The sequence below is a fragment of the Apis florea genome, unplaced genomic scaffold, assembly GCF_048593485.1.
Source record: "Apis florea isolate Af1SG1 unplaced genomic scaffold, ASM4859348v1 contig_2495_pilon, whole genome shotgun sequence".
NCBI lineage: Eukaryota > Metazoa > Arthropoda > Insecta > Hymenoptera > Apidae > Apis > Apis florea.
Genome location: NW_028256595.1, coordinates 4,584,034 through 4,848,885, shown reverse-complemented (window position 1 = coordinate 4,848,885; position 264,852 = coordinate 4,584,034). Strand labels below are relative to the sequence as shown.

The window sequence follows — 264,852 nt, the reverse complement described above, 5'->3', positions numbered from 1 at the left end:
CTACCGTTCCTTCTTCGAACGATCGAAAAAGAAAAAAAAAAGGGGGGAAAATCGAAACAAGAAACGACGAGATAGCGAATACCTCTGATGATCGTGCGCGACAATCAGCAATCGTTCCATCGTCGCCAATTACCGGCCGTAATAAGGTTAGGTTGCTGGTCGGATCGCATTGGCATTCGCGCGCACCGAGGCCTCCCCAAAATCTTTTATTCATGCTATCAAGTTTGCATTTAAAAACTCCGCCTTTCTCGTGGGTGGCGCCACTTCGATTCGCTACTTTTCGAACTACAAACTACGCTTCCTCTCGACTATTCCTTCTCGAAAGATCGAGATTCGGTTGGCGCGCGCGTACGCCACCAGACGTTATGCAAATTTCGTTGGCAAAGCGAACCTTTTCCACACCATTCTTCCGAGTCGAAGCCGATGAATCGAGCCATCCGAAATTTCGCCCGAATTCTCCCCACATCGTTGGGTTGGCTACTCGTCGGTCGGCCACGTGGCCGCGATATTATGAAAGGCGCACCGATTGATCGAATCGGATCACCGGTTCTTTTTTGTCTCCGCAACATAGGTGCCTCGAGAAGCCCTCTGGTTCTAGGCCGATCCGCTCCGCTACGTTCATTCCGCGTATAACACGAGAGCTCGAAACGTGTGAGCGCGTACCTATTCAACGAACGAAATAGGAAGCGCTTCCTGCCGACCAGCTCGCGTCAGTTCGATCTATTGTCGGCTAAGTTTGTGACGGTGTATATAACAAGTGGAGTAGTGCACACTGGCTAACCGGGTGTACACACCGCCTCTCTATCGAGCCCCACTATCTTTCTCGTTCGTTCGGACCAATTCTCGTCCGAGTTTTCGTCCAGAAATTCGATTTGCGAAAAAAAAGAAGAAAAAAAGAAAAAAAAAATAGAGGAATGGACGCTCGAGTGGATTAGCACGAGTGAGATTAAGCCTCTGTTTTGCCTTCGATAACTTAATGCGCGTTACGCCTCGGGTAGAATGAGGAAATTACCGTGAGCCAAAAGTTTCTGTAACGAGAGAGAGAGAGAAAGACAGAACCATCCGACGGATTTAACGAATTTTCAAGGGGGCGTTCTACACTTCCTGATTGAATCGCCTAAGACGCTGGCTGCCCTGGCTTCGTGTAATAAACAGATTGCTAGCAGATTCTAGGACGTGGATAACCTTCCACGAGGCGAACGAAAATGCACGATGCAAAAAGGCAGGTAGGGGGAGGAAGAAAAATGCAAAAAAACTAACGAAAGTTAGTGATTCTCTCTCCGATTAGATTGGAACGGAAGAAGCGAGAGAGAGAGAGAGAGAGAGAGAGAGAAGAGGTTCCCTTCTCTTCTTGAGAGACATACGTCTAGCGTACGTATAAAATCGGTGGTAAGAAAAAAAAGAAAAAAAAAAAATTACGAAACGGAAATAATTCGTATTTTCTCTTTCATTCTTCGAGTTCCAGTTAAAAATTTCAACAAACTCTCGGAACGGCGACATCGCACAATGTTGAAACAGCGACGCGTAATAGACTTCAACGAACATCCGGTTACACCCGGAAGGCCGCTCCCGTCACGGTTACTCCCGTCATAGTTACAGACCCGTGGCATAACGCGCGATTCTTCTGCGTTTCGACAGTGTTTTATCGGCAAAGGACGACGGTGTGTCGTCGAGCATCGGCTGTGGATCGTGGGCGACCAGTCTCTCGTTATCCTTTGACCCGATGACACGTCCATCGCCATCCGCTCGATCAATCGTGCGTGCGATCGATCGCCGCAACGCGATTCTATCTATCTATCTATCTATCCACTGCCTGTCGATTTGGGCCCGTTGAAAGAGAGTCTTTTCGTAAAATGTTTCGAACGGAAGTGGTGAAACTCGACGCAGGTTTTGAGAACGAAGGCGAAAGAGAAGAGAACGAGGACGAGGACGAGATTAAAGGTACGTCCGCGCGATTACTCGTTCGAAACGAAAGGGGACGAAATGGAAAAGAAATTTTCCAGAGGTCCGGTTTGAAGTAATAGAACTGCTCGTCGTTCTCGAGCCACGTGACACAGTGTCCCCCTTCCCTCTTGGCACGTAAGCAAAGCAATTAGACGGAAGCGCGAAAGAAAAGGTGCGCGAGCGTAATGACGCAAGCGGGGCAAAGCGTTTCCAGCCGTTTCCAGATGGTTACACCAAACCCCTCCGCACGAATACGTGTGTTATGGTTTGTTCGTTGTCGCCGCCGTCGTCGTCCTTCTCCTCCTTCTCATCTCTCTATTTTTTTAACCCCCTTTTAGCGGCTGAACCCTCGTCCTCCAAACTGACCATAGTAAATAGGACGCGATTCATCGACACGTAGGCCCGAGTTATACGTACACGAAAAACCGGACGATCGATCCGGACGGCCTCGTTTAATTTTAATCGAGCACCGCTTCAACCGGTGGACCAGAACGTTGTTTCACTTTGCCCGAAAAATCGGGAATCTCTCGTAATTGAACTGTATGCAAACCCTCGAACTTCGATGAATAAAGGAAAAAAAAAAAAAAAAAAGAAAGAAAAAAAGGAGAAAGAGAGGGAAGAGAAGGAAAGAGGAGAAAAAAGGAATAAAAATTTTCGCGAAAAGTGTTACGATCGAGAGGAGAGAAATACAAGGAAGGAAAGAAGGAAGGAAGGAAGGAAGGAAGGAAGGAAGAACGATTTCGTTATCCACTCGTAGGAAATTCAGATAACACTAGTGCACACTTGTCATCTCGTTGAATCCTCGACGGACCCGCCAGCTTGTTTCCTCTTCTTCTAGGATTGGAGCGACGCGGCACTAGATCGATAGGGAACCCTAGTCCGGGGACACGGCGTCGTAAGCATCGTAGCTGAGCAAGGCCGCAATGTATATTTACATACGAAGGTTCGGTCAAAGCCTTTACTTTGCCGACCGATATAAGTCGTACCGAGTCAAACCATCTCCGCACACCTCCTCCCTCCCCTTCCCTCCTCTCCTCTTCCACCCTCCCCTCTTTTCCGCAGAGATGTCGACCGAATTGGGGATGACCCTTTCGCGTCTCGCGCCCGAATTTTCGCAACCCTTGGCACAATGCTTCACGGCCAACGAACGTTTCCTCTCTGGCCGCGACGAAGGAAAGCGTATCGTATCTCTTCTTCCGAATTTATATTTATTCGAGAATCGTAGTAAATCGTTATCCCGTTGATATCGACTCTTATGGATATGGATTCCGTTGACCGGTCGAGGATCTTTCCGTCGATGATACGTATTTCCTTTAGAGCACGGTTTATAAGAAAAGTTTTCTGGAAAGTTAAAGGTTTTCCAACGTTTCCGTAAGGTAATACGTTACGAGGATGATCGATAAATAGAAAGTTGAATCTTGAATACCTGTTGAATAGGGAAACGAAGTTGTCGACTTGGGGAAAATTTTGAAGTTTTTATGTTCGATTATTTATAGATTCATTTATATATATATATATATATATATATATATGTATTACGATAATTTTGCAATTTTGACACGACGATACGGTGCTCGTGTTTCGAGAAAAAGAATTCGAAACCTATCGAAGAAGCCCCTCTCTCTCTCTTTCTCTCTCTCTCTCCTTTTTTGTCATTTTCAGAAGTTATAACCCTGCGGGGTCGAATCACGGCAGGAATCCCGTGGCGAACGATGATAGAGAGGGTCTGTGACGGCCTGAGGGGGGATAATTGCGCGTCGGGGTTGACTTATAGCTTCTAAAATCGGTAGCTCCTCCATTCGAAATCCTTGTTTCGTCGTCCTTCCTTCCTTCCTTCCTTCCTTCCTCCCTCCCTCCCTCCCTCTCTCCCATCCGTATCCTCCGACGAACTCTCATTAAAATCCCGTCGTGTTAAACGCGTTATGCGTTGATCTAGAAACCGGTGACGGGATGTCTCCCAAAGAGGGAGACAAAAAAGGAGAGAGAGAGAAAAAAAAAAGGAGGGCGAAACGGTGTTTCGAGGAGGAAGGACGCAGGGGAGGGGAGGAAGCATTAGAGAAAATATGAACGATTCCCTAACGAACCTCGAATCCTCGACAACTCGGAATAATCTTCCACCGAGGAGGAGGAACGAGTGGAAGCCGAGAATGGATTATTCGTTTGGAAGTTGCTAAACGACACCTTACGCGTCGGTGCACGCGGGCCAGATTGAAATCAAAGTAAGAGAAACTTGGAGTTTCGTGTAATTACAAGTGTTCCCCGGCTCGGGGAAGGTAACCGGGCTCGACTAATCCGAGCCGTTGGCAGGCACTTAGCGAAGTTTCGATTGTACTCAGCGTGCATGTTTTCAGCGTAAAACCTTGCGATCGTCGCGGCTCGGAAGGCTGGGGAGGCAACAAGGGAAGGGCAGGATCAGGTGCGATCCCTTCCCCCCTCTCTTCTCGGCTGCGCCAACTTTATTAAGCGATATTTCTCTAATTATCTCGCGGCCCGTGGCGAGCGAAACTCCTCGCTCGCGCGCTCGTAGTTCGCTCGTTCATTCCCAGCCATATTCATGGGAGGCGTTAAGCGCCTCGAGGGCATAAACATTAAAAAGTGCCGGGGCGAATCGAAGTTAGCTGTGCTTACTTCCCCTCCCGAGGAAGAAAACTGGAAAACTTCCATCGTCGGCCGATATGGGGAGGAGAAAGTTGAAAGATTTAAACGCGATGCGATCGTGGATTCGAAAACCGTGCGAGAACCGTGGGGAGAACGAGGTCGTCGGGTGAATTTGATTTTTTCGTTGCATCGCATTGTGCAAGCGAAGGAAGATCGTATCGTGTCGAAGAACGACTCGATTCGGACGGTTGTTCGTTGATTTTCATCGTGGATAGATGTTTGGTTTGGAATGTAGAAAGTACCGTGTAGAGAAAACTGTGTCTTAAAAGAGCGATGGATCAAAGGGCGCGGTGTTCCCTCTTTGCAGAGAGTTCACGACGACCGTTTATAAATAATAATAGGTGGTTTGCACGAGACACGAAGGGAAGGAGGGGGCGATCGAGCAGCTCGCAGCCCGGATACGTTACCGCGGCGGAAGACGGTCGGACCAGCGTATAGCTGGTTGGCGTCTGGAATGGGGTTCGTTATCGCGCTCGATGTTTATTATTAGAGTTGGAAAGCGGGGACAATAATTGGATGGTTTAACTCGGTGAAAAAGTTTTCTCGCAACTGAGAGGGCGGGCGGCAGATCGCGATTGTAATCGTAAATCGATCGGGTTAAACAGCAAGCGTGGCAAGCTTCGCGTTATCGGCAACGAGACGCCTCGTCGTACCTGATCGATTCGACATGGGTCAAAAATTTGTAATGTAATTTGTGATTTGACGCGAGGACGAATCGCTCGGACGAAACGATGAATCGCGATTAAATTCAGGTTTCGTAGGAAGAATCGTAGGAACGATCTTCGGGCACGAAGCCACGCTCCCTCCCCACCCAAGTGTGTCTGCGGCTCGAAATAGCGGTGGAATAAAATTCACTGCTCTCTCGAACGGCCGGGTAATTACGTGTAATTTATATTACTTGCCATTGAGATGCAAATCTGGGAACCATGCATGCCTGTCCTAGGCTCGACGCCGCTGCTTCTCCGCCTCCCGGACCTCATCGTCCTTCCTAGTACCATTTTCCATCGTTTCCTCTCTCTCTCTCTCTCTCTCTCTCTCTCTCTCTCTCTCCCCCGCCCCCTCTTCCTCGAGTCTTTTCTATCGTCGACATTATACTCGGCAGTGAGAACGTGGAAAAATCGAGTAACGAACTCGAGTAGATCTAATGGAAAAGCTCGTGGAGATTCGACTCGATGATTCTTTCTCCTGTGTCGTATCGAGTCGTTATGTTATATACCTTTATTCTTCGTATCTTTGTCGCAGATCCGAACGAACGAGGCGGAGTGTAAAACGAGATATAAAACGAGACGCGCGTTGGCGTTAATCCAACGGTATTATTAACCAGAAAATCTTATTAACGGATAATTATTTAACAGCGTGGCCGGCGAATGATCTCCGCCAATTTCGTGCCGTATCCCTTTCGCAGCAGCCACATCCGCCTCGGTTATTATACACGGCATCAAAGCCAAGAGTGTGTATATTCCAAAGTGCATATTCCATATATGCAACAGGATTCGAATAGGCGCGGCGCGAATGCAAGTGGAAATCCGGAGAAACGTAGTTAGAGATAAATAGGGAGATGAAGACGGGGAGGAAGGGGGAGGGTTACACGGTGACGGAAGAGAGAGAGAGAGAGAGAGAGAGAGAGAGAGAGAGAGAGAGAGAGAGAGAGAGAGAGAGAGAGAGAGAGACGGTGACAGTCGGCGGCTTAGATACGGCTGAATTGGCTAGTAGCGTCAGTCTTTTGATCTAAACTAAAATACCAGGCCGAAACAACGGCCAAAGCAAATCTGTTCAAAGTGCTTGTCCTCTTCAAAGTACTTGGCTGCGTCTATCTCGCTCCGACCCGCGCCGCGGCATACCCCAATGACCAATTATCTTTGTATCTTTGCCGATGACAAGTGAACCGCGAGTAAACTGTCACAACCCGGGGGGGAAAGGGTTTGGTACGTGTCGGTTTATCGGCAAGGGTTGCCCGACTCCTCTTTTCGTCTCTCACTTTTCTTCTTCTCTTCCTCCCCGCGCCCGCCCAGCGGAGGAGGGCCTCCCCCCTCCTCTCTCTCTCCCTCTCCTCCACTTTCCTACCTGCCTCCTGCACTTTTTGTATTCCTAATTTTCCAACGTTGGCCGCGGCCCTCCTCCTCCCCCGATCACGGTGATCGATATCCGTGTCGTCGTTATCGTAGTTTACCTTGTTTTTCAACATTGGACCGGACCCGAAATGGGGGAGGACAAATGACCGTTAATTTCGAGAAATTGGATTAAAACTTTGGCAAAGTTTAACCGGTAACTTGTGCCGGTCGCTTTATTGAAAACGAAGCATGATTCGATGACGGAACACGCGCGTGGAAGTTTAATTAAAATTCGTGCATCGAGGCAAGTTATGCATCGTTCCGCTTATTATAAGCCACCGGTTAAATGGGCGAGGGTTCGATCGGCGAGTATCGCATAATCGGATACCGCCGAACGGGGAGGCATCGCGCGATCGATCCCACTCTCGCGGAACGAAGAACAGCCACCACGCAACAGGAACGTTGGATATCGGTGAATATTTAAAATGCGTTTCCACCCCCACCACTCGCAGACAATCACCCTTCGAAACAATAGCCATCTAATGCGAAATAGGATGCCTCTTGCGTTTCCGCGGACTGGCTTCGTTCCATCCTTCGCTGCCTGCTTCGATGCTTCTCGAATCTGGCACGGTTTTAAACGGTTTCTACGCCTCTAACGCCTCTCGTTAGACGAGATTCCACCAACCATTTCCGCCCTCCACTTTCCCGATTCATCGCTCGATCCCCCAAAACTTTCCTTCGAATTTATATCCTAGAGAGGAGAAATACATATATACATACATATATATACATAAAAGACTACGACGACAAAAGGAAAACTTATTTCACCCCCCCATACATCATCGATATCTTCGTTTCACCTTTCCATCATTCACCAAGGACGACGGTCACAGGGTCGCTCCCGCGATCTCCTCTTCCTCTTTTTTCCCCTGCAAAAAGTTCTTTCTCCGCGCGCACCCACACACGCACGCACGTCGGCGCGGCGGACATAAATCTTCCTCGGTTCGCCGGATTATTAATTCGTGGACGCGGATAGGTGTATCGTCGCGCATGCCACGTGAAATGAACACGTCGGGCTAACGAGAGGAGATAGAACGAAGGAGAGGAGAGAGTGTTTCGCGTCCAGCACACGTACGTGAACCACTTATTCCTGCCTTTCATTTAACGCACCGCGATCCGCTATCTAATCTCACGCGAGTAATCCCTCCACACTTGGGGGCTTGACCTTGCTTCACCCCCCCGCCCCCCGAGTCGAATCAGATTCGTTCATTCGTGTTCATTCGAATTCGCCTAGGAGGCTCGAGCTTTCTCGGAGGCGAGAAAGGATGCTTGCCGTTAGCAAGATTAATCGAGAACGTTCTTTTTTCTGAAATTTTGGGCGACGTCACAGTGGATAATCGGACGCGATTTCTTCCTTACCTTGGCCACTCTTTGATTAACCCTGTTAGGAGTCGGAACAGGATGGGTAGCGTTGGATTAGGTTTAATAATGGAAAGCTTAAGCTTCGCCTCCACGACGCTTCGATATTAGTCGGGCGGAAGTAAGAGTGAGTGGAATCGCTGCACTTTCCACGGAGGGGGGGGGGAGGAGAGGGATTCTTTCACGGGGAAGGAGGAGATAATCTTAGAAAACGATCCTCTTTCCAGCTTTAATTACTTCTCGCGTGGGAAATATTTGATATAAATTTACAAGGATCGCGTGATCCATGGCCTCGATCCATCATAAGTACGCTCCCGTCATAAGTCATCGGACACTTGATGGTGCGCTCCCAGGATGAATGAACTTTATCGTTTCGAGATTAATATTAACCGTTTCTATATAATAATAATAATAATAATAATAATAAGAATAATAAGAAGAAGAAGAAGAAGAAGAAGAAGAAGAAGAAAATGAAATTTGTATACGTTAACTCTTCGATTCTCTGTAAAAGTAGCGTGGAGATCGTTCCATTGTTTAAAAAAAAAAAAAAAAAACAAAAAAAAAACAAGGTTCATTCGAATTCCGTGAAAGATCGAGAGGTCGCTGTTTCCATCCGCAACGACGTCACGTTAATTTAGCAGGACGTTACATTAATTCCAAATTGGTTTCGTGGAGATAGGAAGCACGATGCAGGATCCAAGGAACGAAGGATCACCGATCCGCAGACTACCCAGCTTAGTTCCATCGTAATTACAGGAGCAGGACGAGGCTTAGCCGATCTTTATTTATACACGCGTCACGCTGCGATGCGCGTCACACGGTCAACACTTACACACACTTTCCACTTCTAAACGCGGCGTTTAACGTGCAACCGTGATCCCCGATTGATCGATCAATCGCCCGAAACGGGTGGAATTACATCGAATGCATACACGTTCCGAAGCTTATTCCAAACCGATCTCTATCCGATGAACTTTCTCCACGGAGTTCGCATTTATTATAAAGCCTCTCTCTCTCTCTCTCTCTCTCTCTCTCTCTCTCTCTCTCTCTCTCTCTCTCTCTCTCTCTCTCTCTCTCTCTCTCGTCGCGCAACCTGTTCCCGACGTCGACGGCGAACGATCAATCGCGTCAAAACACTTTCGGGAAAAAAATTTCACCCGATCTTTCGATTCCTCGAGTGATCGCTCGAAGTAAGCTGTTCGAGTAAATCGTTCGAGGGTGGACGTTTGCGTTTGGAAAAGGAGGGTGCAACGTTGTTAACTAAGTCGATCGAGAAAATTAACGAGCGCGTACACGAGGCGTGCAACGGCGTGCCTCTGAACGCACGTATGACGCATGTCGAAAGGGTTATTGGCTTTTCGGCCATCGGAGCGGGAAGTCCGGCGGTGAATCGGCGGTGGCGGCCGCTAAAAAGGTGCACGTAAGGCGAGGTAAGCAGCCGAGGGGTGAGGATCTTTTAAGCACCTCGTGTCGCTATATTTAGGGGCTCATCCTTATCTTCTCCACGACCCCTTCTAACCGCAGTTTTGAATTGCGGCGCGCGCACCGCCGCCAACCGCCGTCGGTCCACGTCGCTGGCGATTTCACGAGGGGCTCGAGGGAGGGAGGGCTTGCACGACGGAGATAGGGGTGCGGAGGTTGAAGGGAGACGCCGCGGCGGATCGTGGGAGGCCGCGAAACGGACGAAGACATCGGGACGAGGGAAAAAGAGCGGGAGATAAAAGGACGAAAGGATGGAGGAGGAGGAGAGAGGGTGAGTTCGTGGTCGTCGTTCGTCGCCGACCAGCAACGGCGGAGAAGAGGCGAACGAAACGAAATCGGGAGGGGGGAGATAGAGGAAAGCCGAGGGAGTGAAATAAAGACATAACGAGTTGGCGAAAAAGAGCGAGAACAAAGGATAATGGGGAAGAAAGAAGAGGAGAGGAGAGGAGAGGAGCGAGAGAGAGATGGATGGGTAGGTAGGTAGGTAGGTAGGTAGGTAGGTAGGTAGATAGGTAGATAGGTGGTGGGTAGGGGGTAGGTAACCCAGCAAGTGGCCAGAGGTGAGAGAGTAGGATAGTCGGTGGTATAGAGACAAGGGGGATGAAGGTGCTCACGGAGGAAAGGGTGTAATGAAGCTGCGCGGGAGAGGTGGACGGTGGAGAGAGGAGGTCGATGAAGAGGGGGAGGGGGCGGCGGGGAGTGAAGAACGGGCCACGGGCGGGAGAGAGAGGGTGGGAAGGCGAGATACAAGGGAGAAGGAAGGAGAGGGAGAGGGAGAGGGCGAGGCGGTAGGGGTTGAGAGAGGGAAACAGAGGAGTGTGTGACGCTCGGAATTCTGGTGGGAGCGGGAAGCGGGGTGGGGGGGAGGAGGCGAGTGGCGCGAAGAGAGAGGGGTGTAAAGAGGGGTTTGAACGAAGGGACAGAGCCATAAGAGGGTTGATGGTGGCCCGGGTTGGCCTCAGTAGCACAGTCGCGCGCCAAACTCTCGAAGGAAAGCACGTACTCGGTTCAACGCGCTTCCGCCAATTCCTTCCTTCCTTCCTTCCTTCAACTGCGTTCCTCTTTTTTTTTTCCTTTCTTTCCCCCCGTTCCCTCTTCTCGCTCTCGTCACCCACGCTCTCTCACTCTCCCTCTCGACTCTTCCGCTCAATCTTCCCGCGATGCGTACCCGCGATCCCCGTCTTATCTTCTCTCTCTCTCTCTCTCTCTCTCTCTCTCTCTCTCTCTCTCTCTCTCTCTCTTCGCCTCCGATCCACGCGCGTTTCATTACATTCGCACAGCCTGTGACTGCCGATAAACCGATCGGACCGATCCACCGATTCTTTATCGCCGTTCGAAACGAGCGACGCTGGAACATCCTTCGACCAACACGAATATCAGGTAATCAAGATCACTTTTTTTTTTTCTTCCGTGTCAAACACGTTGGCACGAACGTTAAATCTTAAGCGCGTAAACTCGTTGGTCGTAAATCGATGATGATGGTCGTGAATGATGGACGAAAATTCTACGGGAATTGAATGGAAACGCGGTGGCGGTTTTCATCCCTCGCCGGTTTCAACGACGTGACGAATGGATGGGTGCGGGTGTCGGTGCCGTTTCGATTCAACGTCGGAAACAGAAGTTAACGCCTCGTTTATGAATAAACGAGAGCCTCGAGAGCATACCGGTTAACGCAAAGCCTCGTCGTCGTCGTTCGTTCAAATCGAACGTTTATCTCTCCGTGAATGAATCCCCATTCTCCCTATAATCGAATAACAATTTGTATCCCGTTCAACGTTGCGATCCGCCCGATTGAAACACGTCTCTTTTATCGGCCCGTAAATCGTATTTCTTTCGCGTGACCGTTTATCGATATCGATAACAGCCGCGTCGCGAAATTTCCAGCCGGATTCGCCCTAGTTCGTATCGATCCTCGATAACCCGTTATCACCGGTTTCAGCGTGAAATACTTTCGACTGGAATCGGGATCGAGCTTCGACAGGATTCGACATCCTCCATTTCCTCCGGAAACTTTAACCTAACTCGTACTTTTCCATCCACGCGGAAACGCGGACAATTTTCTCCGCGTTACCGTTTCGATCGTAACACGGCTCCGGCTAAAAATACACAGTTAAAATAGTTGACATTGGTCAATCCGATCGAACACTCGCTTCGTTTCCGTTCGACCGCCTTTGCTAATCGTTTAATTTTCCACCATCGTCCGATTTAGTATCCCGTCGACCGACCCTCTTCTCGGTTTAAAAAAGAAAGAAAGGAAACTGGAGGGGGAAGGGAGGGAGGGAGGGAGGGAGGGAAAAAAAAAAGAAAAAAAAAAGGAAGAAAACGGATGGAAAGCAAACGGGGGAGGAAGGAGGGGAGGGAGGGGAGAAGAAGAAGAAGAAAAAAAAAGGAGCGAGATATACGTACGTTGAACGTACGTTAACGTTGCGACCATAAAATTATCCGATAGACCGGGCTCGGCCCGACGATGCGCGGCGGTTAAGCAGCGAATAATTATTGCGTTCCACACGGGACAGCGCGTAATAAACGTTATCAAGTTCACCGGTTTCAACGCACTCGTGCACCGCTTTCAACACACCGTTCCCACTTCTGCCGTCTGGTTTCACTGTATCGTCGAGACGGTACAACGCGTCGTTCGTGAAATGAAAACGAAATCTCTTCCTCCTCGATCTCCAATAATCGCGCGATCTATCTATCCCGATACACCGGTTACACTGTACACGACACGAACACGTCGAACACGATCCTCGACCAGAGAGGAGGAGAGAAATTGCAAAGTAGTAGAGGCGCGTTTCGATCGTGTTTGGACTGGCGCGTAAATCGCGCGACACGATGTCCTCCAAGTTCGTCAAACATAATTACGTCGCATCGCGGTGTTATCGGGGAAGCCGGAAGCACGGAGCGCGCGCCGCCAACCGGCGTTCGACGATTCCATCGAGCGCGTGTGTACGTGCGTATCCCTGTTTTCCGGAAATTAATTACTTCGCAAAATACCTCGCGCCCCAAATGGAATATAGTTTATCGTAATACCCTGCCCTACCTACCGTTCAAAGGCCACGATCATCGCTCCTCCAACGACCCGTCCAAGGGTGTTAACGGGTCCCCCCGCTAACGGGATTAAATGCCAATTAGGCTCTTAGCACCGCGAGATTGCGTGGCGTGCCCAACTTTTAATTCGATGAGCATCAACGATCGGGACCGGACCAGACGGAGAGAGCGAGCGAGCGAGAGAAAGAGAGAGAGAGAGAGAGAGAGAGAAATCCCTTCGAGGAAGAAAGAGAGGACACGCGATAATCGAACGAATCGAGCGCTCGTAACGAGTTACGATACGAGTTACGAGGCTGCACGAAGAGAGGCTACACGCACGCAGTTTTTCCGACAATCCGTTTTTCGATTCGCGTACGAATCGATCGATTACCGCGAGGAATTTCGCGGAAAACAGAACGAATTTCCTCTATCCCCTTTTTTATCCGTTCGAGGGAGGAGGAGAGGGTCGAACGATGACACGGTAGTCGAGCGAAATCCCGTTTTCGCGCACGAGCTGAGAACGGCGTGAACCGGCGTGACGCAATTCCGCAAGACGAAGGGGGATGTAGGTTGCAGGGAGGGATCGAGTCTGTGCGGTAATGGAAATAGAATTTAAACTGGGAATCCCCCCGCTTATCGCGGGGCGGAAATAAATAAGGACGCGATTTCGAGCGGATCTCGAGCGGGTTGAACCCCGGGTTACGGTAATAGTTGGAGGGAACGACGCGACGTTTCGAACCGTAACTCGGTCGAGAGGAGGGGGGATGAAAAAGTTGGTCGGGGCGATGGTGTTTACGCGGGACGGAATATCCCCGTTAAATTAACGGATGGAATCGTCGAGACGCACAATTTTCGCGCTCGTCAGGATAAAACGAAGCTGATTTCGAAGTTTCGAAGAACTGTGAAACCTGGCTGGGACCGCAGCTGTGAAAGTGCGCGTAATTTGTTTTACACGTCATTCCCACCATCTTCCCAACCAAAGATTCCTTTTCACCGCGTGAAGAACAAAGTACACTGGCAATTTCGCGCAATGTCGACAAAAAGTTCTACTTTACTCGACCATCCCACGATTTACGCTGCAGCTTCTCGTACCAATAATCAACGACTACTTACTCGCCCTCTCGTTACGCTTTCTCTTCTTCCCCGCGCTCTAATCTTTTACCTCCTCTTCGAGCGTGGTAAAAGTAGTAGTTTTTGGAAAAGGAGTGTTCGGAGAAATGCTTGAACGCGCTCTTGGCAATTTCAACCATCTTGATTACATTCAATCCGGTCTGCTTTAATAATCCGTGCGAAAATAGAGGAATTCGAATAGATTGAGGGTGGAATCGGGGCTGCTTATAATACGAGCCGCGAGCAGGCCGCGACGAAAGAAGAAATACAAAACGTCGTCGGCTTAATCTTCATCCCTTAACGAGGCGGCCCAACGAGAATCCCCGAGAATCTGAAACATCGTTTAAGGAAATCTTGCCTTAAGTCGAGCACCGTACCGTTTAACGCAATTGGGGCTCATTTAAAAATCCCATCAAAAATGTACTTGGAAATATCTGCGTGCTCCCGAGTTCTCCCCTTCTCCCAACTCTCCTACGCTCTCTCTCTCTCCTTTCGCTGTCACTGTATCAACCCTCCTCCTCCTCGGGGCTATTTCCACGCTCCTCCACCCTTTCCCTTCGTCCTGACCATCCCCTTCCTCCTTTCGTTCCACCTTCCTTTCCTTCCACGTCTTCGACGCGCGATTTTTCTCCTCCTTCCTCCCTATCGTCCTTTTTTCTTCTTCCTCACTTTCTCCTCCTCGCCCTCCTCTTCTCCCATTTTACTTCCATTTTACTACCACCTCTCGAGCCGACGAACCTCCGAGACATCGAGGGAAGGAGAAGCGAGGGGTGGTGGGAGGGCCGGTGATTGGATTGTAAGCTCAATTTACACTACCTTCGGTTTCCAGTTCTCTTTTTTCCGAAACGGCGCAAGCCCGGGCCACGCCGTTCCACCGTTGTTTCAGAAAGTTTAGAGTTTCGAGCGCGGTCGCGAATATCGCGAGCAAGTACGACGAGACGATGGATAACAAAGCGCCGTTATAATGACCAGGGGACTACGAACAAACTTTCGACAAAGTGAAATTGACTGTACGCGATATTCCGTCGTATTACCTCTTTTACCTAAGCGGAACGCTTTTTCGTCGTGATTCACCTTCCTCTATCTCTCTCTCTCTTTTTATTTCAAACTCACCTCCACCGACCGGATCTTCTTTAATATTTCGGCCGAATTTGCCCGCGTTTCGGCCAACAGGAACGTTTCGAAAGTAAACCGTGCTCGCTAACGAATCCATTGTTCCCGCGATTTCTCTAATTCGCCTCCCGACTCGACACCCTCCCACCACCGCCACCTATCGGCGATTAGACCGATGCGAGTCCCTCTCGCGAGGAACGAACGAGGGCGAACGAACAAGGTGGAGGAGAGAAAGAAGGAAAATGGGAGAGTCACGCGCGCGTAGAAAAATTGGAAACCGATATGGAGGACTCGCGCGACATGTACATGAATCGTTTTCACTCGTTGGAAATCAGACGCGACTGGAAAAACTGGGGTGAAAGGAATGAGATTCCGGAAGGACAGGGCGTGGGCCAACGTGTCAACTTTTTTCTTTTTTTTTCGTTTCCTTTCGACCGTTATTTCCGCGAATCGAATTCGCGTTCCATTAATTCGCAAGTTTTCGATTCCTCTTGCCTCTTGCTTCGCGACTTTCCTTGTTTTTTTTAATAAAACGCCCCAGACTTGGTCGTTACGAATACGAAACAAAGGGTTTGAGAATTGAAAATGAATCAGCTACGAGGAATTTTGTTTTTTTGAAATTTGGTGGTTAAAATGTTAAAATTATTGGATGGGGAACATTGATGGAACGACGGGGGTAGATGGGGATATCCAGCTTAGGAAGCGAATCGATTTTCAGAGTTCGAAAAAGTTGGGGGGAGCGCGACGCGTCGAGTTACGGAGACGATCGGTTATTAGAGTGCAATAACGAGGAAGAAAGTAAGAAAGGAAGGTGGAATAATAGCAGTAGGAAAGAAAGAGCAAACAGGCCGCGCCTGCATCTCGCGATCAATTAACGATACGATTCTTAAAATAACGAACTTGAAACTTCCACTCGCAATTCAGATCAATCATCCAGACAATCGTCGTCCACCGCATAACAATTTCCTTTCCAATTCGTTACGTTCGATCAAAGAACACCGAACCCGAATTCGTTTCTCGTTTCAAATTCAACTGGCCCCGATCGATTTCCTTAAATTCGTCTTCCAATCCTCCACGAACGATCCCTCCGTTCGAACGAGCTCTACATCAGCTTTTAGACACGTCGAAACGCTTGTTAAAGGCAGACAGAGAGAGAGAGGGAGAGAGAGAGAGAGAGAGAGGAAGGGCGAGACCGAGAATCGATAAAATCCCCTCGACAGAGGCTCGGAAGATACGTCGTCTCTCGGCCGACGTAGACGCGCGATCATCGCGACTCGCGCCTCCTATACATCCTCTGATAAAGACACGGGAACGATTATCCCTGGTGCGAACGTAATTACGAGCGGGAACGAGGAGGCACCGGCCGGAAACTTACATGTAAATTGATGCTTTAGAGCACGATGCTTGCCTCCGTCGATCCCTGGAGACTAGATTAGAAAAAGCAAGCAGCCTCTTACACGGTTCACTAGTCACGGGGAGAGTGGTTGGGAGAGTCGTGGGGAAGGCACGTGGGAGCGGCGACAAGGGGAGAGAGAGAGAGAGAGAGAGAATGGAAAGTAGAAGGAGAATGGAAAGGCGGAGGAAGAGGAAAGGTACACCGCGGCGACGGAACGAGGATACTTGGATACTCGGCCGATTCGATGCCTCCTTCGATCGATAATCAAATGGAGAGGAGGCGATCGCGCCGACGCCCCTAATTTTCCGCGAACAGATGCAACGACGCGTTCAAAACGGCTAGCTCGTTATAAATCGGTCGGTGGAACGATTCTACCTACGCCACGGGCGAGTGGCGAGGTAGATTCACTCTTGTGCGACGAGTTTTTGAGTGTATCTCTTGAAAAACTTTTTTTAAAAATTGTTTAACGCTCATCGTTCGATGATAGATCGAACAGTTTCGGGCGATGATTTTTCGCCCCGTAGGGAAAAACTGGATAGGGGCTGAATATTTTATTTCATCTGAAGGTACATATATATATTTTTGGAGATTGATTTTGAAAAGTAATCTATATTCTTCGTTAATTTGGATTTATTGGATTTCGTTTAAGGGGATTTGCTCGGGCATAATCATCACGTGGATATTTTAATTTCGAGAATGTTATTGTTTCGCGAAATTATATGGAAATAATAAGTTTCGACATAAACATATATATATATCTGAGCGAATTTAAATTTAAATATTCCGATTCGTTGATAAAAAAAAGTATATTAACTTTACGGTAGAATTTTATGGTAGGGAATATAACTCGTTTAAACTCTTATCAAATGTAACGTTGCCGATAGAATCTATCCACGAGCAGCCAATAACTATCGCACAATTGTATCGATTTTTTCGTCAGAATCGTCGGTTGGAAAAAGTTTCGCCAAAAGGGAAATCGTTTCGACATGTGTACGTACCTCGAATTACCCACCTGTTACATTGCACCACCCGGTACATTTGTAAACGCACGCACCGTATTCCATTTACTGCCGCCCTCCACCCTCGTTAAGGCGCGAGATACAAGAGGATATTTTCACGTACGCCCTCGTGTACACGCCCTGCTTACACGCAAGTGAAAAGGATCTCTCGATTACGTCCCTACGAAATTTTCGAAAAAAAAAAAAAAGAAATTCTTCCCCACGCGTCGCTCGCAAGACGAAGAACTTATTCGCTCGTTCTCTCGAGAACTCTCGAGAGAAAGAAGAAACGTTCCTTAATAACATTCGACTGGAATCCCTTCGAGGAGGAGGTATCAAACGACACACCTCGAACGAACACCTCCTCGGCCTCGCGCCCTCGGCAAACACGGGAGCGATTCGTCCGCCATGCACATGTCGAGAATGCACGTATTCCCAGATCCTATCTCGCGTACTCGCGTCTATCTTCGTTTACGTATTTTCCCGCCGATGGAAAGGGGATTGGGAGTGTCGTGAATGGAAGCGTGAAGAGCTCCAGGTCTCTCTCCTCGAATGGGGGGATCAACGTTGAATTCAGAGAATGATTGATTTCACCCGTGGAATTCCATCGACTTCTCTCTCTCTCTCTCTCTCTCTCTTCGTATTTCTTTCGCCGGATGGAGAGAGAGAGAGAGAGAGAGAGAGAGAGAGAAAGCAGAAGAGAAAGAAGAAGAAGAAAAGAAAAAGGAAGAAAAAGCTCGCTGGAGACGCGTTCATTCGCAATTAAGACGCGTATAGGCGAGGGGAGGGACGGGGCGAGAAGGGGGGTGAAAGATCGAAAGGCGGCGCGTCAAATCAACGTTGAACGCGAATTTCCGCGTTCGAAATAACGTTGTCCAATGCGAGGGAGGTTCCATCCGCGAAGGCGAAATCGGATTTACCGGATTTGTTATGCTCATGAAACGCGAAAATCGAGACGAGAGCAGGCGACGCGTCTCTCACCGCGGCGTCACCCGCTTCCCCGTGCGTATATTAAATCAATTTTCCGTGGGAAACTGCCGGCAGCACGGGTTTTTTTCTCTCTCTCTCTCTCTCTCTCTCTCGACGGACACATTAACGTTTCCCTCCCAGCGCCCCGCTGTTCCGCGAAAATGGGGAGAAGCCAGGCGTAGGACAAGCGGCTCGCGCGATGGACGAGGCGAGGGAACGAATAACGAAACCGCGAGCATGGATATCTCGCGTGTTAAAATGATAATATCGTCGGGATTATAATATTTATTCTATTCGGATGACCGGACACCTTTAAATCGGTTGGTTGAAGGGCTCGTTTCAAATTACACGTATACCGGGTGTTGCATTGCTTTTTTCGCTTCGCCTTACGAATGAACGGATGTTACTTAACGGATCAAATTTTTCTTTCCCATTTTTTATTAAATCCGTCGAAAAGAGCTATTACATAATACAATTTAACTTTTCGATTTAAAAATCGCCTTAATATCACGAGTTCGAGCATCGAGGATTGGCAGTCTCGACGCGATCGAGAAAAAGCGGGATGAACGAGCGAGAGAAAGAGAGAGAGAGAGAAAAGGAACGAGCCGTGACGAGACGACGAGTCTGCGGCTAGAAAAAGGGAATTAACTCTCGCCCGGTCTATTAACGTAATGAAGAGAAAGGTGTTTCCGGAGTTGTTGCCTCGAACGTGGCGTTACATCGTTCTAAGTGAAATATCCCCCGAAAAAAGGGGAGGAGAAAGAGAGAGAGAGAGAGAGAGAGAGAGAGAGAGAGAGAGAGAGAGAGAGAGAGAGAAAGGAAGAGAGGAACGAGATGGAGCGGAAAAGGAAATCCCGCGCGATTTAGTGGCTTCCATCTTCGGTCGAATTCGAAGCGCGGTGCTGCAATTAAAGTTGGCGAAGATGGTTGCCGGATAGCGAACGCGATATAACGATATCTAGACTCGGGGCGGGGGGAGGAAAACGATCTCCAGACGGTGGTGCTGGCCCTGCTCTCAAAGCCTCTCGTCCCCTTGGCGATCGGCCGTGGTACGAGGATCGTTTGCGAGAAGCGGTCGAAAATAGTGGCGGCATTAACGGTTAATACCCGGGGAGAGAAAGAGAGGGCGATAGATCGAGGAAGAAAAAATGAAATTTGCTCGTAATGGGCCGTGATAGCGGCCCGTGGGAAAACGGGTTACGATCAAATTAGAGACGGAAGCCTCGAAACGTAGTAGTAAAATTTTATTTTACACCCCGGGAGGCAATTGGAGCGGGGGCCATGGCCGCGCGCCATCTCGCGCCATCTCTTGCGCAGGGAAGGAAGAGGTGGCTTGGCTTGCCTGTGCACATCTGCACGCACGCATTACCGGCTCGAAACGTGGCCGAGCGGAACGTGAAATTGTTTCGACGGGTTAACAGGCCAACGAAAATACGGCCTAAATATCGACGATTACGTTGGGGGTACTGCTCGGTCTGTCGCGCCTCGGCCGCTCTCCACCACTCGATGGAACATCGTCTACGCGTTGACGCGTACCATCACCTCTATCACCAGTTGTGCAGACCTCCGCGAATCACTCTACGTTCTACTTTGCACGTATTATAGATACGCGCACACGGATAGAGTGGGTAGACGTAGATGTAGGATAGGAGGAGGAAGCATCTCCGCCTGGCACAAACGGCAGGGAGAGGGAAGCGTGGAGGGAAGGATGTGTGGTGCATTTCAACGCTCTCTCTCGCATTGGATTGCGGTTGAAGCAGGGCATAGGTGCTTTCGCCTATGGCGCACACTGCTGCGAATATATCCGGCGGTAACGCGGATGGGTCGAGCATTCCGGGCGGAGGCTAGACTGCAGTCGCGCACGTGAGCCACACTGGCTAGATCGCATTCAGGTAAATACCTCTCCATATAACGGGTGCACATAAAGGAGAGGTGGTACACGGAGGGTATGGAAAGAGGAGAGAAGCAGATAGCACCCGGATAATAGCGGAGAACCATCCGCCAGAAAATCTCTTCCAGTGGATATAGCAGCACGGAGCTGCAAGGAGGAGGTTGGGGAGGGGGAGGGGGGAGGGAGAGGGATCGTAATATAATGGATATACGCGGTGCCTTCATGCAATGCATACTAAGCTCGTCTCTGACCGTTCGCAGTAAGCCTGTTGGCTGGTTGCTATCCTCCCTCTCCCCTCTCTCTCTCTCTCTCTCTTCTCTTCACCCTCCCCCCCCCCCGCGTTTTTTGGCCCCACGATGTTATTTCGTGCTTCTGGCACAAAGATGGGCCGCGATGAGTCGCGATTAAACCGCAAACCACCTGCGCTAGCTCGGTAAATCGCTTCGGGATTAAGTTATCCGATTGGACCTGGTAATTGGGATCATTTGCCGAGTAACCGTTTCCTTGGTCTGTCTTCCTTTGAGGATTCGTAGGTTTAAGGTTTCACAGTGAGAGAGATAGTGAGAGAGAGAGAGAGAGAGAGAGAGAGAGAGAGAGAGAGAGAGAGAGAGAGTCTTAACTCCAGACAAAGCTGTTCCACGGGAATGAACTGGTATATATATATACATATGTAACAAAAAGATGGTGACGATATCTGGTGGTTCCATCGGAAGGTTACATCGTCGGTCGTCGATTTAATTACGATTTAATTCGAGCGGGGAATAGAATCGAAATTGATGGGCGTTATAACGTCGTTACACGAGGAGCTATACGATAATCCTGAATGAAACACGAAGAACTATATTCTCCGACTTCTATAAATCGATATAGTTAGATATCGGATTTATATTAAACGGTTCGAATGGCCGGCACGCATCGACCCCCTGCCCCCTCCCCCCTCCTCCGAATGCTTTCATCAATCGCATCGAAGTGTTCTGTCACGGTTCCATTATCGTTTGTATCCAATTTCAAGATCTATCGGATCCAATGAATCATTAAGCGGGTATTCAATCTGCATCGTATAAACAATTAACCGCGTTTCCCGCACGCGTCGTGCCGGATCCGTTGATCGTCCGAACGAACCAACGAACGATCGAATTCCGTTGTCGCTATGTCCCGTCGAAATGGCCCACCGATCCCTCGTAATCGAGGGGAGGGAGGGAGGAGGAGGTCTAAATCGAAACGATCCCTCAATAAAACGCGATCCTCCCCGTCTCCCGCCCGATAAAAATAAAACGGAAACGTACGTACGTACGTACGTGCCGTGCCACGAAAAATTCGAATCTTTCTTCCTTCTCCCCTCCCCCCTCCCCCCCTCTTTTCCCGCCCGATTTCGCGCCTCCTCGCGAATCCGCGATAGAGATAGTTGGCGACGAGGAGTAGGCAGGGATGGAACGGGGTCGTTAATTAATGCGGAATCACGAACGACGCGATCGTACAACAAATGAATCATCGAGAAAGCCGCAATCGAATTCGGGGTCGTAGTTCGCGGCCAAATCCGTAACAGATCGGATCCAGCTGTAAATTCGTTAAATAGCCGCACGCACGGTGGCTAAGCTGTGTGCACAGTTCACCCAGTTTATTCGCAAAAATTAACGGGTTAAACCCACGGATAAAATGATACTAAACGATCGTTGATCCCGTTAAGCTCTCTACCCGCTACAATACGTGCGTGTATATATATAGATATATATATATATATATATATATATGTACATAGTTATATATCGGCCTACTCCACGATACAGCCCCATCTGCTACACTCGTACAAATAGATACGATTGCGTTTCTCTTCGATCTTTCTCTCTCTTTTTTTTTTTTTTCTATCTGTACATATATATATATATACGTGTACACGTACCCTATCTATTTCTCGCTCTCTCCCCCTCCCTTCTCCGCTCTTCTTTCTCCAAAGTTCCATCTCTTTTTTCCATCCCTATCCCTCGTACGTTCTCGTTATCGAGGCGATATTTCAGTTAGCGGGCTTAACGGAAGCGATCTCCTCCCCGCTCGCAGGCAGAGAGTTTTCGCGGAACGCGTTTACGGGATCACCGAGCCACTCTCTCGAGCGACGACGGAGGGAGAGCAGGGAAAAACGGGGCCGGTCGATGCGACGGAATTGATGGCCGCGTCGCGCCGACTTCACGGGCAGTTAAACTTAACGCCTATTTACGCGGAGGCAACGAAAATTAACATGGCGTATTTCGAGTTGCCGCGGCGAAACGAGCCACGAGGATTCGTTCGAAATTCGGCCCGAATCGATAATTGTCCGAGAGTAATGTCTCTCCCCGTTTACGCGAATCGAATGGCGTCGGTGGTTAATTGGCGGAAAAATAGGCCGTTTCCGTGATTTTCGCCAATACCTTCGTCCATACATTTTCGGGTTGATTTCTTCTTTTTTTTTTTTTTTTTTAGAGGGGGAGGGGGAGAGGAAAGGGAAGGGAATTATAGGGCGCGCGATTGAACGAAACGGTGGGAAAAATTTGTAACGAGGAACGGATTCGTATCTAATTTTTTAATCTTATTTCGCCCGCCTTTCAACGGTATCCAATGGGATCTCGCGTATATTGGAAGTCATCGAGAACTTAATTTAGAGGAGGATTCCGCGTCTAGTCAATCTCTTTGTCGGGTAAGTGCGAGGAAATTGGTGTCCGCCGCTTAAGAAACTTTAGCGGGACCTTTAATTGGAAAGCGCAATGAAGCCGGAAATGGAAATCGATCCCCATCTCTCTGGCTAAAAATTCGTCGAGCAGCCAAAGCGCGAAAGATTTTGCGCTCCTTTAGTCGTTTTTTTTTTTCCCCGACTCGTTGAAAAACTAGTTGTCTTTTTCTTTTTTTTTTTTTTTTTTTTCCGCCCCATAATATCGTGCATATCACTATCTTGTATAATTGTCGGATGATATTAATCATCAACGCGTTTAATAATTGTAATTTAAATTACTCAATCACGAAACTAATTTATATTATTGAAAATTAATTTTGTTAATAAAGGCGTAGCCGTGAATTATCCACTTCTCTCCCACGTCGTTTCCACGTTCCCATTTTTCTACGATTTTTCTAACGCTTTTCTTTTCTTCGCGATTGCAATTTCCCCTTTTGTTAAGCACGAAACATTTTCCTCGAATAATTCGTCTCGCGAAAGAAGATTAACCAATTCAACAGGATTGAAAAAAGGAACGCTACTTCTTGATAATTTTCACTTTCGCCGTGATGTGATTTCGGATAAACTTAAATGGAGCATTTATATACGAAAACGCAAAAAGAAGGCTGAAATTTGAAATGGGGAAAACATTTGTATTTTGAAAGGAAATTTCTCCGAATCAACGACAACTTAATGACCAAGCGTTTCCAAATATCGATATAAACGATCTTGCATTTAATCGAGGTGTTCGAGTAGTCTCGAGCAGAATGGTTTAAAATCGGGTCAGATCGATTCGTATCTTTCGGGAGATCAGACGAAACACCGTGAAACTCGACGATATCGCCCGTGGCTCTTTGCTCGTCCAATAATTGCGATGCACCTGGCAATCAGCCGCAGAGACAAACTGAGACTTGCGACGAGACACGAGTCGATACATATTCATACGTGTTTGCCCGGCAAAGCAATCGTCGAACTTGAAACGTTCGTGATACGGTGAAAAACACTGAACGGTGGTACAAATATCGTCGATTCGAAATATCGTTCGAATTAGACGCAAAGTTATTATTGTATAAAAATTATTCTACTTCAAGCAATATCGTGAAAATATAAAGATTATTATATCTTGTTTGATATGATTTTAAAAAATTAATACCTAACAACAAAGCATCGATAAAAACTTCGTATATAAAAATTACTTTAAATAACAATTACTTTAATTAAAATGCTCGAATAATATTTTTTCGAACAGTATTTTTATTACAGTTGATCCTCTCTCTTCGCATAACCTCGGTCGTTTGGCGTATATAATTATTCCATGCTTCGAATGATAAATTATCGAAGTAACTTTATTCTCAACTTCAACCGTTAAATTTTACCCATCTCCGTATGTATACTAACGTAATAATCTTCTTCCTCTCCGTTCAATTTCTCTTCAAATGTATTTAAAGAAAGAAAAAGAGATAAACAGCCTTACTCCACAGTCTTGAACAATCCAAACACGTGCTCTGCTAAGCCAAGTAATAACTTTTCTCATTCTTTGACCTCTCTTCGACAATTATTTTTTTTCCTTTTTCTTTTTCTTTTTTTCTTTTCTTTTATATATATATACAAATCGAAAGAAAACGCAATCTCGAGGTCTGCGGTCAGTCTGGCAGGGGACGTCCGTTTTCTACTTACGTAACACGTCTGGTCGAAGGTGTCCGTCCCAAGGTTGACTCGCTCCACTGCGACCGTTTTAATCACGCGGGAGGGGTCTCACGACGTGTCAAGACGCTGGAAACTCTCCCCCCTCTCCGCCAAGAAGACAGTCAAGGAGACGTATCTCTTTTCCGCGGACGGAACGCATCGGGATATCTAAATTCATTACCGGCTGTTTCGCGAAGTTTAATTAAATAAGAAACTTGGAGGGATCTTTTGTTCGGCGGACGATGAGAGAGAGAGAGAGAGAGAGAGAGATAGGGAAGAGGAGAGGAGGGGAGAAGGCGACAACGAGGAAAACGTTGGATCGAAGTTGGAAAAAGAGAAAAAAAAAGAAGAAGGAGAGAAGAAGGAGAAAGGAAGAAGAAGAAGAAGAAGAAGAAGAAGAAGAGGCGAGAAACCGAAGGAGAGAGTGTGAGAAGATGGATGCCAGGATAAAACTCGAGAAAGTAGAAACTGTTGGTCGATCGTTCTAAGCGAAAGATTAACGCGTCGTTACACACCGTATTTGTGCACGTTCTCCTCCTTCTTCCTTTTTTCTTTCCTTTTTATATTCTCCTTTCTTTCGTTGCGTAACGATCGATCGATGAAGAGAAGAGAGTTCTTCGTACGAACGCAACGAAGATAAAGCGAGAGGATTAATTGAAATGAAAAAAAAAAAAAAAGGAAAAGAAAAAAAAAAGAACGTTTAACGGACGAGAATCTGGCGGAAAGAAAATTTGGAGGAGGGGAAAAATGGCCGCACCGGGAATCGGCAACTTTCACAATTGGCGCGACGCTTAATTTTTTAAACCGGGCCTCGTTTTTCGTCCGAGGCATCGTTGCTTCGGCTCTTCCTTTGCGACCGTGCAATTTCTCCAATTGCAAAAATCAGCCGCGTTACCCGCGGCAAACTTATTAAAACGTTTCCACCGGCGAACTCGGTTAATAACGGGCAGCGGGTTCCGGGCAAATAAAATTCTTCGCGAATAGGAAAACATGTTTTGTCATTCGTCTGTTTGTCCAACGTTTTAACCGCTTTGTTTTAATATTTCCTTTCCACGCTCCGCTTTAATATTTCGCTGGATTGCTCTTTTCGTTACCGTGTCTTTTCCATTCCGTACCACGTGATCGTTGTGGAATTTTTCGCATTTCATTACGGCGCATTAATTCGTTATATTTACAAATAAAAAAAAAAAAAAAAAAACGTATATAAACGCGGTGTAACAACGTACGATAGGTGGATCGAGCAGACTTGACAAAACGCGATCTTCGCTCTTTCGATCTCGAGATGCATACAAATATTTAAAACGCAATATTCTAAGATGTTCACCTTGTGTTTCTTTTAATAGAAACTTCGCTCCGGTATCGCATACCGCGTTAATTACCACGCGATGTATTTTCACATTATGTGTAAAATAATCTTGCAACTAATCTACGTCGTAAACACTTGTCGAATTCACACCACGATCCACGTCAACAGCCTGTCCCGAGCATTAGCGAAATTAACAACTTTTGAAACAAGTTTGGAAAATTAATCTGATATCCACGCGAACAATAACCAATAATCCCCCCGTATATATAATCGTATCCTACGTTTATCCGCAAACGCCTACTTTCTATCCACTCGTCGACAATCCTTCTTCTTCTCTTTCGAAGAAGAAACAATTCGAAAAGGAAGTGACGTGAATATGGAATAAAAATATCGACGATCGTAAGGCTCTCGCCACTTTTTCGCCGAGCGTGGCGATCGATCCGAACGCTTATCCAAACTTTTCATCTTCTTCCGCCGTCGTTAATGGGATTTGACCTCTCCTTCGAAAAAGAAAAGAAAGAAAGAAAAAAAAAAGAAAGAAAAGGGAAAAAAAAAGAATTGGCGACTTCTTTTCTTTCGACAAGAAACCTCCCGATGGTTCTCAATTTGTCACGTTATATCATCGACGATATTTCTCGCTCGCCAATCTTATTCTTACTCTCGTCACAAAATCGCGGCCACGAAATCGGAAAAAAAAGAAACGCCAGCTCTATCGGTCTGCCCCCCCATCGGTTGCTACATTTGCGAGCATCCAACAAGCTCCAATTCGCGTGGGTTCGTTCTAAGGATCGTCGCATTGTTTCCGAAAGTTTTCCTCTCCTCCGTGGTGCAACTGCACGCAAGTTTCGGTTACGTCGAAACAATGAGGACGGGGAGGGGGAAGAGTGGAGGGAAGGCTGTCAGATGGCGTGGTCGCGATAGCCGTACGTACGTACGCGCGGGTTTCGCGCGGCTGTCTGTGTGCGGGCGGCACAATTGTGTTACACAATTGCACGCGCGATTGCCCGGCCACGACGAGCGAGCCGCGCGAGCACCGACGAGAGACGACTACGACGAATCGTATCTCGAACGGAAGGCGCAACGTCGCCCATTGTTACGCCCGCGGGCTCCGACGTTTGACATCGGCGACGTTTCCTTCGCGCTTTAAACAAACGCTTTCGCCTCGCCTCGCCTCACCTCGCCTCGCTCTTCCCTTATTATTTGCCAAACGTTATTATGTGACGTTGCTAATGCATACCGCATATTCCAATTATCGGGAAGACGCGAAAAATTTTTTCTTCTCCAGCGTGTGATTACGTGACGCCTCGGTCTATCCTCCTCCATGAGTTGAGTTTCACCACGGTTTCGACAAGATTCGACACGTCAGATCGGACGAAAATTTGGAGGAGCGCGATATACGCGAGATGTTGTATATGAGAGGATCATGAATTCATATCTTGATACTTGAATTCGTGATGTCACGAAGAGCGTAGGATCTTCTAACGAGTGTGTAAAGAAGAAAAAAAAAAAAAAAAAAAGGAACTTTCTTCGTTTATATTTAAATCTTATTTATACCTCTCGCTCTGAAGCGAAGTTAGTTATCGCAGCACTGATTAAGTTTAAGGCAAAGATTTCTCCTCGAAGGGAGGAGATTTATGAAATATCTGACCGAGAGAGAGGAGGGGGAAGAGGAGGAGGAGGAGGAGGAGGAGGATCTTCTTAATCCGTGTTTCCATCTCCGTCGACCGATTCGATTCGAGAGGAAACTCTCGTCTCAGGCGAGACGACCTACCGTCTCGTGATTTTCTCAGCTCCGATACGATTTCGTAGCCCCCTCCTCCTCCTCCCCCCTCCCCCTCCCAAACTGAAAACGGATTTTCGATAAAATTCATTTCGAGGGAAATATATCGGCGGGACACGTACGCCCCGATTCCACGTCCTTTCCCTGGAAATCGACGGGGGCCGAGAAATCGGCTGACAGGCCAGAATTCGATCCGAAGGGAGAGGCAGACGGGAAGAGAAAAGAAGGCGCGGAATGCTCGGACGGCCTCTCCCCGGTCTACTTTCCACTCGGCCACCCCTTTGCTTTGAAACGTAATTTTATTTCTCCGATTTTAAGCGGCGCTCCGGGCTCTAATTTTGTTAAATGAGTTGTTTGCTAACACGGTTAAATTCGCGAGCAGCCGTCCGCAGAGGTAGACGACGGGCGGAGAGCGGCAGACCGGTTTCCTGGCCGGCATCCCCGCCAGGATCGGCCGGCCCATCCGGTAACGAACCGGCCGACAGGGTCTCGTACGGGTAATGGTTTGACATGGTTATTGACGTTTCAGGCCGAAATCTAATTATTTGATATACGTGCTTGTCTGCCGTCACTGCGGAATACAGGATACGTCACCCATCACCGCTTCTGCCCCGATCTAACGCTTCCAACCGATCCAACCCCTGCCCCGATCGGGGCGATCGCTCGAACCGCAGCCGACCATATTTCTCTCCACCATGGTGTGCCTACATCCACCCATGTTTCGAGTGTCGATGATAATTGCCCGCCAACGCGTAATTCTAACGCTCGGCCAAACGTTGCGCCCGGCCAAACAACGATTCCTTGTATCCCGGCTTAATTGCCTTTCGCTGCCCGAGATATTACGGCCAGCCCAACTTACGCCCGGTTTACAGTCCAGTTTATTTTGTTCGTTAACCGTTGCCAATTGGTGATGATGATCGAGGTAAAAGCGACGACGAACGCCTCGTCGAAGAACCGGCTATTACGCCGGCCAAGCGTCAATTTGCGGCCCGATGCCAATTGCGGGCCGAGAAACGCGTTATTATTATTCGCCACCGTCGAAAACGATCGAATCGTTCCTCCTCCCCCCCCTTCGTTTTTCACTCCCCGCTTCGGGGGGGGGAGGGGAGGAGAGGAGGAGACGGTTGGGGTTGGGTAGCCGCGTTGGGACGAAAGATTAAAACTTTATTGGCGGATTTGATTGTTTCGTCGTGGGTGTTCCGCGCGGATGGAAAAGGCGCGGATGGGCCAGAAACTGATTGAATATTTATTCTGCGCCCTCGTAATCAAGCGTTTTACGCGATCGTATCCGCGTCGCTACTTAATTCCGCTGGAAATCGAAACGAGACGCTTTCCCAATCAACGCCGGTGACACTTGCCCCGCGCAAAATTTACCTTCGTTTATCCCTCCCTCTGATACGCTTTACATTTTCCACTCCATCGACGATAAGTACTTCGACACGCGCGCGTCTACGTGTCTGTGTGTGTGTGTGTGTGTGTGTGTGTGTGGTGTGTAGCGCATCGAGATGCGGTTAGTTACTGTCTGATCACCACAGGAAAGGTCGGCCGCTGTTGCTTCGTAACAGCGTTAGGTTATAGGCTGGCTCGCAATATGCACACCCATCCCTCCTTGTCTACGAGAGAGGGAATCTGAGCAAACCGAGTGCACGATTACCGGTTCGTGCTAGTTTACTTCCCCGTCTATATTATATATATATATATATATATATATATATATATATATATATATATATATATATATACACGGTTCCCGTGTTCGGATGGTGTGCTTAACATAATTATAGGATGTCGTCGCGTTGCTCCGCGACACGATGTCTCCGGGACAAACGCGAGCGTGGCAAAGGTCCAACTTTGGACAGCGTAGCGCGATCTCCGCTTCGATCGTGTCCGACCTCCTCCACCTCCGCAAACTCTCTACGAACAATGGACGCGTATGCGTATGGAACGAGAGACAACGGCGTAGGAGGGTGAGCGCGTGGATAACGAGAATCGGGTCAGTCGCGTTGAATCTCGCGCGCGTTACTTCGTATCCGGGAGAAGGGGGAGGGAAAGATTGATCCTCCGCTCGAATCGAGAAAAGGAAGAGGAGATGGGAGAAAGGAGCGCGGCGACGATTAACGCACGCCCGGCGTCAAAGCATCCCGTTGTTCACCTCTCCTCTCCTCTCCTCTTTTTTCTTTTTTTTTTCCTCCTCTTTCGTAAACACGATTTATTAATGGAGTTTCCCCGTGGCGGCCGATCGATATATGGTATCCGTGTGCGAGCCGTTTAAAGGTTAAAAGGCATTTTACAATGCACAAGGAAATCCGTGGTGCTTTTATGCTCGAAAACCTTGCCGGTTGACGATTGTAAGTGACGCGAGTGCCGCGCCCTCCCCTCGATCCTCGGAAAATCTGGGAACGGAAGGACGGATGGAAGAAGAGGAGGAATGAAAATGGAGCAGGAAGGGAAGGGAATAGGGGTGGTGGTGGTGATGGTGGTGGTGGCGGTGGCGGTGGCGGCGGCTCTACACCTCGACGCGAATCAGCGCAAAATCGATTCGTGTTTTCAGCGTTGTGCAACAAAAAAGCGGGGACACATCAAAGGATGCGAACCGATCGGACAGCTTTTCGGGCGAATATTCAACGTGGCCGGGTGCACACACGGAAATTTAGCCGCTTAATGTAAAAATGGAAAAAGGACGAAAAGGGAGGAAAGAAAGAGAGGGGGTGGAAAGAAGAAGGGAGGGAAAGAAAATAAAATGGTGCTGGCTCGTTTGCTTTTCTCTTCCGCCCATTCTCCTCCCCTTCCTTTTCCTCCTTTCTCTTTCGTTCGTTATCTTTTTCTTTTTAATTTCATTCCACCTTCCGTGTTCGATCCCCGTGTCTTTCGTCCTCCTCCTCCTCCTCCTCCTCGTTCGTTCCATAAAAGTCTACGCTCTGCCATCCACGCGGTTGGCCTCTCCTTCCCACCTCTCCTCTCACTTTTTTTTTTTTTTTCTCCCCTCCCGATATTTCCTCGTCTACTAATAGGAAGGCCCGTCAATTGCGCTTTTCACAAAGCTCTTTCCCGCTGCTTTGCCGAGAGCACCAGCTTTTCTATGGCGAAAGAACACGGATGCGTCTCGGCGCATGCACGTCTACGCCTACCGACACACCGAAAAACTGGTTGTATACGTGCACCGCCACACACACACACGCACGCACACACGCAGCACACCGAGATCGCATCTCGCGTGTACACGCGGGATTCTGCGTCAACGTATAATACATACTCGCGCCTCCACGATCCACACGAGTTCTCGCGCGTGTATATAGGCACGGCCGAACAGCTTGCGACGCAAACACCGACTTTACGCTTTCACTGTCTTCGTACCTTTCTCCGAATAGCGTCTTTCAGCCAAGTAACATCGTAATTTCATTAGGTTCCTGTCGCTCTCCACTCTGACACGCCGTGTCTCTCCCTCTGTACCAGTCTATCCCTTCCATTCCTTCGTGTCGTTGTTCATATATTCCTCTCTCTTCATCATATACTTTCGCGCGTGAATTATATCCCGGCCATTTAAATTTACCTTTCGTCCGATATGTTTACGTTTCATCTAATTAACGCTTATTTCAGAAGTTTAGAAATTCGACTCTTAGTTTTTATCACAGAGCCTATAAATTTCTTCCCTTCCCCTCTCCTTTTTTTTTCCTTTGGCAAGGACGATTCTCGAAAATGATGAGACTCGATCTCTTCTTTCTCTACACTCTCTCGTTCCTCCCCGTCGTTGTTCATATTCGTCCCTCATCACATGAATTATAATCGCGTGAACCACTTAAATTTACCTTTTCACTCGTTTAATCTAATTAACATTTATTACAAGAGTATACATTCCTTTCCTTTCTTTTTTTTTCCTTTTTATGGACGATTCTCTTGTCGAGACTCGATCTCTTCTATATCCTTTTTAAATTGTCAACGTCATCCTTGCCATATATATATATAAAAACGATTTCGAAAAAATCTCTAAATCAAAAAAGGATTTCAATCGGTCGCAACGATCGACCAACGATTTCTTTCACACTCGAGCATCGATAATGCGGCTTCGAACTTGGACGCTGTACACGCGAATCGATAGATCGGTATAGTGGCGCATCGATGTGCTTATTAACCATATTCGGATAGACGATTAATAGTCGCTGGAATATTCAGCGGGGCCGACGGATTATAATTTTGTTGCACACGGCCGGCATAATACCGTGCAAGCCGATTAAACACCAGCTGTATTTAACGATCGGCCCTTTACAGACACCGGGCGCAGCAATTTCGTCGGGGTCATTAATGCGATGTAAATGAACTTGATAACAATTACGGGACACGTAGCGCCATTTCGGCTAATCAAACGAATCGAGGAGGAAGGTTCTGTCCTGACGACCAAGGATCTCGAAAGGAGGTCTAGCCGAAAGGGGCGAAATGGACGGAGACAGCATCGAGATAGATAGATAGAGAGAGAGAGAGAGAGAAAGAGAGGGGGCATGGATGCAAACGTCTGGGTTTCGTGACAGGCGAGCCGTTCTTTACGACTTGGTTCGTTGTCAACGAAACCTGCACGATCTGCAACCAAATCGACGGTGCGTCAACCAATGTGGATCAACTGTTTTTCCATCTGTTGTATAAATATCGCTCGGCCACGAGAGGTGGGGAATCTCGCCACCGCCACGTATACCGTGGACGTGGACGCACGGGCAGACGTGGTGGCGGAGGTGTGGCGGTGGTCGAGGAACGAAAGAGGAACGAGCGATGAAAAATCGTGCAAAAAATAACGGTAACGTGGTTTCGCCGCCCTCCACGCTGTCAGACGCGAAAAAGGAAAAATCTCGAAGCAGGGGAGGGGGAGGGAAAGAGAAGAGGAAAATGACGCGAGTGTGGAGCGTGGTCTCGCGATGATTAATACGCGTCTCTACGCTCGATGGAAAAAAAAAAAAAAAGAAAGAAAGAAAAAAAAAAGGGTTGCAGAGTATAACGAAGGCTGGGACGGTTCTCGCGACGCTTAATGGTTAATATTTAACGAACAAGGAAAAGAGCAAGCAAGGCGGCGTTAAAAATAAGGTGTGGAAGACGTGAAATCGAAGAAGGAAGGTCGAATTTAGAGGAATCGTGGATACGTGGTTGGCTCGTATTAGGCTCGAAGATTTATTTTCACGTTGGTTGAGCAGAAGTTTAGGGGAAGGGAGGGTAAAAGTAAAACAGAGAGATCTCTGGAGGAGTTAGCGTGACTGGTGGTAAGCACCCACCGCGAGGGAGGAGGGTTCTCGAAAGATTCTAATCGTTAACGTTCATACCGTTCTCCCATCTCCGCCGCACCGTGGAATGGAAGCGTAGGCGAGGCTAGACTCGGAGGAAAGGAAGAACGGAAGACACTCGAGGTCTACTTAGGGGTTTACTTAACTCGAGATTAACTTGGAGTTAATTCACTTAGAAGGAGTTGGCCCCGACACCGCTTCGGGCTGCTATTAGGTATTACACTTGTATCAGTATTACCAGTTTACCAGGGTCACGTTGTCGGAGCATGTGGCAATCTCTTTCTCGCTCTCGAGTCGAGAACCACTTAGAACTTCGATCTTGCCTTCGTGCGCCACCTTCGTCCTCCTCCCTCCCCTCTTTAACCGCCAATCTCGCAACAAAAATCCTTAGAAATTATTTCCTTCGAGGAGGATACCTCGATTCCTTTCCCTCGCTCAATCGCGCGATTCGATCGATCTTCGTAAAACGAATCCACCTTCGTTCCACCTCGTTCGAGTTAATATCCGTTTAACGACATTATCCCCGGCTACGCGGACAATTCCCGTCGTAGTATTTACATGTACACACGCGCGCGCATCGAAATCATGGACGCGGCACGTTACGCGGCGAGGCGTGTGTACAGATTCGATCGGAGCGACGACGAACGGGGTCGAAGCAATCGGAAATGTGTCGCGTATTGGCCATTAACGCGACAGATCGAACGAGCACTCTTCTCTCGGCCGGTCATTTGGCCGGTCGAAGGTCGAAACGAGGGGCTTAAAACGGGCTCTCCTCGCTCGGCCAACATATTGGAAATCGGGCGGCATAATAACGAGCTCGACCCCGCGATTCTCTATCTATCTATCTACCTGCGAACGCCACGGATCGTCGTGGTAACGTGCACGAGCGCGCGGTCCCCAGGTGACACGTGTGCGTCGTGTCCCGTGCGCTCCAGGTGAATTCCGCGCGAATCCGCTCGATACGATCTCTGCCACCGCTCTCTTTCCCTCCGTTGAATCGCTCCCCTCGCTTGCGTCAACAGGGATGGGGAATCGGCCGATGGTCGAAGAGGCGCGAGAATTCGTATCGCGCGCGTGAGAATCATTTTAAACGTCACATCACGCGTGTCTGTCACACGAGCTGCGACCGGTTCGCGCGACGTTTGCGCTACGTTGCGGTGCATTTTTTTCACCTCCCCTCCTCTCCAGTTTCTGCGTCACGAGACGCGTTATTTACAGGGAAAACGCGAAAAATATTATCGAAATTTTCCTATACGAATACGAGCTTTTTTTAAATCTCTCTATAGGGTCGTTCTTTTTTTTTTTTTTCGACCCCCTTCCAAATTTACGCATATATTTCATCCTTTTTTCCTCCTTTTTCCCCTTTTTTTTTTTTTTTTTTTGATTTTCATTCCAACTCTGACACCCTGACAATTCGTGCGTTATCAAAAGTTTGTAGCGCGAGCGTCGACCGGTTGCTCGCGTGAAATCGAGCCCGCTCGTTTCAATGGGGGGGAAAATCATTTCGATGGCGACGCGCTTGTCAAATAGAGGCGTGCGAACGACACTTGGAAAGCGTTGAAAAATTGTTCGTACGCGCGAACGACCTTGTAAATAACTGACCTCGTAATGAAAAAAAAAAAAAAAAAGCGGAGCAAACGATTAAATTAATTTAATTAACGGGAAAGTTTTCGCAACGAGGAACCACGCGTTCGAGTTTCGATTATTCGACGTCAATGTGTAACGCCGCTTCATCCCTTCCTCCATTCCTCGGTCTCCTTGGCACAATACTTGGGCTCGCGCAATTGCGACCCTATTACTTCGCCGGACCATTTCTGTTCTTCGATACCTTTCACCTTCCCTTCTTTTCTTTTTTTCTTCCTTTTTTTACATCCCTCGTAACATTCGCTCCCATTACGTTAGCCGCCCCGATTCTTCAACCGTCGTATCGTATTTCAACGTTATCAGAGGGTCGTCCTATCTTTCGAGTTGCATTCAATCAAAGACAGGATCGATTTTCGTCGCCTGCAATTCGAGAGTGGCTCGAGTTGTAAAAATAACTCGCTCTAATTCTCCAAATCTCCACCACCACGGACTACCTTGGTCCTTTCGGCCAAGAATCGCGCGATTTCCTTCGTTCTCTCTCTTTCTTCGTTCGTTTTCGATCCCGTACGTTTAATCAATCGGTCACGAAATGGAAATCGCATTTATTCGTGGAGCTCGACTCGTACACCCTCTGGCGGCGAGCAACCCCCGCAAGTTGATAGATTTCTAATTCCATAAACGTATAATTCGGCGGCGAAATTCCTGTGAAGCGCAGTGGCGCGAAACAGGAAACGGGGCGGCACCAGGCATCCGAGGCCGGGAACAAAAGTTGATATCGAACCGTAAATACAGGACAGGATCCCCCGGATGCCGTTCAAATTCCATTTTCATCGCCTTCAACCGCCCGGGGCTACGTGTTCCGGACTTGTCGTCGCAAGTGCACGAGTCAGTGATCGAACTGTCCGAGCGAATCACCGTGCCGTCCGATACCTACGTGCACACCTACCTACCCACCTCTCCTCCTCTCTTTCTACTTCTCGCCCACGCTCTTTCTCCCTCCTTTCTCCTCCCGCCTCGCGTCGCCCCGTTTTCTCGTGCACACGCATGCACGTGTACGCCAACACAGGAGGCAATGACAGCTCTCGTGACAGCCACGTGACGTTTGCGGCTATTCCGCCACCCGTCTAATTATCATTCGCCGTGCACAATACGAGATCGCAATGCACCGCCCGTTCTCCTTCGTCAATTTGCATAAGAACGCGGATCGGGGGGATGAAAAGATTCCAAGGGATAAGGGATAATATATATACGGGTTCTTACGGTTCCGCTCTTCCTACCTTCTTTTCCTATCATTTTTCAAAGGGTGGAATCTCCACTCCATATATAAAACTCGAATCGTCGAATTACGCAATCAATTATCAATGACCTAACCGCCCCTGTTTGTTAATTACGATTGCGCAACGTGATAAATTCTCCTTAATCCGTCCCCACGAATAATCGCGGAAGAGAGGCGGATTCATCGATCGTTCGAATAATAATCGTCGTAATTCGATTTCGAGGTAGGGCTCTATCGATCGCAGCGCGCAAAATCCATAGCAAGATATTCCATAGTTGAATCGAGGGAGCGCATCCCTCGAAACGGATCCCGTGGATGGAACGAGCAACGTTTCTCCTCGGATCGGTGAAAACCACTGCTGATCGTTCGTTATTTTTACTCCTCCTCGCAACTAGAGCGGCGAAACACGCAGGCGTTATCGAACAACGGCTTTGTCTAACTTTAATTGAAAATATTGGAATAAATCTTCCAATAGACATTGTCGAGCGAAACTGGCGGTCGCTCCACAGCCACCGCGCGCGCCACCAAGAGATATAAGGGGTGAGACCGCGCGTTGGAGGGCGAGGGCGGCGACGTGGATGAGGGTGGACGGGGACAAAGCGGGGAGTAACTGGATAGCCGAGGATGAGAGGGACAGGGAGGACGCGTGAACGTTAACGAGCGGGCCAGAAGAGGTAAATAGCCATTTGCGGTCGGGCTTATAGCGAAAGGTTCATTCAAAAATGGCCACCACCGACTCGGTCGGCAGCCAACCGACCGTTTCGTGCCAGTTCGAATCAATCCCGCGCCTATTTCCCTTCCTCCTCCTGGCCGCCGGGGGACGACGCGTATTTATTTCGTACGAAACCCACGAAACATCCGCGTGTCGCCATAGCAAATGGAGTTCATCCATTCGACCGTGCTCTCTCTCTCTCTCTCTCTCTCTCTCCTTGCCATTTCGTTCGCGGGTAAATTTATTATCGCGATCGTATTTTCGCGAGGTTCTTTCGCGACGCAAGAAGAATCGACCGTCGAAAATTAACCGTTTAAAAAGATTAAACGGTGGATTCCGTATTTCGCACGAGTGTCATTTACGTCATTTACGTCTTGCCTTACGAAGTTTGTTCGAGGAGAATTAATCAAGAGGCGAAGAGGGGAGGAGAAATTGGCGATTCGCGATTAAGGCAGAGAGGAGAGTAGATTGGAAAGGTTTGGAAAGTGGCGAGGCGAAAAATGGGCGGGCAGGGTGGCTAGGATTGAATCGTTTCCAGGCCTCGGCGGGGTTCGTTCCAAGCCCCGGTAATCACGATAACGAATCGACGTAATGGCGGTAGGCGGCCGATCGTTGTCGTCGACAACGCCGCCGACAACGCCGCTTTGGAATTCGTGGCAGGGCAGCGTAGGCAGGCACGAGCAGCGACGACGACGGCGACGGTTATCGGAGTCGATCATTCAATTTTGCGCTGCAAATTGTCCGCGCCGGAAACTCATATCCGGGCACTTCCGGTTCTCCCTGGTTTCGCCCCCGGGAAGAGGAATCTGGCGAAAGGGCGGCCTCGTTGAATGGCCCGGTTCAAGAGCGAGCCGAGGGACCTGAACGGGAGGGGATGGGGAGAGGAGGGGGTGGGCGAGAGGAAGAGAAAGAGGTGGAGATGCGGTGGAAAAGGAAAGGGGCCAGGGGGCAGACAGGGGAGAATCGAGAGGTCGCAGGTTGGATAGGCAGCAACAAGCACGATTTCGATTGATCGCTCCTCCAGCTCCTGGTAGGACCGTTCGCGTCATTATCGACCTTGTAGAGAATCGAGCTTCACCTGAGCTCCCATCCCGATACTCGATTCTATTGCCGTCGTTATAATCCTTTGTCGCGTGCTCGTCCTGTTTACACGGGTTACGACCTCGATTAATCGTATCCCCGAATCGTATTTTCTCTCGTTTCTTCTTTCTTTTTTTTTTTTTTATCAAGAATCAATTTGCAGAAATTTGAAGGACGAACATGTTGGAAACGAACGCACGCACAAGCGGAAAATTAATAATGTAATTCAATTTTTTGTTATCGTATAAAATTCTTATTTCGTTAGATCTTGGGTATCGAGTCTCCATTCAACCTGATCGAATTTCTGTACAGTTACTGATAGAGCTCGTATCTCCTATCGATCTTTTCCGATAAAAATTACCCGAACGAAAACTTGCGAACGAATTCGCACGATTTTTTACATTTTCTAATCTTCAACTTCGCGCATGCCGAACTTGGACCGAATCCTTCCACCTTTTTCCAACTCGAACAAAGACGAGGCTTCGATGTTCGAGGCTCGTTTTCCAGTGATTCGCGATAAAATGTGATTACGTACCAACATCGCATCTAATCCGCCCATTACTATTCATCGCCATACCGCTGTCAAACCGACGGATCTAGCCGAATTATTCTCGTCAATCTGAACTCTATTGGGAGCCGGATTCGCGCGTGCATTCCTCTTCCTCGTCCTTTCTTCCCTCTCTCTTTCTCTCTCTTTTTTCCCCCACGCGCTCGATTTCATCCTCCGATGAAAGTCGAAAAAGCATTTTACCCGCGCTTTATTCCAGTCCAAGATCCACTCGTCAACGATCCGGAGAAAAAAAAAATCGATTCCACGATTTCTTCTCGTTCCTTGTCGTTCCTTACAATCGATCGTTACACGTGTCGCGAGGAAAAAATCGTTATCGGCCGATTGAACCAACCTGAAACAGCGCAAGGACAACGTTGGATTTGTCGAATCGATAGCGTCGAACACCGGTGATTAGGGTTCAGGTACTAACTATTATCGGCTGCGCCTACAATTAGTGTCTTTTAGCGGGCACGGTCTAAATTTTCCAACTGTTCGCGGCAAACAACGCGATCGAGGCGTTCCGCGTGGACGATGATACCGGGCTTCATTAACAGTTTATACTCCACTTAACCGGCTCGTTTGTACCGGATTACGCCCGAGAAAATCGCCCTATAAACTCCACCGCCCTCCACTCCCGTCCCGGAACAGAAGTCTCGTAAAATTATGCAGAATTTCGTGCGGGGCCCCACTTATGAGAACGTATCGGACGCCTCTATTACGGATTACGTGTTTTCCGATTAACGCAAATTCCGGATACACTCGTTCGCTCTCGATCATCCAACGATAATCGTTTCTTGCCGAGTGGGATCCCCCACAGGGAGAAGGTCCACCTCGATGAAAATCTATATACGATTTCTTGCTCCGATTATTCCTAAAACCGAAATTGAATCCTCGAGCGATGCGAATGGAAATATCTCGCGAGATATTCCGCGTAGATAAACAATCGACGGCCGCCATCCATTTTAGAATATATCGATCGCGCGCCGTTAATCACGATCTCGATGCTTCGATGCGGCGAATGTTTTCCTCCTGTTATAGTATGTATATATACAGGCTCCACGTTTCTCGCGGTTTCTCGCTAATTTCGTAAACGACGATCGTTGATATTGTTTGTCGCGGATTCCCGTCGAAGCGACTAGACAGCGCGAGCAGATTCGTGCCTCCTCGCGACGAGGAGTAGTGTTTGACGAGTGAGTGTCGGGGGTTAGTTGGATCCGATGTGCAGCGGTTCCATCGTGTACACGCTTCTCCCCTTGTAACGATCGATCCTCTCTGTCCTTCCCATCAACATTTTTCCCACCAAATTTCCCCTTTTATTTCCTAACTCGATTCTAATAGAAGCGACTCGTTTTCCAAACGGCTCGATTACCAACGGCGAGTATCGGTTAATTTGTCAACCCGTGAAAGGTAATAACGCGTGCTGTTGTATTATGCACCGTATTTCGAATTGGAAAACCGGTCGAGTTACCGTGACATTTTCGCTATAGCTTTCGAAAGTTCGTTCGTTGAAACGTTCGTTGCGCGCGTTTCGAAAGACACCACTGTCAGAAATTTGACGACGACAAGGATCGAATCGAGGGTTATCTTTCCATGAAGACGCGTTTCGAGTTCGAAAGACACCACCGTTAGAATTTTGGCGACAATTAGGATCGAATCGAGGGTTATCTTTCCGCGAAGACGCGTTTCGAAAGACGCCATTCGGCCGTCAAAAATTTGGCGACGACAAGGATCGAGTTGACGGGTTACCTTTCCGCACTTCGAGTGGCTTTTGTGCGATTCGCGAGAATAGTTGCAACGTGGGAGGCTGGCCACGGGGTGTGTTTCGTCCGACAGCGTGACATCGGGGATTCGTTTAACGCGATTCAAACGAAAGTTGGTTAAAGTTGGTCCGGCTGGTAGGACGCGACAACGTCGGCGCGATCGTCAAGTCGGAAATCGCCTTCGATAAAGCGCAACTTTTACCTCTGTCTCTCGCCTCCTCCTTCTTCTCGACGAGTTTCGCTTCGTTTCGAGAAACGAAAACAAGGAAGGAAGGAAGGAAGGAAAAGTTTCCCTCCTGGAGTTCGTTCGATTAGTCGCGCGCGAGGAAAATCGAGGTCGTTGAATCGATCCGCGACAAGTGAAAAAGAAGAGAAGTATCTAATAATTTGGAGAAATTGGAAAGAATTTGCGTTCCTCGACCGACGAGGCGAGGAACCACGCTATTGTCGCGGCCGTTTAAACGCGACGGGAGAAAAGAGGGAGAAGAAAGTTGGCCGGCCTGCTAAAAATTCAAAACGCGAGCGAATTTTCCCCGGGAATAAATTTCCAAGTTTCACGGCGCGAGAACAGCCGAGCAAATACGGCGTCGCGAGCTTATCCACCACCTGGAAGAAGCTAGAAAGTTTGACGCATTGCCGGTGAATAAACCGAAACGATTGTTACGCAACGTTTGCGTAAAGGGAAAGGGGGCTGAGAAGAAGTTTTTAACCGTACGTCGTGTGTTACGTGACTTCTACATGTATATATATATATATACATATGTGTGTGTGCGTGTGTGTGTGTAATAGCATTTTCGGGATATAATAGAAAGAAAGGAGGCAACGCTCGATCGTCTCTCTATTTTTAATCTCCTCCCTTTTCTCGTTTTATATTCACCATTATTTCTTTCAGCCGCTAGTGCTATCCATCGATCCCGAGGACAACGACGATAGACTATGAATAATAGTCAATCCAATATAACGACAACGACGTGAGTAACTGATAACAATGTATATCCCCGCGCGTTATATAGCGCGTCGTCGTGATCGAAAGTATATTTTCAAATAACGATATCTGGTGGGGAAAAGTTGCGAGTTGAAAAATCGCGATGCAGCGCCATCGATAACCCTATCGTCAGAGGCTGATGGGAAAGAGTGGCTGTTGTCGCCTCGAGGAAGGATGTCGCATCCACGGAGACAAAGCATGTCCTTCACCGCCGTTATGAACCATCGAAGAGGTCTTCTCGGGTAATTTAACCAGTTTTCTTTTTTCCCCTCCCCCTAATTTCGCATCCCTCGTCCCCGACTTGGACGTTGATATTGGTATTTTCGGAGTCCACGCATCGGCGTGCACGGCCGACCGATTTAATCGTTCCGGTTAATGCATTAATAACGGCTAAAATATTACAGGGCGTAGAACGCGTGGTGAAACGTGGTGTGCTGTTGGGAGCGCAAAAAAGCGTGATAATTTTACGATCATTGAATCCTGTTTTCGAACGAAGTATTTTCGACGTGACGGTCCACCGATTCGTTTGAATTTATTTCGTTCGGGTGTATCGAGGCGAGATCGAGCGGTTGGACACGGTTAAATACCTTGCCGATCCTTTCCACCCCGGCCTGGTGGAATCGCGCCCCACGTATGTTTCAACCACCGCGCAACCTCTCTACCCGAATCCCCCCAATCGCGATGTCAAACATTCATCCTGTCATGCCGTTTCCGGCAGCGCGTTGATTTCAGGTATAGGCAGCAACATGTCGCTGCCCTCGTGCATCCCTCAAGACCAAGAGTTTTTGCCCGGTCAGACGGGAGCGGGGTGCAAAACGGCGTTGTTGAACAATCGAAATCAACCAGGAACGGAGAAGAACGAGCACGAGGCGCTAAAGCAACGGCCCAATTTTCTCCCGCTGGCACCTGTTGGCGCGGGTTGCGTGAACGCTCTGGAACCAGTGAAAGGTGAGCGTGTCCTCCTCGAGAACTGTTCGAGAACCGAGAGATTTATTAACCGAGAGATTTGCGCGATTTCGATGCAGCGAAGCAACGGACCATGGATGAAAAGTTAACGGAGAAGAGGAATTGCCACGCGGAAATGGTGTCCATCATGAGCACCCTTTACGCGAAATTGTTGATCGTGATAGGGCTAGCCGTGCCCATAACGGCCAGCGTGACGGAGAGGGTTCCAGCTTCGTTGAATCAGGTGACGGATCTTTCCGACGAGCGGAGAAAAAGGATAGATATATATATATATATATTCTTCTCCGAGAACGTACGTACGATGATAATGCAACGTCTGTTTGCGTTATAGGGTTTCTATTTGTATCTATACGTGGTCAGCGTGGCATTCGTGATCTCGATGTACGTTATCGTATTAAGAGACAAGGCTGTTTGGAATGTGAAGGGGAGGAGCGGAGGGGGAAAGGAGCAGGCGTTGAAATGCGACGAGAAGGGGGATCGCGTAAATCCTAGCCAGGTAAAGTTTGCTCTTCGAAAATATTTAATCGCTTCGAAAATTAACTTGGAATCACGTTTCACGACGTCGTTACCCCCCTTGCGACCACCGATGTTTGTCTTTGACAAAGTGTCACGCGGAGGGAGGGGAGGGGAAGGGAGGGGAGGAAGAGGGAAGGCGACGATCAGGGATCAGCGATCCCTTTTCAGGTGTCCCGACCTGCGCAATTGTTGACTGTCACGAGGCCAATTACCCGTCTCGCGTCAACGCTTGGCCATTGAATAATTTGTAGAAAAAAAAAGGGAAGGAGAAAAAGAAGAAAGAAAAAAAAAAAAAAAAAAAAGAAAAGGAAAAACAAATGTTTCGCAGCGTAAACCAGCGTGAAAATCCTCCTCGCTCGCCATTTTCTAATTAGCGGATCGCATTCAACCGGCCGTGCACACGTACAATGAAATCTTTGTTTCCCACCAGACGCAACAGTACGGGAGCTTTTGTCTGAGACTCGGCGCTGTGGGATTTGGCGCTGGCTCGTTGGTATTTACGGGATTGCAAATTGGGGCGGAAATAGCTTCCGGCCCGTTCAGGGCGATTACACCGGGTGCCAGGCTGCTGCTGGTCACGGCCCAGATGCATTTTATATTTCTCAACAGTAAAAGTCTCAGCTTGGCCAAGCACACCGCACTGGCCAAGTTAGGTCTGATGCACATGATCGCGACGAATCTCTGCGAGTGGTTACAGGTAAGCGGAACGACCGTGATGAAATGGATGAGAGAGAGAGAGAGAGAGAGAGAGAGAGAGAGAGAGAGAGGAGATAAAAATAATAAAAAAATAAAACGCGAGGAAACATTTTTCCTCATCGAGGAAATCGCGGAGAACTGTTTGAACAACTTGATACATTTTATCCATCGACGTTGCGCGTTTGCTCGCAAAAGTGAATCGAAAACGAATTACCCGGCACCGCCAATATTTGAGTCATCCGAGTCAATTTGTCGCATCATCATCATCGTCATCATCGTCATCGCTATATCGAATATCAATACGTACGAAAACAATCGAACGATATATAAAACCGAAATCGAATAAAAGGGAAAGAACGGTGGACAACGGTTGGAAACAGATATCACTTTGATCCGAACATTTCAATGACCTTTATCTGGAAACGAGCGATCGGTATCGATTAACCGTGTAAACCACCACTTATTGGCGGGAGGAAAACGCGCTGTTTATTCCCATATTCATAGAAACGTTGCGTGTCCCGCGTTTTTTTTTTTTTTTTTTTCTTTTTCCTCCCCTCTCCGTTCTTCCTCGATGAAAATCGAGTTGGCCGTTTCGCGAACTCGATACATTCGTTTCGTACGTTCGTTTCCCTTGTTCTCCTCCCCCTCCCCGCACAAGTTGATACGCGTGCGTCGCCGTGAATTTTTCACGCGTCCTCAGGCATTCCGTTTGTTTGCCAAGGCGTTGGTCGAGGAAACGCAACACGAGATCGATCAGCTAGGCGACACGCACGACGACGATGACGGTATACTGAAATCGCTTCTGAGGGACGCGAGCCCGTTCCTTTTCCCGTGCACAATTGAATTCAGTTTAATTTGCGCGGTGATACTGTTCGAGATGTGGAAGAGGGCGGACGAGAGGATCGATGCAAAGAGCGAGACCCCGGCCAGATCCTCGTATCATCTTAGCATAGATTGCAGCAGCTCTCACAGGTCAGCTTGAGGAAGAAATTTAATTAAATCGATAGGATTTCCCTTTCTCCCCCTTAATTTGTTAATGCGATATCGTTGAGATTTTATTTAACACTGTTAACCCGCCTCACACACACCTCCCTCCCTCCTTCCCTCCTCCTCTACGCGTTCTTTTCTTTTTCTTTTCCTTTTTTTCTTTTTTCCAGAGGTCTCTTCGGCGGGATATTGATCGTTGCAGCGACTATATTGAGCTTGATCATGTTCTTCGTGCTGAAGGAGACGAAAATGGAGATTGCGATCGTTCAGGTCACCGCGCTCGACGCCACTATACTTACGTTAGGTAAATTTCGATGGCAATTTTTTCCTCTTCCTCTCTCTCTCTCTTTCCCTTTTCCTTTTTTACTTCGACCCATTGAAAGGAGGGATCGATGATCGATGATAGGTATGATCGCTTCGATCGCGGGCACGTTGAAGTTGCAAGCGTTGCAGCAGAAGATTGTCAAACCATCGGACTTGGACACCACGCTGTTGGCAGCGGCTCAAGCCGGGGTCTATCTGCATTGTCTGTTCGGGGTTGTTGGCGATATATTGACAATGGGACCGACCTGGGCGTTATCGTTGATCACAGATTTGTTGGCCTTAATGCAGAGCACCAGCCAGACGTTGCTCATCAAAGTAAGAAATTGGTTCGTTTCGTTTAGAGAACGAAATTTCGGTCATATTTACCAGCTCGGTCGAAGCATGGTTCCATCGGTTGAAAAATTCGCAGATCGCCTGGGGAAGACGTTGCTCGAGAAACGACAAGCCCGGCAAGGAATTAATCACATTCCTTATAGTCGTCAACATCGCGTTGTGGACGGTGAACACTCTGGAGAAGTCTCGCGCGGGGGTTCGCCCGGACCATCTTCGATTCTTCGGAGTGTGGGCATGGACCATCATCACCCACGTGTCCATGCCATTGGCTATATTCTATCGGTTCCACTCGGCCATATGCCTGTTCGAGATATGGAAGACGTGCTACAAATGCAGATCGAACAGCGTCGTCCACACCCCTTACTGAATTCGCCCCGATTCCTTCGAAACTTTCTTGATCGAAACTTTCTACCGCGTTGAACAATGTAATATACAAAAATCTTATTACTTTTAATAAAAAAGCGAAAGAGAAGGAAAAAACCGTTTCGACCGTTCTCTTTTGATTACCGTTTAACCGAGGGAAGGAGAGGGAGGGAAACAGAAGAAGGGGAAAGAAAACGAGCGATATAACAACATTACGGAGACTCGCAAAAGGTAGGAGACTTGTCCGCAACGTTTACCAGGTTGCACGTTGTAACTTCTAAGCCGGCTCCAAAGACAAAGGGTAAAAGGGGCGCAGTTTCAAAGCTGTTGCTGGCGTGGACGACGACGTGGACGCGACGTGGCATGGCCGACGCGAATCGATAGAGAGAGAGAGGTGCGTACTACTTTTATCATGGTGTACCGCACGGAAAAGATAGACGGTAACGATGATGGTGGACGGCCGACAGTTTGATACGGTTTACGGTAAACACATTTCGGTAGCAATCACATCACGGGGCAGGCAAGCCACGGCCGCTGCAGCGAGAAGTAGGTGATGCTTGGTTGGAGAAAGCGAGCGAGTGGTCGGTGAAGAGCTCTTAGCCAACCCTTTGTTGCTCCTGCTATTGCGTCCCTCTTCCTTCCTCCGCCCCCTTCAACTCAACGGAGCGGAGGCTGCACTCTTGACCAAAGGCCTCTGATTTACTTAGCCTATCGAGTGCTCTCGGACTCGTCCACCAAGAATACCGTGCACGCGGTGTTCTACACCGTGTTTCCCAAATTTCCAAACTTAATGCTCCACTTACTGTCCGTCCATCTTCCGCGCCGAGATTTCCCCTGATCGCGCCCCTCTTGTGTGTAAATAACTTTCGGTCAGAGGAGGAAATTGGAACGTCCCATCTCTTCTCGGCTTCGTTCCCCTCGCGTTTTTCCCTCGAACGAGTAGTGCAAGTGTCGCGAATCGATAATCGTTCCAAGGAGGAATTTTGCCGAAAAGAAAGGGAAAAAAACACGCGCATGAATCTTCTTCGCGGAGAGAAAAGGAGAAAGAAAAGGGAAGGGTGTCGGTTGGCAAGCGTCGCAATCCTCTAACACCGTAGGTTCGCCGTAGGTTTTGTTTCTTTTCCGGATTTAACCAGGATTTACCTACGTGTCTACGCCAGCCTGCCTACCCACCATCGAATACGATCTGCAACGCGCAACTGCAACGGCGAGAAGGAGAGATCTTAGATTCGCCCCCCTACGGGGCTGGATATCGATGACCGTGTACAACGTGCTCCGGCAAAATTGCCAGGAATTCGAATTTATTCGAAACGAGACGGGTGAAAACGTGCGACTATGAATGAAATTCGTACGTCAATCTAGCGCCATCAGTTCCCAATCCATTTACCTAATTTAATTTACCGTGGAATTTAAAGTCGCCCCGTAAACGGCGACTCGTAATTGTCGTATAACGAGCCATCTATTAACGATAATAGTTATTATCGGGTTGAATCGGCCACGCAACGAGAATATCGATTATTATTAACGACGAGATTATTTATAGCGGGTACACCTTGAAAGCGAAATAATCAAGGACCGTGCGTGAATTTGCATTCCAACATTCCACGATGCGATGCGAAGCAACATTTCCCGCGAGCCATTCAACCATTTTCCATTCGATAATTCGGGGAACGCCCCTTCGATCGGTCATGGAAAAATCTCGCAATTTATCGGGTTTACCGATCCTATCCTGTCGATTCCACGTTGGCACGGAGGGAACGGGGAGCGGAAAAAGAGGAGGAAAAGGCGATGCGACAGCGACAGGACGAGGAAACCTTGATATATCCGCCAAACACAAGGAGAGAGAGAACGCCTTGGCGGATTTATCGGAGCCGCGGATAATGGATGGTCTTCGCAGCAGGGAAGAAACTTTTTTAAATAATATAACGTGCAACTAGCGGAAGCGCTTCGATCCTACGGCGATTCGAAATACCGCTTATATCGGGAGGAGGAGGGGGAAACTGGAAGGGGAACTATATCCCTCCTCCTCCTCCTCCTCCTCCTCCTCCTCCCCTCTTCTTTCTCGCTAATACTTCGGGGAAAATAATGGTTCGCCAAAAAGTGTGCAATAACCAATTTCTTGTCGTGACCGGGCATGGCCGTCGTCGCTGAAAACGTATCGATACGTGAAATCGTCGAGCGTTCGAAATAAAATTATCTCGGTGAGAGCGGAGCGTAAAGGAGCCCGTGCGAAGGGTCAGCGGCGGTTCTCTTTCTCGACCCAATTACACGGGGCTTTAATGAATTTTCGATATACTCGCTGCTCCGCCGCTAGCGTAAAGCGCGGCGATAAAAAGAACCGGTAAAAACAAGTAAATTATTCGGTGGCTGTCGATGTGGCCGAAATAAGAGTCGGAAGGACGAGACTTTGGCGAAAGAAACGACAGTGGTATTAGCGGAACAACTACCGGTAGGCAAATACCATTGGCGGTGGTGGTCGATTGGACGATCCTCGGGAATGTATTTAATTCGATTGGACTCTGCCGCCATCTGGACGAGACAAGAGAGAAGAAGGGAGGGAAACTCGAAGCTAGGGTGAGGGAACCTCTGTTTCCGCCGGAAATGAGACCTTCGCGACTCGTACTCCCATCCTCCGCTACCCCTTTTTGCCTCCTCCTCAACGCCCTCTCGAGCCTCCTCAACCCGGCTGTGGTCGTTCCCCTAACCGAAACATCTATCCCCCTCTATCTCGAGGGCGAGAATGCAAATTGTATTTATATTCCATCTCTCGTGGCCAGGTAAATATTTCAATCAGCCATGCTTACCTGTGTTTCCCGCCAAACTTGCTTTCTGCAAATCATTCAAATCCACTTCCCATTCGCGTTTCCCACTCTTTCATAGCCTTCACCAGCCCCGCTTTTCCTTCTTCTTCTCATTTCTTCACTTCTTTTCTTCTCTCTTTCAAATATTTAAATTATAAATATTCATCAATGTATATGTGTGTGTATGTGTGTGTGTGTGTGTGTGTGTATATTGCGAAATTCTAATTCCTCTGGTCGAATGTGCGATTAAAAATAATCATAATGATTTGACAGCGATATTATCATCGCCGATCGTTTGTTGCGATTTATTGAAATGCATGCTCGTGTTCCGATAGGAATTAAAATATAAACGAATCCTATCATTTCTACCGTGTTTCCTGCTATGACAAAGACTGCACAATGGATGGAAGCGAATATCTTAAAAAAAAAAAAAAAAAAAAAAAAGAAAAAAAAAAGTAAAATAAAAAAAGAAATAGTAAAAAAAGTAGACGAAACGAGGAAAAATCAGAGTCGAAAAGACTTACTAATGCTCTCTCGCAGCTCCGATGAATGTCGCTTGGTCTCCGAGGATGTAATTTTCGCTGTATGCCCGGATTAGAAGCCAGCTCGTCGGGGGCTCCACGTTATACCGCTTGATAAGTATTGCCCATACCTCTTGAATACACTAGAACTGGAAAAGGGATTCGAGATGATCTCAAAGCGATCGATTGGCCTCGACATGACGTCACGGGTCACGGCGATAGGCTGCTGTTATGTCTCGTTAAGAATCCAGGTACTATAATAGCACGGATTAATGATAAGAACATAAGGGCAGAGCAACCGTGCAGTTTGTTGGAACGTAAAAGCTATTATTACGATACCTGTCGTTGCTACTTCAGCGAGAATTGATTTTATTTAACGTCTCGAGAGAAAAAGCTTCATCGACCTTCTCGGAAACCTAAATCTTAAGAAACCAATGAATTTATAATATATAAATATGCTATATATGTAATTTTATATATAAATTTTTCTATATTTAATATATATATATATATGTATATAAGTTTTGTGCAAGCGATATAAAAATATTAAAAAATTTCTCAACCTTATATTATGCGTCTCGATGAAATCGATATCCATTTAAAGTATAAAAATTGCTGATCGAAAGAGTGGATTATACGAGCTTGCTATTCTTGAGAAAAGAGAGGACAAAACTTTTGCTAGACGGTATTTCTTAAAATCAGGTAAGCGGATCATTGGAAAATTCGGCGAAAAAAAAAAATTTCAAGGAAAAATTTATCGATGTATGATACTCCTTTTCTATCCTTTTTAATTCCAAATGATTTTAGATAATTTTTCTGTAAAATTAATGATAATTTTTAATAATATGGTAGAAAAAAATATTCAATGATTCATATGAAATATTATTATTTAATTCATGATATTTCTTTATTTAAGTCCTTAAGACTAAGAATTACATTGTTATATAATGCATAACCGACAAGATAAGAAACTTTCAATAGTTTATAGTTTTTCTGATCCAACTCAATATATATACCATTATAAACTTGATAGTACTGCAATAATGTGGTGCAATAATGTCTTAATCACATTGTGTTTCAAGCGAATTTTTACTTTATTTTCCTCATCTGAAGTGCTGCAAAGACGCTCATAGATATGCCACCGATTTTTTTTTTAATGATAATGTCACAACAAATTATTTACTTGTCTTTTATTCACACATATACTTAAACTTGCATCGGCTTTGGCATTCTGGAGGGTTCGGATATCTGTGGTAGTTGAACACACTCAGCTAATGACCGTATCTAAAACGTAATAAACGTAAAAATAATAATTAAATTATGATTAAATTTAAATATATGAGAAAAAAAAATACACATACTACATATATGAAAATCTTTTGTGCTTCTTCTACAAACACACAAATAATTTTCAAAAGCTTTAAAAAGCCAATAGTGTATTGTTGTATGCTGTAAATTCTACTTACTTTTGGAACTCCCACTCTCGATTGTCAAGTGGACAAACTTGTCGAGTCTTCAACCAACGTGAGATGCAATGGAAATGGAATGCATGCTATGCGAAAAAAAAAATGTCAAAAAATTAAAATAAAAAGTTAAAATATCTTACTTGAGCAATTGACACTAATAATATGTATTAACTTAAATATGTATTAATAAAAAGCTATGATGATAAAAAAATCATACATTGCATACACCCCAAGCTACGGTACATTCTTCACTAGTGGCTGATGCTTGATTTGCTTGGCATTCAATACATAAATCCATTATATGATTACGGCAAATTGCGCAGTTATCTACTACAATATCTGTAAAATAACAAATTAAATAATTATTGATAAATCTTGTGAAAAAAAAATGTATTAAAACAATCATGTTATAATTTACGATATATTATTTATATAATTAAATTCACGATTACATACCCCATGCCCAAAGAGCCACAGCATTCCACTGCAATATAAAATTAAGTATTTTTAATTAAATATTATGTATAAATCACATGAACATAATAATAAAAATGACAATGCAAAAATGAGGTTAGAATGTGAAGATCAACTTCTTAAAATTGAAAGAATTTATACGTGTTTTATAAAATATTTCTTTTAATTCTTTATCTCACCTTTTTTACTTCAAAACGTTTTTTTTCTCCTTTACTACTACTCGAAGTTGGTAAATCACTTTCTTCATCGTCAATTTCCATTGCCGACGCCATATTTAAATTTTGATATCTGAAGCCAACTGACACCTTGTGTAAGACATTCGAACTATGTAAGAAGAAAGATTAAGCGACGAGAAAAATGTAAATTTTTTTTATTAATAAACATTTTGTGCGCGTTATAAATCGTTATATCGTATATTTTTTAGTGTCTCGATTTTGTGTTGAAAAAATATTCAAGAATCAAAACATGTATTATAAGAAAAATATATAGTAGTGTTATTGTATCAATATTAGGTTATGTTTCGTGGAAAAAAATTGACACGGTATCGGTTATACTGAAAAAAATATGACAGTTAGTACCTTAATCATATAAACACTGGATAAAAGCATTTTAATTTTGCATCAGTGTAATTTCTAATCGTATTTTCATAATCCATACTATTGTATAATATATATTGCACGATGAGGCGAAAGGCAGGCGTTGGTGCTATCCAAAAACAAAAGCTGGAGCAAGAAAAATACAAAGATAAGGGAACTGAGATTCAAGAAAATCAATTTGAGCAAATGACAAAACAGATGGAAACTTTTCGTGTGAATCTAGAGGAATTCGCAACAAAATATAAAAATGAAATTAAAAAAAATGCACGTTTTCGGCGGCAATTTACCGAAATGTGTGCATCGATAGGTGTAGATCCTTTAGCCTCAGGTAAAGGATTTTGGTCAGTTCTTGGAATAGGAGACTTTTATTACGAACTTGCTGTTCAAATTGTTGAAGTTTGTATGGCTACAAATTATAAAAATGGTGGATTAATATCATTGGATGAACTTAGAGCAAGATTAATTCAAGCTAGAGGCCGTAGGAAAGAACATCAAGAAATTACGAATGAAGACTTACTAGCTGCAGCTAAAAAATTAAAAATTTTTGGGAATGGATTTTCTATTGTTCCAATTGGAAGAGGCAAACATTTAGTTCAATCTGTACCTGGTGAACTCAGTATGGATCATACTGCCGTACTACAACAAGCTAGTTTATCTGGAAATGCATATGTTTCAAGATCCATGTTATGTAAGGAATTAAAATGGGAATCAGATAGGACACAGAAAGCTTTGGACCATATGGTAAAAGAAGGACTGGCATGGTTAGATGAACAAGGTGAAAATGAAACATTATATTGGTTTCCTAGTTTATTTACAGCTTGCATTGTATCCAAAGAGTAAGCAAAATATTGACTTTATAATGAATAGATAGACAGTGTTTTAAAAGAATAAGATATTTGCAGTATAAAATGTATTTTTAATGTGAATAAATTTACATATTCTTGTAACATATACACAGTTAAACATCCATTATAAATTTCTTGTAAGTAAAGAAAAATATTGTCATCTAATTTCATTTGGCTCATTAATTCTGGAAAAAAGATTATAGATTATAAATTATAGATAATTTAAAATATCTTATTATTACATCAATACAGTAAATATATACACCTTTGTATATCTTGAATTGCATGTTGTGCCAATTGTTGTTTGCAATTTAATAATTCTTTGTGTAATTCATTGTTTTCTTTTTGTAAAGTATTCATCTTTCCCCTTAGTTCCTTAGATTTTCCTTGAAATTTAACTGTCAAAGATTTTGCTTCATCTCTCCATCTAAAATATAAATTAATAAAAAGATATTTTCACTGATTATTTTTTATTCATTAAGTAAAAATTTTGCATACTTTTTACTTAGTTTTTGATGAATTTGAACGTGATTGATTAATTCCTTCGTTTTCCTGTCAAATTTTTCCTGCAGTTTATTCATATGATCTGATAATACAGATTGACAACAATGACATTTATTTTCTACTCTGTAATAAAAATGTTACATATAATATCATTTAATTTGTTATATTTATATAATACTTACGTTATATCAAAACTAGGCTTAGCTTTAATATTATATGGATTTATTTCATTAGCAATGTTATTTTTTAGATTATTTTCTCCTATACAAGTTGCTTTATGAAGATTAATTTCCAATTCCCGAATTTTATTTTCAAGAGAATATTTTTCACTATCTCTTTTTTGTATTTCATATTCAAAATCATGTTTCAATGATTTTAATTGTATTACAAGATTTTCCTTATCATCTAATGTTTTAGCTAACTGATTTTCTAAATCAGAATATTGTTTCATTTTATCCTTATTTTCACCATCAGTTTTTTTTATCTGGTCTTGTATATTAATAGTTTGTTGTTGCTCTAGTCTTTGTAATTTATCATTTGAACTGCCTAATTTATCTTCAAGAATAATAATTTTTTCTTTTAACTGTTTAATTTCCACATCATATTTGTTTTTAGCTATTGTTTCATCATATATTTGTAGTTGAAATTCCATACGTTTTGCTTTTTGTTCATACTCCAATATTTTCACACTAGAATCTCTACGTATTTTATTCAATTCTTCTTCAATAAATTTTAATTCTCTCTGAGCTTTTTCTGTTTCAATAGTTTTTGTCTTTAGTTCCGATTTAAGTTCATTAATCTCTGTTAGATATTTTTTTGTATTTTGTTCAATTTCATCTCTAGTAATTTTATTCAACTCTTGTATTTTTCCATCATATTCATTAGCTATTACATTTAGTCTATGTTCTAATCTAGTTTTCTCTTCCAATACAAGAGCTTCACGATGCGATATCATATCCTTTTCCCTAACTGCAGATTCTATTAATTCAATAGCTTCTGCCATCTTTTTTTTTGTTTCCTTGTCTCTTTCCATCACATTATCAGCATATATTTTAACTTCATTTAATTTTTTTTCCAATTCCAATTTTGTTTGTACTATTTTGTTGGTTTCTGTTTTAGCATAAGCTAAGTCTTGTTTCAATGTTTCTATTGTCAGTTGGTTATTCCTATCTTTTAAAAAATAAAAATAATATCTCTATTTGTTATAATGTATTATAAATATTAAATTTTACTGACCTTTATCTTGAGTATTCATTTGTAGGTTTTTATATTTTTCCAAAAGTTCATCTTTCTCTTTAGTCAAATTATTAATTTTTTCTTTACTTGTTTCATACAATGTTTGATATTTTATGAAATTATCTTTAGCCAGGGCTAGTTTTTCCTCCAACATTTTAATAGCTTCTGAATAACTTTCTTTAATAGCATTAGCTTGTTCTTGATAAAACTTTGTTCCTTTTCCATCTATATGAAGTCCTTTTAATTGGTCCTCTAAGGCACTTATGGTATTCAAGGAAATATGCCAAAGTTGCATAGCTGAATCTTTTTCTGATTCTAATAATACGATACGCTCTTGTAAATTTCCTATTTCTTTTTTATGTGCATCTTGATTATCGCATTCTTCAAAATGAATACGATTTAAAGATTCTTTTATATCATCTACTTTTTGGTTTTCATTTCGTAGAATTTCTAATTCAGCCCGTATATTATGTTGTTCTATCTAAAAATGAATATATAATAAATATATGTAATGTTTACGATATATAATTAATTTTATACCTTGCATAAATGCAAGTCTTGTTTAAGATTTTCCACAAGGACATGTTGTTCTTCGAGTAACATATATTGCTCTGAGCTATTGATAAAAAAAAGTTTATCAAATATATTTAACGTAAATAAAGTAGAGTATAGATATATAACCTTAAAGCTAACCTTCGTTTCTGAGCATCATCGTGTTCTGTCATCATCGTGCATTTTATCTTTACAACGACGGATTTTTTGTAATATTATGTCGTGCTAAGAAACATAATGGAAAATATAGTATCTGTTTAATTTATATTTACAATGTTTTGTGAGATATCTCAAGTAACATTATTCAGACATGACGCGTAAACATCAACATCACTTTTTACCGATAGTGCATAAATGCATGTGCATATTCAACAGGAAGATCGATAATACTACATAAAATTTTAATATCTTATTGTGTATTTAAAGCATTGTAATAAAATCATATATTGAAAGAGTGAATTTAAACGTTTAACGGTAAAATATTTTCCGTTGTAAAATATAAAACATCATATAAACAGATGATATAATACCGACTGACGATGATTCACATAGCAACAAATTGATCATTTACCAATAAATAAATGCTTCAAACAATCAATATTTATGTATAAAAAAAATAAAAATGTAACTACTGAGAAAAAATTAAGAATAAAAAGAATAGAAAAATATATTCATATTGGAAAAATAATTCATTCGTATTATTGCAAAAAAGCTTCGTTTTTAACGAGCGTCTTTATTAAATTGTTCATAAAAAGCTGCGGTTGCTTTATTTTTATAAAGTACGTAATTGAGATAATCCTGATGAGATTTTTGTTGCTCCGCTAATTCCAAATTCTCCCTTGCTATTTTCTTCTTAATTTCCCTGAAATATTAATAAAGATTTATCTCACATTTCACCACGCATGAAAACAAAAGTTTTTACGCTTTCTTCCGATCAATTTCACGTTGGTACGAATCTGCGATCTCGGCTTGGGTATTCATCAATCGATCCCACTCTTCGTCTCTTCGTTTCTCCTCTATTTTCATTTCCTGGAAAAAGAAGTTTTCCTTGAGCGAGCCAAATTTTTTTGTATCCCTGACCGTGCTCTCGCACGGCCATGACAACGATTGGCACCATTTCAACCATCTGCGGTGCATCGTTAAAACCGTGTAAAACAACCGTTCCATCATTCGTCATTTACCTGGATTTCTTTCAGTTGGCGTGCTTGAGCCTCCCTGAAAACCTTAAGCTCGTCCGCAGTCATGCCCTTGTAACGCGAGGCCAACGGTTTGTGCGGTCCATGAATGCTCTCCGCCTGCTCTTTGGCTTCCGTAAGGAAGTCCCCAGTCACGTGATTGTAGATATCCGCCTTCTTCTCCTCCTCCTCTTGAAGGGCTTCGCAGCGGCGACGGTATTCCTGTTCCTCTGCCTATCGTTGGAAGGGGAAAAACGGAGCCGGTCATTCGACTAAAACGTACGTCCAACGGAGCGTGACAACTCGAAAAGAAAAAAAAAAAAGTCAAGGACGGGAACGCGTGGAAAGAGATGGGGAAGCGACTGGATGATCGTTCGCCGTATTATTACCGAGACTCGTGAGTCGATGACGTCACCAAGTTTGCTCATCGACCGTATAGCAGCCTCGCCATCGCTGTAAACGGCGCTCACCTTCGGCGAAGGTTTATGTTAACTGTGTGTGGATCGTGTTCAGGACGCGTTAAGCGGCCGAGTAACAATGATTCGCTCATCGGTACGGTGACACGAGGGCGAATATCATCAGCGACCAGAACAGAACACTCGTATCAAGAATAACGAGATTTTGCTTGCGTTGAACTTTGACATTTCACGGTTCAACGTCATTGGCTCGTTCGTGACAAGAGGCTTACGAGAGGGAGATTTTAAATCAATTAATGCGATGGAGAGTCATCAAGCGTTAATTATCTGAATTTTCACTTTCTCGTCGTGCATCGATACCAACACGCAAACAACTAGGAGCCAGAACGAGGTTTGTGCTGGATCTCTATCCGTGTGAAAAGATTCGATTTTCCTTCATGCATGGAATTGTCAGATAATGAGATTCTTATCTTTTTCTTGCAGTTTCCGAAACATGCAGTTCCCGGATGTTTGATCAAAGGACTATATGGAAGAAAGCCTTACCATGGCTTGATTAAATCGTGCGGTAGCTTCGTTTAACTTTCGACGACAGTCTTCTTCCATCTGAGCTATCTTCATGGCACGCTTGTCTCTGGAGAGGATGGCTGCTTCCTGAGCTTTGTCGAATTCATCCTGTTCGCTCTTGGCGGACAGATGTTCCTGCATTTGTTTCTCGATCCACCACCTCATCTCTTCTTTCTTTGCCTTCAACTTTTCCTTTAAGTCATCCTCTTCGCCTTTTAATCTGTATGGTTTTTAGAAAATTAAATATTTTAACGAAATTAAAATCGGAGAGAAATGGAATCAAAATGATAACAATAATTACAGCTCGCTGAAAGATAGATCGCGATCGTCTTTTTTCGGCAGATCGCATTCCTGGCGTAATTGATATTGCTGCCTATAATGCTCGATCTCTTTGTGGATCTTTCGCCTTTCCTGGAATATCAATCATCGATAAAACGTATAATCCTAGTTTCGCTAAGAAAGAAGAAAAGAACGAACAAAAGTAAAACGGATGAAAGTAAGAATCTTTAATTTGCTAACGATGTTGCAAAAGACGATTAATCATGATCGTTTCCACCAATAATTAATACAATTTACCTCTTCTTGTTGTTTCTCCAACAGCAAACCGATCCTACAACTTTGAAGCAAAATGTTGTCGAGTTCGGATTCTCGGGCTTCTTCCAGTTCACGTTGCTGCTTCTTTTCCTCGACCTGTTTGTCCAAGAATTCCTTGTCTATCTGCGGACAGCACGTTATAAAAAAATTGTTATCGGACGTTTCTCGATAATGAATCACAATACTTATCGTTGTTTCGCGTGCGGATTCTTTTTTATCGTTTCACACGAATGCATTCACACGAATCGATCGTACAACACGCTAACAGATCTACCGATGTCACGAATGAAACACTTTGCCCCATGAGACTTACCCCAATTTTCCTGAATCGTGCATTGAAAATCCGTTCCTTTCTTTCCGCCTCGATCTGCCGCCTGCGCTGAACGGCTGCGGCCAGTTTCAACTCCTCTTTGGTCGCGGTTTGAAACTTCAGCATCGTGCCAAAATTTGATCTACGCGAGGACGAACGTAACCAGAGCCCGAGTGTGAGCTTAGCCACGAAAGCCGCAAGAATCACGTGGAATTCGTTACCATGGAGCGTTTGGACGATAAACGCGTTACTGCCTCGTCGCAAAATTTAACACGATCCCTTTCTCATCGAAATAGAACTCGAGAATTTTATCGATCGAGAAGAATTTTTTTTTTTTTTTTTTTGGCAATTACTTATCCATTTATCTAAATCGATCAATCAATAAGATTAATCGTATTTAATCGAGTTCGAATTCAAGATGATGACAGGCATTTAATTGGCACACATTCGGCCGCTAATTGTTCGATCGAATTGTTAAAGATATTTGCATGAAAGAGTCACGTGAAGAACAGCTGTTGAAAGCGTAAACATGTGTCGTGCTATCTGTTGATTCGGCGAAAGTCATTACGAATGATTCGTGATTTTGCGTATTATCATGGTTCTGTATACGTGTGTATCGATCGATGTAAAGCTCGTAACATACTAGATAACCGTAAGCAATTGCTGCGCGGTTCAGAGAGGAAATAAAAGAACGAATTTAGCCGCCATTCCTTTTATTTCTTTGTGAGGACGTTCGTTTCGCACGACACGATGACTCAGTGACGAGTCGCTTCGTTTTCTTTAACAATGAGAACTCGGTAACGAGAACACGAGTCGAATATATGCATTACACTTGAGAATCGGTGTCGAACATATGGAGAGGAGATCGTCGTTTATTAAATATTCTTGACTCGAGCCGTTTTACGCAAATCGCAAGAAGCTCGAATAAATCGTTGTGAAAGGCAAAGCCTCTTTACTGCTTCCACCTGAATACGATGAAAAGAATATTACGTTGACCGTATGCGGTGAGCATAGATTTTTAAGGAAGTAATCGTTTTATCGATTATCGAGGGTAATTTGCGTCTTCCTATTTCACCGAACATTACGCTATTAATATTCCCGGAAAATGAAAAAAGAAAGGCGATAAACTCGGAGAGATTTCATTATTCTTTAACCGCGAAGACGTAATAGCCGTTGGAAAAACCGAATTATTTATTATTAGTAATAGGCTTATTTCCCTGCTAATTGTTTCTCTATTCGCGATGAATTCTGGTGTTAAGCGTTCCGCTCGACTGCTCGAGCGATTGATATTCTTTTATGCGTCATCGAGCGACAAGCAACACAGTTTTCAAACAATGCAAATCGTTACGAGTTTTTCGCTCTTGTCAGAGCGTATTAAAACGAGCTGCATTCACGAATAATGATTCTAATTGTTCGTCTAATGGGGAAACACGTGCCTTCGGGTGACCTATATCCGGAATATCGAGCCATATGGTAGTAGATTACCAGTATAGATCATAAAAAAGAGATTACGCGAACAAAGTATCTGTCTATGAGATAACACGATACCAAAAATATACGGTAATACTGGATAAACCAATCGTGAAATTCAATTTTGTATCTATGGAAAGAGGGGAAGATATTTGATTAAATTGACTTGTTCTCGTCGATCCAATCTTATGATACAAAAGCTCTTAATGAAACATCTACGAGTTTTGTTTGAATAATCGTTAAATTGAAAATAAATTTGTACTTCCTTGTTTTTCTTTTCAATAATATTGTATATATATATATATATATATAAATAATTGATATTAATTTATGTGGATTTAATGATCATTTGATTTTGAGTGTTGTGCGTCATAAATAAATTTTTTTTTTTAGAGTTAAGAGATTAAGAAACTGGCCTTTTGCGTCTTAAAATAAATTCTTAAAATTCGCATTGAATTTTTCATTAAAACAATCGAAGAACTTTAACCTCCTCAAGAGTTTATTAATTCGTCAGAAAAAGATAATTATTTTTTACTACTTCAATTGTATATTTTGACGGATATTAAACGAAGCAGATAATATTAAAATATATTTTGAAAAGCTTGAGAAAAATATACACATATGTATTCATTACATTTTTTTGTATCTTATGAAAAACATACATGAATCAAACGAAAACGTATATACATATATACGCCATTATTTCTCAAATAAAAATCAAATAAAAAAAAAAACCTACGTTTGATGGTTTGAAAAGAAAAAAATTTCTCTCTTTTAAAAAGTATTATAAACGATTTATAAATAAAAAATAAAAACGTCTACTCACAACATTCGTAAATTCATCAGTCGGAATCATTACATCGGAAAAGAAAAGAAGAAAATAAAATTAATGAAATCAGCGATTCGTTTTAATCTATCGTCGTATCATTCGTTTCTGTAGAGAAGAAATAAGAGGAAAAAAATAATTGCAAAATTGAGCGCAGTATTTAAGAGGAATCAACGCGGAGATTCGCGGAAAAACGCGGTTCAGGTTTTCGCGGTATCCCACACAACCGACCCAGAGAGAAGATGCCCCGAAGCAAGCGAGACTCGACGGCGCCTGCGTGACCATGTGACGCCATTGGCGAACCGGGTAGCTCGTCCGCTAGACATTCAGTCTCGCCTCAGCATCGAACGAGGTTGTGTGTGTTTACGGCGCATATTGCTCGGCAAACCAATATCACGGAAGTAGTCGAAGCCTGAGTTAACTGACGGTTAACGTATTCGAACGTGTAAAAATACGGGATCACGTGACATCCAACGAGTCTTAACGAGAGTTTTATCTCGAAGCTGAGTGCACGAGTTACATTTTCCACGTCGTTCGACTGGAACGGATCGGTCGAAATCGATCGAAACATCGTCAAAGGACGAAAGGTGTGAAACGAGTCCAACGAGATAAAAAGGAAAGAAGAGATCGAAGAGAGAAATAAAAGGGATCGCCGCGAAACTTGTTCCCTCTACCGAGAACTATCGTTTGAACGGACAATTAACACGCGATACACGCGCGTTCCTTCTTTATTTTTTCCTACGTTCACGGAATCAGTCTGTCGTCTGACGATAATCCTCGCGTCCCCTCGTACCGTTCCAATTAACGTTTCAGTGATAAACACGTGTCTCCGGGAGTGTACGAAACGGCAAGAAAGGACGACTAGACAAGCAAATTTGTTCGTTCATGTCTCAGACGATGCCCTTGTCGTTCGACAAGTGACAAGCTCTAACTAAGGGAACATACACGTATACACGTATATATATACATATACATATACATATACATATACATACACGCCACGTATCGGTATATTGGGCTCCGTGAGCATCGCGGAGAGAGTACATGCAACGATCAGGTGCGTTATCGCGTGTGTCGCTTGGTCGTTTCTCTTACTATGCACACTGAGAGGTACCCGATTACTATGAGAGAATGAGCTGCACGGTGAAGATTTCGTGTGGGAAGAACTGGAGCGGATCGCAGCGAAGGATCAACTCCCTCGCGGAGGAAACGACGTGTCCTACGGGTGGAAGTGCGAGCTGCGCCGGCCTAGCGGGCCAACCGACAGCCGTAGTGTCGACCACAGCCACCACGTCTACGTCGACCATTACCAACACCGTCAATCCGAGCACGCTGACCACCAGTAGCCAGAGGCTCGCGCCGTCGCGTCCTGTCAAGTCGATCACCGCTAAAAAAGGGGAGGATACCACGAAACTGCTCAAGTACATCGACGATAACGTCATCGGCAAGAACGGCACGTTCTTCGGACCATTCGGCCGCAGGAAAGGTCAGTGATCAATATAGTCTTTACCCGTACCGCTCCCTCCCTTCAGCCAGCCCTGCTGCCCCTTGCCCCCTCCCCACCAAACCATCAAACTCTCTCTCTCTTTCTATCCTTTCGCGACTTTCTCGTTCTCTCGGTTTCTCTCTTTCTCCCTCCTCCCATGACACGCATCGAATCCACTGTACAAAGAGGCGCGTCTAGCTCGATCCAGGGACTCCTCTCGTTAAGATCGTCGACATCGTTCGATTAACGCAAATACGTTTACGAGCTGTGTGTATCGTATCAATAAAATCGAAGCTTCTCGCAGCTTCGACATAATTCCGACCGTTCACGAGGGTGTCGCTCTCGAACGACTTCCTCTCCGCTTCGTCTCTCTCAAACTTCTCGAGTCTTAAGGGCTTTAGAGTCTGGGTCGTTACACCTAAAATAGCGCGTATATATATATGTACATGCGTTTCGTCGATTCGGGAACAGGATGAGTCTCCCGGTTTTTTCTCGAGCAGGTGCTTCTGCCCCGAAGTCTGTTTCGCTATGCGCTTGGTCTGGTATGAGGGGGATACCTTACGAGTGCACTTGGCATATACCTTTCGTAACACGATACTTCGGGAAGAGCTGCGCGCGGAAACCTCTAGCATGTGCTGCGAGCATGTATCTTCAATTAGGAACATAAGAGCGCGTTGTGGTGCGGTTTGCGGCACCTCTGATCGATATCGCGAGAAAGATCAACTCGGTTTTATCCTCGTGTCGTATCTCTATTGTTGTTAACACGGTCGCGTGTGTGGCGCGTGAAGTCTTTTAAAAGAGATACAATTTCCAGGATTCTTCCTTTTTAAATTATTCCGTTTCTCGTGGAAACAAGGAAACAGAGACAAACGTAAGGACGAGAAGAGACGAGCGTGGACACGAATGAACGAGAACCAGGCTCGATCGCGTACGACGCTTGCATAATTAATTCCCTTCAAGTATTTTGCTTTCGTGCGTTGGAGAGAGGGGGCGGGCAACATAACCGCTCGCTCGTCAACGTAAACACTCGGCCACGGGAACTCGTACACCAACTGTGTTAAATATTCAAAGGCAGAAATGTTTGCGCGTCGTATTATTTTCGGTGTCGTTGGCCCTGCGACCGCGAAGGCCACCCATTTCTTTGGCCTCCATTAAAATTGTCGAGATCCTCTCCTTTCAGTCCGAATCCTCGTCCTGATCTATCCGAATATTGTGGAAAGGCTCCAGTCTAGCGAGACGGAAATCGGCTTCTCTTGCCTTTTTCTTCCGGGCGGCTTCGTAACAATCATGGCGACCAAGTCGTGCTTAGCCGTTTTGATCGAGTCAGCTATATAGTTAGACCCTAAAGCGTAACTCGGGTGTGTCCATCGCATTAGAGAAAAGGAGGGAGAGAAGGAAAAGAGAGAAGGTTCGTCGATGTTCCGGGATCTCGTGCTCACACGCTTCCTGATCGCCGCCCACGGAGGGCCACGTGCGGCGCAAATAAATTGCCAAGCATCGACCATTTTAAACGATTCGCCATTAGATCGTGCCTCGCGTACAACTCGTATATACCCGATCTAATTTTCCTAGCGAAGCATCTTACCGGCTGTCTCTCTAATAATTCTTCGAGTATATACCGACCGATCCGTGTAAACAGTAGATAAACGACCATGTTGCAATTGGCGAGAAAATTGCTGACACGTTCGAGATTCTTCTTTTCGCTCACGAGACTTGCGCGACTAGTTGCGTTGAGAATTTTTTTTTTTTTCCTCCTTTTTTTCTTGTTGAATAACGAACTCGTTAGAAGTTCCAAGAAATCGAATTACCGACTTATTACGAAGATTGATCATCTTTTCATTTAAGCAGTAAGCAAAATATGAGATATTACATGAAGGAGTTTTTATTGATCATCATATCCTGAAATATTTTTTTTCTTCTTTTTTTTTTTGGAAATTATATTTAAATTATATTTATTTAAATTTTCTTGGATATAATATATTTTTTTCCTTCTTTTTTTTTTTTTTTTGGAAATTATATTTATTTGATATATGCATTTGCAATTAACGATATTTACGCGAATAATAATAACGGGTATACAAAATCCAAATCGAGAGTACGTTTAGCTCTTGTTTCAAATCTATTTAGTACAATTATGAAAAATAGAAAATATCTAAAAATATTGCAGAAATACACGACCGATTCTTATTCGAGACGTTTAAAGATCAAATTAGGAACTCGTGGTATCCAAGAAAATTGACATCTAACGCAGGTTAATGACGCTTATTCGCGTCTTGATACAAAAATACTAATAGATCGTGTAATCTATCGAACAATTATCGTCATCTTTGCGCAAACGTGCTCGTCACCGATCGCGGATATCGGCCAAAATCAATCGGGTTAATCCCGTTCGAATAAGTGGCATTATTAACGCTTAATAGCCGGGGAGCGTGGACGAGGCGCGTGATTCACGAAAAAACATGTCGGACGAACGGTCGAAAAACAAGTTTCTCGAGTCGACGGATGGGCCAGATGAGTGGCGATCGCCCAATCTGCCGATGCACCGATTTGTCACGAGAACCGGCGATGCGGCAAGGTTGTACGTTTCATCCATCATGATATAACATTGTACATCGTATATTATTATATCGATGTACTTATTATATACATTTTATACACAGCGTTATAAGTTGTATATCGGCGTGTCTCGAGTAGCGAAATATAAACGTATATAAGGGAGGATCGAAACATCGTAGCCAGGCCGACGAGGATAGATGGAAAGTCGTAATGGCGAACTCGACGTGAGTCACACGTCGCACGAGCGAGGAACGATAGCCGCGAATGCAAGAATACGATAAGAGGCGGCGAGTTTACTACGCGTGAGTAGCGTTATCGAAGTGGACACAGTCAAGGACACACAGTCGTCGATGAGCACCTCGAAAGAAAATGAAAACGAAAGTCCGCTTTTGCCGCATCATCGATGTCGTCATCGCGCGGATATAGCCACGTGTGGATAGTTTCGTCAAGTGCAAGGTCAACCGGTGAGATGCATCGCGAATTTCTTCTCTATTATCCCCTATCCGTGTTTTTCTTACTATAAAATCACGTTGATTTACGTCGAGAATAAAATTTTCGCCTCGCGAGATAAAGATAGTCGTATTCGACACGAATCGTTCCATGTCCTAATTCGCAATTCGTAGTTTGCTCGCGCGAACGAATATTTGTTTATGTTTTTTGGCAGTTTGTTAGACTTGGTATCGGCCGGGAATGTTGGCAGATAAGATAATCGTCGGAACAAATTTCCACGTTGCTCTTATTCGCGTTCTAAAATTTCCACTAGTTTCTCTTCTGTCGCGTTTATCTGTCGAGGAAATGTATAGATATAAAGTAGGAACACTGGATCGATCGTTGGCCGTGTGGAAACGTTCGTAAAAGCGTGACCCAGTTCGTTATGCGTACCGACACCTTGTTGACCTAATTCCAGCCCTTCCGAGGCTGTGTAATAGCGGAGCAACGCCCACGAGCGCCCCTCAACGTGCGCCGTGCGACTTTCCATCGAGATCTTCGTTTGACGAACGTTCCTCTTCCACCGTTTTATCCAACGGAAATCGACCTCGGATGATATCAGAGACAGCCAATCGGCGAGCATCGCTTCATTTTCAATGCAGTTTCGCGTGAACGTAATAAAAGCGGGGAGGGCATAAGGACGGGCATTGTATTAGAAAACAACGGCTCGTATTCATCGTAATTTCGCTTGAACGGATTTGCCTTCTCTTCTGCCTGCTTCCTCTCTCTCTCTCTCTCTTTCTCTCCCTCCCTGCCTTCCCTATTTTTCTTTCCCTCGTACTCGCGTTCAATCCACTCACGAGTCACCAATTTGAAATTCCGCATAGATCGTTCGCGGTTACTTCCGTTGAATAACAATCCCAATCCCCGAGTAATTACGCGACGAATAATACGAGCGATCTATCGATGGAAAATTCACGGATTCATAGATCCTCTCTAATGCCGCGTTGCTTTTTCTTTTTTTTCTTTTATCGTTGGGTTGTTTTGCTCGCCAGCCACGGTGAAAGCGCACGGGTGGAATCAGATAAAACGAGCGGATATTTGCCCGAGATAGAGCATCGAAATCTGTCCGTCCTCTTCCGTCTGACTGTGCCGTTAATCGAGCGGGTTGATTCTACTGGCGGGCATCGCCGCGTTACACGCCGATGAATCTCTAGTATCCGCGGAGTTAATCGCGCAGAGCTGAAAGTCCAACACGGCCGGTGTCGTTGAAAAGTCGCGGGAGCGTGTGGTGGTATCTCGTTCACGCGCCTCCACGATGCCTCCGCTCGCGTGTACGTGTACACGTTCAGAATTCGACTCCGGTTCGAGTCGAAGGAACGGAGAAATCGCGCGATCCCAGATATCACTGTGTTGTCACCGTTTTTTTTTTATATGGAATCATGAGATACTCGTATTTTTTTTCTTTATTTCTTGTTTTTAGTTCTTTGTTTTCTTTCCTTCTCGCTTCATTATTTGCTTCCATTTTATTATTATTGGTATTATTTTTTTCTTCTCTCTTCGTTTTTCTGTTTTCCTTATATTTTCTCGAAAAGATAGAGAAGATCTGCGGCTGGAAAGTCGATCCACGACCTCGATTTTATAATATAACGCGTATCGGTGGTGTAGAATTTTAAAGACACGCGTCGAATTTTGCCGAGTTGCGTTTCGCAGGTCGAACGTATTATATACGTTCTACGCCGTGAAAAAAACGAGAGAGAGAGAGAGAAAGAGAGAAAAAGATTCGTGTTACATCAGAGTTTGCGCGAAACCGTCTCTCTCCTCGAGAGGAAGCGGAGCCAACGCTATCGTTGTACACACATTCTACGCACGTTGTTTTCTCACGGTCTCAAGAATGGCACCTTGACGGACGTCGCTTCGGCTACTATTACGATAAGGTTCCAGCAACGTCGTTATAATAAAATTCAACGTAATTTCTGTGCCATTGATCGTGGTCGAGCGCGGATAGATAGATACACACGGGGATACAGATATCTTTTCCCGATAGATATACATTCGTTCGCATCGACAGATGATGCAAAGAATAGATAATAGCCGCGGTGGAAAACGTTGTATATCATCGCAGTCGCTTTGATAATGCTCGTATCGCGCATTTCCTCGCGCAGCGTAGTTGAATAAGACACGCGAGATAACAATTATGTTTGTTTATAACGAATGCCCCGGGAATACGACCTCAGGTTCCATTACAGCGGATGTCCGATATTACATATCTGGCGCTACTTAAAATAGATATGATGTCACCCGGTTGTGGAAGGATGCGGAATTCAGCGCGCGCATAGCCAGGATTCTTCTCCGTTCTTCCTCCTCCCATCGAGGACAGGTAGGCTGTCCCTTCCCGGAAACGAACCCCTCCCCAACCTTTCGTCGTCGAGTGGAAGAACGAACCATTTTACGAACCATTTTACGAACAGAGAGGGACAAAAGGGGAAAGAAAAGAAGAAAAAAAAAAGATGCACGAGGTGTGGACGATCTTTAAAAATCGGTTGGCCCCGACTCGGAACGAAGCGGGCGAAATCGTTTCACCACACCCATTTGCCGCAATAATTCCACGGAGCGCAGGAAAGTAACTCGGCGTGTCACGGCGTGTAGCGCGGCGCAACGCGCATGCACGGGCGCATTGTCACCGCCGTTTATGCATAATGTCCTTTCGCGGACGACGACGAGGGCGACGACGGCGGAGAGAAAGAATGCGCGAGCAAGCATCGGTCGCCGCGCGTAATCTCGCTGCACTAAGGACGGAATTGGTGACCCGTCGAGAGAGGGAAAGAGAGAGAGAGAGAGATCTACTTTCACAAAAAGGTAAACCGCGAGAGGCACTTGAATTTACGCGTTTCGACGCGTGTCTTCGAGTTTCACCAGCTTTTCGCCAACGTGCGCTGGAAGATATATCCGCTTGGGTAGTAGGGACGGGTTTACCCGACTCAGGCCAAGTCGGTTGGCCGGCCACGGTCGATCGAAGGAGGAGGAGGAGAAGGAGAGCTGCTCGCGTTTCGTTCGAGGGAACGGGACGATCGCGCTCGATAGTCACGGTCCGTGGCCACGATATTCGACATTTTTCGGTTGTCTCTATCGAGGCCTTGACGCGAGAGAGCTGTTGGATACCGCGACATATGTATCGAGGTCACCGCGCATTCTGTAGTAGTCGCGATCCACGGAGGCGCAAAACGGTTTTGCCGAGGCACGAAGATGGGAAATGGGAACGGAAAACGATCGCAATCTATGCGCGTATGTAGGTGATGGATGCGGCGTAGCGACTGCTCCGAGTCCGGTAACGGGATAACGTGAAATCCGGCAGGTCAGCCTCGTCCTCCGACGTCCCGATTTCCTCATAAGGACGCCGCCGAGTCGCGAGCTTTTCAGCGGCGACTTGGTAGAGTTCGTGGAAAGAAGTCGCGCGCCCGTTGGCCAACAATCGTCGCGAAGCGTTTATTCGTAGACGTGACTCAGAAATTCGTGAGAATGGCCGGCGAGAGAGGAGAAATAACAGAGCTCGAACGTTTGCCACGCGGAACCGAGTTTGGGTTAGGTTTGGATTTGGTTCGCGACGTGACGTTCACGCATGCTTCTTTTTTCTTTCTTTCTTTCTTTTTTTTTTTTCTTCTTTTTTTCTTTTCCTTTTTTATTACCGCCCGGTTGTTATTGATTTTATCGCGAAACGATTTAATTGCAGTGACTCGTGTTTATAAATAACATGATAGGAGCGGGCATAGTTGATTTATCGGGGCACGTATACGTCATCTCTTTCGAATATTTGTCGGCTGAACGTAACGAGAAAGCATTCCACGAGTGTTTAATCGTGGAGAGCGGTCAGGATTGGATTTATAGGAACGAACCTACGGGTGAAAACGGAACGTGAAGATATGCATTGGAAATTCAGTTTTCACCAAATTTATGTAGAAAAAGATTCTAGAGACATTCCTAGAGATATTTCTAGAGAGAATACGTAACTCGCTGTTTTTAATATCATTATTTTGCCATCATTATTATATTATATAATATTAGCGTGCCGTATTTCATTATTGATCGTTCTTATCATTTAAATGTTTGTCTGTGATGTCACTTACACGTTATTACTGTGTCGAACTCGCATCGACAGTGAACTGTGTAAACAACGCGCAAAATGTATGTATTAACATAATGTAACAAAAAAATCAGCAAAGTCGAACGAGCGATCACGAGTGTATCTGCAAAATGATTACATACTTTTTTTTTGCTCGAAGATACACAACGACACGTTTGCTTTTCATAACGTATCGTTAAATCAATCCGCGCGAGTTCGATTTATAATTTATCAAAGCCACATACAACGGAGCTGTTCGCGAATTAAGCGATTGGTTGTCATACAGGAATCATACGGGCGTTGATCCTCCTGACCCACGATTATTCAACCACGAAATCAACGATCTTTTTTTCTTCCCCCTCCCCCTCCCTTTTTTCATATATATATATATATATTGCAAAAACATTTTTACGATTAATTAAACGCAATTTACCCGATCCGTTTAATTAAATTTTTTGAAGCTTGCACGACAAGAGTAAAACTTTCAACGGATTAATTCTATCCAATAAAAGCGTGAACTCACAGTCATCTTCTAATTTTAGAATTCACTGTAAACTCTTATAAGCGATGGGAAAAGAGAGAGAGAAAGAAAAAAAAAAGAGCAATTTAGATCCTCGACCAAGATGGATCGATCGATACGTCATATACTTCTAGGAGACGTCCTTTCTAGTTCGAACTTAAATGTTCCTCCACACGTAAGGTTTTATATGTCGAGGACGCTCATTTGGGGGCACAACTGAGCCCATCTGTAAAGAATCCGCATGAATGGAACGAGCACGTTCCTATCGGCTGTTAGTCGCATGATTTCATCGAAACGAACAATCGTAATGATTTTACGCCATCGAACGTAATCGTTAAATATTCCGATCGATCAGCTTTGGAATATTTGACCTTTGCCATCCCATCCGCTCGAGCCATGTTTCGCTTATCGAGCGAATTGGTATATGCGCGCGCGCACGGACCAAGGAAATAGGAGGAAAAAGAAAAAAAAGAAAAAAACTCGAAAGAACTCGACATTATGGAACGGATAGCGAGGCTCGTATGAAATGTAGTTTCTTAAAGGCCGCGAAAGAAACGTCGGTCGGTAGGCGGCGTGCAAAAACATGCGCGCGTACGTGCATTCGTGGAAAAGGAACGAAGAAATGCGGACGGCGGATCGCGGCGCGCATTGCACCGCAAATACATAACGCGATATTGTCACGCGCGGAGTAAAATTCCGTGGTGAACGACGCGTACGTTCCAAACTGTATCGCGTATTCAATGATGCGGCGTTTGGTGCGCCTTTTGAAATACCTCATCGCGTTGACGGGTGTTGATAAATAAATGGACGCGTGGGTGTAAAAAAGCGTGGAAAGGAACGGGCAAAAAAAAAAAATTTCGACGGTTATATAAAACGGTTTTAGGGAAAGAGAATCGAATAAAATAAAAGGTACGCGTGACGGAGAATATTGTTGGAGGAGAAAGAAGAAAAATTCGATAGCTTTTAAATCGTCGACTGCGTGCGCGAGAGATGCGCGCGCATAAGATGCGGAGGATAGAATGGTAAATCGGTCGAGCCTCGGTGGCGAGTTCGGCCGAGATCTCACGAACATTGCCGAACGTTCACCCGCGCGGCGACTGTGCGTAGATCCGATAGATTGTTACGCTCTACTCGGTCTCTGCTTCTCGTGCGTTACGTAACGCCTTTACGCACTACGTAAGCGATGCAGCCGGAAGCGTCGCTATCTAAATTCCGCGGCCTCTAAGGGGAAGCTTCTGCTATCGCGACGCGACCCAGAGATCTAGCTATCTGTTCGTAATTTGTACGTGTGGTTGGGAAGAAAGTTCTTGCCCGGTTATTTTCTCCCCTTCTCTTGTTCGCTTCCAAATCGAAATCGTAGCGAAAAGATGAAACGAGAACGAGAATCTGTTTGCCAATTATATCGGTGATTCATTGCTGTTCGTTTATGTAAAGTTGTTTCTGTCTGGTTCGATTAGTCAGATGGCCGAACGTTGATTCCGATTTATTTTGAAGTAAGCTTTCTCCGTTATTGGATTTCGACCAAATTTTGAATATAAATTCTCATTTCCTTGTATTCCTTAGCGAATAACTATATAGAAGTATTGGACGGTATAGAGGATGTAAATATACTAATTTTTATTCAATTCTTGTAAAGGAGAAATAATGATATTGTAGGCGAAACGTAAGTTGTATCTATTGTAAGATGGTTCTAGAAACTAGGACAAACGTGCCTCCTTCTCGGATTGATAGAAAGAGAGAACGGATTAGATTTGCTCTAGGCTATTCTCCCGTAACGTGATTATTCTTCACGTGTGACAGTGCGAATAGTCATCGTAAAATATTATAAACTCGTCGTTTGTCAAAGACGAGTTGCGTTATAGAAAAATAATCTTTATTAAGCTGTTTGCTTTTTTTTCCTCTCTCTCTCTCTCTCTCTCTCAATATTACATCATTAATATTACGTACAATATTTTTATATATTACACGAAAACAACTTACGAATACTTACTATTCGAACTATCTTCTTAAATTCATGCATATTTAATTGTTATTGCGACTTATGTTAATATATCATTTTTTTGATGAATTATTTATTCGCTATGTTAATAGATTATAAATAAATTAAACATTGCATTTTAAATCGTTAGATCTTCGTAACAGGAAATACGAAGGTACGAAAAACGGCACGGTTCGAAGCCGATACGTACGAACCGTGAACGAACAGACTACCCGTGAAGTCGTACAATAGCATGCACCGGATGCACGTCGAAGTTTCTCCGTTTCGATGAGAACGCATGGTTACATTGGTCGTCGGTGAATGCTCGTTCGTTCGTTATCCGGTGTATTGTCTTTTTTTGTCACATGAAAAACATATATGAAAAAGAAAAAAAAAAAAAAAAGAGAGAAAAAATACTCCATCCATTTTGAGCGAAAATTAAGCACGATATAGCTTCTCATTGTTATTTCTTTGTTGTTTTCGTTGAGATAAAGAGGAACAGCGTGGCAAGTCATCTCGTGATCCTATTCTCGAGAATAATAAAAATACATCTTGAGCAAGAGGGAGATGCTCGAGTTTGTTCTGTGCCATTCTCGGATGAATAGACTCGGTTGATCGATGTAGTCTGAGGTCACGGGGGTACGCGAGAGTACACAACGAGAAAATTGCCGGGCCACGGCGGGATGACACGCCTTTCTCCATGCTCGTTTCCCAGATTCTGTCTCTGACGTCATTATGTGTATCCAAAATGGCCGAACGATGCTAGAACGATCGGTCGAAACGGTGCATTATCGCGGGCGTGGTACGTAAATAGCTACAATGCCGAGAAAGGTACATACGTGTGCATACATTTCGACGATCATTCCCGTCGTGAAAGTATCTTTTAAAATAAAACGCGTATCCACGATCATTCGATCACTTTTTGTTTTTCTCTCTCTTTCTTTGTCGCTCGACTCTCTTTACACCCTGTGCGATAGTTCTTTCTCTCTCTCTCTCTCTCCTCTCTCTCCGTGCTCTTACCTCATTCTCGTTCGTTTCTCTCCCCCCTCAAACTGTTCAGAGAACTTGCGCGTTGTGTACACGTCCACGCGCTGTCCTCTCTTCCCAACGGTAATTCTCTTTTATGAGAACCGGAGGTTGCTCGGGCGTATCGAGGCGACGACAAGTCTCAAGGTCGTGCTATCGATCCGCCACCCTTCGCGATTCTCTTTCTCTCTCCCTTCCTCCTCTCCCTCTCTCTCCACTCCCTGTCCGATTTACTCATCTCTCTCGCTCTCAGAAAGTGTCACGATTTTTTTTTTCTCCCTTTCTTCATCGACCCTTCCTCGACCCTTTCCTCCAGCATAGCCAGTCCTCTTAATGCAACGTGACGTCACCTGTGTATCGATGAACCGACCAACCGCCATGAAACGGGACGAAACTGGTTCCGTTGTAGGCGACATTTACGGGTTAAGATCGTTCGTTGACTTCCCGGCCAGGAGCAGGTAACACGCCTGTTTGATGCATAGTTCCCCGGGAAGGCCGTTTACCGGTAATCAGATCGGATTGTCTCGTGTTACACCCTCGATAAGAAGCGAGCGATTCGCTTTTTACGCGCACGCGCGAGCACCTCGCTCCGGTATTCGCGTTTCGTTCCATCGGCCTTCCTGCCCTTCCCTTTCTCTCTCTCTCTCTCTCTCTCTCTCTCTCTCTCTCTCTCTCTGTCTGTCTCTATCTCTCTGGATCGAATCGAGAGACGCTCGAAAATTCCACGAGGCGAGGGCAGCGACGCGCGTAAATGTTTTATTTTTACTTAGGTTAGATCGAGGTCCATTATTAACGGGCGCGTGGAAAAAGAAGGATAGGAAGGCGCGACACAAAGGTCGACCACTGTTTGCAAAAGAGTCGATAGCGAGATAGCGAACTGATCGAATCGATACTTTTACCATGCAATGGCGCAATAAAAATAATCAGGGATGAATGGTGATTTTTTATTACCGGCCCCGCTGTATATCGGCGCTCTTTCTTTCTTTCTTCAACGAACGATCGAAGCGTTCACCACGAGCGCGCGATTGCTGCAAAAACATTCCTCCGATCGGATAGTTATCTGTGTCAATTATATCTCTCGATTCGCGTGGTTTTCTAGATACTGTCTCCCTACATTACATTACGAGTTATCCTCGATTCTTGGAAAATTTCGCTTGCACGGCCGTGTGCTAGATCTCGTCTACGAAAACCTGGCAACATCTCGATACAAACCAACGCCTATCGAGGAGTCGGTTCCACGAATCGGCCCAAGTTTAATCAGGCCGCTCGCGAATTATACGGTGCTCGATCAATGTAAATCGTGTATCTCGTGATTTCTTTTTTTTTTTTTTTTTTTTTTTTCGTTTTGCGACGCGATAAAAAGAAGAAGAAAACAGGACAGCGAAACGTTTCGTTTCTAAATTATTACGTTACATGCAAGAGATCGAGAGGAGTAGGATCGGCACACGGGTCTGGGTGAAAGTGGTCGAATCAATGTGCCGCATGAGCAACCATGGTCCCTATTACCTATTCGCAGTATCGATCGATCGACTTTCCCGCCTCTTGAAACCGTTGAATTCCAGAAAAATTCCTCGCGGATCTCGTAGCGCTCGTCTCGATCCGACGAAAAAGGACAACGACGATCCGGCCGTTTCACGACTACTCGTCACGGCCGGGCTGATCTCATCTGCCGCTCGTTTCTTTCCGTCACTTTCCCTTCTCGTGTATAAATATTACGAAAGTTCGCGCGGCGCTGGTAAACGGTTGATATCTCCGGAAGGGAAGAAGAGAAGGATTTTTTAGCTGCGAATATGGTGAGAGTGAGGATGCACGATTAGAGTAAAATACACGTGAAATCTATAGTCGCGATTTCGAACGAGAAAGAGGGGAAAGAAAAAAAGGAGAGGAGAAGTCGAGAGAGTTTCACATGGAAATATGTGCAAATAATCTATCGACAAGAGGTTGCCTCTTGAGCACCTCTCTCACGGCTCTCGGTCAACGGGTTAATTTTACATTTTAAATTGCTAAACAGCTGATCACGCTTCTCTTGGCTTTTATACGAACGAGTTTCGCACTTTCGACGATGGATCGAAATTGGAGTAAGAAAGATCGAAATTGGCGCACTGTCAACACCGACGGAGGAAAGTTGGAGATTGAGATTCTCTCTATTGAGATTTGATTCTCGCGTTTTTTTTTCTTCTTCTTCTTCTTCCTTCCTTCCACGTCGTCGTGAAAAATATTCACGTATTTTTAAGAGGTAACGCGAATTGATGAAACATACTCGATGAAATAAAACGATCGATAACGTGCTTTTGTCTCGGGGAAAAATGTTTTCTACTCAGCTTCCTGTTTGTCTGCAATAACATTAACGCGTACACTGTCATACGACATTTTGTCGCATATTATTTGATACCATGTTGACGTTGACTTTGCAGTTTAATCCGCGTAGAAAGAATATTAACGTAGAATTATGATAATCTCGTATCTTCGAGACTCGTATTGTATTTGATCTATTTGACTTTTGAATGGCTCGTATACAAAATACATAACGCATAAACGATAAAATAACTAACGTTCGTGCCAAGTATCGATCGCGATAGTTGCCAAATGATGTTTGTAAAGACCGATTAGGACTATGCGCGCGATTATTATCGGAATTCCACTTCTGTTTTGATCGTTTCGTGGTATGTTAAACACGTTTATTTCTCTTCAGACTTTATTCAACATTTCTACGCACAGTCTTTAATCGATTGGATTCAGAAATTAATCCTTTCTTATTCGTTCTCCTTTTTCAATTTTAAAAAAAAAACACAATTTTAAAAATACACCATTGCATTCTACGTCAAATTTTCCAAAATATAAATTTTGAACCAAAAAAAAAAAAAAAAAAATAATCCACGCTCGTGTAATTATTCCGATGAAATTTTCGAGCAGTCGTTACATTTACATCGTTACATCCGGAGAAAAGGAAAAAAGGAAAAGTGAAAATCGGGTTCGGCCGAGCAAACGTGTTAACAAACGACTGGGATAATGACGCTTGCCGCTCTACAATGTATCAAGATAGGAATAGCGTTCGCATGAAAGTCGAGTTAACGATATTCCAACAGTGGCGCACAGAGATATCGATGAATCGATTATCCTCGCCACTTTTAAAGCGTATAAATAAAGAAGGGTCGGCCTATAGCAGTCTAGATCCCCCTTCGTTAATACACTCGTCGCAAAATAATATAGTTTATCGTGGATAAGTATCATTTCCTCTATTCTTAGCGAGGCAGGAAAGGTGAAGGTAACGGTTGTTTTTTCAAAAAAAAAAACCTTCGCCCGTCACACAGTCTTCTTTACAATCAACGTTTAAACCGTTTGAATCGTCTGAAGTGAATCGATCGATGGGTTCCGCGGAAAAAATCATCACCGATCTTCGCCGTTCTCGATGACGAGTAACGGAAGGCGGGATAACCATCACGGGTAAACATTTGCACAGTCATCCAAAGAGGATCGGCGAGGATCCTTTCGAGACAGATTTTTTTTTCGGCAATAATTGCACGAATGTTATGTTATTACAGGAATATGACATACAGTTGGATAAACGATGTAAATTCCTGTTATTCCTATTCCCCCGACACGCTACGTGAAACGATTTCCATTCGTCGTATTTTTTTGTCGTATCTTTGCTAAAATATCGCGATCGAAATATATTAGAAATTAGGAATCAGTTTTCAAGACTAGAAAATTTAAATGAACGAAAGAAAAAGAAAAATCTCCTTTATAAAATATATAAACATCGTCAAGATCAAGCAATAAGATATACTCTTTGAGATCCCAGATAGAATTCATAAAAATACGATATCGTAAAAACGAATCTTTTCCCCCATTACTCTCGAGCGATTTAATTAAAAACGCGCGAAAAACCGCGCGTGCACCACGAGAGAGCTTTTGCGCGTCTCGATTACGCTTTCTATTTTCATCGAGCGGTTTTTGCGTATAGTCGACCACCGCTAGGCGCGCGTCACGTCGTAAATATTCGGACGCGGTGGCTGAGCGAGAGAGAGAGGAGCGCGATGAAGGAAGCGCGTTCGGTTTTCGAAGAAACGAGGCGGCCGCGTGGCTAACGGTAACGCACGCTCGCGCGGACCGGTTCGCTCTCAAACTCCGCCGAAAATATTTTCGCGCTTAACGCGCGTCCGTGACCCAATACTGTCCGTCAATCACCCCCGATCTTGGGGGGAGGGGGAGGGGAGGATCGAGACGCGTGGCTAACGAGCTCTCCGGATTGCGGGGTGTCGATTAAATTAATCGAGAAGCCAATTAGAATTTGCTACCACTTAAGCCTCTTGACTTAAGCAACTCCCGCATCGAACAGCTATTTGGAGTTTATGCGAATAGCATAATGGTTTGCTTGCGATCAGTTTCGTCGTTGTCGTTGCGCAATTACTGCTTATACAATATTAAACCTACCACGCGCGGTCAAATGACCGTTTTTGAAATTTCCTTTAGAATTTACTGTATCGCCATATGACTTTACAATAGCACAAAATTCGGTGTAGATATAACATCAGATCAGACATTATTGTAGCACCAGAAAAATATTTTGTTTAATCCAATTAGCTGAAATCTCTTTCTATATTAAGATACAAATGTTTTTTTGCAGCGGTCATTTGACCGCTCATGGTAGGAATAGGTATACATGAAATGTCGGTAGATTTAGTGCTGAAAAATTTTGGAACAGTGGAATCATGGTGAAAAGAAAATCTCGAGACTGTATAATAAGATCGTGCGGTGTATCTGTATGATCGATGAGCTTGTCCCGTTGGCCAACTTAGCTAGCTCTCAACAGTACTCGGGTCAGATCGTTTGGTTTCTTTCTTCGCGATAATTGGCGTCACGTTCGTGCTCGAAGACGACGCGATACACGACGGGTACTCATAACTTTGCCCCCCTCGAGAAGAATCTTCGATTGAACGTCGCAGCAAGCGACGTGGAAGGAGGTCAGCCGTGTGAGCGGAAACGGATTATTATTAGAATCGTTGCAGGGGATGGATGATTAGGAGAGACGCCGTGTGATCGTGGTTGGCGCCCTTTCACGAAGGGCGCCATCGCCGCTGCGCTTTTCATTACTCCATTTCCTTTCAATTGGAACTCGTTAAAAGGAGCCGAGCGTTGTCTCGGCGGCTGGCGGCTAAGCTAAATTCGCGTCTTCTTCACCCGTGACGTCAACCGAGAGATATCGTCGACGAGATGGCGGATCAAACGTTGAAAGCGTCCCTCTTTGCCGCACCGTTTCGATGAAAGTTCGATTCCTTTGACAAATTGCTGCCCATCCCTTCTTTTTTTTCATTTCTTTCGCGAGGCAGGATCATCATCATCATCATTATTATTATTATTACACGCGTTTGCAAAGGAAAGGTCGCGGTGAAAACACGGTTTCTGGAACGTTTCCTAATGCTAACGTTCCCGATAGATAGACCTTGAGTTATGCATCGACTCCTCTATTTATGCGCTCCCACGACGCGAGGCCTAAAAGTGGGACGACGATGTTCCTATGAGTTCGTTAGATTCGTAGGCTCTCGTCTCGCCGCTAACTTATGCGCGATCGAATCGTATCCGCGAGAGAATCACATCGTGCAAACGTTCCGTACGAGCGTATGAAATTTCTTTATTTCCTCCTCTTTCCTCTCTCTCTCTCTCTCTCTCTCTCTCTCTCTCTCTCTTTTCTCCGAGAAGAAGAAAGAAGCGAAATTCTCGCACGAATGGACTAATCGCGTCACGATAATGGCCGTCGATCTTTCTAGCCGTCCAATCAAGTTGCCCGATCCCCGTTTCAGCAACGTCGCTTCGCATCGCGCATTCCGATGTTCCCGAAGAAATTGTGAACGGCGGCCGTTTCGCGTGATTTCGCAGTCGTGGTGTGTTCCATTGCAGCTTGGAAACGCACGGAATCGAACGGAGCGGCGCGCGTAACATAATCCGCGTGACCGATTTTGCAATCAGGAACGAAAGTGCGCGGGGAATTGCCTCTTTATCGTAATGGTGAAATTAATTTGAACCGTGTCTACCGTTAAACCGTGTCCGTGACAGGCGCAACTGTCGTAAAATATTCATAAAATTTACTCTTGTCTCCGCTAATTATTTCCCACTCGGGGAATTGTACGTGTGTTTGCACATACGATCCACGTTCCTTTTACACTTTCCCCGACGCTCGCGCCGAGCGTCGCTCCGCGATTTCGTTCATACCACTTTTACCGACTAAACTTTTATCACCGGAACGATCGTCGAATTCGCGTGAAAGCTACTCGTCGTCGAGTATCCCATCTCTCTCTCTCTCTCTCTCTCTCTCTCTCGAGCCGCGCATTTAAATCCGTTTCAATCGTACCACGTTTAATTACGCGGAAAAATATTACTCCTCGTTTACTTTCATCAAAATAACGACGATCTAAAAAAGTTCATCTCTATCTTTCCCTTTTGTTCCGTCGCCGCTATTGTTTCGACCGCGATGCGATTCTCCTTCCATCCACCACGGTCGCCGCGGAAATAAAAATGGTTCACAGAGTAGCTAACCGGTTGTGCCCTCTCTTAGTACACGACGGCTCGTTATGAACCGTCGTGGTGCGAGCGGATGCGCTCAAATCTGTTTCTCCGAATATCATCAATGCCCGCAGAGAACGTCGAAACGAGGAATAATTGGCGCTGCATAGAAGTAGGGACAATGAACCTTTATTATCCGGCCACACCGCCGCCACAGTTCCTCCTATCCCCTAAACGTTCCGACAAGCGTCCTACTACGCCGCATGCGCGCGCTGTTGCAGTGGAATAAGCCACTCACCGCCATTACGCACGGACAACACGCGCGGGTTATGCCACTTTCACGATCGACGGCCCGGGGTGGATACTCGTTTCAGCCAGCCAAGCGAATTCCTGATTATCGGGAGGTGCAAATATTCCGTGCTCGTGGCGCGGAATCGAATATAACGTGTATGCATAGGTGTATTATCTCCTTCCTTCTCGCGTCCCTCGCGTCGTCGATCGTATTTTTTTCGTTTCCCGTGACGCGGCGTCGAGGAGTGGCGACCTCGACAAAGCCGCGCGGAAAATTTTCGAGCGAAAACTTTTCCATCCACGATTTCGCTGTTTTTGTTTCGTTGTGTTACGCGTCGTTGGACGGGTATGATACGCGACACGATAATGAGATACGTCGCTAGAAAAGTTGCAATCGTCGGATAAGATTTTGCAAGGATGGTAATCGCTGATTCTTTTCTTCTTTTTCCACCGCGATACAATAGACGATTGATTCGGATCGACCGACGAGATCGCGCGACGAGAAGCAGCGACACGATTTGCGTAATCGAACCGTTAATTGAAAATCTTGGACGCCGCGTGCGGTCTCGCAATAAGGCGAGTGATCGGGAAACTCGTGTCGCGCTCGTGCCGAATAATTCCCTTCGAGGAGCCACCAAGTTCGACACGAAGCAGAGCCATGCACCGATTCTCGTTTATATTTATACCACGATCTAAAAGCAACCAAAAGAAAAAGAAGGAGAAAAACTATCCTCCGCTCTCGTCCGAGCGTTGACCCACGCCTCTCTTCGCCGTGATCCGTTCCATGCGTCGGCACATTCATAGACCGAGCTGTTTTCCTTTCTTACCTCGACTGCGAGATCGTCCTACCTCCGCTTCAGCCCTCGAGGCTACTCGTCATCGTAAAAAAGACAATGCCCTGGAGATGAGCCAAGTCTTCGAGCCTATAGATTCTCCTCTCTCTCTCTCTCTCTCGTAGCTACCTATCGCGTGGTAGACAGAATATCCCCACCTTCCGTGTCGTCAATTCCTCCGACACACGCGTGTCATGCCTCCATGCTTCCTCCTCCTCCTCTGCCTCTTCTCTTTCTCTTTCTTCTTCTTTTTTTCTCCTTCCTCCTTTTTGTCCACCGCCGCACAGCTCGAGTGGAGTAACCGCGATTCTATCGAGTTCGTGACGGTCGTCGATCCGTCGTACAAAAGGCCGAGACCATCTGCTGGCAGACACACGTGTGCCAAGTCGAGCGTATCGCGGTAAAACTCGCTCGTTGCTTTCCCTCGCTCCGACTTCTTCTCTCTTTCTCCTCATCTCGAACAAGAAGAAGAAGAAGATTTTTCTTCTCCAGCGACGACGACGATAATCGTCTCTCTCTCTCTCTCTCTCTCTCGAGCTATTCCCTTTCGTTATCGTCCGCCCCGGAAACGCTCCGTCACTTTCTACGCACGGATCACGGCTCGTGGTCGCTGATTCCGCGAGCTAGAAACTGGGTTGCGCCCCGCTATCTTGGAGATCGTTCCAAGATACAAGGGGAAAGTGTGTAAAACTTGGGAGATAGGAAGGGGAGGGGAGAGGCAAAAGAAAAAAAAAACCAAGGAAAAAGAAAAGAGGATGCTCGAAGAGGGGGAGGAGGAGAACGATCTCTCTCTCTAGTAGCAGAAACAGTCATCATCGTCGGCCAAGCCACGATCGAGCCAAGTTTTTTCGCAACCCAGATCCGAGCGAATCGTTGCCGTCCAATTTTCACAGTCTCCGCGATGACTGACCGTGAAAACAGGAGCGTCCGGCTGGATTCGCTTTCATTGATTTTATCCACACGTTCGGCCAACACGCCACTTTCTATCGCTCGAGAATGCTCGGTTTTATTTTCACCGGCCGGCCAACCTCTCCCGATCGATCGATCGATCGAGGCTGGCAAAAGGGGGTGGCACCCCGTTAAACGGATCCCTTATCAGCCGCGTTTTCAACTTTTGTTTACCCGGTTGTTTGTCCAACGACAAACGCGATCAGACTCCGACAACTATTGGATTAAAACGCGATCCCATCGCCATGGAAACCGGGTCAAGGATGTTATTATTAGATTCCTCGAGAGGGATGCGCCGAGAAAGAAATTTCCACGCTGCCGCCAACCCCTTTCTTCTTTCCTCGTCCGGAGGAAAGGCGCAGCGGCAGCCGCTTCTCCCCACCCGAGGGTGGAGTATCGTAACGGGGTTATCCTCTCGACAAGCTCGTTCGCGATGATGAAATTTCACGATGAGCTTGTTCGTTTACCACCGCGACACCGTTTAACTCGATAATCGTATCGGGACGGCCGAATACCGGGAGAAGAGGATAACGCGAAGAAGTTGGAACGGAAGAAGGGTCGAGTCGAAAATTCGATGAAGCGTCGATAGGAGCGTCGCTCGTTTCGAGCGAATTGCATTATCTTCCTGCTTGGAAATGTTTCGTGTTTTTCTTTTTTTTCTTTCTTCTTTTCCCTCCTCTATTTCTTTCTTTCGGAAGGATTATCAGTCCTTTCGATTAATGCGCCGTGAAAATCACGTGAAAGGAAGTGAAATTCCGCAGCGGTATTATCCAATTTCGCTGACAATCGTCAAGCCGTGGCATTAAATGGCCGCGTTTCTAATAGCGCTGCCACCGATTTCCTGCCGGCGCGGCTCCCCCCTTTCCTCTTCCGCTCCTACACTCGTACGTATATTCCAACACGGAAGCTCGTTGCTTGCCTCGTTTCTTTCGCGGTAAATTGCGCATTGTCCACCGACCTCCTCCCCTATTTTTTTTTTTTCCTTCCTCCTCCGTTTCCACTTCACCTTTGACGAGGATGGAGGGATGTTAGTCACGGGCGATCCGTCTTCTCCTTTGTCCTCGCCAATTCTAATCTATCCACTTGAAAAGAGGAGAAATAGAGAGAGAGAGAGAGAGAGAGAGAAATGGTTCGAAAGTGACAACGATACACACTGTATGCAAATAACAGATTCTCCTTGAGCGAAACGAGCTCTCCTCGTCACCTCTGAATTATCGCTTTGTTAATGCTCGTCGATCCATTATTCGATTCGAGGCGACGATCCAAATTTGCAATTTATGAATACCGCGCATTGTTTAAAAAAAAAAAAAAAAGAAGAAGAAGAAGAATCGTGCGATTTCATCGACGCAACCTCGATATCGCGTCGCATTTACACGTATGAAATCGCGCAATGGTGTTCTAGCGCAGTGTATTTCTCGGAGCGAAAGAACGTTTAAGAAAGAACGTTCGTTTCAGCCTTCCCGAGCTGTAACGTAGCTGGCACGATTCTATTTCGCCGTTGCCCGTGTTATATCGTGCCACGGTGTAATGAGATTTCATTTGTAATCGCGGTGGAATGCGGCGTGCCGGAGCAGCAATTTTATTCGATATCACAATGCCAAACGGGGACATCTGGTTCCTCTTTCGTTGACATTTACCACGCCACGACATAAATAACCGGGAGAGTCCACTCTCTGTGTCGGAATTAATTGACTGCCCAAACCGGCCTCCTCTTTAAACTATGAATAGCGCCCCAAATGACTTGTTTCGCAAGCTTGCTGCACGTTTTAATTGCTCGCTCCACGGATCCTGGATACAATGCTTTCTCGTCTCGCGAGTTGCCAGACTCGTGTAAGAGTCTGCCATGTTTATTTATTTCTTTTTCGTATCGTAATCTTTTCAACGAGGAGGGACACAAGGATTTTCATAATGATTTAAATAACGATTAATTTCCATTTTCGAAAATGAAAACGATGATAAATTTACCTTTGAAACGTACGTAAGGGAGTACTCTCCATTCTGCATGTATTAAACGTGGATGTAACACGTATGTAACAACGCGTATGCAAATATACTCGACTATAAATTCCTGTATCTTTTGAAAAAAATATCATCGATTTCTATAAATCTTTCCTTGGATTCCTTCCTCCTAGAGTTTGAGGATAAATTCGCACGATTAATATTCATGATTTTCGTCAAATCGTCGCTTATTTTTTTTTTTTTTCATTTGTCAAAACAAGGTCGCGAATATGGGACGTAAAAATTCAAAGATCGTGGCAAACTTAATTAACACATGTTACACGTGTATCTTTAATACACGTTTGAAATCATTTCGTACAATGCCAACAAGGTATAAAAATAATGTGCATATAAAGTTTCATCACGATCGTTCATAATTGTTACATCTTCTTCGACGAGAAGAGAGAATAGAATAACAAAAGATTTTTATCTTCGATCACGTTCAAAATTCTAACAACAAATTGCGATATATTATACGTAAAAATACGTACGTAATCGCTCGTAACATCTCTTATCCCGTATAAAGAAACAAGGAATATTCCAATTTTTATACGCACGTTCAAAATCGTTACTCGAAGAATGTAACAAATTATAATAAAATCGCAATAAACAAAAAAAAAAAAATACACCATAATCGCTCGTAACATTTTCCTATTCCTTAACGCGAAGGAATAGAAAAATAAAAAAAGAAGAATCCTCTTAGATCATCTATAATTCAAAATCATTATTTGCAATAGAGCAAACGATAAAAAGCACAAAAATATATTCTCCTTAATTATACTTAATTCCAATCTCTGACGCATGATTCGAAAATCATTATCCGCAATATCGAAACTATAAAAAAAAAAAAACCTCGATACACATACAAAACTAAATCATAATCTCACGCTCACAGTCATAAAATATCTTTCCCGAAACCCGAAGTGAAAAGAAGAAAAAAAAAAAAAACAGTAAGAGTCCCAAACAGTACCAACCCCCTCGAGAGACCGACCAGTTTGAAGCCCACGATAGAATCGATCCACGCTTCCAATGGATCGACCACTTTATGCCCAAAGCCAGACAGACGATCTCGGTCACGAGGGACAAAGACCCGAAAGTCGTCGAAACGGGCTGCAGTTCGAACACGCACGAACACACACACACGCGGTATCCTTGATCCTGGCTCGGGTATGGAACGCGATCAGAAACGCGATCAGAGGTTTGGCAAGGGAACGAGGCCAGCGAAAGGATATGATACGCACGCGGGCCGAGGTACAAACGTGCCGCGTTTTCCCATTGGTCGCTGGCCATCGGCCGACTCCGCCAGACACGGCGTCGCCCGCGGTTTACGTCCCCGATTACATCACCGTCACGATTCCTCTCCCCCTCTTTGATAAGCCGATCGTGATGCTTTCGTATTTACGCGTAAATACGATTCGATCCCACCGCGGAATGTCGAGAAAAGTGTCAAGTTTATCGAGGGGAGGATAGGTGTTTTTCGCTTCGAAGTGTATTCTTGATTTTCTTTTCTCCTTTTTTTCATTTCTTTTTCGTGAATAGAAGATGAGAGAAAATGTTTTCGCTTCGATCTCTCTGGAAGGGTAGGTATGAGAAGGAGTCACGATTCTCGGCGATCGTAATTCTCTGGATACGAATAATTTTGCGTGGGAATGTTGTTTCGCAATGGAGTAGAAATCTGTACGGATTTATTTAAAATGTGGAAGAAATATTGAGACGGGAGAAGACTTTTGCGACCGACTGTACGTGTGTATCCATTAGAAATACGTTTCCCTGAACGGGGGAGACCTTGAATGGTGAGCGGTTGTAATATCGCGTGGATCGGCGTTGTCCCGTTTCTTCTAAGCCTTGATTTTTTTCGCTTCACGCCTTCTGTAAGCTAGTGGAACGAGGCGATCCACGGAAATTACTTCACGATTCCATCGTTTCCTCGTCGATCCTCGTAGAGATGGGAAGAGATTTTCATTCCTAGGTAATCTAAAATCGTTTAGATTAGATAGAAAGTTCGGAAATTTTTACTGGCTCCAATTAGATATATATAAATTTGTAATTCTTATATAGCACGAATATATCGCGGGAGAGAAGAGAATTCGATCGAGCGAGCGAGTTGAAAGGATTTTGGATTTTTCGTGCGTTTCATTGGATCTAAAAATATACGCCGCGAATATTTATGCAGATTCCGTTCCGATAGCAGATAGGGACAAAAGGTTTGAAAATCTCGCGATCGTGTCCGTGAGAAAAATTGGAGAAGGTGTGGAGAATCGCGTAGATGGTTGAGGCGAGAAGATTCGTATCGTCGATGACACGACCGCTTCGAAACGAAACGTGAACTATTCCACCTCCGCTTCTTCCTCTCGACACTTTCCATCTTATCTCGGCGAGGAACAAGTCAGCAGGCGCCAGCCTCTGTGTACATTCAGAACTCGTACGCCCGGAACGTAACCGGAATACGTCGAATCGTATTTTCAAAAGTGATAATACGACGTATCAATAACGCGACCTATGGCGACGTCATTCGCACGTTTCCCCGCAGGGTTCCACGGTTCTTGTCTTACTTGCGAGGGTATTACAAGAATCGCGTGTCCATTCTGGGACGTTCCTGCATTATTCATTTTCACGTATGCAAATCGTTCCGTCTCCCAGTTTACATGTATACTGTTATCTGGAGAAGAGTTTCTATTCTATTATATGTCGAGTCTATTTGTCGAATTTTTTTTCTTCTTCTTCTTCTTCTTTTTATCGGGTCAAAATCCGTGGAAACTCGTCCGCAGGTTTACTTTTGCAACTTTTAAACTCGTGATGCACGCGCTTTTTTTAGAAACGACAATCGTTCGAAGCCTCTCGAACCAAGAAGGAATCTGCCAAACCGGCCGCAACCGGCTGACGATCGCCCTAGAAATAAAAGATTCGGTTTCGAATTCGGCGAACCTGATCTCACCGTTCCTTTCCTCTCGCGGCGATATATATATATTGCAACACGCGCGAAACGAGATTACGCTCCGTTGGGGTTCGACGCTGTACGCTCGCCAGTGTTCGAAGGTCGGCTTTCGTAATTCGACGACTGCGAGCCGATCGAAACGGGAGCTTATTGTCACTTTTCTTGAAATCTCGAGGAACAATACGCCCACGCCTACCGCTACTAAAAGATTAAAAAAGAAGTTTTTAACGCTGGATTGATTAAAAAGCTTCGGCTCTTGACGCGGTAACGCGACCACGGTCGTATAAAACTTTTTCGTTTATCGAGAATGGGAATTAGGCCAATCGAGAAAATTGTCTGCGCAATTGTTCGCGTCCGGTGAATGGTGTAGGATCGATTCAAAATTGGAGGATTAAATTTATATCGATACCGCTCCACATTTGATTCTGTAACAATAACAATAATACCGTGAAATTCGATAGAGAGATTACGTATCTCGACACGTATCGAAATCGAGCATACGAAACCAAGATCGTTAAATATTTTAAGAGTATCGAGAAGAGTATTATAGAAGCTATAGAAACTTCGAAGAATCATCTTCTATGAATAATATATATCTATATATAAATATATTCTTTTTTATCCGATTCGAGAGATTCATCCCGTTACTTTTCATATCGAAATATGTATCGCAAAATTGTACTTTTGAAAGAAAGGCAGAAACGAGCCCCGGCCTCTTTATTCCACATATTCGAGCTAATATATTCTATACAGTTCGCTCGTTCCGACATCCGTTTGCTGTTTACCTTGCAACCACGTTCTATTTGCGTCCCGTTCGTGTCCCGCGATATAGGCGAGGTAAAAGCGGAGCATCGGTTTTTACACAGCTGGAGGGACAAGTCCTCTGTCTTTTTGTCGCCGTCGTGCCTCCAACGGGGTGTGAAAGCAAAAGCAACGCAAAACACCGTACTCTCCTTTCTCCCTTCAACCGTGATCGAGAATACAGATCTAAGAAAAGGAGGACGATCGGGAGTAAAAGTTTCCGAACAATCCTCCAATGTTCTTTTCTTTTTTTTCCTTTCCGTGTAATTAGAGCGGTTTTTCATTCTCGACGACTGTCCAACTCGACTGTAATTGTTGCAACGATACCAGTACCGATTTATCGAGAAATATATATATGTATATGATGCAATTTGAGGCGAAGTTTGATAATTTCTTAAAAAGAACGTTTTTAAAGCAACGATATTTTATAACATATTTCGCTATCGTTGTTCTCATTTGTATTTTTTCGTTGTTTAGATAATGCATCGAGTGCGTAATTTATCTAAGCACAAATGCAAAGTGCAAAGTGCAAAGGTTTCGAAAATTAAAAGAAAAAAGAAAAAAGAAAGAAAAATCTCGTTCTACATTTTTTTCACCGCTTTTTCCCTCTCGTAGTTGGGCATTGTGCATCTCCCTGATTCGACGCCATATTTTTGCGACGAATTCTCGCCGACCGATTCATAAAGTCGGCCTTGCGCCAAGTGGCCGAGATATCGAAATCGAAAATTCGGGTACATTTCCACGATGGAAATAAACATCCCAGCGAGCATCCAGGCTGACTTAGAAGAAAGCCATGGAAAACCACGGTATCTTCGTGTATCCTCTCGGAGACGGACGAAAAGATCGAAGCGCATTGACAGACAAACGCGGTATTTTGCGGTAAATTTCATCGACATTGCAACATTCTTCGCGCGTATTTCATTCTGGATGTAATTATTCATATTTTGTGCAATAGCGAGAACGTTTTTATCTTTCCTTTTGGCGCGAAAGACTCGTATATTCATTATCGAAACTTGAATATCCAATTTTTCTCCTCGCACGTAATTGAACGTTGAATTAATTTGGGTATGTGACGACAGATACAACAATGCAAAGATATTATTTGCAGCCCTTGCGTGCGTGAATCGAATGATTAGCCACGATGGAATTCATCAAGCTGGCATTTGGCACGACGTTCGCGCGTTGCATCATTTCAAGCGAAAATCCGAAAAGTCATTCGTTAAATATTCCAACTAGTAGCAGGTATTTCTAAGATGCCTAGAACACCGATACAACAAGACCTCCTACCAAGAATCGTTCCACAGCGGACAAATCTCCATTCGTTTCCAATTTTAAAACCGTCCCGACATTCTCGCGTTTCCACGAGAACGGGGCGACGATTTTCAATTTGACGAGCCGGCAAATTTGCAAACGCGTTATCGCTCGATCCGAGGCGTACAACACGACGAAACGCTGGTTGGAACGGTAATTTTCGACGGAATCGCGGATTGATCGGCGTAATTAGCCGTGATGGCCGCGCATCCGCCGGCGCTCGTTTGTCTCTCTGTTGTCGTTGCGTCACCGCGTTGCATTTCACGTCGTTTCCCTCGCGTAGAAAATGGCCTCGCGAATTAAACGGCCAGTCATGCATACACGTATTGTTCCACGCGCCGTGTTCAAGACGTCCCCTTACGTAACCCGTTCCGCTGGATCTTATCCTGAAAATATCGTCGCCACGTCTCCGTGTTATGGAAAGAATTTCTGTGTAAATATTTTCAGCGTTGACGCGCGCTTGCGTAGTCATCGTCGATCAACGGCGATCGGGGTAATTCCCGATCATCTCGTGATAAATAAAAAGGAGAAGAAAGGAAAGGAAAATATAAAAGTTTCAGAAATTCATTTCCTCTTAATTTCGCCTCCTCGAAAGAGCAAACGTACACGATACAAAGAAATTGGAACACACTTTTGAAGAAAACACACACACACACACACACACACACACACTCGTCTTATCGAATTCGAAATCATCGTACCGTTTCGAAACTCTTGAAACAACTTGTGTGTATTTTGTTGCTATAATTGTAGAGAGAGAGAGAGAGAGAGAGAGAAAAGAAGTCTTAAGAAATCATAAATCTTAAGAGGAAGAGAAAACATCGGAGATATATACGTGTATATGTATACGCGCGCGCGTGTATCTATACGTGCATTAAGTGGGTGGGCACGTATATGACACACGTTCATATAATTTTCTGCGTACTAACGAACGTCTTATATAACAGTTACCGCAACACAACAGTGATCCTGTTCTGTCCTTCTTTCTTCGCGAAAAACGAATTCTTCCATAAAAATATTGCAGCGTACAGCGTTGCTCCAAGATATTATCTACTCGCGCTATTACATTTCTAGACTAGGATAACAGTTTCTTTCAATTTCTTCGATGTTGGAGAAATGTCTGGGGAGGGGGAGTATAATCGGGGGGGGGGAGAAGGGTTGGGTGAAATGATACGTAGATTGTTGTGACAGTGTTTACAAATAGTCAACGAGATCGTGCGGAAGATAGCGGGCGTGGATCGCAAATGTTTGTTCAGAGCCGGTTACGTTTAAGCTCCGCCTTTCCTTACGAGAATTCCCTCCGAATCGTCGAAAACAGAAGCGAGGTCAAGCCGTACGATCGACTCTTTATTCTTTTTTTTTTTTTTTTTCCTTTCGATGACAGTTTCGTTCGTTCTCGAATCGATCGATAATTGATCCGATCGTTATGTAAAAAAAAGGGAAACGTGCAGCAATCGCTGAGAATTTGAATTTTCTTCAAAACTCTTGGAAAATCTGAGGTCCAAATAGAATATTCCACGCACAAATTCGTAGATTGATCGATCGCCAATAACAAATCGGATGCACGCGATTGTGCGATCGAAAATGGCGGAAATAGGTGTACGTTCCGGCGATAATCAGATTAATTACGGCTGTTTAACCTGGACGTTGAAACCGCGGGGCGACTTGGTGTGTCGAGGAGCATAACGGATGCGATTCAACGCGTGCTGAAATCGAGAGTGACGCGCGTCGTAAATCATTGCGGCATTGTCGCAAGATCGTAATTCTATATTCTCTCAGAGAATTAATTCTAAAAATAATTCGTTCGCGCACGTTGATCGAGTATCGAGCCTGTCGGTTAATCTTCGAATCATCGTCGATCAACTTTTCTCGCTACGAACAGTTTTCACCGAACTGTTTCTCTCATATTTTATATCTTATGTATGTATATATGTATGTAAGAGATCCGATTCTCGGTCCGATCATCGGAGATCGCCTCGTAAAACCAGAGGATTTACTCTTTTACGTAATCGTGAGCACGCGGCGATCAGAGCAACTGCACACACACACACACACACACACACGCTCGACAGGGTAATTCGAGAATGCTTTATTCGTTTTATTCGCTTTATTCTTTATTGCGAGGACGATTCGATTGACTGGCTGCGAAAGAGGTTAAGAAAATAACGGAGGAATCTGCCGTCCCATGGACGCCGAATTTCTCCGTGGAACCTCGACGATCCTGAAGAAAGAAAAATGAAATCGGTAAACGTACGAGTTTTACGTGTTCTCGAATTTAAAGAGGAATTTTACGAGGAACAGGAGTGAGTCAAGCGCGATGGAAATAAGACGACGAAAATATCGATGAAACTTTTATTTCATCGAACACGCTTCGCCTTTTTTTTACCCAATTTTCCCTTTCCTCGATTTTCACGACACTCCATTTCTCTCCTAAGCGGAACACTGCTCGCACGGATGCTCGATCGTCGTGCACGATTTTTTTTCTGTTTCTTTCATATTGTCGAAGTTCGACGAAAACGAATCACGAAACAAGTTCGTGAATTTTCTCTTCTCGAATTTTCGTGTTGAAAATCCGAGATGTGGACGTTCGGGTAATTAGAGGCAAAGCACGGACGCGAGCATGACGTTAACCGGCGAGGAAAGCCAATCCGCGAAACTTTTTATAATCGGATAACCGCAAGAGCGCGGAGGATGGTCTGCTCGATGTATCTTTGAACGGGCTCGATGGGAATGCGGTGAGGTGACGTAAGCGGATTTAGACGACGTTTATAGAATTTAAAAAGTGGACGCGCGCGCCACGCGCTCGAAATATTCAAAACAAACTATTCATTAGGTTGGGGCACAAGCCCCGCCATTGTGATTTATTTTCGTTCGCTAATAAGAGACTATCGAGGAGGCCGCCCTCTTCCCCTGATCGTCTATAGATCCCGTTTATAGAGAAAGAATCGTGGCTTCTTCTCCCTCTCGAATTCCTCGCTCTATCTTTTGCTCCTCCGTCCGACGTTGCATCAGCGACGGTCGAACAACGGAAGAAATAGCGATCGAAGAAACCAACTTCGGCTCGATCGAAGCGATAAAGATCCGGTTTTTCCTTCGTTTTACAATCGATTAATTATTTTTTTCATTTCGAACAGCCTCGAGGCTTATTTCGTTGATAAAAATAGGTGAGAAGTCGAGGAAAACGATTATCTTTGACGAGCTTTATTTAATAATAGCTATAAATTATTACGAATCAAAGTGACCAGATCGATCGGTCAATGACGAGATAACGTGACAGATAAAAGCGATGGAAAAGTTTATATAACAATTATCTTTAACGCGCGTTAGATTAAATAACGTGTAAATACCTTTTTTTCGTGATTTGAGAATGATTTTAACCGTGATGACGCACGACGTACACGACGTAACCGTAAGCTTCAACCTAGGTTGAAGAAGCACTATGACGTGCATCCTTTCCGCCAAATCTTCAAAACAAAGTGTAAACAAGTGTAAACAACTTTCCTAATAACCAGGACCCACGATGGCTTCTTTCCTAATAAATCGAACCGATACAAGAATCGGAATACAACGATCCCTTTCGAAGATCGGGGAGGGGGGGGGGGGAGGCGAAACAACAACAATTGTAAATTGATGTATCATCGTTGGGGAGGGGGAGAAGGAAAAACGATCTTACACACCGACGGTGTAGGTAATTCGTGACTTGGATTCATCGACACGCGATCTCGTGATGCAAAAAGAACGGTTCGTGACGTTCGTTCCAGAAACGAAAATCATCGCGCAACACCTCCTCGAACACGGCCAATGTCCGTAACGTAACCGACACGAGTTTTGTTTTGACGGTGTTGAGGCTGCGGATAAATGGCGAATCGAAGCGACGCGTTTTCCCGAAACGACCGAAATAGTCGCCGACTACCTCGAGTCGCCCAATCGAAATAGTCGCCGCGCCGCGAAAATAGAACGGTTTGCCGGAAAGGACGGTGCGTTTTATTTATACGATTAACACTCTTCCGCGCGATATCGTAGGTAATATCTAACGAGACGTGTCGTAAACAAACCCAGAGTGGCGTGAGCGATCAAATGATCGATGACATCGGGATGATTTGCATTCGTCTGGTTACAAGAAATATGTGTGTGTGTTAGAAGAAATATTACGCGAACATTTTCTAATTCTCCATTACTATCGAAACGGATGATCGATGTTTTTCCCTCGCCCGCCACGCAACCAGGAGAATTTTCCACTCGCAATAAACAAGCGAACAATAAGGCAAAGTGGCTGCGTCGTAATTACAATGCGCGATGAATAACGAAGGCGACGGAAACAGGCAGATTTTCGTGCCGTTCGAATCGTTAGATAACGAGCGGCGGCTCGAGCAGACGTCGCGGCACCGAGACGAAAGAGAGAAAAAAAAGAAAAGAAAAGAAAAGAAAAACAACAAAATTCTTATCGACTCGTTCGAGAACATCGTTCGGTTTATCGTTCGCCGATATCATTTTCGTGCGAATATATATTTTTCACGAGCGGAAACGATCGATTAAATTCTTCTATACTTGTGAGAAATCGTTCGAATGTTGAATCGGGGGAATGATTTTCGTAAATATTGAATGCCGATACATTTTTCAAACGAACGCATTGAATGATAAAAAGCGGTCTGGTTAGTTTCTCGTGACATTGTTCGTTAACGACTTCGTCTCCTTACATAATTCTATGCGTTTCCTCTTTTTTTTTTTTTTTCCTTCTTCTCTTTTTGCCACTTGTTAACGAACCACTTCGACGAAGTAGTTTTTTATATATATATATATGAGCGTGTGTGTACGTGGCGATGACAAGATCGAGGAAGGACGACGGACGTGGAGGTGAATCGTCGGGAATCGAGAAATCTCGATCGTTGGAAAGGGAAAACGCGTCACCTCGATTAAAAGGAAACACACAGCGACAGAGGTGCACGATTACCTCACGTGAGACAGCTGTGAATCGACTGATATTACATCAACGGCCGGATACAATGCTGACACCTCTACACTCGCTAATCGCTAATACGCGAATGCGTGCGATTTAACGGCGTCCGTCGAACAGGAAGTCGTCGTTCCTTGTCTGAAACGAGATACGCCGAGTCCGTTTAAATTGCATCGACGGCGACTCCTCGGCAAGGAGATTAAATATAAATCGACCGATCGCGTTCAATCGAACGTCGAAGCGGCCTAGATTCGTCTTGGAATTTATTCTCTCTTCGATGGCCTCCACAGCCATCCAACACAACAACGCTTTTTCCCCTATTATTTTCCAACTCCCGAAACGGATATTCGCGTTGTGTGTGACCCGATATTCCAGAAAACTATTTTTTTCCTTTCCGCGAACTATACGTTCGATCAGACGAAGGAACGAAAGTATCTTTATGCAACGAACGCGTGCAGCCTGGAATATTGGGACGAAGAATAATAAGTCGAGCTTCTTCCCAATTCCCTTTGATGCACGAACGAAAGTAGAGCAGAGTTGTATTCGTCGGGATGAATAACAGATCGAACCGGATGAATCTCTGGCTAATCTATCTCTGTAACCATAACCACATCTCTTTTGGCGTACAAAAAAAAAAAAACATCGCTTCCGATATCGTAGGATGACGCCCACGCGAAGAAAGAAAAGTCCGCGTATAACCTTCGACGGGATACGAGTTTGCCAAATATCTTTGCGCAAGATTCGCGCGTCCAACTCTGTGCAAATCGTTGGAGAATTGGCTCGAAAACGGCGCGTCATCGTGCGTTCGACCGACGACGGACACTTCCTGCACAGATTCGCCCACGCTCCAACCGCATCGTTATCGCCATCCGTCGGTCGGAGGAACCGCAAAGGGGACGGAACCGCAAAGGGTTGACGGTCAAGGATTGGAGCACGATGCGTGTGTCACCAAAGGCAGAGCCTGTGTAGCCTTGACATTGCCCCCTCGGTTACCTCAGCCTTGCGTAATCGAACGCAGCCAACGGACCAACCACGTGCTAATGCAGCACACGCCTAATGTGGTTTGCTCTCTCTCTCTCTCTCTCTTTTTGTGTCCAGCTCTAGCATTTGTGTCACCGCGAGCACGCGGCTCGACGCCGCATAAATCACGATTCATCTCGATCGAGGCTGATCTATCCGTCTATTTATTTTATCTATCGCGGTGGAGGAGGAGAAGGAGGAATCCGTCCAACACTTATTGAACGGGGTTCAATTGATTGGACGTTGGTCGATTCGATACGAAAAGTTTCCACGTGGAGTCCTCGAAGAAGAAGAAGAAGGGGAAGAGGAAGTTCCCGATGATTTCGGATCGTTCGTTTTGGAACGTCATCGTTCGTAACGAACGCAACGGAGTTGGTTAACAACGTTATCGCGATTACACACCGCGAATATGGCGGCGAATTATCGGAAATTATCGGTGTGGATATCGGGCGAAGGCGCCGATCACTTCCGCTCCTTTCCCCGAGATTACAGAGTGGCGGTGCATAAAATAAACCGAGTCGAGAGCGTTTAATCGAGTTTGCCGTGGTAATTGCGCTTCACTCGTCGAGTGCTGCCACTCGTGCTGCCTCGATCCACCGTTTACGCGATTACGTCGTTGTATTACGGATCTGTATTACTTTCCTCCCAGGTATTTTCCACTTTCGATGTTATTGAAATGCAAAAAAAAAAAAAGAAAGAAAAAAGAAGAAGAAGGAAAGGGGAGCACCGGATAACCTTGGATGCTCGAAAAACGAGGGCCGCGAAATTCGACGTGCGCATCGAAGCCGTTATTACGAATGGTTTACACGGTTACGAGAGCATCATTTCGCGTAACATACGTAACGTAACAATAACAAAATCGAGTAACGTCGTAAAATACACTTTTATGACACTTTGACACTAGTTGGACCGGTAATCGATACTCGTCGCGTCTGTTATAATCATCGTTCCTCGAGTCGGTGGTTAATTAATGTCACCATAATGGCTAATTGTATAACTATCCAAGCTGAAATGTATCCGTATATATACCTGGCCGTCGATTCATTCGAATGGATTGTCTATTTCCGGTCTAATTGCGAGCACCGATTAGCTTGGTTATATTATAATTACAGCAACAATGACAACAATAATAGCGGATTCGAAGAAAAGATTCGAAACAAAAGTTGAATTCCTGGAACAATATCGAGCCCGACCTGTTTCCAACACGTTCGTAACAAAATCGACAATAAAGGGAAATCGATGGGAATTAGAATCGAGACCTCTATTCATTTATCTTCGATTCCAGCCTGTTCCAAAGATTTCCTCGGACGAATCGACGAATAATATTTATTACGTCGGGACGGGTGATCCGTCACAGTTATCGCGGAACACGATGGCGACAAATCGTAACGAGAACGGAAACAAGAAGAAGAAGAAGAAGCGTGTTGCCATCCGAATGAAACGATACCGCGCTTCTCAACCGGTTTCTCGGTCGTTGGTAAATTATAATCCAAGTTCGAGCGGGGGTCGTCTCCATTCATGCGTCATTGCTCCAGGGTTAAACGGTCCAAGGAAGTGTGGAGCGGTGATTTAATCACTTTCGGTTTTTAAACGCTCCCCGCCACCTTGGTTTAGAAGTCCAGTTACGAATCACTGGTTCCCTCCATCTATACGAAACGGACGAGATCGAGAGAGCTCGTTGGCGCGATGACACGCGTGCCGACAGTCGTTGGATAAGACACGTTGGAAAAATTCGCAGCGATGAATAGTAGTCGCGCTTATCTGCATCCGTGAGAGCGCATTCGCTGATTTATCGTTCTAAATAATAGATGCGGACTGGGTCCGCATCTCGCAATAGACGTTGTGAAAAATACTGACCTCGACAAATCTTGCGCAACAGGTCAACGGATGTGGCATCGATTCGGAATATTTCCATGGAAATTAACCTTTTTCCTCCTCCCTTCCCCTTTTATTTTAACTCCCTCTCTCCGTTATCCCCGCTTCGTTCGATCTCGATCGCGTTCCCGTATTACGTTGTTAATTTGTTTAAAGAAACTCTGGTTCGAAGAAAAAAAACGAAGGCTGGAATCATGGATATAAATCACGATACAAAGACTGTTCTCCATCTTTCGCGTCTCCTTTATTTCACCACTCTTTCCTCGAGAACTTCTGGAATCGAGTTCTGGAGAGAGGGGGTGGTCTATTTTTCGCTCGAGGAGAGGCGAAGGAAATGGCGCCACTTGCGAGTTCCGGGCGAACAGGGGCGAGGAGGGGATTTATTTTCGCGTGATTTCATGGAAGCGACCCCCTCTGAACACGCTCCTCTGATCCCTTCGTATTTAGGTCGCAGCAACCGCTCTCTCAACCGCCCTGTGCCGGCCAACGGTTGGATACGAGCCTTGTTCCAAATTTAGCCCCGGGTCTCGTAAGGCTTCTCCACCACCACCCTCTCTTCCGCGCATTCTCTTCGCTCGAGGCCCGGTTCCGCGAGGTTTCGTCTCGAGGAACATTTTGGCGCTCGCGAGAAGATTCCTAGAACGGCACACGACGAAAACGTAACGGCCGATGCGAAAACACGTGCGGTTGCACGCCTCGTCCACGACCACTCGAACGAGCCCCCCCTCTCTCTCTCTCTCTTTCTCTGTCTCGGTGACGCGCGATGATTCGCGGCAACTTGCCGCAACAACGTCGTTCTATCGCGACGTATTATTTATAGAGCTACTTGTCACGCGATAACGATGATCTTGGCCAAGGTTGTTGCTAACGGAACTGTGCCCGGTTCTACGGGTGCCTCTTCCGGATACTCTCCGCCACGATTTTTGCAAAAATTTGGTCGAGTTTGAATCGAGTTCGAGGAAGAGGAAACCGATTTTCGTGATTTCGTTGCAATTTTTCTTCAATTTATATTCTCCGAATAACCGGAGATTCAATTAACAAACGAATGAATTCGTCCAACTCTTTTTCCTCTGACGTTTTCTTGGGAACGAATCAAAACGCTTCGCGTTTGATTCAACTTAAATGTGTCTGATTAATGGGTAAGATGGAGAAGAATCAGATTTCGTTAGATTTTCCAATCGTTAATTTTAAGTCGCGATATCAAGAACGCTCGAGGCCGAGTTATCGTTTTACAAACCTCGGCTCAGATTAGGATTACGTTCGAAAGCGCGGATGACATCAGTCGATAAAGGGATCGATCGATCGATCCCCCGACAGCTGCACACGAGTTCCCTTATCAGACACGAGTTTCTTTTTCCCCGAGATTGGGCGTGGAATCGCGCGATAAACCGAGAGAAGGGGAGAGGGGGGGGGGACAGGTTTCAACTGGTTTCAAATAAAATCGAAGGTGCAACACTCGAACTCGACCTTCGATTGCTCGCGTGGAGCGGATATACAATGGTAAGTGAACTAAGACTGGTACGCGCGGTCGACTAATCTGAAATTTATCGTCGTTTCGAAGGTCAGGTGTGCTACGAAAGTGGGCAGGGACGGCCGGGGACACCCACGCTCGATTCAACCCACACTCCTTCTTTCAAAAGGTCCGCGCGATTGTGAGAACGCGTTCCACTTGAAAAACATTGGCGCGCGTTCGTTAATTGGCAGTTGGAGCGTATCCTCGTGGAAAAGCGTGCCTCTCTTATCGCGGCGTAGATCCGAAAGGAGCTTGATCGATTCCAAATTGTTTATTGCGACCGATTTGAAAATGAACTTGGTTAAAACTCTTTTCTAATTTCGTTTCCTGGTTTTCCTCGCGTATATATATCGATCGATGCTCTGCATTTTCACTGGAAACGAAATAATGTAGAAACGTTCTACGTTAGAACGTGTGTTTATAGGAAATGTTTTTAGGACGAGTCCACTCGTGGATATATATATATTGGGCGTGTGGCGCGAGTATAATGGAAAGGGGTTGTAAAATCAATTCGAGGAGAAAGGTAAAACACGTATTTTATATATGTGTGTGGGGGGGGGGGGAAGGAATAAATGAGAGAAATAGGAGGGAAAAATCTCAAAGTTTGATTCGATGTGAAAATTTTATTAAACTTTTAATGATGCAGGGGATATATGTAAGCGAGGAAGTTGAATCGTTAAATTAATGGATACGAATCGTAAAATAGACGCGTTAAAATGAATTTCGCGTGAATTGAAATTATTATATCGTTTAAAAATATCGAGATGAAAATGTATATCGTATTGAAAAAAATATTTGCAATCCTTTCGTTTATTAATCAAATTCGTGGAAATTCGTCTAAGAAACATTGTCTATCGAGTTGCGCGTAATTAATCCTAAGCGAGCCTCGATTAATTGTTTCGTGATTTCGTTATAATCTTGGCTCGAAACTTGTCGACGTGTATAAAACTTAGGTGAGAATAATATCCCACAGAAGTAGAATGGACGGGTCGATGGTTAGTATCGTGGAAAGAACACGGATAGACTGTCGTCACAAATGTGTTGGTGGGGGTAATCGAACTCGAAACTGGGTCGTGTTCGACTCGATCGAGTATAACACGACTTGAGGCCGCGTCTCTCTATTCGTAGGTCGTGTCTTTTTCTCCTCTTTTTTTTTTTTTTTTCTTCTTCCACGCCTTTCGATCAAAAGACGACGACGACGAGGACGACTCAGGTTTATCTGAGGATTTCTCTCGCTCGATGAAACTCGAGATTAGAACAATAAAGGAATTATATCGCTTAATCGGTTGATATCGTATTTACTTCGAGCAATAATTTTTTTCTACAAACAATCAGCAAGGATAAAGATAGGGGAACAATGCACTTGAAATTTCCTTATTTCACTTACCTTCACCTTTCGCGTACGATTACGTTGTTATTACTTGTAAAAGTCTTTCGTGCACGCGAAATCCGTATTTATTAAGGAAAGTTGTAAGAAAAGAAAAAAAAAAAAAAAAGATTCCAAGATTCGCGGAATCTTGTCCGATCGTGCGCAAAGTGGGAAAATTCGAAACGGAAAAAAGTGACACTGTTGAACGAAAGAATGGCGCTGCAACAGGCGAATCCACAACACTCGTCGTTTCGATTTGTCATCATTGTGGAAACGCGCGCGTGCATGCGAGGCTTACGCGCTGAGCGGCTCGGTCGACCTCGAGCACAATTTCCCGGATTGTAACAAAGTGAATGGCGGTCGAAACGATCCGCCGCGAAACACGAGCGACGCGTAATCCAGTTAGCGAAGTCGGTCGACACGCAGGAACGGCAGCCAGCTGCTGACGACAATTGTCAGCGTTAATTTCGTTCCATTTCTTGGCATTGAAGCGCGCGACGAGGAGGAGGAGGAGGAGGCGTGAAGAGGTATCGAAGCAAAAAATGCGCGATTCGATCGAGTTGTTCGAGTTTGGAAAGGGATTCGAGGAATTTTAAAAAACGAGGGACAGAGTTTCAGCAATGGAAATAGGTCGTCGTCAACGTTGATGGAAATTTTGTGAACACGAATAATCGGAAGTAAATTCGATTATACGTATGAATAATAAACGGGTGTATTATCCGTCCCCTTCTGCGTTTATAACGTGTTTAAACGTGCATTTTATCGCATCTGTCTCGGATTATTTTCAATTCTATCTCAATTGTATCCTCGTGATTCGAATTATTTATTATTTTTTCTACGATATTATTATACGATAAACAGAATGGAAAGGAAAAGAAAAATACGAAACAGGGTAATGATGATACGATTTAAATAAATAATATTTATCGCGTAATAATTCGAGGAATTAAGCGATTCACGTGAATTACGAATGATCAGGAACTAAGTAAATATTTACGTTAGGCTTTGGCTAGATCACTGATAACGAGCGAGGAGAGGATTTATAGAATGCACCGTTGTGTGTCGGGCTTTTCAATGGCCACGTAAATATAACTTAGCCTTAGCTAAGGAGAATTTTGCGTATAAGATGTTGGAACACGATATATAATTGCGAGGAGAAAACTGGTCATAAATAATGCGAACGTTCGTCCAAACGTGCAAATTGCAATTAGCGAAGCGAATGAAACACTCGAGTGGCACCAGCCATAACGTTATTCGAGTGAATACAGGTAGCGGCAGTTAAACCTAACGTTAAATCTAAACGCTCGAGGGGAAAAGGGGGAAGAAAGAAGAAGAAACTCGTCGAGAGAATCGTCCATCGACAAATCCATCTTCTTCGTTTCTTCTTCTTCTTCGAATCAATCTCGTCGTTAAACCCTCCGTCTTAAACGCATTCCTACAGATATTTTTCCAAATCAAACGTTTTTCAAACAAAGCGATTCACCAGAAGGTAAATGGAACGCGTCTCATTCAAACAAACGCGTCGCCATCTTGCGCGGACGTTACGTAAATATTTAATTGTGCAAAGATAGCTCGCGAAGCTAGCGACTATCCGTATCTCTCAAACTCTCCTTCTCTCTCGCGTTCACCTCTCGTTCGATAAATCTCGCCTATCGCCTAATCGATTCCCCTTATCTGACCCATCTCCACCGTGCGTCGGATCCGCGCGCTTTCTCGTCTCGCGAATCGAATTAATCAATTCGCGGGGCAAACTTTTCCTCGAACTAATTGCGAGATGGACGACGGATAGAGCTCGTCCGAGAGAGAGAGAGAGAGAGGAACCCGTCGTTTAGCGGTTAAACGTCGGCTGGACGCGTGCCGTCGTCCAACTCGTCCCCGCGTAATTGAAGACTAATTGGAAAGCGGAGTGCTGGTAATTTACCGTTTATCCCAGACGAGCGATATCTACGTCCATCGTCCAAGTTCGCGCACGCACGCGTCCTCTGTTTTCTCTCTCCCTCTCTCTCTCTCTCTCTCTCTCTGTTTTTTCCTTCCTCCTCTCGACGAGGCGTTTGTTCGAGCGCGTTCGAGCGACGATCTGCTCCACTTGCGCGAAGAAGAGAAGCGCGGTGCATCGCGCACGTTGAGGAGGATAGTTGTCGATTCGGGGTCGAACGGTCGTTCGGGCAATCGTGGTAACTTGCCTTTGGGATTTGGGTCAAACTACGCCCAGAAGCGTGTTATCCCCCGCGATTCCTCGAACCCGTCAATGGACAAAGTCGGGGTTCGTTAAAGTCGATTTATCGGTGTCGCCTCTCGTGACTCTATTAAGCGATCTTCCGTCTTTTTGCCGATCCGAACGAGTCGCTTTGCGAACGCTTTGGCTTGGTGCCTGCGAGCCAGAGAAAGCGAGCACCGGTATGCAAAGTTACGAGCGTCCAACGTGCAACGAGGTTACGAAGCTAGAGCCGAGGGAACATACGCGATATAGAAATCGATTATCGAGATTTCTGGTTGGGTCGAGCGGTTAATTAAGGTCCGTCGATTTTCAATTTTTTTCCAACAATTTTCAACGATGACGAATATCTGTGAGATCGCCTCGAGCGAGCATATATTGGCGCTGCCCTGCTCGTTTACATCCGCGGAGGCGGAGTAGTTGACATTCAAGCTCCGTCCGTCGCACTCGAATACGAAATTCTCGAGAAGAGGGTGAGGGGATAGGTGATCGACGATGCGCTCGCAGACGTTGCCTCGAGCGAATCGAGCGATCATCGATGCGGAGGCCTCGATAAAGTAACGAGATTTTGACGTCATCACTGTTTGCCGCCGAGTTCGTCTCTCAACGGTGTCTTTGGTTAAGAGAAGATCCTCGAAGAATGGAGTTTCTTTCGCAAATGTATCTTTTTTGATAATATTAAATAGAACAGCGATCGCGACAGGGAGAGATAAGATACGATTGGGAAAAGAAATGGAGCTGGTCGAATCGATCGTTTTCTCGTTCAAGATCTTCTTCTGTATCGTTGGCGCAACGATTTTTCCTAACGATTTTTTAAACTGCATCCGTTCTCTAATTTAACACTTTCACGCCGGCACGCGAGAACAAATTACCGTTATTAAATTACTAAATAGCGTTAAATCCCTCGAAACAACAACAACAACAGCTGTCTATCTCGACGGCAAGAAAGCGGCCGTTCCGCCACGATGCCCGCGAAAAAGTAAAAGCGGAAGAGCAACGTTTTCCATCTGTTGATCGGCCTCTCTATATAACGCTTCCACTCGTTTCGTTCGAGAACTCGTTGCCGTCAAAGCGGTTTACGTAAGCGGCGCTGGACGAAGTTACGAAACGGCCATTAAATTTCGCTTAGTTCCACGCTTAATTCCTCCCTAAACAACAGCCGAGATGCCAATTTATCCCCTTCTCGGGGATAATTTTTTCTCTTTCTCTCTCTCTCTCTTTTCCTTTTTCTTTTCTTTTCTTCTCGAAACGATCGGAAGCCGAGGAATTATTTCGCCCGCGGACCGACCAACACCGGTTGCAGATCCGTTTCGCAACGCATACACCTGCGAGCGATTATCCCTCGCCTACCTTGGCTTTCCCTGCCAATAGGCGACCGATTCGATTTGTCCTCGCGGAATAACCTGGCCCCTCTTCCCCTCCGTTGCGGGAGAACGTTAGAAACGTTTCTAAACGCCGATCTATATATATTTCGCAAGACAGATAGATTTCGACGAGAGAACGTGTTATTCGTCTCGCTCGAGAACAGGTGCAATTGCTTAGGAGGGGAAGGGGACCTTGCTTCGTGCTCGTGCGCGTCCCCTTGACTCGAGAGGAAACGTTCCACGTGGAATCCTTTTTTTTTTTTTCTCTCTTTCCTCCTCTCTTTTTGCTCGTGAAAAATGAACGACGTTTCGTGGGTGTGAAAGATTTGGAACTTCGTGGATGGATCGGGAAAGGGAAAAGGGTGAATGTCAAACGTGAAATGTCAAGTTTTCGAATATTGGAATAGAAACGATAATCGGAGACGACGCTCTTCCGTAATTTTTATTCGTTATGTACAAGTAACGAGATAATATATATATATATATATATTTTTTTCAAGAAAATAAAAGTATCGCACATTTATGGTGACTAATTCGATAAACGAACTGGAAATCCGAAAAAGTAAAACAGAGCTGGCACGTGCGCGTTTCTTTGTTGAAAGGTGAACGCAGAACGATCTAGACCGTTTTCACATTCTCCCAAATGGAATAAACATTTTCCATTTTCTCGGCCTGGCAGCGCCGTTGTCCGCCGAAAATAGCAGCGGAAGCAATGGCCGCGACATCGATCTACAGGGTGGAACGAATGTCGATCTTCTGAAGGGGGTGGGGGAAGGAGGGGTGTGGAGGAGCGATTCGATGAAACAAAGCTCGAACAGCGCATGACCTTGTTCCCCGCTGGAGCGGGCGGCTCTCGATAATTCATACCTCGAGCGAATCGAGATTTTTTTTTTTTTCGAAATTTCCTCCCCCGATCGACTTTTCGCTGCTCGGGAATTCTTTCTGGGAAAGTCGTTTAGATCTCCTCTCGTCCAAAGATGTACACGGACGAGAGTGGATTCGCATACGACGAACTGGTTTCGCCTATAAATAGCTATGTATCTGGAAAACCGAACGTGTGGGTCGAATAGAAGCTCGTCAAGGTCGTTCCAAGGTTACCCGAATCTCGCGACCCTTGGCTCGCTCTTATTCGAGCAATTGGAATAATATATATATGGTCGAATCAGTTGTTTTCGGTGTTTCGACGACCTTCGCGTCGCCTTGACACCACGACCTACTTCATTTTTCTCTCTCTCTCTCTCTCTCTCTCTCTTTCCTTCTTTCTCTCTCTCCACGACGCGAATTTGTATTCCCGGACTTGGCGTTACGCTAATAGAACACTTTAGGCAACCGCTCCGCCCACTGCTCTCGCGAGAAAAGTTTCGAATTTCGTCTCGAACGCCACACCCGATATATTCGCCGAATAAACATTTCGCGCTGTCGTTGGCGCCTGTTCTCTTCGCGGGTGAAGAATAATAGCGCGCAGTTTCCTGCGTTCGGAGGAAATTCGCGTGGATATTTCGGTGCGCCTCGTCGAAGAAAACGCGAGAGTCAACGAACGAACGCAGGGAATGAAAAAAAAAAGAAAAAAAAAGAAAAAGAAAAGGGAAAAAGGAAAAAGAAACGAAAGAAACGCGTGGAAATGGTGGAATCGTTGACCCGGTAGCGATGGTATGAAATTTTCAAAAAAAAAAAAAAAAAAAAGAAAAAAAAAATACAGAGGCAACGCGCGTTGAATAAAACACGCGCGACGACGCGTTATCGCGAGCGACGATCGATTTCCCTCTAGCGAGTCTCGAGGAACCGCGGTCGTCGTGTCCTCTGCCCTCCCTCTTCCTCGACTTCTTCCTCCCCCCTCTCTCTCTCCTCTCCTTCTCGCACGCTCTCGAAATGTGCACGCATCTCACACAGCGTTTGTTTCATCGTTACAGTGGTATACTGCGACTACACCGCCTCCGGAAGGTCACTGCAATTTCTCGAGGAGTACATCGCGAAGGAAGTGCTGCCATATTTGGGCGACACCCGAGCGTCCACCTCCATCTGCAGCCTCCAATCCTCTCTGTTCAGGTGAGTCTACGACGACGAGATCCTTCTCTTACGCGAACATACCTTTCATTCCCTTCCCCCGATAATTCTCCTCCTATCTATCCGCGCTCCCCCTCGCGTGAAATGTGGCCGCGATAACGATCGAGGCCGCGTGGAGAGGAACACGCGCACGCACGGATCGAGCGTCCACCAGCTGCCGCGCTTCCCAGAAACCGATCCCAGGCCCGACCTATTAATCGGGGAATCGCTGCGTAACACAATCGTCGATTCGTTTTCTAAATGCTCGCGCGGATCGTCAGAGAAAGTATCGCGCGCTGTGAATTTGTAATCGGCGATTTCCTACGCGACGGGGTTTCCGTTTTCCGCGCCACTCGACCTACGCTCTCACGCACGTCTCCTTTCTATTCATTTTCGAAGTTTTTCTCGCAAACTTTTCCTTCTCTCGTGTTTTCCGGGGAAAGGAGGGGAGGGGGAGTCCCGTTACTTGGCACAGTTTTCGATCGAAGCGACCCCGTTATCCTTAAATCTCGCGCGGTCGAACGTGCGAGGGGTGGTTCCTCGCTCGGCGTCCCGTTCCCCGGCGCTCGTGCCCCAGATCAATATCCACCGAGTCGAGCCAACCGCGCCGCTACACACATCCTGAACCAACTCGAAACGCATCCTTCTTTCCATCCCTCGCTCCGCTTTTAATCCTTTCGAGCAGAACACTTACGGGCCCCCTGTTAACGTCTGTTCACGCGAAAATATATATTGTTTAAGAAAATTCGCTTAACGAAAACCGATCTTTTTTATATCTTTCAAAAAGAAAAAAGAAAATCGCACGAGAATCGTTTTCGTTACGAATTTTGTATCACCGCTCTGTGATAACATTTCAAATTCGTCTCGCGTGATATCCTGCACGAAAGGAAAAAAGAAATGTATCCTTTCCTTCGATCAACGGTAGAATGATAAATCGAGGCGTCGCGGTGATAAACGCTTACGTCCCATTTACGTTCCGATCGACAAAGGAAACCGAGATCGGTAAATGTTGTGTGGGGAAACGCGAGGGGGAACGTTGGCTGGCGACTTTACGATCGTTAATGGGCACATGGAAGGCCGGATCGATGCGTGGTGACGGGAGAACGATCGTTACAGACACGAAGCCAGAGACATCGTCCGACACGCGGTGGGAGCTGGAGAGCAGGATGCGGTTCTTTTCACGGGTCAAGGCACGGCGGCTGCCCTCCGCGCGCTTCTGCGACACCTCGACCTCTCGAAGTCAACCGTGGTCTTCGTTGGACCGTTCGAGCATCACGCGAATCTCCGCCCTTGGCGGGAGCACGGAGTCAGGGTAAGGAAATAAACGAGTCGAAGGCTGACTCTCCCCTATCGGGAGAATATTTTCGAAGGATGTTCGCTTTCCGACGAATCGCCGTGTTTTAACGACGCCATTAATTTATCTTGTCTTGTCTCGAGCTATAAACGCGTATTATTCGCCGCGAGGTTAATAATAACAAAGGATGTTTTTATAATAAGACGGACGCTTTTGTTCCGAGTTGGAGATGCGTTCTTTTATCCCCGGGCGAAATTATCCCGTGGGAAAGTTTTTCAAAGTCTTCGACGCTTCGTGGAACGTGAGCGCGCGACACCACGGAAGGAAGCGATTTTATAGATCTTTTCCTTTGAAATTCCGCACTTCGTCGCTATAAAACTTTCGGTTCGAAGTGAAACACGAAGTTTCTCTCTTCTAAGAATTTTTCTCTTTCTTCGAACGGACGAACAATCGTTAATTTTATTTGAATTGCAAAAACTTTCGACGAATCGCCGATTTGAATCTCAGATTCGGAAATAGACCTCGCAACTTGACTTTGATTACACGTTTCACAAACGAGCTCGAGCCAAGATCGATACTCGACTACAATCTCTATTCTTCTCTACTCCATCGAATTTGTTTCTCGCCGCGATTGTTTTCGCGTGAAATTTTTTCCTTTTTTGTGAAAAATTTAATTTTTTCTAAATAATAAAAATTCGCGGTTTATTTAAATATTATAAAAATAAAGGATAAATTAAGTTGAATTACGTTCGTTACCTTTGAACGAACGCTTTCATTGCATCAATTATATAAAATAATAACAACGCGATGCGCAAACGTGATTACCCGCTCTTTGCATAATCGTCTCGATTACGAATAAATTACACGAAAATTAATAAGCATCGCGTGTATGGCGATGTATCTCGTGGGTACATGCAGTCGAATTGCAACCGAATTGAAGAAAACAAATTGGTTGTAACATTTTGGAACAATTAACCGCAGATAATACGAGTGTCGGAGACCAGGGAGGGCTTCTTAGACTTGAACGATCTCGATCGAAGCTTGATCAAGATGCGATCCGAGGGTGTTACGCAAATGATCGGATGCTTCAGCGCTGCCAGTTGCATAACCGGGGTTTTGGCAGATGACGTCGCCACGACCCTCCTCCTCCATCAGTATGGGGCGCTCAGTATCTGGGATTACACCACAGCAGGTAACGATCGTGCCCGTGCGGATCGTCGAATCGACGAAAGATATTAACGTGACGCAACCGTTTGACCCATTTCACATATAAAAATACCACCACCATTCGATCGCTCGGATATTATTCACGTTTAATTAACTCGTTGCGTAAAACGCGTTCCCTCCTATGCAAATTTTCGTCGTGATAAAACATACGTATATCACGTTGCAGCCCCGTACGTGCAAATCGACATGAACCCACATCTGCCCGGTGTCGGTGAGACGACCGTGCACAAAGACGCGATTATTTTCGCCGGGCACAAGTTCATCGGCGGGGTCCAGTCCCCCGGGGTGCTCGTGACCAAACGGTCCCTGCTCAAAGATAAAATTGCCACGGAGGACATGAGGGACTCCCATCACTATCACCGGGACGCGGAACTCCGCGAGGAGAGCGGCACCGCGGGTGTCGTGGAGGCCATCAGATGCGGACTCGCGGTACAACTGAAGGAGAACGTGACGCCTCGAGCGATCGTCGCTCGTCAAGATAAGATTTCCAGGTACCACTCTTCCTCTCCTATACGAGTTTAGTAACTTTGTTCTTTCTTTCTTCGTTCGAAGAATATCGATCGATCGATCGTCGATTCCCTGTTTGCGCTCAGCAACACCGATATCGTTGCGAATATTTATAGAAATATATATATATATATATATATATAGAAATAATAAAATTCGGCCTCGATCGATATCGAACGAAGTGGAGAATCATCGAGAAGGATAAAGATCGTATATCGTATCGATGAACCGACGCTTCCTGTTTCCCCCCTCCCGTAGGCAAGTGTTGGCACACGTACGCACGATCCCGGAACTGATCCTGCTCGGCAGCGGCTCGCAGAATGTTAAGAGGCTGCCGATCTTCTCGTTCATGGTTCGTCACCCGCGGGGCACGTTCCTTCACCACAACTTCGTGTGCGCCGTGTTGAACGACGTGTTCGGTATACAGGCGCGTGGCGGGTGCGCGTGTGCCGGCCGTTACGCTCACGACCTGATGGGGATCGACCAACAACTCGCCAAGGAATACCAGAAAGCTTTGATAGAGGGGTGAGTAGCTCTCGTATCGATTCTCTCGCCAACCTAGATTATATGTATATATATACGAACGTAATTTTATCGCAGGGAGCGGAACACGGAGAAGAACGAGGAGACGAACGCGGAGGGTTTGAGGCCCGGATTCGCGAAACTGTCGTTCCCCTTCTTCATGTCCGAGGCGGAGGTCGCTTTCGTTCTGGAGGCGTTGAAAATGGTCGCGACGGAAGGGTGGAAATTGTTGCCGCAATACGTGTTGAACCCGGACACGGGCGAATGGAGGCACCACACGAACAGCGTGTTCAAAGAGCGAAAGTGGCTGAGCACGATCAGATACACGGACGGGAAGATGAACGCTTCCGAGAGGCGGGTATCCGGCACCGGTGTGCTACCCCAGAACTACGGCGATTGTTTGCAGACGGCGCGTAACATCTTCAACAGGGCGAGGAAAATGGCGCAGAGGTATCCGCTCCAGATAGACCGTAGCTACAATTTCGCGTCGGAACGGTTCGAGTCCCTTCGATGGTTCATGCTGCCGTGCGAGGCGCAGGATCTCCTTCTGGGCAACTCGCAGAACGTGAAGCAAGACGTGCCTTTCAATCCGATCCTCTCCTGGAACAAGCATCACGGCCACCACACGCCGACCACCACCCACGACAGCCTGCTCAATTCCCTCGCCCTTGCAAACAGTATCCGCCGATTGAACAGCGACATCCCCCGCACGGGAAACGTCCCGATCTCCCCCAATTCGCCCAGACATCGAAGCCTTCCCGCGTTGAGCTCGGCCAGGAAGACGCTGTTGAACGCGACCGAGTTCCACCGTCACCCGTCCCCCTCCTCCGGTCCAGCCAGCGGATCCAACGAGGAGGAGCATCGTCGCCCGTCGTCGTCGACCGTGGAGACGGATCGAAACACGGTCGTCGAGCCGAGCAAAGGTCAGAGATCGCCCGCCACTTGCCCGAGCTCGCCGACTCCGGTGAGATTCGCGGTGGGCGAGGCCGTCACCCCGTCGGCCCTGGGCGCGATGCCCATGTCGGGCAACAGGCCTGGCAAGGAGCTGATGATGCACGAGGCCTCGAACGCGGGCCGAGTCAGGTGCAACTCGCTCGGCAGTACGAGCGGCGGCGCGGATCCCGCCAATCGAAACGTCGCGTCCTCCTCGTCCTCCCCGATCCCCCCGCTCCCCCTCAGCCCGCAAACGTTGACCAGCCTCGGCCTGAGCGGGAACAACGGCAACAACTACTCGAAGCACAGGCGCCACCATTGCAGCTGCAGCAGCCAGACGGATTTGAACTCGTTGGAGTTGGACAACGGGAGCCCGAGCCACTCGATCTTGTCGTTGAATTGTCACACCGCCACCTCGCCCCCCTCCTCCTACTCGTCCGTTAGCGATTACACGGAGAAGTTCGTGGGCGGCGGCAGGTCGTCCCCGATCTCGGGGAACGGAGGCCAAAGGTCGGAGGACGATCTGAGGGCTTACGTGAAGGAGATGACGAAGGAGCTCGCGACCGAGATCAAGTCGGAGATACGGGAGGTGATCTCGAAGGTGGACGACGCCCTGTCGGAGACGAACACGTCCGAGAACACGCCGCAGCATCACTCGAGGAATCTGGCCGCGGTCGGCCAGCTCTCGGTCGAGGAGAAACAGACGAGGCACGATTCGTTCACGGCCAGCGACATCGCGGAATACCTGATGGAGTTCTCCAAGGAGATGGCCAGCGAGGTCAAGTCGGAGATCAGGTGCATGGTGAACGCGGTGGACGGGTTGCACAGGCACTCGCCGGACGCGTCCGCTTCCGACGTTTCCTCGAACGGTTGCGGCTCGCCCGACCGGGCGGGGAGAGAAGGAGGAGGAGGAGGGATCGTGCAAGCGTCCGCCAGAATATCGGCCAGGCGAAGCGGGCCGATAGAGATCTCGGGGAAGGTGGGCGAGTTGACGCAGCAGGAGAGCAAGATGTCGAGCGAGTGCTCGTCCGACGAGACGGTGATATACGTGATGAAGCCGGCCGAGAACGAGCAGGTGGTTCGCAAGCGGTCGAAAACGGACGACGCGGAGGAGCACGCGGTCCACGACCTCGACGACGATCTGAACGACGACGATTCCCAAGAGCGGGCATGCTTGGAGATAGGGGACGCGAGAAAGGTGCTGCCGAAAATCTACTCCGCGGTGAACTCGGTCAGCTCCCAGGACAGCGGTATCAATCTGTCGTTTCACGAGAGCGACAAATCCCTCGACTCGATGGATTTGAAGCGCAGCAGCAGCGCCGAGTCGAACTCGACCAACAGTTACGGCCGCAAGCCGAGGACTTGCTCGATGACCGCGCTACCGTCCAATAAGTCGAACAGTTGCAACAGGCAACAGGCGGCCCGTCAGAACGACGATTTCTCCGAGGACGAGGAATGCTCGAGCAACGACTTGAAGGAGGAGGAGGACGGGGACGCGGCTAGTTCGTTCGGGACGAAGGAGGATGGTGGTGGAAAGGTGGAGGCGTGCCGTGCCCAGTGGCATTGCCCGCCGAAGAACATATGGAAGCCGGCCGTCGAGGCGATGCAGGAGTTCGACATGATCCGGGACAACGATCGGGTGCTGGTTTGCTTGTCGACCAATTGCAAGAGCTCCCTCTCCTTGTTGCACGCGTTGCACCAATACCGGTTCTACGTCAGGTCGAAGGGGGTCGACTTCGAGATCGGCGCCGCGACCGTGGACCCGAGCGGATCCAACCCCGTGGAACTGGCCGGCTATCTCAAGAGTTTGAACGTCCCTTACTTCCACGAGGAGCGGGAGGAGGAGGAGGGGGAGGAGGAGGAGGAAGAGGAGGAGGAGCAGCAGCAGCAGCGGAGCGAGGAGGGGAAGCGCAACAGCGGGGGGTTGGAGGAGGGGGTGGACGCGAGCGGAGCGTGCAGCTTTTGCGATCGTGGGACCAGGGCGCAGTTGTACGCGATCGCCAAGCGACACGGTTACAACGTTCTGGCTGTGGGCCAACACTTGGACGATCTGACCGAGGGTTTCCTCGTCTCGGTGTTCCACGGCGGCAAGCTGAGAACCATGAAAGCCCACTATTACATTCGCCGTCAAGATCTGAGGGTCGTGCGCCCGTTCGTTTACGTACGGGAGAAGGCGTTGAGGCAGTTCGTCGAGACCAAGAAGCTGTTGGTCTCGCGGGGAATCGGGTCGAGCGACCTTCCCGAGGTGAGCAACCCCCTCTTCTCTCCGATTTTATTTATTTATATCTCTACCTCGTCCACCTCGTCTTTAATTAGACGCGATCGATAATTCTCTCGCTCTTGACCCCCCCCCCCCCCGTTGTTCTCAACGTTGTTCGATCGTTGTTGCAGAAGCAGAAACGAAGCAAGGAGCTGATACTTCAACAACAAGAGCGCGCTTACCCTCGCCTCTACTGGTCCCTGAGAACCGCTCTCCGGCCATTGATCGACGCCCACGAGCAACAGATCGATCTGGACCTCGTCTCGCCCGTGGTGAACACGCCGGGGAGCAGTTCGAGCGGTTCGAGCAGCGGTTGCTGCAGCTTGGCCGTGACGGCGACCAACAACGGCGGTGGGCAGCAGAAGAGGCAGCAGCGAACTCGAGCGAAGGCGAATTCCTCGATCTCGTCGGTGACGTCGGGCCAGTGGCAGGCGGCGGGGGAGCAGGACGAGAACGAGGAGACGGACGAGGAGCCGGTCCTTTGAGGGAGACCCGTCGCGAGATGGGATTTCAATCGTGATTCGATCTCATCCTCGCATCGCCGTCGAAAATTACCGTCATCGGCGTTCTCCTCCGTAATCAGGAGGAGGAGAATGCGTTTCGCCGCCGCGGCCAAGATTCCAAATCCCGAGGGAGGAGAATGCTAAGGGAGAGGGGAGTGAATCGATGATGACTCGTTGTTTCGGGAACACCGTCGATCGATCTGATGATGAAACGAAACGGCGCGTGTCGCTCATTCGAACGCGTATTCCTCATCTTCCGGACTCTCAAGGATCTCGTTAGGCTGTTCTTCTCCCGCCGCACCGAAACTTCCTTCGATCGATCGTTTGTTCGAACGATCGAGAGGATCGCGTTCCATCGGAGATCCTTCAAATTTTCTCCAATCGGATTAGACCTCTGATTCCGGTTTTACGCGGTTTCTCTATTTCGGTTTCGCGAACATGCTCTTAACGGATCGTTTCGTGAACGTTTTCGTTTCACGCCTTGAGCGTTCTCCAAAAAGAGAGAGAGAGAGAGAGAGAGAAGAACGTCGATGCACGAAAATAGAGATATATATATATATATACATGTATACATATATATATATATATACGAGTATATATTACTCGTTCGACGCAACGGACGCAACGACGGATCGGATTTTTTTTTTTTCTTCTTCTTCTTCTCACGAAGTGGTTGTTCCGTCGAGGATGTATGAGAACGAGTACCGTCGTCGCTGTTCGTTCGATATCTAACGATATCTATACAATTGCTTCGTAAAAGCTACTTAAACAAAACGTTGTGCGCGGTTTAAATGTTACTTACGTAAGGACACTTATGTTAGCGTTTAAAAAAATAACCAACCAACCAACCAACATGTTGAGACTTCGGTTGTACTTTACGAGTTCAGAGCACGCGGGACCTTTGTGGTAGCTAGACACACCGGATTCTCGTTGGAATCGATTTTTTCCCCGATTTCCCGAGGAAGGTGAAAGAATTCGAATCGAGAAAAAAAAACGGATGAAGTCCCGAGGAAAATGGTTCGGATTCGACAGGCCAAGGAAATTTCGGACTTGGGAAATTTTTGACGGAGAAACGGAAGAAACGAAGAGGGGAAACGAAGTGGTGACTACTTGAGAAGCGCCAAAACCTCGACTGCTCAAGGGACCGCAATTTTAGCGTAAACGAGAGGAGGACACTTGATTTTTTATATTATAATTGTGATTTGATAAAACGAACGAGCCTCGTGTCTCGCAACGGTGACGAGTTAGGGTTAGTCGCATAAGAAATTACCAAAATTTTTGTAAAATCTCACACCCGCGCTCACACCCGAATCGAGAACGAGCCTCATTTTTTCGAGCATTTTTCGATGAATTCGAACGTGATTGTTCGCCTTGATGTCTTTCAATTACGGGGGAGGAGAGAGAAAGAGAGAGAGAGAGAACGAAAAGAATTTGAAAAATGACACGATTTTGTTTCGAATCGATAGGACGTTCATTTTTTTTGCGGTCAATAAAAATATCGTCCTTGACGATTCGACGATTGCGCCATTAATTGATTAATTAACTAATTACTGCACGCGGCGGAAATCAAAAAAAAAAAAAAAAAAAAAAAAGAAAGAAAAGAAACAAAAAAGAGAATGAGAGCGAAAAGGGAAACGCGCTTGTTCGACTTTTTTGTAATAATAAAAACGCGCGAAATCAATCGACGATGTATTTATCAACTCGATCCGTTTTTTTTTTTTTCGGTTCACGCGAACGTTTCCATTAAACACACCGGATGAATTAAAATCGAAGAGAACGGAAGAGAGAAGGAAAGAATGCGAGAGAGAAAGAAAGAAAGAGAGAGAGAGAAAGGATTTGAGAGGTGAAGGTTTTGACTAATTCTCAATCGTATTGCATGTAATTTCGATAGCACGCACACAAAATAATGCGCCTAGCCGCGTAATATTCGTAAATATATACGTGTAAATACATATTTGCTTCTCTGGCAGAGTAAACCGAAGACACATGATATATATATACATATATATATATATATATATATATATATATATACATATATACATATACATATATACATATACGAATCATTATACGAAAGCTTTTTCCTCTTAACTGGTAAATATACGTACATCTATACATATATATCATGTATGTCGCCTTGTTCGAAATCATTGGCGGATCATATTTTTCGACTATTGTATAGCCCCTTTTTCGTCGAAGAACAAGAGAGAGAGAGAGAGAGAGAGAGAGAGAGAAAATAGAAAAAAGAGAATCGATCGATCGCCGAGAAAATCTTTAGGAAAGATCGCGTGGTATTTTCGATTTTTTGGACACGCCATGTACTGGGATTCGCGCAACAGGAAGAATAATATTCCAGCCATTGTAGATTACACGTTCAAGACCAAAAAAAGCGAAACCGGTTGAAGCAGGATGGCACTCAGGATTAGGAAGAGATTCGTTCTAAAGATGGAAAATTGGACGATGCACGGCGGATACGGGCTTGACGATGATCGATGATAACAATGGGACAAGTGAATTTTCGGCTCGATACTTAACGAACTCGTCTTCAACGTTTTCGTTTCGTTTAGGTTCAGTGGACAACAGTGTACGCTCGCTATCGTTAGGATTTTACTCGAGGATGCGTAAAGCTCCGCGCGTGTACGTAGACCGCATGCAAAAAAAAAAAACACACACACACACGTTGTAGGATCCTCCCGGTACGGAATCTCGCGTCGTATCGATATTTCTTAAAAACACGACCCATTCGTTCGGGGCGGATGTGTTCGACACGATGAGAAACCGACAGGAACAACACACACACACACACACACACACACATACATACGGGAAGAGAGAGAGTGGCACGTGGAAAGATGATATAGAGAGGATGTACGGAAATCTCGATCTATATGGATTTTCGTGGATAGATATTAATACCATATTTTCCGAGAGTTACGAGAGGACGTTGTTACTGTAAAGATATGTAAGTTTATTTATCGCTAATAAAAATGAACGTTTAAGAAAAATAACCGAGTTTGTTGTTGTTGTTGTTGTTGTTGTGAATATTCATGTGCACCAATTCTTTTGTTGTTCGTATCGATTATTACATCCGTTTCTTCGAAGCATGTATCACGCGTGAAAAAAATAATTTCGAAGAATTTGCACGATCGAATTTTTATTTCTTGTCTCCTGTGTGTGTGTGTGTAAACGGTTCGCCGACAACGAACTATTTTCTCGATCTTTGTGGTATTAAAAAAATGTAATCGAGAACAAAATAACGCGAGATTGTTGGATATATATATATATATATATAGAAAGGAACGCAAGCGCTCGCTAAAGCGTTTCACACTTCGTGCTGATCGTTCACAATTTTCACAAGGGGAGAGTGATGCACGAAGAAATCGACGTGAAAACGGTGAAATTTTGTTCAGTAGATTTATTAGACCCTTTAAAATATTTGAAACAGCGTGCGGCTCTTATTTGGCGTAACAGTGAGATATCGTAATAAGGTACACAGTACGAAGCTCAAAGAGAGCGAAGCGATCAAGATCGATTTAAAATTCACAATTCAACCGTTCGATTCCTCGACGCATGCTCGTAAAAATCGAGCGCGGGGAATCGAGATCCGCGTCCTCGAGAGTTTTTTTTTTTCCTTCCTCTGTTTCAACTGTGCAATCGCCAGTTTTTCACGTCACGTTCACGCTCGTCCACGTGTTCTCCCCAAAAAAGGGCGGGAACGCAACCTCTGATGGCATAATCCACGATCGTCGTCCGGTTTAAACGATCGCGATCGATCGTTTCGTTTTACTGCGGTGCTCGATTCTTCTTAACGCTTACTTACGTTACTTTTACTTTATAGATGGAGAATAGAGTACGTGACTTAAGACAAGATTAGACGAGAGAGAGTAAAATCGAAAAATCCACATATTCTTACGAGAAGAAATCGATTATCAATCGGTCGCTCTTTTTTTTTTCCTTTTTTCTTTTTTTCTTTTTTTTCTTTTTTTCTTTTTCCTTTTTCTAATCGATCGAGACACGGGCGACTTGGACATCAAGAGATTCGTCGAACGAGTAATTAAGCGAGGAAATGGACGTTCGTCTTGGGAAAAGGAGCACAATCATTGCAATCTTCGTTTTCTTTTTTTTTTTTTTTTTTTTTTTTCAATCCAGAAGAAGATCGTTTTTTTTTTATCAATGGTCGTGTCTCCGTTTCCCTGATCGATCCCTCTCGCGTCTCGCATCGCATTGAATCGTCGAGCATAGTTCACGAGGACTCATCGGTAGAGATACTTTGCAACGGTTAGTTAACGAAGAAGATTAGATGACGCGTCGCTTGTTGGGACGTTATGTTACGCGAAACGTGAGCTGATATTTTTGTTTTTTTTTTCTCCTCTTAGTAAATTACATCTTTCATTTTGCTCACGTTGCAATTAAATCAAGGGTGCAACTTTTTTTTTTTAACATAGAGAAAATAATAATAATAATAATCTCGTTGAAATTGAAACGATCGAATTTCCTTGAACGACGCACGATTTTAATATCGATATTTCGCGTAATATCGCGTAGCGAGCTGGCAAAAGATAGAGTTGCTCCGATTCGGGTAACATAAAATCGCGCCAAGCGTTGTATCTACAATTCTTACGATAGATGCTTGTCGAAAAAGATCCTCTGACATCTTTGACCAAAGGTAACGAGCGTTAGTAGCAACTAGGCCGTGATGAATCGCGTTTCGAATTGTCGCGCGATAACCTAGCCGTGGTAGAGTCAGAGAGTGGCACGCTCTATCGGTTCGAAACGCAACTATCTTTCGCGCCGGCGCGAATTTTAAAATTTTTCCTTCTCCTCCTTTCATACTTTCTTCGTTCCATCCCTTTTTTCTTCTTCTTCTTTTTTTTTCTTTTTGCTTCATTCGATGTACAACGTCGAAGACGAGCAAAAGATATATATATATATATTTTTTTTTTCGAAGAAATCGTATCGTCGAACATCGGATCGAATTTCGATCCACGACGCTCGAATTACATGCAACGAAGTGAATGTCAGAGGGAGGGGGGAAAGTATGCGACGAACGTGTATGTCCGTCGTCCTGCTGGCTCCTCGTTAATTCGTTCTATCTAACACAGACACGAGAATAAGTAAAATCCTAGTAGCCCGGGGACAGCACCTCCTCCTCCTCGTCCTCCTCGTCGTCGTCGATCCCCGGCTCTCCGAGAGCGTGGACGAATTCTGGAAACAGGAAGACCCTTTTTTGTAATATATATATATATAATAGGCAACCGCGTGTTCTTAAGGACGTCGCAAAAATAGATAGGTTTGTCGATTCACATCTCGCCCCTACTTTCGTCCCTCCTCTCGAAACGACAACTTCGAATTCCTCCCACAGAGGCATAGGATTACGGGAAACTTAGGCGCGTATCGAAAACTTCTTCGGCATAGAACAGAATTATAAAATAAAATTCGTTGTAGCCAGCCGGTGCTCGTAAATAATATAAATTCCCGGCAACGACGCAAACTCGATGAACGTGAGCTACGTAACGAGTTGTAACGTAGGAGGAGATAGCGATCGAACTGCAAGGAGGAGGAGCAGGGAGGAACGAGATAGTTTCTTGGAGCCCTAATGCGACGACGGATCCCTCGTTTCGAGAAATAAGGATTGGAAAATCACGCGAAATCTTTGGCCATCTTCGAAGAAAAAAGGGAGGAGGAAGGGGAATAATCGTGATCGAGACGTTCATCGTAGGCGATAATGCACGTTGGCCTGAGAATCTATGACACTCTCGGAAGGGCGGAGGATGCAAATGGCGGAAGATCGAGGCGATTTTTTTCGTTTCGATTACAATTTCAACCCGATGTCCGACACTTCTCCGATCCCCTTTAACTTTATCCGCCAATATTTCAAGATTGTCGATCTCGTCTCCAATGGCCCCTTATCTCCAAATTCTTTCGCGTGTTTCCGCCCAAAATTTTTCCACCCTTCCGCGCTCGACGAAAGAAAAAGCACGAAAGCATATATCGAGAATTGCCGGCTCCTCGTATTTTTCGATTATTAGAAACTTTTATGGGGGAAGGGGGATAGGGCTTACCGTAGAAATCGATACGACCGTCTCCGTCCACGTCCACTTCCTTGATCATATCCTCGACTGAAACACAGAGAGAAAGGCAGCTTACGTTTTGTGTTTCGTGTCACGATTTGAAAATTATCGGAGATGTGAATCTCGAGAGCGAGCGGAAATGAACATACAGGGTTTTTTTAGTTTTTTTTTTTTTTTTTTTTAGAAGAAAACAAGAATTCGTGATATTTTTATGCTTCCTTGCTAGTTTACGTTACTAACGTATACACAGATATTTCAATGGAAATTTTATTATCATCTGTTCTATCTTTTATCCGTTTCTTTTTTATGACGATGGCTAGAAAAATGTATAAAACAAAAATAGCATAAAAAGTATAAAAAAAAAAAAAAGATATAAAAATATAAAACTTTCACCGAAGAGATAAAGAATACTATCGGTTACGTGGAATCCTATCAGTTCTACTCAGTCTCGTAGAAAAGGAAAAAAATAATATTTTATCGATCTTTTTTTTTTACTACGCTTCGTGAAATTCTCCTCGATTTTACGCGCATGTTGCCTAGAATGTTGTAATATCGCGTCGGATTGAAAGCCGATTAGATCGATTGTTAATAGCTTGTCTCAGGTATATTAATATCCCCGCCATTAGCGCGCGTGTCATCATAGGATGACACTCACCGACGCGGAAAATATTGCATTTAGCCTGATTAAAGTCACAGCCCATGGATGCCCGTTCGTATGCTAATTGACGAGGCAAAGAGCGCGCGGCAATTTAATTTTTCCCCGCCCCTCTCCGTTAAAATCCCAAGTGTTAGGGCGCGAAACATCATGCGATTAATAATTCCACGCTTCTCCCGCGCTAAAAACACTTCGATATAATGTAACCGCTTTCCCCTCCCCACCCTTCGCGTGACACGTGTAACGCGTGGAAAAAGGTGGGAAACGACGGTGGCGCGAGACGTGGCGCGATCGTGAATTCTCCGTTTTAATTCCATCCGATAAATTCGATTAATTCGACGGAGTTAATTCCGTTACCGCAAATTTTCGCGTTAATCGTTGAATTTTCCCCTCCCTGATTCTCTCTCTCCCTCTCTTTTTTTTTTTTTTCGTTTACCTTTTGATCGAATTTCCCCCCCTCCCCTCCCCCAAGGATTAATCTTAATTCCTTGGATTTGCGTGATTGTAATTAACCTACGATCTCGTAATTATTTCGATTGAAGTTGGGTCAAAGATCGATTTTAAATCAGTACGGAACTTTATTTCCTTTCTATTTGGAGAAAGATGAAAAGTGTCACAAGTATTACACTTCGATTCATTCGATCGTATTCAGTCTCTGATCGATACAATTGATAATCTACGGGTGAATACACAACACCTGCGCGAATTTCCCATGATCCTCCGTGGACGATTAATATTGTTACTCCATAATTCCCTATTAATTCTAATCACGATCGCTTCAAGTTTGCCAAATAAGCCGAAGAAAGTCTCGGGAGAGAGCCACGAGAGCTCTCAGTAAAGTTTCCTCTTTAAAACTGGCTCAACTCGATTAAAAAACGTAGCCGAGTACGATATTCTTTTCTTTTTATACGTAATCACAATTTGAAACATCGATTTCAAAAGAATTCAGAATTCCCTCTTTTTTTCCCCCGTCCCCTTCTTTCTAAGCGTATTCTCTCGCGGAATAACTAGATCGCGGATTTTTTATCGCGGTTAAAACAAAAGTACAAATATTCAACTTACGTTACACGCATATATCATTCGAAATTAATTTTCATCGTGTAAATTTATTTTTATATAAAATTTCTAGAATATTATTAACATTGCACGACGCATAAAAATAATTTTTTCATACCCTCCCCCCCCTTTCTTTTTAAATATATCGTTTACCCGTTATTGTTTACCCGTATAAAATTGAGAATACGCGTATAATACACGTATTGTTGTTTCAGTATCGTATCGACTTTTTTCTGACCTTATATAAATAAACCATTCAGTACGTCCCCACAATGATATATCAATGCATCGTTACGATTAAATATATTGTTCGTGATATTCAGTTACGTAAAATATCAAAAGAAGAAAACGTATAATGCGTCCATATTTCTTTTTTTTTTATCCATAAAATTAAACTTTTCGCTTTTCAAAAAAATACACGTGTAACGGATAGATATAGAAGAGTATATTGGAGTATAAAGAAAATCGGCAAGAAAGTCGTCCAACGAAGACACTAATAAAGGATCGTAAAATGGAGTGATTTTCTCGAAGGGGACTGCCATTATCGTAATCGACTTGGTGGCCCAGGGCAATTATTAATACGTACACAGAAATACGTGTACGGCACAAATTGATTCCGGTCAATTAGTAACCCCATCCCATATATTGGACGGATTATTACGTTACCCAGGTATAGATGGAGATGAATGGGGAGCGTACTCGCGCAATTTACCATCTTGCTGCACGGCCACGATGTATTAACGCAACTTTGGACAAATTCTGGCCGAGATGCCTCGCCGAGATTGTTCGCTGAACGAGACTTCCGCCCGGAACCGGAACCGGGGATAGTCTCATTGTTTTTTGCGCGGTAAGTTTGTTAGCTCGCCATGACGAGAAGAAAAAGATAACGCTATCTTTTCATAAGATAAAGAAACGAAGAAAAATCAATCGAGAGGGGAGATGGAAAGAGGAGAAGGAAGGAATGCGAGTGGTGGAAGATGGGATAGATGGGCGATGTAAATTGGAAGAGAAGGATTCGAAATGGATCGATTCCACGTCGATACGATGATGATTCGAAGGAAAAAATAAAAATTCACGAGGTAGATAGAAATTTCTCGAGCGAAATTTTTTCGAAAGTATTATTCGATTCTTTATTTATATTCCCCTATTCCCTTTACACCCGCCTGAAAGATAAAAAATAGCCGCGTCTTCAATTCCCTTTTAATTCTGAAAATTTCAACGGGATTCGCCACGAATTTATACATCATCGCGACATCGGGGGACACGCATCTCTCTAAATTTCATCGCTTTAACATTTCAAAGATGCTTCGAATAAAACATCTCGCGTACCTTTTTATCTATATTTCACAAGATACTGCGAATCGAATTTCTCGCATCGTAAAAAAGGGGGGAAAAAAAGAGAAAATCTCATATCCAACCAACTGTCCTCGACTTTGAGAGTCGTTTCGCGCGTAACGAAATTTCACGCGAACCTTCCTTGGATCCATCGCGCGATCGCTCTTAACGCGACGTCGCGCTTTTGAATTGCAAAAAAGCTGGCGAGATTGCCGCGTAACTAAGGGAGAAACTAACGGTCGAGGACTGTCGATCGGTGACCGACGTTTATTCACGCGAGAAACTTTTGCCAACTTTTGTCTCGAGACGTTCCCTCCATTTTTTTATTACGGATTCGAACGAAATTAGAGGGCACACACGTCGGCTAATCCCGCGAGATAACAGGAACGAATGCTTTCTCGAACGAAATCTTACATCACGTTTTGTGATAATAACACCAACCCGTTGTCTCCTACCTTCCCTTTCTTATTTCGCTTCATTTCCCTCGGATTTGTTCGTTGGAACGATATTAGAACGTATCTGTCTCGCTTTTTTCCAAACGAAGTGTATATATTTTTTTCGATAACACGTACCTCGAAAGAGAAATTTCCTCGACGAAGAAGTGTAGAAATTTATATAGAGAATAAGGCGGAAGGATGTTTGCAACGATTTCGGGGGCGCATCCGTGAAAGTTTGTGTCGGTAATCCGCCGCGACAGTTACTCCGTTGCTCGATCCTTCGTTCCCGCGTTTTCTAAGCGACGCGCGAAGACGACGCGAGATTGGAATCGATTTGTCGCGACGAAAGGACAAGCTCGAAATTGCTGTCGAGCGAAAAGTTTCCCGTCTCTCTCTCTCTCTCTCTCCCTCTCTCTTACGGCAAGTTTTTGTCTCGGCAGGCATGTTACTTGGTCGCTTTCCCCCAGTCGCTCGAGAGTTTGCTCGAAAGTCGAATCAATATTTCCGCTTTGCTTAATCAATTTGGAATCGGTTGAGTGCAATTAACTTGCCTCTTAAGTGGTCGTCTGCAATCGAATTAAACTCTCTAACGGCAAATTTGTTAAAACCTGGAGGGGAACGTGTTTTTAAAAGTTTGCACCACTTCGTACAGACGCAATCCGTGGACAAAGTCGTGAAAATCTTTCGTAAAGAAATTTGAATCTTCGTGGAAAAATTTGAAGAATCGTGGAAAATAATTTTTAAATATCTTGCGATGTAGAGATACGACTCTTTTCAGATTCTTAAACTGGCCGAAACCTCGTGCATTGAATACCGCGTACTTGTACATCTATCATATTCCACTCCACTTTTCTACGATAAAAGCTGCTGAAGCGATGCCCCGTGTCACGCTACATTCCCTTGACGTTTCGTTCACTCGCCACTTCTATGTATTCTATCATGTTTGGTATTATTTATTATTATTATTATTTGCACCGTTGATTTATTTATTCAACCCCTCGATTCGTTTGCGCGTGTTTTCTGTGTTTGATTTCGAACAAAAGGATCAAATATTAAAACGTGTTCAAATAGAGAGAAGAATGGAAAGCGGCGATGCATCACAAACGAAACACGATGTTGAAGATACACAATCAATGGCAAATACGTACTCTCTTCTTCGGACAAGTCCTCGCCGAGACATTGCAGCACTGCCCTCAAATCGGATGCGGTGATGTATCCCCGATTGTGTTTATCGAATACCTGCAACCGAACGGAAAGAAATCGCTACAGAGATCTTCTTTGTTGTTGTACGCTTTATTTATTATCATTATTATTATATCGCAAACAACACTATTGGTAGAATGTTAAATATTTATTCCAACGAATATATTTAAATTGTTGGAGAACTTTTGCCCTTGAATTCTTTCCACGCAATTTTCTCCAACGTTTTGGGAAGATTTTACCACTTCATTTATTATCCAATATTTAACCGGTCGTATTCAGTATCTACTATATTTACCTAACATTATAATCGCGTGATTCACCTAAAATTTCTAGAGACTCGCCACAATAGTTCACAATTTTCTAATGCGCACGATTCGATCGACGAATTCGACGAAAAGTAGCGCTTGGGAAAATAAATTCTTCACCGACACCACGATTAGAGCAAGTTTCGCAACACATCCCTTCATCTCGAGGATAAATGGAATTAGCAGAGCAAGGAAAATGGCAACCGTCGTCTCCTTTCTCTCCTTTGCACGAAGCGAGGGTGATGATAATCACGCGGTCGCGCGACAGTTTCGCGAGAAAATGGGGATAACATCGACGCGCGCGTCTATTATTCATCTGCCGCGACACCCGCCCGTCACACTTTCGCCGAGGATTGATGCCGCTGTTGGTGTCCACCGTGCTTTTCGACTCTCCACGCTTCGTTACAGGCAAATTGATATAGGTTTGCTCGCACGCTCGAAGAGAAACGAGGACACGTACGAGAGATAAGAAGTCACCGTTCCGTTTGGATTTTCGGTGATGGAAGTGTGAGAGGAAGTTCATTGAACGAGGATAACGAGAAGCGGATCAGCGAAGAAACGGTTATTTTCATGGCGGATTTTAATGATGGCTGGTTTTCGATATCGAGGAAATTGTTCCTGATCTCATCAGAAGCAATTTAAATAGAGAGTTTAAAAGTTTCTCCAAGCAAGTTGCAATATATATTTACGATGATTCGACGTGTATATGATTCATTTCTGTGGATGGATGGTATATTTATGAATTTTATATATATATATATATTATAACATATGCTGTTGTATATGTTGAATAATAGCGTAATTTGTTCCTCATATTGCGGTTACGCGTTCGATCCACGGGGTTATTGCTTTGCAACGTGTTGAAAATTGCAAAATGAAATTGCACGCTTGTTTATTGGTTATCTGGAAATCGCTCAGGTCGAAACTACTTTGCTATTGTACAGATCCACGTGCGTCGTAACGATAATACGCGTTGTAAAGTTAAAAAAGAAGGAAAGAATTATCCCACGTTGAATGGAATAATGCGTTCCCCCAGATGTGCCGAATTGCCGCTTCAATTTCCCATCGTTGCAGGATCGTCGCTTAAGGCGGGGCATACGCATAGTTCCTAGAAGAAGAAGAAGAAGAAGAAGAAGAAGAAGTCGAAAAGCTTAACGAGCACCATCTCCTTACGATACTACTCTCTCTTTCTCTCTTTCTCTCGTTCGAAAGAGCAATATGCAGTCGCTCTTTATTTCAATGATGGCACGCATCGATCCTCCTCGTACAAAATACCCGCCTCTCTGTTCCAAGTCGGGAAAACCTACTTTTAGAACAACGCGCTTCACGCCAGATTATTTACAGAATAATGTAAAGTTTCAGCCTCGTTCAACGGAACAAGGATAAAGTAGTAACTAAATACCACTTGATATTCGCCTCTCTTAACCTTCCAACCCTTTTAAACGTTTAGTTTAACGCACAACAATGGCGCGCCCAACTTTTCTCCCCCCTTTCGTCAATTAAACGAGTTACGTTTCGATCCGAATCGGCTTCCATATGCCTATATCCCGGGGCAAAAACTCGCCTCGACTTTTCTCACTCCTTCTCTCCCTTCCTTCCCCCCCTTCATCTTCCACCGCTTTCGTCTCGAGGTCAAAGGTGAGAGGACGCGGTGGGTGATTGCGAATCGACCGGCTTCCAGGTGGCGGAACTCGGCGAGTTCTCTCCCATTACAGTTTAACGATTACACAGTTTTCTGTTTCTCCGTGCTGGAAATCGTTGCCTCCGTTTCCGAGGGAAGAACGTGGTGGTTCTGTGGAAGGAAATGGGAGAAAAAGTGTCGAGATACGAGGCACTTCTCGCGTCGAATCGGCGATAGGAAATCGCAATCAACCGGCCATTACGCCAATTAGCGAATCATTTAGCCCTCCATCCCCCTAACCATTCCATTGTTTGCCACTGGCGGTTCGAAACTGGCGCCGAGGTCGAGTTCGACGAACGGGTTTCGTCATAATCAACGTATCGTCGTTTGCATAACCATGCTCCGCTATCCGACCGCGCATCACGCTTTCATGGCAATTTTTCCGCAATTTTTCGTTTGGTCGCCACACCAATTGAACAAATTCGAATCGATCGAGAATCGAGTTCGAAGTTGAATCGAACGGATCGGTCGGAACACGAAGCGTTGAACTGATTTTTCTTTTTTCTTCTTCTTCTTCTTCTTTTTTCCCTGGAATATTTAGAGCAGCCACGAGTAATGGAAAAATTAAGGAGGGAGAGATTCGAAATGAGCGGTCTATGGTGGTTATTATGTAGGGAGAAGTAAGTGTCGATCGAGTTGCAAAGGTTAAGGACGATTAATGCACGTTTCTACGTCAAGCCTTGTTGAAACAGTGTCATGGCCGAGCGAAGGAGGCTAATGAGGAAAAATCTGTCGCCCATTGAAGCTTCTGCCAATTTTGCCTTTCTATAAGCCGAGGTAATAGAATGAAATATCCAACGTGTATAAAATATAGGAAGAAATTGGAAAAAAAAAAAAGAGATAATCCAATGAAAGGAAAGTACGTATAAGATAATTTTAAGAGAAACATTCCTGAATGAAAAATTTTAAAATATATAGGAGGAAATTGGAAAAAAAAAAAAGTAATCCGATGAAAGGAAACGTATAAGATAATTCTAAGAGAAACACTCTTAAATGAGAATTTTAAAATAATCGAATTCTATTCCCATTATTTATCGTGTTATTTTTTTCCGACAAACGTGCAGAGAGCGGAATAAATAGAATGTTAATAGAGAATGCAATAATGTTTCAACGAAACTATATCTTTCATTTCTTCTACGTATCATAATTACGATAAACGCATACGTCGTTTAACGTATTAAAAAAAAGACACCTAGAAAATTTCGAAAAGGAAAGTTATAATTACATTTTTCAATAAAAATCTTTCTTAACAAGTATAAGCATCGTAAATAACGTATCAAATTCGTAGATAATTCTAAAAAAAAAAAGAAAAAAGAAAAAAGAAAATAAGTAAAAAAAAAATATTCGTCCCGACAGTCCATCTCTCCGAGACTTACTCGACCGCATATATATGCTAATGCGAGGAAAAGATTAAAATCCTCGATTTTTCGTATCCAATTTATCCGATCTAAGATCACCGGCCCCTCTCCCATGCACACGATCATTCGTCTCGCGGAGACGCGTGTACGAGCGACAGAATAAATCATGTCCTCCGCCTCTTGTCCTCCCGAGTTAGATAACGAGGATGATTGAGAGAGAGAGAGAGAGAGAGGGAGGGAGAGATTCGAAGTAGAAGAAGCTCCAAGACGCGAGTATTATCTCGTTTCTCCGACAAATGGGCGGAATTTGGCGGAGAGGGGGGGATGAAATCGAAGAAAGGATTACGGAGGAGGATTGGTAGCCGCGGCCGCGATAAGGCGGTAATCGCGAGGCGTTAAGGCGGCGAGACGTGACGAACGTTTTCGCGATCTTCGAAAATTTTCGAAAGGAATCTCGAGTCCAGTGCGAGGGATCAAGTATTAAGATCCGCTCTAATTCCTGGAACCCTCGTGTTACCATCGCGTAACCAATTAGCCCCGTTGTTCTAAGCCCCTGCCCCGAGTACGGACACTTTGCGATATTAAAAGTGGCTCCCTTAAAAGCGGCCGCATTATCCTTGCAAGCGACCGCCTCTATTTTAGCCCCCGTAAACCCGATGAGAAGCCACTTTCGTCGATTAAGGGGCAATTGGTTATCGAAAGGGAGGGAGGGGGGGAGAGAATAACGTGGATCCTTTCTTTTTTTCTCTCGTCGCCGGGCAAAAGGAAAGTCGAAGTCGTTGATTCACGACGTTACTTTTATTATCCGTCCTCTTTTGTCGATCTACATTCGATTCAAAGGCAGATACTCTCGAGACATTCGGAATGGATTTTCGAATTCGCGTCCTGTTCGCTCCCCCAAGTTTCTTTGCCCGGGTATTTTATCTTTCTTTCGATCCATATGTCGGTTGTTCCCGATACGCGTGTTATACGATTGATATATTGATTCGTATATATATATATCTTATCGACGAGTTCTTTCGTCCTCCATTAGAATATCGTGATACGATATCTAGTACGAATCCGTGTATCGAGTTCCTTTGACCCGTTTCATTTCTTTTTCCATTTCTTTCTTTTTTTTTTTTCTTCTTCTTTTTTTTCCCCCCTCCCCCTCGTTTTCTCGCGCGAAAATCCGTTGAATCGCAAATTAAGCCGCGTTATAAGTTTCGATCAAGTCGTAACAACTTCGATCGAATTAAACATCTCCGATTGCAACCAATCAACGTTCCATTTTATACGAAACGAAATTCAATTTTCCCGTAATAATTGAATATCCCGTCGATCGCGGGATAAATATTAGCCAGGAACCAATTATACGTTAAAAATAGTTCTCGATCTATAGCGAGTAAACGAGTTAACTCTGTCTAAAAAGAGGGACGCATCGCGAATGTTAATTTAAACAAATAAGAGCGGAAAAGCAAAGCGGAAGCATTCTCTCGGGAATCGGCCGAAAATAAATGACGGCCAGTTATATGTATATATATTCGTTCTCCTGTATCTGTTTTTCTCTTCTTTCTTTCTACCGTTATTTTTTCGCTAATATTCGTTCTTTCTCGCCCCTTTTTTCTCTTGAACGCAATAAATCTTAGCAATCGTTCGCTTTATACCCCTCTCCACCTACCCTCGCTCTATCCCTTTCTCTCAAGCTTCTCGCTCTTTTTTCCCGCGCTTTCCGGCTCCTCTCCACCCCTTTTTCCCTCCCTCTTCCTGTTCCTTTTTTTATTCACCGGTGCCCGGCTACAATCCGGCGCGCTCGCGGAGATTAAAATATCGACTCGGGACACTGCGATACGTCGCGTCTGACCCGAATGCCGGGTTTGCTTTAAAAGCGCGTCCAGTCGATTTAAAGGGATCGAGGCGACAAGGGAATCCGTCGATTCGTCGTTTAACGGGTGCGAAATTGTCTTAATCGCATCTCGATAATCGATGTAACGAAGCGCAAATCCAACACGGATATTTGGATATATAACGTCGCCTTTGTCGTTAACCGACGTTTCGTCATTATTGTCGACGACGGGATCGGTTCGATCAACCGTTTAACGGGACGAAATTGACTCGATAACATGGTATATATATATATATATATCGCTCCCCGTGATAATAAATATCCTCCCTTTTTCGCCTTAAGCTCCGCTTCCCTAATTGATTTCTCGCGACGTCGCGAAGCTGGACGTGGTTAGATTGGATTTTACAGGCGATACAATCTCCAGCGGAGCGGGGAAATTAAAAAAGTGGGATGGGATGATTCTGAATCTCTAGACGTCCATTCTTCTCCCTTCTCAATTTCTTTTCTTTTTTTTTCTTTTTTTTTTTTTTTTTTTAGTACGTTTAACTTTTTTAAACGTACAGTGATTAATTAAAATTAAAATTAATTCCCAGCCGATCGGGCAAAACACGCGGTGTCAGATAAAGTGTTGTTATTATTATTATTATTATTATTGTTGCCATCGATCGATTATTATTATAGGCCGGTTGTTGCGATTATACGGCCGAATAATTGATTGGAAAATCGGAGGAGTTGGAGCGGGAAACGATTTTTCGAAAAATGGATGGGAGAGCGAGGCGGCCAAATGGAGCGGTAAAAGTGACCGAAGCGCGGGCTGCTGCGATGCCTGTGAGCTCGTAACCATCCTCGAGAATGGGGAAAAGAAAGGAAGAAAGGAGAGGAGAGGAGATAAGGAAGGGGTCGGTTAATAGGAAGACGTGCAGCGTGCACGAACGAATCGTTCTCCCATTTGTGGAGAGAAAATGCCTCGTATATCGTGCGGCGTGCAGCACCGCGAATCCGTGAGTTAAATAAAATACACGTGGGCGTGGGATAACGAATCGAAAATAATACGAAATCGAATTTCATCCAGGGGATGACAAATTGACTCGTGACCAGGATGGTAATGCGAGCCTCGTTAACGACCACGACGACGAGGGAAACGAATATTCCAATACTCGAAACGATACTCCCCGCCCGTCGAATTAATATGTAACGATTTCTCGAACCGAGAGGGTAAACGGTTAAATTGATATCCTGGTTTTTCTTCCCGCGGCTTGATCACCCTCGCGGCTTGAATAATATATGCATGAAGTTTTGGCCGATGATCGAAGAAACGCTCGAAGGAAATATGGTATAAACGCGAGCCGAAAAGAAAAGGGGAACGAGTGGACCGACGGTTGGAGGAGAGAAGGCGCGCAACAAAGGGAAAAGTGTGTGTGCGCAGACGACACGGCGGAAGAAGAATGGCGGCGGGGCGAGAAGGAACGGGGAGGGTTGAAAGTCGTTGTGGCCGGGCTGCGAAGCTACAGTCATTAGAATGTATTGTGGCGCAACGGTTTGACACGCTTCCTTTCACGAGTCGTCGACTCCGTCGAAAAATTTCGCCTCCGCTCTTCGGTGCCTCCTCAGCCTTCATACGCGCGCGTTATGCATACGAAATGCGTATAAAAATGTTCTAATATTACCGGATAAATGGTCGAGTCGTTGTTTTTCCTCCGAATATTTTTCTCGAGCTAATTTCTAATTTCTTAAACGCCTGCAGACCCCTATATATATATATATATGTGCGGATTTCGTCGATCCGTTTTATTACTTATTCGAGCCTTGACTCGATGAAAATGTAAATGATTCCTTTATCCGTGGAATATCAAAACGAAACGGTTCGGTGGATATGCGAGAAGCGTAGAACTTTGTATTTCCGTTATTACGTTAGCAAGTTGAACCGATGTTGCTTACACGTCGCTGTATTTTGTCAGCGCAATCAACGAAACCCGCATCGGTTCGCTAAATCCGCAAACCGAAGGTAATCAAAGCGAAAGAGTTTATATTAAGGGGAAGGGGACGTATAATCCTTCGTCGTTGCATATTTACACGGAGATAGGATTTTTATGACACTTTTTTATCGCGAGAAATTTTTAACGTATCGCTGTAATGCACGGATGTATATATATATATATATATATATATACACACACAAGGAAGAGCCGGACGGAGTTGATTCGTGGATAACTAACATCCCCTTTTCTCGTCCAGAACGGGCGTGTAAAAGGAAAATATAGAAAAGTCTTTGTCTCCGGTAGAAATCTCGCCGCGGATGCCCACTGAATTCCACCGTATTTTCTCAACAATTTTTCTTTCCCCTCTATTGTGCACGAAAATTACAAGCATTTGCGACTCCTCGCTCCCACGAATTGAGCAAAAACGACCAAGCTTTATCATTTTATCCCCGCTCCGCGAGTACATCTACATGCACCGAGCAAAAGTTTAGAAACTTGTTTCCAAGTTGGTCACTTCGTTACATCGATGGAAAAAATTAATCTCGACGAACAATTTTCTATTCTCGATAATACGTTACAAAAGATTAGAATATATTTTCGCTTTTTCATTTTTCCCGCTCGACACCCGACATCGATCGAACGAAATCTGCGTTGAGTTGCGCACTCGATCGAGAAAGAAAAAAAAGAATCCATATATATATATATATGCAGAATATGAATTACGATAGGCGGATATCTAAACGATGAGACCGTAAATAAGGGATTCATGGGCGGGATAAACGCGGGTTTTAAAGCCGCGTTTACGTAAGACGAAGTTAGTTGGGCTATTGAGATGGCTAAGCTCGTTCGCCTAACTGTAATATGTACGACAACTGCGTGTGGGCGGTGCATTATCGCTGCGCTGGAAACGAGGACGAATAGGTACGATCGCGTGTCGAAAGTACTTTATCGACTTCTCGAGAAGTACTCGAGCAGACCACGGAGAAAAAAAGAAGAGGAAGAAGAAAAGAAATGTGGAAAAAATGGGTGGGGAATCGATCGAACGAGTAGCGTACGGCTAACTTCTCGATGGAATGGAAAGTAATTGTATTGGAGGGTAAATAGTTTCGTCTATTATGAAAATTGGCAATGGCTCGCTTCGAGCCATATATATTTTCGTATTGTCGAGAAAAGGAAAATTAACTTAGTAGACTTAATTTGTTCGAAAATATAAATGTTCCGCTCAACGATTGGTTATGAATCGAATTTAGATGGCGTAGAGAGAACAAATTGCGAACGGGGGTGGGAGGGAGCTGCATATCGCGTGTATCGAAATTTCAATCCTTTTCGAACGATTCAATAATTTCATATTAGCCGCGATACATAACTGGAACAATCATATTCTTTCGCGATACCGTTCAAACATGGCCGGCCCATTCGATACAAAACAATATCGACGTTTACACTTCATGCCATCATATTTGTTTCCTGCAATCACTGTTTTTGTTTTGCGATCAAATTCACCGGAAATTCGAATCGCTTATTGACGATTTGCCGTAAATTGGTGCACGGGTCTGGCGGGGGTGTACGGTACGCGATGGATTTAAACCGATGTCGAGGGGGATCAAAGCGGGGAAGGGAGAGGAAGGAAGAGAAAGAGAGAGAGAGAGAGAGAGAGAGAGAGAGAAAAGGAAAAAAAATTGCGGAGGAATTGAATCGTCAAGAAGACTAATGGACGCTTCCTCTCCGTACGAGAGACTTGCCAGTTGCTTGCCAGTCGGCTCGCCTGTTTCGTGCCGCTGCCTTTTCGAACCTTGAAAGCTACCTTTTAGTCGACCACTGAGCCAAAGATTCGCGCGGTAACTGGAGTAGTTTTTCCACGAAGGTTCGATTAGGTTGCGGCAAATATATCGCGCCCCTTTCCCCGTTTATCTCTCTCGTCCTCGGAAATCTTTCTCTTGCCGGTTCTCGAGAAAAATCTTTTGTTCAACTCGGCCACGTTATTCGGATACCATCTCTCTCAATTTGTCATTTTCTACGTTGCTTTAAAAACGAAACGATTTCGGAGATATCGTAATATTGTTTGTAAAATTTATTTAGAAAAAAAAAAAAGGCTTTAATTACGATCGAACGTTGGTTCGTTTCAAAATCTATCGTGCAAATGTGACATCAAATAAATATACGCGATCACGTACGCGTAATGGAAACGTACATTAACCCCACAAATAATTATTCAAACGTCCATCGGACGTTTTGCCGAGTCTCGAGAAAAATCTTTTGTTCACCGTTGAACTCGGCCACATTATTCGGATACCATCTCTCTCAATTTGTCACTTTCTACGTGCTAATTTTTAAAAACGAAGATATTGTTTATAAAATTTGCAGAAAAAAAGATATGATTACGATCGAACGTTCATCCGTTTCAAAATCTATTAATCAAATATGATGAATAAATATCAAATAAATATACGCGTACGTACACGTAACTTTTAAAAACGAAAGGATTTCGAAGATATCGTAATATTGTTTATAAAATTTATAGAAGAAAAGGTATGAGGCTAAATGGAACATTGATTCGTGACATCAAATAAATATACGCGTAATTAACCCTACAAATAATTATTCGAACGTCCATCAGAGGTTGACGCGCGGTTACCGAAAGGGAATCTCGATACGGAAATCGATCGAGGAGGATTCCATTAGCGGATTCTCTCCGTACGTACGTACGTTTCACTTTTCAAAGATGACGGAATCATCTTCGCGCCCTGTCTCTTATCAATTTCCCCCCGGTTGAAAGCTGACAAACCTGTTACACCGATCAGCAGAAAAGTTTTTCCTCCAGTCACTCTTGAAAGGATTATCCCTTCCTCGCTTAATCATCCCGCTTGATTCTCTCCCTCGGCTTCTACGTTAAGAACTGGCTTCTTCGTTTCTTCGTGATTACTAGTCGGATTTCGCGTGCATACGTAAATACAGAAGTGGGTCGTTACACCATTCTTGCTCGTTGTCGCTCGAGATAAGCTCGGCCCTGTCTCTCCGTGGCATTAAGCGGGCAAACTGGAAAACTCCGTCAGATTACGGGAACGAAATTTCATCCATCGTTCTTCGAAAGAGGACGATCGAACGAGAAAGAGATATGCATCATCGCGCGTTGTTGTTGAACAATGTTTCGAAAATAAAATTTATCGAAACGACGATATTTGTATTTTTGCAACGACGCTACGATGCTCGAATAACAGGCAGATTCGACGCAGGTTTGCGGAAACTTGTTGCTGGTTTGCGCTTGGGCCGAAGATCAACAACTCCACTCGTCGATCCATCGTGAGTGGAGTACATCGAATTTTGGAACAACCCGCGAAAATACACGCGATTAGATCGATCCAACGTTAAAACTAATGGTTTAGAATTTAGAAGAATAAGAATTAGAAATTAACGAGTAACGAGTTGATTAAATTGTCGAGTTAACAAGAAGAAGAAGAAGAAGAAATCTAAGAGAGATCGAGGGAAAAGAGAGGGAAGAAAGGATTCTCGAAATAAATTCGATTTTTCGAGTGGAAAAATATCCCTCGAGAAATTCTCTCAGGATGTAGGGCACGGTTTCTTAATAAAGGGATTCTTAAACAGGGATTTGCAAGCACCGGGGAGGCGTAATCGGTTCGATCTCGGTTTTGATCACGTCACGCGCGGCAACAACTTTCTTCTTGTTTTCTTCTTCGTTGTCACCTGCTCACCTGGGAGGATGAGTGACAACAACTTCTCCCGCGAGATGAAAGATGATTCGAATCCTGCCTCCTCCCTTTCGAATTCGAGGACCACCAAACCGACAACTTTCCCCGATCAAGGAATATCTCCCTCTTTGATCCTCTTTGTCCACTCTTCCAACTTTCGACTCTCGCCAAGTATTCTCGTTGCGATTATTACATGCGCGGAAACGAAGAAGGAGGAGGAGGGGGAGAAAAGTGAAAGAACCGAAAGAATTTTCGGTCCACGAGAAATTCCTTCGTTCGCCCGCCACGGAGAAAAGGACAGCGCGGCCCAGCTTTACGAAATCAAGCGGAGTCGGTTGAAAACAGTCGAAGAGAGCAGTTTAGGGTGGAGGAGAGGCATTTCGCTGAGACAAATGGGAAAACTTAGATTCGAGGAAATTTTAAATTACTCGCAGCAACGCTTTGAGACGGTGCATCCGTGTTTCGCAATAAGTAAAGAGGGACTTCTCGTTGTCGAGAAGGAGGAAGGAGGGAAGACTCGTTAAGACTTCTAATTTATCAATTAGAAGTTTGGAACGGGACGATCGGGGCCCTCGTTGTTAACACCGTTTCAGGGAATCCTCTTCCCTATGCTTCCAACGCTCCCTCCTCGGATGCACGTTGAGAAGAATGGATGCTCTTGTGCCGTTATCCGACCAAGAGTTAGCAAACATTTCCTACCGAAGGGAGGGGAGAAGGAGGAGGAGGAGGAGGAGGAGGGGAGAGGGTACGAAAAAAATGGGAGACCATTAGGTAATCAGAAAATCGTCGCTGGTAACGCTGGTTCTAATTCCTTTTCACCGGATGAGAATAGTGCCATTTTTCATATTTCCATTTCTACCTATCTCTCCTTCCCTGCATCTCCGCTTAATTTTCGTACATTTCTCTCTCGGAGAGAGGAACGATTATTTATTACAGCCCAGTTATTATTGGCCAATATTTTACGTAATTGACGATTAGAACGAATGAAATATTATTTGGTTTTGCGAAATGCGATTAACGTGGATATACGTAATCGCAATTAACGATCCGGGAAGATCGTTTAATCGTCCATTGAATAAACGAGTAAATTAGTTATTCGGCAATCAATTGAGATTAACTGTCGGTCGATGATCGTTAACATTTTTTTCGGTATTCATTCGTTTAATACTTTTCGTCGATTAATTAATTTCAAAAAAAGAAAAAAAAAAAGAAAGAAAGTCACAAGTGTACCTTTTCAGAAACGAGGTTTACTTTTACTTAAATTAATAATGTATTCTAAAGATCGTACAAAGTTTCCTGAAATTAAAGATTTTATCATTTTCTTCTTCGAGTATCCCATTTAACCCGCCCACACGATTTCATTTACTTTTTCGTTTCATTTACTCCTTCGCAGCAAATGTAAAAAACAAAAAAAAAGGGGGGGGGGAATCTCCCACGAGGACGGTGAAATGGCGAGACGAAAAGGTGTTAAAAAAGGACATAGATCGTTCTATTAAAAAAAAAAAGCTCCGTGAAGAGCGTTTCCCTCGGCCAATAAAACGCCACGTCGAGGGAATCGCGATTTAAACGTACCTACTTTCTTTCCTCGAACGAAAAACTTCCGTTTAAAGTGCACGGTTGCACACCGGCTTAATATCGTCGACGCGTCGCGATGCCTTTGAAAGCATGCGAGCCGCGAAGACGTGCCAACGCCAAAACGAACTCGGTTATCTTGAACGCGTCTTCGAACGCCTCGTCTCGTACCATCAAACCAGACGTTTCCAAGTTGAATATTTTGCTTCATTAAATTTAAGATTTTCGGCCGACATTCGAGCCGAATCAACGCTCCAAAGACGAAGCTCCCTATTATTCCGATCCGATGACTTAATAATTCGATAATTCGATCGATAAATTCCCCCGTTTCTCCCGTACTTGCCGATGCAACGATTCGGCTTATAAACTGGGACGGTCAGTCAGCTCGTAGAAAATTCGAGGTATCGAGGCTCGAAACTAATCTAGCGGGCGAAACCATTCGAAGCATCGGCACGTTCTTCTCAAACCATTTTCGTTCCAAAAACGAGCTACGCCCACTCGCGACACACTCGATTTCGTCGTGAGACGTGAAAAGTGGAGAAATTCGTGGCGCGCGTGCGAGAATTAATTGGAATTGGACGGAACGGGACGTCTGGTTTCTTTGTGGAGGAAGCGTTCGTTAGGCGCAAAAGGCTTTGTGCCTTCCAACGAAATCTGTCGTTCGTTACTCGTTATCTGACAATTATTATTAACGTTTGCATTCAGGCTTGGCCACGATACGGACCGGTTGAACGGAAACCGCGTCGTCGACGGAACAAAAGAGCCACGTCCTCGACTTAACTGTTTCAATCGCCGCGTTTTCTTACGTTCCTTTCCAACCACGTGGGATCGGATGGGGGAATGGAGAAAGTGTCCTCCTCGTATACGAATAATTTCATTTGTTCGGTATTTCGATGGATCGCGTTGATGAAACGATTAAATTTCGATTAATAAATTCGACGTGGAACGAAGATATGTGACGAATGTCGGAGGGGAAGAAAAATGGGAGAGAAGTTTAATAAAGCGGAGATGACTCGGTTGACGTCATTTGCGACCGAAACGCGCAACGTAAAGCCCTCTTCGCGGCTTCGTTTCCCGCGAAGATTTGTTTCCTCCTAACGGACACCCACTTCTCACGTAGAGGCAGTAAGTTATATTATGCGCATAGGAATGCAGGCTACCGCTATTATCGGGGATTTATATATATTTCGTTCGAACGTGTCTCGAAAATTTCAACGTGGCCAAACACGGAACCGAGATCTCCAGTATATAAACTGCTTTCCTATGCAACTGTTTTAACGATTCATAAATAAATCCTGTCCTGTTGTGCGATACGTGAACGTCATTTCTGATTTGATCGGTCGATCAAAAAAAAAACTCTACCTTCAATTGTTTTCACTCGTTTCAAATATTCCGAATTTTGAAATTTTTTAATTATTCTCGAAAAATTTCACACCAATAATCAACCATCTATCCATCTTTATCATATCAATATCATTTTATATCTTCGTTCTCGATTAGTACGTACAATCTTCCTAAAAAAAACCTTCACCGTTTAATCGTTTGTTCACTCGTCGAATATTCCGAATTTTGAAATTTTTAATTATGTTCGAAAGAATTCACCAAATAATCCTGTCTTTATCATGTTAATATCATTTTATATACTCGTTCACGATTAATTTTGGAAGGCCCTTGACCGTGCCTGATTAGAAACACTCGGATTGATCTATCGATTTCCATCACATCGTTCGTTAACTCTCGTAGCTGCTGTCCAGATTCAATAGAACGGAGAATCGGCGTTGTCGGGCCGCTTTGAAACGATCCATTCTAAATTAGCCGGGCGGAGAACGCAATATATATATACACACCGAGACGATATATCGGTCGACGATTGTTAAATGAACGGGTGCGCCGTTTCGATGAGATCGCATCGCATCGCCCGTTTCCCGTGCTCGCGATCAATCCCGCGATGAAACGCGCATCGTTTCAAGGAACAAAGGAAAAAGATAAAAGGCGAAACGTACCCGAAACGCATCCCTCAGCTCCTGCTCTTCCTGATCCTGATCGGTGGGGGCGGTTTCATTCGCACCTATGTTGCTCACGATTTCCACGAACTCTTCGAAGCTGACATTTCCATCTCCTGGAATAACAAAAAAACAAAAAAAAAAAAACGTATCATGCACACGTCGACCAACAACGTCGCTCCTATACTGTTTTTCAGGTGAATTTTTGTTTTCTTTTTTTTTTTTTTTTTTTTTCTTCTCCTCTCCCATATTATTCAACAAGATGGCTGCCATTTATCTCGCAACGCCAGTCACCCAGAACCTCCCCCATTTTCGCGTTTTTGTTTTTATTGTTTTTTTTCTTTTTTTTTTAACAAACAACACTTTTTATATATTTCATACGTACTTTTTTTTTTTTTTTTTTTTTTGACAAACACGAGCACGCTATTCCTTTTGCCTCGATAAAATCTTTCTTTGTTCGTTCGAAGGAAAGATTTTATTATTCCCTCCCCCCCCCCTTTTTTTTTATCTCGCAGCTGCTATAAGAAAAACTACTTGTTTCGAACGGTAGAAGAGTAGAAACGTGATGATGAGAGAACATAAGCCGCGACATCGAGGGATTAACCAAGTTTTCGACTTTCGGATGCGAGCGCGACGACGTTCTCAAACAAAAGCTGCTTTCCACCTTTTTTTCGCGTTTTCATCGCGATGAAAATCGCATTTTCTATTATTTGCATTATTTTTTTTTTCCTATCCCCTTTTCCGTTATCCACCACCGTGCAATCTTGAAAAACCACGTGTGGAATTTTAAAGGGTAGAACAGGACAGGAGAGAGAGACCCTGGACAAAAGATCAGGATTCCAGATAATTCCCGTGAGAATCGGGTTTGGATAAATTCCGGCTGGAAAAAGTGAATCTAACTTGATTTTTCAAGGAAGCGACAATTTTCCAGGAATGGGAAATCATTGGGAAATGTCAAAAGTTTAAATTTTTATCTCCATTGTCTTTAACTAAATAATTATTTCTTCGCCGAGAAATGTCTTTCTTGGCAATTATCTTCGAGCAAACAATCGAGTACTGTGTATACAGACTACGTAACTCGAGCTAACTGTTGTCACAAGGCTTAGATGCTGAAGGTGGAGTTAAAAGATGGAAGAACGCGTGAGAACGTGTTGTGTGTACCTAATCTATTTGTCTCTCGTTTGCCAGGGGATTATTTATATCGCAATATTTCATCCAAGTGGCACATTTAATGTAACGAAGATTCGAGAAGAAAATTTCAATCTTTCGAGATAAATTTAACTTATCGTGTCTAGGAAACTGCAGCTATGAATTAGAAATTAACGTTATACAATCTTGACGATTTACGAACAACCGTGAAATATAATTTGTCACGAACCTCTTTATATTCTTGCCAATGTTTTGTCTACGATAATTGCATCTAATTTATAATCTAGAGACTGAAGATACGTGTCTATTTGTACAGATACAGTGATTACCTTTAAAAGACTACCTAGCGATATAACTATTTTTATCTCCTTAGTTCAACACGGTCCTGATTATTCTTAATTTTACACCGAATAATAAATTTTTCCGCGAATTTTCTCTCCTCCATCTCAATTTCGAAAATTATTCTCAAGTGGATACGATTCGAGAATGTTTTTTCAAAATATTGAGGAATATTCTCGAGAATTGTCGACTCATAACAAACGTCTCGTCTCCGTCGAAACAATAATAGTTATCTCGTACGTGGAAACGTGGTCTGATTGGTAAAACCCAAAGAAACGCAAATCCATAAAATTTACACGTATCTTTTGCAGTAAGCAGTAAGTTAGATATCGTTCAAACAGAACTCTTCATCCTTCCCCTTACACCATCCAAATATTATTCCATCGTAGTGTCTCGCGACTTAGCCGCGATTAACGTCTCTTGTACTTTACGGAGGATTTCGAACGGTTTTATGCACGTGAAGCGTGCGTAATCGCGTGTCTAACTCGACGCTCATTTGAACTTATGCACACGAAGTTATCGCGGCAACAACGTTTACAAAGATAAGCAACGTTCGTTCGTACGGCCGATTAAACGTCCAGGCTAGGCGTGAAGAATTACTCTTAAATAAAAAAAAGAGAGAAAACGTCCTTCGTTCCTTTTTCTTTTTTTCCACGACAAATTGGATTATCGCCGCGAGATTCGAAATGGAAATCGGCGGATTTCTTTTGTTCCACCGACTGGAAACCTTTCGAAATCGACGAAACTGTTATCATGTTTCCGGCTAACCTGTTCCAATTAAAAAAAAAAAAATCTACCCGAAATCTACGCCGCAAAAAAAAAAAAAAAAAAGAATAGAAAAATAAAACAAATGACCTCTTGGCGATATGAAAATTAATAATTTGGATTATACACACGTTTGATTAACGATTTTACACAGTTTGTTTGATAAACGCAGAATTATCAGCAGTCGAGTCGTAATCGCGTAATTCTTATCGCTAATATGCTCGCTTCTTTTTAAAAAAATTTACGAAAAATTTACGACAATTTTTATTTTCGAGATTTTACGACTTTTATTAGTCGTAAAAAAAAAAAAAAAAAAAAAAGAAAGAAAATTATCAGTAATAGAAATGACTCGTCAGAAAATCCGACGCGAAATGAAATCTAAATCGTGAATTAAGCAAGCGAGGAAATTTTAATTGGTGGACATTCACCAGGAATTAACTTAGATTCGGAAAGTCGCAAAATGGCTTGTCTTTGTACACAAGTTTGCCGCGCATCGACTTTTACTCCGTTTACTCCGCTTACGTTTATTTTTTCTTTTTTTTTTTTTTTTTTTTTTGAACGCGCGTATGCTCGGACGCATTGGTATGCAGGTGGCGCACACGTGGACGCGGTTCACGGTAAAGTACTCTCGGTTTACTTATCCGGACTTTGGATGGGAAATTTCAGGAACGCGGCCAACGACATAATCAGAGTAACCGCGCACCACTTTGGAATCTCTCGACGAATCTTGAGATTCCCCGTCCCAGCTCGCCGAGTTCATCGACAAAGAGCGTGGCGGAAAACCGCTGCTCTCCTTGAAAAGTAGTCGCTTCGCGATCCTCAGCCACCTCTCGCGGAATAAATTAGAGCTTGTGCGCAGCGTTTCCTCCAAAAAGAAAAAAAAAAAAAAAAGAAAGAAAAAGAAAAAAGAAAAAAAACGGTATGTCAACATACCCGCTAATTCCTTTCAAAACTTATACTTCATCCGTTGTCAAAATTTTGTTTACCGGGGAAGAATTATTTTATTTATTCTTTTTCTCTTTTCTCTCTCTCTCTCTCTCTCTCTCTCTCTGTTTCGAACAGGACAGATTTCGATTTCGTTCTGTTCGGGATTCCATCGGGATTCCCTGCAATTTGTAAACTGGCGTTAAACTCGTGAATAATTGCGAGTAAACGTAGAGCGAGGAAAAGGAAAAAGTATGGAGAAACATGGTTTCATGAAGGCGCGATAGCAACACCAGGGATCACACCCCTACAGATGCAGAGAAGAGGGCATAAATTTAAAATTCGTCCCGCGTTTCCGGACTAAGGAAGGATCGTGTAAACGGTAACGAAACGAAACACGGTGGCTGGAATAAAGCGCAATTCATTCAACCGCATTTCCCGCGAGGGAAACGTACAGAAGGCAAAGCGGGATGCGTCTCTCGTTCAATTTGTTCGAACCGTGAAGAACGGTCCCTGCTCATACCCTTGATATTAGGATCAATATGCACATATATGTATAACACCGTGTGAAACGTCTAAATATTATGTCACGCGTGTTATTATATTATAACACGATTAGAAAATTGGTAACAATGATACGTACACACGGTTATCAGACAGATAACCGTCGCTTCATCGATACGTTTCACACGACGCGTGGCTCCCGCGGAGGTGGCGTCAAAGACGAGCAGAGGAGGAGGAGGAAGATTAGACACGGAACTTAATACGTCTCTGATGGATCTTGTCGGAATATGCAGAAACCGACGCACACGCAAAATTACAATCGGGAAGGGATCGTTGTTTATTCGACAACACGGACGAGCAGGATCAGTTTGTTGGCGCGGCAATAGTTAGAATTTTGATCGTTTTGTAAATCGAATCCGTACTCGCAGTATCGATGGTTCGCTTTGAAAGAGAGATTCTCGTGTTGTAGGAAATCGAAACGGTGCTCTCACACTCCCTCTATGTAACGTACGCACGCTCTGTGTACATTAGACAGTATACACGAATGTTGTTTTTTACATTTCGTGCAAAACGTTTTAATCCTTCCTTTCCATGGTTACAACGCGCATTCGTTGCCAACGTTTGGAAATATTTCGCGAATATTTATCCCCCGTATTGATAAATGTTAGTCACTTGGGATGGAACGGGAAATTTAGGTGATAAAGATAACGGTGATTCGGAAACAGCGGCGCTGCTCGGTAACGATTCATCGATCGAAAAACCATCAAACGAATCAATTTTAATTGTGATTCGTTCCCCGGCCTCGTCTGCGTTTCAACCTCTAAAAATAACACGTTACACGGAAGCGTTACGTTTCAAAAGCGTGGACAAAAATCGAGCGAAAAATCGAGGACGATTTGATAGTCGTCGCTCGATTTGAATTTCGTCGCGTATCGGTTTGTGATAGAATGAATGTTCAAGAATCTTCGCAACACGTTCCACGATCGATAACATCGGAGGAAATTCTGTGTTTCCTGTTTCTGTGTCTTGATGAAATCGTGTTTGCGAAAATACGTAAAACGTCGTGATATTGAGATGCTGCTTAAGATTTCGTTCGTTTAAACAATATGTCTCGTTCGGATGAACGAACGAATGCCCAACGAAGTATCTTCAAAATTAACTTGGACGAACTTGTTCGATGTTAACCCCGCCACCCCGTTGCAGAATGGAGAGACGAATATATTCCGAGCACTTACTTACTTACTCACTCGCCCTTTTTCGTTCATTCATTTAAAATTCTCGCCAATCTCCTACCTTTCCCCGACATTCAAATTCCTCTCGCAATTTCTACTCGTCCGACAACTTTCCCTTCGACAATAGGAAACGATAGCGCGTATCGTGCGAAAGTTTCGACGCGATGAAATTGATTCGCGGATTAAAAATAAACTCTGAAATCCGAGATTCTCGATCCCTTCGCTAACTGCAATTTATACCTTCCAGCCAATCTCTCACGACCGCTAATCCCCCCCGTAAACCTGGTGACTCGTACGACAACCAAAAATCAATTTACGCCTCCAACTTTCTCCGTGTTTCATGCACCGTGAATAGCGATCCCAACACGCGGCTTCGAGTTACACTTCGTCCATGATCATTGCCGATCGACTTCCGCAACGACGTCCAACACGTCCAATCGACGCGGCGCTTCGATTGACGTTCGATGCGCGGAATGGCCCGGTTGCCACTGGATCACGGTAAGTCGAGACCGTGGCACAGGTTCAACGGAGAAGTGGATCCATTGAAACGAAGCGATGGATGTCGGATCGAACGATGTCATCGTCGCTGGAATCTCTGCTGATATATATATATATACATATACAAATATATTTTTTTTCACCGCTTTTGTGTCCGTGCGCATAGGAATATTCCGTTCTTTCTTTTTTTCTTCTTTTTTTCTTTTCTTTGCGCGCACACAGGCAAACGTGCATTCATCGGGGCGTGCGCGCGCACTGGTCTCGTTTCGCGTGCCTTGCCTACTTCTAATTACTCGTGCATCAGCTTCCAAGTATCGAAATTCGAATACGATACTTGCTGGCGAGGTAGCATCGGGACGCGAACACCAGGTGTTGAAATTGGAATGATTATGCTTCTATCCTGTTTAAACGGGAATTGCGTAAATGCCATTATCAAATATTGGTTACGTTACGTTTGGTTAAAGGCGAGACAGTAAAGACAAATTCTCGTTAAATCCTTGGGTAACATTATTCGATTAATCCTCGCAGCATGCGCAACGGTTCGAACAATCCAACTTGTAATCAAGTATCTTCTTCGTGAGAAACTGTTTAAGCGAGACGAGATAGATAAACGATAAGAAAACAAGGATTCTCGTTGCCTCGAGGAGAAAATTCGAAATATTGCGTAAAGAAAATATAAAACTATCGTTCGCGTCGATTGGATCATTATACATCGATTCGTCCGTCGTTGTTTATTTAATGGCCCGTTGGAAAAATTAATAAAAATCGTGTCAACGCGATCGAAGCTTTCACAGCGAGCGTTCCTCGGCGTAATAACTTGGCGTCACATAGAGAGGGAAAATTTTACGCGTCGTAAACACGATTCGCAATTGACCACGACAGCTTTCGGATTCGTTACGGCAAATGGGCCAGCGTGGCGTTTGTTTAGACGTGCGGGTAATTTCGCGGAACAATTTCCGTTTTAACGGAACGCCTTTCACGCAGCTCAAGTACGTGCAATTTTTATTCGATTCCTAGCAATTGGATTAAGATGAAATCTCGCGTGTGCCCAGATTTTTCTGCGTCAATTTTCAATCATCGACCCGTGCACGAACGGACGGCTAATCTCATTTTATGATATTCTGGCATAATTTGAACGAGCAACTCAAAGATTTTTACCGTCTTTCGAATAAATATACGAACGTTCTTAATAATGATATTTCAGTTTCGAAAGACTTTTATCGCAAAAGCAGCGAATCAACGACGCCCGCGATAAAGGAGATTACCTTTTTTGGCGAAGGAGGAATCAGCAACAGGTATCGATGCCCTTGCATGCATCCCACCGTATATCGAAAAAGCGAATCCGCACCAAGAGCGACCCGATTTCTCTCCACGGTATCCACTTTCGTTGTTCCCCCTATTTTAGATTCGGTTCACTTGCCACTGTGATAACGCGATAAAAAAAAACACAACGAGGGTAGCCCAATTTTCAACCCGCGTCTTATTTTCCTATCCTCCAGTAAGAAACTGAAAGAATAAGGAAAAGAAGAAATCTCTTCGTGGGAATGATCTTAATTCTCAACCGTTTCATTTCGTGTAAACGTGATCGACGAAACGTTTCATCTTTCTCAATGACGCCCGAAAGACTGTGCAGCCTTCGGAAAGTTCGAGGCGAGAGATGCATCCAGGTCGGTAAAAAAAGCTTCTCGTTGTCGGAATAATTTTCGAAAATTACGCGCAATTAAGACGCCGCTGAATCGGTCAGAGAGAAGCGTAACACGATTACGCGAGTTCGAGGGATCTCGATCCAGTTGTACGTTGTTGATCTGTATGACGTCCATCCAAGTATTTCGCGAAGCAACGAAGCCGATTTACTTGTTGGAGAGCGCGCAAGGAGAGCGGTGTCGCTAACGAATTTAACCACGTGGTCGGGAACAACGTTACGAATTTTAACGAATCGTGGTCCCCCTCCCCCTCCCCCTCCCCCCGTATTCCTCGACCGCGTTTCGTTTTCGCAGGATCGTTGAATATTAATGGGAAATTTTCGATTAACACCACGTCCGAGCGTGGGTTTCGAGGGTGGTTGGATTTCGTTCGCTCCGTGATACACACCCTTTGTTAATCCGGGTTAATGGAATAGCGTGCCGTCTCCACCGTTTCGAAAATATTCGGGAAAATAATCGGGCGCAAAGAAAGAATGCTCACCGTCGATGTCGATCTCCTGCAACATCGTGCGCAGCTCCTCGGCCCTCGCGAATTGCCCCAGCGAGCGCATCACCCTGCCGAGCTCCTCCTTCGTGATGCTTCCGTCCCCGTCCTTGTCGAACAGTCTGAACGCTTCCCTGAATTCTAACAACAGATTAAAAAATAATGTTCGATGCGATTAAGTAAATATAATGTAACGTTCACTCGAGTATTCTTCCTTTCGTAGTTGTGGAGCAAAGTATAGGCGGTGTTCGAGATTGAGATTCGGGCGAGAAGGGAAGAAGATTAAAGGCGCCTGAGAGAAGTGTTTGAGCAACTCGCCACGGAGTGGCGCGCAGCGAAATTTCCTTCCGGTCTTAATGCATCGCCGTTCGAATCGCGTCCTCACCGACTCCTCGGTTATTTTATTTAAAACTCTGTTCTACGATACGATCGTACACAGTCGCTGGAATAATATTCTTAAGGAATTATTCTCGTTCTGCTCTACTGGAATGTAGAGGAAGAAAGAGCGAAACGAGTCTCGCGGGGAGTTATAATTATCGGCGGGGACGATCGAAATCGAAGAGAATTGGACGAAGACGAGGAAGCCGAGGAAGCCCGATCTCTTTTTCCCCGATGAAGGGTTGGAAGGGTAAGGGTCATCGGGGATGATTAAACGATCCGGTCGATAACATCCTCGCGATGTTTGATGCTTGCCACGATGAGAACGATGAGGGAAAGGACAAGCTTGGTCGGACTTGGATCGTCGGTGCTTGACTCGACCGTTTAATAGCCTCGTTTCACGGCCCATTGATTTTGTACGTACCGGCGGGGCTATGGTTTTCCTATAAGCACATTCTGCACCGGCGTATCTGCACGCGCTATTGTGCTCGAGCGAAAGACAGAGAGAAAAGAGGGAGAGAGAGAGAGAGAGAGAGCGATTTTGCGCTAATGGATAACGGGGGAGAAGAAAAACCGCGGGGGAAGGGGCGACGACAAATAGATGCTGCTTAACCCGGTTACTGGTTTGTGCGGTTTTCTGATTTTTTTCTCCCCCTCTTTTTCTTCGTCCCTTCTTTTTCTTTGCTTTACGTTTTTCTTTTACGTGCGTGCAAAAAAAAAAAAAAGGACGAAAACGATTCGAAAACAGTTGGCATCATTAGATGGAATGGAAATTGGAAAAGAAAAAGGAGGGGATGGAATGATTTCTCTCGGACGAAATTTAAGAAAAATAGCGCGGTAAAAATTTCGAGAATATCGTTCGACATAAATAACGGGGATTAAGCCATTAGTTTCTATGTTTCCAGGAAAATCTTCTCGTTTGCTTGAAACGCGAACCGACGATAAACTTTCGTCATTCGTTTCGTGGAGAAAGTAACGCGGGCAATTTCTCTCGAACATCGCACATCGAGAAATGTTTTTCGTGAAAAATATATCTATCTATATGTCTATACATGTATATATTTATATATATATATGTATATCTATGAGCAGACTGCGGATTTTTATGCAGTTGAAACGTGTTCGATGTTAAATTAATATATAGAAAATACGTATAAATATGACGAATTAAAATATATTCGGAAGATAGAGGAAAGAATGTTTTATTTCGGTTTGTTGCCGAGACATTAGGATTCAAAGTTTGCATAATACTTAAGATGGCGCGAAGATTATGAATAGACCCGTGACCCAGTGACCTATTAATTTTTCGTGAAAATGCTTTTCTATGTTTTCTAGAAATCGCGTATCATTTTTTCCCAGAAATTATGTCTGTCGCTTGTCCGGTGTTCGGGATAGATAATCCAGATGAAAAGAAACGCGAAACGATCGCTCGCTCAATGACCAGAAATTATTATATCTCGTAGCGCTTTAAAATTTTTCCTAATTTATGATAAACTTTTAATCGAGCTTCAAAAACAAATTGCACGACAATTTTACCGTTTATCCATTCGTTAAAATATTTTAGATCGATTTTTAATTGCCAATAAGTTAAAAAAAAAAAAAACAAATGTCAAAAATACGTACTTTCACTTACACTTCTTTTTTTTTTCATATCGATCAATTTTTGAAATATTGCATACCTATTACGAGTCGTTCTGTATCAAATATATATATATATATTTTTTTTTTTTAATTAAAAGTCTAGGAAACGAATCTATGAAAAGAGCGAGGCTTAAGCGTAGACGTATCGTGTCGAAAACAAACGGTCGAAAACCATAGCAGTCAGTTGGAATTCTAAACGAACGTACGTCACGATACTTCTGATCGCTTGTGACGTAAACGTCAAAAAAAGCAGTTGCCACGGCATCCAACTCATAGTTAGAAATTTAGTCTCTTCGTGATCCACTTGTCAACGTGTGACGAGGGAGCTGCTCGTTGCGTTCGTATATTCCAAGTTTCTCCCCTGTTTCGACAGAGCTAACGAAGTGGCGGCTTGTAACGACGATTCAATATGCTATACGTAGCATAACTGAAACGCGAAACGATTCTTTCCAATTTGCGTGCAAAACATAAGCCGCGCAACATCGTCCTTTTCAGAATTTCTTTCATGCGATTCAGGGATTAATGATTAATTAGGGGAAAAAATGTTATACTTGATACTTCTGTCACATCCCCGTGCTTTTTCTGTTTATATAATTTTCACGGTGAAAACACGGTTGTCGAACAACAACGCAACGACGAAGTGATGTTAATTAAATTGATAGTAACAGGTCAAAGTGATACGGACAAATATTTGAAAGACAACGATACCAGCAGCTCAATTTATGAACAATAGATAGGGGATTGTCAGTGTATATTGTGAATTTTCATTCTCGCGAAATGGATCTAATTATGAGTATAACGAAATGAAAACACTCGCTAATTAATCATGGAAAACGACAGAGAGGTATTTAAAATGGAAACAATTTTATATCCCCGCGAATTCTCAACTATAAACTTACATCGCGTTTATTTAAAACGCATAAATTCTGTATAATACGATTTAAAAAAACAAGCATTGTGTGATATTTATTTCGCGCCCGATAAAATATCCTCAAAATGTGATTGCAGAAATAATATTCCATAGGGATATCGTGTCCGAAATATAATACACAAGATGAATCGTGAACGGATATTGTTAGGTTTCGTCAAATTGAATTTGTATTAAGCGTTACCCCGCTTAATATCACATTTTACGCTCGAAATTTAAACAGAAAATCTTCATTTTGTTGTTTCGCCGCCCGCGTCCATTAACACGGTTGGAAAAGCAGCTTCGACGTAATTAACACGAATCTCTTTCAAAAAAAAAAAAAAAAAAATGAATTTTAATTAAAAAGGAATCCGATCTTGCGTAATTATTAATAAACGCGTCGAAATGACAATTAGAGAATGAACGAGTAGGTTGATAACGTTGACCAATCACTCACCTTTCATTTGAGATTTCGATATATTGCTGGGTATCTTGGTGGACGACTCAGAGGCGGATTTTTTCGGCGACGCGGGTAAGGAGAAGAGGACGTTGGTCGGCAATTTGTCGGCCTCCGTGGACGAGGAGGCGGTGAGATACGTGGTCGACGTGGCATGGGGCTGCTCCCTCTGCTCTGTCGCGGTCGACGGTATCGACGCCTCTGATTCCGCGGCCACGATTGACGTGACAGTCATCGTGGACGTGGACGTCGGCGTTGTCGGCGTGGTCGTCATCGTCATCGTTATCGTGGTCGCCGTCGACGTCCTCGGGGAACAGCCGCTCGCCGCCCCTTCCTGCCCCTCGCTGTTCCCTACCGTCCCGCTGCTCTGTCTCGTCTGCAAACAATTTTCGTCCCTGCCTCGTCAAACGTGGCCGTTATTGCTATCGTTCTCATCTTTCTGTGTTTCCAAATTTTAAAAAAGAATTGAATCAATTGAATTTCCGCGGAGGAGAGGCGAATTTTCTGTTCTTGATTAGACGAAAATTTGATTAGGGGAGATCTCTGCGAGGAGGAAAAAAGAAAAATCCTTGCGAAAGCTAGTTGCCAGTTATGAGAAAAGGGTAAAAAAAAAGAAAGAAAGAAAGAAAGAATCGCGTTTTAAATCGTTTTCCAATCGGACGAGGGATCGGGGTAGCCACAGGTGGCACGACGCGCGTAACGATGGACACGGTTCGTGACACGGGGAATACAACGGGATATCGAATCGAGAGGGAAAGAGAGAAAGGTGAAATTATGTTTTCTAACCGAGCAGAGGCGACCTCTCTATCTCTTTTCACATTAAATTTGTTGGTCGAAACGCGGCATCGTCGATTTGGCCGACAACCGAGAAAGCAAATATATATCCGATTCGACTGCTATTCGAGAACTGAGACGAGATTGGTCCAGGTGGCGAAAAATGCGCACGAATCCGAACGGTAACGATCGCGAAATGTCGGCGGTACTCGCAGTTTCGTGGCTATAAACTTGTAGACACGTACCGCAACCGTATCATCGTGCGAAGTTTATGGGTGGCCGGCTTAGAAGCCAACCACAAACGTGTTTTCGCGCTGTTCTCGGTAATCGTGTCACGCCTTGATGGCCGGCTTGACATTCACCTCCTCCATACGACGATATATTGCCGACAATATCAACACCGAGTAATTGATGGGAGTAATCGATGCGGTCCGTATCATCAGGAGGAGATCGATCAGATTTCGACACGAGGATGTTCTCGTATTGGTTAATTTGCCCGATTGAATGGATATCGATTTTGAATCGTACCCCCGGGACGACGGATAAATTTTAACTTTCTTCTAATTTTATGTGTTGCAGTAAAGAAATTAAGAAGAAGAAGAAGAAGAATAACTTGGCGAGAAAGTTTGTCAATTACGATGTAATTCAAGCTATGGATCATTCAATAACCGCAATGAAAGAGCTTAACTTGGAATCGAATTGTGAATTTGTGAAAGGAGGAGGCAGAAAATGTATGGCAGAGTGTGTATTTCGAGCGTCGAGAAAGGAAGTTACGACGCGGTTAATTCTGTTTATAAAGAATGCGAAGCTTCGTGTTACACGGCGACGATAAAAGGCTCTCTCTCTCTCTCTCTCTCCTCCCCCGTAGAATCGACATAATGCATACACGTCACGACGATAAACCTGGGATCAGACCACTCGTTGCAAATTGCCGTCAAAACGAGAAAAACATCGCTCGGGGGCGCGGATCGGGCACAATCTTTCGCTAAGATCAAGCTTGTACATGCGACCGCTATAAATTTCATATTCTCTCGAGCGCAGAGAAATGGGTGCTCGTAATTTTCGTTTTCTCGAATATTCTCGCCACGCTCGAACTGAAAATAGGAACGAATTAAGTTTTTTTCTTTTTCTTAAACGTTTGCCGCGGAGAAATCAAAATTTCGATTCGAACGGACATGAGAGAGAGGGAGAAAGAGAGAGAGAGAGGCGTTCGATTTATTGAATTCCGAGCAGATCCTGAAAATTACACGGAACATCCGTGGGGGAGGGCTTTCGAATTTTAAAGCGAACCGACAAGAGAAAGTTTGAAAATTTCTTTTTTTCTTTTTTCCTTTTTTCCCCTTTTTTTGCCCCCCCTCTCTCCTTTTTTTAAAAGTGAATTTTACAACAAAAGGCCACGAATGAAAAACCTCTTCGCTCGAGGTTCGTTCTATCGTCGCAAAAGAGCGGTGATAAAATCGAATTCTCGTTAACTCGTCACGCGTTGGCCGATCGCTCGTGACACTTTTGTCCTCCGGATTTCGACGATTCCTCGGATCGTGCGCCGTTTTAAATTACATTTCATCGCTCCCGCCCACTGTGGACAAGGCGAACGTAGACTATTTTAGACCAGGAGGGGTTCAAATTCCATCCCCGATCCTCCACGCGGATTTCTCGTTTCTGCCTCGTCTTCACTGACCGCATAAAAGGGCGTGTCTTCGATACCTAATTATAAAAGCGGTTTTAATCCTTCCTCTCCGTAATCGCTCGTCCCTCCCTTTCTTCCCCTCCCTCCCTCCCGATTAACCGTTATCGGACGTTGTCTTTAATTAGCCGCGTAATTAAAATTCCTTCGGCCGAAACTCGAAAAGCATCGGCGCAAAAATAAACCTGTCGAGAGGCGTCCGACAAACGCCGATTATCCGCCGCGAAACCCGTTTCTTCGTGGAGCGACGGTTCGCAACGAAACTAGAAAATCGGGTAGATCGAGGTAAGAGGACCGAGGAACGAAGGAAGGAAGAATTACCCGCAACGCTGCCCGTTGCAATCTATCATGCGGATAATTCGATTACCTTCCAAACCGAGATGGTCCAGTTGCGAGTCGGCTAATGAAATAATAGGGGACGATATTCCATCCGCCAGGCGGAAATTGCATTGCCACCGATCTTCCAAAACATCGTTCCAATCGCGGAATTAAGCCGGAAGCCGTGGGATTCGCCCTCCTCGTCTCGATCTGCCAAAAGTCTGGCGATGAGCACACGCGTGGTCGACAACCTTTTCGACACTCCCCGATTATTTCCCCCGTCGAAACTCGATTAGCGACAACGAGCAGGACTAATCGCACGAGGAGCTCGTATCGGTGAGATCGTACACACACACACTCGTGGTTGTTATCGTCCCCTTGGTTCCCCGCATCTTTCGTGGCGAGAGAGAGAGAGAGTGGCGAAATTCGAATGGAAGGCCGCTCTAACTCGATCAAGCCTCGCAATAAACGCTTAATTAACTCGTCTTAGAGGCGAGCAACCGAACGAGCCCGGTGAACGATACGACGAAAGGGGCGCTCGATAGAGTTGGAGGGACGATTAGATGGACGTGGGAGGAGGAGGAGGAGGAGGTAAGTTAACGATCCCGAAGAGGACGATGCACGAATCTTGGCGCAATGATGGTCGGAATGCGGCGGCGGTGATTAAAAGGAACGCTTTCTTTGAATACCGATGAGAAAAGGCGGCGCAAAGTGGAATGCCTGATGATATCGCGCAATTTTCTGGGTTAAGACGTTTAATTAAAACGCGCGATCGGAAACGCGGTGTCGGCCGGAAATTGTGCGAATTTCATTGAATCGGCGCCGGTGGATCAAAGTAAACGAACGTCGTGGGAACGTTCGCCTCGCCTCGAGCGTAATTATTCGCCGCCCGTTAATCGTTTCGCGTCAATTAACAGCTCGCGAAACGAACTTCTAACCTGTTGTCGCGAAACAAACGTTGCGACTCCCTCCCCCTCTCTTGGATCTGTGCAAATCGACGGTATTTTAGGGTAGGAAGAAGCCAAGGAAGTCGAGGCGAAGCGTGGAGATGAATTATTATATTAGAGAATTGGAGAAGCGACACGGGGCGAGCGTATCGCGGAGGGAAAAGGTTGGAGATGCAAAGCGGTGGATGGGGGAAGGGGTGAAGGAAAGAGGAAGTTTTCGAAGGGTTGAGTCGGTGGCGCGATAAGACTCGGCACTCGATCACTCTTGTCTCGTATTTTGATTGAACGAGAAACGAGAAAACTTCGACTGACTTGAACGCGCTGACGATTTGCATGCGACTACCGAGTCCGTGCGGCCTGCATACAGGAGATAGCATTTTATGCCGCTATTAAGCGTTTAATTTTTTTTTATTTTCTCTCTCTCTCGCTGGAAAGAAGATTGGAGAAGATTGGCGGAACTATCGAGACGTAGTTTTTCACAAGCAGTTTTTCATAATTGATCTTGGAGGGACGAGGAAAAAGCGAAACGATCGATTTCGAATATTCGTAAAATTTGCATAATTTTATGCTTCTTGTGTAAAAAAAAAAAAAAAATCAACACCCTATCTCGCAGATCGTATCGCGTTTTTCAAGGAAAAAGAAGCGAGGCTACGTAGCTATAGCGACGCTATAGCGACATATCTTTAAGTATCTTCAACCGGAACAAACGTTTATTCGAGAAGTTATACACACATATTCCGTCAAATTTCACCGATTCCATCCGGGATTAGCGCAATTCGTAGACGACCGTGTACGCCGCGCGTCTTCCCTCCGTTCTACAAATTTCGCCATACGAAATTTACATAAACGCAAACTGGTGCGACAAGCTGGTGTCCCGTGGTAAGCGAGCAAGCAACTGCCTGCTCGACGTTATTCGATCAACCACCGAGAATCCCGGCTGCGGTGACCGCGTCTGAAAATCTTTCTAATATTCAAGAGGTTTTCTCGAGATAACTAGATAAGACACAGCGGCCGGTATATCAGAGCATGCGGTTAAACCGCTATCCTCTCTCCCTCCAATCATTTTCCACCTACAACTTTTACGACCTTCTCGAGAATAACGTCGAAACTTGTTCCCACGTGCGTGGGGGTACAACGAATCGTTCTCTCGAATTCGGCGAGAGGTGTTGCGCAATTTGACCAGTACTGCTAATAATAGGGAATCACCAAGAATTAACCGATTAATCGGCAAGCTGGAAAGGGAGAGAAACGCGTTGAGGGGCGAACTCGTTAGCGTTGCGGCTGACCGCCCGTTCACGACCGATTTCGCCCAACACGCCGCCATAATTCAGCTTATGAGAAAGGAAATGATGCCGAGCTGCCGATATTTCTAATCCTCCCTTCGAACCCTCCCCAATTCGAACGCTCGATTTCGAATGCTTCGATCCGTCCTCGTTGTCCAACGGACAATGGCCGATTTACTTTTATTCTTTTCTTCTTCTTCTTCTTTTTTTTTTTTTTTTTATTACGAAAGAAAGATAATTCTTCCGATAACGAAGGTTATCCGGTAACGATCGATGGAAGGAAAACATTTTACACCTCCCCCGGTAAGGGTTGAAAGAACAGTTATCGCGATTTTCTTCAACGCGGGATAAAGGTTTATCTTTTGACGGTACGTTTCTTCGAAGACGATGAGTGGAACGGAGGAAGATAGGAACGAAGGGAGATCGAAAGAAAACACACGGCCTATTTCCCCTATTCCCTTCCCAACATTTTTCCCTCTGTTTCTATTAGCGCAATCTTTGCCCAAAGGATTGTTATTATTTCTTTTTTTTTTCTTTTTTTCGATAAAGAAAGTTTCGTTCCACGAAATTCGAATTGATATACAAAGTTGATTTATTATTTCGTTCGAACCACGGATACCGCGAAAGAAAGAGAGAAGAATCGCGGTAAGAAACGGTTACTGAAATAGACAAACTGGTCGCGCTTTTAAATCATCACGCGTTTGTTTCCTACCGTATTGAATAGCTTGATTATTCGCAACGGATCAACGACACCGTTCATCGCCTCGTCCATTAAATCCTTTGTTCCGTTCGGCCGCGTATCTCTCCCGCAGAGGCGAGTCGAGACAGGAATACATGATCCGGCCTCGAGTTTCTCGGCGACAAACCTCGAATCACGGCCCACCCCCGACACGGGTGACGCATGGGCCTACGTGTCAAGCGCGACCGCACACTCGAAGGAATTTAGTAGGAATCGCTTCGCGCGTCGTCGGAGCGTTTTACGTGGGCACAGGTTGTGTGCCCCGATATTTTCTCTTCGCGAGATCTCTTCTTTTTTCTCTTTTCTTTTTTTCACGTGTTTCGACACGCTTTTTCGAAAGCCATCCAATGGGGACTGTTCGAAGCACGAATCAACGTGAGTTGAGAAAGGCAACGATCCGAAGAACGGAAGAAAGTGATTAAATTTTCTCGTTTAATCATTCCCCCCACTCGTTCGAATCCAAGCGTCGTATCTCGGGTTTCAAATTTGTTACAACTAACGAGAAGGAAAGAACTCGCGCCGAGAACGAGTCTCGCGCAATGGACGAGTCTGTCAAATTCATTGTGATATTTCGTTGCTTGCATGATCCGAAATAGATACGCGAGCACTTAAACGAGATAATGGGAATAACGAGGTTCCTGACAAAGTGTACGGTTGAAATTTTGAATTAGGGGAGAATTGAGTATGCAAATTTGTGCAAATACGGCTCGATGTAACTGCGACAAAGTTGGACCAAGACGAGGATTTACACGTGGACACGTTTTTATCGGATCGGTAAAGAAGGCGAAGAAAATTTGGAAATCTAGCTGCGTCAGCGACGTTTCTTATTACGCGTGCTGCTCGTCCTTTTAAGTTGAGAATGCTTGGAGAAAACTCGTTACCTCCGTCCAAATTGTCCCCTCGCGAAAATCGAGGACAATGCAATTCGAGAACTGAAAAGGAACGGACGATTCTGCTTATCGGTTAATTACAGGGTACGCTGTTGCTCGCTCGTTAATTGTTTAAAAGTGCTACGATTACCGGGAAGATTTTTAATTGTTGGCTGAAATCCTTTCTTCAAAGGATAAAGCACGAGAAGGAATTCACAATTCGCGAAGGAGCAGCGAGGATCGCAGTTATCAACTCGGCGGGATAACGTAAAGGGATTTTACGTGCTTTTATTTTTTAAGTTTTTTCGTCGTTCCTTCGAGCGACACGACACGTTGCATAAAATCTCAGACGTTCCTCCAACCACGCCACCGGTTAAAGCTCCCAACAGATTTATCTTTACTCGATATTCGTACCACTCTCGCGCTAAACAAGAAAGGCTTTTCGCGTTCCTTTTCCCCGCCGTTATTCTTTACGATTACACCTAAGAATTTTCACGGTCATAATGGCCGGGAACGTTTCGTTCCTCCCCAGATGGCCCTGTTATTTTCCTGCTAGAAATAAAGCTTCATTATCATTTCCCGATAAAAGCGGCACGAATTTCGAAGAGAGAGAGAAGCAGTCAAAAGATCGTCGCGCGGTAAGTGGTGTTCCACGATACACGGGAATGTTTGCATATTCAATCGATGGATATGCAGATGAAACGCTGCGCATCGATTGGGATGGGTGAATGAAAGAAGTGAAAAAGAAGAGAAAAATATAAAAAAGCTCGAGTTAGGTTTAGGTATAAAAAACGTTGGTTGAAAAATATTGATTCGACACGACCGAAACGCAACGAGAATCGATCGGCCAATTTAATTTCACAGCTGTTGGTTTTGAAAGAAAAAAAAAAAAAAAGAACGAAAAAAAAATAAACAGAAGAATATACATTATACCCAAAAATTCCTCTTGTTTCCTCGCAACGACGACGAGAGAGAGAGAGAGAGAGAGCGCCTCGTCGTGTCGAAATTACGAAATTTATTCTCGTTATAAACGACATCGATGTCGCACACTGTGTCTTAATTTTAAAATATTGCCTCGGTGGATGTCGCCTTATCGCGATGTCCTTCGCGTTAATTGCCTCCGATCCATCTCGCGTTTTTTTTACTACCGATACTCGAACAATAGCTGACATTTACGAACGAACGGTGGTGTCACGTTAGCGCCAATGCCAATGGACACGCCGGTTGCCTAGGTTCAGGGGTTCGGTTCGACAGTAATCTAAAATTAGAAAGTCTGTCGCGTATAATCGGTGTAGCTATTATCTTATCGATGTTCCCTTGTCGTGTCAATAGTAGGTTTTGATAGAGTGGATCATGATTTGTCGAGCGCTTCTTTTTTTGCTTCGGTAACGATAAGACATCGCGCGCTTTTTGTTGTCGTCCTCTGACAACGATTACAACGCGCGCGATTATTGGCGATCGCGCAGTGAAATAAAACGAACGATTACGCACGTTAAAAGCATCATTCTTCGAAGTGTGCATCCGCATGAATTTTACGACGCGTAATTTTATCAGAGGGTGCGAACGTAGACGGAGTTTAATTTACGAAATTGACTTTGCTTTTGCGCATTTCTCAACGAGTTACGTAAATCACTAACGACCAGCCTGAATGCTCGTATATTTTATTAACAACGATAAATGGCCAGTCGTTATGACGAGCTATATTTTTACGGTTATATCGATGCTCGTCTTTGTCCACCACCGCGATCCCCGTGGCTCTCTAAAAATATTCTATTTACGAGATGTACTCGATAAACGAAGCTCGTGTCTTACTTTGTATCGTGATATATAAATAAAGATAAGTATCGCGAAAATAAATAACAATATCTCTTACACCTTAATCTCGTAATCTTTTATATCTTATCTTCGACGCGAGTGTTACAGCGAATGGGAGGACATTTCGTCCTCGTAACAAACAGTTTAAATACATTTATCGATTAAACGTCAATTTCATAGCGTAATTACAAAATTCACTTTTCTCTATGAAAATCTATATGTAAATCTATATAATATAACAATAAATCCGTCATAGGTCTCTGGTTACGACATAAAAACACTTTCTTTTCTTTTTTCGAACGATTAAATTTAGAAAAAAAAAAAAAAATCTAAAAATAAATCACCACAACAACCTGTCGACAATCCCTCGATTGATATTAAAAAAAAAAAGGAAAAATTGCGCGCCCTCTCGAAATCCTATCTTTTCGAACTTCTCGTCTGGCGCAAGCGACGCATAAATATAATTTAATTTCCACTTTTCCCCGAATCTTATTGTTCCACCGTAAAGCCTTCGTTATTCGGGAGACGCGAAATCCCTGTCCCCTTAATTTTCCAGGTCCTCTTGCATATTCCTCGCTAATCCCTCGCCCCCTCCATCCGTTTTGATACGGATAGTCGCAGATTTTTCCACCCGCCCCCACGTTTTCCAGAAACGCACGGGCTCATGCACCAAGTTGGACCGAGAAAGTTTGAAACAATGAATAGAGTTACCGTGCGAAGTTACCCGCGAGACGTCTTTTCGGTAAAGCAGTATCGTGGGAACGGTACTGATTTAAATACCGTCTCGTTTCCCTAATATATTCGGTATATAAAAGACAGGCCGGGCGGTATTTGCGAGAGAGAGGATGACGAGCAATAAGAATAGCGCACTTACCGCTGTCGCGATCTACCATTCGTCATCAAGTTTGTTGTCGGTGTTGTTGTTGTTACGCGGAGCACACACTACGCGGGAATACTACTCGAAAATCAGTTAGTGTTTCGGGAAGTTATCCTTTCCACCCGTTGGATATTAATGATATCGGGCAAACTAATTATCCGGACAAATGCGAGAACGCGACGTGGTCAATTAGAATACCGAAATAGCGCCGTCGTTGCAAAATAATTTATAGCAGGATAGTGGATTGTTGTCGATCGACTCGAAATAAATAATTCTAGCTCGCCTTCCCGTTTCCGTTTCGTTTTAACTCGGATTGATGCTCTCTCTCTCTCTCTCTCTCTCTCTGTCTTTCGATCGAAAACACGAGTTACGAGTTTGATTACGAACGAAATTCGTAGGGGAGAAAAAAAATAATAACGGAGAGAAGAAAGAAAGAAGTTGTTCACCGATATATACGATATACGATAAGCGGTTTCGATACGAAACGAAAGAATTTTTCGTCTCGAGAAGGAAGATCTTGGAAATGGAAAGATTCAATTTCGCGGGGAAACTCGCGGGCAAGAAGTTACAACGCGAGCTCGAACAGTCGAAATATTTAGAGGAAAGTACGGTTTGGCGGAACATGATGGAAATGGGCGAATATCGATATACTCGAGTTCCAAGAATATCGGGGAGGGGAGGGGGATTCGATCGATCCGTGGATTTTCGTCGCGGTTTATACTATATGCGTTCTCGGCATAAATCCGGGGCCGGGATCTTTGTTGACCTGAATTGGATCTAAATCCATGGAACAAGTATCGCGAAATCTGAGGGAGGAAAAGCGCGAAAAACCAAAACCGATCGACGGAAAAGCGCGAAGAGTGAAATTTACGCGTGGGACGAAACGTTCGTGTATTTCGTGGTATGAAGAGATAACCTAGGCAGGTTATGAGAATCCATGAAATTTATGACTCGATATCAATTAAACGCTTCGTCCTCGTAAACGTTACACCGCCTCGACTTTTCTCCCGACTTTTTATCGTCTTATCCAAGAATACAGATATATCGCCGATCATTTTTGCGCCGCTAAACTCGATCAAATCGAACATTTTTACGAGGGGTTTGTTGTTAAACTGTGTGCTCGCTCTAATCGAAACGTCTATTATCAGTGTTTTGATTATCAGTCGATAAAAACCTGTACAGAGATAACACGCCAGAGAAGGATTCTCGGTGAAAGAATTCGAGATATGTAATGTCTACGGTGGTGGCATGTAAATTGAGGAAGAAACATCGAAGATGTTATTCTCTTAAACATTTCATCAATTCCATTCTTTCTCGCTTGTGATTATTCGTTGAGCGGTAAATGGAAAAAATGTATCTTGCTTTATTCGGGACGAAAACAGAAAAATCAACGCCATCATAAATTTTAATAAAATATTGTGATTTATAATCTTAATATTTTCAAAAAATATATTAATTCGCTCGATATAGAAAAGATACTTTTGCGTAATTATACCAAGAAACACTCCTTTTTTTTTTTTTTTTTTTTTACGTTACGAATTAAATCGAGTTGGACGTATTGGAACGAACCAATTCCTCTTTTGACCACAGAAATGAAATAAAGATATATATATATGGGAAACGAACGAATTAAAATAACGAAACGTTCATTTATTCCTTACAAATTACCGCGAAAAATGGGACTGCCTAACTAGATTCGACCTTCCACTACTTTCTCATTTTCTGTCTTCTCGCAATCCCGTCCCTCCCCTTTTCTCCGTGCCAGTATAAAAAGAACCGGTTAAAACGTAGTAAAACCCATCGCAAATGAATGAAAGAACATTCGAGTGTGCTGTCAAAGAGAAAATGATATATTCCAGGAATCGCGATATAATAATAATCAAAAGATAAAACCGTCATACATGTTATAATATATATATATACATATTCTTTTTTTGGATATCTTTTTTTCAGAAAACGCGCTCGACTGATTTTTTCCCCTTTCCAATTTTGAAAACCCGGCAGAAGAATCTCCAACCCGCATACCACTCTTGGCAAACCGCGAAAGAAATTTTTCCTCCCAAATTCCTAAATACACATTTCATTAATTCGAGGGGGATGAACATCCGGTGGCGTTAATAACTTGGCTCTCCTTGAGCAGTTCAAAGACTGCGGTCATATAATTATGAACTAACGGCTCGGTTACTTCCCTGGCTCATTAACATTTTCAAAGTAAACGTGCGCGCTTTGCGGTGACTGCGGAACGATGTCATCGTCGAAACGCGATGGATCCAACCCGGTTTTTGCGCGCAACGTTCGGACAGGATCCCTGCCCTCGACGCTACTACACCTTTCTATCGTGTAGCGAGGACCAATTACACGTGGCTAATGCGTGCAAACTATTATCGAGGGATAGTCTTCGTCTTCGATCGAAACCAAATCGAACCGAAGGCAAACGTTTCTCGTTAACGTTGCTCGCTCGTTTAATTAATTATATCTCCACCGGCCGATAGACTTTGGACAGATGGGGAAAAAAAAGATGAAAATATACCGGTATTCCCGTCGAAAGAGGTATTAAAATCCAACGACTGACCTGGATCTATAATGTCATAATTCGCAGATCGGTTAACCGAATAATTGATGGAAACTGATTGGACGAGCGTGGCACACGGAACACTGGACCTTCCAGGGATTTCAACGCGCGGGAAAATCCTGCTGAGATTTTCGATGGATATTTGGAGAGACGTTTGACAAAATTTCATTCGCCTGGAATACGATTTGCATTTCAACCATACGCGCTTGTTGATTGATAATTGATCGCATGCGTGTCGTCGTATCGCGCGATACGATTTCCAAATGGCGCGATATTATGTGAAAATTCGCTTAAAATTTCGGATACGTCGGATACGACGAAAAATAGAGAATTTAAGAGAATTTGAATATATATTTCGCGATATCTTGATTAATCGAGTAGATTATCTTTTTTTAATAGGAAATTGTTAAATTGTGTTCGATGGCGATGTGTAAAAGATAGATTAATAAATTAACTTAATCGAGAATTGTTACAATCTCTGGCACGGAGAAGAACGTGACATCGAGGCATAGAGGTAAAGTACTCCGGATGAAATGTTTAAAACACGCTCGAGGGTAGTTTCCACTCGGGCAAAGTCAAACTTTGGTAGTTTTAAAGAGGGGAGCTCGTTATTCTCTATCTATCTGTGAACGTAACACGTGTCCACGTGTTTAAACTCGACAAAGACGAACAGAATGGTAATTTAATACCGTTCAATAAAAAAATAAAAAAAAGAAAAAGAAGAAGAAAGCGAGACAAAGCATTGGATACGAACTAGGGTTAATAAAATCGCAACGGCGCTTTAAGTGAAACAACACAATGCTAATCTCGTTCAGGAAGCCCGACAGGCTGACCCGTACCACTGTGTGGCTCGCGTAAACTGATAAAACGGGAAACTTTACGGGCGAAAGCATACGGCGGACCTTCCACTTTTCAACGAACGTAACCGCTATGCGTTGCTATTCAAAGGGCCCGTTCGAAATCGAGCCGAGGTGCCCACCTATGCATTCTTTCCGGCGGCGTCCCGTATCTGCCTACGATCTGACCATTTGTCTCCGCACATGACACCATGCCTGCCCGGAATTTCCACCTCTCTGGAACACTCGTCGATGATAATGGCATGTGGAGAATGGCGGAGAAACGCAGCAACCCCTACGAGTTCCATTCCAACAATGCCGAAACGTTCCGAAATGCTACTCAATCGAACAGACTCAAGTCTTCCATCGAGAATTACTTGTTAAAATAGGAACAAGAAACGAATATCGAAAATTTAATTCTTTTACGCGATCTTTTCGAAATCGATGGATTTTCGAAAGTATTTGGAAGCATTTTTGCATTATCATCGCGTTCTCTATCATCCCTTATTATATTTCGTTCGCTCTATGATACAAAACTGAATTAAATTTTGTCAAATTACAATTGAAACGGAATACGTGCGACGAATTTGTGAGCACAAATTCTTGAATCTATACGATCTTGAGCGTCGTGAGCACGACAGAGAACCGCGATCACTCGCGCGCCTTTGATCATCCCACTTGTAGTCGTTGCTATACATACCGACAGAGAATTGCGTGGAATTTACCAGTGACGAGGGAATACGGAATTCACTTGGAACCAATAATAAACATTTAGGAGGATGCCGTATCGGAAACGTACGCCGAGCAACAAGTTAAAACAAGGGAAACTCGAACCGTTTCGATTATTCTATCTGGCAAACAAGCGATACGCATCTTCATATATATAATTTAGCTCGATGTAAGGGATGCTCGCGTATAAGGGCTATCGCCGATATGAGCATCATCGATTTGCATTAACTGTCTGTCCGATCATTCCATTGTTCCATTCTAAGACGCATACATGAAATTACACGTTTGGCAGAGAATATCAAATTCCATCCCCCTAAATCGAGCGGTAAACCGAGTAATTTTACTAAATCTTACTAGATTCTCTCGTGACGGGGGTTTTTTCATTTCTTTTGCTTGTGGAAATGTATTACGTACGAGAGGCGCAATAATTCACTGTCTAAGCCCTGATAATATGATTCTTTAATGCAAAAGCTTCCACAATCGAAGATTAGCCCGAGGAGTTAGCTCGGAAAAGAGCGAAATGAAAGCAAAAAGTTGGAACGATGGCACAAAAAGACGCAACGATGGCCAAATAAGCGTGAAGCTAGATAATTGTGCGCAATTAAAGCCGCCACTCTGGACGTATTCATGACTCGGAAGAACAAATTCCAAGTTTCCACGAGTCATTTCGCTGACACGAAATGTGCCACTCCACCTGTAAACAAAACGATTCTTTCTCCAATCCATTAAACTGCGGAAAGATTACGATGTAAAACGTATATACAGATTATTGCTCGAATTTTTAACATTCCATTCGCTATTCCCAGCACCATCCATCTATCGTACTTTTTTTTCGAATAACGAAACATATCCGTTGCGCATTTTTACTCCAATAATTAAGTAATGGAACGTATAATATTATATCCAAAAATATTTTCAAAAAATTCCAATCCCTCTCAAGAATTTTATTTTACTTCCCTACTCCCGCAAATATATATATGTTTTTAATACATTTTTTTCATTAAAATGATCGAGAGATGGATTCATGGAGGCTCGATATGCAAAATATCGTTTCCATCCGGTTCAAGGGTAGAAGAGGAAATCTTATAAACGGCTCGGAACACAATTAAATCGGATACAACGACTGTCTCAACTTTTCCCTATAAGGTCGAGGAGAAACTGTGCATGAAGAAGAGGGTCAAAGACAGGAGAGAGCGGAAGCCAGAAGGAAAGAGAGAGAGAGAGAGAGAGAGAGAAGAGACAGAAGAAAAATATACTTACAATCAGTAACTTGATTTTGTTAACCAAAGGGGATGTCGTAAGGAACTTGTCGATGGCCGTAAATAGTTTCCCTTGCAGCATGGCAGCGTTTTCGGCGTCTCGTCCTTGCGAACATCCGGGCCTGATGTCCGCTTCTCCGGGGCTGGGCAACAACCCCCGGCAGTCTTGCGGGAAATCGCTCTTCTTCAGTCTCCTCGCGGGCCCTCGTGGCTCCTCTTCTCTTCCACCTGCCGCTTCTTCAAAGATCACGCTTTGGACGCCTTGCTTCTATCCGCATCAAACGCCCAATCTCCTCGATTCGATTCCAACGATTCTCTCGAAACGTCCAACGTTTCTTTAGGCTGATCCTTTATTCTTCGCGACACGGATTTTTTCCTTTTTCTTTTTCTTTTTTTTTTTTTTTTTTTTTGCCGAAGCGACGAAAACGAATTGAAAGGAATCAGAGGCGGCGCTTCTGATTCGTCACGCACGTAAATGGATCTCGACGGTTCAAAAGACGCTTATCGAAATAAATATACGTCGAGCTGGTAGTAGCATATAAGATAGAATTCGAGAGAATTCAAATTTCTGGTATCATGGAGAATAAATGTTGCGGTGGTCTGATTTATTTGAGAAGATTGCGCCGAGAAGATCGATCGACGACGATTTGGCGCAACAACTTTGGCCGTGGCTTTCGAATTAACTTGAAAATATAGTTTGCCTCGATACCACTGGCTCGCAAGATCTAAGGATTCGTGAATGTCGAAGGGTCCTTAGGGTCCCGGCGGTGGCGCGTTCTCGACATGGACTGAAGTCCGGAGCGGGCCGATGGATGCTGCGAGTTGCTCCAGAGGCAGAAGAACGCGCGCGCGAGAGAAAGCCGCGCGTGTCGAAGGGGGAAAGAGACAGAGAGCGGGAAGAGGGGAACGGTGGACGGGCGAGGGTGAGAGAGAGAGAGAGAGAGAGAGAGAGACGGCTAGGAGAGAGGGGTTGGTACGTGGAGATCGAGAGGGGACCTGTGTCTATTCAGGAAGGGAGTGAATGGGAGGGAAAGGAGGGTTCACCGAGGGTTGGGTTTCAACAAACGCCACTAGTTGCTGGTAACCCTTGCATGTTTACGCGGCTGACGTTCTACACCGGTCACCTATTCTACTCGCTAATATTTTAACGCTTAGGTTTTAAACGAAAATTATATCGAAATAGAAATATTTTTGTTAAGCGATAAATCGTTAAGCGGGAGCAAAACCAAAGTTTAATTCAAATAGAATTGAATCGTTCAACTACTGTGTGTATAACAAGAAAAACGATTCTTTGTGTTCAAACGTACCGTGATTTTGTATTTATGATTTCTCTTTTTGTTTCGTTCTTTTTTTGAATATCAAAAAGTTGAACGAGAAAAAAGAAACGAAACAATGGTATTCAGACACGATACAAATCCTATTGTTCGGATATTCGATGATAAAGGGAATAACGGTACGAACGACAAAAAGTTTCTTGTAATTTTATTCTGTTCCACCATAAAATGAAGTTGTTCAAATATTACTCTCAAAAGTGTTTGCGATTCGTGTAATTTGTATGGAAAACCAATGATGGGCAGTTTATATTTAAATGCGTAGGGGGCACGAGTTAATAAGCGTAAGCATCAATATCAAAATACATTGTTTCGATGTTTCGGTAAACGAACAACCCAGGTTAGTCGCATCGAATCGAAATTCAATTTATTCCGTACATTTCGTTAAAGAGATTTGGGTCAAAATTTCGTTTGAAATTGCTTTATATTCGCGATAGAGATTATATGGTATCGCGACTGCGAAAGCAATGATTGCAGAAACCGCACAGTTTTTTACATTATAAAATTTTTAATCGATATTCAACTATAACAACTAACAAATGAAGCGGATGTAACGTATTTTCGCTTCCTTTCGTACCCTAACTAAAAATGGGACAGAACATTGTGAATTTGGATTTTGGGTGGATCTCATTATCTGTTATAATTAAATGTCTCGCATGAATATCTTGTTTTATGTTATACTACAATAGAACGTCATCCAACGGAAGTTGGGAGGGCAGATAATTAAACCTAGTTGCGCTTGTTTCATCCTGTAAAAATAATGCGAGAAATAAAAATAAATGAACGATCTGTCTTCAATTGACCATGTTTTTTCTGCATATTTCAGGTTAGGAACGAGCGTTCTAATGAAAACATTAAATATTAATCATAGTTAAAATCCAATTTAAGGCAGTCGATTTAAGATTTAACTTGTTTTTCGCGTAAAATATACATCATACCAATTGAAGATTATGAGCATTAAAATACCATGTACTTAACTTTTTTATCAAAAGTTTTTATCATGGTACTTAAAAATGGTACTTAAAAATTTTCTAAGCGTATCAAGATATAAATGATATTACAACTATTTGCGTCATCGTCAAATTCCTCGAAAAATAATGAATCGAAATTGATATTTTTCCATATCAAATTTTCCATCATTGCGCCTGTATAAGGAGAAATTTATGCGGCAGAAAAAATGATTAAATAGTATATTCAATTATTTTTAGTTTGATAATAATTTTATTTCCAACTGATAAATAATCCATTAGTACAAAATATGAATTATATATAATAATAATTCCTATCGCAAGTACGTCTTTACATCTTTAAGTCAGAAATTAAGTAAACATTTTAATGAAATAATGATTCAATTAAATATCTAAATTGCTAAATTAAATTAAATTAAGTATTTCGATACTCGTTATATGAGGTATAGGCAGTTGAAACTTTGAAATTGTGATACTAGTGCTGCCACCTGTCCACATTTGTCCAAACGTAAACGAATTTTGTATCGACGAAAAGTAATGTTACGTTCAATGTACTTTTCGTATATTCATTAATTATAATCTCGCGCATCCATCATTCACGCATCATTCATATAGGATAGATATAGATAATATATATCACTGATATCTATTTTAAGTTACGAAAATACATATTGTGTCCTATGTCGAAGAACAATTATGTATATCATTTTTCCTATAGTAGAATAGAAGGCATTATAAATTCTATTTCTGTTTCGGCATTTGTCAAAAGTAATTTTCCTCGCGTAATATCACAGGTATAGGTACTCGGTAGTTTAATCTTTTAAGTTATCGTTTTTTTTTTTTTACAAAAGCTTACTTATGTTTGAAACGTTCTCAAATATTATCATTTCGCTATATTTACGACACAAATAATCTACGATCTACGATGTTATCAGATATTATCAGAACGAATTCAATCGAAGTGCAGTCTAAATATGAATATAACTCTCCTATTCGAAAGTTCAAGAATATGTTGTGTCTACATTGAATCGATAAAATCATTGTCTATTTTCATACATAATTAACAAGAACGATAATAAAGAAATCATTTTCTTGTATGGACTAGCATACTCACGTGTCCTGATCTAGCGTTTTGATTTGCAAATTATTGATCGTCAAAGCATCAGAATTATCATTGCATATCATCCGGAGGACGTATCGCCAGGGCCAAAACTTGTTGCATCTGTATCCGGACGTCGAGTTTCTTCTCTTCCGGTACTTGTCGGATGATCGGCAATAAGGAGAGCAGAAACATTTTGTCGTAGTCGTCCTCGTCATACGGAACGCGTTGGCTGCTGTGCGACGACAGGATATCGTGAATTTCATTATCGAAGGACGTGAACGACGTTTCGCAAAGCTGCTTCGGATAACGGGGGCACATTTTATAGGACGCGCCAGGTTGAAGATATTCCCTGCCTGTCGCAATGGTGGGAGCAGCATGGGCCAATGGTACGTCGTATTCCTCGATCACCGGATTGTCAACTTCGCCCTCGCTTTCTTCGGATTTACAATTACTTAACGTAGTGCCAGCATTTCTGTAATGTATAGGAATATAACTAGAAACGATGCGCCCTTTAAATATGAACGCTTCGACAATTGAATGATACTAACCGTTTGTTTTCCACCGTTGGCATCAGAAACAATAACTGATCAAAATACATGTATTTCTTTCGTTTTCGACCAGCTGGCCCTAATTTCTGGGATTTCTGGAGTTTCAATTCTTTCATAAAATAATCACGGATATTTCTCCATTTCCCTCGTAAATTTTTTTCTGAAAATTATGAAATTGTTGTACGCAATAGAAAAGTTTAATATTATAAATATGGAAAATAGAATTGATTTCTAATAATCCTCAATCTTAAAGAAAATTTTATAAAACAATCAATCATAATAAAAAAATAAAATATTTTAATCTTTTTGTTCTTTTTACTTTAGATTACGCGATTAAACAATCATTATTTCTTTAACTGTTGAACGGTGGAAAAAAATTTGTATCATCTACTACTAAACGATTGTAGGAGGATATTGTAGGAGGATTCACGATAATTCGTGCTAGGATCGAATAAATCGCGAGTCAAGGAATCTGGATCGATCGATCGCAAGAGGCTGTGTACCTTCTGCGTATCTCTCCTCGTCCGTCAAGAGCGTCCAATTCGGTACCATCACCTGGCAGACCTCGTCCCACGCGGTCATCTTGGCATTACGGTCGTTGTACTCGCTACGATTTACATCGTAAATTGCCGGTCGTTTCTCGATTTCCTCGATAAATTTTTCCGTATCAAACATATCGTGAGTCGCGTTAATGAAGGTCAAATTCACCCTAGAAATTTTCCGCTTTTTACCCCCTTTCTTCTGCTATTTGTCTTTCGACAATTTTAAATACTTTCTTTTTTTTTTTTTTTTGATTTCTTTCTTTTCTTTTTTGTAAATCAAAGAATAGAAATCGATTGTTATTTAACGATATCAATTGCAATCTCGATTAAAAAGTTTCAATAATTGAACGAACAAGATATGTATCGATTCAGATTAAGACGAGCGATCGCACCAATCAGCCGATTCGCGGTACGAATATCATGAAAACTCGTGCGTGATTAATGACGAAAATCGAGGTATGGAGATCAAGGAAAGAATTGGAAAAGAATTTTTTTGGACGGAACGTTATGATACCGCAAGTGATTTCGCTTGTGTATGCTACGCCGTCGCCGGCAGCTTGCGCGTCACTGCGGAGAAACCGTTGTACGGCTAGCTTGGTTTGGCATCATGGCGCTAGGCTGGCGTGCGGTTGCGGTTGCGGAGCGGAATCTATGCCGCTGCTATGCCGCAGCGTTGCCAAATCTACCCGACCAGCCGAGACTGAAAAGACGGTGAAACCCACGAACATGTCGCGATTGCCTCCTTTCCTCTGCATGAATGTGTGTGTGACGCGTCCTCGTTGGCCAGTCGTCGCCGCCGCATTTCCAATGCGGTGATACTGGTGCGCATCGACCGCACCGGATTTATAATAATGCCGCTGGAGAAACCGGTGATCGGTTGGAACCGGTTGTAGGAGTTCGATATTCATGCGTGAACAAATACGTAAATCGTTACTATAAATAATTTACCTATGGAATTATCGAAATTCGACGTGTAATGATTTAATATTGCATAAAAGAAAATACAAAAGTAGTTGATAACCTATATGTTTGTTTATATCTTTATGAGAATGAGGAAACATTTAACATTGTTTTACTAATATGAGATGGTTATCGATGGATTGCGTTTTTTGACGTTGTTGTTGATGCGGAATTCTCCGCAGGTTTCGACGTTGCCAGACACGATAAGCGTGCGAGTATACGTTGAAAGTGGCACGTTGCTACGCGATCATAGACACCCGTGCTGAACAGGAATGGACGCGGACGCGTCGCGGTCACGTCGTCGCGTTTCCACCGCGCCATTATCGACCATGTCCGGCCGTTTGGCAAACGCAGCGAAATCGACGCCGGCTATCCATTGAATGAAACGTTATATCGTCTTATCTTCCTTGTAAATCTTGTAGAAATATCTTTGTTTACAATGTTTTCCATAAATAGAAATTTTAGGATATATTTTAAATTGAATCATATGATAATGATGTATTATGAGTAAAGATCACGTAATATATATATATAAGTTTTTGTGATGGAAAGTAATTAATCGTTTAATGTGTTCGACACGCCATTAGAAATAATTAGACTCCTAGTTTAATTGTAAAATATCACGATTATTTGATATATCGCGCGCAAATGCTCGTTATCCAATAAACGGCAACCTTTGGCATAGTTGAGTATTTGCGCATGATCAGAAACACATTATGCTTAAAAACATAGTGTAATTAAATATTTAATGATGATTTTAGTTGCAATCAAGCATTTTAAATGATTAAATATGAATGTCAAAAAAAAAATATTATATATTATAAAAATTCATTAAAAAGTAATTTAAATAAATAAATAAACATTTATTGTACATCAAATATTATATACGTGACTAATACAAAGTTACAAAGTTCTTAATTGATTTTTAAATATGTATTCCGTCATTTTCTAATATGTTGTATTTTTATTTTAATATAATGCTACAAACTATTATGACCAAACTATTACAATAGAAGTGAAAAACAAAAAAGAGGCGTAAAAAAAAAAAGAAAAAGAAATTCCAAAGTTCATATAAGAACAAAAGAAAAACTTCTTGCAGCAGCTGCGAATATCTCAGGAGGGGACTGTTCGAACATGCGAGCTACGCGATGGAACAAAGATAAAAGATTTTCGAATAGGAAATAGAAAAAACATGAGGAAAGACGAGCGAGAAAGAGAGATCGATCGAGGGAACGGTGAAAAGGGGGTGAACGAAATGGAGTGAGAGAGGACATCGAAAGGAAAGAGAGAGGGAGAAGAAGACAGAGAGAGATATATATATATATATATAGTCAGTTCAGACAGAGTGTACCTTTAACGCACTTCGTCCTCCCAGATCCTAGTCAGTCTAGAGCCGGCGACAAAACGGTGAACATCGGCTAATTTTTATTATTTCTTTGTATAATCACAACTATCGTCCTTTCAGACCTACATTCCTTGATCACGTGTTCGAGTCCAGACAAATTTGATCGATCGTCATGCCGGACTTCCTTGGAAAGAGATACAAGCTGTACAGCAGCGAGAATTTCGATGATTTCATGAAAGCGCTCGGTAAGTATGAATAAATAGTAAATTAATTTGATTTGATGTTTTAACGCGGAAGAACGTTTCTTCGTGAATCATACTTGAGCATAGACATACTTTTAGAAAGTGCAACGATAAATTCTATTTGCGATACGTTACGTATCATTGCACGAATTTTGACAGAGAGATTACGTTATCAACCAGTATCATTGCTGTCGAGTAGCATACATTTAATGTATCGCAATCAAAATAGAATATTCATAAAAAACGTTATATATCACATATTCGACATTAACGACATTTTCTCGCTTGATAAAGTGAATATTCTAATGACAATTTGATAAGAAAGTATTAACAAAAAATTATTATTGAAATATAATTATGAGATTGCTTATAAAATTATTTTTAATGATTAATGTAATTAATTGTAATGTTATTTAGATGAATTTATGATTTATGTATCTATTATATAATATTAGATAGATATATAATTAACGTTATCAGATTAAAATAAAATAACAAATTTTAAAATATTTTAATGTTGTCAGATAAATTTAAAGAATATGAACAACTAATATTATAGAATGATCGGGAATTCCGTCACTAGAAAATTTAATTTGGCTACAAACGAACGATCTCATTTATAATATTAGGTGTATTGTAATGATAAATAAGATAATCAATTTTAATATGTTGAACTATGCTCCTATGGCTGTGCAACGACCTGACCTCACGCTTAATTCCCGCCATGTGCTACAGACAGAGTCCGATTGTACTCCAATTTAGCACTTGAATTAATTTACCGGCGAGATTAATAAATCGCAATTGTCAGTCGAATCGAACTAATGTATGGTACTTATAGAGTTGAGTTAATAAAAATATATTGACCGCATTGTAAAAGATAAAATAGAATTTCAAGTAAAGGATAAGATACATAATATTAGAAAATTGTCAACAATAGTCGATGCGATAAAACAAACAAATATAACATTAGAAAGTGCAAATAATTCATTTGTCACATAACTATCAACAGTTGTATAAGCGCGTCTACAATATTTTCGCATTCTCATTACATTATAACTGGTTATTTCATAAGATTACCGGAAATTAAATAAAAGTACAAATTCATTTTGATCGACATCGCCCACACATTGAAGTGTTGACGAATACGAACAAGGAATATAAATTATTTCTTCCTCAAGTCAAAAGTGATTGAAAATTATATAATATTTGGATATATAAAAATACGTATATTTTTCGCAAATTCGCAATGATTATATTTCAGATTCTATTTGCGATCACCTTTAAGAAATATGACTAAGAATATCAATGATAGTTATATAACATGAATCATGTTAAAGTATATAGTACTCTTTTATTTTTTTTTATAGACTACACTTGTAAAAAATGTTGAAAACAAATATCATATATCCACTGTAATTTAACTCGCGCAAACAAGATTACTGTAACTTTACAACTTTTGTTTTCAAAGATATACATGATGCATCGTAAAATCATAATAATCATAAATAATATCGCAGAAAAGTTCAAACTTCAAAGTTTAAGTATTTGCCATTTAAATTAAGATGCGAAATTAATTTCATTGTTCAGAATATAAAATATGATAATAACACTGCTAGTGTTCAGTCTTAACTTTACTCTCATTGGAGACGCGTCACGCTTGATTCGTTCAAAATGCTTTCGGCCTTTTATAGAAAACGTTATAAACTCCAATCGAGTGAAAATTTTGACGAGTTTATGAAAGCTTTGGGTACGAAAATCTTTTTCGATTAAGCAAAAATTATTTTGCATAAAATGCTTTAAATATAATTTAAAATTTAAATATTATAATTAAAATTTACGATCAATTTATAAATAATTAAGTCTAAAATGAGTTTTCAAATCTGTATATTTTTTAAACATAATTTTTTCTTTTTTTTTCTTTAGGTGTAGGTATAATGACACGTAAAGTGGGCAGTAGTGTGAGTCCCGTAGTTGAACTGACGGAGAATAATGGTCTCTATACGTTGAAAACGACTAGCCCATTCAAGAACACTGAAATAAAATTCAAGCTTGGCGAAGAATTTGAAGAAGAAACGGTAGATGGAAGAAAAGTAAAGAGCGTCTGCACTTTAGATGGAAATAAACTTATTCAAGTACAAAAAGGAGAGAAGCAGACCACAATTGAAAGAGAATTCTCATCAACAGAAATGAAAGCAGTACGTATGGAAAAAAAATAGAAAGAAAAAAATTATTTTTAATGCAATATTTATATTTTAAGTTGACATCTCATTCTTTTATTATTATTTTGGTTTATAAATATTAAATCTAATAAAAACTTGAATAATAATAATCTCGATCATTAAAGAATTAAAAGTTCAGTAATTGAATTTCATTTTATGCAATAGAAATTCTGTAGAGTTAAATGACACAACGAAAGATAACAGCGAACATCTGATGATAATAATAATGTCTATTATTGGTCAAAAGGTCCGCCAATTATTACGTGCTCTTCGTGACTCGAACAATATAATAACAAGTTCAATAATAGAATTAATAATTATTTCAAACTTGAAAGAGAGTTTTAAAAAAATATAGGATTCATGAAAAAAACGTATACTTAAATTCATATAATGAAAACAATTTTAAATATTATGTATAATTTTATATATGTATTTATATATGGAAATTAATATTTTTTGTTTCATATTTCAGATCATGAAAGTTGATGATATTATATGTACGAGAGTGTACAAGATTCAAGACTAAAAATTTTATTTAAGAAAATAACTTTTTCAACTAATGAATTATTTGATGATTTAAAAATTTTTTTCGCTAATGGCAATACAATATTTTTGACAAATGAAAAAAAATAATATAAACGTTTTTTATACGCACAATAATACATGAATGTATAAACATCACTGATATTGTTTGAAAGATATAGTATTTCGCAATATAATACTCGGTATTACGAAATATATGAAATATTATTAATTAATATTAGTTTAATATTCGCATGTACGACAAAGATAGAGTTTTAAAAATATATTGAAAATTTATATATTTTTTTATGCATCTTTAAATATCATTCACATGCTTTTATGTACATCATATTCATTGTGAGTATATTAAGCAAATTCACAATAAAGAATAGTTTTGAATTTCATATAAAGGTATTTTTTTTATGTGATACAATAAATGGAAAGCTTTAATTATAAATCTGTAAAAATAAAAGAATATTTGGAAATAATTTTTAATCAATATTTATGATCCTATTATCTCCATTCCAAATAAAATTATTCATCAGGATCTATCACTGGAGAAATCTGAAATATTTTATTTGTATTTATATCTAATTTCACATTACATTTGTTAGTAAATATGAGCTTACATAATATTCTATATAACATGTATGTCCTTCATCAGTCTTAACCATATATTGAAAACACAACAGTCCAAATGAATCAGTCCTCAATGAAACTTTATTTGCACATGATAATGCCTTCATAGCTGGTTTAATATGTGTAAGTTTATAACTTGATGTAGCTGTTGAAGTACATTGGAAATTATCAATTAATTCACCGTCATGAGGTAATTCAATATGACAAATTCCAGCTAAACCAGCTGTACTAATACGAAAGAAAGGTGGGGAAGGAGATAAAAATAGCTGCAATATTATCAAAATGTAAAATTATAGGGTTTATAATAGAATTTATAATAGAACTAAACATTAAATTATGTTTTACCTCAATCAAATCACTACTTGAATCTAGCTCTGATAAGATATCTTTTAACAATTCAGTTTGAAGAACTACTTTATTCAAAACATTTTCTGGTTCAAGATGGAAATCTAACAATTCATCAGGTTCCTGTGTTTTTAAAGAACAATCTGTTATAATACCATCTTCTTCAATAAGAACTGTTACAGGATGTCCATTACCCTATTGAAAAATTTTTTTTTATTAATATTTTTAATATATTTTAATTATATATATTTATAGTGTTTACAATGTATTTTAACTATATATACTTTATAAAAAAGTTGCAAAGCTACAGAACTTCCTTGGCAATTTATACTACTCCAAAACATACAAAGGCATTCCACTAATATATTTAAATTAACTCTAAAAATTACATCTTCTTTCAAATTGAATATTTGAAATACATTAGCTGGAATATAAGCACTAGCTTGCATACATTTTGCATCTTCTACTGTTATTTTCAAACCATTTTCAGTACCAAAACATGTAGCATTCTATAAATAAAATATAAATTTTTCAAATCAAATATACTTTATTTATTATTAAAAGTAGAATGTCCTAATATAATTATACCTCTTTAAAATTAATTGCTTTTAATAATTGTACTATGGTTTTAAGATTTCCTAACTTTGCAACTAATGAATTAGTTTCTACTTCAGGATACATATTGTTTACTTGAAACTTGATATAATAACAAATTTTGAAATTGTTTTTCTGTTATATATTGATGAGATAATTTTTTTTTTGTAACTGCAGCTAACCAAGCTGCTATAACATGTTTGCAAGTAAACAAAGATCTATTATTTAATACTTGACATCTAAAAATATTTCATTATTATTATGAATATTTAAAAAATTTAAAAGTTATCTAAAAGAGTAATATCTAAGAAATCTTACCTAAAAGAACCACAAATACAGTAATTTATGTCAGGAAAGAGTATATATGTTGTTCCTGACAATCCTTTAATCTGTATTAAATATCTGGAATTATTTCTATCACTATGAGGCGCAATACCAGGATTTTCAGAAGGAAAGATATGAGTTATACGTTCTTGTTCATATAATTCTAATGCTCTTTCAAATACATCACCAAAAATATTGTATAAATTTAATAACACATTATCTAAAACTAAAATCATTAATTAATATATAAAAAATTAATAATTATAAAATATTATATGTATAATGCACACATTTTTGTTCTTTTTCAAAACTTTCAGCTGATTCTTTTAACACTTTATATACAAATTCTGCATATTTTATATCATATGTATTAGATGATAAAGTATTTAATGTTGATTGTTCAGTTACACTCATTGAAAATTATTTGATTAAAATATTGTAATAATCTGTGTTAATATAAATATCCTTAAAGAAACATAAATAAAAAAGAAAAATGACAAATGATAATCTCGCAGAATTATATTAATATTATTATATATATTATCTTAATATTATTTAATATCATTTCAAACAATTATGCACATTAAGAAATAATAATTAAAAAATATTCAAACATCTTCAGATTATAATTATTTGTATTCCTATTTAGCCAACATAAACTATAGATTATTTCCTATATATAATTTTTTAATATGTTGGCATTACTGATAATTTAAAATTGGTTAATGGTAGCAATTCGTAACGTTTCTAACGTATAATACATAGTGTTGTTTCAAAAAAATTAACAATAGGTATAAAATTGAGTGCAATTAATATATTAGAATTAGAACATAAAAATGAGTCGACATAGAAGACGAGCTAATGATTTCATAGATTCCTTAGATAGCTTTCGTAAGTAAAATACAGACTTATACAGTATTGTAAATTTTTTCATAAATAATATATTAATCTTTTTTTATGTAATAACAAATAACATTCTTTTTTAGGACATTCTGAAATTGATACTGATTCACTTTGTTCGATATCTCAGGACAATTCGAATGAAATTGAAAGTAAATATATTAATATCAATGATAGTATAATCAGTGATGATAATAATAAATATTCCTTTATTCTAGCTAATAATTCTTTGAAACATTCCTTTACAGAAAATCTATCAATTTTTAAATCTGCCCCAGATTTAAATAAGCGTATTGATTTTTTTCAAGTTGAACAATTATGCACTGAAATAAATGATAATAAAGAAAATCATAGTCCTCAATGTTCTATGAAAAATAACAATATATGTAACAAATTGTCAAATACAATTAAAAAACAAAATATAGATTCAAACATTAAATTAGAATCTAATATAATAAATGAAAATTCAAAAAGAGATACCAATCACAATATAAATAATAATAAAACAAATGTAAGTTTGTTCTCAGAATATCAAGATAAACATATAAATAATGGAACATTTGAAGCAATTCTTTGTTCATTAGATGATCAAGTTAATCAAATAAGAGATAAAAAACAAATCTGGAAACGTTTATCTAACAAATTTATGCATTCACCAGAAAATTTTACTGAAAAGCTTTTAACTATCATTGAAGAATCTGTCATAAATAATGATAATGATGTAAATGAAACATCTGCAATAGATTTAAGTAGATTAACAACAGAATTCAGAAAAATGTGCAAATTTATAGAAAATGAATCTCAACCCGAATGGCCTGAATCACCAGTGTGTACTCTTTCATCTTTAGAACAAATATCTATAAATTCTACACATAATACACCTCTTCATATGAAACAAAATAAAAATGAAAAGTTATGTTCTCCCCTAAATAAGTCTACAACTGTTACACCTATTTCTGGTGTAGATATAATTAAAAAACGATTTTTTGCTAAAATATCAAAAAATAATACCAGTGGAAGTATTGAAAATCTGAGTAGTACATCATTTGAACATTTGGAAGCTCAATGTAATCAATTATTTCCTAAAGAAAAAGAACATTCTAAAACTTTATGTAAATCTTTATCAATGTCTTCTTTATTGAGTATGAGTGAGATCTATAATAAATGTGAGCAACAAATGGCATCATTGAACGTATCTATGGCTGATATAACTTCAGAAGAAAATATACTATTAAATACTCCAAAATCATCAAATAAATATTTATGTCAAAGTCCATCTTCAATATTTAAAAAGAAATTAGAATTTAATTGCTCAACATTAAAAGAATTACACAACAAATCAAAAGATGATCAATGTAATGATATTTCATATTCTAAGAAAAAATCTAAAAAAATAAGTGAAAAACCTGATTTCAGTAAAACAATATCTGATAAATTTAAAACTAGTTTTGAAATACTAGATCCAGATGAATTAGAGAAAACACTTTTACAAGATATAGCAGAAAAAAGAAAAAGGTGTCTTAATACAGCAAGAATTATTTCAGAAATTAATGCAGATCCTGAAACAATAGAAGCACAAAAAACATTAAGAATATCTCCTGACAATGAATCAAATTCATTGAATGATGAAACTAAATTTTTGCAAACTCTAGTATCTTGTAAAGATTATCAAGCATATTTAGAAAAACATAAGCCTCTTTTAAAAATACTTCAAAATTCGAATTCTAATGCAAGTGAAAATAGTTTTAGAAAAACTAAAAAACCAGATATAAAATTTGAAGAAAATTCAGTTTTACAAAAAAAAATTTTAGGACTTTTAAGTCCAAATGTGAAATCTTGTAATCTACATAGATCATCACAATCAAAAAAGCAAAAAGAAAAAATTGAGGAGAAAATAGAAAATAAAAAACCAAAACTTTTTGTCACACCAGGAGAAACTCCTCCAAATAAAAGTAACAAAAAGAAAAAAGTATATTTCCCTAATATGCAAAGTCCTGTAAAACATATTGTAAAAAGTCCACATGCAGAAGGTTTATATCGATTAAATTATAATACTATAATATCACCAGTGGGTATGTATATAAGAGGTACAGATACACAACTTATAAAAAATGTACATGCTAAAACAGATCATTTATTACTTACACCTGTGAAAAAAAAAGTTGAAGTATCATTAAGTAGAAATTCAAAACAAAATATTTCATCAAAAGGCATACATAAAACTGAAGGAATTGCGCCACTCAAGATTAATTTATCTCCTAAAGTAAATACAAATAAACAAGAGGTAAATATAAATATTGTTTAAATGTTATATTTAATTTTATCAAAAATTTAAATCATATTTTATTTTGTTAATACTTTTTTTTTATTTTTATAAGATAACAAAAACTCTAGAAAATTTCAGTACACCTGAAAATCATTTTGTACTTCCTAGAGTTTCATATAAACTTCCTTTACAAATTAAAACGGTATGTTTTATTTTTTTATATTTTTTCTTTATTCTGAAAATGTGTTCATTCATTACAATTTTAGATAACGGGAAACAAATCATGTAAGCAAGGAACTCGCGTTAAGAAATTACTGGAAACTGCTCAAAATAAAATTGTTATCCGACATCAAAGTATATATATATATATATATGCAATTATGAAAAAATATATTAATTTTATTATAATTTATATTTATTTATTTAAAAAATTTTCCTACAGGTCGGATTAATTCGGCACAAAAAGAAAAAGGTGCAACAGATATTGGAATGTATGAAATTAATTATGAACCTGAAGATGAATCTATACATATTGAACAAACTGCTAATAAAACAAATTTTATTAATAAATGGAAAAATTAAACAGAATGTAAATGTATTTTATAATAACGTTGATATTTTATATTTTGATTACAATTGAAAAAAAAGCAATTATTTTTAATAAAGTATATATAAACTTGTTTAATTTTGAATTATATTTTTTTCCAAAAAAATTCGTTATAAATTTTTCTCTTCAGTTTATTAAATAGCGTAAAATAATATTCATAAAAAATTCTTTCTTAATTTCATTTTATATTTCTAAAAGATTTTAAAGAAAGAAATAACAATAAATATAATCATTCTAATTATAAATGATCTATTATTTTCGTAAAATTTCTAGAATGCACTAAACTTAATTCATTTGAGTGTTACTGTTCTTATCTCGTAATGTTGTGTAACGTGCAACATTTCTTATTGGGCTCGTGCTGCTAAAGCAGGGATGTAAACTATACATTTGTGCCTTTTATTTCCTAATCTTTAGTAATAGAACTTGTCCTATAAAAATAAAAATATGTATTTTATACATAGACTGATTTAAAATAATAGAATTATTATAGCTTAAAATTTTTTTTATCAATAATTTCTAACATTCCTATTATTTTAGTATGTATAATGCAAGATTTTAATGCATAAGACGAAATAATATTTAAAAAATTAAAAATATTTTAAAAAATTTTAGATAGAAATTCGTATTTGAAAATATGTGAAATAATATAAACTTATAATAATGATAATAATTGCAAATATTAAATAAAAAAAATAATTTTGAATAGTAAAATTTAGTATGAAGTTTGAATTGATACGTTCCTGATTTGCGCATGGCACTTTAGTTGCACACGACATTAAGATATGTTAGTATAAGAGCATTCGTGGTAGGAGATGATCGATAAATTTGAACGAGTACGACCGAACTAACAAGTGATCAGTCAGCTTTCGAAGAATTTAAATCGTGATAATCATAATCATCTACAAGTGAAAATGCCGGGACCAGGTTGCGATAAATGTGCAGGTAAGAATTAATTCAAAATATGAGAAACTTTATTTCTTTGGGAAAGAATTTTCTTTCTATAGTATATAAATTTTTATTGAAATTCTAATGCTTGCTATTCTTTAAATTATTATTAAATTTTGTTTATCTTAATATTTTTAATATCTTTAACGTGCTATTTTTTATTATAATATTAATTTGATGTATAAATTTTTACAACTTACTTTATATTATTTTTTGCTTGCAATTATTATTATTTATTATAATAGTATATAATAATAATAATATTATTTCGACATTTCATATTTTAATTAATAATATTTAATAATTAAAAATTTTTAGATGCGAAATTTTTTTGGAATTAATAATACAACAGTTTATTAATTTATACGGGATGTAGTGAAATAATTTATTCATTAAACGTTATTACGGGCAATATTCAATCCATGAGATTAACCAATTTATCTATATATTTTATGTGTACTTAATATAAATTTCCGCACTTATATTTATTAAAGTAATTAAAATTTTTTTTATTTAAAAATTAATATTTAATCATTTTTTATTACAGATAAATGCCAAAAATGTCAATGTGGTGACAAATGCAAGTGTGGCGATTCCGGATGCGGTGGTAATAATTTTTTATTTAAATTATTTTCAGAATTTTAATTTCAATTTTTTCAAATTTTTATATTATAAAAATTATACTTTAGATTATACTTTTCTTAGATTCTCTTGTAACAATATATACAATAACAATATATAAAAGTTTCATCGAAAGAATGTAATGGTATTCTATGTTCACTGTATTCTTTTTTTTATAAACGAGAGCAGTGACCGTTTAATGGTAACTATTATTCATGTCTGTGTACAGTCCAGTTAAGTTTGCATTTCATGAATCAAATAATTTTGATAAATTATTTATTTGAAAATTTTACGTGCAAAATATTTTCATAATTTTTTAAATTTTGAATTTTTTAAAAAATTTATTACAGATAAATTGTTATTAAATATTTTTTAATCTTGTATATATATATGTGCTGTTATAGACAAATGCTGCTGTAAATCTGGTGGACAATGTAGTTGCAAGACTTGCAAGTGCTAATCTTCAAGCAGGATGCTAATAATCAGCATTAAGAATGGATATTCCAACTTTAAATATCACCATTATCTAGTTATGCTTTCTTTACTATGCTTATTCTTTAATATCATGAATGTTAAAAAATCGAATTATCGAATTTATTAGTATTATATGAACTAATAAATAAAAGTATTAAAAATTGTTTTTTTTTTCATATCTTTTATGAAATTATGCATTTTATAAAACTGTTAACTTTTTATTGAATAAAATATAATAAAGATTTAACAGAATAAAAGATTTAATTTTTTTTCTAAAATTATAATCAAACTTATTAATGACTTATTAATTTATAATTATGAACTGTTTTAGCAATAGTTCATGAATTAATAAATTAATAAATTATTAATTTGAATAATGATTTTATTATTTTTATTGAAAAAAAATTTACCGTAAAATATTTATATAAAAAATTTAATTTATATAATTGTAGAAATAAATAGAATAATATTTATCATTTGTTGATTTACCTCTTAAAGATAAATTGATTAAATAGTAAAGGAAAAAAATTTTTTATACAATTTTATTTTTTTATTATTTTTTATTATTATTATTCATTTAATAAAGAATGCTTCAAAAATTTTTTTTATTTCCTTTATAATATATTAGGCCGGATTCATTTGTTTAAATCTCAGTATCGTAATCGAGCAGCAATTCGTATTAAAATATTAGTGTTATATATTCGATATATATATATATATTCGAATATATCATATATTATGTTTTGTGACATCATCGTTCAGAAAATATCAACAGAAAATATAGTAAATTTTTTACATTAATGATTAAGATATTGTAGTTTTGAAAGAAAAATGTTTATTTTGTACTTTTCCTATAATAAAAAATAAATATCTAAATACCTAATAATAAAATAATGAATAAAAAATATATAAATATATATATTTATATACATTACATAAGTTAAATAACTAAATGACTAAATAAAGAAGTAAATAAATAAATTATCTATGTATATATAAATAAATAAAACATCTACAAAATATATCACTAAACAAATAAATATTATAATAAATTAATAAATATATAAATAATTAAATAAACGAAGGAATAAATAAATACATTGATGCATATATAATAAATGAAACTAAATAAAATCTATAAAAAAGTTTACAAATAAATCACTAGATAAATTAATAAATCGGTAAATAATCGATTAATTGATAATTGCTAAATAAATTAATAATAAAAGAATATATAAATATAAAAGTCAAATAAATAAATAATAAATTAAAAATTAATAATATATAAATAAATTAATAATCTAGTCTTAATATATTTTTTATAAGAATAATTAAAATAATATATAATAATATATAATAAATAATATATAATATTTTAATTTTTCGCGCAATTTCGATTATAGAATTGGCTTACGCCAGCCAATCAGAAAGTTGTTGATAAACTATATGGCGTACGGCGTCAGTCTCCTGTGGAAAGTCGTCGTGATAGGACGCGTGGCTTTGCTGATTTGAATACGTAGTAAGTAATTATATCATATTCTATTATCGAATTTATAAAATTTTATAAATTTCGTTTATTTAATAATGTATTCATTATTATTGTAATAACGAAATTAATAGGATGTTTTGAGTTTCTTTGTTTTTTTTTCTATTTATAATTGTTACCGTTGAGATAATTTATGTTTTATTAAGATTTGAATTCTTGTTATTTGTTATTTAATCTTAATATAATTTTTTTATACATTTGTTTTACGATTTAGATTTTTATTTGGACAAATTGCTATTCGATTATATTCGATGTCGGGATTTTCAAACGGACTTTCAAAGGAAAAATGATTTATAACATCTCATAATTTTTAAGAGATAATTTTGATATTTTATTTCTTTTAACAAAAATAGATTTATTCAAAATAGATTATAATCTTTTTATTCACATTAAAACTGATGTATAAAAATTTTATTTTATCAAATTAAATTATATTAGTGATACATATTGCGTTTCTAAATACATTAGATGTATTTAGAAACGCAATTATACTTATATCTGTATAATGTTTATATATTTTACTTTCTTTTTCGTTCAATGTTATGCTCGAGACTGTTGACATTTTTTTATGACATGGCGTTTCTAAGCATTAGATTTGTTACGCTCGATATATTTTGACGTGTTTCAACATATTACCGAATTGCTGCGTACTTTCCTTTCCTAATTCGTAATTCGATAATTGAAATTATGAATATCAAAGTGTGCATATTATCGATATTCATAGTGATTAGTTCTATTGTATTCTTTCTTCGTGTATAATTTATTTGTTGCAAAATTGTTACATATATATTTTTTCTTAATTATATTATTATTATTATTATTATTATTATTATTATTCATATATTATTATTCAATCAATATTGCATTTTATAAGTTTATTTGATAAAATTTTTTTGTGTAATTATTATCTGATTACTACTGATCCATTTTCAAAGGCGGGAAAAGTTCCAATATGGATGCCATTATATTTTTTAAAAGAGAAAATTAACGTTTTGTTGTATGTATTTATTCTTATACGATTAATTTTTACTTTATTATTTCAAAGAATATTTATTCTTTTATAATGAATATTTATCACAAATTACATAAATTATATAATTAAGATTAATAATTAATAATTTAGATAATAATTCTGTTTAGATAATAATTTAAAAATATTTATTCTTATATATGAAATTTTTTATTCATGAAAAATTGATAATTATCAGTTTGTAAGTTTAAAAAAATAAATATTTTCTGAAATAAATAAATTCAGAAAAAACAGAAAGAAATATATAAGAAGAATATTTTGCTTCTTTTTTGAAGATATCTTTTTTCTCCCTTCAACACTAAACAGTTTTATTTTCAGAAGACTATTGTGCGTATCGCGTGTAATGTGATTTATAGACTCAGTGTTTGCTATTAACAGTTTTTTGATATTTTAAAGCAAATTTGTTTTAATTAAATTTATTTATTATAATTACATATTAAAATCAGTGCTTGTTTGCCGATTGTAAATTATACGGACGTGTTATTAACTTTTTTAATTTTTTTTTTAAATATTCGTTTTTGGAAATTACAGAATCAGTGAGTTTTCTTAAGAAAAGAAGACAAAGAAGTAATTATTCTTATATATTTTCCATTTATTTCAATTTTTTAAAATAATAATAAAAATATATTTAAATTATAGTGTTCTATATTTTGTTACAGTTTCCATTTCTTCATATTTGATGGCTATTTTGCAAAGATATTCTATAGATCATGGTAGTATTGATGAGTGCAGATTTTTGCATCTATTCGTAAGTCATTATATTTATATTCTTTTGGTCATTCAATCATATTAGAATAAAAATTCCGAGTCGATACGAGTAACTAGTTGTATACATAGATTTTTGTACAAGCATAGTGATCACAGGTATTTATTGTAGCTGTGAATAGTAATATTTCTTTTTTAGTGTTTTATTCATCACATTACATCAGATAGATCAATTAGATAAATCTTTCTGAAATGTCTTGTTTTTAACAAAATGATATTGAAAATTATTAATAATTTTTTAATATATTTAATTATTAATATGAATGATATAAAAAATTTTGATTATCGATGATTGAAAATATATATATTTATATTATTATATATATATTAATATATATATGTATATATGTATAATATTCCTTGATTTGTAAAAATAAAAATATCAATTATTATAGCAATTATTATTATTTAATAATTATGATAGTGTATATCATTGTATGATAATAATAACAAACAATTTTTAATTTTATCTTCTGTTTTATTCTAATATTTAATTTTTTGGTTTTTATAAACTTAAGTATGATTTGAAATGTAAAAATATTTTCATATTGTTATTTTTTTTTCTTTTCTTAATTATTTTAATAATTTTCTCTAAGTTTGTTTTAGATATTAAGATATATAACCATCAGAATGCATGAGTCTATAATCAATTGGAAAATAATTATATTTTATAACATTTTTACTAATCTATAGTCTTATTTGTTTCAGAGATCAATGTGGAATCAATGTGGAATCAATAAAGGATTTTTATATTCATATCATCTTCTGATTTTATTGAGATTTTTTTGGTAGGCTTCCTAAACAAATCTTTAAATTATTATATAACAAGATAAATTTTTTTTAAATCCAAATATTAAAATGAGCATTAAGTTAATTATGTAGATAACGAGTAGAATTGTAGATTTAGATGATAATATTATTTCAATGTTTCTTAAATCAGGTCATGTTGTAAATTTCATTTACAAATATTTTTAAATTTAATTAAGTTAAAAAATTTATTAAATTATTCCAAGTAAAAGTTTTAAAATATAAATAATAATAATAGTTATAATATAATAAACTTATAACATTATAATGTTACAGAAATACTGTTTAAAGTATAATTATAAATGCATGCATAATAAATGATAATAGTAGTAATTGTAGTTGCTGTTAAAAATAGTGGTAGTCAATAAAAATAAATATATAATAACTCTGTGTGGAATATATTTGATTTTTTTTGATTTTTTAACTTTAAAATTTTCAATATTTTATATTTTCATGATGAATATATATATATATATATATATATATATATATATATAAAATATTACTATACATTCATAATAATATATTTATGTCTTATATAGCATACAGTTTTTAGTATACAATTGAGAGTATATAATAGTATACAATTGGTAGTATATAATATATAATTTAATAAAATAATTTAATATATATGTATAAAATTTAATTTTTATTTTTAGGTTTAATTTATTTTGTTAATATTCCTTAGGATTCTTTGTTGTTAGTTTTGTAAAAAAATCAAAGATCGAACATTTTACGAACAAACAGAAGTTATCATTAATTTTAAACAAATTTTTTCGTGAAGAATAGGATAAGTGAATATAGTGAAGATATGATGAATAGAATCGTAAATAGGTATGTTAGGTTTATATTATCTGTGACAAGATAAAGTAGGGTAAGAATTGAGGAACAGTGCCATCTCTCGAAAGTGCATTATCAAAGGATGGCGCTAATCCTTAATTCTTATTCTATTTTATTCTGTTTTTAAAGAAATGTTTCTGCTACTCAAAAGATAGCGCTTATAATCATTTCTTACTCTATTTCTATTTTCTTCCTTCCACTTTCTATTTTTCTTTTTATTTATATTAATTTCATTTATGATATTATACGATGAAGATTGATTCCATATTTTTACCATATATCTGTCCTTTTCTCACTATTTTCTCTCCTTGTTTATATTTACTTTTTATAAAATATATACATTATATATATACTTAAATATATACTTAAAGATTGTGCCGATATTTAATTAAATTTATTATTTTCTTTGTCTAAATTATTGATGAAAAATCATAATATTTGATCTAATTATTATATATTATAAGTATATATCTTATACATATCTCTTTTTGTAAATTTATATTATTTTCCTTTTTTTAATCATTCATCGTGCGCACAATCCTGATAGGTGGCATTGTGCATTCAAAATTTAGTCGCATAAAAATTTATATTTGTATCTGCTTATAATATAATTTTATAACGCAAAACTATTTAAACTTATCATAAAAAAACTTACTTACATGTATTTATCACGAGTATCGCGAGAGTAATTTCATTCCTCTTTGTGTTTCTTTCTAATCGAAAATGTACGGGAAGGATTCGGCGTTCGCATTAAATATCGAGTAAAGTGCACATAGTTCCCTGTATTTACACAAACCGTGTTGGTCCTTGCCGTATCGTAGAACAGAGAGAATGATTGAGTTCGCCGGTTTCAAACAGAGTTTACAGGATGTACGATTCCACCAATGAGAATCAGTTGATAGATTGTCTGTCGATCTTCTGTATCTTCATAGAGTACACGAAATAATCGAATATTTCGAGTTTGACGATTAATTTGAATGTAAAGATATTGATATTAATTTAGAGAATTCGTTAGAATTTAAACATTAGAGATGTTTTAAGAATGTTTTAAGAATGATATGTTCCTTCACGATTATTAGGCCGATTATTAGGTATTATCGAATAAAAATCGGATTTAAATTGGATTTAATTTTGATCGAGAAGCGATACAGAAACAATTCTGTCACGGACGAAACGCTTTAGAAGCAGTTTCTATTTTCGAACAAATATCGATGTATAACAGCGATATTCGATTGTACGAAGCGGTTACGAATCGGCGGCGCTCCTTTAATTGATAACCCGATTAATTATGCATTCGGACTTTGAGCGCAACACCAGTTCACCAGTTCAAACAAGGGTGGCAAGTCGTCCGGAATGCGGCATGCAAAGTGCCGCTTGCGTGCGAAACGGCTGTGAGCTAACGTGGCTTTTGTTAAAAGCGCTTAAATTTATAATGACCGTCGTTATCGGCCGTCGTGATCGAAAGGTACGACGACCAAATTTAAGGATGCACGAACGGAAAACTTGATCGCGATTTAATTATTCCAATGTTAATTTACTATATATACATATCTCGTTTGAAAATTTTAAAAACTAGTAGATGTTAGATACGTTTTTCTCGCGTTAGATATGATTTAATCGCGAAATGGTGAGTTTTCGTAAAATTACTTGGAACGATTTTAATACGGAGTTATATAACGCGAAGTCGTATAAGTTGGTGCAAAGTAGGCGAATGGGAACACGTTTTTCTTCTCTCGTATCAAACAATATAAGAAGGAAAAAAAGAAATTATAGCTCACGAAGGCCTATAAACGCGAGGCGTTAAGAAAAGCGACGAGCAACGAGGGGACAGCAACTTCTAGCTCGCGAACGGGGAAAGCTCGAGACGTTAACGACACCCTGCGCGGCTTTAAAAACTAATATTTTCATCATTGTTAGTTTTTATGAGAGAACGAGTAACGGAGCCGTTCGTTTTAAATCAAGGATTTAGATGGAAGATGAAATTATTAGATGATTGAAAAATAATTGTTATCTTTTGAATCTTTAATTCTTCCTCTATATTCTTTATCATTGTTAGTCTTTAATAATAGTCTTTAATCTTAGAGGGAATATGTATTGGAATTATTCGTTTAAATGAATGATTAAAAGTAGCTGGAAGATAAAATAATTTTCATTAATTTATTCATTAGAAAGATAGTAAATTTGAATTCTTCAATGTTTCTTTCTAATTTTCAAAAATAACAATTTATTAAATTTTGTTCGCTATTCACATTTGTTGACGCAATTGTGTTTAAATATTCGTCGATACACCTTCCGGTAAAAGTAACACTCTATATTTACAGTTTCTTCTTTATTCGTCGATGCATTTCTAAATCGCGACTCGCGTTTAAATATTTGTGGATGTTTCGCTGCTCTTTCGCATTCTCTGCATCCCGCACCAGTTAGAACAGTTTTTCAGGGAGACGGTGGCGCAAGTAGCTTGAAGCTTGAAGCTTGGAGGTGAGATCGTTAGCGCGAAGAGTGTGACTTCGCATTGTGACTTGAAGCACGTCTTAAGTGTTAGTTTATTGTTACCCGCTACCCGGTGGGCAGGCTTCTCTTACATATTTAACCCGGTCCATTAGTGCCCAGTCGCGTTTATGTTTCGAAATGCTGTAAAACGGTCGTGAAACGTTGCCGAGTCGCGTTGATACGGTTTTATCGTGCATACGGTATAATTTTAAAATGGACTTAATCCTTGCTAAAATTTATTAATAGCTGCAATTTTTTCTTTTCCATCGAATAATAAGGGAATAAGAAACAGGCGATGACGAAGAGATGGACCTAGATTTCATTCTGAATCGGAAATGTGATAAATTATCGATTTAAGGCCAAAAACGCGTCGCGTAGAATACGTAATTGAACGATAAGATACGATTGATAGATTCTATTAGATTTTCCGTTAGATTCGCGAGTGAATCGTTTGATTTCACGATTTATCTTTAAAGATACAAAGAATGTGGGTGCGTTTAGATTACTTGTGACAAATATCTTTCGTTTCGATTTATTTTCTTGGTTACGTAAACGTTTAACTTTCCAACGTTTAGACAGAGAGAGAATATTTCTCGGTCCAAAAATATCTATTCTCTTCTACGAAGTTTGGAAACATATCTACTTCTATCTTTAACTCGATCAAAGAATCGACGGAAATAAAGGTCTTTAAGAGGAGGAAAAGGCAATTATACCGACCGAGGACACGTGGTAGGAGGGCTCATTAAACTTTTCGTCGTTTCATCCTTTGGAGGAATCGTGTCGAGAGCAACGGCTCCCGCGGGAATACCGGTGTGGCGCGATTATACCGACCGCCAAGAGAGAGCCATCCCAGGAAAGGATTATACGGCGTAAGGAAGAAGGGTTAAAACAGTCCTCCATTCTCGCCACCCACGAGAACGAGAATTCGAACATTTTCATCCGGCCAATCGAGCGAGCAAAAACAGACTCCGCCAGATCGAAACTTCTCAACCGTGTTTTACCGTTATTACCAGAAAGTTAGTGTCGAGAAACTCGTGTTACGACGCGGCACACGAACGTTATCCCCGAAACCAGCTGGACGAAGGAAAAATAGCGAGCTGTCAGGATGGAGTTATATAAGTTTCCAACTTGTTCCGCCTCTTCTTGCTCGCTTGTCATCCCGTGTTTCTTCGTTAATGTAATTGACCGGCGGGTGAAAGTGGCGATCCGGCAAGTAGATGATACATGAGACCGGTATGTACGGTTTCCTACTTCGGTTTCTTTTCGTCTCGTCGTCGTCCAAGCTGGTCGCGTCCGATTTATCGAATCGACGGTAAGACGATACGATACGATGGATCGAATTATACGGCAAAGAGGGCAGCCTCTATGCCAGCGTGCATTGAGTTCCAACCGCAGCGTCTCGAAACGCTTATTCTCTGATTACCGTGTTTCTCCGACCGTTGTCCATTCCCTTCCCCGCTCTCTCTCCTTTTGATTTTGCGCGAAAATCAAATATTTCTTTCCACGCGCGACTTATTTAATTGCACTCGAGTAGAAGAATCATATACGCGTCCGATCGTAAGGAACGTTGGAAACGTTGGGGGAGGGAGGGGCGTAATTAAAGTGTGTCTCTCGAAAACGTTTTCTCGGTTCTTCTCCGCGGCGGGGGAATAAACCGAAGAAGAGTCGGTTGTTACCATAAATTCTTAATCCGAATCGGCGGTAAAACTGAAAGTTAACCAAGTTCGGTAACATTAGCCGTAACAATGCTCGCGGTAAGTTCTTACGGTAACGATGCTGTAACGACGGTTTCCGGGCCGTGGCAATTTCTCGCGATAAAGTCACCGATGGGACCCACAAGAATTAAACTTGTTCAAGGGTTGGGCTTTGTCGATGGTGCACCACGCGTCGCATAGGGATTAAAATTTTACGATCGTCGTATACTCTCTTTCCTTCCCCCGCGCGAAAATCTCCACTGCCGGTGGAGGGGGAGGAAAATTCGATGGTTTATCGAAGTAGAATTTCGAATGGAAAAGAAAAATTGGGACGATCGTGTCGCGACACGAGAGAAAAAAATGATTGTTCTCCGTGTGAAGCGATAGCGGGGCGTAAATTAATCGGGAAATATGGAGATATCGCGTAGAAAATTTTGCCAAACTCCTACGTAACCGTGCTATTATGGTTGAGGAAATTCGAATTGAAGCAGATTACCCGCGGAAATTAGTCAAAACTAACAAAAGGCTGGCCGACCCTGCGGTATTCAGCGGTCGCAATCGCGGCTGGATCGCGATCCGCAATTCCGCAAATGGGGCGGTTCGAGCCTTCGAACAAAAGATGTAATAATTCTGCCCCTGTTTTCCAGCACCCCCTTTTCACTTTCCACCCCTCCTTCTTTCTTCTCCCCTCGCTTCTCCCGTGCCTCGCTTCCACCACCCTCTCCTTCTTTCTCTCCGCTCGAAGTCTCTCCAACCCTTACGAGAAACCCTTTGTTTGCAAAACAAACAAGAATCGTTTGCTCGCAAGAGTCAGGGAGCGTTGTAGTGGCGGAGGCACAGGCGGAGGAGATGGGGGGCGCGGAATTTTAATTACGCGAATATTATCGGTACGCGTCGTAATTGTATCATTGGATTTGGAAATTGGCGATCGATCGACTCGCGCGATTCGATCATTATTGGACGATTTTTCTCGCTTCTCCTTCGTAGCGCCACGATGTTTTTATTCGACACGGGGAGGAACGGGGAGCGAGCTCCATATTTCGTTGGAAAGTTGTAGTACCGGTAGCCACCGATCCGCTCGTGATGAATGAATCCGCACCTTTTTAATATATCGACGTCATAAAATGCCGCCGGTAATCTGGATGGGCGACATTGTAAACATTTTAATTAAAACCTACGGAGGATATTTAATTTCGAATAATTAATGGTCGTTCGCCGAAAATTCATGCATCCCGGACAAAAGCCATCGCCCTCGCGATTACTCTTGATTTCATTACACGAATCAACAATCGCGTCTCTGACGGCTATTAAGCACCCCTTTTTTCGACCCTCCCCCTCTTCACCCATCCACCACCTCGTCGCCCCTCCTCCGTCTTCCGTTGTTTGTCGACAACGTGATTTTGTTCGGTCGAAACGATTCGAAACGACGCCTATCGACGCGCACTCCAAACTTATTGGAAAATATTTGCGTATCTTTTATCCTGGCCATGCCTATGGTTTTAACGTTTATATCATAAAAAAATACGCGTGTAATAACGGAAATAACGGAGGAATAAACAAAAGTCGATTCGTCTTTCCGCGTGTTGACACTGCGTCCATGCTTTCCGCTCCATGATCCCGCTCCTTGATACGTGGAACCCTCCTCGCTTTTTTCCTCCCCCTCTCCCCTTTGGATACGTTCCTCCAGATGCCGCGTACCACCCCACAGATTTCTTCTCCTTGGAATATCTCCTCGCTCCATCCCCCGTGGACGTAACGCAATCCGGTCACGAACTCCACTTTCTTACATATTTATACTCGTTCCAGGAAACGAGACAATGCAAAGGGAAATATGGAGAACGGGACGGACCTTTGGCGGATCGTTCGATACGAAAGAGGAAACGACGTCGTTCGTATTTACAACGATTCCCCGCCGCGCCGCCCGTATTCAGCGCCAACCTTCGATACCTGGCCTCGTATCGTACACGTGGAAACGAACGTTCGTGCGACGACTATGGCCGACGAAGTCATCTTTCCATGGTTCTTCGCGAGCCATTTTTTCGAATAACGATTTTACGATTTTACGCAGGGGGGAGGGAAAAAAAAAAAAAAGATACAGGCGAGCGCGAGCACGCAGAGCATAGCAGGAGATAGGGGGAAAAAAATGTAGCACGCACGCACGCACACACACACACACACCGGTTGTGTGTGGAATAACAGCGTACCTGCGGCACAGTGTACCTTTTGACCGTACTTACGCACCCGTGAAACTCGATTTCATCGGGCCGCAGCGGGGTAAGCCCGCTGAAAGACGAATATATTCGCGTATTTCGAACTGCGCGCCAATTTTCTTTGAACAACGGCCACGTCTCGCTCGCGCGCAGACAATGCACGGCGGATTCAATAAAACCGCAACAATAAGGGTGAAAACGGTGGATTCTGGTAGGGGCGAGGAGAGGAACGGCAGGACGGGAGGAGAGAGAGAGAGATAGAGAGAGAGAGAGAGAGAGGAAGGTTGTAACGGCGCGAGAATGGGAAAGCGGAGGGTAATTTGAATGAAGAGACAAGAGACAATGCGTGAGCGAAGGCCGGAACAGAGGAGAGGAGGCGGCGAAGGTGGGTGAAAACAACCGCGGAATCAAATTAGAGACGATGGGATGGGCCAGGTGGAAGTACTAGCTGGCGTGGAGGGGTGGAGCTGGAGAAGGACCGAGAGAGAGAGAGAGAGAGGGAAGGCCGGGGTAATTATATTTACAAGTGGCAGATCTCGAAAACAAAGGACTCGAAGATTGCTCGATTCATTCGAGAACTTGCCGAAGAATCGTTCTTTTTTTTATCCTGCCCCATCCTCCCTCCCCATTACCATTTTGGGTGAAAAATCGTAGCCGATTTTAGTGCTCGTCTCCTCAATTTAATGCGATAAGATCTGCTTATCGTTGGCTCGTATTTTTTTTTTCTTCTTTTTTTTTTCTTTTCTTTTCTTTTTTTTTTTTCCTCTTCGTTTGTAAGACGATGGCAACGATTATCGGAATTCATTGAAACTCGAGACTCTTTTGAATCGTCGATGAGACAATGGCCGGTTATTGGAAGTTTCACGATTACCATCGGTATACCGTACGATACGATTTCGCCAACTTTCTTTTATAAGGGTGAAATTAAACGACGAGTTCTCAAATTAAATTGCGTCACGCATAACGGAACAAATGTTGTTTCTGGAGGAGAGGGTAACGAGTTCTTTCCAAGTGTGATTTTTCTGAGGTTTCGACCGTCTTATATCGAAACCTTTCAACAGCCTCGTTGAAGTTTCCCGATATATCGTAATTTATTCCCTTTTTTCTTCTTCTTTCTTTCTTTCTTTCTTTCTTTTTCTTTTTCTTCTCGAAGGAAAGACGAAGGGCGATCGAGAAAGAATACTTTCGTGGCCTTCGAGCTCCGAACTCCGAGAAATTAACATCGACGAATAAAAATAAATATACCATTCCCGGGCAAAAATATCCACTCGAACGACGCAATATACCTGTCACCAGGTCTTACCCTTGGCACCATCGACCCTTGTCGTACATTTTCATATATGCTCTCCAACCGGACAAAATATTATGAGAACATAGTTCGCATACCTCGAACGCTCGTTCCTACACGTACTATTACAGGTGTGCCATTGTCATTTTTCTCCCTCTCCCCTCCCCCTCTCTCTCTCTCTCTCTCTCTCTCTGTCCCTCGTAATGCTATTCTTCCCGTTTCTTCTCGTGAAACGCGTTTCTGAAAATATTCCGGAACGGATCGAAACGGAACGATTCTCCCTGCAACTTGTTATATTTATTTCCAAATATTCCAAATATATACGTTTTCTATCGGCATTATTATTTCATGATAGTCATCGAGCGAGTACTCTCTCCAATACCGTGAATTTTTCGAGGTATATTTTCATTAAAAAATTAAAACCCGGTATGCCCACAAAGAGAGATATTTATAGACACGTATATAGATACATATTTGGTCCGATTCGCGGCGAGCGAAATGCTAAATTAAATTGGTGGAGGGGGAGGGGAAAGAGGGGATGGATGGTGAGGGTAATCGTTATCGACGATGCAACGAAAAAGAGGTGCGAAAGAATGAAAAGGTTTTACTGGCCCGGTAGAAATGGAAAGCGGCGAGTGTGCAGGGACATTTGACGCAACCCTCCACCCGCCGCGTTATGGAATTTTTGCGGAACGGCTTTTTTTAATTGATGCAATTCAAACCAGCCAGCCAGCAGGACGGTTGGTCGCCGCTCGTAAAACTTTTCGTCGCCTTTCCTACCATTTGAATTCGAAGTTTTTCTCTCGGTTCCCTCCTTCCGCAACCTTTGCCTCTCTTCTCTTCTCTTCTCTTCTCTTCTCTTCTCTTTTCTTTTCTTTTCTTTTCTTTTTTGTTTCAACGTAAACAATACCTCCGGGAAATATTCCTTCTCTTTAGCTTGCAAAACGAATAAATGAAATGAAAACTGGGATAAAAAGAGATGTTGTATTTTATTACAGAGAGAAAGAGAGAGAGAGGCAGAGAGACTTCGAGAACTCGAGAATATTTCTTCGATTTTTTCGCAACAAACGGGGCGTGGAAAGACGTTTAAAGGAATTTCGCGAGATAATCCGTGTAAACCCGGAAAGCGAAGATTGAAGATCGTCGTTCGATATTAGGGGGTTAGGGAGGGGAGAAGGGGAGAGCAGCGAGGCTTCCTCCAAGGCTTCCTCCAGCGTCTTCTTCTCGTGCTCATTTTGGCATAATGAAAAGCTTAGCAGTTGGTTTAACTTGGCCGAGGATTAAGTTTACCTCGTTCCAAGGGTGGCAGGGCAGCGTGGAATTTCTACCTCTTATTTTTCCGCTTCCTCGCCCCTTGCGTTGGAAAAGAGCGCTCGCTAGGTATTTCTTAATTAGCGGCAAGTATCTCGTTCCGCGGAACTTGCCTTTTATTAATTAATATTACAAAACTGAGAGTCCGGATGTCGCGCGGGAACAGGATGGATCTTTTAACGATTCCACATTTTTTCCCCCTACATCGATTTCCACTCATCGAACGCGATTTTTTACGAAACAGGATTTGATTGCTCGTCTTTGATTTTTTTCCCTTTCTTCCTTTCTTATTCTTCGTATTTCGTCGTGTTCCATCTCGTTCCATCTCGAATCCGCATTCTCACTCACCGTCACCGTTGAACAATGGAACGTTTAGAAGGGGTTGCTCGGTTGAAGGCCGGGAAAGAAAGTTTCACGGAGACGCAGTAAGACACTGGGCCGAAGACCTCACCGGGTTGGGGGTGGAATAAAGGGGGAGAAAAGAAGCGAGAGAAAGGAAAATGGTTATTCGAGCAGCCAGCCTTATATACACCTCGACAAAGAATACGAGAGAATGGTTGGCACTGGCCGTGGGAGTTGTAGCGTTGAGTAGCGGGCCCGGTACCGAGCGAGAGGAGAAATATGTAATATCGCCCGGGGCGTTTTAATAAACCGAGTTGGTTTGGCCAATCAAAGCGGGGAGTTTAAGGAGCTTTCTTGCCTTTTAACGGCCACTTTTACGCGCGTTTAAATCACACTTCGCGCCACTCCTGGCCGCCTGTGGAATAATAGGGGGGGGGGAGGAGGAGGAGGAGGAGGAGGAGCAGCGGAAAAGCGTGCGAGGTATGGCGAACGGAAGGAAGGAGAAAAATCTTGGAGAGGAAGGCGTAGAAATATTTTTTACGACCGAACGGCTGTGAGATTGAATGAGAGCGGGGCGGAAGGGCGCGAGAGGGGAACAAAACAGAAAGGACCGAGGAAATGGAATGGGCGGAGGAGGGTGGGTGGTGAGAGCGATGGGTAGAGGAAAGAGGAGGAGAAGCGAGAGAGAGAGAGAGAGAGAGAGAGAGAGAGAGAAAAGAAAAGACAGAGAAAAGATTGGTCGCTTTTTGTAACGGGGGTGTATGCACGGGATACGCTTACGATGCTGGGTCAAGGGAATAAACGTACTCTCACCAACACGGAGCGTGCGGTTGGCGCGATAACGTATACCACGGCCCGCTGGGCGAAAACGTAAAAAAATGCGAAAACTTTCGCATTTCGTCTCCGGCCTCCATTTTTATTCGCATCGGTTTTTCACCGGGAAGCATCACGCGGGACACGCGCGCTCATCGGCCGGATATTATTTCAGTCGGCGCATATTTCCGCAAATGAATTTTATGAAAACAGTTTTTGCTCTTTTAATTAATCGTTGTTCCGTCGCAGGACCCGAGCCACCCTCCCTCCCTCCCTGTCCCTAGCCAGGCCGACCGATCCACCGCTCTTTTCGTCATTCCGTCGACTCACGTGGGCCGGCGCAAAGCTTTTAATAATAATATTGTTTCAAGGACCGCGGACGCCCACCTTCCTTCCCTTTTAATCACGTCCAGCGGATGGAATACGATTTTCGCACGGTTACCGGCCTTCTCCTCCGTCCCTGCCTCGCCCGCCTATCCGTAGAAAAATATTACCAGAAGGGTTATTAACGTTCACCGTTGTCCTTTATAAAAATATCTTCCTTCCAAATTATTTTAAATCGATCGCGCGTTTACGATCGAATTTTTCAAGAAAGAAATATAATAGTTTCGTTATTGATCAGTCAGTAATGTCTTTTCTTTTTTTTTTTTTTTCTTTTCTATTCCATCGCTACGCGTTAGTTTTCAACGCGTTAGGTATAAATAAGGTAACGATCGACACCTCGAAGCAACCAACCAACGAAGCGTATTAAAACGCTAATTCTCTCGGTTAAGTCGTTCACGGGTATCCGTGATCCACGCGCATTAAGCCGGTCCACGCGATTCAGCGAAAAGTTCCGCCTGTATTTGCGACCATGTAAACCGGCGCTTGTACCGACATTTTGTACAAACAGGAATAATCGTCGACCAATTAGACCGGTGGACGGTAGAAGGGGAAGGTTTTATAGTTGGGCAAACCTTTCGAGCAGCTAGGTGCGCCACGGATAATCGTGGCCATAAATAACATTTATCGGTAGCTGGTGGTCTAATTGCCAATGATTACCGTACGCCGCACGAGAAAAATTGCCAATTTACATCGAATGCTCGCTCTTTCCACCACCCTTTTTCCGCTTAGTTTACTTGCCCCAGACGTTCGATTCCAGATAAGAGGTTCCTCCTACCGAAATCAGCCCGTGTTTTATTATGCCGCGATCCTTTCTTTTCCCTCCTCCGTCGAATCCATCGCTGCACGCGATTCCCCCACCCCATAAATTTAAATTAGAATTTCGATACATTCGCGAAATCGAAACCTTTTTTTCGGCGATCGCCGCCTCTGCCCTCTCGATTTCTCTCATCCAGACGGACCGTCCGATTTTTTCCGTTTCTCTCTTCTTCTCTTTTTTTCTTCTAGATACGGCGAGAGGAGGGTTCGCGTTCACCACGGTGGATAGAGTTGGATCCCGCTCTCCTGAATACGCAATGCGATTTATTCGAAACGTGGCGTATAAAACACAAAGGACCGTGTATGATTGGTAAATTATTGAGGCATACCGGATTTGTCGGCCAATCACGTAGTGGTCTTAAATAATTCAGAGGAAGCGCGAGAGGATGGAGAGGGGGGAACGCGGGGAAAATCTGGAGGAAAACGGCGAGGATGCGAAGATATTACGAAATATTGAGTTTAAACTTGCTAAGAAATCAATATCTTTTCCTTTGGGGGTCGGAGCAGAGGTAGCTGAAGAAAGAACGACAGATAGAATCCATCGGATTAACATCGAAACAGTAATTTTATTTATTTTAATTAATATTTTCTATGGATAGAACTATGATACAAAACATATCTATACTAGCGAACGTACACACTTCCTTACGTAGTATTCTCGTTCGAAGATTTTACATGCATCGTACATAGCGTACAATTTAAGACGAAATGGACTAGGTGTTTTTTTCTTTTTTTTTTTTTACTCCTCTTCTTTCTTCCGTTCGTTAAACAGTTTGGATTTCGACGTACGCCGACGGAGCAGATGATACTCGATGATAGTGCGACTCGATAGAGATCGCCTACCGCAGTCGGCTATTTAATCGTAAATCTACGAGTGCGTTATTTTGCTCGCTGGACCATCGATCGATAATACGCCGGGTCTCTTCTCCGCTTCTTTATTCTAATTTTTCTTCAATTTTCGTCCCGAGCACGAGACGCTTAAACGTTAGGAACTACGCGCGCAATCGTGGAAGTATTCGTTATGCTTATAAAACATGGAACGAAACTTTTCGAATAGTAAAAATTCGATAAAAACGATATGATGCCGAAAAAAAAAAAGAAAGAAAAAAAAACGATTATTTTTATCCTGGCACTCGAGGAAAGTGGAGAAAGAAGGGACTACGAACTTACTTACGAGAAATCGCGATGGACGATGGACGAGAATGGATCACGCGCGATCGTGTAAAATTTCTTCGAACAATGCGACGTTTAATTTTTCCTTCCTTTTTTCGATAAAATTTTTATCGATTTCAATTGACGCGAAGAAAAGCATCGAACCAAGTGTCTCTTGGAATTTCTCGTCGACGCGGGAAAACAAGTTTCGATCGATTTTTCGTATGAAATATAAATCGTCGAAAATAATGGGCCGCGTGATCTCGTCCGCATCTATTTATCTAAAAACTAGGGAAAAAGTATTCGGAAAATTATCCGTATCCGACAGGCGTAAGCCTATTATCGTTGGAGGGATCGCGGAAACTGTTTCCGGAGGCGTGCCACCGACAAATCTTGGCCGCGTCGCGCCTGGAATCGGGGGAAATAAAACATCTTATTCGGCCCGATCCGAGAGAAAAGAGAGAAGTTTCGGCATAACTCAGCCTCGTTATCTGACTCGCAAATAAGGCAACGGAAAAGTTCGTGACATCAATCTGGCCCTCTACCGGGAGATTCGAACTTGAAACAATGCTTAAGTCAGCCCTAACGTATGAGCCCCAAGGGGTGGTCGGCTGGTTTTTGGAACCCACGCCGATTCGCTCGCCAATTTCGCTCCAAGTGTTCCTCGAGTTTCTCCGTCCGGTTCCCCGCTGGTCCAGTGGTCCGGAGCTAAAGCCTAGATTTACCGGCGTGGCCCGCAACGGACAGCAAAGTCGACTACAAGTCGACTCCTCGGGCAAACTTTGATCACCCCTGAGCATTCCGTTTACCCCGCGCGTTGTTTCCTCCTCCACCCTCTACCGCGTTCCGACCTCGTCCCACGCTCTTATTTTTCTTTCCTCTGTTTTTCACTATCCCCTTTTCTGTCCCTCCTCGTTCGCTTTTCCCGCCCACTTTCAGTCCCCTTTCAAAATTTTTTTTACCTCGATTTTTCCTTTATCACGTTAACTCGCGAAAAAAACTTTCGAACGCTATTAAAAACGATTTCGTCTAAAACAGCAGCACCAATCTGTGTTTCACGCGCATCGCGACAGTCGACTCGTACAGTCGTGGAGATTTTTGGTAACCTTATTACGTCAACCCTGTGATGATAATAATATGATGGCGAAGATACGTACGATAATTTGTTCGGGAATAATATGACGTAATAGGCTTACCAGATTTAACAGATTACTATACCTAGATTAGATTTTCGAGAGAATAGAAGTTGCCATTGGAAAATGTCTGTGTCTACGCGCAATAACGGATCCAATAACGAACGTTCGTTATTATGTATTCGAATTTTCGTCTCATCGTCGTGTCTCGACGAACGAATCTCGAGCATGGAGGCAGACTTTTCGGATAACCAATAACGAACGAACATCCCGAGTGTTACTACGATAGCTGCAACGATGATGACGATGACGATGACGATGACGATGACGACGATGACGTCGACGACGAGGACGACGACGTAGATAGAAGACGTGCGTGTTTTTGTTAAACGAATTTGGCAACGCGTTTGGGTGATACGATCGATGGCAGACGTTTACTTCGTTTGTCATTTGGTATCGTAAGGTGCCTGTGCATTGATACCGTTTAAATTATTCATGGTGTTGAGGATGTTATGGGCGCTCGAGCTCGCGGGCGCGTAGCCATTGTGATTATGGGTCGTCTCTCCGTTCACTTGCCTCTGCGGATTGGGTGACATGATCTGGAAAAAAGAGAAGATTTGTCGAGTTAATAACTCGGTTCGTCGATATTATACATAAATGCTCGATATTATAATAAATGATAAATTTTAATCACGAATCGAACGACGAATCGAACCGATAAATCTGTCCGTTTTTCGCCTTTTTCGAATCTCTCTGTTTCGAATCTAAAGTTGGCGAATCTGAAAGTAGAAAGCGAAGAAAAATGGACAATCTCCTCCCGGTCTCCTGATTACATTCGCAATCAATCGAGCGGGCAACGCCTTAATCTGATTCGAACAATTATTCACGACAGAGACTTAAAACTCGGGAGGAGGGTTCGGATTGGCGCGGTGAAAGGGGTTGACGCCACTAACGAATTCGTTTTAGACACGGCAGTTCCTGTTCTCGTTCCGCCACAACCTACTCTCCACTCCGGTTCTACTCGAAAAACAAAGAGGCCAGAGAGAACAGAGCGAACTTGTATCTCGGCTCAGACGCGGAGCGTTCGACTCAACTTGGGCGTTTCCTCTCCTTCTTTCCTCTCCCTCTCGATTCCTATCCTCTCTTTCGTTCTTTCTCTCCTCTCCGTCAGTTGGTCTCTCAACCGTCTCTATCTTGGAGCCATATTCATCGGAACGAGCGGAAGAGAAACGGAGAGAGAGAGAGAGAGAGAGAAAAGAGGGAGAAAGAGTGCTCGTGGAAGTAGCAGCAGCGGAGGATAGCGAGGGGAACGAGAGATGCCGCTAGGATAGATAAGTGCCGTTGAAAACTTTAAACTTGGTATCTCTAGCTCCGTTGTTCCCTTCACCATCAGTTTCTCTTAGTTTCGCCGGCAAAGGTGTTAAATTATACAGGCTTAAAATTCGGCAGACCGTGCCCCCCCCTCCTAACTGACGAGATCCCTCCCTTACCATGATTTTAGTTCGGTGGAGTTGATCGTGCCAACTTTCGCCAACGATGAACGAGCCTGGCATTCTCATGATTTCCCTCATGCGTGTGGTGAACTTGTCCGCAAAGTGGTTCGAACGGTTTAGGGAGTCCAAGGGAAGGAAAGACAAGAAGGTCGCTTTAATAATTCTCTCGAATATGATACGGTTGAAGAGAGGCTTGAAATATGAAATACCCTCTTTCTTTCTTTCTTCCTTCCTTTTTTCTTCTTTTTTTTTTTTTTTTTTTTTTTAATTGGAAAGTCCAAGGTGCGAGTGGCAGAGAAAAATTCGAGAGCGAATGGCGAGGGCCCAGTAATTAACCCGTAAATAATTATGATAAAAATGACAAAGCACCGCCGAAGAAACGCTTTATCACCGTTGCAAGGGAGACTTTTCTCCCCGGCAAGAATTTCTAAATCTTCTTGCCGCAACGAGAACCCTTTTCAGCTTTCCCGCGAGCCGACCAGAGCCACCACCACCACCACCACCTTCCTTCCTTCCTTCCTTCCTTCCTTTCCTCCCTCCTTCCTCGATACAAACGCCCTTCCACTTTATCTCTTTTCCTCCCCCGCTTTTCTCTCTCTTGTTTCTTTTTCACCCCCGCCCACAGAGAATACCCCACACGTAATTAAGAAATCTCCATGGAAGGCTGCGGGCCGCTGTTGGTCGGTACCGCCGGTTAAATTAAGTCTATGACTTATTCAAGTTTTATCTACAATTGCCAGAGATGGAATTACCGTCCCATGGATTTACTGCCGCTTACTCTTTTGTAATCAAACGGCACCCGCTCTGCAAATCGTTTGCACGGATACGGATTACCGGTTACACGGTATTACGCGAGATAAAATCACGTACCGAATCACGTTCGAAATGTAACGATATGTTAATTGCGCCGAGTCTCTCTCTCTCTCTTTTCGAAATTCGAACGAACTCTTCTTGGAAAAAATTCTTGGAATCGTTTCTCGAACTCGAACGAGACGAAGCGAATTCCATTGTTTCCTCGACCTCCTCGTTTCTTCGGGCGAATTCCATTCTTCAAGCTTAACACCGCCCCTCAACCTCTTATTATTCCGTAATCTAATGCATATTCCACGCGTTCATCACTTCGAATCCTTCCCATATTTTTCCCTCCTAATTATCGCACCAGACTGACACACACACACACACACACACACACACACACACACACTTTGGTTCTTTGGTTAACTCCATCGTGCGATTTACCGAGCATGGAGTGAACGGAGGGATGTTTGCGCCTCGGCCACGAATAAGACATTAATCGCGACTCGACGAGAAAGGTGAAGGCAGTTTGTAACTGACGGTAAATGCGGAGAATCGGCGAGGGGAGGAGGGAGGGTTGTCGGTGGTTACCAGGAGCTACGAGAATCGCGTGTCATTTGTCCGTTGATCTCCCGCGGTTGGGAACCAGCCAGGTGCTAGCCGCTTCCTCCTCCACTCGCGCTGCTTTTCTTAAGCGCAAAAATTAGCGCCACCCTCCGCGCCTCGATTCTCTGCCCCGTCTTGCTCGATCCATCCCCGCTCGAGGCACGAGATGAGAATTAGCCACGTCGTTTATCGAAGGAGGATCATTTAGAACGGAACACATCGTGCCGTGAGACCTCGCTATTTTACCAGGGATTATTACATCGCGTTGGATTCCCTTAATGCGCTCCATCATTCGAAGGAATTTCCAGCCGGTGGTTATTTTCTTTCCTTTTCTTTTTTTTTTTTTTTTTTTTTGGAGTTACTCGCGAAACGATTCTCAATTAACGCGTTGTCTCGCGTTATTATTATTATTATTATTATTATTATTATTATTATTCGAAAGTTGAACGAAAAAGGGGAAACGTATTTGGAAAAGTTTTTCGACCGATTTTTTTTAAAACTTGTTTCTGGAAAAGTGGTGGGTGGATCGTCGCAATTTTGTCAGTCGATTAAACCAAGTGCGGGGGAGGGGAGGAGAAGGAATTTCTCGCGTATAATAAGTGGACGTGGAACTAAGTCCACGCGCTACGCGTGTAATAATCGTTACAAAAGAGAGTAGAGGCCACAACAGAGTAGCGTTTCCGTTGTTTCGTAACTAAACTCATAATCTCGCATAAGCTCGCAAGCTGGGCTTTCCCATGCGAGCTTTCTCCTCGCGTATTATGAGAAGGGACTTCATGCGAAACGTAGTCAAGTATCTAATAACGCGTTCGTTAACGAAAACGATGCGCGTGATTCGATATTTCTAGGAGGAGGGGTCGTTTGTAAAATTCCCTTATCCTCCATTTCTCCATCTAAATTTTTATTTTCTACTTTCTTTTTTTCTCCTCCTTAGAAGAGAAGTGAGGTTTATCACATAGGTTAGAAGCGAGTTGCGAATCACGGTTCGATACGAATAAGCCGCGTTCGATAAGAAGAATGACGTTATATTCGAAAGTTTAATTTAATTCAGCCTCTCCGCGCACATCCCCACGAACTTTGTTCGAGGGTCTAATCGTCTGGAAGAAGTATAGAAGACGTTGTAATACCTTATTCGCCGTACGAATCTCGTACTGCACATTGATCCTCTTAAATTCCCATGTAGTCTCCGTCTTGGCATTAGCATATTATCTTCCGCAACCTCCCCGTTCCTCCCCTTCTCCACCCCTTGTTCCACCCCCTTCAACCCTCTGATTCGCAGAGGACTTTGCAGACACTTGAGAGTTTGTTTTAAAACTCAGATAATCGTTTCGAACTCCCTCCCTCTCTCCCTATCTCCCTCTCTCCCTGCGCCTTCTCTTTCCCTATCCCTTTCTCGCGCCGCGCTCGGTTCGCCGCCCGGTCTCAAGGGGAAAATTAGACGAAAATAAGACTTCTCGCCAATTTTTAAACGCGTTACAGTTGTCTCTCGTGGGAGAGAGGGAGAGATCACGTCGTTTCGAGTCGTTCACCGCGATATGATAAAAAGGCGCGAGAATCGATCGAGAAATTCGTCTTTAAACGCGTTTAAAAGAATCCACGGTTTCGACGTTCGGTCGAATGGATAAGGTAATCCGTTTTCAACGAGGCGTAACTTTTTTTTTCTTTTTTTTTTTTTTAAGGAAAGAAAATAGACGACGTAAGAAGAGACGACGAAATAAGAGGAAAGGTTGGATCGTGGTGCAGAAGAGGATGGTAATTGAATTTATCGAGGGTGATGACCGTCCTATTTTTTTCCATTCCCTCTTTTTTCACCCCCCATTACCGGTTTACCTAGGATCACTCGCCACGCTCGAGTTATTCGTAAACGCCTCACGGCCAGGCATTATTTACAAGAGCCGACGAGAGATCCTCCGTCCGGAGGATCTCCAGGGTGGTGAGAAAGATTGGGACAGCTGTCTGTTCCCAGGCAATCAGAAAAACTACCTTCCACCTCCTCCCTCTTGGCCGGGCCAACTTCGCCATTCCCATAGCCGTGGCTTAAGCGGAGCGTTAGGGTGGCAGCTGCCACGGCGCTCACCCCACTTCGCGGTTTTTAAGAATCTTAACGCCTCCTCCTCCCTCTCCGTCCCTCTTTCACTCTTGATTTCGTCAAGTCGAGATAGCGCCACCACTTTGCATTCCGTCGCGGCGACGTTTAATTCCACCAACGAGCCGGCTCGTTCCAAGGGTCGAATTATATCCTTTCCTTCCTAACTCCTGTCGATCGCCATCCCCTTTCTCCTTTCCCTGATCCGTTCGTTCCTCGATCTTCGCAACGAAAACGAATTCTTCCTTCGAAAGAGGAACATCCGAGGAACAATGGACGATTCGTCACGACGATGAAACAAGATGTTACAGATGCATCGAAACGAGATCAGAATCGCGTCGGTGTAGCGTTTCCAATCTCGAAACGTGGCCTACCACGAGCTCGACTCGACTCGTGTGACAATTAACGAGGAATACGCGCGTGGAGAAACGATCCAACGCGCGCGACCCGACATTATCTATCGCGTCAAACTCACGCCGGCGGGGACGGGGGGGAGGCAGCTGCCTCGGTCGATTGTCTTTTCCATTCAGATGCTAAATGTCAAAATGACATTCACCATTTCGAGGAAATGGAACGGCCCTCGATGTCGCCTGGGCGGACACCTTCGGGGATGTAGCTCCGCGATCGAAGGTATTCACGGTTCGGGAACGACACGTCAAGAGGGATCCATCAGGCTTAACGTAATAGATGCCCCAACTACATTAGCATGCCGCGTCGATTATTGGCATTAGTCCGCCATCCCGTTATTTCACGGCATCGGTCATTTATAACCCTCGTGTCGAGCAACCACCCATCCACCCAGATCGATAATTTATAACAGCTCGACGAAATATACCGTCGTCGATCCTTCGTCGTGCCTACGAAACGACGATTTCTCCATCGCAGCGCCGTTCTTTTCCAACGCGCCAACGTTTCGTGTTCGACGATCTCCAAATCGTTCCAAAAGTCGTTGCGTGCCCGAAAGGGGAAAAGGAAATCGCGGCGACACGATCGCGGTGGCGACACGATTTATGCGCCGCTTGAACATTTCTTGCGCCGCTCCACATTTTTCTTTCCTTTTTTGACGCGAGAAACAAATCCGGTTGACCGGTTCACTGGTGCTTTGCCGCGTGATTCCTCTCACCCTTGGTGGTGTCGCGTTACCGTCGCGGATTTTTTTCCCTCCTCTTTTTTTTTTCCCCCGCCCCCTTTTTTTTTTCACGACACGCGGATCTCGCGGCTCGCCGACGCTTGGCTCTCTCACGCGTGTATACACAGCGAAACCGATATTAATTGAACGAAACAACGCACACGCACGCGTCACGATCGAGGCACGCATACGGAAGCGAGGACGCACGCAGAAGGCTTCCGCCCGGGAACATGAACACTCACGTGGTGTAGAAATAGAGTCGCAAGGGTTAGCAACCCCTGAATTACACGCAGCTCTCGGGCGGGACTGGTTAAAGGGGAGAAAATTTGCATATTATAAGTAGTACACGGTGGCGAGGCTGATATGATCGGGGTGGGGAGGGGGGGACCTCGTTATTCCGTGCATGCGTACAATTCGAGCGTGTGCACCGGCAATCCGGCTACTCTTCGAACCCGCTCTTAAAAACTTTGTCTCGAAACTTCTCGACTTAACCATACTTTTTCACCAATTATGCGAAAAGAATCGTCTCCTCTTTCCCGAAGGCTTACCGAAAAACGAAGCAATCGAAGCGAAACGAGAGGCACAAGGCAAAGTATTTCAACTTCGCGAAACGTCGATCTCGAATCTCGAGGATCGCTTGGATCGGTAGTCAATCGGTAAATATTGCGCTTGGTAAATTACGGTACGTGACGCAAGCGTGCAAAGGGACGTAAACATCGTTGCAAGACGGAGGCCGGATTAAGTAGATCGGATCCTGGTCGGGTCAGACGGTAAGGGCTTAAGATATTGTTTCCGGAGCACGGCTGTTGTCTCAAGATAATCAAGAAACTCGGACGGCTTAACACCGAAGACGAGTTTATAATTTCAACTTGTTGTTTTGCGTAACGAGGCGCGTAACTTTTCGTCCAACGAACGATACATATATAACATACGTTTCTACGATATTTTTCAATATCAATGGAGAACAGGAGATATGTATATATATATGTGTGTGTGTGTGTGTGTGTGTGTGTGTGTGTGTGTGTGTGTGTATATATCCTTATTTATTCATCGTATCATCCACGTGCTTCAAATATTTTCTCTCTCGTTTCCCTGCAATTTTTGCGAAACGGCGAGGACGAGATTCGCAAATTTCAACCATGCGATTCCGCTTAAGACGCCGGCATCTAATCCCTCATCCAGAGAGTGAATTCTTTCGCACGTTCCGTTGCTGAAGAGGACGGATCGTTACGGTATGCTATGCGACGAGGCTTGCTTAACGGACGAGCTTAATTAATAAGGACACGCGATATCCCGTAAGACGATGGCTGGGGGGAGAATGGCTGTAAAGCATAGCTGAAGCCTCGAGGGAGTCCTTTGTTGTCGGGGAGGGTCAGGATGAGCGACCTGCCACTTTAACCCATCTTAAGGGGTTACGTCTTAAGGAGTTTTCGAGTCTTGAAGCTGGAACATCCGCAACGATCGTGATCCTCACCGTGATTCAAAACCCATCCCAGGTGGGTGAAACGCGCGAAATGAAAGTGATACGGTTGCATGGTCAGCGTACATATTTGCGGCGGAACCATTGGGAGAAGGGGAGTGGTGATATCGGCCATCGTTTATAGCGGTATCGCTGTCAAAGCGCGTCATCGGGATTATACGGATACCCTCCCCTCCCCCCAAGGCTTGGCGTGATAATCGATGCGCGGGATGGGATAATTTCTGGAAGAAAGCGTGGGTGAGAGGGAGGGTTCAATTATTAATTATTAACCTGTGGTTGAAGATGGAACACTTGTCTCTTGATCTGCGCCAATGTCGCGGTCGATGGTGGATGGACCGCCATGTTGGCGAAAACCAGTCTCTCCTCGTAGTCGCTCTCGCACAGGATTTTGTTCTCGCACAAGAAAAATTTGTCCCCCACGCAGAACCTGGAATCGAACGAGGGAGAAATTAATGTTTGAATTTTTTCTCGCTTTTCGGCGCGATCGCTCGGGATAACGAAGAAGCGTAGGGGAAACGAGGAGGAGGAGGAGGAGGAGGAGGAGGTTCGGAAGAAATTCCGAAGAAGGTTTTGAAGAGTTGAAGTCGGGAGATAGGCGGGGTAGTAAAGCGTGCTAATTCCTTTTAAGACCGTTTTCCGTTCCGAGGAAATTGCGAGAAAATAAAAACAAGCGGCGAAACGGCACACCGGGCACACCGTACCTTCCGAGAGTGTCTTCGAGCTCCTTTAAATGTAAATTTCCACTCGATTCGCAGACGCTACGTCGTACCTGGATTACCGCCTCCTTCTCTAACTCCTTCTTCCTTCCCCTCCCCCTCCACACGTCGAATATCGAAATCGAAATCTTTTCTAACGATCCATTCTCGACGGTATTGCCGCCTTTTCTTTTTTCGTTTCCTTTTTCTTTTCTTTTCTTTTTTCTTTCTTTCTCTTTTTCTTTTTTACTTTCGAGGAACGCTACGTCCGACCATCGAACGACCACCCTAATTGGAGTTCCTCGCTGGGCGATATCGCGATGGAAATCGCGTTTTAAAATTCAACGAACGGGATCCACGGGTATTTGGCGGTGATCTCCTCTCCGCGGTGGCGAGCATATACAAGAGAAAGGCAGATTTCGAAATGGTGGCGAAGTACGAACGTGCTTCGCTTGCGATATAAGAGGAATAAGGTTGCCGCGAGGGTTATACGCATCGACCAACTGTCGCCTATGGGGGGGCAAGAGGCGCCACTAAAATCAAAGATTTCGCATTTTTCCTTTTTTATTGCCGGCTTAAAAGTCAATTTTTCCTGTAAACCGCGCTGCGAGGAGGGGGCGGGCGAAGGATTTTTCTTGTAGATGCCCGCATAAAGGACGATACGCCGGAAATGCTAAAGAACCTTTGGAAAACGAGGATCACGAGGGGTGGCTGGTTTCCAACGAGCACAATAGATCCTCGCGGGATCCACGGGGGACTCGAAAATCGTTTTGTCAGGATACAGCGACGCCTTGATATTCTTGTCAGGTGCCGTGAACATCGGTCTCGGAGTGTTATATTCTTCGTATCGACCGCGTTACGAGGAGAGCCAGTTCCAGGGATTTGTCTTCTCGAAAAATAAAACGACATCACCCTTATTAATATAATCCTGCCGCGCAACGTGGATCGCGTCGAGAAAATCTCGTGGTCGTCCACCACGTTTACGAATTCCTTTTATTATTCGTTTCGAATTTTTCTTTTTTTTCATATTTCAAAGCTTAAAATTTCTACGCGATCTCTACACACCCATCGGTCGAGGCGGCGATGAAAAAGACGCGCGCAACGCGTGTAAACTTAAGGGGGTGTGTCTTGATACCACCGTAACTCGGTGTTGAATAAAAAAAGCATTTCTTTTTTTTTTTTTTTTTTTTTTCTTCTTTTTTGGAGAAGGGACAGTACACACGAACATTGCGTATTCAACGGATGACGTGGTGTCCCGTGCTCGGATCCTGTTTGAGTTTTATGTCGGGATTTCTGTCGAGTGGTTTATACCGCCGCTTATGTAAATGCAGACGTGATTTTTTTCACCACCTCTTTCTGCACGGGAGTATGCAGAGCATTTGCAGCATTCGAAACGAGTTCCAGCGAGATCGCGATGCGAACAGGCATCCAACGAATAAAATTTATCCGTTTATTTTTTTACGCGTACCTCGAGGCTTTAAATCGTCCTCGATGACTTTCGATGGTGATGGTGGTGTCTATTCCAATTTTTCTCGTCTCGAGACTTCTCTTTTCCTTTTTTCCTTCTTTTCCCGAATTCCAATGGAAATGGGGCGACAGTCGGCAACGATCTTCGTACAATCAGAAGAAAGGTAGAGCGATTTCCGATACGTGAACGAGATCGATGGGGGAGGGAGAGGGGATGATTTAGCGTCATCAAAAATGAATTGAGATAACATTTGTTCGAGTAACCGTCGCGAACGATGATCGAAACCCATTTCGATTTTTCCATTTTTTTTTTTCTTCTTCATCTTAATTCCACGATTTCGAATGTGCAGGTGGAGAGGGAGGGGAGGGGGAGAAAATAGCGGGAGAACCGAAGAGCGATCGGAACATCTAGCATGGACCGCCATAAAAAGCAATGCTCCACCGTAACGGGGTACGATAAGTGGCATGGTGCGAAGTAAAATCGATCCCGGGGGCAGGCTCGAATCGTGCGCCATAAAAAGGGGACATTAGAGCGAGAGGAGGATGCGCTCTAAACGCGACAAAGAGAAAGAGGGATGAAAGGAACGAGATGGTGGCATAATGGTGTTGTGATTTTCTGGCTAGATACGTCGGGTATAGATATATCGCCTCGGTGCAACGTTAAACGCTTCGGGCATTAGCGGCGTTAAATGGCGTCGAAACGTTCGCGGCGATATCCTTTTCGCGATACAATTTACAAAGAAAGTTCGCTTTCGTTCTTATCCTTTGGCATATCCCTTTCCGTCATCCCACTCCAGAGTAGTAGGACAGATTAGTAAGATTTTTCCCATCCCGAAAAATTCGTATCGCGTCGAGTTTGATCGAATTTTTATCTTCTTTGCAATTTTCATTCATTTTAGAAAAAAAGTTTTGATAGATTGTCACGGCACGGTTCTCTGGAATTCCTGTACTGTACTCGAAACAGAAGTTATATTATATATTTTTTACAATTTCGAAACGATTTTGATGGAGATATGGTTTCGCTAGTTTGGAAAAAAATCGCTCGCCTTTGAATGAAATTTTTCCCGTATCCAATGTTTAGACGAGGATTTTTTCCTACGCATGATCGTTCACGGATAGGGTAATCGGGTGGAGCGACGATAGAAGGTTGTCTACCGGTAAACCGCCGGTTCGTGACTTTGAACGTTGCTAAGTCGAGAGGAAGCCTCCGAGATTCGTCGGCAAACAGAACGAGTTGTCGAAGCTGGAGGAGGGTGAGAAACCCCAAACGGCAACACTTCGCCATGGAAGAGACGCGGGTGGTTGGCAATGGTGGTGGTGATGGTGGTCGCAAGGAATAAATTTTGTGCTCGATCGCGGAATCCCTACCTACGGGGGTAGAGAAAGCGCTTATATTCTTGGTAGTTGTCGGTGCTCCTACTCAATTTGCATCAAACTATGGAGAGACAAACCGGCCCCATCCACCATCCCTCCGGCTTTTCGCAGAGCCACCGTTCTAGCACCTGATGGAGCTGTACAACCTCCACCTCCCCTTCCCTTCTACAGTCGAGACTAACGCGTTTAGCAGAGACTCGAACCCCTAATCAGATCTTCCGCCGACACGGGAGGGTTTCTAAGGTGGCGCTAAGTGTGAAGTTAATGGAGTCAAGACGCTGCTCCTTCGAGGCGTTCGCCACGTCTCGTCTGTTTGAGAGAAGAACGTTCGCTTCGTAAATAAAACGTGCAAACCATCGTTGAGCCATCGTTCGTTATCGGATGCCTCGCCTCGAAACGATACGAGAGGACGACGCGGAAGCTTCCGGGAACGGGAGCTGACAGAAGCTTATCTTGACTCCCCGAATATCGATAATTTTCGTCCGATATTTCAGCCTATCTCTCGCCTTTGCCGTGCCAGCCGGCTTTATTTCGATAATGGCTGCTTACCTAGTGCGTTCTCCTGTTAATTAATTCAGACTGTCGGGGGTATCAGGGAACTGTGACGCGCTAATTCGATCAGAAGTGAATTCGCTCGGTTTGGTAGCTAGGGGTTGGTCGGTGTGCCGCTTGGGGGGGAAGTGCGCTGCCTTTGCTTCCAAGACAGATTTACCCCAGTAGACAGTTGACGTCGCTATCTAAATGTCGGTGGCGGGGCGCGTCGGAATGCCACTCGATAATACACAACGCGACGTCGTCTCGAATCCGCGACTCATTGTCCGACCGTAGCGTGCACGCTGACATGGAAATGTTCACGGGCTCTACGTCATGTCACGCGTCCCATCCACGTCGAACCGTTCGGCTCCAAGATTCCAAGAAGCGTGGAGTGGACGTATTTTTCCCTTTTTTCTCTCTTCTTTTTTCTTTTTTTTTTTTTTTTTTTTCGTTACTAACGATCGGTCGTGACGCGCGTTGGTCCGCGAGGAGGAGAAAAAGGGTTGGAAAGCGCGAGGAGCGAACTTCGAAAATTGGCGGGAGTGCGGGGAGAGTTCATTTGCCATTCCACACGGGCGTTGGACCGTGAAGGGAGCATTCGTCTTTCTATTAATTTCTACGCGGCGTGAAATTACGCGGCTCCACCGACCCTAAGCTATATTAATAACCCAGATTACGAAGGAAATTAAGACAACGATGGGCCGTTGATACCTTTAGGAACGCGGCTTTGTTGTTTCGGCCGAAAGGGTTGGACTCGGTCGGATGAAACTGCGATATTTCCATACCCCTCCCTCATCTTCCGACCTACCCCCGTAATAACCCGCGTCTTATCGAACAATTGCAACGTATCCAACGGGGAAAAATAACCTTCCTTCTACCCCTCCGGGTTTCATCCCCTCTTCCAACTTGTTACATTACAATACGTATCGGTCTTCATCGTTCGTTCCTTCGCCGATATCGTTCGGTGTTATGCTAATGGGAATCGTATTAATATGTAACGAGTTCGACCGAGAGAGAGAGAGAGAGAGAGAAGAAAGGAAGGAAGGAAGGAAGGAAGGGAAAAAAGGAATGTTATCGTAAATATGCGTAGGCCGAGAGAAAGATTGGTCGGTCGGTCGAAATTGTTCGAATCGACTGGAGCGGATCGATCGGTTTGCCCTCGCCCTCGTGGTCGGAGGAAAAGTTCCAAGGCAAAGCGCAATCACATCAAAGATTATTTCCGCCAATAAAACGGAAGTCGAGTTTCGATGGAGAAGCGGCGGCGGCGGCGGCGAAGAAGAAGAAGAAGAAGAAGAAGGGGTGGTTGTACGAATGGTTGTCGCGGGGACGAGACGAGGGCAAGAACCAGTGCCGAGAAAACGAGAGAGGGTAAAGATAGAAGCGGTATAAGAAGGATGGAGGAGGAAGCGACGAGGTTAACCGACACAAGCTCGGCAATAAATCTACCGTTCGCCCGAAGCAGGTACTTATCAGTTCTCCGGGATCAGCCGCGACACCGGCGACTGCGAGAAAAGCCTGGCGGGCCCTCATCTCTGGAAATCGAAGGTTGAAGGTAGCGAACAACCTCGTCAATCTCCGTGCGGTTACACGCGCGTGTACGCGCGTCGATCCGTCTCGTCGTGCCTCGCCTTCCTCCACGAGCACAAGCGTTATTACGACGAGAGATAGACAGGAGATAGTGGGTTGGGATGGAAGGAAAACCGGTCGTCGGACGTCGTTTAGCGACGCAGAGCGCTCGAAGCGATCGGGACGAACGGTGGAAAGGAAGGAGGAGGAATCGCGGCCTCGATTCGACGCGCGATTATCTCCGTATTGGGTGGATATGGCAGGCATAACCGTGCGGATGGTCGCGGCGCACGATCGATGCCCATTTCGAAAGGCTAAGCTCCCACTCTGCATAATTGCCAGTTAACGGCAACCAACTATAATACGCGCGCGCGTAAGCCCGATTCACGCGCGGACATCGGGGGAAGGGGGGGGAGGAGGGAAGCCCTCCCCCTCCTCCCTCACACGGGATGCCATCGATTTTTCCTTTTTTTCCTCGTTTGTTTTCGAACGCCGCCCGAACGCGAAACGCGATGATCCTTCAGCCCGCTGGAAATTGACAAAACAGTTTTTGGCAGAGCTGGCCGAGAACTTAATTGGTGGATATAACGAGGGTATATTCTGCCAATTATGGCAGAAACGGCCTCGATAGTCGGTCGGTCGGTCGGTCGGTCGATCGATCGATCGATCTGGAACATCGGCTACTCGTTCGTCGATGCTCGTACCATTCTCGATGAGCATCGTCGAGAAGTACTCCGTAATTCCGGATAAACTCCTGCTAATTCGAACGGGCCAATGAGAGAGGCCGGCGGCCTCGGTGTTCGAGATCCACCGGAAGTGGACGAGGAACGGGATCCGTTAAGTCACTTTGGTTTAATACGAGTCGGTACTAACCGGTATATAAGGGTTAAACACGGCTCACGTCTCCAAGTTTCCTACCATGAAGTAGCCTGTAGCGGGTTGTACGAGCTCGATCTTTCAACAAGGAAACCTTCCTCTCGGTAACGATATCGAGTATCGAAGTTATCGATTACCTTGCCGTCCCCGTAACCCTAACCCTAACCGTAACCGGGGGGCATCGTCCAGATTTTGTTTTCGGCTCCTCGTCGTTCATCGTCGTTTCACCAACGGTTCGAGTCTCGGCCAGAGCAAGAAGCTCTTTATCGATGAGCCGAGGAATATCATGCCTTCTTCAAATTTCTTCTTTCTTTCCTTGATAAAATCGATTCAACGAATCGAGCGACGAACGATTTATAAACGCGAACGTGTCGAATGAAAATTTCACCACGCGTGTATGATGGAACAACGTGTGTGCGCGTGTGTGTGTGTGTGTGTGTGTGTGCGTGCGTGGAACGAACGATCCGCGTTTTTCACGAAACGCGGATGGCGGAACACGGGGACGAAACGCGTAAAAGTAAGCGTGCGGGACGTTTAAAAAGCGCTGATTCAATTTTACAGTCGAAAAGAGAGCGGCGTTACCCTCGATGCATAGTTGCGCATTGTGGATGACAGGGATACCAGCGATGGTGTTGACGTTCCTGTAATTTGGCTGGAAAATATCCAAATTGTTCACGTAATTCTACCGGAAACTGTAGATTGTTTCGATGTTAATTCTGTCGTTAAAATCAATTTCAAAGCAGTCCACGCGAGTCATTTACTCGAAAACGGCACGATGCGGAGGTAGTAACGGAGTGATGGAGCGGATGATGAAAGCCAGCCGTCGCACTGAAAAAACATTCGATCGTTTCGTGTGTGCCGTTTAGGTTTTTCATTTCGTTCCATTTCGGGGACTCATTGTCCTTCTCCTTCTCGGCCGCGACCGGCAAATCTCCTCTCCTATTATATCGGATCGAGCGTATCACGGAACGGATTTAATAAATTGCACCCCACGGAAGAATAATGCGCGCCCCTCTTCCCGTGCAAGGGTTATGAATGTAAACCCTGAAATTAAGCTCACAATTAAACAGGGATCCCGATGGATCGAGCCGATCCTAAGCGGATGAAACTTATTGCACGATTTAGACGCCTTGTTTATTCTCTCGATCTCGATTTCTCCATCGTCTTCTCCACTCTTCGAGATATTCGCCCTGATCTCGATACCTGCGTACTTTTAAATATACATCCCAGAGAGGAGGAGGAGAACGAGGAAGAGGAGGAGGAAGAGGAGGAGGAGGAGGAGTTAGAAGCACTGTCGGGACTCTTTGGAATTAGAAGGTAAGATACTTCGAAGGTTTAATCAACGAATTGGTCCCCTAAGAGCTCGCCTCGCGCAGGACCGTGAACACGCATAATTCAAAGTTGCACAGGCCACGGTTTAATTACCAAATCTTGTTCCTTGAGTTTGGGTGCAGGTTGCGAACTTCTTGCCTCGGTTAACGCGCGCGCTAGAGACCTGCGCTTTATTATCATAGAGAGAGAGAGGGAGAGAGAGAGAGAGAGAGAAACAGCGGGGTCTTTCGAGAGATGATAATTTCCCTTAATACGATTGCTCGTTTTCGAAAAACACGGGATCAGCTTCTTATCCGTTAACTTACAGCTCCGACTAACAGCCTTATCTCGCTTAGGGCAGCTTGTTTGACTTCTAACCGTGGCGCCTCCTTCTGACCGGTACCTCTTGATAACTGAATATCCTGAATATCCAACAGGGATGGGATAGAACGAGAGGGAAATAAAGGAGCGACGGAGAGAGCCGAGTTCTGGTAGCAGGCTTAACTAGCCTAATCCTTTCTGTGGGTCGGCTTTGCATTAAGCAAAGTCCATCAACTTGGTTGGTAAAGCTCGAGGAGTTTCGAAGACTGTATATAGTCGGGCATTAATACAGTATTATCTAATAATTGGCGAAACTTTAATCCCCCAACTTCGCGAAATCGCGTTCATCGCGTTTGACGCGTTCGATATCGATTCGTCGCCCGATTCGTTCCATTTGCCGGGGATAAAAACAACGCTCGACGCTTTTGTCGACTTTCGGCCACGCTTCTTTCTCCTTGATACGCGAAACTCGTTCCTCGAACGATTCGAAATGAAAGGAGAGAGGAGGAGGAGGAGTTAATTCTTAGGAGCGAAAGCAACGGCCATATTTCTCAATAAACGATAAATCAGCTAGGACGCCGAGTAAGGTATAACGCCCTCTCTTATAGATCGGATTTCTTCTTTCCTCTTCTCGTGACACATGTCTTTACCTCGCTTTTGGCCCTTGCTCTTTCGCCGTTCCCTTCCCCCGTCCTTCCACTCTCGTTCGTTTGTCTCTCTTCCGTCGCCTTTCGAGTCTCCAAGCCCCATTAATCTATGGTTATCTACGGCGCGCGCCGGATAAGTGCGTCGGAATGAGCCATTTCACCCTTGGGAGTTCGAATCCATCCTGTACCCTCGAAGAGAAGCCCATCCACAGACTGGCCCCTGGGCATCCTTCTTTACCCTCGTGATGAGCTGTGCGAAACTTTCTCTTTAACGAGATCATAATGACGGTGCCAACTGTACGCAGAAAAGGAACATTTCTTCTTCTCGAACAGCATGCTCCTTTCCATTTTTTTTTTTTATTCCCTTTCCTTTTTTTCATTGAACACGACGAAAAAAAATTTATATCCTCCGTGTTATACACGCTTAAAGTGTATAAATTCTGACGAGCTCGTGGCGAGCGAGGGGGACGATCGTACGTAAGGGGCGATCAAACGGCGTTACGTCAGCAGGTTGCCGTCGTGGTGGATCCTTGAACCCGGTTGTAACGGCCGTGGCTCTCCTCTCCGATGTCGGTGAATAATGCCGGTAGGTTATCTTTTCACCTTCGAGGTTCATAAGTAAAGCGGAAAACCGGCCTCCCCCCCCTGGCTGTCGGTAGATCCGACCTAACGAACTAAAGAACAACTTTACTTTGCACCGGATCCTCTCTCTCTCTCTCTCTCTGTCTCGTTCTTTTAGCAGCCACGTCCTCCCCGTCGAGGCTGCCCTTATCGCAGGGAAAGTTAAGTGGAAGAAAATGCGTCTTCTAAAAACAGGGAGACAGCGAGCAAAGTTGAAATTGATGCACTGGACGGGACCCTGAACCCACGAGGTTTACGCTGCGAGGTACGTGTCTGCAAGCTGCTCCCGAGAAACTTTTCAAAAGTTCCCTTTCGATGGACGACCGATCCGTTATCGTGATCCGACTCCTCGCGACGAGTCTATAAACACTCTTGATCTTTCTTCCTATCGTATTCGTCGATACGTATACGTATACTTGATACAAAAAGATTTGTCAAATTTGTAGAAGAATTCTCCTTCTTTTTCGTTTCTTTTCTCTCTCTCTCTCTCTCTCTCTCTCTCTCTCTCTCTCTCTCTCTCTCTCTCTCTCTCTCTCTCAAGACGAGATTTAATTAACGCGAGATTTCGAAGCGAGATCGAAATGTCGAATTTCCAGAAAGGAAGGATCAATCATCGTTCGGACGAGCGTGGCCGAAAATGAATCGAACGGACAAGCCGTGGAGAGAAACGGCGCTCGCTCACCTACAGACAGCGTTAATGCAAACGACCGAACCGAGTCTAGATTCCCGTACCGACGTTGGACGTGACAAGTGATATTACACCGTCTAACTCCGTCGTTGCAGCCGACGAGATACGGGGTGTCTGACACAGACGCTCGGTAACTCAGAAACCAATGTGTCACACAGAGGAATACAAGAGGAAACGCTTCGGATCGCGCCTTAGTTTCATTGCGCGATCTGCCCGAGACAGGTCGTCCCCCCCCCCCACCTACAATCGCGTTATTTCGCGGCTCCGTTCGTTTATCATTCCGTACAAATACAAGGATAAAACGGGATATGCGCGCGAAATTGTTCCGTTCGAGCAACACGCGACGAAACGAAACGAAACGAAACGCATTCTTCGATTCCTGGCAAAATGCGCGGGCAAACATCGTTTTTCCGTCTCCGTCCATAATAATCGGTCCATTGTTTCATCGCGACGCGTGACGAAGCATCGGGGATACAGATTATAAATCGCCGGAGGTCGATGGGAAAGGCATCGTTCGATAAATTGGGATTTTATTATCGCTAATAACCACCCCAAATTATTGTCTAGCGATATTTACGCCGAGGCTAACCTCCACCACCGCACGTTCGACCGCGCGGGAACACGCGCGGAGGGTTGGCAATGTGTGTGTGCGCGCGCGTATACCCGTACGTAAACACGTACACACGCACGCGTGGTACACGCGCTTTTCGTGATCGTATTTTCACCATTATTTACGCGTCGCGTGCATACGGTTTTCGCTTCTACGCGGGCTTACGAATGTTTATCGACAAAAATTAACGGGCAATTTGTACCGGGCGCATTGTCGCCGGTAATTATTATTTTATCGACGGTCACGCGCGAGAGCACCGCCGATCTCCCGCGCTCTCATTATTTATTGGCTCTCGTATTCGATTCGCCGCCACCACCACCGACCCGCGCCGACCTTTTCCAAGAATTTGCTTACCGGACAAACGTGAATTCGCGCGATATTATCGGCCGTTCTCCCATTAAACGCGCCGCTCCTCGTCGCTCTAGTTCCACCGACCGATTTAAACCGATCAAACCGTTTCCTTCTACGCGTACCGATTCCCTTTCGATTGTACGACAACAATCGCCAGACCCGATCCCTCTTTTTTCTTTTTTTTTCAGCAACACCTGATTCTTCCTTTCATTTTCTATCTATACCGTCGATTTCTCCCAACGAGATCGAAAAACAACGAAAAACTGGAACCGGTGTCTGGGACGATTTCGCTCCCTACTACACGTAGATGGCGAGCGTCGTTTTTCGTAATTGGCTCGGCTCATGCCAAGTCATGCACGGGGAGAGAAAGAATTACATTTCGTGGCACGCCGCGCGTTGTTTATAAACGTGTATGCACGCCGCTGCGTGGAAAACAAATGTTTGCAAAACACGGAGGCTCGGACACGGACGACGGCCTGGCACCGGGGTCCACCATTGTGCCCCCCGCGTAAGCCCGCCAACCACCCTCCCCGCTTTACAACGGTGACGCATCGAAAGGAATTTCGCAACGGGAGACAATGACCACAACAGAGAGAGAGAGAGAGAGAGGGTACGGGTTACACAGAGACGTGGATCACACGTGTACGCACGAGGAAGAGTCGCGTTTCACGCGTCACGCATCGCGGATGCACTCGATTATATTTCGATTATGGTTATAGTAAATCTAAACGGCGGGGGGGGGGGAGGGGAAGGGGGAAGGGGGGAGGGGGTGGTGGTAGATAGCCCGAGGGAAATCGCATTAATTTCTATAACGACATTCACCGCGGTGCGGCAATTTCGGTATCGTTTTATCGGCGGCCACGTAACGCAAATACGCGCCCTATCCGTGTGCAGCCCGCCCCTGCGCGTGTATATACGATATACGGAGGCAGATGCGAGGTGTGCGCGCGAGCGCGAGCCTCTCTCTCTCTCTCTCTCTCTCTCTCTCTCTCTCTCTCCCCCCGCGTATACGTACACCACCGCGTATCCACCGTCCGCTTCAGCTAATTTCGTGTTTGCTCGATTAATTTCCCGCGTTTAACGGAATTTGATGTTTCGTTAATTATTCTGTCGTGCGCGCCTCATACCGCACGCACACGGCCCGACACGCATCCACCACTCTCGCCGCTCTCTCTCTCTCTCTCTCTCTCTCTCTCTCTCGTTCACTACTTTTGCACTGCCCGGCCGCCTATCCTACTCGCAGCGCCGCGCTCCGCGATCCGCTAATATCGCCGCCCCAATTGACAGCTGGCGCGAATGTAATTTATACGTATTGTTTTTTCGCCGTGTGCGTGATTTTTTCTTTTTTTTTTTTCCCCCTCCCCCCTTTTTTTTTTATTTTTTTTATTCTTTTCTAACGGAAATAACGGTATAAACGTCAATTCCCTACCCAGTCGCCCCCTCCCTCCCCTCCCCTACGTTTTCTCGCGTTTAAAATACACGAAGGTCGAAAAAAATATGTCCTGCGGAGTCGGGGCGGGGGAGGGGGGGGGGAGAAGGAGGGGGGGCGGGGAGAAGGAGCAGTGGAGAGCTGACTGCTCTCTTCTCGGGAGTTCGTTCGTTCGTGGATCGGATTTTACTTTTTTTTTTCTTTTTTTTTTTTTCAAGAGGGACGGAGGTACGTTTTGCTCATTTCTCGGTTGAAATCGCGAGGAGATCGATGCACGCGACGATGCACGCGATGAAATATTAAAATAGGCAGAAGCGGTGGCTCGAGATGGCGTCGTTAAGATGGGTCTAAAGCTGACATTACTCGAGGAGAGAACTAATCGCGAGGTTGTCAGGGTGGTGATATAGGGCATGCGTATGCCTTATACGAGAAGAGTTTAATGCCCCGTTTAAGCCACGCGAGGCTTAGCTACGTCCATTTTCTACAACAAGCCTCCTAAACCGGAGATTAAGTCATCACTTTGCATGGGAGCGGAGCTTCAAAAATCCGAGGCTTAAGACTCTAGACACCGGCGAGCGAAGCGAATTAATTACAACGAGATCGGGCGCGTCTCGCGGGCGTGTCTCGATCTCTTCCTCCTTTCCGTTCGCTCCATTCCCATTTCGTTTTGCGCGTTTTTCGAAAAAAAAAAAAAAAAACGATTTCATCGACAAAAACGATAATTTTTTACGGATGGCAGAGAATCTTATCGATTCTTATATTATTTTTCGACGGAATCGTACGTGGAATCCTCCATCCAGAGGTTGATCCAACGAAAACAAAGATCCGGCGTGGCGTTGCATACGCGGGCCAAGTTTGCAACGGTTGCGTAGCCTATTATACATACACACGGACCTCTCGTTTGCCCGAGTGTCGGGGGGATGGTTGGGGTGGCGAGGGGGGATTTGTAATGGGTGACGGTGTGGGCGCGGGTACACCGTTGTTGGCGCGCGCGCGCTTGTGTGTGTGTGTGTGTGTGTGTATGCATTTACGTGCTACGTTGCCAATGATTTATGTATACCGCTAATTACCAGCATGCACTGCACTGTTTTATCCGGCGATCATAGTTTTATTAGGCCAACCTGTGCATTGCGGTATTGTCAGCGCCAAAAGCACCGCCGGCGAACAATCCGTGCCGGCTGCGTGAAATGTGCCACGTTCACGGACTGCCCGATCGATTAACGTTTTCGCGTATAAAGATTCCCCGAGTTGTCGGGCCTTCGATCGCGATTCATTTCCCTCCCACCGGATTACACGGGAAAAGGATATATTTCGTTGGTAATTCTTTTGTAAGGATTTAAAAGTCAGAGTCGAATTTCGAATTTCGAAATTTTTTTTTTTAATTTAGAAACTTTTTTAACAGCTTGTAAAAAGAAGAAATTTATATTATATCCGCGAACCTGTTTTTTTTTTTTTTTTTTTTTTTTTTTTTTCCTTCGTTTAGTCGGATCACCGTGACCTTTTATTCGATATCTTTGGTCTAGCTACCTAGCGCCCTTTACCGAACCTGTTGCCATTTGACCGCAATGTTCAATTTGTATCGGTTATCGCGTTCAATTAAACTCGGAGAGTTTTTGGCTCGGATTACCATGCATACGTCTGAGCGTACGTATAGCGGCATTCGACGTTAACACAAAGATACGCGCGTAACCGTAAAATTGTCACGATGGACGATCGTTTCGTATCGCAGCGTCAACCCATCGTCCGTATCGTTCCGTCCGTATCCGTCCAAGTTCGACGTACAAACAAACAAATCGTCCCCGAGAAAAAATTATTCTCCGATATAATCGGTTTACTTTCGAATAAATCAAATTTTCTCTCCCTCCCTCCCTCTCTCTCTCTCTCTCTCTCTCCTTCTTTTTTCTCCTCTTTTTTCCTTTTTTCTCTTCTTCTCTCTTCCCCCTCTCCCCATACATACACACATATCGAAACAACGTGAAACGCGTGAATAATGATACACATTTTGACGGCACGGGAAACAAATACCATCTCGTTACGATGGAAGCGCGCAGCTCTCGATTTCCCACGGCGCGACCATCGTTCTGCCAGAGAATCCGTTGATCGTTGAAGTAATTCGATCCCGCGTGTCACGCGTTTCATTTATAATCGCGCTGGAACGTCTATTACCGCGAGTTTGTGTATCGTGTGTGATGTAGAGAGTGCGCGGGGGGGAGGAGGCTATTGCACGTCCGTAGCGTTCAACTACAGAGGGCCGCCGCTTTCGAAGGCAGTTTCGGCGAAGGGGATGAAACGGGTTGGCAAAAGGGGGTGGTGGAACGTGGCGGAGGAGGAGGAGGAGTACGAGGAGGAGATGGCGGTAGAGCAGGAGGAGGAGCAGTGACAAGGGATCGGGAGGGAGGGAGTGAGAGAGAGAGAGAGAGAGAGAGAGAGAGAGGGAGGGAGGGAGGGCCGTCTATCGGTGCCGCTACCGGAGCTGGCAATGCGAGTCTAGGTTATCCGGTGACAAAGCTGGTTCGGTTCGTGCAACGAGGCCCTCGGCACGCCGGATTATCACCATTGAAAATGGTGCAACTGAAACCCCACTGTTCGGATGCAGCGGCGCTTGAACGCGATACGCGGCCTTGCTTTGCACCGAAAACCGGAAGCGAATTCCTTGTCTGACGCGCATTTATTGGCGCGATCACAAAAGTCCAACCGGTGTTGTTTTTCCCTCCCCTCTCACGTTATCGAAATTTCGCCTCTGATCGATACCTTTGGTGTACGATTACCCCCGGTTGCCGATCTGTTTCGAAGAAGATTGTTCGGTGGTCCTCCTCTCCCTCGCCAGAGTGGCTGGAGAGTTGCGAGAAGAAGGGAGGGGAAAGTTCGTTCCGTCCCATCGGCGGTGGTCAAGTTTTCGAAAGCACGGACGGACGGATTAACAGCAGGGAATAATAGATAGAAACGGACGGATTCTTCCAGGCCGCTAAAGTCGGGGGGGATGGTTAGGCGGTGGCGAGGTAAGGCGAACCACCGTCCGGGGGGTTGTAGCTAAATTGGCGGCAGTATATTACCGGTCAGACTCCCGCATTTAATTTGAATATAATCGTGAAAGGAGATCTCAGGAGCTCGGGGGCACTTCGCGACGCAGAACTGCGTGACGGTGACCGGAAGTGCTCCCGGGACACCGGAAACAAAATGGCCGCTCCCTTCTACGCGACTTGCCTCTCTCTCTCTCTCTCTCCACCTTCCTACCGATCTGCTATCCACCTACCTAACGATCTACGTCTCTCTCTCTCTCTCTCTCTCTTTGTTTCTCTCTTCCCTTCCAACCCTTTCAAAGAGCGTGAATTCTCGTAACGCGAGAGCTTACGAACTTTGCATTGTTCGGCCCCGAAGAACATCGAAATGCTCGCCCGTCGCGTTACAAACGATGAGGGGACGCTCTTCTTTCTTCGCCGCGGAAACGCGCGGTCATAAAGCTGGAACGTGTATCGCGTAGGCGTTGGCGCCTCGCACGAACGACCGTCGGTTTGGTCGCGCCGTCGAGCAAGAGATTATTTCGGGAAACGTTTCTATTCTATGGTGCGCGGTCGTGGAAGTTTAATGATTTTCGAGTAATTACGAGGGCCAGGCGATGACTCGCGTGGGAATGCAGCAGAGCAGCGTGTTCGATAAGCGCCACGGAAACAGTAACAATTATACCGGGCTGACTCGTAATGCCTAAATACAATATAAGCACGAACAATGGACTATAGTCCCCTCCGAGGTGCCTGTTCGTACAATACCTACTGTGAATTCATAGACAAAGGACGAGGTCGAAGCTTTCGTCAGCTTCGGATCACAAGTCGAAAAAGCTGTTCCACTCGAGATGTCTAAGACTCTCCGTCTAATTAGCACTGATAGCGCGTACAATAATGATAACTCTTGAAAGAGATTATATATATATATATATTTTTTTTTTCTACATTTAAGAGATAAGTAAGTAAAGTATCGTTCATCGAAGCAGAAAGCGAAGAGACGAAAGATTGACGCAAATCGAGAGAATTACAGGATGTTGTTTCATCGATATCTGTCGTAAATTGTTTCGCGTACGATCGTTTTTATCGATGCCGTAAACGGAACATACCTGTTAATGGATAAACGGAGTACTTTTATCCGGCCATGCATCTCTGCGAAAGGAGACGAGCGGAGTGGAAGAAGAGCGATCCGAGGGAGGAAGAGAGAAAGGAGGTGGCTACCCTCTCGAGTTTACGATGCACGACTCGGGTTAGGAGCGTATGATTAAACAACTCAGGTGTTTTATGCTCGACTCGTGGAGATCGCGTGACCCAACGGCCACATCCGTTTCCGTTTTGCCTACGGTCAACCGCTTCGACCCCTAACCAATGCCTCGCCTTAAGGGTTGCACGTTACCGCTTCGACCACGAAAGAAACTATACTTTCCACGTATCTTTAACCAGTAATCGGCTTCGCTCGATGGTCACGTGCTTCCCGTAGGAGCGCGCCGAGCTAACCTTTCCCCGTGCGGCTCCATATCCTTCCATTCTTTCTTTCTTTTTCTTTCTTTCTTTCCCCCCCCCTCCTCCTCCTCCTTCTATTTTCACTCTCGGCCCCGTGATCGCGATACCAGCCCCGTTTACATGCTGCAAAAAAAAAATTCTATTTTTAATAGCGGATTATATTTTAAATTCACCTCGTTCGATCCGCCTCTACTACCAAACTAACCTCGAGCTCGAGCGAAAAGAAGCGTTCCTAGCCGTTCTTCTCTAGGAGCAGAAAGGTCGAAGAAATGTCGCGGTTTGACATTAGAGTTAAATGCCGAGTCGCTCTTGCCAACGACCTGACCGAACGCGAGTCTCGTATTTCCCTATTTTTCCCTTCCTTTCGAGCGCGATCGATGCGCCCTCTCTTTCTCTCTCTCCCGTTAATTTGGTTTCGGCCGTAGAATTCGAATATCGGAGGAAATAATTCCGGCAGGAAAATTAATTAATTTGCTAATTTCGGATTATCGGGACGCGCAACGAAACGTCTCTCGGCGAGTCGGGCGGATATTTGGGCCGCGCGCCCTCGGGATTCGTTAGTTTTCCGGGAAATTAGTGAGCATGATTTGCATCTGACGTACACCTCGAGGCGTCTACACGTCGCTCGCATAGTTCGCAACTCCCGACTTTCCTCTCGCGATCTCCTCTCCTCTCTCAGATGTCTCAACCGCGAACGACGCCCTCACGTCAATTATACCCGTCAAGGGAGGGAAATTTCATCGGAGGACTTGTTCGTTGTAACTTGCGTTGTAACGGATCCAGTTTTTCAGCGATTTCAATTTCGGAACGGAACGACGCAGGTTTCGAGAGATTGCGTTCCGTGCGCGTTTTCGCTTTATATATGTTTCGATGTGAAAATAAACGATGAGAAATATATTTGGGGGGAAATCGACAAAGGAGGGAAATTACGAGAGGAGGGTGTAATTAATCCGACTTTATTGCTCGAGAGAGAGAGAGAGAGAGAGAGAGAGAGACTTTTACTCACGGCTTCTCGATTCTTGCGCCGATTATCTTCATCCGCCGGATTCACCGAGGTGTTTCGACTTAAACACAGACTCGAACGAGCTTCGAGCTTAACTTGGTTGTTGTGAATAAGTAAGCGAAGTGTTGCGAAGTGCTGCAGAAGTTTAGCCAAGCCCCCAGGCGCACGGCCGGGTTGGCTCGAATTAAATTGTTATACGGATGAGCTGCCACGACGAATACTTCGCAGCGACTTTCCCACCATCCTCGGGTGTGAATGTTTAATCACAGCCTCACCCTCCCTTATTATTTATTATAACACAATATCGCTGCCGCGTCTAAAACTCGATCGTCGCCTCGATCCAACTGATCTCGATGATTCGCAACAACTTCGATTTCACGATTTCAAAAAAACGTTTCCTTCGAATTTTTCCCTTTTTTTTTTCGATCGATAGTCGGTACAGCTCGAAACGTTCGTGAGAGAACGTTGCAAGAGATCGTAACACTCCTCTTACCTGTAGTTACATTGTTGACACGCAAAGCACTCCAAATGGTAGACGTTCGTCCTCGCCCTCATCACCATCTCGAAGGCCGGAATGGTTTTGTTACAGGCCGCGCAGTGGCCGGTGAGTCCAAACAATCTGTCGCAAATTGAAAAAACAAAAGCCTAACCGACTTGTTATTGCTGTAAGAAATTAGAGAAAGAAGAATCGAAGATATCGTCTCTCATCGACAACCGATATCTCGTGCCTCTTTCGATATATACGTTCGTATACGCGTGTATCGTGCGTTATCCCCGCCAACGATGACATCGTTGGGCAGACTTTTAGCTCGGAGTTGGAACAAGAATCAATAAGCTTAAGGACGAACCACGAATATGCCATCTTCAAATATTGGGCCATTAATAAAGGGCATGGTGGTGGTGGTGGTGGTGGTGGTGGTGGTGGGTTCGATAGCGAAGGTTCCTCGCAGACGCGCCACCTGCGCGTGTTCCCTCGGGACTTTGTAATCTCAACACGGTTTATTTGCCCTCGCCTGTTTATATGGGACGTGGATGTATTCAATAAGGGAAACTCATCTGTAAAATTCGATTTGTTGCTTCCGTTCGCCGCCGTCGAGGACTGCCCGTACGTGGCCGTGCTTAACGTCTCCTTTTCCACTTTGCCCTTTATTGACGTCCCAATACACCGCGACACAATGAAATATGAAACGTCAACGTTGTCGGAGGGCAGAATGGAATTACAATATTATACATATATATATATATATATGGATTTCCGATTCTTTCGCGAATACATATATTATATATATGTATATTAATAGGTCGAAAGAAGAGGGGGAAAAAAAGGTGACGTAGCTTACTTCAAATAATCCTTCTTGCACAATATCAGATTAGATTTTATGTAAAGCGAGGGACCAGCTTCCACGAGTCTACAATTGCAACTGTTGCACTTTAAGCAATCCTCGTGCCAGAACATGTCCAACACTTTGAGAAGATACCTGTCGAATTGGAAAAATCTTGTGTAAAAATCTTGGAAGATAGAGGAAAGGAAAGTTTTCGAAAAGAAATCGGCTAATAATATTATTCGCCTGAAATTATTTACCTTTCTGTAATTACCTCTCCGCAACCACCGCACTCCCGTTGCACAGCCCCGCTCTTGCTCGGCTCGCTTTTCGTCCCATCCATTGCGGCTTCGCTCGCTCACTTTTCGATTATTATTATTCCAGTGTCCTGCAACACGAGCGAAACACCTCGATTGATCACCGCGCCAACTTCAAACAAACAAAGTGTAAACGAACGAGCATTAATCCCGTGGCCGTAATTGATCGATTAATTTTAGTTCGTGTCGACAGCCGATTAGCGAAGGTGTGGGGAATCGTGTGGAATCGAACGATCGAGGTACAATCGCGTACGCAAGCTTGATACGCGACAAGTTGGTACGGCATATGGTTTGCCACGGTGGAGGAGAAACTTGGCCTCGTCTACGAGCAATTAGAGTTACAGGTTGAGAATTTAACGGCGCGGTTAGTGCCATCTGTGTCCATCGTGGGTGCGGGCGCCTCCTCTGCCCACCCTCCGCCCGCCTCTTTCTCGCGCGATGCGGTCAGAGTTTAGAATCGAATTAGTTTGACCCTCTCTTCTCTCCACTTATTGCGCGTTTAAGCGGCACCGGTCCCCGGGACAACCGCCGGCTTGTCGGGTAACGGCTGCGCGAGCTTCCCGATAAACATTAATTGTTTTCGCCCAAAGACGTATGTATAATCCACCCCTGCCCGCCGTTTAAACGAAATTTCGGGGTTTAACGTTTATTTAATCGCCACCGTTTGCCTTCTCCCCGTTCCATTTTATCCATTCACCCGGCCCGTTATTGAAACGTTCGAAAATATCGGCCGGTTTTTCCGACGATAAGTTGTAAATAAAAAAGTACAAACACCGGTATTCCAAGTATTCCGCGCGTTTTATATTTCATTTCGCGTTTTTCTTTCGTTCTTTTTCCTCTTCCTCCCCCCCCCCCGCGCTCGATCATTCATTCTCGATCGCAAAATACGACGCGAAACGGAACCGAAGACGAACGGGGAAGGGGAAATAATTATTTCGAATAAGTTATTTCGAAGGTTGGACGAAGGTTCGTCGTTCCGCGCGATTAATCCGGCACACGCTTACTCTTCTTCGCGACAGACTTAAATTCCGCGTCTATGTCCATACACCGGATCCGTTCGATCTCAGCCACCCTGTATATTTACGAGTACCCGCTACGGATGCTATGAGCAAAGTTTGTGCGGTTTCAATATGTCCTCTCCCTCTAGCCTGGACACAATATTACACGGGACGTTAATATCTTCTATGCGGTTGAGACTGCGAAGCAAATATTAATATCCCTGCCCTTTGATACGAATTAATTAATAAAGACGAAATATTTGAAACTCGTGCGCGTTTAGAACCGGATATTTAACCGCTTTCTTCGCCCCGTCTTCGCTCGATCTCGATGCTCTTCCGTTTCTCTTCTCGTTTCAATTAATCCGTTTTTCCACATACACGTGTATTTTATCGTTCCGCCTGGAAGCCTCGAATCTCGTCGACCGTCCAACATCGGACGAGTCGATTAATTACGTTGTCGAAATTATTGCGTTATTGCCGCCCTGATTATCGATATACACCGAATATGATCTAAATAATGGTACAATTATTATGCGTAACCTTATACTCCTACAAGTGTGGTGATTAATGGAATAACTAACTAGCCAGGTAAATTATGCAAACTATTAAATCCGAATGCGCGCAAAGTTGGCCACATAATAATCGCGTTAACGATCGAATCCCCTCCCTTCCCTCCCTCCCTCGTTGAATTTATACGTCGGACGTTAATATATTTTATTGTTATTACAGGTTGATTAAAGTCATCGCCGTTAATACGCCGTTCGGAAAGTATGAGGGTGTACGTACGTTTTGTTCCATCCTCCCCCCCCCTCTCCCCCCCCGTACGTACGCGCATAGAATTGTAGAATGTGTCGCCAATAACGAGCGATGACGCGTTTATAATAATTTGGAAACGAGCGATCGCCGCGGTGCGCACGCGACACTTTCGAGCACGAATGGACGGAACGAGGCGGGAATGGAGAGAACGATTTCGACGATTCCTCTTCGACGAGATTCGACGAGACGCGTTAACATTTATCGTTGCGTAAAAGGTAAGCGAAACGTTGCCAGAAATCCGTGAAAAGTATTTTCGAGTTAGGGATAGCGGAATTCGACCGCGGGAATTCCTGCGGAAGCCAACCTGAATACCACCGACGACCTCGAAAACCTTTGCCAGAGACTGGACGCGGTCGTTCCAAATTTCTCCACTTTGTTCCGCGATTCTCGACGCACTGGCTCGTCGACGAAAGCGGGGAGGGCGTTTTCGCGTTTTCGTGGAGAAGAGAGCGCGCGACAATCACGCCTCGACTCTATTCGACAACTCGAGATTGGCGCGTTTATCGCGGATGCGGTACGCAACTAATGCGCACTTTTTCCCTTTTCGCTTTCGTGGCTTTAATCACTCGGTAGAAGTTAGGTATCGTTGGGAAGCTAGCGAGCTAACGGTGGTAACGGTTCGTTGGAACGTAACCGTGAAGGGTCCATAACGAGAAGAGCCGCTTTCGAAGGGAAAGCGGCTCGCATCGCTGGCGATCTGTTCATCAGCCACGTGATCAGATCATCCACGGGCGCTGCTCCTCAAAGCGACGATAATTCGATTATCTCGTACACGTTCGACAACCGCCGACATGTCCTCCAATTGCTAGATCTCTTCTTGCTTAACCATCTTCCCGAATGTAATTGAATTACTTCCGTGTAATCTGCGTTCACCCATCGGGACCTATCCCTTTTTCCTCGCGTCGAACCAATGACTTTGAACTTCCACTTCGACGTCATCTCACGCAAACGCAACGTCTCGATTAGTCGTATCTCTGTTCGTTGAGAATAGTTTCGAGCGGAGGAAATTGTTGGAGGAAACGTGGAGCTGCGCATTGCGGAGAACGAGGCGCGGTGCAAGATTTCCACCGAAACGAAAACCGTGGAAAGGAGATCTCTTCCTCTCTCTCTCTCTCTCTCTCTCTCTCTCTCTCTCTCTCTCTCTCTCTCTCTCTCTCTATTTATCGACGTAACTGGGCAGTCTCGATGCAGTTCTCAAGGCTCCGCCCTCGCAGCATCCGTGACACTCCCCCCGGAGCACCACCCCTGCGATCCTCTTCAACGCAGGGAAAAACAAAAATTTTCCTCGTTTCCTTGGAGGAGAAAGGTTCGGCGACGGTTCGCCTCGAGACGATACGTCGTTGTGCACACCGACGTTCCACACCGTTTCCGCGCGGGGAAGAAAAGTATTTCGGTTGGGGGAAAAAAAAAATTTGCAACCGGGTTTTCGCAGCCGACGCTCGCGCTTTTGTCTTTAATAATACGCTGCCGCGGAAGCGTTATCTTTTACTTTTAGGACGAGAGCATCCGGTGAGTCGGTCCATTAATTAGGCGGGCCGCATTAAGCCGAGCATTAATATACTCCTGTGGCTGTTTTGTTTTATCCCGCAGGAAGGACCACCCCCTCCGCGGAGGTTGAAGGGGTGGTGGCCAGAAGGGGAAGCGGGGGAATTATTTCGACGGCGGCAGCCTGCTAATCCGTCCTGCCATGCTACCACCTTATCCCGAGAGACTGTTTAAATTCTGTAAATCGTCCCTTCGAATCTTCTCCCTTCCACTCGTTTCGACGAGCCGAAACCGTTACCCGCTAAAAATTAAAGGATTACGCGCGAAAGTGACCAAGCACGCTCGTGTCGATCGGTGAATGCTCTCGCGAAATTTTACGATTCGAGAATTTCCGAATTTCTCGTCATCTTTCTCGAAGGTTTGTTCATCTTTCGTTCGTCAACGTGTATATGTATAATTCGGTAATAGGAAAAATTTTTCCTTTTTTGGAACGAGACGTTTTATTTTTATCGTAGGAAATCGCGTAGATTTAGGCGAGGTGGACACGGAGGAGGTGGACAGAAAACGGTGAAGCGAGTCCGTAACGATGTAATTTAACGGGCCAAAGGAATATTTCCTACGAGAATAAATCTCGCGTAACAGCGCCACTGAAATCCTCGTTTACCCGGCATTCAGCCCTTGCTAATGGGGGTAATTTAAGGGATGTTTTAAGCGGGTCCGTGGCACACGTGAGTCGCACAAAAAGTTCACGTATTACGACCGTGGCCGCGCCGTAATCACGCATTAGCATTCCGAACGGTCGGTGTCGACCGAAAACACACACCGGCTCAGAACACACCGCTTAAACTTTTCCTAACGTTTTCAACGTTCCGACGACCGACGAAAAACAGCCCGCGGCCACGCGGAACCGTCCAAACCCGGATGGAGGAGGGGGAAGGGGTGGTGGAGGGAAGGTGGAAGAGAATTTAATAAAACGAAACAAAGAAACCCGCGAGAAACTCGTGCTCTCTCTCTCCGATTTGTTCGATTTGTTGAAATGGTGATTCGAGTATCGCGCGTAATAAAAATTCGATTTTGTCGACTCGAGTCGGTGACGACGCGATTCTCTCTCTCGACCGCGATGGAAATAACGTTAAGACGAAGCGGTTGGTCTTGAGCAGTCATCCTTCCGGATAATTTTCGCCCTTCCCGCGTTTTAAGGGCAACGGAAACGACGTAACGGACAAACGGTCTGTTTAACAAGTTCTTTCGCGCCGATAAACGCGAGGCCGCCTCTCCACTCTTTTTCCCTTCATATTTGCCGTCCCCTTCTCGGCGGACCGCGGTTAATGAAATTCTAGTCAGGTCGCGGCATTCTTTCGTCAGGTGGCAATGCCATCTCCTCCTCCTTCTCCTCCTTCCCACGTCGCGTTTTCGTCGTCGTCGTCGTTCCTTCCTCGTTCTTCCACCCGTTTTTTCTAACCCATTCGTGGCCTCATCTCTCTGTCTCTCCTTCCTCTCGCTATCTCTCCATCTCCGACTCACCCACCTCTGTTCCGCCCTCTCTTCCGGCGCGGAGAGACAAAGAGAGAGAAAGGGAGGATGGCCGCAGTCTTGTGGAGTAGCGCGGAGGGCAGGGGTAACGGGGTTTGCGTACGTCGTGACGCGGAGGGTCGGTGGCTGAAATGGGGTGGTGTGCAGTCAGATTACGCTAAGCTATGCCCGTACGTGCTCGCATGGAAGTTCCACCCCTCACCGGGGTTTGCCACCCCGCTTGGGAAAATGTATTTATTGTTGTTTGTCCAGCGTTCTGTGTATGGCCACCAGCGGGGAGAGAGAGAGAGAGAGAGGGGTGGGAGGTTGGAGGGAGTAAACGGTGACCGGCGAGGTGAGGGTGTGGGCGCGGGTGTGGTAGGGCAGAGAATCGCCCGAGGTTGAAGTTGAAAAAAAAATTGCCCGGGGACGACCGCTAGGATGCCGAGCATAAATTTAAGCGACACTCGCACCTCTTCTCCGCCCACCCTCGCCGATCCTTCTTCCCTTCTCTCTCTCTCTCTCTCTCTCTCTTTCTTTTTTTTTTTTTTGTTTTCTTTCTCCTCTTCTATTTTTTCCGATTTCAATTCCATCCCGGCCATCCCGCTTAAATACATCGGGATTATGCCGCGCCGGATACCTATTTCAGTCAAATGGAGAAAATCCTCGTCATCGAGCCTCCAAGTGAATTTTTTCCCATCTTCGTTTCCCTTTAAACCCGACCGTTGAAGATAAATCTCTTTTCCTTTTCCTCTCTCTTCTCCATACTACTTTTTCTACTTCTTCTTCCTCTTTTTTCCCTTTTTTTTCTGGAAATCCCTCCCTCGTCTTCGTTTCACGAGTTTGGAAAAATTCGTAGCCGAAATTTTCTCTCGCGATTCTCGTTCCGTCCCTTTCCCTCTAGTTTTCCGGTCGACGCGATTGATGGCCGCGATTCAACGAACGCTAATTACGCAGCGATAGGAAGCGATCGAAACGGCCCTTATCGCGGACGTGGACTTGGTGGAACGGTCGCGGACCCGATACGTGGCCAATGCCGACGACAAAGGGGCTGAGGTTGTAACTACTTCGAAAACTTTTATCTCGCAGGATTAATGGACGGATTAAAGTATTTGCGGCGGGATGCGGCCTGATTGGGGTAAATCGTGGTGGGATTAGAACTTGATTGGCTAATTTGTAAGTGTCCCCGGCAGCCGGGCGCACGAACTTAACGATCGATCGGTGTCCTCCTTCCACGTACGTGCTCAGCAATTCTCGCTCCGCAGACATTGACACGGGAGGAACGGAGGGAGGGAGGGAGGGGGAAAGGGGATGGGCCCCGTTACGCGGATAATCTTGCCCGACCGATCCGTTTTTTTTTTTCCTTTCCTTTCTTTTCTTTTTTGCCTTATTTATCTGCGTCCGAATCGTCGTCGTGATCTACTACGACGCGTGTAGTTGAAATAACGTAGTTACCGTTTAACTGTTACTGAATCGACTCGAGAATTTGGAGATGTTGCCATTTTCAAAATCGTCGAAATCCTCGATTTCTTTCGTTTCGTTGTTTAAAGAAATGACAAGGCTGTTTCGAACATTCCCTGATATAGTCAACACAGCTCGAAGACGATCGATGTATACTCGATTTATATATCGTTCTCGAATCTGTGCACCGCGGAACGAAGAACCAGTCCGACTGTTGGAGATTACGTCGCTTCCATCTCGAGTGGTCAAGGCTACTTAATGTGCGGTCGGTGCATGCGGCCGGGCGTTAGACTGATTTACATCGTATCCCTTTACCGAAAGCGAGTGCTAGGCAGGGAACTGTGGTCAGCCGAGAGATGTAGCCCGTGATCGAGAGCCATCGATTCGCATGTTCTACCTATCCTACGGTGGAATCCCACCCGTGTACATCGCACCGAGTCAAAAATTAAATCGATACGATATTTCTCCGAAATCGATCGAGAAGACGCTGTACGAATCGAAATGCAAAATTCTTCAGAAGAAGAAGAAGAAGAAGAAGAAGAAAGAAAAAGAACGAGAGGAGAACAACCGTCACGTTTTTCGCCGCTATTTAGATCGACATCGAGAACACGCCGGATGGAAAGACTCTTGCCGCTCACCGAAGCCCCATCACGCATAACTCACGACCCTTGTTTCGCGGTTGATCGACGTTTCGAAATATTTCCCAACTGAGAGGCGTCCAGACGTTGCGCCACGGCGTGTCCAGCTTCCTGTCTCCTTACAATTCGCGGACAGTTCCTAGCCGCCAGGACCGCCGAGTGTCGGGACAAAACCGGTCTCTCCGGTGATGGACTCGCGGAAGATAAGGGAGAGCATTCATGACAAAGACAAAACGCGTCGGTCGGTGTAAAACACACGTACGTGCCACCCTGTGCTCCCCACCCTTCTCCTCCTCCTCCATCTCCTCCCGCAATCGTTCGTTCGTTTGCCGTTTAGCGCGACGCCGCGAGACAATGAGCGAAAACTTTTATTATTAATGTTTGGCCGCAAGATAAGGCCGGTTGAAGCGAGCCGCGCCACCCTTCCTCCACGTCCCCGTCCGATTCTCCAACCCTTCTCTCTCCGACTTCTTCGCATTTTTCGCTTTACTTTACTACGCTCGCTTCTCCCTCCCTTTTTCGTTCCCTCTCCTCTTATCATCCGGAAAATACGGAAGATGAAATTAGAGCGGAGCGTGGACGACGAATCGAACGAATCGTGCGTGTCTCGTTCCCGCGTCGATCCTCGACGATCAATCTGGAAATTAGCATTTTGACAGTTTCGTGGCGGGATCGTTGAATTTCGGGGAGAAGTTTCCGGGAGAAATTTCCACCAACGATTTAATTAGCATTCCTACGAGTCCGTCCGTAAATCAAACGCAAGAGCGGAGAGGAAAGGAACGCTCTCCCGAGAGAAAGGATCTCAACCCTTGAAGAATGTTTATTAATTGTTTTACCTCGTTCGTGGTGTATATACCGTTTTATACATATATATATATATTCAGCTTCAAAAGTCGTAGGTCGAACCGTAAGCTGAGCGGTATGAATATTCGCGAGCGAGGAGGGAGAGCGATTAACTTCGGCCGGCCTCCGGTTTCGTCCGGATAACTCATTCAAGACGGTCTCGCCGCAATAAGACGAAGGTCCGGACGCTCGGGACATATTCTCGGTCGTTGCGCGTGAGTTAGGACCGCTCGAGGAACGGTTAGCCGTTAGCAGTTGGTCGGTAAATAACCTGGACACCCTCCGCAGACCACCCCCCTGGATGGACGCGCTATCTTAGAAACGTTCCGCGTCTAACTTTGAACCGGATCGCTTCTAGGCCGGCTTGGTTTCACGAACACCGACCCGCAACCTCGACCGGACAAATTACTAATAAATCTCTTGCCTGTTGCGATCGATCCTTCTCCTTCGTTTGGTCGGTGACGTTGACCAGTTCCATTCCATTCCTCCCGTGCGGAGGGAGATGATTAAACGAGGCGCGAGAGATGGAAAATGGAGCGTTTCGATGGATTTTTCCATCCGACGAATGCGGTTCGATGTCGAAGACAAAGGGGATTACGCGGAAGAGAGAGAGAGAGAGAGAGAGAGATCTCGGGCAAGCATCCCTTACGGCGCCCCTTTGTGAAGTAGTTTCGTTATTGACCGGTCGAAGAGTACAACTCGTTCCACGGAAGAACACTTAATTCGAGCGGTGCTCCGTTAAAGCGATGACAGGAAACGTCAGGCCGCCACCACGGTCGGTGATATATCGATATATTCGCGGACAAGTGTCCGTGTTTGGGGGGGGAGGGGAGGGGGGAGGACGATGGAACGCGCGCACACGAACGCCTGGCCAGGAAGAAGACTGGACTCTCCGTCGCGTGTAAACGGTACTTGTTGATTCTTCGATCGAGATGATCGATCTGGTTGGAATTATTGCTCCGAAATAATACTTGGGTTAAACTCTCGTCGGGGTCCCTTTGATCGATCTCTTCGAACGGACGGATGCTCGAACGAAAGTTCGAAGTTCTCTAAAGCGAAGGAAAATAGGGGAAAGGATACTTGGTATTCGCTCGATTCGGAAGAATCGTACGTTCGTCAATTCGAAATTATATATGTAAGGGGAAACAAAGTGGTTGGGTATCGATATTCTTCTTAAATTGTATCGGTCAACGGATCGGATCGTCCCGTTAATTAACTCTGAAATCGCTAATTTACCGGTGATAATGTACGCGCGGCTCTCTAACAGGCTTTATGGAGTAGAATGGGGTATACGGAGAATAATCGGACAGGACAGAGCAGTTAGGATAGCCTGTGAACCAGCCGATAGCGGCAAATGACCATTGCTGACACCAACATCGTCTCGGTGTACGCTTCGATAATTATATACGCGTCTACACAAGCGAGCAGGAGTGCTATGTCAGCCTTTACTTAGGACTCTAATGACCGGGCTTCGTCGGATACCGGCCAGATAACGTAATTACATCAACAAAAATGGCTCGAGTGATGATAAACAAAGCGGTTTGTCCCATAACGAACCGTTCCACTGTTATACGAAGATAACGCGGACTTTTGACGTTATACAAAATAACCCCCCTTCCCCCCCGCTCTCTCGCTCTCTTTCTCTCGGTGCGCGCGACACCTCGCCGCGTGTGATGATGAGCGTGTGGCACGTATACGCTGTCCACGTACGATTCTTGGTGACGAGGATGACTTTTGAAAAAAGCGTGAATGGTAAACGGGGATCGTACACGGGTGTAGGAGTGGATCGAACGAGCGCCAATCCTGATTCGAATAGGAAAAAGAAAGGTCAACCGAGTTATTGTTTTCGTGATGAATGCACATAAAATAATGAAACCTCGAAAGTACACTGGGAGGTCTGAGGGGAGAGGAGGAGGAGGGGAACGAAAAAGAAAGAAAAAAAAATATATATATATATATATACATACATATATATCGCGCGTAATACGAGCGACAGCGCCATAGGGGTTCCACACGGTTCGCGTATACCCGGCCCGAGTATTTATTGTCCATGGTCAACGACCAAGATGATACGGATCCCGTTAAACGTCACGGACAAGAGATTCGCCCCTGCCTTCGGTACTTCGGATTTATCGCAAGTTTAACATTACACAGAAGTTGGAAACGGCGCGAGGGATTCCGCCCAGGATATTTATACCGTTTGAATGCGCGTACGAGGATCATTCTAATGGTTTTATTATACTGATACCCGCGGGATTTCTTGGTGGACGCATTCGCACCCCGATTCCCGTTTCCACGAATTCAATCGTGGATCTCCTCCTCGCTCGCGGATATTCCCGCCGACAGAGACCTCGCCACCGCAAACTCTTCCATTCCTCGTCCTCCCTTCTAATAAATCGTGAATTTAATTTCCAACCGATGACTCTTTCGAAAAAAAGAGATGGTATTGTATTAAGAGGTTACATAATCTGGCAATGTATCATCGGCCGGGTGTTAACAGAGCGAGGAATAGAAAAGGCGGGTGTTAAGACATTATTGGCCACTCGAACGGGAGCGCGAAATCCCCCACGATCGAGGAGCCCCCCCCCCTCTCTCTCTCTCTCCCCTATTGAATCGGAACCGGGCAAACGGACGACAGTGTGACAGCGAGCCCGATGGGGATGGCGGTGGTGGTGGTGGTGGTGGTGGTGGTTCGAGGTGAGAGCCGATGGAAGGTCCTGGAACGTGGTTCCGGCGCATCTTTCCTATCGAGGAGGACGATTTATCATCCCGAACGTTCCATAGGAATATTGAATACGACAAGATAATCTCTCGACACCCTTCTTCGTCCCCCCCCCTCCCCCCTTTCTGCCAGCATGACCGACAGCATCCCCGTTTTGCGGTAGCGGCGTAGTAAACGGTCGTGCTTAATGTACCGCACCGACCGATAAGCCGCTATACCGTCGTCGTGACGTGGCCTCTAGTTTTTGCCAAGCAAAAACGCAAACGTGGTGCACCCTTTCTTCGGGTTGACGATCCTCTCCTGGTTGACAGCGTGGCACCAGTCACTGACAGAACTCGTTATCGTTACCCACGTGTACTCTTTCTCTCTCTCTCTCTCTCTCTCTATCTCTATCTATCTATCTATCTATCTCTCTGTGTTCACGGTCAAACGTATATGACGCACGGGTTATACGCGAAAAGGGTTCGTTCTCTCTCTTCCGCGCCCTGCACGTCACCGCGCCTCCTCCCCCCTTCCCCACCTCTGTCCACTTTCCAAATATTTCTGCGCGATATCATCGCTGTTATTATCGCGACCCCAATTACACCGCGGATGAAGTAGAACGTGGCGGCGTAATAATTGAAAATTTTATCGTCCATTCGTCCATTACCGAGGATCTAAAACGTTTAAAACCGAGATACGGGATACGGGATAGGATACGATCTGTCTGCCTGTGAGAATTGTCCATTTTTCCTCCCACCTCGCTCTATCCACACAAGGATAAGAGCTACCTGGTGGTATTTTCACGAAGTGGATAGTAGTAGAGCCGGTTGAAACGTCGCGAGTCGAGCTTATCTCTCTCTCTCTCTCTCTCTCTACGCCTCTACTCTACGTTGGAAATTCGAACCACGCGAAGATAGCGATCGGCGAGGCTTAATTATGCGGCCCGGGCGGATCGCAGTTATGCTAATCCGACTCTATTAATAAGGACTCGGAGCCAAAGATCTGGAGAAGATCGTTGTAACGTAGCCTTAACCCTTTGCCGGCCTTTGCCTCTTCGAGTTAACCACACCCCCTCCAAAACGTTTCGAGAACTCTTCCTCTCTTCTTCCCCCCTCGCAATACGATCGTTTCGCCCTTCTTGGATCCCGATCTTTTCCACCGCGTGGGAAGATTCGCACGCTTGTTAGAATCATGGTTGAAGGATCGTTGAAGGACGAATTAAGGGACGAAGATTTGGGATTGGTTCGCGTCACGAACAGTCCCCCACCCCCCTCCTTTCGAAAGTGTGACGGGACGATGACACGATGACACGATCGGTTTAACGTGAAATTGAACGAGGAAATTGAAAAAAAAAAAAAAAAAAAAAAAGCGTAGTCTCGACGCGAGATATCGATATAGAGGGAATATAATATCGTTTGGAATATCGTTCGAGTGAAATAAGAATGACGAGACGAGGAGCAACGAGGCAGGTGGGGGGAATAGTGGAAACTAGAAAATGAACGACATGACGATCGTCTAAAGAGACTGATCAGATGATCGGAACAATAATACTCGACGACTCGTATCACGAGCTCGGCGCTCGAACGCGACGGACAAAGGTGCTGTCATCGTTTTGGACGACACGCCGCCGGGCTTTGAATAACCGGAAGTGACACAGGTGTCAAAACAAGTGGATTGTTCTGACAGCCAGTTATCGGTTATCGGCAATTTTCGAATTTATCGGTGCTTCACACAAGACGACGCGATCGCTTCTTCCATTAACGCGAAATACACTCGACCCGACAACCATGATCCAATCCAATTTTTCTATTTTTATATTCCACCAATTTTTATCTCTTTCCTTTTTCTCCTCCTCCTCCTCCTCCTCCTCCTCTTTTCCCCCCTACGATAATCCGACGAATATTGGGGAAATTCTGAAGAGAATCCCGCGCAACGATCGAGCGATTTGGAGAAGTCTGTGCCGGTTAATCGAACGGGACAAGCGCGAGATGGCATCGAACCAAAGCACCGACGGAATACAGATCTTGTGTTTCGCGTCGGGTTGGCGAAAGGGAAAGGGTCGCGAGCGAAGGGAACGGTGTTAGTTTCCGTGGCATTGACGTTTCACAATACAGGCCTGATGCCGTTGACACCCCCATTTGCAACCCCCGGCCGCAATCTCTGCGGAACTGCGTGCTGAAAGTGCGCCAGGCCGAATCTTATTCATCCCCTTCCGCGGCTCTCTTCACGCTGTTTCCTCCTCCGACCTGCCTCGCGTCATTTCGAAACCCATTCTCGCCCCGAAATTCTTCTTTCTCCTCCACCGCCCCATTATTCCTCCAACGCTCCACGGATGTTGGTTCGAACGCACGTCGGATGAACCGGTTGGAGGAGGAGGAGGAGGAGAGACGCGACGACGAAGGAGCTCTGTCCTCTTTTTCACGCGACGAGTTTTATCCCGGCAGAGGAAACGGTGCATGAACTCGCCCCCGTAAAATCTATTATCGGCCCGCTTATCGACGATAATATCCTCGTCGGGGGATAATATCGGCGTTAACCGTCCATCGAGCGATCGAGGTGGCATCGCTATCAGTTGTTTCCGGCTCGCCAACCCGGTTCGGGACGCGAGGCAAGATGGCGTCGATTCAGGCGGCGCGCACGGCCAGCTGGTTTTTCGTGGGTCGCATATGCGCGATCGTGCGCCGATGGAAAAATCGAAGGATTGGTGGGGAGCCCCGATCGGTGGAGAGGAAGCGGAAACGGGGGGGGGGGGGAGGTGGAGTCGGTAGAGTGGCAAGAAATATGATCGCTATAATTTAAATTCAAACGAATGCCGGGGGGCCGGCGCGTCCATCGCCGATGTTCGTTAACACAACGCTGGGTGGGACCGCTGTTATCGCGCAATTAAAAGGGATTACGGGGTTAGAATTTTAAGCATCGAATTAACGCCCGGGCGTAGCTCGAGCCCGCGTTAAAATCTCGTCGATAAAGGAATGCGATCGTTGGTACATGAAATGCGACGGGATAATACCGTCGAATAATAATTAAGCGTCTCTTTGTGCGCGCTCTTACGTATATACGCAACTATAGCGTGTATTACTACGTATTAATCGACGCCATCGTATACTTACTTTCCTCCTCCTCCCCCCCCCTTCCCCCCCCGAATACACGCTGAATCGAATCGAGATTAATTTTTTTTTTTTCTCAAATAAATTTTAACCGATTCCTCGTATAATTTCGGGAATGTACACAGCCAACGTACACTCTCTGTTTCGTTGTCGTCGATTGAATTGAAAATTTGGAAAAAAAAAATATACAAGTATATATGTATACACGTAGATATTTCACGTTCAGTTTAATTGAATTTAATCTCGCGCGAAAACAAAGAATTATTTTTAAGCGACCGTGAACGCGACGCGCGTGGTAATCGCGACGTACGAGACACAATGTCTGGACGAGCGTGGAAGAATCAAAGCGGTCGATGATTTTGTTTATAGTAAATCGGATGGAGCGATGCCGGGAGCGAGGGAGGGATATTTTTCCGTTGCCCCCGGGTATTATCGTTCGCGCCGGTTCATACCGATAATGGCGGGTAGTCAGTCGCGTATGATGCGGCAGAGATAACCGGGCCGATAGGCGAGAACGGAAAATGCGGGCTGCGACCGAAATCCGGCTAATGGTTTCACTGAATCAAACCAGCGCCGCCGTTTAACGGAGCAAACAGACAGAAAATGGAGCGCAACCGCATATAAAGAGTCGATGATAACGAAATGATATATGACTCGGTGCGAATAACAGAGGAGAGAACCGAAACCGACGAGCCTGCCCTTCCCCTCGTCCCCCTACCTCTTCCATCTCTCTCTGCTCTCCTCTCCTCTCCTCTCCTCTCCTCGTCCACGTTGCCCTCTGGCTTTCTGGATAGGGGTTACACGGCTCCCTTCTGTGATTGATCGGCTCCGAGATATACCGGCGGGATATTCACTACGGGATTAAGTGAATGCGCGAACACTTAATAATCCGTATAATATATATATATCTTTCCTATCTTAGAGGTGTTGCAAGCCTCGCGTCCGTACCTTTCTTTCTTCTCGTCTGTTCCAGCTCGATTCGAAACGATATTTTTTTCTTCTTTCGACACTTGTTCACATCCGCTTCGTACGTTTCGAACGAACGACGGATACGGAATCGTTGGATTACCGTTGAAACCGTTTTATGGCCTGTTTAAACGAACGCCGCGTTAGGTGGAAGGTACGGTACAGTTTGTCCTCATATACGATTATCAAGATGAATGCCTGCGATACGTGGTTATGACATCTTGCGAAGATAAAATACGATTAAGCGAAATAAAGATCAATACCTTGCTCCCTCCCCCCCTTCCCGCCCTCCATCTCTCTCTCCGTTAATAAATACGATAGGTGTTGTCGAAATTACATTCGAAACCGGCATTATCCCCGGCGTATAGCCCGATAAATCTATCCTATGGTACACATAAAATTCCTTCTCGCCTCCAGAAACCGCCCCGGTAAAAATATGCGTTCCCGGCGACGCGCGGTTTACCCAACCGTCCCGTAATTATCCTTCCGCTCGATGGCGGGATAATTCGATAACAGGATCGGTTATCGATTCAATTAGCTAAAAGTACCATAAAAACCGGTATCTGGTTCCACGATTAAGAGGAGCTTTAAGAGTCTCGTATATACGTATATATATATATATCTTCATCGAGAGAAAACACGTTTCTTCCTCTCCTCGAGAGGGGTGAAGTACCTCTCTTCATTCGAGATCCTCGAATTCGTCACGTTCACACGTGAGAGATTCGGGAAAAATTAGATTATTCGATTTCGCGACTCGAAGATTCGATAGTCGAGGAGTAAACAAGGAGTGGCGAAAGTGGGTAGCCGTAAACAACCCCCGCGTCGCATGTCGTCCGAGAAGGTACGCCGGCGGGAAGTTAATTCAACGAGCATTATACGCGAGCCGAAGTGGGCCGTTAACGGTGAATAATACTGCAACTATTACCACCAAACGGTGCCCTTACAGAAGAAATACGGCCCCACTCGTACAGGTCGTGCTTAAGAATCGTGCTGGAAGAGACGAGGCGCGAGGAGGAGAAGGTTTGAAGAGAGAGAGAGAGAGAGAGAGAGAGAGAGGGGGGGATGAAGAAAACGTCGGACGATTCGTACGACGAGGTCCTCTAATTCCCGTCTTTATCGCATCTCCAGCGGCCGTACGTTCTAAACGAACGAGAATCTTCGAAGAAAACACGTCTCTCCTTCCTCCCCCTTTATCCCCTTGTCGACTCGATGGGTGTGGATCACGAGCGGCGAATTTCCTCGTAGAAGTGGAACGGAAATGAGACGGTCAACGAAAGGATCGGAGACCAAGGATCGGAGAATCCGATCTTTTCACCGATTCGAAAGAAGCCGCCTCGCGTCCCGGAACCGGGCGATCGCGTAAACCAGCGCGCAGAAACGACCGCTTTAATATTCAATGTTGGTAATAGCCGGACACGAGGTTTAGAATTCGTTCAATTATTCAATCTCGCCAGCTCGTTAGCTCGGTCTAAATCGAGATCTAGGCTATGCCCGGAATTTCCCAGGGAGGAAATCTAAATTTGCCCGGCGTTTGCTTTGAATTTTGCAACGAACGCGAACGAATCGCGACGCGGATTTTCCGTCGCAGTTTATCGATCCGATATGCAGTTTTCCAAAATTCGATCGAGTTCTTCTTTTCGAAGCGCGTTCCGTTTTTCGCTCGAGAGGCTCTTCGAGTTGGAAAATAATCGATCGAGAGGGGCGCGCTTTGAAAATTGAAGCGGAGAGAGAGAGAGAGAGAGAGAGAGAGAGAGGGAGAGACTTTAACGCTGGTTTCCAAGGTCCGAGACTTAAATAATGCATGAAGCGGCGCGGCGGCCGAAAAATGAGCGGCGGACAGAGCCGGAAGGCAGTCCCTTTCTTTCTTCTTTCCTGTCCATCCTGTCGGAAATGAGAACGGAGACAGGCAGCGTGGCACTCATCACTGATTCAGGCCGGACGTCCGGCGGCGGAGATGTTGCGCGGATGCCGTAATTGAATCGTAAGACCGGGCCGAATCGTAGCGTTTTCGCGCTTGTAAACACAGAAACACGCACACACGGGCCGGGTTCGTTCCCCTCCAAGCGACGTTGCGCTTTGGAATTGGACGCGTAGGCGTGTAAACTCAGAGCGAGGCGAGTCAACGCACACGGCCCGCTCTGCAACTCGTCGATTAGCAAGAAACAATTATCGTTCGTTTTACAGCCGCGTTCACGTGGCCGGCCATTCGCGTGCTGCCCACGTTCAACGAATCGCGTGCGAATCCACCCGGCTAACCAACTTACGCTTCTTACCTCCCCGCCGAACTGGGAGAACGAGTTGCTTAGAAGAGTTTCCAAGTTATTCGATTTACACGTCTCGAAACGCAAACGTGTCTTTCGTCGAAGCGCGAGGAGAGGAGAGGAGAGAGGGTTCGGGTAACCAACGAGCAGAAGAAAAGGGGGAGAAAAGTGGTGGTGGCTCCCGTGTAATTCTCGTCTCTGTTAGGATTGCCTATTAGGCGTTTAATCGATCCCGGATTAAAAATCACGCGGGCCTTAAAGGTGCCTTCCGGGAGTTTTCGAGCGTGGCTGACCAGGCTGTAAGTGAGTTTCGCGCCGACCCTCGGGCCACGTTGACCAAATTTCTCCTGTAGATAATTACGAGGGTCGGATATAACCCTTGGAACTTGGGGGCAACAAGGGTCCGTGAGAAGATAATGCACTTTCGGACGGAGCAGCGTACCTCGTCTTATTTAATACGGTTCCCAGCCAAGGAGGAGGCTCGTTCGTTCATCACGAATCATCCTCTCCTGTCGCGCGTCTCCCGTTCTCGTCCCCCTTTTGAGAAGGCGTATCGACGATTCGCCACGATTCGTTCCTCCTTTTGAACCGAAGTAAGCGGTGCGAACGCTTGCTTTGCAACGCCGTGTATAATAATTAATCGTTGGCGCGAGTATAGACGCGTAGCCGGCCCCGCTTATTTAGCATAAAATGTAAAATAAGCCGTGGCCAGGGAATAAATTGTATTCCCATTAGGAGCGCCACGGAGGAGCGAGCCCGGCCCGCATTTGAATACGCTCGGATTAAAAATTAAATATTACCGCGGGATACGCAGCGGCGATTAGAGGTTGCGCGAGTAAAAAATCCGTGGAAAAAAGGGGTCGAAGTTACGCGATACAGCCGCCGCGAAAGTATTAAATACTCGTTAATTATTCGCGATCGCAGGGTGAAATTCATAACAACGTCCGAATAATTTAAATATCGTTCGCGTCTCGGGTTCGCGATTTCGAAAATCGTTTGCGAAAATCGTCGACGTGTATTGGACGATAAATCAAATTTTTCATATACGATAAGGAAGTCTAAAGATTGGCGAGTCTCTCGTCTCGGATGTAATCGTCTTGGATGATCGAAGATTTGTCATCTTCTTTTCCTCGACACGAATATGAATATTTGCGCGTTTAGAGAAGAGCGTGGATGGAGCGACGTGGTCGAAACAGTGGTTGGAAAACTTTTTGCAATATTGCTCGCTCGGTTCGAGCGGAAAAGTGACGCAAACGCGGTTTTGATTTGTGAGCGGTCGCGGGATCGTATCGTAGAGCGCACCATAACCATCCCTCACAATTTCGGGGGCGAAGCGAGGAGGCTGACACAAGTGCTCGCGTATCTCTCCTCCGCCTTTTTCCTTTCTCTCTCTCTCTCTCTCGTTGGTCGGCATTAAAGCGCGTGGAGCGTCTCGCCGGTACGGTTGACTAAGACATCAGTCATAATACGCGAGACAACGAGGATGCGAGCGAGGTATAAAGGGCTCCCGTAACTTCTCGTTTGCCCACCTTTCGTTTCTAATGCCTCGCGAGAATCTCCTCCCCTCGACTCTGACTTTCCTCTCGTGTTTAACGACGCTCGTTCGAATCGTTCGTCGATGGTTTCGTGGAAAATTTTTGGTTAAAAGCCAGTCTCGATCGAAGGAAGGAAGATTGCGGGGCCGACTGATTTTCCACAGGCGACCGTTTACCACGCTCGTAAGATAGACAAATGTGTTCTGGCCAGTTGGGATGCCCCGCGCAAACCGGGGAGCCAGGCAGGAGAGAGATTTACAAGTTTAGTTAGCAGAGATCACACCCACGGGATTCGAGCCGATGGGACACGCGGACCAGTTCGTCGATATGAAGCTTCCTCGAACCTTTTCACGTTTTGTTCCACCGTTTATTCCCTCTCTCTGTCTATCCGTTCGGTGATTCCAGCGTAGCAATAGCGCGTGATCGCGCGTACATTTTGGAACGATAAAATTTTCCTATACGTGCAACAAAATGGGAAGGAGGGGGGTGCAAATTAAACCACGCGAAGCGTCGGTACATTTGTCCGTTATCTTGGCTCGTCGTTACGGTGTTCGATATTGGACGGCGATATTCGGGGAAACGATCAGTCGAACGACAGCCTCCAGGAGAGAGGAGTTCCTCTTCTCCCTTCTTCTTGACGGTCGACAAATCTGTCCACTTCCTAACCGTTACGGATAGCCGGCCGTTAGAGCCATCGCTCTCTTTTTTTTTTTTCTCCCCCCCACGCGTATATGAATGACCCGGACGCGGATAAGCCCGGTCGAAATATATATATCGGTGGCAGCGCCTCCGTGCTAGACCGCATTTGTTTGAATTATTTTATATCCCGCGATTTTTTATTATCAATATCTCGAAGCGGCCACACGTCCGCGCGAAAATCGGATCGTCGCCGAGCTAACACGCGCGATAAACCTTTCCCGGATCACAGCGCAGTTCATCACGGAAAATATTATTTTCGCGTGTTATCGAAATGTGTCGCAACACGATCGAAATGAAATACAAAGGATCGAAAAACCTGATGATTTCTGCGAACGAAACGGATTAAATCCGATCTTCGCTTGTACGCGTGGTGGACGAGCGACGAACGTGAGTGTTGGCGGTTTCGAAAAGCCTTAAGCATCCCCCTCCCCCCCCCGTAACGGTGGAGAAAATGACGATCGTTCGGGCGCTCTCGCCAGGATCGTTCCGTTTGGCGAGCAACCGAAACCGCGTCGCATAATGGGAAAATTTGCGTAAACGGCGGGGTCATTAAGCACCCCTCTTACGCGCGAATGTGCGTGGCGGTGGTGGCCGATGTGGAGACGGGGCTATAACTTGCGGTAATACCAACCTAACCGTGTACCCATGATTATAACGCTACCAATTAGTCAAGCCGGCTTAGGATGGCGGCCCTGCTACCTCGGAACAAGGGGCCATATATACACCATATACGCCTGCCTTCAACGCACACGCGTCGGCTTTCTGTCCACCCGTATCATCTCTCACAAGCGCCGTACCAACGTATGGTGAAATTTCTTCCCGCGTCGCGCCTTCTTCCCTCGTTTCACGTTACACGTTTAAGATTGATTCAAGGGTTTGGGTATAGATCGATTTTTTTTTTTTTTAATGGATATCCTCGAACGAATCTCTTTTGATTGTTTTCGATGGCGAAAGATTCGAGGTTTAAGCAACGAGAAGGTTTTTCGAAACGAGGGATCTAAATTCTGGTTGGCGAGAAGAAGAGAGAGAGGCGGCAATGGTGGTGCAGTGACTCCGTTACGAATGAAGTTTCGTCGGATGGTGGCAATGCGTCGTCGAGGGGGAGGGAGCAAGTTTGGTAATTATTTAGCTAAATTGCGAGACAGTTGGTGGCGCACGGTAACATGTGTTCGCAACCGGCGAAAAATCTCTGAATTAATGCTCCGCCATTAATTATGTTTATGAGGCCAAATTGTCTCGGGGAGGCGCGGATACATGCGAATGTAATTTGCGAATTCGGCGTGTAGGTAAAACACGCGCTATTAGGAACGACGACCCTTCTCGTTCGCGTCGACAAATTTCCTTTCGCCCAGCCAAAACAAATTTTCCAACCCCCATTTTGTCTTTATTAAAAACGATCCTCACACGCGCGTTTCTTTCGTCTCTCCAACCGAAATCTCGAAAGCCAACCCAACGTGACGTTTTCTAAATTCTCGCTCCTCGGTTCCGACGTAACGCGTACTCGATAACGAAGTACGACTCGAGAACTTTATCGGACCTCGCTCCGCTTTCTCTTCGTTCAGCGTGAAAAAAAGAAAGGGCAGGCCAATTGTACCGTGAATATCGCGAACCATCCGACCGAATCGTCGGTTGCATACGAAAAGGGATAGTTCCGCCGATTGTCTACGCTCTCGGAATCGCGGCGATTCGACGGTTGGAAAGTTGTTGCCGCGATTCGATTAACTCCGTTTTAACCGCGGATCGATTTTTACTTTGTTGCACCACCGCGCGGTGGCCCCTCTTCTCTCCTTATCGCGGGGCCCACGTTGACAGGTATGCACGCTGACGTATTCCGCGCGACGGAGCAGAATGCGGACGGGCCGTTTTTTTTTTTTACATCCCCTTAGCAGCGGCAACGTAAATTGAAAATCTCTCGGCCGGTGGTTGAACCGATTTCCACAAGAGGGGAATGTGTTTGTTTTCGCCGGGGGCGGAGACGGGGGCACGAGATCCGTGACGTGCGCTACGTACGTATCAGCTGTTTAATTAATTCTATTCGCCGGGAAGAAATATAATATCTCGCGTGGCCGATTTAAACGCATCTCGAATCCCTTCCAGCGTTGCAACTCGTCCTATTTCCCGCCAACCAACCTCTCTCCTCCAATCCTTTATCCCCGATTACGCTTCCTATTAGTTGCAATCGTCCCACCCCCCGCCCCCAATCTTTGTCTCCTTTGTGCGCCTGCGTTTATTCCCGTACAATGGATATTTTGATTTCCGTCGTGGTCGAAGTTTCAATACCGAATTAATACGCAGCGGAGTATAATATCAGAAAGACTATATTTCACGCGAAGGATATTCGCGTTCCATTCGTCCATCCGGACCAAACTTGACCGAAACCATCCTTTAAAGATTCCCCGTATACGATCCTACCAATCACTTTGACTTCCAATTTCCTTTTATCTTGGTACACACGCGCGCGCGCACGCACGCACGAGGCTGGACGAGTTCGTTTGCATTTTTAATTCTCCCTGCTAAGCTTGCACAGCATAGGGAAGGGTGTCGTACACGCTCGTTTCCAAGATCGTGTTTGATTGTCGCGAGAGATTCGAATCGTTCGTCCCGAGGACAAATGGAGGAGATCGGGTAAATATCGATCCGGAACGTATTCGTCATATATCGGCCGGGATTAGGAATCGACGAGTATAGGAATCCGTCGAATTGTATCGAGTTTGCCATTTTTTTTGGCCGAGTCGAGTTGGAAAATGCACGCATTTGATTCGATCGTCGAAACAGGAGCGAGCGAAATCTTATCCGAGAGAAAATTAACGGAGATTTTATTCGCAACGATATTTTCGTTTAATTTCGTTTGACGGGGACGAGGTGGCGTTTTCGACCATTTCCCCGCATTACGGGATCCGCGTGAAAAATATAAATTTCCAACGCGGCGGGGGAAAAAGAACGAAAAGCCAAAAAAAAAAAGAAAAAAAACAAAAAAAAAACAAAAAACGCGAAGAAGACACGACGGGCGAATACGAGCCGTGACAACGAAACTATTTTCACGGGGCGAGAATTAAATTACGGCACTGGGCTTGGACAACGTCGAAACGTGCTTCCAGCTGTGCCGGCCGAAAAGTTATTGATATTCGATCCCCGCCGAATACCGATTCGAAATAAAATATCGTCCACGAATTAAACGTCCACGCTCTCGATCGAGCTCTCGAGCTAAGCGCTCGCCGAATCAACCGAGGATTTCTGAATTTTCGATGGGAGAAGGGAGGACAGAAGAGAGAAAGAAAAAGAGAGAAGGGAGAAGAGATCGGTGGCAGCCACTAATCCACGCGTTCCGACGCGTTTATCGGCCACGGTATCGCGGTCGATCGCCGCGTCACACGCGCGGGGCGGCGCGTAACGTTGACGCGACATTCGAAATCACGTTGCGCGGCTTTTGTAAAGTATGGATTCGAATCTAGTCCGCGATACAGCTACCTATCGGCCTGTTCCGTAGAATGCCGCGGGCCACGCTCGATATTGGCTTTATTAGTTCGCGGTAATAAATCAGAAGGCAGATCAATTTTGCGCCGTTCCCTGATTTCCGTCCCGCCCGGAAAATCAGATATAAATTTGCGACTACGATCGTGCGCTATCGCGTGTTCCACCGACCCGTCCACCCGCGCGAGACGCGCCCGGATATCGCCGCCACCATCTCATTCGATGCTCTTAATTTCGCCGAATCGGCCTCCCCCCTTCGCCCCGTTTCCTATCGCTTCGATCCGATTTGTCCTACTATTGTCGCGCTCTCGCATCTCGCCCCGACCCAATTTTAACTAATCGCGACCGGGATGGAAACGTGACGGGTATGAATCGTCACGGAGATTCGAGGCGAAGCGTGATTCGAGAGCAGGGAATTCCGCAAGAAACAGGATTTTCGTAAGGGAATTTCAATGGTAATGGCAATGAAATCTGGAGATCGAACCAGTGATTAAAATTAAAATTCGCGCATATCGATCTGCAATATCGATGGATAAAAAAAAATCTTTGAAAGAGGACGGTTAGACGGGAGAATTGATAAAAAGTTATTTATAATTGACGAAAAAAAAAAAAAGAAAAAAGAATAATGTAAGATGAAGGGAACATTTTTCGACGGAACACGTCCAGTACAGAAATTAGCGTTACCGCGTGCACTGTTGACTAACGATAAAGGGGCCTCGAGTTCACGAGGGTGACCAGGCGAATGGCTTCTATATTCTATATGCGTGCATATATATATATATATATATGTGTATATATATATATATATATATGTATATATATATATATATATATATATATATATATATCGACACGCGCACATCGATTATATGCTCGATTAATTCGCGACCGTACCGACCCTTGATACGCTCGTTCGCTTACTCGCCCATTCGTTCGCGCATTCGGTCGCAACGATCGATAGGAGCGTGTTGCTCCTGTGCAAAACTTGCAAAATTTTTTTTCCCACTTCCCGATCGACCTCCTCTATCCACCTGTCCAATTTTATTCGCTCCTACGCCATCGGACGATTGATTTGAAAAGGGAGGGGAGAGGTTGGGAAGACGTTGGTCCGAAGATTCGTCGGTCGTCGTTGGTCGAATCGATAACCGGAATCGCGCGAAATCGGGATCGCGAGGCCGCAAAACAATTCGAACGATCCTAAATGGAATTTTCTCCCTTTTATCGGGATCGCATTGATACGGCCGCACGATCGGCGGATAGACGAGGCAATTTCGAATTCTAGTGGACCGCCTAGTGAAACGCGGATTCCCCCCCCCCCCCCAATCGGTGGGGGAGGGAGGATAACGGGTCGGTCTCTGTTCGCGCGGGGGGATGGGGCGCGATCGATGAGAAATCTCGATCGGCAGTTGCGTGCAGTTATTCCGGTCGTTCGCCGAGAAATTTCGTTATCATACACACGATACTCGAATGTATGCCGGCAATTCTGAAAGGACCGAGAGTATCGGCCGTTACGAAGGGATGGATTTGGATTTGAAGGGTGGCAGAACGCGAGTGGGGGGGGGGAGTGGGGGAGGCGGGTCGGAGGATTAGAGGTTGGTCGAGCAATTAGCGAGCCGTCAGTGGCACAGTGGCTGACAGGGGGCTATACAACCTACTACCGGCGGCCTGCTACCGCCTCTGCCTCCGCCGTTTCTGGCCTCGCCATCGTTTCCACCTACAATCTCATCGGCATATGCCTTACTCAGCTGCCCAAGTACCGGCTCGTGTTACCCTTAATTAGAATATCTAACGGCCGATCCATTCCATTCCACCACTCGTTTCGTATCGACGTTTCGTAAACCGCCGCTTTGCCGCCCTACCTAGGTAACGCACCTACGACCGCTCCTGCGTTCCTCTGTGCTTCCCTCTGTGTGGAACCCGTCAACCGACGTTCAACCGACGAACCAATTTCGCAAATCGGAAAGGAAACGAAGGAATAGTCTCGTTTCGAAACGAAACTTTCGTTCACCTTCGTCATTCGAGCTTCGATTCGAAGCTTCTTCTTTTCTGACGTAGACGAAGAAAAGAACCAAAAAAAAAAAAAAAAAGAAAAAAAGGGGAAGAAAAAGAGAAGAAAGAAAAAAGAGAAGTTAAAAAACAACAGCTAGCAGCTTTAACACGGAAATCGATATACTCTTCCCCCTTCGATACGAACGATCTTTCCCTATTTTTAATTCTCGGCGAATCCTCGGCGATAGGAGGGCCCTGGACTGGAAGAGGGGAACGACCGGGCAAAGAAGAATCAGCGCGCAACGGCAGGCTGTCGAGGCAAGGGGGATAGAGCGAATGCAATTATAATTTTAATTTCGATGGTATTTAATAAAGGGGCGCATTGCGTAGCCTGCACCGGCAGCCGTCCAACCCTCGAGCCTGCCATACAGACCTGTATGCGCTAATTAGCAGTTACGGCCCGCAGACCGCACGAATGCATTCTGCTGCTTGCTCGCACGCCGCCACGTTGCACTTTCGTCCCGAACTCGTTCACCCCTTCGAAATCATCCGCTCCCATCCGATCGTCCATCCACCTGTATTCCATTCCCCCCTTCGGATCGATCGAACCCGAGTTGAAGTTGAGCGATAAAAAATAAAAAAATGAGAGAAAGCTATATTACATATTTATTTAGTGGGGAAGGGTAGGGAGTGGACTCGATCGAAGGAGTTTCGCGTTCACCGGGGCCCCCTCCCCGGCTAGTAATCGGTCAAAGAATCGGTTGTCGAGCGGCAACGAGCGGCGAGCAATTAGATCATCGCGTTACGCTTCTCCTCCTCCATCTAGAATAGGAAAAAATTCTTTTCTTCCCCGTTCTCGTTCGATCCATCCCCTTGGCGCGGACTCCGCGTTCCGGTTAATTTGCGTTCGAGTCAGGCAGACACTCGCGGCGGATTCAATTATACACCGACAACGAAGTTTGTTCCCATCAAATGCCGAAAGGCTGAAAATCAATCCGGAGCGCGATCGGTTTAATGGGGGCACGCACCACGTGCCGCGGCCATTACGCCGCCCCGCCTCGCCCTCCATCTCGGCCTCCATCTCATCTCCCTCCGCGTGTCCGCAACGCGTTACCGATACTTCGCGCGAAGAGTAGCGCAACGGTGAAAAAAAAAAAAAAAGAAAACGCTGTTCAATTCTCCTCCCTCCCCTCTCCCCAGTGGGAAAAGAATCGATCGCTCGATCTTACGATCTCGATCACGTGTCTCACGACTTGGATCGATTGGTTCGACCTCTTCCTTTTTTTTTTTTCGAAAGATTCCATTCCTCGATAACAAAAAAAAAAAAAAAAAAAAAGAGAAAGAAAGAAAAAAAAGTTTTTCCTCTGTTGGAGCGATATTTCCGCTTCCTTGACCGTGACGTTACATACACGCTTCGTCCGCGAACCATTACCGCGTTCACTTATCGCGGGTTCACGAGATCACGGATATTCGAGGGTCGATCGAGGGAACAACACGAGGGCGGCACGATCCAAGATTCATCAATCGGGCCGCAATCGAAGCGGCCCTTACCCCTGTTCGGAACGTTTAATAACCCCCCAGCTGGCCGATCAGCGAGCGGCAACGTGCGCGGATATGGTTGGGGGTGGAGGAGGAGGGAAAGGTTCGAGCGTGGGGCTCGAGGGAGGAGGAAAGAGACAGAGGAGCGAAACAAAGAGTGGAGGGGCGAGAGAGAGAGAGAGAGAGAGAGAGAGAGAGATCGCGAGAGGATGGATAGGAAGGGTGGACGGAAGGGAAGGAGGCGAGTTGTGGGATGAGTTGGAAGGTGGAGAGGGATGATCGCGGGAGGGTAGGGGGCAGTTGCATATGAGCGATTGCCACACACGGCGTGTAACGCCGGCCGTGGCGGCGGCATTTACGTTAATTAAATTTCCCCAGGCCGTAGGACCGATCCTCTAGCCTTCCTCACTTTCACCCCTCCACACCCAGGCCGGCCTGGCATCAATCATTGCACGCTCAGCCTCACTAGCCCGGCGGACTCCGGACTATGCCGGAGGATCGAGTCGCCGGAGACTGTTTAAAATTGCTAACCCTCGTCCCGTCCCCTCTCCTCACCCTCCCGCCGCCCACCCCTCCCTTTTTCACAGCGCCGGCAGAGATCCGTCAACGGCGCCTTCCGCGACCTTCTGCTCCCGCCTCGTCATCGCGCGTCTCCCTCTCCCTCTCTCTCGCTCTCTCTCTCTCTCTCTCTCTCTCTCCCTTCGAACCTATGATTTTTCCTCCCCTCCCCCCACTTTAACCACTTTGACGGCTATCAATTAGAGGACGCGATATCTACTGCTCTTATTCCCTTTTGCGCTTTTGTGTTTCTGAGTTTCCCGATGAAAAAGTCTGTGGAAAGTATCCGCTTCGAACGAACGAATCTCTCGATTGGCTTCTTCGATCGAGCGGAAAGGATTAGAAGGAAGCGGGTGATGATTTTCAGATTTGTTAGATTTCTAGACCGGATGGTTTTACGATTCCTTTTTTCTCTTTTTTTTTTTTTTTTTTTTTTTTTTTTTTTTAATAATTAAAAGGAAAGGGAGGAGGAAAGGTGTAGCGGAAGAAGAGGAGAGAGAGACGGAGAAAATAGAATAATTTCCTCCTTATTTAGCGGTATTCGAGGGTGAAATGGACGAGAAAGTTACCCGAGCCTTTGATTATATTTTGCACGCCCCCTCTCAAAGCTAAGCTTTACCGCGTTTCGCGAAATCCGATAAATTCCAGCCTCGCAGAGGCTTCGCGTCTTGAAAACTGCGGGGCTACTTCTTCGTCGTTCGCTTCCCTGCCCCCCTCGTCCGTTCCAATCTCGTAATCGACTTTGCCAGCCAATTCTATAATCCCTTAAACCTAATTAGGGGAGGGGGGGGAGGGGAAGGGGAAGGCGAGCGAGCCACGGCCGTAAGTCGGAACTCGAGTTAACTTCGCTACAAACAAGAACAATATCTTCGTTCTCTTCGGAACTTCGTTACGGTGGGGTGGATGGAAGGCGGTGGCAGGGCAGATCGTGGATCGCCGTTGATCGTCGTGAGGAAAATAAGCTAGCCCCGGAGCGATAGCCAGCGGCTGGCCAATGTAATCGCTTGTAAAAATGTAATAAAGGATCAAAGTCTGCCGTTGAAGCGGCTATTACGCGCGCGTGGGACATCGAAGAAGATGAGGAAGAGGAAGAAGAAGAAGAAGAAGAAGAAGAAGAAAAAGATCGTTCTCTTTTTGAATTCGCGTTCCGCGTTTCAGTTTTCTTTCTTTTGAAACGATTAGATAACCAGATAACCACCGCGTTACCCCTTTTCTCTTTCGTTATTTTTAAGAATTTTATAAATTGTGGGGGGGGGGGAGGAGGGACTCTCTCTTTCGAAAATCATTTGTGTTTCGATCAAACTTTCTTTCTTTCTTCTCCCCCCCCCCCCTAATTTTTATCGTATATAAAAGCGTGAACGTCGTTGTTCGATTCGATACGACGAATGGGACGCTCCATCGAATGCGACTTCTCGAAAGGAATTCAGACACGTGACATTCGGGAAAGATCCAAACATTCCAACGAATATTCGTAGCTCTCAAAGACTCGAGGCGGACTCGGTCGAGCCCCTTTGCCGACTCGAATACCTCGAGACACGCGAAGGAGGAGGAACGGATATCACCGCTTGATGCAGTCCGACGAGACGCTCGAGCGCACCCTCTAGCATGGCTGTCCTCGAAGGGCCACTCCTCGGACGGCCGGAGTATTTCATATTTCTGACTATCAAAGGTGGAGCTTTGTGCAGTTTATATTAAATCACGGCACGGTGATACAGACAGCTGCCTTTCTTCTTTCGCTCTCGTACTCGCGAGCCTCGTGTATCCTGTTTTTTCGGTCTCGGCTAAAAGAAGACAAAATTCTATTAAATCGTTCTCGACCACGAGGTCGAGAAAATCCCCGATACCCTGTTATAACTTGGCAGCGATTATTTTTGTCGTGACCCGAGGATAATGTTAAAATCGATACGCAATGCGGAGAAAGAGAGAGAGAGAGAGAGAGAGAGAGAGAGAGAGAGGATATATGATTAATTAAATCATCGAAGTGACGAGCCCGAGTTATTTTAATCGAACGCACACCTTTCCCCGTTTTTAACGATTCTCATATCCGATATGAAAAATAACTCGTTCCACGATTATTTTCGCCTTGGAACGATCCTTAAATCTTGAATCTTTCAAGAACATGGAGAAAATTATTTCGGGGATGATCCGAACGAATGAATTATTACCGCGGATCTAAATCGTTCGAGGTTAAAATATATTCGGTTCGGTTCGAAATATCTTGCCATTTTCCCCCCTTCGGGGGAGGAAAGGAAAGGGAAGGAAAGGATTGTCCTCTCCCTCTCTCTCCTCCGCGCATCGTGCGTGATACGCGTGCGACCCGCAAACGCGTTCAAGTACGCATGAACTTGAATCGGGAGCGGGCGAAGTCGGTCGGAATTAACGAATGAAATCAAATCAGTCCCCGTTTGTTGATTCGCTACCGGTCGCTAGCGGAGGTAGATCGAGTGCACGGAAGAGAGGTAGCTGGCTGGGAACAAGAGGGGTCCGTTGTAGATTCCAATCGATATGATGCACACGGCCGGATACCGACAGCGTTATTACGTCGAGTGCTATTAAGACTTCCAATTAGTTCGATATACCAATACGCGGCTACGCGCGTTTCAGTCAGGGAAATCAGCGGAAAATCGGCCGGTTGTTTGTAATATTCCCCGGGACGCGAGGAACGAGCACCAGCTGGGAACAACGTGTTTTTATTTTCCACGAATCGAGCACCGTTCGTGTTTTCCAATTTTTTTCCCCCAGTATGTTTCTCTATGGTAACAAAAAAAAAAAAAAAAAAAAAAAAAATGTATAAATTGGAGAAATTCTAGGAAACTTGTAGAGTTGAAATATTTTGCTTTGTTTTTCATTTTTTTTTTTTTTTCGTTATATTTATCTATTTTTTCTTTTTTCTTCTTTTTTTTTTTTTTTTTTTTTACGCACAGGTATTAGTATCCTACGGCGGAGGATGGAGGAAAAGAGGGATACGCGATGATTTTTCTCGATTCGAAGGAAGGAAGGAAGGAATTGGACGGAACGCATCGATAATCCTACTCCACCGCAAGAATCTATTCGAAGCTTATCTCATTTATTACCCTCCCCCTCTCCCTGCTGTTTTGCTCTCGTTCGATGGTTATTTTACAACCCCACCAGATAGGGAGGTAGTAACGTCTTTGTTTTCACCGCGCAACATCCTTCGGCCAGCGACCCTTAGTCTCTCGACAATCGTTCGCTCTTCCAACGGCGAGCCGAGAGCTTCGAGGGAGAGCTTGCTCGAGATAAGGAACCATCGTACCTCCCGATTTTCCGTATCGCCACTTCCTTCTCCACTCTTCACTCTGGTTGATTCTCGCGGCGAAACCGAATCGCGCCATTGTTTCCCAACCCTTGCTGTCTTTCTTTAAATTCGACGGGGAGAGGGGAAGCGAAAAAGTGAAATTTCGATTGCGATCTCGAGTGGAGATAACGTTTTATGGGAAAGTTTTGCCGTTGCGCGTTATTACGAATATATATTCGATTTATATTCGACGAGAGGATTTTTTCCTTCAGTAAGAAGTAGAAGTAAAAGTCGAAAGAAGAAATTGTAAATGTTTCGTTCGACGTTTCAAAACTACAAATACTGTTCGGGAGGAAATTGAAATAAAGCCGGCCCAGCAAAGGAGGAGAGCGTAGGAGGCGAGGAACGAAGCGACAACAAAGCGGTGGTGGAAGCGAGAAGGGAGAATTTAAGGTCGTTTTGTTCGAGGAAGGAGATTGGCTTGGAAGAGAGAATACCTCTAGTTGTTAGCAAGCACGAAGCAGTTCGGGGTTGCTAGATAAGGCGTGGGCATAAACGTCCGCAGATAAGGGTAGTTTGCACCCCCGTTGTGGACAGTTAGCCTTAAATGAGCCGGTGGTGGGGGAGGGCGAGACGTGTAAAGCCTTTTGTTGCGTTGGATCCCATCTTCTCGCTTTTGAAATCAGTTTCGCCGACGTCGGTCCGCCCCGATAACAGATCGAAATATCCATCTCCACCGTGACAAACGATCTTTCCCTCTCGTTCGAAAACTTTTTTTGTTCGAGAAAATGATTTTTTTTTTTTGAAAAAAAATATCAAAAAAAAAAAAAAAACCTCTTTTCCCTTATCTTGCTCTCCCTTCGCCTCGTGGCCGAGTTTTCATTTTCATTTGGCCACTTGGCGGAAACGTGGAGGAAGAGAAACGTGTGAGTGTGCGACAAACAAAGCGAGGATCTTGGTTCGGAACGTGCTTCCAGACGCAAAAAGAGACGAAGAAAAGAAGAAAAATAATCCGCTGGCGGTTCGGGGTGATTTTTCACGCGCGTCGTCCGTACAAAAATCCTGTCTCGCCGTTCTAAATTCCGCTTATCTAATGGGGTTTCGACAGTAATGTGCCGGCGTATTATGTAGAACCATCCTGCCAGGACCATCCCTTTTACGTGGAAGACCACGAGCAGCGGTGCCGTTTAGCGTCAGATAGCGGAAACGTATGAGGGACGGGGTGAAGCCACCCTTATCTTAAGGGTAGCTACTCAATAGCAACTCGCACCGAAATTTCTATCTCTCTCTCTCTCTCTCTCTCTCTCGCACTATCGTTTCCATCTTCAATCGCCTTCTCCTTTTTTCCGCCTTCCTCTTCATTCTCCGTTTCGTTCCTCTTTCCCTCGCTTCCGCATCGAAAGCGGAAAAATTAAATCGAACGATAGTTTTTCTCCCGAGTGGATTCTCGAGATTAAAATTTCCCGAGTGGAGAGTTGTCGCCATCGAAGGGCCACAAAGGGATCGAGGAAGGGAAGGGGCTGATACCTGGAAGGTACGCGCGCATAATTCAACGTACAAGACATGGACGGAGTCGGGGTTTGGCACCGCCGCCGCTTACGGTTACTTATACTTGGAGAAGGGCTGTGTGTGCAATGCCTCGGCAGCGCCCCGGGGGTAGGTGCTTGCGGTAAATCTAATAATGTTGTAATGCTGTTACCCCCCTCAAAGTTGGCCCGTAAGTTTCTGCCGGGCCTGTTGGCTCCGACTCCCGTGCCGAGAATTCCTAACGCGCGCGCCTTGTTTCGCCCGCGTAATACGGCGACACGTACCCGCTCTTTCGCTCCAACGGAACCAACCCTTTTTCGAAGTCTTCTAGAAAAAAGAATCAGTCAAAAATATCTCCATCAAACGTCCAGGAGCGAATAGTTCTTCGGTCGTTGGCTAAGAGAGAAAATTCGGTTCGGAGGACGGAACGAAGTCGGTATACTTTCGCAAGATCAGAATCGCGCGATTTCCAAGAAGGGGCGCACGTATCGACGGTGCGGATTTCATTAAAAGCAGGATTATCGCATTGACGTGTCCATTGACACGGTGGCGGGCAACAGGTAGGTGATACGAAATTGCCGACTTTTCCGGAGGGACGTGGTGGTGGCGGCGGCGGACGTCGAAATCGAAAGAGAGCCACGCGCGGTTGACGCGTTCCTCCGCAAATTTCGTCCGACCCGCCCAACCAACCCTTTTCCCCTCCCTCCCTCCCTCCCTCCCTCTCCCCCTATCCCCGCAAAACTCCCCGCGTCCTTCGGCCGACGGTTTGTTAGAACTACGGCGTAGATACATGTGACGAGGCAAGGTAAGCCTTCGAGTCACCCGAGGGTGTTCCGCAAACTATGCTCGCGAAAAGTTCAACACAACTTCATAACGTCGGTGTTCCGTGGGAGAATTAGAGGGAGGGGGGGGAGGGGAGGGAGAGGACTCGAAGTGGTTGGGAAGGAGACGTGGAGGACTCTATCCGAGGGGGGTTTTCGAGGAGGAGGAGTAAATTTGTTCTAGCGTGAGCTTACACGGGTTACGTTAAGTACATAGGTGTTTGGGGGTAGTTAGTTGTGCTCACCGGCGCAAAATAGAGCGGGGCCGGTGTCTAACTTGAAACGCGTCCCGTACACGCGAACAACAATCCTCTCGCGAATTCGGCAAGTTTCCACGGGGTCCGTCGTAATAGCGATTGTCCAGGCATCAACGCCACGGGCTTTCGGGTTGTTCGGTTAGATGTAGAGTGCTGGGCGTGGGTAATCCTTAATTGCATACAACTTTGAAGATATTCTATTTTGGAGATCATCTTGCCGAAGGAAAGAGACGGGTATGTGTCTGAACGAAATACAGTTTAAAGTTTTTCGTCTCGATCACGGAACGGAACGGAACGGAATGCGCGAGATGAGTCGCGGATAGGGCTAAATTTTGGCGATGCTATTTGCCATTTGACTCGAATCCGATTCTTTCCCTCCTTCTACTTCTCTTCTCGTTCGTCTCTTCAGCTCATTTTTTCTTTCTCTTTTTTTTTTTTTTGCCTTTTTTTTTTGCTCTTTCTCCTTCTCCTTCCATGGTCGAACGACTCTTTCTCGCAATACCGACTCGCGGAGATAAAAATCAGTAATTAGCCGGGACCATTATGGCGGCCGTTTGAAAAATTAGCGGGTCGTGGGGTAACCGCCCCTCTGGGTATAATCCCGCATCGGGAACAGCGCATACCAACCTGCATCCAGCCTGTCTCTGATTTATACGGGTTTGCTATTAATTACACCTACCCCGCTAGCTCGCTCTTTCCAACAACTCAACCTCCAAACTCTTGCAATACGCATTCCCGATCTTCTTCCGCTAGGATTTTTAATCTCTCTCTCTCTCTCTCCCTCTCTCTCTCTCTCTCTCTCTAATATAAAGAAACGATAGTTATATTTCTTAAATTTAATCTTTGTTATCTCGATAGATTAGGATAATCTCGTATCCACGATTTTCTTCGCCTTCTCACTCGCTCCTCTGATATTCGCTCCCATCCTCCAACGTTCATGTGTCGCAGTTTGATTTCGCGCGGGTATTTTTTTTTTCTTTTTTTTCGGTTGTTTGCATACGAAAGAATTCGAGTCAAGCGCGACGAGCCGAAAATTCCGGCCGGGTCTCGCATCGGTTGTTGTTTCAACTGACGCTGCCCGGTCTCGACGGGCTGCGGCGCAATTAAATTAAATGCTTCGGATTAATTGTTCGAAAGCAGTTAAATTAGTTGCGTTTGTTTTGCCCGATTTTTGCGCAATCTCGCTGCGGAATGCGCGAGGTGTACCCACGCACACACACACACACACACACGCACTGTGCCACGCCGAGGGGGTGGCCGGCGCGGAGTGAAAGGGTGGAAATTTCGTCCGCGGCCGCCTATTACCCATCGCGCGTCCTCCAAATCTCGCCGGGTTAACACAGCCAAAGCGTCGAAACACGCGCGCGTGTTCTCGCGAAAAGGACACTTAAAAAATTCATTTGCGTGCGCGTTCCTCCTCCCCGCCCGCGTTTCTAAATGGGAATTCGCGCTTCTCGCTTTCCTCTCGTTTCCCACCGTGCTCGCCCTCGCTGTGAGTGGAACGGCGAGAAACGTTCAGAGGCGAAGAAACGGCGACACCCGATTTTCCTTCGTCCTTTATTTCTTTTCTCCCTCTTTCGAATTCGAGAAAAGATACTCGTTAGAGGATTGGAATTTCGATCGTTTCGATATTCTTTCGTCCGATATTCTTTCCAACATTCCGTCCAACTAAGAAAAATGAAATATCGAAGAAACGATGGTTCGAGGAATACACAGGCCTGGAAGAAATCCTATTCCACGCTACCCCTTAGTCAGCATCCATTCCCTCCTCCTCTACACACGCCAAGTCACGTTTACGAACATCCGTAGGATCCACGAGTCGATCGAGTCGAACGAGTGGGTGCACGGTTACCGGAGAGAGTGGTAACCGTGGTGCATCTTGAAGCGCATCGTCAGCGGCGACGCGCGGACTCTTGAGCCGCATTGCTCGGATGCTGGTGATGCGTACGAGCGAGCGTCTGGCAAGCTTGCAAGTAAACGGTACGGTTAGACATGGTTAGACTGGCATCCGGCCGCAACCTCTCAACCTCATTGCGACCACCTATACACGATTCCACCCCGATTCCAGCTAGCTTTCGTGCTTCTCCCCGTTGTTCCAACCCCTCCCTCCCTCCCCCTCCCCCTTCCCCCCCTTCCAACCCACCTCCCCTCTGCCTGGGACCCGATACCGACCCGACAGATATCGCATCGTCGAGACATTCAAGACATAACGGGCCGAGGAGAGATATGCATCATTAGGATTGCCGGACAGCCGACACACGCGCGCCCACCAGTAGGCGCCGCGTTCCTACTATCCTTCGATTCTCCATCGGTCGAGATCGTTGGAATGCCAAGGGGTGCTCGCTTCCTAAGATGGCCTGCATACCCGCGTACTCCCTACGTACGTGTACGCGTCGCCACCCCTCGTGCTCTTCAAACCCTTCCGAAAATTTATCGACAAAATCAATTTTTAACCTCAATTTTAGAGGTAAATTTCGAGCCTCGATGCGAAGAGGGTGCTTTGCTTTGCTTTGCTTGGAAAAGGAGCGACACCTCGTCCCTTCCAATTCCTAAATTGCCGCGTGCCTGCATCGTCGCGTGCACGCGGGCTGGAAACGAACGAACGAACGAACGAACGAACGAACGAACGAACGAACGAATAGGATTGTTGGAGCAATCCGTACAGCCTCCGGGAGGATGAGGGGGATGTAGGTGAGCGAAGGGGTTGGCAGAGGGATATAAGCGCGGGAGAGAAGGGAGGGAGGATACGAAACGCGGGAGAAAGAAAGAGAGAAAGATAGATGGTGATAGGACGAGGCGAGGGGGAGGGGGAGGGGTAGATACGGCGGTGGTGCCGATGGCGGTGCCAGTGACTCGGTCGAACGAGCAGGGGTTTGGAAACCGTAATCGTTCTAACCCCTACGCTTCGTACCTGCCCTCGCTCTCGCACCCTCTCTCCCCCGCCCCCCCCCCCCCCGATGGCCCTGTGGCCGGTCGTGCGCTCGCTATTTATTGCCCGCACTCGGCCGGTTCACAACATAAATATGTTACACCTATGGCCACACCTACTGGCCACGGATCGCGAATTCCTCCGCAATCGTCCGGACGTACCGCGAAAAGAATTACGCGGATAAGCGGATAAACGCCGTTCCACGTTGTGTTTTTACGCCCGCCGTCTGCGCCGTTCCACGCCTTCTTTTTTTCCTTCCCTCCCCCCCCCCCTTCCCTCTTTTTAAGCTTTTTCAGATTCGTTTCGTCGTGTTTGCGACGAATCTTTTCTTTTTTAATTTTATATACGTATATATATATATATATGTATGTATGTATGTATGTATGTATGTATGTATGTATGTATGTATGTATGTATGTATGTATGTATGTATGTATGTATGTATGTATGTATGTATGTATGTATGTATGTATGTATATTTTGATAGACGAGAGATGATTTTTTTTTTTTTTTTTTTTTTTAAGGGAGATACAATCGAAATAACGTACACGTTCTACGTACGTGGAATGGTTGTTGGTTAGATTAGAAAAATCATATTATCAGATATTAATCAGAGACGCGATATCGAGACGCGTAGGAAAAATTATTATTCGGTTATCGATTTAAAATCTGTTTTATAAGTGGATCTAGACTCTCTAGAAATGGCCACCTGCTAGAAATCGAGGGTGGACGTAAGAAGAGTCGAGTTTCGAAAGATAAAAGAAAGACCAACTGTTGAATATCTGAGGCGAGCCTCGATCGATTCGTATACGCCGTGTATTAAATTCGTTAAATAGTTAATCAATTTTTTTTTTTTACTTACGTTCAAAGGCGATTCTCTCTCTCTCTCTCTCTCTCCGAAATTTTTCAATTCGGCCCTCTCGTCCACTTGCCTTCTTGCCTCTCGATCTCACGTTGATCTTTTCCAAGCCAAGAATAACTACCAGTCTTCCTCTGATCCCTCGGCCGGACAATTTTTCTCCTCGGCATATATATGTATCTATATATACATACAACGATCAACGAGGACGAGAGATAAAGGGGCGAAGAAACGGAGAAGGAGGGAGAGAGGGAAGAGGCGAAAACAGGCGTGAGGATAAAAGGTGGTATCGGTCGGAAGGCTCGATTCGCGCTCGACGACAACACGCAAAAGCTCGACAGCTCCGCAACGGACGCACGTGCAACTCGGCCGCGTGGCACGTGGTGTTTGTCGGAGTGGCTCGGCTCGAAAGCCGCTCACCAGAGCTTGCAAGCTCTCGAGCTTTCATTGGCCGATGGGTGGAAACTGCGCATGATTGCGGGTGTGGCCAGAACTTAAGGGGCGGAATAAGCTCGGGGTGACGATAGGACATCCCGAAAGGGGCACGTCTTCGTGGGTGTCCACGTTCCTCCGCTATCCCACCCCTAACGTGCTTTTTCCTTAAGCTTCTAACGAGCGTGAGAACCCGCTCCTCTCCCTCCCCTCACAGCTTCGAGAACTTGCGAACTCACTTCTTCGACCGGGGGGGGGAGGAGGGGGGAAAGGAGGGGGATAGGGGGTAGTAGACGACCCGTGCACGGCCGAGGCGGTGGGTGGGGCACGGGGGGGGGAGGAGGGGAGGCGGTGGCTGGCCGCCGAGGCGACCGTGCTAATTAAGGAAAACTAATGACGTCGAACGCTTCTCGCGAGGACACCAAGAGGCCGATAGTTAATGCCTCCGTCATCGTATTATTCGTTGCCAACTTTCTCTCTCTCTCTCTCTCTCTCTCTCTCTCTCTCTTTTTTTTTTAAACGAACGAAGCGAACTTTTGCGAGGAAAAGAAGGGGATGGAAGGGGGGGTTGGTATCGGTCGTCTCGACCCGTCTTGAATTTTAACAAGAGAGAGAGAAAGATTCGAAGACGAGGCTGAATTTGAATACAACGCGCATCAACGGAGATCGTAGCTTTCCTTCTCTTTCCCCTCCTCGTTGTAAATTTTTCTTTCGTCGCTTTTCGCTATCGCTGCGAAATCACATACAGCCCTTCGTCTCTCAGCTTTCACCCGAATTCTCGCGTCTGTTTCGTATCTCGGCGGTGGAGAGAAATTTCTTGGCGCGCACGAGCCAAGCATTATCGATCGACGCAACGTATTTTTCTTTCGTAGCAACAGGTGGAAGTTATTTTCGCATTAACGCGAGCGAAAAGAAGAAAGCGAGGCAAGCGTTTCTCCCCCTCCCCACCCTGGCGACGTTTTCAACGATCGGTTTCCAACGGCGAATCGGTTGTCGCGGAACGTTTGACGAGGTCGTGTATCGCGTAAAGCGAAAGTCTAATCACGGCCGGCCGATAAATAAATCGGTGTAGCTAAACAGCGAATCGGTTAGGAGGATGGTGTGATTTCGGGGAAGAGCACGCGACCGATGATTCGCGGAGGGTGGGAGAGGGAGGATTGGGGACCCTTCATCACGTATTTACACGGTATGCTTGCTGATTGCGCGTGCACGGTTGCCAACCGTTTTAATGATTTACCCTTGGAGAAATTGGCATTTAACCCAGAACGAGAGTTAGGTCGACGATTTATCGTCGATTACAAACAGCTACTACGTCTTCTCTACGTCCGAATGGAACGAATGGACGTTTCGTGCGATAATTTCGCGTCGAGAAATTATTTCGGTGGCAGCGTAGAGTTGACACAGGGACGCAGACCCCCCGACATCGACGGGGGCTTAACAAACCACGTTTGTTAAATCAACGTATAATAATAACAATAATAATAATAATAATAATAATAATAATAATAATCCTATCCACTGCTCTCGATCTTTCGCCTCGAAGGTGATGCTTTTCGGATATATGTCCAGAAATGTCGCGACGGGAACGAGAACGAGAACTCGTAAATACGTAATGGGCCGTCGTCTCGACGTCGGCGAATTATATTATCACGCCAACTATTGATTGCAATTATGACACGACCTGTGCAAGATTAGCATGGGTAAGAGAGGAGAGGGGAAAGGGAGTGGAGGAGGAGGAGGAGGAGGGATACAGCGATCCGATCGCTATTTCATAAATTCGCAATGACGCACGGGTTGGTCGTGAGTGACGTGTCATATATCGCGTAACGGCCAACATTTATGCGCACTAGCCGGGCACATAATTGCAATTAGAGCGGAATTCATTTACATCAGGCCGAACGTTCGATTCGTTCAGGGAGAAAGCACGGATTTGCACGGATTGCCGCGTACGCGCGCCTGTCCCGATTTATTTTTCCACGGCGTCGATCCGCGTGGTAACCATCGTGTAAATGGAATTAGCGAAGACGAGAAGACGATCGACGTTGACGCCCAAATCCAAAGTCGAGGAGGAGAGAAAAAAAGGTGTTGGTGTCGAGTTGCTCGGAAGTAAAGCAAATATATATATATGTATATCCTCGCGTCGTTCTGTCGTTCTTTCGAAGGGATAGAAAGAGAGAATCGGATGCGAAACAGAGCGAATTTTCCTAAAACTAACGCGAGACCTCCTCCTCCTCCTCCTCCTGGTTGACAAATAACCGTTCGATTTTTAAATATTTACGGCGCTACGCTATTTTTCCACGCATCGGCTATTCCATTCGCGATATGGCGCTTCCCGCCCACCCTATCGATGAGAATTTATCGTCCGAAATACGATTTTATGAAAATTAACGCTGCTTTCGTCGCTCGGATAAATAAATAAATAAATAAATCCCGCGTTTATTATTTTAGAAGAGCTTTCCGCGGGCTTTAAGTGGGCTCCGCGATACGTGTTTTTCGATTACCAAGCAATTGGTAAAAAAAAAAAAAAAAAAAAAAATACAAAACGAAACAAACAAACGGAAGAAATCGTTAAAACTGCTCGAAGAACATTTGGGAAGCAAAGGGTAGATTTAGGAAAAGAGAGAGAGAGAGAGAGAGAGAGAGAGAGAGAGAGAGAGAGAGAGAGAAAGAGGTAGACGCTCTCGTTTCTAAAAAATTTCATTTCGATTTTTTTAAACGCAGCCCACGCTGAACCCGCGTCCAGGATTAAAAGCTAATTCGAGCGATCCAGTTTAATTGAGCGATTAACGGCTAAATAGAGCCGGTCCCTCTCCCTCTCTCTCTCTCTCTCTCTCTCACCCTCGCGCCACTCGTCCCTCCGCCGCTCGCTCTCTCCGATCCTCCTCCTCCCCCCTCCCCACCTTTTAGAACAAATCGTTCGTGATGGTGTCCAGCCCGGTGGAAAATATAATTCAAAGATATTTATGGCTGGATTACCGCTGGAATTGGGTATCTAATATACATGACCGGTTCCACCGGGTCCGGCCGGACTTTAACTGTCCACCAGGGGGTTACGTTTCGCCCTTTTAAAGCGATACCGGGCCCGCCATTACCAGCGTGAACGCCGCCCAATTACCCGACCGCACGTTGTGATGACCGCGCAGCGCCAAGATTCACGTTCGAGCGCGAATATTTAACGGCCGAATTTTCGAAATTTCGCCGCGACAGGGCGAAACAACGCGGGGGATAAGCAAAAATGGGACAAGAGTTTTCCCGGTGATGGTGGAAAAGGATTAGCCGCAATTGATAGCCACGAGCGCGCTCGTGGAGGAACGTGCTCGAACGTGGCGTTACGCGCCGGAGCGTCCAACTATTCGCTCGTTTCGAAAGTTTGGCCGCCACCGTGTTTAGACC

At 44.2% G+C, this 264,852-nt stretch overlaps 13 protein-coding genes and 3 long non-coding RNA genes across 31 annotated transcripts; 8 read left to right on the top strand and 8 right to left on the bottom strand.

Annotated features, from left to right (window-relative positions):
* The first annotated feature begins 39,222 nt into the window (after positions 1-39,222).
* On the top strand, positions 39,223-45,021 carry LOC100866595 (proton channel OtopLc). The gene is made up of 11 exons (XM_086906398.1): positions 39,223-39,380; positions 40,626-40,704; positions 40,802-40,960; positions 41,437-41,666; positions 41,744-41,907; positions 42,016-42,180; positions 42,631-42,897; positions 43,618-43,868; positions 44,054-44,187; positions 44,290-44,522; positions 44,617-45,021. Exons 2-11 carry the CDS (start codon positions 40,670-40,672, stop codon positions 44,905-44,907), a joined length of 1,929 nt encoding a protein of 642 aa, XP_086762524.1. The 5' UTR covers positions 39,223-39,380; positions 40,626-40,669; the 3' UTR covers positions 44,908-45,021.
* A 4,086-nt stretch (positions 45,022-49,107) lies between these two features.
* On the bottom strand, positions 49,108-50,920 carry Roc1a (Regulator of cullins 1a). 2 transcript variants are annotated; one of them, XM_012495607.3, is made up of 6 exons: positions 50,744-50,920; positions 50,345-50,489; positions 50,148-50,175; positions 49,909-50,030; positions 49,692-49,777; positions 49,108-49,509 (listed from the first exon to the last, which is right to left on the bottom strand). In XM_012495607.3, exons 2-6 carry the CDS (start codon positions 50,435-50,437, stop codon positions 49,497-49,499), a joined length of 342 nt encoding a protein of 113 aa, XP_012351061.1. In that variant the 5' UTR covers positions 50,438-50,489; positions 50,744-50,920; the 3' UTR covers positions 49,108-49,496. The 2 variants fall into 2 exon arrangements, with proteins under 2 accessions (XP_012351061.1, XP_086762523.1); XM_086906397.1 differs by having other exon boundaries at positions 50,345-50,470; positions 50,744-50,911.
* lsn (vacuolar-sorting protein SNF8) lies at positions 50,846-51,771 on the top strand. Its single transcript, XM_012495487.3, has one exon. The coding sequence runs from the start codon at positions 50,846-50,848 to the stop codon at positions 51,599-51,601; it is 756 nt and encodes a 251-aa protein (XP_012350941.1). The 3' UTR covers positions 51,602-51,771.
* Positions 51,657-54,436, bottom strand: LOC100864655 (uncharacterized). The gene is made up of 7 exons (XM_012495121.3): positions 54,040-54,436; positions 53,887-53,962; positions 53,347-53,827; positions 52,293-53,280; positions 52,105-52,233; positions 51,872-52,033; positions 51,657-51,791 (listed from the first exon to the last, which is right to left on the bottom strand). Exons 1-7 carry the CDS (start codon positions 54,072-54,074, stop codon positions 51,764-51,766), a joined length of 1,899 nt encoding a protein of 632 aa, XP_012350575.1. The 5' UTR covers positions 54,075-54,436; the 3' UTR covers positions 51,657-51,763.
* Positions 54,437-54,596: 160 nt separating this feature from the next.
* On the bottom strand, positions 54,597-94,917 carry LOC100866714 (RIB43A-like with coiled-coils protein 1). 2 transcript variants are annotated; one of them, XM_086906393.1, is made up of 7 exons: positions 94,818-94,917; positions 56,630-56,770; positions 56,355-56,464; positions 56,033-56,273; positions 55,080-55,307; positions 54,821-54,927; positions 54,597-54,760 (listed from the first exon to the last, which is right to left on the bottom strand). In XM_086906393.1, the coding sequence occupies exons 1-7, from the start codon at positions 94,854-94,856 to the stop codon at positions 54,619-54,621; spliced, it is 1,008 nt and encodes a 335-aa protein (XP_086762519.1). In that variant the 5' UTR covers positions 94,857-94,917; the 3' UTR covers positions 54,597-54,618. The 2 variants fall into 2 exon arrangements, with proteins under 2 accessions (XP_086762519.1, XP_003689584.3); XM_003689536.4 differs by lacking the exon at positions 94,818-94,917 and adding an exon at positions 56,961-57,619.
* Positions 57,669-59,255, top strand: LOC147657861 (uncharacterized). Its single transcript, XR_015291640.1, has 2 exons — positions 57,669-57,961; positions 58,821-59,255. It is a non-coding gene; the product is annotated as an uncharacterized LOC147657861 (long non-coding RNA).
* Positions 59,582-112,168, top strand: LOC100866831 (uncharacterized). The gene is made up of 8 exons (XM_031915020.2): positions 59,582-60,739; positions 103,207-103,342; positions 104,456-104,651; positions 105,615-105,825; positions 106,027-106,351; positions 106,626-106,892; positions 106,968-110,067; positions 110,214-112,168. The coding sequence occupies exons 1-8, from the start codon at positions 60,385-60,387 to the stop codon at positions 110,565-110,567; spliced, it is 4,944 nt and encodes a 1,647-aa protein (XP_031770880.2). The 5' UTR covers positions 59,582-60,384; the 3' UTR covers positions 110,568-112,168.
* A 1,820-nt stretch (positions 112,169-113,988) lies between these two features.
* LOC100865094 (neo-calmodulin) lies at positions 113,989-162,247 on the bottom strand. Of its 3 annotated transcripts, none has more exons than XM_003689522.4 (7): positions 161,460-162,247; positions 146,757-147,132; positions 143,371-143,514; positions 135,776-135,891; positions 121,291-121,381; positions 116,651-116,707; positions 113,989-115,793 (listed from the first exon to the last, which is right to left on the bottom strand). In XM_003689522.4, exons 1-7 carry the CDS (start codon positions 161,538-161,540, stop codon positions 115,711-115,713), a joined length of 948 nt encoding a protein of 315 aa, XP_003689570.1. In that variant the 5' UTR covers positions 161,541-162,247; the 3' UTR covers positions 113,989-115,710. The 3 variants fall into 3 exon arrangements, with proteins under 3 accessions (XP_003689570.1, XP_086762522.1, XP_086762521.1); XM_086906396.1 differs by lacking the exon at positions 161,460-162,247 and adding an exon at positions 147,543-147,731; XM_086906395.1 differs by lacking the exon at positions 116,651-116,707 and having other exon boundaries at positions 115,502-115,793.
* Positions 162,248-163,990: 1,743 nt separating this feature from the next.
* LOC100865216 (uncharacterized) lies at positions 163,991-166,520 on the bottom strand. Its single transcript, XM_003689523.4, has 3 exons — positions 165,911-166,520; positions 165,408-165,567; positions 163,991-165,331 (listed from the first exon to the last, which is right to left on the bottom strand). The coding sequence occupies exons 1-3, from the start codon at positions 166,080-166,082 to the stop codon at positions 164,929-164,931; spliced, it is 735 nt and encodes a 244-aa protein (XP_003689571.1). The 5' UTR covers positions 166,083-166,520; the 3' UTR covers positions 163,991-164,928.
* A 214-nt stretch (positions 166,521-166,734) lies between these two features.
* Positions 166,735-171,725, top strand: fabp (fatty acid binding protein). Of its 3 annotated transcripts, none has more exons than XM_086906392.1 (5): positions 166,735-166,871; positions 168,009-168,316; positions 168,375-168,499; positions 170,420-170,691; positions 171,188-171,725. In XM_086906392.1, exons 3-5 carry the CDS (start codon positions 168,427-168,429, stop codon positions 171,239-171,241), a joined length of 399 nt encoding a protein of 132 aa, XP_086762518.1. In that variant the 5' UTR covers positions 166,735-166,871; positions 168,009-168,316; positions 168,375-168,426; the 3' UTR covers positions 171,242-171,725. The 3 variants fall into 3 exon arrangements, with proteins under 3 accessions (XP_086762518.1, XP_012339727.1, XP_003689575.1); XM_012484273.3 differs by having other exon boundaries at positions 166,735-167,318; XM_003689527.4 differs by lacking the exons at positions 166,735-166,871; positions 168,009-168,316; positions 168,375-168,499 and adding an exon at positions 169,921-170,243.
* LOC100865452 (cell cycle checkpoint protein RAD1) lies at positions 171,256-176,297 on the bottom strand. 4 transcript variants are annotated; one of them, XM_086906389.1, is made up of 8 exons: positions 176,185-176,297; positions 173,430-173,604; positions 173,134-173,365; positions 172,810-173,054; positions 172,506-172,730; positions 172,222-172,416; positions 171,867-172,142; positions 171,256-171,801 (listed from the first exon to the last, which is right to left on the bottom strand). In XM_086906389.1, exons 4-8 carry the CDS (start codon positions 172,900-172,902, stop codon positions 171,772-171,774), a joined length of 819 nt encoding a protein of 272 aa, XP_086762515.1. In that variant the 5' UTR covers positions 172,903-173,054; positions 173,134-173,365; positions 173,430-173,604; positions 176,185-176,297; the 3' UTR covers positions 171,256-171,771. The 4 variants fall into 4 exon arrangements, with proteins under 4 accessions (XP_086762515.1, XP_086762517.1, XP_086762514.1 ...); XM_086906391.1 differs by lacking the exon at positions 172,810-173,054 and having other exon boundaries at positions 171,520-171,801; XM_086906388.1 differs by lacking the exon at positions 176,185-176,297 and having other exon boundaries at positions 171,787-172,142; positions 173,430-173,802.
* Positions 172,908-173,553, bottom strand: LOC147657860 (zinc finger SWIM domain-containing protein 7-like). The gene is made up of 4 exons (XM_086906997.1): positions 173,451-173,553; positions 173,134-173,365; positions 172,998-173,054; positions 172,908-172,917 (listed from the first exon to the last, which is right to left on the bottom strand). Exons 1-4 carry the CDS (start codon positions 173,551-173,553, stop codon positions 172,908-172,910), a joined length of 402 nt encoding a protein of 133 aa, XP_086763123.1.
* LOC100865336 (uncharacterized) lies at positions 173,854-176,990 on the top strand. Of its 5 annotated transcripts, none has more exons than XM_003689524.4 (6): positions 173,854-174,030; positions 174,126-174,191; positions 174,288-176,323; positions 176,418-176,507; positions 176,572-176,659; positions 176,748-176,990. In XM_003689524.4, the coding sequence occupies exons 1-6, from the start codon at positions 173,976-173,978 to the stop codon at positions 176,885-176,887; spliced, it is 2,475 nt and encodes an 824-aa protein (XP_003689572.1). In that variant the 5' UTR covers positions 173,854-173,975; the 3' UTR covers positions 176,888-176,990. The 5 variants fall into 5 exon arrangements, with proteins under 5 accessions (XP_003689572.1, XP_086762513.1, XP_012339803.1 ...); XM_086906386.1 differs by having other exon boundaries at positions 173,961-174,030; positions 174,258-176,323; XM_086906387.1 differs by lacking the exon at positions 176,418-176,507 and having other exon boundaries at positions 173,860-174,030.
* Positions 176,991-177,759: 769 nt separating this feature from the next.
* On the top strand, positions 177,760-179,209 carry LOC100865761 (uncharacterized). The gene is made up of 3 exons (XR_015291639.1): positions 177,760-177,854; positions 178,405-178,464; positions 178,883-179,209. It is a non-coding gene; the product is annotated as an uncharacterized LOC100865761 (long non-coding RNA).
* Positions 179,210-180,341: 1,132 nt separating this feature from the next.
* LOC116414058 (uncharacterized) lies at positions 180,342-183,485 on the top strand. The gene is made up of 3 exons (XR_015291638.1): positions 180,342-180,471; positions 182,188-182,276; positions 183,002-183,485. It is a non-coding gene; the product is annotated as an uncharacterized LOC116414058 (long non-coding RNA).
* Positions 183,486-195,829: 12,344 nt separating this feature from the next.
* On the bottom strand, positions 195,830-261,408 carry LOC105735085 (LIM domain only protein 3). Of its 3 annotated transcripts, none has more exons than XM_086906993.1 (6): positions 261,031-261,408; positions 224,740-224,867; positions 224,498-224,635; positions 223,651-223,776; positions 205,433-205,589; positions 195,830-198,172 (listed from the first exon to the last, which is right to left on the bottom strand). In XM_086906993.1, exons 2-6 carry the CDS (start codon positions 224,820-224,822, stop codon positions 198,020-198,022), a joined length of 657 nt encoding a protein of 218 aa, XP_086763119.1. In that variant the 5' UTR covers positions 224,823-224,867; positions 261,031-261,408; the 3' UTR covers positions 195,830-198,019. The 3 variants fall into 3 exon arrangements, with proteins under 3 accessions (XP_086763119.1, XP_086763120.1, XP_086763121.1); XM_086906995.1 differs by lacking the exon at positions 195,830-198,172 and adding an exon at positions 204,847-205,125; XM_086906994.1 differs by lacking the exon at positions 223,651-223,776.
* Positions 261,409-264,852: the final 3,444 nt, after the last annotated feature.

Coding starts and splice junctions, on each gene's coding strand:
- LOC100866595 (XM_086906398.1), top strand. CDS start 40,670: ATGAATAATAGTCAATCCAATATAACGACAACGAC. Junction 41,908..42,015: donor TTCCAGCTTCGTTGAATCAG/GTGACGGATCTT, acceptor TTTGCGTTATAG/GGTTTCTATTTGTATCTATA. Junction 42,181..42,630: donor ATCGCGTAAATCCTAGCCAG/GTAAAGTTTGCT, acceptor GTTTCCCACCAG/ACGCAACAGTACGGGAGCTT.
- Roc1a (XM_086906397.1), bottom strand. CDS start 50,773: ATGCTTTTATCCAGTGTTTATATGATTAAG. Junction 50,176..50,344: donor AACGTTTTGAAGTAAAAAAG/GTGAGATAAAGA, acceptor TTTATATTGCAG/TGGAATGCTGTGGCTCTTTG. Junction 49,778..49,908: donor TAGCTTGGGGTGTATGCAAT/GTATGATTTTTT, acceptor TTTTTCGCATAG/CATGCATTCCATTTCCATTG.
- lsn (XM_012495487.3), top strand. CDS start 50,846: ATGAGGCGAAAGGCAGGCGTTGGTGCTATCCAAAAACAAAAGCTGGAG.
- LOC100864655 (XM_012495121.3), bottom strand. CDS start 54,074: ATGATGACAGAACACGATGATGCTCAGAAACGAAG. Junction 53,828..53,886: donor AAGACTTGCATTTATGCAAG/GTATAAAATTAA, acceptor ATTCATTTTTAG/ATAGAACAACATAATATACG. Junction 52,034..52,104: donor CATCAAAAACTAAGTAAAAA/GTATGCAAAATT, acceptor TTTATATTTTAG/ATGGAGAGATGAAGCAAAAT.
- LOC100866714 (XM_003689536.4), bottom strand. CDS start 57,083: ATGCTGAAGTTTCAAACCGCGACCAAAGAGGAGTTGAAACTGGCCGCA. Junction 56,465..56,629: donor TGGAGAAACAACAAGAAGAG/GTAAATTGTATT, acceptor TTGATATTCCAG/GAAAGGCGAAAGATCCACAA. Junction 55,308..56,032: donor CACGATTTAATCAAGCCATG/GTAAGGCTTTCT, acceptor TTCCAACGATAG/GCAGAGGAACAGGAATACCG.
- LOC100866831 (XM_031915020.2), top strand. CDS start 60,385: ATGAGCTGCACGGTGAAGATTTCGTGTGGGAAGAACTGGAGCGGATCG. Junction 104,652..105,614: donor GGCGGGAGCACGGAGTCAGG/GTAAGGAAATAA, acceptor AATTAACCGCAG/ATAATACGAGTGTCGGAGAC. Junction 105,826..106,026: donor CTGGGATTACACCACAGCAG/GTAACGATCGTG, acceptor ATCACGTTGCAG/CCCCGTACGTGCAAATCGAC.
- LOC100865094 (XM_003689522.4), bottom strand. CDS start 161,540: ATGCTGCAAGGGAAACTATTTACGGCCATCGACAAGTTCCTTACGACA. Junction 135,892..143,370: donor GCAGGAGATCGACATCGACG/GTGAGCATTCTT, acceptor TTGTTATTCCAG/GAGATGGAAATGTCAGCTTC. Junction 121,382..135,775: donor AGCTGAGGGATGCGTTTCGG/GTACGTTTCGCC, acceptor GTTCGGTTGCAG/GTATTCGATAAACACAATCG.
- LOC100865216 (XM_003689523.4), bottom strand. CDS start 166,082: ATGTTTGATACGGAAAAATTTATCGAGGAAATCGAGAAACGACCGGCA. Junction 165,568..165,910: donor CGAGGAGAGATACGCAGAAG/GTACACAGCCTC, acceptor CATAATTTTCAG/AAAAAAATTTACGAGGGAAA. Junction 165,332..165,407: donor CCAACGGTGGAAAACAAACG/GTTAGTATCATT, acceptor TATACATTACAG/AAATGCTGGCACTACGTTAA.
- fabp (XM_003689527.4), top strand. CDS start 170,168: ATGCTTTCGGCCTTTTATAGAAAACGTTATAAACTCCAATCGAGTGAA. Junction 170,244..170,419: donor CGAGTTTATGAAAGCTTTGG/GTACGAAAATCT, acceptor TTTTTTCTTTAG/GTGTAGGTATAATGACACGT. Junction 170,692..171,187: donor CATCAACAGAAATGAAAGCA/GTACGTATGGAA, acceptor TTCATATTTCAG/ATCATGAAAGTTGATGATAT.
- LOC100865452 (XM_086906388.1), bottom strand. CDS start 172,902: ATGTATCCTGAAGTAGAAACTAATTCATTAGTTGCAAAGTTAGGAAAT. Junction 172,731..172,809: donor AAGCAATTAATTTTAAAGAG/GTATAATTATAT, acceptor TTTTATTTATAG/AATGCTACATGTTTTGGTAC. Junction 172,143..172,221: donor CAAGTAGTGATTTGATTGAG/GTAAAACATAAT, acceptor ATAATATTGCAG/CTATTTTTATCTCCTTCCCC.
- LOC147657860 (XM_086906997.1), bottom strand. CDS start 173,553: ATGAGTGTAACTGAACAATCAACATTAAATACTTTATCATCTAATACA. Junction 173,366..173,450: donor GTTAAAAGAATCAGCTGAAA/GTTTTGAAAAAG, acceptor TAATGATTTTAG/TTTTAGATAATGTGTTATTA. Junction 173,055..173,133: donor TGTATTTGTGGTTCTTTTAG/GTAAGATTTCTT, acceptor AAATATTTTTAG/ATGTCAAGTATTAAATAATA.
- LOC100865336 (XM_012484349.3), top strand. CDS start 173,976: ATGAGTCGACATAGAAGACGAGCTAATGATTTCATAGATTCCTTAGAT. Junction 176,508..176,571: donor TTCCTTTACAAATTAAAACG/GTATGTTTTATT, acceptor TTACAATTTTAG/ATAACGGGAAACAAATCATG. Junction 176,660..176,747: donor AATTGTTATCCGACATCAAA/GTATATATATAT, acceptor ATTTTCCTACAG/GTCGGATTAATTCGGCACAA.
- LOC105735085 (XM_086906993.1), bottom strand. CDS start 224,822: ATGGATGGGACGAAAAGCGAGCCGAGCAAGAGCGGGGCTGTGCAACGG. Junction 224,636..224,739: donor GGAGAGGTAATTACAGAAAG/GTAAATAATTTC, acceptor CCAATTCGACAG/GTATCTTCTCAAAGTGTTGG. Junction 205,590..223,650: donor TGTCAACAATGTAACTACAG/GTAAGAGGAGTG, acceptor GTTCGATTCCAG/GTTCTGCGTGGGGGACAAAT.